General features: G+C 40.0%; 6 protein-coding genes, 1 long non-coding RNA gene and 1 other non-coding gene across 15 annotated transcripts in view; 5 read left to right on the forward strand and 3 right to left on the reverse strand.

The window, feature by feature from the left end:
- Positions 1-12,953, forward strand: part of LOC145391872 (homeotic protein spalt-major-like) — a 46,054-nt gene extending 33,101 nt beyond the window's left edge. The window contains exons 2-6 of the mRNA XM_080266365.1: positions 5,551-8,970; positions 10,538-10,671; positions 11,296-11,815; positions 12,299-12,444; positions 12,917-12,953. Coding sequence (XP_080122491.1) covers positions 5,551-8,970; positions 10,538-10,671; positions 11,296-11,815; positions 12,299-12,426 — 4,202 coding nt within the window. The 3' untranslated portion in view covers positions 12,427-12,444; positions 12,917-12,953. The remainder of the gene's footprint in view (positions 1-5,550; positions 8,971-10,537; positions 10,672-11,295; positions 11,816-12,298; positions 12,445-12,916) is intronic.
- Positions 12,954-25,216: 12,263 nt separating this feature from the next.
- On the forward strand, positions 25,217-103,401 carry LOC145391949 (uncharacterized). 6 transcript variants are annotated; one of them, XM_080266439.1, is made up of 6 exons: positions 25,217-25,278; positions 27,469-27,565; positions 27,807-28,421; positions 29,114-29,374; positions 31,698-31,826; positions 102,619-103,401. In XM_080266439.1, exons 2-6 carry the CDS (start codon positions 27,485-27,487, stop codon positions 103,036-103,038), a joined length of 1,506 nt encoding a protein of 501 aa, XP_080122565.1. In that variant the 5' UTR covers positions 25,217-25,278; positions 27,469-27,484; the 3' UTR covers positions 103,039-103,401. The 6 variants fall into 6 exon arrangements, with proteins under 6 accessions (XP_080122565.1, XP_080122566.1, XP_080122570.1 ...); XM_080266440.1 differs by having other exon boundaries at positions 31,698-31,820; XM_080266444.1 differs by lacking the exon at positions 102,619-103,401 and adding an exon at positions 100,439-101,845.
- A 14,137-nt stretch (positions 103,402-117,538) lies between these two features.
- On the forward strand, positions 117,539-127,707 carry LOC145391954 (uncharacterized). Its single transcript, XR_013895917.1, has 4 exons — positions 117,539-117,639; positions 119,615-119,840; positions 121,068-121,220; positions 127,161-127,707. It is a non-coding gene; the product is annotated as an uncharacterized LOC145391954 (long non-coding RNA).
- LOC145391997 (5S ribosomal RNA) lies at positions 120,819-120,937 on the reverse strand. The gene has a single exon (XR_013895938.1). It is a non-coding gene; the product is annotated as a 5S ribosomal RNA (ribosomal RNA).
- Positions 127,708-145,702: 17,995 nt separating the features above from the next.
- LOC145391810 (acyl-coenzyme A thioesterase 1-like) lies at positions 145,703-172,131 on the forward strand. Its single transcript, XM_080266299.1, has 9 exons — positions 145,703-145,837; positions 150,217-150,371; positions 151,399-151,558; positions 152,514-152,682; positions 154,205-154,407; positions 161,084-161,272; positions 162,220-162,414; positions 169,863-170,000; positions 172,092-172,131. The coding sequence occupies exons 1-9, from the start codon at positions 145,703-145,705 to the stop codon at positions 172,095-172,097; spliced, it is 1,350 nt and encodes a 449-aa protein (XP_080122425.1). The 3' UTR covers positions 172,098-172,131.
- A 2,454-nt stretch (positions 172,132-174,585) lies between these two features.
- On the reverse strand, positions 174,586-182,994 carry Srp54k (signal recognition particle 54k). Its single transcript, XM_080266445.1, has 11 exons — positions 182,945-182,994; positions 182,232-182,514; positions 181,466-181,540; positions 180,664-180,818; positions 180,086-180,236; positions 179,305-179,488; positions 178,784-178,881; positions 177,987-178,115; positions 177,115-177,223; positions 176,704-176,874; positions 174,586-176,054 (listed from the first exon to the last, which is right to left on the reverse strand). Exons 2-11 carry the CDS (start codon positions 182,484-182,486, stop codon positions 175,873-175,875), a joined length of 1,509 nt encoding a protein of 502 aa, XP_080122571.1. The 5' UTR covers positions 182,487-182,514; positions 182,945-182,994; the 3' UTR covers positions 174,586-175,872.
- An 864-nt stretch (positions 182,995-183,858) lies between these two features.
- Positions 183,859-193,932, forward strand: tos (Exonuclease tos). Its single transcript, XM_080266300.1, has 10 exons — positions 183,859-184,019; positions 184,897-185,016; positions 185,961-186,115; positions 187,199-187,305; positions 188,047-188,262; positions 188,615-189,007; positions 190,854-191,016; positions 191,451-191,811; positions 192,250-192,856; positions 193,792-193,932. Exons 1-10 carry the CDS (start codon positions 183,859-183,861, stop codon positions 193,930-193,932), a joined length of 2,424 nt encoding a protein of 807 aa, XP_080122426.1.
- Positions 193,933-196,436: 2,504 nt separating this feature from the next.
- On the reverse strand, positions 196,437-243,175 carry coro (protein coronin). 3 transcript variants are annotated; one of them, XM_080266447.1, is made up of 11 exons: positions 243,059-243,175; positions 231,702-231,908; positions 227,216-227,242; positions 224,695-224,849; positions 221,359-221,635; positions 220,267-220,483; positions 219,679-219,890; positions 218,831-218,945; positions 217,292-217,443; positions 216,571-216,729; positions 196,437-206,590 (listed from the first exon to the last, which is right to left on the reverse strand). In XM_080266447.1, exons 2-11 carry the CDS (start codon positions 231,906-231,908, stop codon positions 206,525-206,527), a joined length of 1,587 nt encoding a protein of 528 aa, XP_080122573.1. In that variant the 5' UTR covers positions 243,059-243,175; the 3' UTR covers positions 196,437-206,524. The 3 variants fall into 3 exon arrangements, with proteins under 3 accessions (XP_080122573.1, XP_080122574.1, XP_080122575.1); XM_080266448.1 differs by lacking the exon at positions 227,216-227,242; XM_080266449.1 differs by lacking the exons at positions 218,831-218,945; positions 219,679-219,890.
- Positions 243,176-260,297: the final 17,122 nt, after the last annotated feature.

The following is a 260,297-nucleotide window of genomic DNA, read 5'->3' on the forward strand; positions in this document are numbered from 1 at the left end:
TAGTGAAATTGTCGATATTCTCAGCCTCTTACACTCATTCTAAGCTGAGTAAAATCGTCTGGCATTAGATGGAAGAGAATACTAGAGCTTTTTCTGACTGACGAGTGAGTTTGCTGACATCCTTGCCCTCATCTTTCATTTACCAACCTAAAATTTGAGCACTCATTCTAAGCTGAGTAAAATCGTCTGGCATTAGATGGAAGAGAATAGAGATCTTTTTTGATTGACGAATGAGTTCGCTGACATCGTTGCTCTCATCTTTCATTTACCAGCCTTCCTCTCCCCTTCCCTAACTCCTCTTCATCCCTACACTTACCGACTGTATCACCCCTTATCGTGTTTTATCTCCATTTATCGTCCCTTAGCGGTCCTTCTCACCCCTGTCACCCATGCTCTCTCTCTCTCTCTCTCTCTCTCTCTCTCTCTCTCTCTCTCTCTCTCTCACACACACACACACACACACACACAGACACACACACACACACACACACACACACACACACACACACACACACACACACACACACACACACACACACACACACACACACACTATCCAACCCCTCTAGCACGAAAAATCTGTCCCAGGCTTAATAAAATCGTCTATTAAAAGCAAAAATATAGTTTAAAAATGACCATGTTTGGACTGGTTAACCTTCACCCTTCCTCTCCCTTTCAAGCCTCACCCTTCACCCTTACCCCTACCCTTTCTCCCTCACTCATCCTTTTCACTCTTCATACTTCACTCCCTCCCTCTCTCTCCACCTCTCCTTCCCTCGGTTCGTCTCGTCATCCCTTTCCTTCCCTCTCGCCTCCCTGTCACTCCCTCTCACCATCCCTTTCCCTCACCACTTGTCCCCTGCATCCTTTTCCTCCATCTTTCCTTCTCGTTACCCTTCTTCCCTCTCTCCGTTCTCTCCATTCCTTTCTCCTTCCCTCTCTCCCTCTTATCATCCTTCTCTTTCCCTCTGCTCCACCTTTCCCTCTCAACTCCTCTCTCCCTCCCTGTTCTTCATTTCTATCTGTTTCCCTCACCCCTCCTCTCCATTTTTATCTCCCCCCTCCACTCCTCTGCCCCCGGGCGTATTATGCGTTGCCGCGGCCTCAACGTTTCATCGTGTTCGGCGTGACGGGATGTTCAGGAGGGTCCGGCTGTGTCCTGTCTCGGCCCCACACTCGTCAAAGCTGCGCATTATCATATCCAAACACAGATATCGATAACAAAATGGCGGGGAGATTTGAGGGCAGGTGGGGCATCGCTTACCCCCCTGCCCTACCCTACCATGTCCCTCTCCCCTGCCCTCCTTCCCTGGCCTGCCCTGCCCTGTCTTTCCTTGCCCTGCCCTGCCCTGCCCTGCTCTTCTCTGTAACGTTGCCCTGTCCTCCTTTACCACACTACCCTCCCCTGACCTCCCGCCTTACCCTACCCTACCTCACTCTACCCTGCCCTGTCCTGCCCTGCCTACCATACCATACCATACCATACCAAATTGCTCTACCCAACATTGCCCTCCCAAGCCCAGCCCTGCCATACCATATTGTACCATACCATCCTGCCCTGCCCTGCCCTACCATACGCAGCGCCTGTCATAGCGGGTGATGGAAGGGGCTTGAAAGTGGAATGCAGTAAGTTAAATTCTAATCAGCCATAAATATGCCACACATGACATGAGGTGTATTTTTTTCTCTTAGTGTGCGAGGGGGTATGATGGAGTAGAGGAGTATGATGGTGTAGGGAGGGAGTATGATGGTATGGTGGTTCAGAGAGGGGAAATGATAGTGCAGCGAAAGAGTATGATGGTACAGGTAGGGAGTAGGCTGGTGTAAGGAATGAGTATAATGATGTATGAAGTATTATGGTGTATGACAGTGTAGGGATAGAATATGATGATATAGGGAGGGGATATGATGGTGGTAGGGGGAGAATATAATGGTGTAGGGAGCTTGGCCGCCATTAGTAGGGAGAGATGTGGACAGTGTAACGTAGTCCCTGTTGCTTTCATCGCTAATGGCATTATCCGGTTATTAAGAAGGGATGTTCCCATGCACTTTTATGTCCCTTTTTACCCTGCCTGGCTCTTCAAACAGACACGGTGAATGGCGGGATTTGAGGACCCCCGTCGGTAGGGAGCCAATCGCAGGCCGCTTGGGGCACAACTGTAGCCAATCACAACACTGTTTTCCCCTGTGATTGAGGCTTAAGGAAAGCTCTTTCTCCACACTCTTTTATTAAATGCCATCCCCCCCCTCCCCCTCCGTCTTCTCCTCTCTCCTTTTTCCCGATATGCCACCCCCCTCCCCTTCCCACTCCTATATTTCTTCCCCCTTCCCCTCCCCACTCCTATATTTCTCCCCCCTCCTCTCCTCTCTCCTAAATTCTTTCCTTCTCCTATGTTTCTCGTCTCTCTCCTCCTCCCTCCTCTGTCTCTCCCCCTCATCCAGTTTCTTCATCCTGAGACCTTTCTAAATGGCACCCCCTCCCCTCACCTCCCCTTCCCTCCCCTCCCCTCCCCCTTCCCTTTTCCTTTTATTTTATGCCTCTCTTCCCCCTCCACCCCCTTCCTGTTTCTCTCTCCTTCTCTCCCATCCACTCCATCTTTAGTCTTCTCCACACTCTTATGAAATGACACACCCCTTCCCGCACGTCCCCTCCCACCCCCTGCCCTAGCTCTCTTTCCCTCCCCATCCATCTTGTCTATTCTTATGACATTTTTCGCCATATTCTCTTCCCCTCCGCACTCCTATTTTCCTTCCTCTTCCCTTGCATCATATCCATGCACTTCCCCCTTACACACAGACAAACCCCCGGCCCCTCCCATCACTTCACCTCCCCTTCTCCTCTCTCCTCTACATCTCCCCCCCTTTCACCCTCTTCTCCACTACTCTCAAATTTATCCTCTGCCACTCTTAACACTTCCCCTTCCCTCTCCTCTTCTTCCCCTCTTCCGTACCTTTTCCTCCATTCCCTCCCCTCTCTCTCCTCTCTCCCCTCCCCTTCCACCCTCTCCACCCTTATCCCTCTTCTCCCTTACACTTAAACCCACCCTCCTGCACCCCTCTCCCCCCCCCCGTCATCACTTCCCATGCCCCTCTTCTGTGCCCTCTGCCCTTCCTTGTGTTCCCTGTCTCTTATTTGCTTTATTATTCAGCCTCCCATACAGAGTGATACAGTCCCCACCCCCCAGGCCTTTTTTCCCCCTCCCTCCAGTCTTTTCTTTCTTCCTACGCTTCCTCCCTCAGTTCCATCCTCTCTTCTTTCTCTTCCCTCCCTTCGAACTTCTCTTCCTCCGTCTATTCCCTTCTTTCTTCCTTCTCTCTGTTCTCTCCTTTCTTCTTTCCTTTCTGGCCCTGTCATTTCTTTCTTCCATCTCTTCCTACCTCCTTGTTGTCTTCCCTTCCCTTCGTTATTTCTTCTCTCCTTCTTTCTCTCTCAGCCTACCTTCATTTTGTCTCCCTTTCCTCTCCGTCTTCTCTTCCCTCTCTTTTTCTCTTTGTCTCCCTCTCTCCCTCGTTCTCCATTTCTCCTCTTTCACCTTTCCCCACCCTCTTTGTCTTCTTACCTCCCTCCCTCCTTTCCCTTCCACCCTCTTTTCCCTCCTTTCTTCGCTCCCTCTCTTCCTCCCTCCTTTCTTTCCTCCCTCCCTCCCTCCTTTCATCATCGTCAGTCTTGATAATCTAAGTTGCTTTTCAAATTTGCTTTTCTCCAAATTCTGTATATTATTATTATTCTCTCTGCGCATTTTATCATCTTTTTGCTCGTGTTTTTTTTTTTTCCTCTGTTCACCCTCGTCCTGTTCTTCGTGTTCTGATCCCTCATTCTCACCTCTTCGCTTTCACCTCTTCGTGCGTTTATTCTTACTCGTGTTTTTTATGACTCATCTTCATCGTTTCTTGTCATTATATTGTCTCTCTTGTTCTCCCATATCGTTATTTTTGTCCTCGTCTCTTCTCCCTCATTTTTTTCTCTCCCTTTTTTGTGTTCTGGTGTTCTCTTTCTCTCTTATTCGTGTTCTGTTATTCCCTGTTTCTCTTCGTGTTGCTTTTTTTCCCTCCTAGTTCTCTTTTCTCTCTACGTGGTGTTCTGTTGTTTCACTTCCTTTTTTTGTGTTCTGCCTGTTCTATTTTTCTCTCTTTTTGAACCCTTATTCTGTGTTCATCGTGTCCTCTTGTTCTTCTCATTGTTCATTTTAGTTCTTCACATTTCTCTTCGTCTTTTTTTAGCGATTTTTTCTCCGTTCTCCTCCGTTCTTTAGTGGTTCCTTACGTTCATTGTTCTTCATTTTTACACACGTTCTGTTCTCCCGTTCTTTTGTTGTGTTTTTTTATATCTCCATTTCTACTGGTTTTCTGCATTATTTCATGTTCTTTCGCTATACTTTCTTGTTTTTGTTTCTTTCTTACCCCAGTCCTTCCTAAACTTCCTCCGTTCTTCTTTTTTCTCTCTCCGTTTTCCATCGTTCTCTTCCTCATGTCCGTCCTTCGTTCTTTCTTACCTTCGTCTCTTCTTCCTCCCTTCTTCCTCCCGTTCATCTTCTGTTCTTCCTACCGTTCTTCATGCGTTTTTCTGTTCCTCCACCGTTGCATCTTCCTTTTTTTTTCTTATTTTTCGTCCTGTGTTCGTTTTCTATTCTTCCTTACATTTCTTTCTTTAATTGGTTGATGAGGGATGCTTTGTTTATGTGTGTTTTTACTTGTGTGCGTGTCCGTAGGCGTGTGCATGTATATTTTTATTTGCAGGTTATTTGTGTGTGTGTGTGTGTGTGTGTGTGTGTGTGTGTGTGTGTGTGTGTGTGTGTGTGTGTGGTAGGCACTGTTGTATAGAGGGAATGTGGCACCTCTCCAACCCATCGCCTTCATCCCCACACTTCAGTCCCCCCTCCCCTTCTCCTCTCCCCTCCCTTCTCCCCCTCCCCTCCCCTCCCCTCCCCTCTCTCATCATCTTCCGTTCTGCTTCCTGTCTTCCTCTTCCTCCTTTCTATCCCGTTCTCTTCCTTCGCCTTACCCTTACTTTCTTCCCATCTCTCCTTTTCCTCGTCTCCTTCCCGCCTTTACTTCTCTCCTTTTCTCTCTCTACACACCCCTCTCTTCTTTCTCCTCTCATTGTACCTCACCTTCTTCTCCTCCTCTGCTTAAAACAATGCCACCCTCCCTCCCCTCCATGTTTTCTCTCATGCAGTTGATACATATTAAATTTAAGCTTTCTTCTTCACCTATTCCTTCATAAATGTTCCCTTGTCTTGTGGTGCAGAAATTGTACAGGTTTCACTCTCTCCGTTATCGCTTTTGAGGTCTAATCAGATAGCAGATAAGCACTTAACGTTATGTGATGAAGTGTGATGATATAACTATTAATTGAAGAGGATTTTGTTGATGTACGGTGAGTGGCGTTCCTTTAGTGCTAGTGACTTCAAAAGGCAAGGAAATAGCAAGAGATATTTATATTGGAGGTAGTTTGCTCTAGAGTAGGGTATGACAGTGATATATTTTAATTTGACTTCAGGGAAAGGATGCTATATGAGAAGAGTAATTATTGACACTTCCTTCTTACAGGTGAGGCTGACGAGGCGCACATCTGTCCGTACTGCCGGGCTGAACTGGTGTCCCGGGAGCAGCTTGAGGAGCACCGACTGACCTGTGGTCGGGAGCCACCTGTCTTACCGGTGCCGGAAACTCCCCGCACCGACTTCGATGACGGTGACCACCCTGACGAGCTGCGCCGACACCAGGACGTGGCCAACAACAACCAGGCACACGCGCTGAAAGCCAGAGAGGCGCCGGAGACCACCACCCCGGAGTCACGTGAATCCTCTGTCGACCGCAACAATGGCTACGACAGCGACAGCAACCCTGTGGAGAGCGGCCCCCTGGCGCAGATCAGGCAGCTGCTGGCACAGTCTGCTGCCGCACCACAAGTGGGACCCATCGCCCAGCAACTGGCGCAGTCCAACCTCGCCCTCGAGGCCATCCAGAACACCCGCATGGCACTGGCACAGTTTGCTTCTTCAGCCATGAACTCCACTAACTCCAATAACCCTCAGGCCATGCAGGAGTTTGCCTTGCTGCAGGGGACGCTGTACACGCTGCAGCACCAGCAGATGATGCAACTTCAGCTCATCCAGCAACTGCAAGCACAACTCTCTCTCAAAAATAAGGAAGGCAGCCCTGGACTACCCAGCTTCCCAGAGAATGATCAGAAGAGCGCGCCAGAGCCCCATGAGCGTCAGGACCCCCCCACCTCCCCCACTCCCGCCCCCAGACCACCTCCTCCGCCCACCACCACCGAGAGCAGCAGCTCCGTCAGCAGCTCCTTCATTAGCTCGCTGATGGAGAGGTTCAAGGTCCCTACAACCACTGACAGCAGCAGCGAGCGACCACCAGGGAGCTCCCCGTTGATGCCTAGTGGCCCCAGCGGTCCCCCTCCCGACCCCCGTGATCGCCCCATATCCCCGCCAATGACTGCCTCCAGCATCGCCTCCTCAGTGATCCAGCACCCGGACCCGCCACCGAAAGACGAGCCCAACACGCTGGAGATGCTGCAACGGACGGCTAACAACGTCCTTAGCAATGCCTCGCAGGGCCTTCTCACCAACCGCCTCATTGACGACCACAAGCCCAACGAGAAGGACCCTTACTATAAGCACAGGTGTCGGTATTGTGGCAAGGTCTTTGGCAGTGACTCCGCTCTTCAAATCCATATAAGATCTCACACTGGAGAGAGACCTTTCAAGTGCAACATCTGTGGCAACAGATTCACAACGAAAGGGAATCTCAAAGTGCATTTTCAGAGGCATGCAACGCGCTTCCCACATGTCAAGATGAACCCTCATCCTGTCCCCGAGCACCTAGACAAGTTCCACCCGCCGCTTTTAGCTCAGCTGGGCGAACTGAAGGACTACCCCACAGCTCCAACAGGCCCTCCCAACCCTTTCAACCCCATGCCAAGCGCACCCGCGCTATCCCCATATCGCATCCCCGGCCCTCCTCCTTCTCTAGACCTGCATAGACCTTTCAACCTCCTCAACCTCGCCAGGCAGAGCAGGGAAGAAGAGCCAGAAAACTTAAGCCTCTCAGAACCTCGATCTTCTCCTCCTAGGCCAATTGAGCGGTCATTTGCGGAGAAACTTGACCCCTCCAGCAGAATGGACGTGAGTGAGGCGCTACGGCCCTCCCCATTTGACGTTAGGCTGGAGAGGAGTGAGGTTTCCGAGCCCAGGAGTGATGTAGTAATGAGTGAGGAGAGCGTTGCCAGTGACTCCTCCATCATTAAGAGAGAAGAGAAGCTTGAGGATAAGAGATTTGATAGTGAGAAGGAATTCGAAGAGGAGAAGAGACCTGAAGAGGAAAAGAGAGTGGAGAGTGAGAAGATGTTTGATGAGGACGAAAAATACCCTGAAGAGAAGCCGTTCGATGAGGAGAAAAAGTTCAGTGATGAAAACAGGTTCGAGGAAGAGAGCACGTTTGACAGCGAGAGTAACAAGTTTGAGGCTGAGAAGAACGAGAGCGAGAGAAGGTTCGATGAAGAACGGAAATCCCCCAAGGAAACTTTCCCAGAGTCCCAGGATACACACAGCCTGATAGACGACAAGAGCCCCGAGAGGGAGACCTCTGAGGATCATTCACCCATTGATATCCGAGTGCGCACGGAAAGGGAGCTGAAGGACTCCGAGGGGAATGTCAGCGCCAAGGAGGAGCCAGACATGGACACAAGTGACTCGCGCCCCGCCAGCTCCGACCAGCCTACAGACCTCAGGATGCGGCCAGATTTTCGTCCAATGGGGCTACCAACAATTCCTTTTTCCGGCCCAAGGCTCCCTCTTAACTTCCCTTTCCTTCCTGGAATTCCTACCTCATACCCGGGGCCCATGGGTCCGCCGCCATCCCTCTCCATTCCTCCAGGCATAGACCCCTCCAAAGATCCTAATATTTACACCAATCTATTACCCAAGCCAGGCAGCTCCGACAACTCCTGGGAGGCGCTTATTGAGGTCCAGAAAACTAGCGAAACTATGAAGCTGGAACAGTTAGTGAATAATATCGAGAATAAACTAACAGATCCGAATCAGTGTGTCATCTGCCACCGAGTTCTGTCCTGTAAGTCAGCACTACAAATGCACTATAGGACACACACGGGAGAGAGACCTTTCAAATGTAAAATCTGTGGGCGAGCTTTCACTACCAAAGGCAACCTGAAAACACACATGGGCGTCCACCGCGCCAAGCCACCCATGAGAATGTTGCATCAATGTCCAGTGTGTCATAAAAAATATACGAACGCCCTGGTGCTCCAACAACACATCCGACAACACACAGGAGAGCCAACCGATCTCACCCCTGAACAGATAGCAGCTGCCGAAGTGCGGGACTTCCCTCACCTGCCCACACCCACATCACTCCCACAAATGATGCCTTCTGGCTTCCCGCTGCCACCACCTCCACTCCAAGGCTTCCCACCGCTCCCCCTCCCTCTCCGCTACCAGCTGTCCCCGGAGGCAATGAGGCATCGTGAACTGATAGAAAGTGAGGAGAGGAGTGCGGAAGAGGAGAAATATCTTCGTCCATTCAGCACATCATCCAGATCATCGTCAACGGGCAGTGCTGAACAGCGAACAGCAGAGGACCTGACAATGAGGGCGAGAGAAGACAGTTTCAATGGCATGACATCGCCCAGGGTATCAGTTTCACCTACACCCTCTGACTACTCTGACATCGGCGATCGGTCACACGACGCTCCTGGCGGCGACACACACGTCTCCCCGAGTGACCATCAGCTGGGTGGATCCATCAGCCCTGCCGTGAGCACAGGCAGTCAGGAAGGCGGCACTTCCCTCCCGCTGGACCTGGCACCCCGGCCTCACCCCAGCCTGTACTCACCCTTCGGACTCTTCCCGCCGCCCCTCACCACCGCACCTCTCACCCCAGCCACGCACTCCATCCCCGGCCTCAATCACCTCTACCTGCCCAACTTGCCAAGTACGTTACAACATCACCACAACGCAACACAACCATACGATATAAAACAAGACAACCGCACGACACAACACAACTACACAAAACGGCACACCACACATAACAACGCAATCACACAAAATTGCACAACCGCACATAACACAACACGATCACCCAACACAACACACCACACCACAAACACACAGCACAGCACACTACAACCACCTCTAAGTATCCAATATGCCAAGAACGCCATACCAACACAACATTGCCCCACGAATATAATTTAGTTATAATGATCATCTCACTGCATTCCTTCATCTCACTGCAATCCTCTCTTAATAACAGTATGCCCCGCTATGTATATTCGTTATAATGCTCATCTCACTTCAGTCGCTTTCTCTGTTATATATACTTGTGCTTCATAATGCTCATCTCATTTCAGTCACTTCATGATCTCACTTCAGTCACTTCATAACGGTGCTCATCTCACTTCAGTCACTTCATAACGGTGCTCATCTCACTTCAGTCACTTCATAACGGTGCTCATCTCACTTCAGTCACTTCATAACGGTGCTCATCTCACTTCAGTCACTTCATAACGGTGCTCATCTCACTTCAGTCACTTCATAACGGTGCTCATCGTACTTCAGTCATTTCATAACGATATTCCTCTCACGTCAGTTTCTTCATAATAATGCTCATCTCGCTTCTCATATCATAATCATCCTTATCTCACTTCAGTCTTCATAACAATGTTCATTTCACCTCAGCCACTTAACAACACAACACTTACTCCGGTATATTTATCCATAATGATCACGTCACTGCATCTCACTTCAGTGCTTCATAACAGTACTCACTTCTCACTATAATGGCTACGTAATGATCACCTCATATCATGGACTAATCATTTCACCTTTAGAATTAACGGCTTCTGAAACTTACACTGCCATTTCACATCACCTACAACGTTGCTTAGCTCTTATCGTAAAGGACTACTGTATCAGCTAATATCAGAAATAGAATTAATGCAGTTTCAAAGCCCATAGTCAATGAAGTATCCCGTGCAGCAAGGAATGTTATTTGTTTATGTGTCTATATATTCGAGTATATATATATATATATATATATATATATATATATATATGTCTATTTCTGTATCAGTTTGTACTTACCTACCTATCTAGCCGTTTATGTTTGTCTGTCTGTGTGTCTGTCTATCTATCAATCTATCTGTCCGTCTATCTATCTGTCTCTCTATCAATCTATCTGTCCGTCTATCTATCTGTCTCTCTATCAATCTATCTGTCCGTCTATCTATCTGTCTCTTTATCCGTCCATCTTTTTCTCTTTTTATCAGTCCATTCTACATCTCTATTGCCAGATACCATAATCGCAGAAGGTGTGGTCAAAGAATTCTAAACAGACCAATTTATAAGCTCACGGGAACACAACTTGCCAGCCGTGTTTATCTGTTTGTCTGTCTGTCTCTTTATCTATCTATCTAGCTATCTATCTGCCTTTCAATGCTCAGACCTCTAGTCGCGGAAGGGTTAGCCAACGTATTCTAAACAGCCCAATTTAACAGCCCGCGGGAACACCACCTGCCAGCTGTGCTTCAAGACGTTTGCGTGTCAGTCAGCCCTGGAGATCCACTACCGCTCACACACCAAGGAGCGACCCTTCAAGTGCACCATCTGTGACAGGGGATTCTCTACTAAGGTGAGACGCAGACCACACCTCACTCACCTGCTGACGTGTTCATGCAAACGGATTCATGCACTTGTAATACACATAAAGAGAAAAACACAATTATTTGAAATGGCCAAGTTTAATGAGTATATTAGCCCCTTTGTCGCCATAGGTCCTGTTAATTAGAGACACGATAATTCAGTGGCTTAACGTTTATAATAGTAATAATTTGCATGTCGGCAGTCTGCAATACTGGATAAGGTATCACTTCTTAGTGAAACGCTTAATTGGCATTATTGCTGTTTTTTTTTTATTATTCTTGCTTCCGTTCACATTCAGGTACAAATCATACCCTGTTATTGAGGAGTTAGTAAGAAAATATAATATTGTCATTTTATAACAGTAGCAATTCATAATATTTTACATGCCCTTCGAAATATTTATATTAAGATTCTGTCACTACCACATTGTGTACAAAAGAAGAGGTACTGTACTTGTAAAAAAGTATATTGATGGTGTGTGTGGACTGATGTTGTTTGTAGTAATAGTTGTCTTATGTAAAAATGTATGTTGATGGTGTATGGGGAGTAATGTTTGTAGTGATAGTTGTATTATGCACGGAATTGTGATGCTAACTCAGGTTCTCCCGCGTAGGGGAATATGAAGCAGCACATGTTGACCCACAAGATCCGTGATGGGTGTCGTGACCAAGATTCCAGCAAGACCAACGGCACGGGAGCCACTGACACATCCCCTCTCCTCGCCTCACCTCTCCCAGCCTCCCTCGCCTCCCCTCTCCCCGCCACACTCCCCTCTCCTCTCCCATCATCGCTAGCCTCCCCACTCCCCTCCTCGTTACCCTCCCCACTCCCCCTCTCACTATCCTCCCCACTCCCAGCATCGCTAACCTCGCCATTGCCGCCATCGCTAACCTCGCCACTGCCCAGTTCCTTACCCTCCCCGCTTCCAGCCTCACTGACCTCCCCTCTCCCCGCCTCCCTGGCCTCTCCACTCCCCTCCTCCATCCCCTCTCCACTTCCGCCGACGCTACCCCCAGCCGCCGTAGCAGCCGCCCTCCTCCACCAGGCCAGGGAGGAGGAGAAAATGGTCGACTCCAGACTGAAGAGGGAACGAGAGGGGGAGAACGTTTTGCCGGTGCCTAAGCGACCTTCTGGTGAGTCATTGCCAGCTTATCTGTCTGTATATTTGTGTGTGGGTGTGGGTGTGGATGTGGGTGTGGGTGTGGGTGGGTGTGGGTGTGTGTGTGGGTGTGTATTTGGGAGATTTTTGTTGCATCGTCAGCATCTCATCTTTCTTTACCATCTCACATTTTAAATAAACGGAAATTTGTTTATCAATCATTGTCATGTTAGCAATTATCATTATTTCTAATCGCCTCAGTTTCCGTTTCAGCGTACCAGTTCTCTAAATGATATGACTTAACCATGAATTTAGTGAAGTGCATGTTAGATATACCAGAAAACTGTCATTTCTTTGCTTTTTAACCATATATACTATAAATAAAAATTGGGGGGGGAATCTTTTTCAGACATGTTAGTAGTAAACAGTTGTAATGCGGCTTTAGCAATAGTGTGTGTGTGTGAGTGTGTGTGTGTGTGTGTGTGTGCGCTGGTGTTGACCGTGAGTCACTTTGCAGGCCCCGGAGGTGAGGGTGACTTCCTAGAGGGCGGGTCACCTGGTGGGGAGCAGCAGCAGCAGCCGACACCCTCACCCGCACCCTGCCCCTCCCCCGCACCGGATGTAATGCCCATCCCTCGTACGTGATCCACGCCACCCTGGCATGTAAGTCACACTTGCATATTGTACGCTATGATGGCCTTAAATCTTGTACATATACAGTGTTGCTCTGACAGTACATTCTGTAGTAGTCCCATTTACATAGCTTTACGATTATGTAACTGTTGCAAACAGCATTAGATATATTATGGCCAGAGAGTAGTACTTATCAGACTTGTAATTGATTAAATAGTAGTCGTAGCCAAGCTGTAGGCAATAGTGAGTAGATTTGTGAGAGAGAACCTCAGTTCACTTGTAGTCAATGACGGGAGAAGATAGATATGTCAGGGGCTGATTGTAGTTGTATTGTGGTTGATTGTATGTATTGTATTATGATACTGTAGAGTCCTGACACACTATGTATTATAGTTTCCTTTATGCAGAGAAAAAAGAACCCAAGCTTTAGAGGGTGTAAAAGTCATTTTTTACAAATGAAATTAAACAAAGAGCCAATTCAAGCATCTACTTCTCGTTACAGGTTAGAGAAGGACTAGCCAGGATGGCTTGGTTTAGGCAACTGTATCAGTAACTTGGTTACTTCTCCCAAGTCCCACCCCGCCCCAGATCAAGCCCCAGCCCCAGCCCTCACTGCACCCGTGAGCCCCAGCCAGCCCTCATACTTGCTGCAGGTGGCGCCCTCTGGTGGTTCTCACACCCGCGTCCCTGTCCCCGCCCTTGCCCTTTAACAGGACACCTGGGACAGTCACAGGTCCCAGGAAAGCTGCTGTTCCCAAGGCAGCCGCAGGTCCTGGGGCAGCTGCAGGTCCTGAAGTAGCCGCAGGTCCCTGGGGGGCAGCCACAGGTCACTGGGCAGCCGCTAGTCCCAGGGCAGCCACAGGTTCCAAGGCGGTCGCAGGTCCCGTGGCAGCCATGGGGTAACCGCAGGTCCCTGGGCAGCTGCAGGTTCCAGGGCAGCCGCAGGTTCCAGGGCAGCCGCAGGTTCCAGGGCAGCCACAGGTCCCAGAGCAGCCACAGGGTAACAGCAGGTCCCGAGGCATCTGTGGGTTCCGGGGCAAACGCAGATCGCAGGGCAGGGCGGGGCAAGCCTGGCGATGGACACAGTGTCTCTCGTTGTTGTTGGTGATAAGTTAGTGTATCGGTGATGACCAAAGGTAACCTGTGACGAAGGTATTATATACATATTTATATATATACATGATGGTGTGTAATAGCCATGTGTAGTAGATGCTAAGCTGCCAAGATCTTCCTGTACAGAGTCGAGGGTGACAGTGAGGTGGTGCTGCGAGTGCCAGTGTCAGGTGCCATCCCCTGCCCCCCTCCCTGCCACCCTCACCACCCCCACCCCTTCCCCTGCCACCCAGATACTTGTACACAATCTGCTTTGTTAATGGCTATCAAAGGTGTCGTGTATAGGAAAGGTATTCTTGTATAGTGTGTAAAGATCTCATTTTTCTCGCTGTTATCAACCCATTATTTAAAATAGTCCTTGTTAATTTAAAGGCTGCACTTACGTATGAGTTGACATTCTTGTTGTCAATTGTGTGAATGTAAAAAATAATTCATACCTACTTGACTCGACCACCCAGTACCGAGCATTAGTAGATACTTGTGACAGGGCCATATTTTCTTTGTTTTTGGAGACCTCGTAGCACCTGTTCCATAGCGATTTATTTTGCTTATTACGCGTTCATAACATCCTGTGTATTAATGATGGAAATTATGTCGATACAGGAAAATATTGAAGTGTAATATGCAAAATAACTCGTTTTCTTTTTTTTTCTTTTTTTTGTGTGTGTGTGTGGATGTTAATATTTTGTGGGATACTGATACAAATTATATTGCTGTTAAGAAGATAAGCATTATGTACGGGAGAAATTAAAGTAATAAACGAAATAAATCGCTAAGAAAGAGGTGCTACCCAATCTGCAATACCAAGGAGAATATTGTCATCGTGTACCGAGCCGCGCGCTTCAACCCAGTTCCTCTCCAGTCTAGTCTCAGTCTCGCTTGGTCAGTCCTTTTCCGCCCTCCCGCCCTCACCCACACTCCTAGGCTAAACGCATACTCACATACCTCAATATCAACACTCCCTCACCCACTCACCACCACCACCACCCTCATCCACACCCACATTGAAACACCCACACTGCCTTTCCTTCATCCACACCCACACTCCCTCACCCACATCCTCATTGTCACTAGTTTATTTACCTACTATTAGCCTTTGGACTACAAGGATTCTCAACTGAACAAAAGAATAAAAGAAAACTAGGGGCGTCCACAGCAGCGAAGAGTTAATCATAATATATTTTAAATCTTTGGCTGCATGGATTTTTCTTAGCCGAACAAAAATTTCTGGTGTTATTGTGATTGAAATACATACGTGTCTGTAGCAACGAAAGCGTCTGTCCTGATAATTTAAACTTTTGACGGCTGTAGGATTTTTTTTTTTTCCAGCTAAGCAAGACTGTCAGGTGTTAGCCAGAGTAAGACCGTTGTAGGTGAATGGTTAATAATCAAAGTTAGGTTGTTAATTCTCTTTGTTGTGCATCTGCTTCATACTTAGAGCGTGTCTGTCGTTTTCCTCCCTGACACAATATCATCGCGTGTGCGTTTCATACTTCTTACTTGACAATTTCCTGTGATTCACCAAGCCAGACTTTCTTGGGTAAGCACATGTCGCTTCCCTGTTTATCATTTGTGTCGCCATTGCTTCCCTTTACATATCGAAATGAAGCGAGTTTTTGTTTATTTTATGCGCCCTAGGAATAGGTTTGCCTAAGTCTACAGATTCTTGAGGTTTACCAATCCTTTCCTTAAGACCCGGCAGTCCCCCTACGCACCACACACCTCCACATGTCATTTCTTCAATCCGATGACATATTTTAGAGCTTATTCTTTATGTTCCGACGATCTTATTGAGCTTCAAGGAGATTTTTTGAACTGGAGAGATTAGATACAACCTCCATTATCCCCCTCAATGCCAAGCGTCCCCCGTGAACTGAAAATATCGCCTGTAGGGAGCAGAAAAAAATATATATATTTTTTAAGTTTCTCGAGTGAAGAAAATCCCGCCAATCTTTGCTTCAGTTTTATCCTCACTTCTCCCAGGCGATTTTACTCAACTTTGGAGACTTCGTTAGTAGTGAAGGACGTTTTTGAAATCCGTATGAAATCCAACCCAGTCTGAACTCTCAAACTAGATATACCGTAATTTTTGTTTAGGGACAGCAAGAATACATTAGAAAAAAATAGGTATAAGACTTCTTCGGGCCTCATTTTGGGCATTCTATATCGTTCTCTGTGATACCAATGTTAATTTGTTAGTTGAGGATGATGCACAAATTTCGGGAAAAAAAAAACTGGCACCCATCTCTCTCCTTCTCTCTCTCTCTCTCTCTCTCTCTCTCTCTCTCTCTCTCTCTCTCTCTCTCTCTCTCTCTCTCTCTCTCTCTCTCTCTCTCCCAAGGCCGCCAACATTGCTACCTGTACGTGTTAGCTGGAATGTTTCTTTTTATATAAACAGTTCCTTATTATTTCCCTTTATTTATCTCCTTATTTGTATTTTTATCATGTCCCTATTTTTTTGTCCTTTTATGTATTACAATTGTCAATATTAATGCCTTTTATTTTTATCAATTACGTGTTTTCATTTTTTTACGTTCGTTTCTCCATTTTTTCGCGCCCATTTTTTGCGTAGGTGTGTGTATACGAAAACTACGATAATTGTGATTTATGTAATGAATTCAGGTTTTTCCTCTCAACATATCTCGTAGGATGAGGGAGTCTTGAGATTATATTCTAAGTGGCTTTGAATAATTCTCAACACTTCTTCCTAAGCGATTTATTCCTCACCTTTCACCTCAGTGGCCTCTTTTATTATCTTTTATCTTTTATTATCTTTCGTTGATGCAAACTATGAATATTTTAAAATCCTATAGGTAACAAACAAGAGAATGTTAAGGTGTAATACGGAAAATAAATCGTTAAGGAAGGGATGTTACGGAATTTCTTATGAGATTCACTTCTGCATTGGTCATGGCGCCCTCGGTCTCCCTCTCCTTCTCCCCCCAACACAAGATTTTACCCTTGCCTCCCTCTGCCCACTGTGATCACCATCATCATCATCATCATTATCAGAGTAATTTTCCCCAGCTCTAGCACACTGTATATCATTCATCACCACTGTCATCACCACAATCGTCATCACTATCATCATCACCGATATTATTATTATTATTATTATTATTAATATTATTATTATCATCACAGACACCATCATCATCGTCACCTTCGTTATTCCTTCGCATCACCTTTTCACCACAACCACACCGTCACTCACTCACTCACCACCACCACCACCACCAAGCATTGTTGTTACATTCACCTACTGTCATCATCAAAACTACTATCCACCACAACCACCACCATCACACAGCCACTGCCACCACAATCACCACCACCACAACCATCACCATCACAACTACCACCACCATCTCATTTCCCACATCACAGCAGCTGTCACAATCACCACCATCACCACACCCACCACCATCATCACAACCACAACTACACCACCACCACAGCCACCACCACCAGCACATGCAGAAGAATTTGGGAACGTTTTTAAAGTGGCTGCGGGAGACTCCGTTATTACCCCTCGTACGTTCTCTATACAAACTGTGGATATCGAAAGATAAAATAGCGTAAAAGAGGACGTTAAGGTGTAAAATGAAAAATAAATCGCTTAGGAAACGGTGCACGGCAGAAAAGTTTCGACATAATCAAGGAGACAGCCATCTTCCCAGTTTTGTCTGAAGGAAATTGACAGCTGGTGAAATACAGTGAAAACCTTACCTCCACCAGTGCGTTTTTCAGATGCTTTGATTTTTCCGCTATGTATTCGTTCAACTTCGGAAAGATACTTGTGTCTTCTTACAATTTGCAGGATAAATCGATAAACGAGAGGTGTTACGTAGCCTCCCGTATGCCACCTAGTCTACGGCCCCTCAGCTTACCTCAGTAGCTTGTCCATTTAGCTACAGCATTATCCTGGAGTCGACCATCCACGCAGCCATCGCACAGTCAACTAGCATTTCATTTTTTTACGATTTAAATGGTTCGTAGGCTCTTGCGGCTGTGTGTTTAGATTTGAAATAGATAAGGGGAAGGAAGGAACTGAATATTTGAACCCCAGTCGTGTTAACACTCCTAGCCTCCCATGCTCTCTCAGCTGAAGAATATAGTCTGAAATTGAAACAGAATTCTAGAGTTGCCCCTAGAATGAGAGGGCTAAAGATCAGCCTGCATGCCACATTAGAGGGTGCAGTCAGCAACAATACAGGGAAATAAGGCTGGTTCTATTTTCCCACATTTTCAGAAATTATAAATATTTTTTTGATCACTTGCCTTCCCCTCGTCGATTTTAATTCCAAGCATATGGCTGTTAGTTCTCCCGCTTTTTCTCTGAGGTATAAAAATGTATGTAGTGTCTGTTAAAGAAATGTTGTTTAGATTAAAGAGTAACTATGATATCAGTTGATTTGTAGATAAATAAAAAAGAACTTTCACACTTTCACATATTGAGAGCCCATGTTTTGTATAGCTTTAGAGCACCGAAATGCATGTACGCTGAATAATCATATCAGAATTTTACCTGTGTGCGTGTACGTGTGCGTGTAAGTGTGCGTGTGTGGGTCGTATTTTAAGTGGCTGGAGATTTTGCAACACCCCTTTCATGGCGATTTATTCTGTACATTACACCTCAGCATCCTCAGCTACGTGTTATGGATACTATCTCGATATAAAAGTGATATACAATAGACTATAAAGGTGTAATACGCAAAATAAATCGCTACGGAAGGCGTGCTGCGAAGTCTTCTATGCCACTTAGAACTTACGTTGTGAGTGGTGTAGATGACGTCAGAGGGTACAAGGGGTTCAGGTTAAGGATAGATTTAAGACATAGCTGTAACTCTAGACGGCTTACAAAAAAAAATCTCCTATGCCACCTGTCCATTTTTGTGTTAGCCCATCTCGTGGACACCATTTTTTCCTCTCCCAGTTTTCAGCGGGCAGTTCCCAGGCTGAGCACTGACACAAGACTCAGCACGACCTACGGACGTGTTTAAAGTCGCTTTGGAGATTTCATAGTGTGTCTTCCACGGCGAAATACTTTGTCTCGCATGTTACCGGAGCAAACTTTGTCGGTACTGGAAATATATATATATAACAAAGACGGAAATATATAAATTACATAAAAACAGAAAAGTGAGGTGTCATAAGCGGACGAAATGGTGAAGGAAGAGATGTTACGAGATTTCCAAAGCAACTAGAATGCGACCCCTACTCTCATGTCCTCCTTGTTCAGTGTCTACCTTCCAGGGCGCGGCACAGCGAGGCCCCCTGGGTGTATGTCTGTGATAAGGTCAAGCCGGCCGCGCCTAGGTGAAGTCATTCCAGTGCCATGCTCAGCCAATCCCGCCCCGGCCTCTTCAACCCAACTCAGTTCGCCCTGCATTGCATCACACAGAAAATGGACTCAAGTCGAATTTTTTTTTCTTCCCCCTCACCTACACAGCCGGATGTTTAGCCAGCTCACCAATACAGTGTAACTCGATTCTCTCTATTTCGGTTAAGTTGTGATGTGTCGGTCGGTCATCTAGCCTGGTCATTATTTTCACCCGCCCTGTGTTACCTGTACTGGACCTGTAGAATAATAATGTTATTTTGATATTTGTGTGCGCACCAGACGCTACTTGCGTGTCTTCGCCCAGGAACACAGGAGAAGCTATTTTTGTACTATTCTACGATAGCAGTTCCCGGGCGTAGACCTGCCCGCCACCTCTCCTACATTACGTGACACGGAGTGAGCCACGCCCCTAGTTGTAGACCCAGTTTGTCAGCAGCATCCTTCTTAATTAAAACAGTACCATTGTCATACTTCTTTTATTACAACCTGACGTATAATATTCACAGAGCACAGGAGGTCAAAATAAAAATAAATAATAATCCACAGGAGGGGTTTAGTGATATCCTTAAATCAGTATAACGCGTGGAAGTCCAAAGGGGAATATGCTCTTATCTGAATCTACGTACAATATCAATACCAACTATAAAATATCACAAGCAAGTGATGTTGCATTATGTTAGCAGATTTACCAACGTGGTGGGTAAAAAAGAATAACATTTTCCATCAGCCATCGTCCACGGCATCAAAATGTTTCAAGCTGTGTTCACCTACTCCTCTTTGATCAACCGTACAAAGTGAGTTTTATTGCAGTTATTTTAGTGGTAGGTGGTGGCGACCATCTGCCACTCACTTGATGTGGTGCTGTCTGTTTCTTCCTTCACCTTTATCTTTCATTCTCTGAGTCTGCCTTCCTCTCCCCCATTTTTCCCATCTTTCTTGTCACTTTATTACTTTATCCTTTTCAGGTTGCTGTACAAGCCAGGAAACCATTTACAACGCTGGGTGGTAACCATATAACCAATCCATACGTGTTCCCTACGTGTCAACAAGTGGGTTGGTTGAGGGTTAATGTCTCCTCCCCATAAAACAACTAACTCGAGTCAAACGTCCACCCCTTAGGGAATTATGGCGTCTGACAACAGATGGATAATATGTTTTAGGTTACCTGGGCGAATTCATAACACCTGCTAAAATCACTCTTATTATTAGTGCTGGAGAGGGACGCCTTCATGTGGTGGCATCCTCATTGCGCGGTATACAGACGCCCCTCAGCTCCCTCTCTCTAACCCCGAAAAGATGATGGTGGACTGCAGGAGAGGGTTAGTTTTGGCCTGTAGTTCACTGGGTTGACATTTCAGATGAATCACAGGAAATAATACTGCTATTACTACACCGCCTTTCCCTGCATGCTATCGAGGTACAATATGTTGGCACCTAGTATCAAGGTATAATATTAAAAAAATAAATAAAATAAAATAGCTATGAATATAATACGATTACAGTCTCACTTAGAATAGGGTCATTAGGGACACGTATGAAAGGTCATTTTATATACTCTAGTGTTAGTTTTATATTACGGTTCGGTCCTCCATTTAGAGTGCGTGTCGAGGCAATGGAACTTATACTTTTGACTGGTATGTAGATAATGCTAAATCTGATGTCTGCAGTCCTTGGAAACAACACCTGCTAGCAGCATCGTAACTCAGATTTAATGAGTCTTAATTGCACCAAGTATTAAAGTGAAATAACCAACAATTCCCAACAATTCCAGGGCAATGCAAAATTATTTAAGAAAAAAAAAAATTAAAGTTAATCGCACTAGTTCGTAAACTCTACGGATTCATGCCTTTGCATTTCACGAAATATGTACATAATTCGTCTTGTCTGACCTGTGACTACAAATATAGACGTAGATACATTTTTTAATGTCTGCTTTTGTTCGCTTAGGAATCTGCTTTTGTTCGCTTAGGAATCAAGTGCCACATTTGAAATTAACTGGGAAAGAAATGAACGAATGGTACCCAATTTGACAAGTACTTGGAAGCACGAAAGAGAGGGGGGGGAAAAAATGATGGAACACTGTACGAGTATTACGAGAAGACGTGAGAATTTGTGTCGTGTGTCGTTCCAATCGCCAATCTTTTAGTTCATGCTAGTTCAGGTTTGTAACGAGTTTAGGGTAAAACTGGAATCCTTAGTTGCGCACAGCGGCACTTTTTTTTTTTTTTTTTTGGTCAGTATCATGCTAACCACTCCAAAATCACTGAGCTATAAGTTTTGTACTACGAGTACTTAGTCACCATAATTATTCCATGTTCTGTCTTGCTTTGCTCAGAGAAAACGAACAACTCCCACAAACTTGGCCATACAGGCGTAAGATAGCGCCATACCCAGGTGTCCACAAACTGAGGGAGGGCCCTACCCCCAGGTGGGGCGAAGCGGTGTTTTGGAGGGGCTCACTGCTATACATTATGTACACTACATAATACGAAATTTGAAATTGTAGAGGGCAGTGGGGAGGCCAAGGGTCTGACTGAGTGGGACTAGGTCCTCCCAGGGCTACTTAGCTGCATCACTGCCAATGACACAAGTTCAGAGTAACAGATTTGTTATTTGTAAAGAAAAAAAAAAAAGTGGCAACACTAAGAGTCGAAGTACGTCAAGATCCTAATAAGATGAACGAGTAGGCTATGCAGGATACTCCAACGATATGTTTAATGTTTTATAAGGTTGGCAGCTATTATGATTTTTAGGATGAGAAACTCATGGTCTCGAGCCTACAGCTGCATTCACCATTCCAGGTAAACTGCTGGTGTTCCGAAATAAACTAAACTCAAGTCACGTTGAATGGTATATATACTGGTTAGTTTGTTGGGTTGTCAGACTTGAGAATTGTGTTCGGGTGTGGGTGTGGAAATCTGTCAGGCTTCAGAGGTTCCACTGGGAGAGGTGGGGAGGGAGATCAAAGCCAAGTGAAGTAGAGAATACTGTACTTACACACCCAGGTGTATATTGTAGAACCCTCTAGAAAGACACCATTTCTTAAGTTGTATCAAAGTTTCCCATAAATCAGGATCCCCATTTACAATGGAGAAGTAAGAGGAGGTGTTCGTAGGTTAATGAAAGATAAGTTTGGTTTATAAAATTAATACAAAACTACCAATCCATAGAAAACTACCAATCCACACACCTAACACATACAATTACATTAAATAGGTAGCAAGTGATTATACATTATAGCCAGTTATTTCAAACCATACGTGCTTCCTACGTGTCAACAAGTGGGTTGGTGGAGGGTTAGTGCCCATCCCCGTAAAACAAATAACTCAAAGTGGCCATCCCTTACGGGATTATGGCGTCTGGCAAGAGATATATATCTCCACATTTCAGCCTTCTTACTTTCCATTTTTCTGTGTCCATTGTTATTTTTTCTTCGAATTGCTTTGTCACCATATTCTATTTTCCATTTCCTTCAGTTGTTTCCTCAATCTTTTCTATTTCCTTCACATTTTCTATGTTCGTAGTTATTTTCGATATTTTTCACATAGCTGTATCCAACCACATTTTAAACATTCACCACAGTTTTACATAGCCATACGATTTTTTTATTTCCTTCCGGTTTTCAAGGTCCTTCTCTTCATAAAACTTCACAGTGCACTATACCAGCCTTACTCAGCCCCTTCTCTTCCCACAAACTGCTGCTACCAGAATCAAGATCCAAATAAGATGGAGAAATAGAAGGGAAGGACGGGAAGAAGGAGTACTTGCAAGGAGAGTGGAAAGTACGTTACAAGAAGATGAGAAAAAGGCAGAATATAAGAGAGAAGTGGAGGAACGATTGGTCAAATATGAATTGGAGCAAATGGGGGACGTGGAAGGTGTGTGCAGGATATTCACAGAAGAAATATGTGCAGCATGTGATGTGGTGTGTGGGACGAAGAGAAGACGGAGGGGGGTGCAAGGAACAGCGTGATGGAATGAAGAGTTGAGACAGGCTGTGGCACAAAAGGAGAAAGCATACAATGAATGGATAAGAAAAAGGGGAGTGAAAGAAGCAGAGAGGCGGAAGAGAGAGTTATATGTAGAAAGGAAGAGAGAGATGAAAAGATTAGTAAGAGAAAGAAGAGAGTGGATGAGGAATTTGGAAGGAATTTGAGTGTAAAGTGGAGGGACTGTAAGAAAATGTTCTGGAAAGAGGTGAAGAGAGTAAGACAGGGTGGAAGTGAAGTTAGCAGGGGAGGGAAAGATAAAAATGGTAGATTACTAATGGAGAAGGGAGAAAAAGTGAGCAGATGGAGAGAACACTTTAAGGAATTGTTGAAGATAGAGGATCGAAGTAATGTGAGTATAAGTGGCTGGGGAATGGCTGGGAGAAGGAGGGAGGTGAGAGGACAGGAAGAAATCAGTAGGATAGAAATTGTGGAAGCAATGAAGAAAGTTAAGTTGGGGAAAGCCCCAGGAATTGATGGAGTGTGTGGTGAAATGCTGAAGCATGGGGGAGAGATATTAGTAGAATGGATGTGGAAGATGTGCAGATTGGCCTGGGAGGAAGGTAGAGTCCCGGAGGATTGGAAGTCAGGTATAATTATTCCCTTGTACAAAGGAAAAGGGGAAAAAGAAGTGTGTGGTAATCATAGGGGCATTTGTCTTCTTAGTATAATAGTAAAAGTGTATGGTAGGATACTTATTGACAGAGTTAGAGAAAGAACAGAGGAATTAGTTGGAGAAGAACAGGGAGGCTTTAGGAAGGGAAGAGGTTGTGTAGGTCAGATATTCATTCTTAGATCTTTAGTGGAAAAGTTTCTAGAGAAGGGAAAGAAGTTGTACGCGGCTTTCATGGATCTGGAGAAAGCATATGACAGGGAGGATAGACAAGGATTGTGGAAAATATTAAGAATATATGGAGTAGATGGGAAGTTGTTGAATGCTGTGAAGAGTATGTATGATGGTGCTAAGGCTGCAGTGTGTGTGGATGGTGAACTGAGTGAATTTTTCTCTTTGAAGGTTGGGTTGAAACAGGGATGTGTCATGTCTCCGTGGTTGTTCAATTTGTATATGGATGGGGTAATAAAAGAGGTACAAGGTAGGGTAGTGGATGTTGGAGTGGCCCTGGTGAGAGAGAGAGTAGTGTTTGGAAACTCCCTGTGCTGTTGTTTGCAGATGATATTGTGTGGTTGAGTAAGGACGAAAGGGAGCTACAAGGCTTGGTGGATGAGTTTGGGAGAGTGTGTAAGAAACGGAATCTAAAGTTGAATGTAGGGTAGAGTAAGTGTTGGTCTTTGAGAGAGGTGAAGTCAGTAAATGATCAGCGAGGTTGGATGGTGAGGAAATGGAAAATGTGAGTGCGTTTAAGTACTTGGGTAGTGTGATGAGTAAGGATGGAGGTTTGGAGGGTGAAGTGCTTGAAAGGGTACAGCAGGGAAGAAAGGTTGCTGGTTCCTTGAAAGCAGTGCTAAGAAGCAGAGAAGTGAGCATGGAAGTGAAAAAGTTACTACATGACAGTATTGTAATACCAACTCTAACGTATGGAAGTGAAGCTTGGACGTTGTTGGAAGGACACAAGTCAAGAGTGAGAGCAGTGGAAATGAGTTATTTAAGAGAAGCCTGTGGAGTCACATGGAGAGACAGGCTGACAAAAGAGGATATAAATGAGCGTTGTGGTGTGGATGTGGATATGATAGGAAGCGTTAGGAGGAATACACTGAGGTGGTTTGGCCATGTGGAGAAGATGGAGGGTGAAAGACTGACGAAGAGAGTGTATGTGAGTGAGGTGGAAGGGGGGAGAGGGAGGGGGAGGCCAAGGATGAGATGGAGGGATGGGGTGGAGAGGTATAGCCTATGAGAGAGGGGGGTGTGAGTTGGGTGCAGGACAGTGAAATGGCGGGGGACAGGGAGACGTGGAGGCGATTTGTTTGTGGCCACCCCGAACGGGATTGAGGCGTCTGGCAATAGATAGATAGATAGATAGTAATTGTTGTAGCTAGAATGGTGGCAAGAATGCTAACTTCATGAGCTGGTGGTGGATGTAATGAATTAACACATCATATGCCTTTCATTTCCAAATGATAATACTTTTTTACGTATTTGTTAATAATACAAACTCCAGTTATTAGAACTAAATGACATGTAGCACTTTTGAGATCGCTACTCTGAAGCATGGATAAGAGACTTAACTAGATATTTATTTCTGGCATTAATTTTCTTTTGAATTTTATTTCACTAAAATGTCTTCAAAGGTTACTGAACGTCATACAACACTTGAAGGTCATTGTACAATGATATATAAGATTAGCATAAAGTGCTAGCGCTAAGGACCAGACAAGCTGACGCCGTTCAGGCACCGTCATGGAAGTCAATCCACCAGGGGAGGCCATTGTTCGGTAATTTAAGGCTCTCTCTTCAGCAAGGTAAGTATTTTCCAGCTCTGTTTAAAGTCTAAACATAAGTGCATCTATCATAGATCACGCAGGTACTGAGTAATGATAACCGAAGAATGTGTCTTTAAAGGTCTGCCGAGTTAAAGGGCAGGGGCCACTGTAGCGTCTAGGGTGGCGTTGGTTCCCTGGTTGTGTTGCGCACATACCTCATAACCTCGCCCACCCACAGTTTCACCACATAAAGTCATCGGCTGTTATTTGTAGTATTAAATGGCGTGTATTGGAGTTTACCTCGAATGTCCGAACTTTTTTTATGGAGATATAAGCGGCATGATTGCATAAGTTACAGAAGGGCTTTTGCTGGTTAGGGTTAGCCTGTGGTAGGGACGGGTTTACAATTTCTTGTTTTCACATTGTGTATTAAATTTGTCGAACTTTATTTTACAACATATATGATTTCTGTCAGGATGTTACCTGTCTGACGAACATAAATATTTGCTTTATGATCACATCTACTTAGGCCATCCAGTGCCCATGTGATTGTGAACACACCTTTATAACCTGATACTACTAATTCATGATACTGCCTTGATACAATCTTGGTATCATTGTCACTTATTACAGTCAAGCCCATTGGGTATTCCAGCTTTTCTTATGACATAAACTCCTCAAATTAGGAGGGGTCTTTATGACATTTCCTTCACAAATGTGTCGTAGGTTAAGGGTTCAGTTTGATTAGATGAGGTCAGGTTAGGTTAATTTACTAAAACAGAGGAAAAAAAAGTTTTACAGCAGAAATTAGCCTCAGTTTCATTTGAAATATAGGTGAAGCCAACCCCTAGTGAAAGAAAAAAAACTAAAAAACCCCGACTCTAATAAACAACAAAAATTTCATAATTTTTACCAAGTGCATGCTTTTTACTGCACACTGTGGGGTTGGTTATAATTACTGGGGTTGCATTAGGTTTCAGCACCCCTTCTAATTAGGTTTCCATCACTATTCATGATCTTTAAATTGTGAACATTTGAGTTTATTTGGTGCACTGACATTCCCAGTTGGTGCTGATGACAGGATGGACAGTAAGCACGATGTTGCGGGCATTCAGGCGACTTTCTTTAATATTGCAAAAAAGAGGTAGGTGGTGGCGACCATCATCCACTCACTTGATGTAGTTCTGCCTACATCTTTCTTCACCTCTAGCATCCCTTTTCTGTGTCTCTACTCCTCTCTTCCTTTTACTCCCATGATTCTTGGGGGCAGGGTGGCTCAGTCGTAGAGTGTTGGACTTGGGACCAGGGGGTCGTGAGTTCAAGCCACACCCGGTAGCTGCCATGCTGGGAAGGGTAGCCTCCTCCTGTCACGTAGCAGGGCTATATGATTTGATTAGGTCTAGCTTGGGGGAACATTTCCCTTATCCTGATTTCTGTCATTTTTTATTATTATTCTTTCCTTTTCAGGTGGCTTTACATTGAATGACAAGCCTATTGGTTTCCTGTAAGCCAGGAAACCATTGTCAGCTCTGGGCGGTAACCATATAACCAACCCATACATGTTCCCTAGGTGTTAGCAAGTGGGTTGGCAGAGGGTTAGTGTCTCTGCTAGTAAAACAACTATCTCAAAGTCAAACGGAAACCCTTCACGGGATTATGGCATCTTGCTATACATAGATAGATGTAGTTGCTTGTTTTCAGTTTTTTTGGTCAAAAAATCAAATGTTAATCAGCTTTGATGTATCTAGTACTAAGATTATTTTCTTTAAGAGTTTGGGTTTGATTTACTACATAACTGTCTTCATATTTTAGCTACCATCTTTTCTTGGCTGCACATTTGTTGCAGATCAGTAATGAAATCTGCCATAAAAGGGTTGATATGGTAGCTCCATGTAGAATGCCATTTTTTACTTTCGTTTTTCAGTCATTTTATCTGACAATGGTATGTTGTTCATGCTTTTCCAGTGGATTCCATATACAGTTGATGAGAAGTTCTTGACAGACTGTATCAGAGAGCTAAGAGGATATGAAATGAAACCTACACACATAGCACTCATTGCAACTTAATGTTTTCACTAAAGCTATCAAAATACAGACTTAGTGTTGAAAGGCTGCACACAGTGTGATGTTTCCCCCCCCTTGCAGAGCTTAGTGATATAATGAATGCAGACTAATTACTGTGGTTACAGTATTAAGTTATTTTTACAATGTGACTTCATAAACTTGCAGTTGGTGGTGTGCCAAGATGGCTGACGGACTGCTATCCTTGTCGTGGAATAACCATAAAGCAACCTTCTGTCACATCCTTTCAACACTCAGAGATAAGGTAAGCCATGCCTTTTGTCTTACAGCAAGGGTAAAAAATACTGGCATGAAAGTACAGTAGGGGACAAAAATTTACAGGGAAAAAAACAGGAAGTGAATGGACTGTAGTTTTTTTTTTCTTTTTTTTTTTTTTTTTAAATAATGTTAAGGTGGTAGTGGAATAGACATTTTAACAGATAATTACCTAGGTTCTTCCCCTTGTCGTTTTAACATGTAATTGTTGTGTTGTCCTTTCTTTGCAGGAAAGGTATACAGATGTGACATTAGCCTGTGATGGAAAATTCTACCCGGTACACAAGTTGGTGCTATCAACATGTAGTGAATACTTTGAAAGCATGTTTGAACAAACTCCTTGCAAACATCCTATTATAGTGTTGAAAGACATAAAGAGTGATGAGGTAGAAAGCCTTCTTAGTTATATGTACGCAGGTGTGGTCAATGTGGCCCAGAATGACTTGGCTCGGTTAATCAAAGCTGCCGAGTTACTCAAAGTGAAGGGCTTAGCCGTCCCAGATGAGCCACCACAGGAGTCCGAACCCAAGAAGGTGCATGCACCTCCATGGAGTTCCCGTGATGATCGATCCAGCCCCCACCCTAAGAGACGAAGGAGAGACGAGCCGGAGCAGAATCTCGTGGAGTCTCACTTATCCAACTCTCCTCAGTCTTCACCACGAACCTCGCCATACCGCCCTACCAGTGACTTTAATCCAGATAATACTAGAACGTCTGGTGACACACAGGGCAGTGAATCCAGAGTAGATAGAACTTTAGACAGATCTGAGCATGAAAGTAGAACAGAACAAAAAAATGACATTAGAAGTGATCATCAGTCTGCCAAGCAAACCTCGCCACACCAGGTCTGTTGTCTTGCCGTTTTGCTCCAAGTATTCATTTTATATACAAATTTGGAAGTAGAGGATGGGATGGTCTTATGTTGTTTATATACAGTACTTTACAATACTGTTGCAGCTACTAGGTGAAGCAGATTTGTGTGCAGTATGCAGCTCCTGCACCCAAAAATGTGATGGAAGTAGGTGTGATGTAAAACTGGGTAGCTCTTGCAATTTAAAATTTTTGTCCGGAGAATCTGTGGACCTATGGTTTATTTTTCCCCCTTTTTTTTTTTTTTTCTAGGTACATGATATATGCATGTTTGACATCCAGTGCAGTTAGTTTTTTTTTTTACTTTCTTTCTTTTTTTCCCCTCAGGGATGTAAGCATCCCAACACATTTTTCAGTTAAGAAGTTACTTTTGTCTTTCAGTTAATAAGATAGTATTTCATGTATATACAATATTAATTTGCCAGTAGCCTATTGAAAGTTGGTCTTATTTTGGGTGAGGAACCTTTACGTCATCTGAGTAAAAGTATCTAGAATTAGAATAGTACCATACTGCATCTGGCATCAAAATATTCCTAATGCTCCACTTTCCATCCTGAACCCCACTCATTTGCCACCCCCACACTCAAGACACACACACACACACACACACACACACACACACACACACACACACACACCATAACTAATTCATATTTTACTTTTTCAGGTTGTGTTAGATGAGACACTAGTCAAAGAAGAAATTGTAGAGCCTTTAGAAAGTAGTCAGGATGACCTGTTAAACTCTGGGATGGATTATAGTTCTATGACCTCAGACACTAGATTAGAAAATTCTACAAATGAAGGTGGAGGGCACGATCACAACCAAATGCAGCCTAATAAGTTTGAACAATCCCTTGTGTCCAGTCAACCTTCACACCTTCCTGAAGCAGTGGTAGAAGCCTTAGCTGGCCCATCTGGAATGCAAGGGGTAAGGCAAGGATGATTTTATTTCTGTTTACACTCATTTCATGCATACATTTCATATACTTAACCCTCTCAGGAAACCTGGCCCGTGCACCCCTACTTCCCCTCCTGGTTTCAGCCAAACCAGATATTTCCCCCACACTAAAATTACAGTTTATACTTTTCATTACAGAACAGGCCCTAATGCAGATACCAATTATTCTTTTGTTGCATTGGAATGCCAAAAGGTGTAGATTTTGTTCTTGGGCTGTAAATTTGTAAACTTATGAATTTATGTAGAAATAAGTGTGTGAATACTGTATTATGTTGCGTTCATTCACGATGAAGTAGGAACTTTATGAGGAAGTAAAATATCATTATATTAAATACAGTTCCTCTTCTGTTTGACACCAAAGTACAGATAAATCCTGGCTTAATGATGCCATTGGTTTAAGTAAAAACCCATCGTTAGGTGAGGTATCGTATCCCTGGGTAGATTTAAAATGTAAGGTATAGAGATGCATTTTTGAGCCTTGGGTTTCCCCCCAACAAAGTCCTAAACCCACCCAAATGAATCCAAAAAAAGTTTAAAGCCAATCTAAATGGCATAACAGCTGTAAAAGAAGCTGACCTAAGGCTAAAACCAGTGCCCATCTCACTTGTACTCCGTCAAGGTCACAAGAGAGTGCGATCTCAGACTCGTATTCAAACTCGGTAGAGAAGAAGCAGCAGCATTGTATGCAATTCCACGATCAGAAGATCCTGGGACAATTAAATAAACATCCGTTATGCATAATAATAATGTATGAATGACGCAGAATGGTCCAAGGTGCGAAATGTTATGACTGAGAATCGTTGATGTTTTGACAGGGAATGTAATCGATGATGCGATTGAGATGGTCTTTTCATCAGCCCCTCTTTATGTCGTTTTGGTTACTTTTCTGGTTGCCAAGCTCCATTATTTTCTTCTCTTATTTTCCAATATTTATTAAGAAATTCCATTGTATTTTCAAAGTGTTTTCCCTTGAACAGCCCGAATGTAAACACATGATTTATCAATAAATGATGCGATCGGGATAGCCATTTCAACAGCCCCTCTTTGTATTGTTTTAGTTACTGTTCTGGTGCTGACCTCCTTTATTTTCTTCTCTCTTATTTTCCAACATATACTGTATTTAGAAATTCCTTTGTATTTTCAAAGCTTTTTTCCATGAACAGCCCGAATGTAAACATGATTTATCAATGTCACAGTTTTCGCCAGTGCATGAACTATTTACTCTTTAAGGCTTTCATAATTATTAATATTTATTTAAAATTATTATTTTGTATTCCATGATGGGTTAGATATTCAGTGGTCAGACACAAAATATTCCTTGTTGAGTTGCCTAGTTGTCCACACTGTTTTGTACCTCATCTGATGGATGAGAATCTGTACCCCAAATGACAGTGTTCATGCCACCTATGACTAAAACACAATAACCTAAATCTAAAAACAGTTTATAAATCAACCTAAACACAAAAGTTGAGTCTAAAATATCATCAAAATCAGGTAAAAAAAATAAAAACCCATTGCAAAACTGGGGTTAAGCCAATGATAGACAGGGTAGGGTGTTATTTCTACCTCCATCACTCCTCCGCGGTATCGCATCTAGAGGTAACGTAAATCAGGGTTTGCCTGTAATATAAACATGTACCGGTATTATGTGGTCTTTTAGTAATTAAGTGTATAGAGCCCAATTTGCTCTACAGTAGTACTGTTTTCTGGTCCCAGTCAGAGCAAGATTTATTGTAATATAGCCATAAAAAGTAAAAGATTGTCTCTTGCAACTTGGACCAGCAAGACACACATTTACAGTTAGGCACACCATTGTGAGACATACAAGCCAGTAATGCATATGAAAGCAGATCATACGCCTTTTCTTTCTTGTGTTTTTTCATCCAATGGTTCATACATGTCTAAGTGCGTATGAAAACTGTGAGGGGGCTAAGTAGATCATATGCGTCAAACCCGTAAGAAAACCATGAGAGGGTTAAACATATCTCCTGAAATCTTCATTAAAAAACTCATTACTGTAATTGGGATTTGGATAATTCTGATAGGATGAATGTAGTAATACATCGGTAGAGAAGTGGACTTACAGGTAGGAAATTCCAGTAGACTGAATTGTTGATTGGCTTAGTTTTTACCCCATATTCATTGCAAGATTGATTTAGTTATGCACAGCACATTTTTATGTGGAAGGCTTACACCTGTACGTTGAAGCTGAGAATATCAAAAGCTTGAATGATGCATTTACACATACATTGTATTGTGAGTAAGATGTTATGTTTGCAATCTGTGTGTGCAGTGGCTGGGTGGCAGTGATATGGGAGGAGGTTTTGGTGGAGTGGAGAGCTATGGTGAAGGGCGACATCAAGACCTCAGACAGCCTCTTCCTGGACAGCAACCTCAGCCTCAGCCACACCAGATGGTGAGTGTTGCTTCCTTGTTACCCCTTCACTGCAAGGATGCAGTTTTTAGTTTATTTTGCTACTGCCAGGCAGTTTTACTGCTATTTTGATATAACCTAGTGTGGAAGGGGTTAATGGAGACCCTATTTAATGTCTCATAGCAAAATATGTCCTGTACTGAATATTTTTTGAGGGGGTAAGTGAAGGGTTATATAACCTCCTGATTCAAAATATCAAGCCTTTGGTGAAAAAATATACATTCTGGAGATAGCAAGAAAAAAAAAAATGAAAACTGCATCCTCAGGCTGAAGGAGTTTTTTTTACACAGAAAAGGAGCCATTTTCAGCCTTGTGTTCCTGTGCACCCATATCTTATAGGAATTATATTATTCTTTGGATGTCTTTTATTGCTAGCTAGTGGAAGTTAGAGATTTTTGTTGTGATTAGCTTGCTGATTTTATAGTTTTTAGTATATTGAAAAGCTGTTGAATGATTATGAAGAAAAGAATAACTGAGAGTCTGAGGGAATTTCATAATTTTATAGAAAATTGAATGATGAATAATGCCATATTCTGAGTAATTTGGAGTCTGTAACCTCTCTACTGAAGTGATTTATTCTGCACATTACACCTGAGTAAGGCATTGAGGAGAAGACAAATGGGGATGCTGTGACCCTGGGTGGAACAGGGGTGGCATTCGCCTGGGCACCAAACCTCCTCACCATGGGAAGGACCTTGATCCAACCTTGGCGAGGCATTCTGTCACGAGGGAGCACTAGTTTCCTGCATGGTTTATTTATTGTACTGTACCTGTCGGATGACCTCATTGGATGCAGTTGCTTACCTGTGGTCGACAAGTGTGCTTAGCCAGACAGATTGTGATTAGGCAGCAGCAACAACACCTCTCCCCTTGTGGGATTAAGGCATTTGGCAATAAAGAAAGATAGAGCAACACCTCAGTATCTTGTTGTCAGTTGCTGAAGCAAGCAATGTTTATATTTAAATGGTAAACAGCGTACCAAAGCATGTTAAGGGATAATGTGCAAAATAAGTTGCTAAGGAAGAGGGGCTACGAAGCTTCCTATGCTTCCTCAAATACGGTTGACAGGCAAAATGTGAGAATCGTGTGTACTGCTTGAGGTTCACTGTTACAGCCAGAGTTCATTAGGTTATTTCTCCCATAACTGTTTTCATGTTCCTTAACAAGGAGGAATGCCAGCAGAGAAGTATATGGCTTTAGTCATTTGACTGTTTATTTGTGATGTGTGCCTCTGATGAATGAATTTGTCTTTCACTGCCGGGAATAAAATGTAGAGTTATTGATATTAGGCCAAAATATTACTCTAAATAACTTTAACAGTTTTTGGTGTGATGATTTTCTTTACCCCTTCAGTAGTGTAGGGCCCTGGGCTAGGCAACTCAATCCAGATATGTAAGGGTAGCATGACCGCTCACCCTTGAGCAGCATTATGTAATCGGTAAACTCCAATAGTCCTTTTGCCTTAAACTCTTCCATGCCACTTTTGGTTGGAGTGCCTTATTGCAAGCTTCCTTGTATATTGCAGTCTTCATGCTAAAGGAGAACTGCTATGCACATAAATAATTGCTTATTCTAATCACCAGCCAAACCCTGATTCTCATTTAAATATGGCTCTGGGTAGGATTTAGAAACAAGAAAACACAGAGGTATGAAAACTATCAACAGAGTACCCAGTGAGTGGGCCACACAGTTTATCACACAACTTTAAACCATTCAGAATCTTGTCTCCATGTATCAGGCAAAAACACTAAAGTTATAAATAGAAAATATTCACAGGAATGCTGTAATGACTAATAAAGTAAATCCTGTGTTATTGGAAATTTTTTATAGTACTGTATGCTATAGTTAATGTAGGATAAAACAGGGTAATTTCGCCATGACGGCAATAGTTCCAGTTCAAAAGCCCATAGCTCCCAAACTATTGCATGAATTCGCCTTCTTTTGGGCTTAGGTTTTTGAGGAATGCCGACCTAACAAGGGCATGTGAAGTTTTGATCCATTGTGCAAAAAAATGGTGTTGGAGTAATTAGGAAAAAAAAAAATTCTATTTATCCATTACAGTATTTACATGTTTCCCATTAAAAGTTGTTCAGAACTGTTTGCATTGTTCACACACACACACACACACACACACAATAGTTCCCTGCCATGTACTCATGCCGTAGGAGTCCCCCTGACCAACTTCCCAACTGTGAAACAATGATAGATGCCATTGACACAAAGTTTGCCCAGTACATTACATGGCATAGGCCCTACTGTATGGTAGCCTGGGCTACCTAAACCTAGTTATAATCATTTGTGTATGATATGTAGTGTGGTATTATAACAATAATAATAATAAATATTATAACAATAATAACAACAATTACGTCGCGGCGAAATTACCCCGTCGGGCGGGGTAATTTTGGGCGAGACACTTTTTTTTTCTCTCTCAGTCTGTGACGTGGGCCAAAAATATTTTTTTAACAAAAACAGTTGTAGGTATCTTTAGCAGAAGGGCCGAATGTATAGGTAAAGCAATAAAAATATCAATATTCCACATGCGGCAGTTTGTTTTTAGCAAAAACCACCATTGGCAGCGAAATTGCCCCATTTTACCTTATTATTTGATATTGCTAGAAGGACTGTAGTTGCAGCCATAGTTACCTCATCAGTTTGAGAATCAGCTGTTACAAGGTAAGCATTGTAAATCAGTTATAGTATTTGGGTGTTAATTCATAGGAACACAAGCTGTAGTTTAAGTTGTTTTTAATCATTTTTTTTGATTTTTCATGATTTAGTTTACTACCAACAAAATGATAATAAAGTTACAAAGGAATCTCTTAATTTGATCAATTCCCATAGAATTTTATGATCTTGTAAATACATAGTTAGCAGTACACCATTTATGCATTTAAAACATAAGTTTTTCCATTGCCCTTAAGTACTTTTTTGGTGCACTGCAGCTGGAATTATTGTGTATACAGTACTTTAGTGCAACACGATTTGAAAGTATCAAGTCTTTAAATTTTAAAACATTAGGGTACTTTCATGGTAATCATAGATTATATTAATTTTTTTAGGTACTACAACATTTTACTGTTGAAACTAGCATTTTACAGTTGAGTTTCTCAAATGTAAGTAGTCAGATTCCGTAATCCTATTTCCAGATGCAGACATATTCAAAATTACTCCCATGGGAGTTTCCAAAACTGGCTTATCATCAACTGCTTCATAACATTGTGGCAATTTGACATAGCTGTCATACATGAGATTTATGCATAATTAGTCCTTTATTCAGTTTTTGCTGTCTAAGCTTTCACATGCATAAATTGATACCGTACATTGCCATATCCTAATAATTATTGGGAGATAAAACAGGCTTTGTTTTCTCATAGTGGTGGTAACTGTGTGCAGAATTTTACTATATATACCTGTTTCTTAGTTCTTAGAAAAATGGCTCCTCTTCTTGTATTATATATAGTACACATATTGTATTGCTTACATTATATGAATTTTGCTGTATGTTATGTATTATACATATATATCATGGATATGCATCCATCTTTAGATTTTTATTGAAACATTTTTGTGAAGGCAATTTTTTAAGCTTTTCTTTATTTGTGTGTGTGTATACTTGTACTGTATGTCATATATGTGACAGTTGTGGGAACACGTGTATGGAAATATGCTGATACTGAGGTGCTGTATTTGCTCATAAATATGTGCTTGCTTTTCTTTAAAAAGTGAAAGTTTTGTGAGTGTGCTACATTTTAAGTTTGGGGAATTGCCAGTACTGTATCAATAGGTTGTGGATGTAGTTCCAAAGAATCTTCCACACAAGAATGTTTTTGTGTTAGTGCAGGTAAGTTATTATTAAGTGATTTATTTACTATACTTCACTCTAGACCAGATGGGTTATCAGTATTATGGGTAACAATTGATAGGATGTCAATATTTTGGATATGATAATTAGCCAGATCTTTTCATACCAGTCTTTCAGAACTGTAGACCTTGTAAGGCTCCTTCTGTCAGGTTTTTTTTATTACTTTCGGTATCCTGCCATTCTCCATCCTTAGTTGGGAAAAGAGGTCTGGATGATGATGATGATAATGATGATGATGATGCAGCCCTTACACTGTCATCTGTAAAGGTTATTATTATTATTATTATTTTTTTTTTAATTATTGAAAGGGCTCAGCCATATGAACTACAATATGTGAATTTGGCTCTTTTTTCATTTAATTTTTTACTTGAAGGCATCACCATTACAGGCTTTTAACCTTTCGTTGTTTGTTTTTTGCTTAAAAAAAAAAAAAAAAAGTAATTATTGAGAAACCAAACTTCACTATACAATTAGAAGGTAGAATAGGTGTATGTTGTACTATGCTTTATGAAATGGATGGTGATGCTGTGCAAAGTATTAATTTACCATTAACAGTGGACCAGACTTTTAAATATCATTCATTTCTTTGTCATTGTGTAATTTACTGGACATTTCAGCCACATGAATGAACTTAAGGAATTTTGAACATGATCATTGACATTCAGCATAAATAGTTCAGAATTGTTATGGCCAATTCAGCACATCTTGGCTGCTGCCAGAATTTGATGTACTTCCCAGATACTGTGTGATGTCATTCTTGGATTTTAGGGAGTTCAGATAAAGTGTCTGATGTTAGTAAACATGTTGAGGAGTAATTGTAGTAAAAAAAATTTTCATTGTCATCATTATCGTTGTGCCGTGCTTCTACGCTCCTCATGGGGCAATGTAGAATTGGATGATGGATGGATGGATGGATGTTATTGTCATCATCATCATCATCATCACCGTCACCATCATTCCAGCAGCCTCTTTTTTTTGCCTACCCAAGGATAGGGTGAGGTAGAGTCAGACAGTAACAACTAGTCCCATAATATCCCTTTAAGTGTAGGAATGGAAGGAAGGCTACCATAGTTCATAACATTTCAGGGTACTGTTGATGACCAGCCTATGGCATGTTAGTATATCCAGTAAATATGTTTACTCCTCTTCATGGTTGCGATGCAGCAAGTCCTTTCTGTCCCGGCAGGTAAATGCCAGTTTCATTGGGAAATATTTATTTTTATTTTTCTGAACTTTCATCTATCCTTGTGATTGAACAGAAGAAGTAAGGAAGTGCTGTTTATGAGCAAATACAGTATTTCAGGGGGGGGGGGGGAATGTGTAGCTGTTATGTGAAATTATAAATATTTAAAGGAAAGACATAAATATAAAAACAGTGTGTACAAACCATTGCCTTTGTGCAAGAAAATAATTGTAAATACTTCCTCAGTGTGTATCAGTGCATTACAACCACCATCATAATGTGTTTGAAGTAGACTAGAAGGTAATTTATGGGTGGTTTTGCACAGTGATAAGCACAAATCATGAGGAGTAATGTAACATTATAGAGTGGTTTCCTGTACCTTTTATTTATTTTTTAGTTTTTTTAATAACAGAGGAAGGAACAACATATAAGTAAAAAAAAAAAAAAATCCATACATCAGATTCCTGGCATCCTCCATTTATACAAAATCTGTAACAGTTGGACTTGATCAGCTGTAGGTTGAAGTTTGGGGGGAAACAACTCCGGGGAAGCGAGTTCCAGAGAGAGACAGTTCAGGAAATAAAAGAATTATGCTAGGCAGAAGGTCTGCAGTATGGCTTTGTGACATTCCAGTCATGAGCACAAGCAGATGCCCATGTATCACATAGGAAGGCATGAAGAGGTGGCACAATTGATGCAGCTTTGTCTGAGCATTTGCTATGAAAGTATCTGTAAAATCAAGGTAGGCAACATTCCTTCTTACTTGTAGGGGAGGTAGTTTATTTGTAATAGCAGGGTTATTATTAATTCCAACAGCTTTGGACTTAATTTTTATTTAGTTGTTTTAGTGCAACATCTCCACATCCATTTTATTGTCCAACAAAAGTTTTATTCTATTCCAGAGTAATTGTGAAATAATTATCTTCTAACAGTGGATCCATAGCTACCCTCAAGTTGTATGATACGACTTATCTGTGGCTTGCTTGAAGTTATTAATTATAGTTGTATTTATCATGATTCTTACACCTTTCTGTTTAATCTTGATATATGGCTCGTTATCCTCATACGAGGGGTTATGTTGTACTGTGAATTAGGTTACAGTATATATAATGTGCTTGCTGGTACAACAGCTTGATAGATAACTTACTGTACAAGATATGTGCAAGTCTCCATACTATAAAGGAAGAAATGTAAGCAGTGTTGTGCAGAGATAAGCCTCATAATGTTTAAAACCGGTACTGTACATATTTCTCCATTTCTTTGATGGTCTCAATACTGGACTGAATTGAGACAAACGATACTGTACAATCATCTCTTAGTGATTCCAGTATTCCTTTCATTGAAAAACTTTAAAATTGGACCTGTACAGTTCGTAATTTTGGACAAAAGTACTGTATGCATCCTAGTAAAAACCCCCTCCCCCTTTGATACTCAACCCAGTCATCCACCCTTATTTATCCCTGTTTCCTCCCCATGGTGTAATACAGTGTTCCTCAATTACTTTCTGTGAAGGTCCGGTTATACTACCTTCCGATGTGGCAGAGGTCCAGATGTAAAATCTTGTATTTAATATTAATAATGGAATAAAATACTTGCATTTATTTTAGGATGCAGAGTAATTAGTTCTTTAAAATATACCGAAACTGTGCAGAAAGTTAATACCCTGAGCAAAAGTGAAATAAGCTTTAAAGTAGATATTCTCTTCTGCTGTTAAGGCGGTTAAATAAGACACAAAAATCTATTCTCCAGACTCCCACCTTCTCAAAGAGACAAAATGACATTCTTTTCTTGCCCAAATTACCATTACCATCCCTACATCAGCACAGTTACTTTAGCGCTACCACCGCTTTAGCACCATACCCTCCACCAGTAACCAGTCATAATACTTTTCAGTATCTTTCTGTCAATTCACCAACTGAACAAGCCAATGACAACAACCTGTCAGGGCTCTTGCTAACTGCCAAGGTTGCGAGCCATTTGGCTCCTAAAGTTTCAGATTTATGAGCCAAATAATCATTTAGTAGCTAAACTGACTACGAGCCGAAATATTTTATGAGCAGTAAATACTATATTTATTCATTTATTTACACATTCTCTATTTTTAAACATTAACAGTGACGACTAGGAAAGACTTAATAATCGATCGCAACGTGCTTTTTGCTCATTTACTTAAGATTTACTTCTTTTGCAGTTTACTGGGTTTGGAAGTGGTATTTTCTTCTCACCAAACAGCAACTTGCATGTAAAATTTGTTCGCTGAAAGGAAAAAACACTCTCATTTGCGAGCTGTGGCTCGCCAAACAAGAGCCCTGCCTGTGGGTACGAGTAGATGCAGTGCAGCTTGCTAAATACAGAATTCATATGGCTAGGAATTCTGTTCTCATGTTACCAATATTTACTGCTGACTAGATCACAGTGATAATATGCTACATAGTATTATGAAACTTATGTTACTTTGAATGATGTGAGCACCTAGAGTTGCTGGAAAAATTAGTAGCTTCTGTGTTGATCAGTTACCTCATTCGTCTGCATTGTAACCATCAAGTGGACAGGTTGGTATTACTGCAGTAGGTAAAAATAACTGGCAGCCCGATGAAATTATATTTATTTGAGTCGTATTGTTGGGGTCCGCACCAAAACTCGTCACGGTCCGCATTCGGACCGCGGTTTGCCATTTGAGTACCACTGGTGTAATATATGGAAGTCCACACACTGTGAAGTCATAGCAGTAATTGAAATGCATACAAGACTATATAACAAGTATGAAAGGATGATTAAATGTCCTTGCTGGTGTATTTCAGCATTGCTTATTTTTTACTTTGTATTGTTTGTTTTATATTGTCAATCTTTCATAAGTAAAGCAGTCTTTCATACCCTGAATATTAGATATTCCACAACTCCGCCATTCATTTGCCTCTGGTAACTCAGAGGGTGTTATCTTTCCTCATACATATTACTGTACTGCACTACAAATACTCAGTCACCAACCACAAAAATTATACATTTCTACCACAAGCAATATCAGTTTATTCAGAGGTTAGCTGTCAGGGGTTTTCTAAGTATCACATAGTACAGTATAGGTTATACTGTAGCAAATGAAGTATGAGACTACTTTAATTGTTGGATGTAACTTTTATTTACATTAATGCCACAGTACCTACTTTTTTTTTTTTTTTTTTAAAGTGTGTTACATAATATTTTTTACATTGTGACTTAAATAATTTGGGTTGCCACACTATAGCAAATCCATCCTACACAAATTCACATAATTGAAGAGACAGCTGTATTGAAACAGTTTGTATTATGCATGCACCAGTTACTAAGTATTACTCAGTATGAGTGAAATTGTCCATAAGGGCTTGTTGCATGGGTACACTTAAAATATTGATTATAATTGAAATTGTGATTTTTGTCATATACAGTAGTTCTTATTTTTGTGGTAGGTGGGGGCGCTCCCCATCCACTCACTCGATGTAGTGCTGCTCTCAGGTGTCTGCCCTTTCCTCTCCTTCATCCTTCTTTTCTTCCATCCTATTTTGTCTTTCTTCCCTTCATTCTTTCCTCGTCCTTCTGCTGATGGGTGATTTTACACTCTCTCTTCTGTCTTTCCTTCATTCTCTCCTCTTCTGCCTGTGAGTAACTTTAAAGTGAGTGACAAGCCAAATGGTTTCCTGTACACCAGGAAACCATTTACTATGCTGGGTGGTAACCATATGACCAAATTTTGGCGCTCCAATCAGATTGAGCTGGTGAAGGTTTACATCCAAGGGGTGGTTGGAGTTTATTGCTCATGTAATGCCACCCAGGAATGAGAGGCTGGTCACTCTCATCTTAAATTACAGGACCAACTTGCCTAGCCCCGGGTTTCTATGCTCCTCATGGGGCAACATAGGATTGGATGATGGATGGATGGATGGAGCAGTCTTTTGTCATCACCTGAGTATTGCTCAAATTATCACACCTGAGTAGTGTTTATAGTTGGTTTAAATGTAACATCATTACAGAATGTATCATCAGAACACAAACTGCCTTGGGGTTCTGAGTGTTCTGTGATAAAACACGTGAAGACGCTTCTCTTTGGCTGAAATGTGTAAGTTTACATTGTCAGAGATGTGTTCCAGAAACAGTTTTTCATTCAGGTTACACAGAATGTATGTGCAAAAAAGAACATAAAAAAATGGCAGCTTAATAACAAGGACATACAGTATTGTGGTATTAAACTGTAGCAGACTAGTTTGTTTTTTTATTTACTCAGGGCTTAGTGCAAAAAAGGAAATGAAGATGGCGGCACGTAACAACATCATATTGTATTATTAATTTCTGTTACAACCGGACTAATGGCAAAAACACATGGTAATACTCTTATAAAATACTGTAAACTAGAAATCGCTCAAGGAGCACATACCTCCGCCAGTGCCATTGCCATTAAAAAAGATCCGGAATCGTGGATGTGGTATCCGAATCCGGATCCACCCCAAAATTTAATCAATTCTCTCTTGGTCCATGGCCCACCTTTCCACCAGATTTCATTGAATTCACTGAGAACTTTTGGAGATATTGTGTGGGATACTCCAGGTGCGGATCTGGCCGAAAATATAATTTCTTCCTTGGCCCATGGCCAACCCTTCCACAAAATTTAATCAAAATCCATTCATAACTTTTTGAATAACCCTTCTAACAGACAGGCAAACAGACCAACACGGGTAAAACATAATCACCTTGACGGAGGTAAAAGAAATGGGGAGGTTCACATTACACTCATACATTGAAAGTGAAAAGAATACTACTGAGTATTTTCAGCCTATAAAATGATGATATTGCCTTTATTGCATGGTATGTCAATGATGTGTTCCATAATATTGTAAGTTATCCCATGCAGTTGGGGAGGTATGGATGAGTGGTTAGAGAAGTTGTCTGAAAGGAGTAAACCAGTGCAGTGTGCAAGACATAAAAAGTATTGGTAGAGAAATTAGTGGTAGTTTTCTAGTGGTTCTTATTTGAAAGCAATTTTTGTACATATAGTATATTTTGGCATGTGATTAAGCTTCTTGCCCATGGAAACCCTCAGCAGTACCTTGGCAGACATTAGAGAAGACATGGCATCATCTGATTGATTTGTTATCAGTATGTAATATCAAAACAGGATTTAACCCGCTGTGTGCCAGCCAACTTAGGACCCTCTTGGAGCCATGGTACTGGCCTTCTTTGGCTAGATTTGTTAGGAATGATGAGAAAACACGGGAAACAACCATAAAAGTTGTTGAGGTCGATTCATTCTTGGCCCTTGCCTAAAATCTCTAGTCTTCCCTGTACACCCAGTGAAGTGAGGTAGAAGATTGGCACTTTCTTCTTGGGTAACTATACCAAATGACCTAGGTACACTCTTGGAAGGTGCATAGGTGATGTGGGAACTGCCCCCAAGCATAATGGTATGCGGGGGTGCATTACAACATGACTGAGTGGCATTTATCAGTTAAATGTTCACAATTTTGGAGTTAGTATTTTACACATGTAAAAAAGTGTTTGCATAGTCTCTATCAGCATCAGCATCATCTAGTGTATCACTTTTACCATCAATGGGAACTTTCAGGAGATCATTAGTCTCATGTTGGGAAAGACCTCAGTGCAGCATGATGCTCACTCACTCACAGTGAAAGTAAGACTGAGGAGATGACTACCCGCATGGCCTGGGGAGGCGTGGGTGAGTCGTAGCATCGGTACCAGGCCTACAGAGGTACGGGACCATGCCTACCAAAAATCTCCTGCCAAATTTGAATTTTTGAATTTAGGTGAATTTTTCAATTGCAGACCATATATTTACAGCTGAGGCAGTTTGTGCACAGACATGGCAGACCATATACTGTATTTATGGCTGTGGCACACAGCGGGTTAATATCAGAGGGATGCATAGATTAGAATTTTTCAGGGGAAGCAGTATCTAATGAGTACCAATACTTGTAAGAAATAAGATTTGGGGGTATTTTCAGAATAAGATAACACTTAAGGCAAATAGATACAGACATTGTGACACGTATATTTGCAAAGATTCCGGTACACAGGGATCTAGGTTAACAGTTAACAACACATGATGAGTTTGGAGACTTGTTCTATTAATGTACCCATTTCCTGCAATAATTTTTCTGCTTCAAGATTTGATGGTAAATGCAGAAAACTATCGGCTACTGTTTTGAGTGGGATGTTGGCACGTGGTGTACTGTGTGATACAGCAGTGTCCTAGGTTAGTAAACATAGTTAGTGCTTGGGAAGCATAAGCTATAGGTGCTTTCAAAAGGCGTAACCTACTGTATATAAGTAAGACAGACATAAAACATGACATTCAAGAGGTTTAAAGAAGTAAAAAATTGGGGAAAAAATAACCACAGGGGTGGTTTCAGCCATCAGAGACAGTTTATAAATAGAATATCACTTTTTTTTTTCTTTCTTTCTTTTTTTTTTTTTCTTTCTTTTTTTTTAAGCTAGCTTTGTGGTGGCTAGCATGAGGAGTGGTTGGAAAAGTTCAGGGAGCTGTTGCGTCTCCTAACACTGACTGGGCTTTCCCTCTGTGCTAAAGGATCTCTGTGCGGCATGTGTTAAAAGGGTAATGTTGTATGCTAGTGATACCAGGGCAGTAGAGGAATAGGATATTCACAGCCTCAGACATATAGAAATGACAATGATTAGGTGGATGTGCAGTGTGTCCTTAAGTGCGAGGCCTGGGAGGGCTAGGTTTATGATGGAAGAGTTAAGAGGTAGGATAGGACTGGAGTGTATTGGTGTTGTGATGAGGAGTGGTAGATTGAGGTGGTTTGGGCGTGTGGAGAGGATGGGAGATGACAATTGGGTGCAGAAAGTGAGAAGTGTCAACATTAGGGATAGGGTTGCAAGAGATAGACTGAAAAAGACCTGGGATGAATCATTGAGTTTGACCTCAGGGATAAGGAACTGAATAGGGAGGCAGCTAGAGATCGAGCAACATGGAGAGCTGCCATTAGGTGACCAAGGCTGACACATGCAAGCATGTTGGAGCCTTTAAAAACGAAACTAAATGAAACACAACAGTATCCCTGGTATCGATTTTTTTTTTTTTTTTTTTTTTTTTTTTTTTTCCACAACTGTACTGAGAGTGGACACTTGGGAAGCCTGTGCATATTGAGGGGTCAATGTACATCTACAGCATGAGGTGGAAAGAGTTTATGTACCACAATTGGTGCACTATATTTATCATTGTTTCATCGGTAAAGTCTTCCAGGTACTGTATGTAGGTGGATTTTTTTTTTTTTTTTTTTTTTTTTTTTTTTTTATAAATGCAAGGAAGAAGGAACCATAGGCCAGGAGTCCGCAAACCATGCCTTCCAATAGAAGAACAAAAACAATACAAAAGAGAGTCCAATTCAAGATCCATTCATTTTGAGATGCCTGCACACACTGTGTTGGAAAGACTGGAGATCGTAGGAAGTAGGAAATACAGACAGAGGGAGACAATTCAGGAGTTGACCTGTTGCATAAATGAAGGACTGGGAGTAACGTTTATCTCTTGCATTAGAGAGTTGGACAGAAAAGGAATGAGAGTTTATTGCTAGACTGGTGGTACACGCCCTTTGCAGAGGTGGAGGGATGCAAGCAGACAGTTCAGAGGAGCAGTGACCATTGAAGTAGTGATAGAAAAAAGATAAAGATGCAACAGTGCAGTGAAGAGACAGAGTTTGAGGGGAGCCAGCTGGAGGAGGAGAGTTAATGAGACGAAAAGCCTTTGACCCCACCCTATTGAGAAGAGCTATATGTGGGGAGCCTCCTCACACAAAAGAGTTGTACTTTACACAGGGCGACTACCAGTGGTGACTACCGTTGTTTTGTAAACCTGTAAGTCTCACTGTATGTAACTTTAAATGTAAATATATTGACTTATGTCTATATAAAGCTCAGTGTGGCTTTTGTGTTATATTGAACAGAACACTTCTGAAAGAGTATTGGTGTTATCTCTCTGTATCTAGTGACCGAGGCCACAATAACAGCAAAATCTTTGCAAGATGCATCACTGCTATGTGTGCTGAATTTGGTGCACAAGTTTTGGTTGCTGTGTTTCCTAACCGTTGTCAAGGGGTATATAGCAGGAAATTTTTAGAAACTTGCCTTGATAATGATGATGATGATGATGGTATTGATATATTTTTAAATCACTATTGGTTTTGTGTACTTTCCTTAAGTTGAGCATTGTGCTACACTGTCTCACTGTGTGTGTATATGTTATGACTACAAATGCCCATCTTACACAGTAGTAGTATAGAAAGTTGTGGTTCATTGCTTTGTGATAGTAATTTGAAAACAAATACTGTATTACCAGATTTTTGAAGGGGATATTAAGAGTTGGTTCAGAGCTGAGTCTGAGTTTCTAAATACTGTACTAATTGCTGTTGCTCTTATTTTTTTTGGGGGTGGGGTGGTGGAGAATCCAAGTATTCTACAGTATTAGTGTTACCAATGATCTTTTGCTTAGGTTAAGTGATTTTCTTGCATGAGAGGTCAGTGCCTTTTGAGATTTGAGTCAGACTTGGTTCATATATTTTGTGTATGGCGATGGGAAGAAGTAGTTGATTTTGTTGCTAGCCAGGCAGAGACACAGGTCAGGGTCAGGCTTGGGACTCATTGTTGCTATCATGCACTCGCAGAGCACTTTTGACTTTGTTTTCGTTCATGGTAAAGCTGATTTTTATTTGTTTTGATTTTTCAGGTACCAGGTATTCTGTATTGTAAATTATCAATATTTTTCGTGTGTCAAGCTTTGAATTGCACTAGCAGTATCAAAGTTGGAGATTTTTGTAGACTTTTTCATGGATATTGCTAGATAGAGGTTGCATGTACAAATTGTCTTCAGTGAAGTAACTCCCTTGATGGGATGATGTCTCTTTTATTTTAATGAGACCACCAGCAAATTTATATATTTAAGGTAGGAAAGCCTCATCCAGCATAAAGGGATGAAGGAATTAATGAAGGTTACATCGAATCCCATCATTTCATTATTAATGAAGGTTACATCGAATCCCATCATTTCATTAGTCTCCCATAAGCTGTATTAAATCACATGAAAGGGCAATAGTAATTAATGATGCCACTGTATTAAAAAAGTTAAGTGTTAATCACTTTGCTGAACAAGTGAATGGTAACAAAAGAATGAAGTAGAAGGTAGAAAATGGAAAGTAGTTACAGTAATCAATAAAAGACTATGGTAGTGTGTGTGTGTGTGTGTGTGTGTGTGTGTGTGTGTGTGTGTGTGTGTAAAAACATGTTGCTCATTGTGAAAAAGAAAAAGACTGTGGCTGCTATATGGCATTCATTTTTGATAACACAGGAAATTATACACATCTAATTTTTCCACCAGCTTCGTATTTTTTGTAGTACTGTACAGACATGTCTTGTAACTGAGAGGAAAGTACAGTAAAATGTAGATTTAATAGAAGTGGAGGGTATTGAAAGAATAATAGTAAATATGAAATCAGTTTTATTAGACTCCTTTAGACAAGAGCAGCGTGATGGTTTTAGTTAAATTAGGTAGAGTACAGTACAGTATGTATGCATAAGACATATAGAGCAGTAATGGAGGGTTTTGTCCCCTAGGGGTTAGGAGGTGTTGGTGGCGAGGAGGGCAGCAGCTCGCAGACCTTCAGCAGAGGCAGTCGTAGACCTCAAGTATACCAGTGTCCCTTCTGTTGTAGAGACACGTTCAAGCAGACCAGTGACCTCAAGCGCCACATTCGCACCCATACGGGGGAACGACCTTACAAATGTCCGTATTGTGATTACCGTGCGGCTCAGAGCACTAACGTTAAAATTCACATTCTGAATAGGCATAATGATGGATATAAACAACAAGGCTATAAGCACAAGTAAGCTTATGTACTGCATTGTCATTAAATTGCCAAGTTGTGCAATTAAATACAGTATTCAGATATAAATTTTTCTTAAATATTATTTTTATATAGAGTTTAGTAGTTTACTAGGTCCAATTGTATATTGGAAGTGGAGTAATTAATATTTTTTTAGACTAGTAACATAACTGCCAGTAAGAAGCATGCATACATACTTACCATGAGTATCTGTGTGCACTGGGTAAGAAGACTTAGGGAATATTTTTCAAAGAGAGCCTATGTATTCATATTATAGTTTTATGTACAGTAGTCCTCTGTCATGAAGTAATATTTTGAGTCTGATATATACTGTACAGTAAAATATGGTATTGTTAGTAAGATATGTTGTCAGTAAAGTAACTTGTACCATGAACAGTTTATTTACTTTAGGATCACCTCACTACAGTTAATGCTGTCAGAACTACTGATTTGTTTTACGCTGATACATAACGTGAATAAGAAAGGATTTTTACAGAACTATAATAACTTATTGTGTGATAGCTGTTTGTTACCTTCTTGTGGTGAATGTTGTATCAGATGAGCTTTTCATCATAAATCTAGATGACAGAGTGTCCTTCAGACTGCAGCATAGAGGTACTGCATAGTGTATGGAATTGATTTTGGGGTGCGTGAGAGAATAGAGAAGTTATTGAAAGTTATACTACCCATTGGTGCCACACTGCATTAACAGCATTATTATACAGCTCTGTGGTTATACCATGTCAGTTTAGTTAATACCTTTAGGCATTTTGTTCAGGATACTGCTGCACAATTCCAGTGTATTTATCATCATCATCATCATCATCATCATCTGGACCTCCTTTCCCTCCCTACGGCAGAGTGAGGAGCAGCAATGTCCAGACAGCCAAAATTTACCCAGTGCAATGGGTCATGCTTCCATTCACTCATCATTCAAGCCCCCGGAATCCTGGCTGTATCTGTTACGCCAAAAACATTCACCATGATCTGTAGCTTCACACAATAGTATCCAATTGAGTCAGTCCTGATGCTGCCACATTAAAAAGGGGTCCCAAATCCCTGATCATGCACTTCTCCTCACAGCATTCATCTAGTCACCTTGATCTCATGTAAGTTCCCTAGCCTTACAGACTTCCAAACCTCTCTTCCTCACACACTTATCCATCATATCTCTCCAGCTTCTCCTTGGCCTACCTTGCCTCCTCCCTCCTTCAGATTCGCTCAGATATACTTTTTTCACCACTCTATTGTTATCCATTCTCTCCACATGACCATACCATCTCGGTACACTCTCTTCATTTCAGTATACTGTATATAGCTGAGAAAAATTCTAGCCAGTCAAAGGATTAATTTTTTTTTTTTTTCCGTAAAGTGGTTATTGACAGAACATTATTAGCTACTGTTTTCTTGTCTCATACTAGAAATGCTCTTAACTAGATGCATCCTCAGAATTTGCTCCAGTTTACATTTATTGGAAGAGTGAGAAAAAGAAATTCAGATATATAGTATTGGCTTTGGGTATGAAGAGTCTTTTTTTTTGTTACTCCAAGATGATTTTGCTGAGTTGAAAATGTACTGCTTATATTTCAGGGATCAAGAAACAATTTCATTAACTCCTGAAAAATTGTCTTTTTGGAATTCTCTTTCTGCTAGACCATTTTATTCTGTTCTGGGGCCACGTCACATATCCATGGATTTAAAATTGCCTGGAGGAACCTCTATTTGTAGCTAGAGGCCTGTCTGGACCTGATCCTAATAGGCCAGAGGCTGAAGTTGTGTTTCCTTCTGTCCACCATCATCCTCTCAGGAGACAGGGAGTTGATGGATGTTTGTATATCTGGGCAGTGAATCCACCCACATATACAATATCAGTCTTTTGAAGTGAAGCTGTCCCTCTTCAGCGCCTGGTTGCCTGTGTAGGAGCATAGTGCAGTAGTTTGTAAGCAATGAATGTTCGGTTAGATATGCTTTTTCAGTATCCTCTTGAGTAGAAAATGTGTTTGTTGATCAAGATATCTGAAACATTTAATTTTCAGTCATGATCCACAGGTTATCCAGGCTCCTTTAAAACCTTTTACGGTTTTTTTGAGTAGTGGGTGGCTCTGACCTTGACTGTGTAAAGTGAGCGTAAATTACCAAACATATGTAGAATGTCACATAAAGTACCAAACATATGTAGAATGTCACAAAGTACAGTATCAAACATATGTAGACTGTCACCTTTTATTTTGGCCATCTCAGTTTATAACAAGAATTCTTGATCTTCCATACATGCAGTACAGGGAGAGTTTACTATAGCAAACTGTTTACAGTTTGGCAGCACCATAGAAGTATTCCAGTCTTTCCTCTTTCCTGACAAGGGCTTCTTGATAAGGATTGCTTATTTATTCATAGTTTTGTCAAAGTCTTTGGTTAGTCATAGCCAAAATCTATACAGTTCATATAACTTTTCCTGTTCCCCAGTAATTTCATCCTCATATACTGGTCCACTTGTTTCTCTTTCCTTGTTTTCATTCCTTCTATGTTTCATTTTTCCATCACACTGCTGTTATATGCATTCTTTCTAACCCTTCTTTCTCCATGCATTCCAAATATCCAGACAGCCGTAATAATCAATACTTCCATCTTGTCTGTTACTATTTTCACAGAATACTAGATTTATTGAAAAAACTTCTCTCATGCAATCTAGCAAATACTAGTTTGTATGGAGCAAAATTCATATACGTTCGTGACGAGCAGAATCACGGTTGGGCCCTGTTAAAGAAGAGTTGTGTATGGGTACATCATGTACACTACTAATACTATATAAACAAAATACAGTACAGTACAAGTATACCTCGATTTAACGATGCAATTGGTTAAGTAAACTCTCATCATTAGGTGGGGTATCGTCTCTCGGGGTAGATTTAACATTTAAAGTATAGAGATTCATTTTTGAGCCTTGGGTTTCTAACTAAGTCCAAAGCCCATCCAGATAAGTCCAAAAACAAGTTTAAAACCAATCTAAATGGCCTAACAGCTGTAAAAGAAACTAACCTAAGCCAGACACCCATAAATAACTCACTAAAACCAACAAATAAAATCTGAAAATCGTCAAATATAAGTCTGGAAAAAATCAAACTTAGTAAACTGTACCCCAAAATGACAGTTCACCCCACCTATGACCAAAATATTAATCTAAGTCTAAAAACAGTTTATAAATTAACCTAAACACACAATTTTAGTCTAAAATATCATCAAAATCAGTTTTTAAAAAATAAAAACCCATTGTTAAACTGTGGTTTGGCCATCATTAGACAGGGTATGGGGTATTTCTACCCCCATCGCTAAGCTGGGGTATCGCTTCTAGGGGTATCGTATGTCAAGGTATACCTGTTCTGTACTGAGTTTATTATGTTGTGACAATCGAAGCAGATAGCATTTACTGTAGGTTTTGTGGAATAATGTTTGGTACATAATGAAAGGGGAATCATAATTCAGTATCCAGTACAGTACAGTATACTCTTAATTTATCCGTCGCTGCATTATCCGGCCCAACACAATACTGTATCTGGTGCTGCTGGCTGGGCTCTATTAAAGCAAAATCCAGCAAAATTATGCAATATCTGGTGCCAAAATGGGACAAAACCAGCGGTTCTATGCAATATCCGGCATTGAGGTGTATCAAGCGGGTCATAATCGTTAGCCAGCTGGCGCTGTACTGTATTACTGTAGTACTGCACTGTATCATTTTTTAAAATTGTATTTTATGCTTAGTGGTAGGTGGGGGCACTCAACATCCACTCACTTGATGTAGCGCTGCTCTGGGTGTCTGCCCTTTCCTCTCTTCCATTCTTCCTCTTCTGTCTTTCTTTTCTTCATTCTTTCCTCTTTCTTCTGACTACGGGTGACTTTACACTCCCTCTTCTGTCTTTCTTTCCTTCATTTTTTCCTCTTCCTTCTGCTTATGGGTGACTCTACACTGAGTAACAAACCAAATGGTTTCCTGTACGTTAGGTAACCATACAACCAAATTATGGCGCCTGGTGGTTTAGTGGGTAATTAAGGCACTCCAGTGGGATTGAGCCTGTGTAGATTTATATCCAAGGGGTGGTTGGGGTTTATTGCCCATGTAATGCCACTCAAGGATGATTGAGGCTGGTCACTCTCATCTTAAATGTCAGGACCAGCTTGCCTAGCCCCGGATTCCTATGCTCCTCAGGGGCGACACTGGATTGGATGATAAATACTGTAGATAGATAGATTTTGTGCCTAACTTTCATCTTTTATTCATTGGAAAGTTTTAGGGTAGAGGTTTGAGATGGAGAGTAACACAAAATTTGGCTCAGCTCCGATTGTTGAGCAGATGGGAAGGTACTCTGAAATATCCGGCGTTTCACGTTATTCAGCGTAGGGCTTGGCTAAATTCATTCATTCATTTCATTGCCAGATGCCATGTATCCCAAATGGGGTGGCCAAGGGCTTAGAGTTAATTGTTTTACAGGGAGGGGCACTAATCCTCCACCAACCCCACTTGACACGTAGGGATGCCAACAGCATCTGGTGTTCCCAGGCGGTCACCCATCTAAGTACTAACCAGACCCAACGTTGCTTAACTTCGCTGATCACAATGGATAATTGAAAGTTTACTGTATTTTCTTCAGCAAGAAATATTTGTTGTATTGATTAAATTGAACCTTATGCTGTATACTGTATTTTGTAAACTGTCATGGAACAAATAATAACGAGCAGTCCTGCATACCTCCATTACATTTTCATTATTGGAACAGTTGTAGCCTTTAGCATGTAGTACTGTCTCTCCTGATTTTTTTTTTTTTTTTTTTTTTTTTTTTTCCCCCACACTGCCAAATTACCTACCAGTGCTGGAAATTTCTCTCATATCTCATATCCAGGCAACAACATATAATTTTCTTTTGCTCAGATATAAGAGTTTTCCTCGTGTTTGTAATTGTTGTGGTCCTAGGCTCATATTAAGTGTGAACCTGGTGGAATGCAGGCCGAAGTTACTCCTCGCTTGCAGTCCACCATCCTTTTTAGAAGTATGAAAGTAGCAGAGGTATGTTTGTATAGTCAGGCAGTGGAGCCACCCAGTTATATCAGTTTCAGCACACAAAGGCATCCCTCTCTGGCACCTTCCCACGTGTGCAGAGACTTTTTTTTTTTGTGTGTGTGTGTGTGTGTGTGCAGAAACTCATTATTTCATTTATTTGTGTGCATGGTTTGATTCAGAGAAATAATACACAGCAACCTGAACATAATTTGGCTTTTGTTAAAGAAGCTCCTTAAACATTTTACTGTTTGGCCACAAGGTAGTATGTGAGTGCAACCTTCATATTTGCTGGATATTGAAGTTTAGCATTTACTTTATTCTGGTCACACCTCACAGAACTTGATAATTGCTCAATTTTCAATAAAAGCTGACAAGCATATAGTTTTATTCCTTCTAACAGCAGTGTCATCACCCCATCCAATTGACTGTGTAGCCTCTGTACTTCACTCATATTCTACCTCAAGCAGTTTATTGTATATTTTAAGCAAGGTTTAGACTCGATTAAACTTGGGTAACACAAAAAGATGTTTTATATTCATATAAGAAAGGAACTTGGCTGCCATTCAGCTTCACCCTGCTGGTCTGTCTGTCTGCGTGTGACCCACATTGACTTACTGCATAATTGTCCCTGACTCAGCATTTAATGGAGGATCCCTTCAAGCAAGGTGTCAAAATCTTGCCCATATCTTCAGAGTTAGCATCAAGGAGCAGTGAATCCTTTTGCTGAGTCCCTTCGTTGGCAGGTGGTGATGGTGTGGGAGGAGTTGTTGGTGTAGCTTGTCCTGCCTTACATCCTTGTAGGCATCTGTATGGTCAGCACTAGAAGTTTCATATTCTTTTCCTATGAAGGCCTTCATATGCACCAGCACTCTTGTTAATAAATTTGTTGCAGTTTTCATGCTGGCTGCCAAAATCACATTCAGCACCTTTTTCTATGTATTTTCCAGTTAGTGCCAAGATGTCTAACAGTTGAATAGTGGTTGGCTGAAGAAAGCATTTTGTTCAGTCGGTTGTAGCTCTCAGAAATTCGCTGAATGTGGAGGAAATGGTCGCTGATATCAGTAAGATGTTGTTTTAGGGTCTTGCTAAACTTCTGTATGACAAGAGATATGCTAAACTTGGATACTGTACCCAGTGTACTGTACAGTTGCTTTCATGTATAAGTATTATAGGGGCAGATGTATTGAGGGGCCTTATGTAGCACTAGTATACCTATCCTTCAGTTTCTTTCCAGTCCAAGATGTACATGCTTTGGTATGAATCCAGTTAGATTTGTAGACTGTTCATGTGGATTATCTTATTTGTCCGTGTACCGTATTCTTGATTTCCTTATTTGAATTGACACTGGCTGTGTTGCAGAACATAGCATTTATCTTCGTTAAGTACCATCTTGCATAGTGATACTGGTAGAATTGATCCTTTAATATTATGCTATGTTGGTGATGTTTTGGTATTGGAAGTACGACCACCGCAAGCCCAAAAAATCCTGAAATATCCTCACCTAACACAAGTATTTAAACTTTTGTTGGCATTCATAAGGTATAACTAAAAGACTCTTGCCCCATATGAAAGGTTTGTGTTATAAAAAAATTTTTACAGCCTCACCTTGTCAACTGAAGTCAATCTGGAATGACCAAGAAAGGACCTGAGCATTAGGAAGGTTTTCAGAGGGATATTAAACAACTTGGAGAATGACCAGCAGGTTAATAAGATTGGCCTATGCAGTCATATAGTTACATTTTTTTTTTTTTCCAGAACATTGTTTTGAGAAGACTTTCTTTAGTTGAATTTAATATGGGAGATGCTAAATACTGATAGCATTTAAGCATTATGTTATCATGGTATAAAAGATAATAGCTTGTAAAACATGGTGCTGGTATAGAAAATTAAGTATATTGGGCAGCCTTGTGCTCATGTTGAACTAGCATTTTTTTTTTTTTTTTTTTTTTTTTTTTTTTTAAGACATAGCCTACATGTAAAAGAAAATTAAGATGATATGGACATCCTCAAGAATGCACATAGACAGAGTACCAGAGAATACTGTATTTGGAAATTAAGACTGAGGGAACTGTTTGGCGAGAAGGGATGTATGTTGTATGGAAGAAAAGAGTGGAACATTGTATAGATGAAAGAGATAGAAGAGGAAGAATGATCAAAGTGAGAGAGGTCTAAAAAGACAAAATACAGTAGTATGGAGGTGGTTTCTGTCGTGGTCATCAGCTGTTGCGGGAGGAGTTCCCAGAAGGGGACAAGGCATTGGAGATGAGGTTGAGCATGATGATGAAATAAATATATAAGATTACTGTAAATCTTTTGTGAGAAGGATTGCACGATCAGGGATTTGGCACCCTTTTTTAACGTGACATCATCCGGATCCCTACGTCAAGTGGGGTTGGTGGAGGATTAGTGCCCCTCCCTGTAAAACAATTAACTCTAAGCCCTTGGCCACCCTGTCTGGGATACATGGCGTCTGGCAATGAATGAATGAATGAATCATCCGGATTGACTCAGTCGGATAGATTTATGTGAAGTCGCAGAATGTGGTGAATGTTTTTGACATATCAGATGGAGTCAGGATTCTGGGGGCTTGAATGATGAGTGAATGGAAGCATGGTCCATTGGATTGGGCTAACTTCGGCTGTCTGGACATTGCTACTCCTCACCCTACCGTATGTTGGGAAAGGAGGTCTGGGTGATGATGATGATATATCTTTTTGCACATTTATTTTAATAGTATGTGTAGAGAAAGCAGGAACACAAGGATGATGTTAACTACATTATACAAAGAAGATAATTGAGAGCCAGACTTCTGGAATGTTTGATGTATGACTGCTCTGTAAGTATAGGTAGTCTGGATAAGTAACAGTGGAATGAGGTTTGCTATAATGGATAAATTATTCATAATGTGGTTTTGTGGATTTTTTTTTTCTTTTGCTTTCACTGTAAGGAAGTAAGGCAACATATGTCTTGATGCAGATGTGCCTATTATTGGAAATGTATATCTCATGCCACAAATTGTGTCACGATCTATATCCATATGATTTACTATATATCGTACAGTGGCTGACCTTCCATATGTATGGTGATAAAGCCTACTCTGTGAAACTACAGTAAATAAAGCTAAAGGTTTGTTGTAGTCACACAGCCTATGCTGTAGTGTCCTTTACTGCATAAACATTGGATCCACAAGAAGTTATTGGCATTGATCTCAAGATAAGTTAGCTTCCCTTTGTTTGCTGAAATATTTAGAAACAAGTTTTTCGCTTGGGTTAACGTTTTGGTCCCAACCTGTTCCTACTCGTCCGTAGGAGTTCGAGTTCGAGGGTCACGTGTCAGCATCAGGCAAAGATGGTAGGTCTCGAACACTGACCTGCCCATACTGCTGGCGTGCCACCTTCAAGACATCTCGGGACTTCACCAGGCATGTCCGGACTCACACTGGAGAGAGGCCATTTGCTTGTAGCCTGTGTTCGTTTCGCAGTACCCGCAAAGATGTGTTGCGCAATCATGAACGAACTAGACATAGAGTCAACTTATAAGCCATTACAGTACTAACCCCTTAAGTCCAGTGATGTGCCTTAATGATATTTTCTTGCTACCTCAGCATGATTTTATTCAGTTGGGCAGGGGGTCCTTTTAAGTGAAGGGGTAAATAAACTCTATAGGTAACCTCCCTAGTCACAATGTCTCTCTGAAACTGAATAAAATAATCCAAAGAATGCAGTAATATAATAAAAAGTACATCATTGGAGTGAAGTGGTTATTATTCATAGAAGGCTTCTGCTTTTGCCAGATATGATCAGTGTAAGTGTTGCAAGTGTTGCACAGTATTTATTTATTCCTTTATTTATAACTACTTTTTGAGCTTGTAAGATATCAAAACTTATGTGTTCTGTGAGCCATTAAAGCATAGCGTAATGAGTTCGTTTATGGCTTTGCTGAGATTTTATGTATGCAGGTATGTTTCATCATTAGAAAGCTCTTTGTTGCTAGCTTCTTTTGTGAGAAATAAAACATTCTTTATAAATTTAGCTTGTACAGTATTTTATACAAGAGTATTCTGCTTTTTCAAGTTGGTTGGTGGATTCTTGGGTAGTGAGAATAGACTTGACCTGATGGAAATAATTGGTGCACAGAAAACACTTCAAAAGGTCAGCGTTTTATTGTATAACAGGTCCTGTATTGCTTATAAAAATATATGAATCAACATAAACATTTACTAATTATATGAACTTCTTCGAAGATAATATTCACCTGCTTATTGCTTTGATTTGCCATTGTGTTCTTAGTGAAAGGGAAAGCTGAGATGAGATGTGTATTTTGTGTAAAATAAATGGGAACATTGTCCTGCTTTGGCTTCTTTGCACTAGCACCTGTAAAGGTAAGTTAAATTATAGTAAAGCCAAATTATATTGGACGGGTTGGGGGAACATTTAGTCTGACAACAGCTAAAATCATATTTCAAACAAACCTTCAATAAATGGGAGTTTTTATATATGTTTCTGTCTACTGTTCGGTATAAGAAGAAAAGATCTGGTCAGCCAGTCAGGTAAGTATGAGATGCAGTTAATTATGCATGTTGATACAGGACAGACTGATAAGTATAATGTATAATGTAGAATCTGATGTGTTTGACGCATAAAAAATTTGACAGAAACAAATATTACTAAAGCTAAACTTTCATATTTCTGAACTTTTTTTTATGTTGGTAGGGACACACACCATCCACTCACTCAGTGTAGTGCTGCTTTTGGTATCTGCCGTTTCCTCTCTTCCTTCCTCTTCTGTCTTTCCTTCATTCTTTCCTCTTCTTTCTACCTTCGGGTGACTTTACACTCCCTCTTCTGTCTCTGTTTCCTTCATTCTTTCCTCTTCCTTCTGCCCATGGGTGACTCTACATTGAGTGACCAGCCAAGTGGTTTCCAGTACATCAGGAAACCATGTACTATGCTGAGTGGTAACCATATAACCAAATTATGACACCTGGTGGTTTAGTGGATAATTTAAGGTGCTCCAATTGGATTGAGCCTGTGTAGGTTCATATCCATGGGGTGGTTGGGGTTTATTGCTCACGTAATGCCACTCGGATGAATGAGGCTGGTCACTCTCATCTTAAATGTCAGGACCAACTTGCCTAGCCCCAGGCTCCTACGCTCCTTATTGGGCGACATAGGATTGGATGATGGAAGAATGTATTGGACTGAGTTTTGAATCAGTAAAGAAGAGTTATTTTTATGCAGAAGACAAATCAAAAGCTGCAGGCTTGTAAAAGAAGCTGCTCTTAAAAAAAAAAAAAAAAAAAAAAAAAAAAAAAAAGTCAAAATCTGTTTTTAAGTGCCTGGGCACATAGCATTTATGAAACTGGAGGTCATAGGCAGAAGGAAATACAGATTGAGAGAGACAGTTCCTGAGTTGACCAGTTGCCTGTATAAAGGACTTTGAGTATTGATTAATTTTTGCATTAGAGAAGTGAGCAAAAGAGGAGTGAGAGAGCTTTGCTGGGGAAGGATGAGAAGAATTTCCATGTTTCAGGTGTCTGACGATAGTAAAGTCCACCACAGTACAGTATAGTGAAGACCAAAATAACAAGGCTTTACTGTATTTTACATACAAGGTAGACTGAAAAAGGCTTGGGATGAGGTTGTAGAATGTGTAAGGGACTAATTAGAGAGACTGCTAGAGATCAAGCAGCATGAAGAGTCACCGTAAGGTGACCAAGGCTAGTGCGTACAAGCATGTTGGAGTGTGTAAATGAAGCGAAGCAAAGCAAACAACGTACATGTGAAATGTTGACAAAGGAGAAAAGTAATGATTAGTATTGTGAAGTACAGTACTGTATTCATTTGTGCATTTTGTTTTGGAAAGTTTATGAAAAGACGAAGAGAGGAGTGGAATTTTTCCAGTATTATCTTATTTTCCACACATTTGATTAATATCCTTTCACAGTAAAAGAAAATATACACCCATATTTGAGTTCATGTTTGCAAGAAACTCCCCTCCCCCCGTTTATTTTTTTTTACAATTATTTTTTAATTGTTATTCCTATAAACTTTATGAAACATATAATATGGTTTGGATAGAATTTGAGATTATTTTCATAGTGGAAGAGTCTTCACACTGATAAATAATGCTGAATGAGGAGTCTCTTCAAGAAATTCAGTATGTTGCTAATTGTAGGAAGGATACAAAGAGCTGGGAGGTTTCTGTAGGAGTAGAAAGTGTGAACCAAGTCTTGCACTGATGTGGGTTGAGGTGGTCTGATGTGGGGAAATAGGATGAGGTTATGTGCAGTATGTGTATGTGAGTGAGGTGCAGGGGGGAGAGGGAGGGGGAGGTCAAAAATGAGGTGGAGAGGTATATGAGAGAGGAGGATGTGAGCTGGGAGGAGGACAGTGAAATGGTGGGGTACAGGGTGACATGGAGGTGATTTGTTTGTGGCAACCCCATACGGGATCAAGGCGTCTGGCAATAGATAGATAGATAGTTATAAATATGTTTAGGATTATGAGTGTGGAGGGAAGTAGAAAGAGAAACTTTTTTGCAAAGTTGGGACAAGTTTTAGGAAGATGGGTTTTAAGGCTGAAGGTTTGATGTAGAAGGTAACAAGAGATCATGCAACTAGGAGTGCTACCACAATATTAAGGGTGGCTTGTGCATGTAGACATGCAATATGTTATACAGTGCTGATAAGTATTCATTTTGTGATTGTTTTATTAAATTTACACAAAAATATCTTTTGCTCCATTAATGTACTGAAGTGAAAATAAGTTGATACACAATTTGATAGTAACTAGAAAACACTCAGAGAGCACATACCTCTGCCAGTGCCATTGCCTTTAAAAAGGATCCAGATCTGGATCCATGGAGATAGGATCCAGACCTACCCCAAAATTTAATAATTTATTACTTGGCCCTTGGGCCACAGTTCCACAAAATTTAATTGAAATACATTGAGAACTTTAGAGATATTGTCCAGGCAAACAGAAAAACATAGATCAATACATAACCTCCAACTTCGTTGGTGGAGATAAATATTGATAACAGAAAGCAGTGCCTTATAGTTGTCATATATTATGATCATATAGATATAATGTATTGGTTGGTATGCACTTTTCCTTTATTAAAATTTCCCTGTTGTGAGAAGAGGCTTTGTTTAATGTTGATAAAAAGTTTAAAAGTTTACAAAACAGTGATTTGTACCTAAGAGTAGAATTGTAGTTTTAAGTTTTTTATATCACAGGAAGTTATACATGTATCATGTATATGTTTTTAATTGCAGTATGTTATAAGGTCAGTTGAGGGACAAAATCAAGATTAGTGTATGAAATACAGGCTGATGAGTAAGCAAGACACGATGTATATACTCTTGCTCACTGCACGCCTGCCTGTTGGACGGGTAACAGACCTTACGGACTGCTGTAACTTTAAATTTACTAAAAAGGTCCTTTATCAAACTTCCAGGATGTTGTCTTGGGAAAAAAAATTATGATAAAACTTCTTTTGGAGTTTTATTCACATAATCTAACTTTTAAGTACAATATGATGATTCTTCAAGGTTGGTGTTGTCTTTTCTTGGTGGAAGTGTGAAGGTAATATCTCGGTTGAATAAATGAGCTAGATGGTGGTAGGTGGGGGCGCTCACCATCCACCCACTTGATGTAGTGCTGCTTTCGGTGTCTAAGCTTTCCTGTCTTCCTTCCTTCTTTTTCTGTTTTTCTTTCCTTCATTCTTGCCTCATCCATCTTCATGCGGTTGACTTTACACTCCCTCTTCTGTCTTTCTTTCCTTCACTCTTTCCTCTTCCTTCTGCCTATGGGTGACTGTACACTGAGTGACAACCAAATGGTTTCTTGTACACCAGGAATCCATTTACTATTCTGGGTGGTAACCATATAACCAGATTATGGCACCTGGTGGTTTAGTGGGTAATTCAGGTGCTCCAGTCGAATTGAGCCTGTGTAGGTTTATATCCAAGGGGTGGTTGGGGTTTATTGCTCACATAATGCCACCCAGGGATGAGTTAGGCTGGTCACTCTCATCTTAAATGTCGGGACCAACTTGCCCAGCCCTGGGCTCCTATGCACTTCATAGGGTGGCATAGGATTGGATGATGTATGGATAAAAATTATTGAGCCATGAAAGTTTTGGATAAAGATCGTATATTGATATATTGTTGTCGTGGCCCCAGCCTTATTTGGATGTGAACCCAGTGGACTGCAGACTGTAATCCATCATCCTCCTGCATGGAGATACAAAGGAAGTTAAGGGACATTTGCTTAACTGGGTGGTGGATCAGTCCAGTTATATTAGTGTAGTGGTGTTGCATCCCACTCCAGCACCTGGAGGGTAGAAGAGAGTTTCAATGATAGAGTTATGAATAGAAAATGGATATTGATAGAGTTGCAAAAAGATTGAATGAGTTGGATGTGTGGTAGGTAAAAGAGGGCATGTGAGTGAGTGTGAAGGGACAGTAGACCACAAAGGTGGATGTGTATGATATATAAGTGTGAGACTGTCATAAAAACTAAAGACTAATGACTTGAAAGTGATTGTTATATAAGTACATACATAATTAAGGTTGCACACTTTGTTAGCTTTGTAGTTGGTGGAATAAATGTAACAAAAAAGTGTGTTAGGTGCATATAAAAGGAAAAAGAGAAAGCTATGTATGCTCAGTTTTTTCTTAGATGACGCCAGGCTTTTCAAGACTTGGACAATTAGGGACTGATTCTATGCCTTGTATTACTGAATTGGATAGATGTCCTACTTGTATGATGTATTGTTTCTGGATTCTACTTCATCTTATTTCTTAGTTGGGAATTTGGGTGATGATGATGTGAGGTAACAAAGTCATGAACCTACAGAACATCAGTATTAAAAAATTATCTTTTTATCCTAACCATTTTGGATAAAATATTAAAGTAGTGCCTAGTGTACTTTATATGGGAGCCCCGTGTATTAAAGTGGGCAGCATGTGTCAACCATTTCTGACTTGGATTCAGTCCCATCCAGGTACAGACAGATATCAGGTTGCAGTACTCATGTTTTTGTTTATGATGATTTAGAAGTTTGCATTTTGTTTACGTTCCCACTCAGCTATTGGCTGTCGCGCCCAATTGGTGCTGCTATAGGCACACGTTAGCCGAAATCGTGATAGCCAAACTGAAGAACTTATGGTGATACTTCTAATTGGTGCCAGGACCCCCAAGTTGACCACATATTTAACCTATTTTTGCCATTTTTACCAAGTTTTTTACCATATAAAGAAACATTAAAACAAGAATCTGTCTATCTATCTATCTATTGCCAGACGCCCCAATCCCATTTGGGGTGGCCACAAACAAATCGCCTCCACGTCGACCTTTACCCCGCCATTTCACTGCCTTGCTCCCAACTCATACCCCCCTCTCTCATATACCTCTCCACCCCATCCCTCCATCTCATCCTCAGCCTCCCCCTCCCTCTTCCCCCCTCCACTTCACTCACATACACTCTCTTCGTCAGTCTTTCACCCTCCTTCCTCTCCACATGGCCAAACCACCTCAGTGTATTCCTCCTAATGCTTCCTATCACATCCACATCCACACCACAATGCTCCTTTATATCCTCATTTGTCAGCCTGTCTCTCCATGTGACTCCACAGGCTCCTCTTAAATAACTCATTTCCACTGCTCTCACTCTTGACAAGAATCATAATATGTAAATAAAGCAGCATACTTTTTTTAACCATTTTATTTACCTTTTTGAGGATGATTAGGAGTTTAAGTGGTTGGGTAGGTTCCGAGGCTTCAGTGGGGTCTTATTGACCACCCTTGTGTGCCTCTAACTATCCAGAATTTGGTCACCTGTAGCACTAGAGAAGCCCTCAGAGTCAGAAGGTTCATCAAAGACAGAGGGCTGGTGGGGAGGTCCTGGTCTTGGTTTAGTCTTTGGTTGCGGGGCCAGCTGTGCCTCATTGTGACACCAAAAGAATTCAGTGATCTGACATTGCCAGAGGGAGTTGATGTGGGTGTGATACTGCTCCTTGTAACCTGTAAGTGCCTTATTAATAAAGGAACGCCTTGCATCGCTGTTGATTGTTACATCTTGTTCAAGGAGGTGGCGTGGGTGGCAACCCAAATCTATCATCTTCTTGATGTTGGCCATGGATGATCCCTCATGCCTCACATTTACACCTTCCTCATCCTCCCCTGGTCTGTTCTCTTCTTGTGCCTCATCATCATCTTCAAATATTTCATTGGCAGTAACTGCAGCAGGCTTATCATTTCTTGGATGTCCTCACCAGTAGTCTCAGCAAAACCACCTCCAGGGATTTGGTGTGCCCGTTCCACCACTGCTTCTGCCTCTGCCTCAACTCTGTGGGGTACCAGGCACAGACACCTGGCAGTCCTCAGGTAGACCCTCCAGAATGTTATGCCAGGCGTGACTGATAGTGTCAGGGGTAACATTGTTCCAGCAGTCTACCATTAAGTCAATAGCTTGTTTCACAGTGTAATTCAGGTGGCAGGCGGGCAGTCACAGCACCCCTGACGTCCTGATGTCACAACCTTGACTTTTTTTATTTTTTCCACTTCTGGTGCGCTATAGCCCGTATTACGGGTGCGATAGTCGTGTTTGTGCATTTTTTTAGGTAGCCGCAGTAGCAGAAGAACGCGATAGTTAAACCCATGATGGCAGAGGGTTGAGTGTACAGACTCTGTCACTCACAGACACTGCCGCTACTACACACTTTTCGTATACATTTCCCACCCCATACTCCAGAAACCTTCGTCATCCTTACCAGTACATGAAGCATTGGTTGGAGACAGGTCATGTGGTGTTCCTTGGCCCTCTGGATTAGTTGCTTCTCATGACCCATAAAACATTGCTTGAAAGTTTATAGAGGAGCTGCTCACCGTTGTCAAGATATGTAAGACAGATTTTACAATATATACAGTAGATTCATACTCCTTTTTTTCTTATCCCTGACTTTATGACAAATTTTAAACATGCTCAAAATGAGTTGGTAGAATACAGTAATTCTGCTTGTTAAATATGTAATTTTCTGGGAGAAAGTTCCAAACTGATTATGTGAAGAAAGTGATCAGAGAATCATGTTAAGCATTAAATGAAGTAACTGCCTGGAATAAGGTGATTGTTATTACTGCACATAACTGCAAGCACTGTTATCTGCAGTTCAGTAATGTAATATATAGTATTGCATTTCATACTAGTGATAAGGGTACCACTCCTATCAGTTTTCGTGTGGTTGACTAATTTTGGGTTTGAACTAGTTATATAATGGAGGAAAAATAAATACATGGGTATAATTTTGTCCTTTGATTGAATTGGAACACCATTTAATTTGGCTCTTGTTTGTGTGTTTCAGAAATTAAAACTGAGGGTTAAGGGCATGATCACATTGAGTCCAGAAGGAAATATGTTCTAATGCAGATTGTCAAAAGATGTGTATGCAATGCCAGAACCAGAGCCGATATGGTATTGTAGTGCTATTGGCTCCCCGGAAATATGAAGTAAGGCAGGGGCTTTTTCCTTGTCTGTTTTTGTTCATGTTAAGTGTTTATATACTGTAATTTGTGTATGTGTATATCCAGTTCTGGCCTTGGTATGAACATGCCCCCTCAAGTCACCTCATACAGTAATCGCTCAATTATCCGGGCACTCCAGATCCGAACATTGGGCCTTGGATCTATTGTGTCCGTATCCATATTTATTTGTCCATTTCTGAACATAAAATTTCCAACATCTCTGGTTGGGCAGCTTACAAATTTTAAAAAATGGTTTGGTGGCTGGCTGGCCTTTTTGGCAAAGCATGGGTAATAGACCCTAACCCACAAGCTGAGCAAATATGGCTGTCTGGCTCCCCACTGAATGGTCAGGGTCCCCTGAATGCCTGGATCACTCGGAGGAGGCTGCTGGCTGCGTGCTAGTAATACAGACCCTAACCTGCAAGCTGAGCAAATATGGCTGTTCGCCTCCTCACCGAATGGTCAAAATCCCCCAGCCGCCCAGAGCACTTGGACGCCACTGGCCACGCATGAGTAATACAGACCCTAACCCACAAGCTGAGCAAATATGGCCATCTGTCCCCTCACTGAACAGTCAAAGTCACCCAGCCTCCCGGATCACTTGGTGCTGACAGCTGCACACAAGTAATACAGACCCAAAGCCACAATGGCTGTTGGCCTCACTACCAAATGGTCAGAGTCGCCTAGCCCCCACCTCGAGCCAAGCCACCGGCTGGTAAAAGAATATAACCCTCCAGCTAAGCAGCAATGGCTGCCTGCCTCCTTACTGAATGGTTAGAGTCACCTGACCCCCCCTCACGAGTCAAGCCGCACGTGAGTAAAAGAATATAACCCACCAGCTGAGCAGAAATGGCAGTCTGCCTCCCTACCAAATGGCCAAAGTTGCCTGCCCAGCCAGTAGAGACATGGCATCACTGTGTTCAGTGACAATTGCCACACATCCAGCTGTGACAGATGGAGGAGGAGTTTTCCAACATTTGTTAAGTAGTGATGGGCGATACCAGTGATTAAACATAGATACAATACCAGTTACTGTACTTTGTTGGCCAGTGTCAGTGGTATCGACTATCAATACTGATAGATAGGTAGTTTCATAATTAATACCATTTCAGTCCGATGAACTACCTAAAAATTTAATAAAATTATCCAACGGGGTCAGTCCGGGTTATAATAATTATATGGCCACTATTTTAGGGGAACGTGAGCACCAAAATCGCCATTCATTGCATTAATAAATCTTAAAATCATCACTTCCCAATGAAATAGTACTGTATTTTTGAAAATACGCTTTCAGTTAAGTGGAAAGTCTTTTTAGTACTCATACTAATTGATGCCTAGCCATCAGTATTGATACGTGCAGATAAACAGTGTCAGAAGTACTGTATCAGTATTTTGGTATTGATACAATCACCACCGGCAATTACATTAGCCACTAAACCACACGGAATTACTGTACACCAACTAGAGGTTAGCGGGTTACAATGCCTGTCCGCCATTCACTGGGTGGTAAATACTATACTTCGTTAATATTATTTTTGCAACGTTTGTCTTCTTCATTATTTTATTTGTGGATTTTTGTTCTTTATGCATCGTTTTCTTAGTGTCTAGCATTTTATTGGATATTCCCATGATTGTTTCGATGTCTAAATAGCTGAAAGACCAAAAAACACTGCCACAATTAGTAGGGGTACTGTAGATATAGGTAGGGTATTTGTGGATTTTTGTTGTTTATGCATTGTTTTCTTAGTGTCTAGCATTATATTGGATATTCTCATGAGTGCTTTGACATCTAAATAACTGAAAGACTGAAGAACACTACCTGGTACCATATTTAGGTGGGGCACTGTACATATAGATTGGGTGTGATTAGGGTATTGGTAGGGAGGATATTGCTTCATATCCAGATTTCGTTCATATCCGGATACACCGATGGCTCTGTCACATTGGATAATCAAGGGATTACTGTATCTGGTGTAGAGAATATCATAAAAATGCCTTCTTCAATTTCCAATTGACCTGTTAGTGGTGGTGGTACCCCAGGCTCATTTGAACATAAACCCATTGAGCTACAGGCTGAATTTGCCCATTTCTCTAGCTCACCATCCTCGTTGGAGGATAGGAGGGGAGTCAAGAAGTGTTCGTATAACTAAACATATCGGTGGCCCAACATTAGGGTGTAACAGTGGAGCTGTGTGAAGTGTCTCTCTCCTAGTGGGAACAGGATATTGGAGGGAGAGGAGGAAGGGGCATGGAACAGCATATTAGATGGACAGAAAGGAGTGTTCACAAAAGAGCTTATTAGAGGAGAAAAGGAAGAGGAGCAGGGGTTATAACACCATAATGGAGGGAGAAGAGGAGGATTTATGGAACAATTTGTAAGGAGAGAATGAAGAGCATTAGAGGGTATAACTGCATATTGGAGGGAGAGGAGGGTTATTGATAGAGTGAGAACCATATAATTAGCCTGGAGGTGTTCTTTTATCATGGTTATCTGTCGATGGGTTCCCAGGAGAGAGTGTGTCAGAAATTATGGTAATGATAGTGAAGAAATTGATAGTCCATTTTGACTTTTGTTATTCTTTGGTTTTGCTGGCTGTCTTGTACAGGTAGGTGGCTGATGAATGCATTTGTATATAAATGGCATGATGATCAGCAGGTATGGGTTTAGCAGTCAAATTAATTAAATGTGATTCATTCCTGGCAGAACATTAACTGTGGAAAGGATTTGAAATGACATATTGTCATTAAAAAAAAAAAAAAAAAAAAAGAACCTGGAAAATCACTAAAGGAAAACATAATTACACCAAGATCTTGCTGGAAACTTTGCTTTAGTCATGTTCGGCATTATTTATTTATTTATTTTTTTTTTTTTTGTAATTTCATCCTCTATACATATTCGGTAAACAAGCACAAGGTGTCTGGTACATTATCCATCCATCCATCCATTCATACATCATCCAGTCTTATGCTGCCTCATGAGGAGTGCAGGAGCCCAGGGCTAGGCAAGTTGGTCCTGACATTTAAGATGAGATTGACCAGTCTCACTCATCCATTATCCATTTAACAAATATGAGGTGCATTACTGCAAGGTCTGTACAGTATTTAATTTAGTGTCCTGAAATACCTGTACTGATAAATCCCAAGAAAGAATTACAGTGACCCCAGGGCACTATTTGTCTCTAGTCAGATGCCATAGTCTCAAAAGGGGTGGCGACAAATAAATTGCTTGCACATCACCCTGTCCTCCATCATCAATCTGCCTTCACTCTCTGCAGCTCACCGCCCCCCCCACTGGTAAACCCCTCCACCCCATCCACAGATTTTTTTTTTTTTTTTTTAAATGATTGCACATAGTTTGCTTTATCTTATGCCACAAAATACCTCTGGTAGCAGTGCTAACAACTTTGATGTTACCACATTAAGTATGTGGTTCGAGTCACAGATTCTGGATCACGTTATTGGGCAGGTTTTGTTGAAGAAAACTTACCGTACAGTATGAATTTAGGGCTTGGTAGTGCAAAGTTTGTTAATACCATTTAATTTTCTGTAGGAGTTTTGTAATATGTGATGAGTTTTACAGTATTTCTGTTTGGCTTATAGGTAAGCCCTTCAGCCTAAGTCATCTTTGTTTTATTCTTGGTATCTCGTGATGATTATACTCAGCCTTAGAGAAAAAGTTTGTACAGGAGTTAGAAATAGGAGCCACTAACCCATCACGTCCACACCTCGCTCCCTAAGATTAACAAAATACTGTATCGTTTGGACAAAGAAGAATCAAATTTAAAAATACATCTGTGGATTCTAAAGGTAAAATTGTTTTTGTTTGTGCAAGAGATGGTAAATATGATGCATCTAGTATCAGTTTGCATAATAAAACTTATTGAAATCAGAGTACAGTAGTTCTGTGTTAACATACTTTTGAAAGTTTATTAATTTAGTATTGGTGACAGGTACATTTGAGAGTAGTCCAGCTTGATTTAACAGTTTGTTCTTTTGGTTGTTGAATGCCACAGACATTGTCAGGCTTATTATCCAGACACATTGTCTTGTTATATGCAGACCATGTAGAAAAACACACATTTTTGAGTACTGGTAAGGTGATGACTGTGGTAGTTTAACTGGATTAGCTAAGTGTTCTTAGAGGTGAACATCACCCTACAGGAGGCTGTGGCCAGCGTCACCAGAAAGGCCCGTGGCAGAAGGCCGGGTTTTTTCGGTAATTACCAAAAGAAGAAAGGCAGAGGTCGTGGTGGCAGCGGGACGGTGAGTTCTGAACACAGGAGCGCCAATGATCCAAAGAAATACAAGTGCTCGTACTGCAGCTATTTCACCATTACTTCCACCAATCTGATGAACCACTTGAGAACACACACTGGAGAAAGACCCTTTGCGTGTGCTCATTGCCCTTACCGCTCAACTCAGAAAGGCAATTTGCGAACACATATTCGAAAGCACCATGCAGAAGCATCAGACGTGACACCTGCATACAGTAGGAAGTTAGTGCAGTGAGTCAAATTGATGACATTGTGCCAAGAACTATATCATCCCTTCTGTACAGTGTGTGCTGTGCTAGTCTTACTTTAATACTCTACTACAGTAGAAAAGCTTCCTGCTTACTGCACTTTCCATTTTATGTTTCTTTTGTTAAGTACAGTATAGGAGCATATTGGTTAAAAGTATTTGTTGTTATTCCACTTTTGATCCGAGAGTAGCAGCGCAACTGCAGCATTTGGGTGATAGTAGAACAGCCCGTGGATAAAGCCATCAGTGCTTAGGTTTTCATTGATGTGGATATATGTATTTGATATGTGTTTTATTATTAAACCTTTCATAGTGAGAAGATAGATACATCACAGTTTTTAATAGCATCTCAGACACAAAGAAAATATGCAGTACCCAGCATGCTGTGATACAGTATGTACTTAGTTTTCAGTATGTTTTGGTGATGGTGTACAGGGTATCCTTGTCATGATTCAGATACCCTGTTGAATATCTAATCATAATATGAGATATCATGTAATGATACATTATACATAACAGGTTTAAGAGGGACATGTTTTATGTTATAATGTAAGTTCGACGTCTTTGCTTTATACTTGCAGTACCATAGACCTATAAATGCACATCTGACACAGATAATACAGAAATTGTTGGTAACAAGGAACTCTGACTCTCCTGGAAGATATTTAAATATTATGTCATAGATATAATTGCATTATAGTTCTTTAACCTTAATTGTGTCCAAATTTACAGCCTTTTGCAGCCTTTTTCACATAGCTTAGTTATAGAGAAAGGTAACAGTACCATACAGTAACATCCTTTCCATAGCACTTCTCTCTGACAAGCATTAGTTTTAATCCATTGTTACAGCCCAGCATTTACAGTGGAGCAATGGCAGTTTTAGGCCAAGTTAGACTGAGAAGAATATAAAAGATCTTAAAGCAACAATAATATGAGGGATGGACAATGCCATTGCAAACCAGAGAATGGTGCAAACCAGGTTTAGTCGTATTTGCAAACTAGATCCACAAGAGGATACCCATACTTTTTTTAATGAATAATTTAAAGTTTTGAAAATATTTGAGAGCTACAAAAAGTAGCTCAAACTATAGTGAAGAAGAGCAGTGGGCTTTGTACAATTGGATTGTTTTACCTGTACAGAAAAAAACATACAAATCATCGCCCAGTTTGTCATCCTGTTCGTTTGATTTTGTCATTTAATTAGTTATGTTCAGAGTTTGTAAAGAATGTTTGTATCAGTGTATTGTATCAGATTATCAGATGCTAAATATTGCAGTTGCCTTGCCAGACATTAACCCCTTCACCCCAAGGACCTTTCTAAGCTGAGCAAATCATCTGGCATCAGCCAGAATAAAATATTTGTCCTTGTGCTAAAGGGAATAATCCCATTTGTCCATTGATTTGTATTTAAATGTTACTCTGGCAGCTGCCAGATAATCAGTATTCAGTCTAGGATAAACCTTTCAACTGATGAGTTCAGAAACAATTTTCATTAACCCCATCAGTTCAAGGATTTTTTAATGCTATTCTGACTACTGCCAGACAAGCTGATTCAGCACAGGAGGGACCCGATGGACTGTAGGGATTAAGTTTACTGTCAGTTGGTCATAATGTAAATATTCGGTACTCAAGAACCCATCTGGTATTTCAAGAATGCTGTTAAAAAATTTGTTTTGGTGCATAAAAGGGAGGGTGTCGGAGGAGTGCTTGGTGTAAGATGGAGACTTCTTACCTTTGTATTTACTGTATGAAAATCAGTAACATCCTCCTGACCCTTCCTGCCTCCCATGGTGGGATGAGGTAGGGTTCAGAAGGCAAGGAAAAAGAAAAAAAAACAAGATAACATGAAAACTAAACAGCATCCCATTCACGCCCTGGGAATCCTGACTCCACCTGACATGCAAACCTTTGCACACATCTGTGCTTCATAATAACCTGCCAAACAGAGTCAGTCAAACGATTGTCAAGTAAAATAATAACCCATGACATTAATTACGAGTGAAGTAAAGATGATGTATGGCAGCAGTTGCAGTGTTAACATACCACAATACCACATGAGAATTTCCAGTGTGGGTCTGCTGTGAATTGGCCATCAGTAATATTGATTGACTTATTTAGTCGAACAGTTATGAAAGTCCTACACAAGATTCTGAGCAGTTTACTGGACAGCGCAATACAGTACTGAGTTTCTAAAGTAATTGCTTTATGTCTCATTATTTACTGTAATTAAACTACAGTAGATCAGTAGGTATGTCTACAATAGTTCCTTCTTTTGGCAGTGCTTCTGCTTGACGTAGCAGTTTCCATTCTGTTGATTACTTAATTCTACAGACATATTTAGAGTTTATATCAAAATTCTTATTACTAAATATAGACCATCTCAGATAGGTGTGACAGATTATTAAATATTTTTTACATACAGGTTATTGTGAAACAGTGTAAAGAGAGAAACCAGCTCAAGATTCTTCACATTACAGTAAGACCTCACTATAACGGACTAATTGGGGCCCAAACCATTCCGAAAAATGCGAATTTCTGATAAAAGCGACATCCGGACTTCCCCCTGCTATTCTGGACTTTTTCCGATATATCAGACAGTCCGGATCGCATGAACGGTTTTTAAACTGTTTTGACTACCACTGCAGTACTGTACTGTGTTATAACTTCACTACATTAATCAAATGGTATAATATGTATAATAATTCTGTACTGTACACTAATAAACATGTCTTTTATTTACCTTATTGTGGTGAACATAGCTGACGTGGTCAGGCAGTCCGGACTGCTTCTGGCTTTATTGGACTTTTTCCGATATATAGGAATTTAGTCTGGTAGCTCCTCGAGTCCGTTAAAAGCGAAATCCGGTCTATTGAAGTCCATTATATCGAGGTTTTACTGTATATGTTGGCTTTTGAAGATACCTGCAGTGTTCATCCTAGACGTGATATTGTGGGTTGTGGTGACCAATAAAGCCAAAAATTCTAGGTTAGATTTGTGTAGGGATGGCAGTGCAGGACTTCACTATTCCATATGCAAGTTTCCAGAGTGCTGCTGGCTTTTAATATATAACATCCTTCAGAGTTTCAGAGTACTTCATATATTTAATATGGGCTGAACAGTTTGGTAAAGCTGCATATTGGTGCATTCTCTTCTAATGCAAGGTTTAAAGTACTGTTCTTTACAGTAATTGTTGCATACAGCATGCATAGTTCTTTTTGTTGTTGCCATCCCAGGCCCATCTGTAATGTGAGCCCAGCAGACTGCAAGTTTAAGTTGTCCTTCTCCTGCAGTCCACCATCCTCCTTTCAGGGGTTAGGGAAGTAGTTGAGAGATGTTTTTATAAATGGGCAGCTCAGTCCACTGCCTGGTTATATCAGTGCCTCCAAATGAAGGACCCTTTCCAGCACCAGCATGTACAGTACCTGGGTATTTTAAGCAATTTATATCTTCCAAGGCAATAACATGATTTGTGAGACACTACAACCGCGTTTTTAAGCCTTGTGCTTGGGTTTCTACAGTATATATATTGTTACTGTACAGTTTGCCCATGTTTAAAGTTGTTTTGAGGTTACTGATGAATTGATATCTTTTCATTACTTAAGTTGTTTGTGGTTCACTGAAAGTTTTTTTTTTTTTTTTTTTTTTTTTTTTTTTTTTTTAATGGATTGTAACCTCTTCATTATAAAAGGTCTCCCTAAAATGAATAAAGTAATCTAGGGCATGACATAATTGAAATGTAATGGGATGTCATAGTGCTGAAGAGGTTTATCAAGTACAGTATCTTAATTTATCTCCATTATTGTGTTTCCTGTTGATAGTAATTTTCCCTCCTGCTTATGCCCTCCATGCAGAAAGAATGGAGAAGGAGAGGTTGACTGGGAGAATGTGTGTGAGTAAGGTAGAAGGGGAGAAAGGGAGGGGGAAACTGAGTGTGAGATGGGCAGATACGGTGGAGAGATGTATGAGTGAGATAGTGTGAGTTGGAGAGAAGGCAGTCTAATGGTAGAGGACAGGGTAGCGTGGAGTTGATTTATTTGTGTCCACCCCATCCAAGGTTAAAACAAGTGGCTGAAGATAGTTACCAGTAGATAGATAGATATGATATCTTTATGCCATAGTCAACACAGGACCCTTTTACTGCACTAGAGTTGTTGAAGAGTTAAGGAGGGACAGTTGATCATTTGTGCATTAAAAAATGTATACCGTAAGAAATGTATGTATGGCATATTTCAGAAGTTGCTAAAAATACTTGCACTGTACCATGAATAAAATTAGTGATAATGGTGAGGGTTGTGATACTGAAGGGAATATTTGGGGATGTTTATAAATTTTCTGAGACAGATCTCCTTATGTGAGTACTGTTGTCTGACAGCAGTAACATACTGTAAGGGCTAAGAAAGTATGATAATTATCATGGTGCCTCATAACAAAAGACAATTTAGCAGCAGTCATATCCATCAAGTAAACAAGGTGAGTCTTTCTCATACCCTTAAATGTTTTGGACTTCAGTAGCCTTGCTTCAAGACCCTGTGCATTTTTATTGTTACTGTTACCCAAAGTGAACTCAGTGCCCTGCAAGCTAAAGCTGTCCTTCTCCTGCAGTCCACAATGCTCCTTTTGGAGGGGTGGGGAGTGAACTAAGGGACACTTATACCAGTTATGTTATGCTGCTGTGAGAAGGCATCCTTTTCCAGCACCTAGTGTCTTGAAAGGATAATGTAATAATGGTTGTTTCAATTCATGAAATTCATTTAAAACGGAATAGGTGTGGACTTACATGACATGGCTGTAACATTAAATGGACAGCAAGACCTGTGAACGTACTGGACTGTAGTAGTTGTTCGCTTAATAGTGAAAAGAGCATATTCCAGCTTATAATGAAATCAAGTTAAGAATAGGTATGGTCAGCTAAGGTGTGGGTGTAGCTTAAAGTAGCAAGACCTGTGATTCATGGTTTGTGTTGTGGGCGTAGAAAACTTTAACAGTCTCTTGTACAGTATTATACCTTTTATATGTTTTCATTATAATCACTGTTGACATCATTATTATGCCATATACAAATGAAAACTAGCATGGAATATGTGCCAAGAAGCCTTCAAAGCTGACAAAAATAAATTTCCATGTCTTCACCAGTAGACAACAGCAGTATTAAAGGTGGTGTTGAATGTATGACTCTGGCCTCTCATGTGCATTTTGCAGTACTTTATTGTGGTTCATGTTTGTGATAAAATGACTATGTAATAATTTTTGTAGGTACAAAGTTGAACTTATTGTTTATTGGTTGTGCTCTACAATTATTGTATCTGTCAATAAAATACCAATGTTCATCATATTGTCTCAACCCCTACCAGTTTCCTGTGTTTAAGCATGGTGGATCCCTCTTACAGTTATACTGAAGCTTGTTGGGATAGAGAATATGTCAAAGAAAGTGTAAGAACTTTTAAGATCTCTGCTGGTATGGAAAGTATCATGAAGCATATGTAACACACTGAATAAGGTGTCTTCAAGGATGAGTATACTTTAGAATCTGTACAGTATAATCTCTAGTTAGATTTTCCCATGTATGGTCCTGTGCATGATTTAGGGTATGTGTATAGATGCAGATAAATTAACTGAAAAAAAAATACATAGTTTAGATAATTGACTATTTGTCTTCTGAATAAGTGAATTCTTTGTCATAACTGCTTATCATGTAAGAGGAAGTGTCTTCAGTATTTGGTGTCTCTTCTTTTACACTCATGTATGTGTAAGTGATATCATTCACATTTTGCTTAACCCAGGCCTGCCTGGCTGAACAGAGCCTTGTCATTCAGTGAAATACATAAACCATGCCTTACAGTCAGAGACTTGGCCTTTCCCCTTGGGCAAATAATGGTTGACGAGTACAGTAATTCTTTGGTGGTAATAAGTAATGTTTGGATTCACTGATTATCACTGTTGCAAGTTCTATGATCATTTGCTTTAATGACTTTGGAGAAGTGCTACATAAATTATACAGGCATCCCTTGCGTAATGATGTTCGGGTTAACATACATTAGTTATTCTAATTTTTAACACCCTTTTTCTGTTAACAATAACCAGATTCACTTTAACGGTAATTTGGAGACAAAATATAATTAATGGTTTCTCAGCAGTAAAGTGAAAATTAGTTGATGTAAGTGCATTAGTGATGTTGCTGTGAGTAAATACGAGTGCAGCTTGGCCGACTGTGGTACAGCTTTACAGTTACAGTCTTGTAATTTATCACCTGAAGCAGGGGCACACCCAGGGAGGGACCAAGGGGGCCATGGCCCCCCAAAAAATTTCCTTCCTTATAAGAAACGAAGTAAATAAAGGTGACTTGCATTAGATTTTTTTTTTTCTAGCCACAATTTTCATTTTTATGCCCCCCCCCAAAAAAAAAAATATTCCTGGGTGTGCCCCTGACCTGAAGTGTAATTTTTTCTTATGTTTTTATGTATTTCCATATATAAATGGTTTATGGTGCCAGTTTGTGGTGTTTTAGGTAGTTAAGAACTTTATTGTGGTGGGTGGGGGCACCCATCATCCACTCACTCCATATAGTGCTGCTTTCAGGTGACTCGACACTGAGTGGCAAGTCACATGGTTTCCTGTGACCCAGGAAACCATTTACCATGCTGGGTGGTAACCATATAACCAAATAATGCCTGGTGGCCTAGTGAATTAGAGCACTCCAACAGGATGGAACCTGTATATGTTTCCATCTGAGGGGTGGCTGGGGTTTATTGCTTAAATAATGTCTGGGGCCTGTGAGGCTGGTCCCCCATGCCTTAAATGTTGAGTGATGTAGCTTTGCCTTCCATAATTTCAGAGCAGCATTAGCACTGTTTACAGTAATATCTGTTTCTGATCTTGCTCATGCACACATTCACACACACACAAAAATCTTATCACTCATTTTCTTCACGGGTTTTGTTAATATGATGTCCTGTATAACTAACATATATGATCATTTGACCTGTATTGTAACTGCACAGTCAGACCACATCACTGTAGTCAGCTTGTTCTCACCAAATGGAACTGGACCATTCCTATAACTTGAATATTAATTAACCCCCTTACGCATGATGAAGCAAAACGAACCAAAATGGTGTTAGGCTGAAGAGGAACTGGTGACACAGTATGATGCACTTGGCAGTGTTGGTCTGAAGGGATGCCGATTAGGCAATTTTGGACAAAAATATTCACCAAAAATTAAGTTTTAGCATGAAGTGCATTAGTCTTTGCTGCATCATAGGGGAGGGTGTCTATTGCAAGGCCAACACTCTCAAATAGTCGACTTTCTCTCAGCTTTTGGTGGGAATGGGTAGGGGTGAGCGCACACAATTTTTGGCAATTTACCCCAAAACTATTGGTCATATCAAAATTCTGAAGGCACCATGTGAAAGCCCGTGGAGCTCTGCATATAGTTATGTGCTTAGCTCTTACATGGTTTGGGCAAAATATTGCAGTAGGGTTTTGGGAATTTATTTTTACTGTGGAAACACATTATTCTCACTGCATTTCGGTACTTTCATTGTACTTTTACTCATCAACTTTGTGTGTTTTCATTAGCTTATTGTATAGTATAAACATTGGCGAAGATGATGGTATACAATTTATACCAATATAATCAGTTTCTTGGGCAAATAAAATCCATGGGAATGTTTTCCTTTGTGCATAAGTTCAGGTTGCCCTCGCTTGTGCGTTAGACCAGGCTGCCCTCGCAGCATTTTCTCTGATCATGTCACACAAACTTACAGAAAACTTTGGGTGATTGAAGGGGTTACATGGTGGTTGCATGAAATTTGATAATCCTGAATTATGAGGTACCATAGGAATGATTCTCCTTGTTACCAGTTAAATCCATTTGCTAATCTGACAGCATTTGGCTATCAGCTGAGCTGTAAGTGGTTAGGGATTTTTTTCACTTTACAAGTGCATTATATTTTTCACTCCATAATTTGTTTGTGATTCTCTCTTTCATTGTTCTCTTTTTGTACAGTGTGACTCCTCAGTAGACTTAAATCACAGAAATTACTGAGAAGGATGGAAGTGTTTCTGGTACTCATTTTACATGATGTGACTCCGTGGTTGACATGAATCACAAAAACTGTTGAATTGGGTGGAGATAATGGGTGACTCTCCCTTCCAGGCTGATCCTCTGCTGTCATCAGTTCCTTTTTTTGTGTGGTATAACTCCTAAATGACCACGAATCACAAAAACTATTGAACGGGTTGGAAAAGTTTTTTTTGTACAGTACTGTGTGATATGACTCCTCAGTAGACATGAACCACTGAAGCTATTGAACAGGATGGAGATGTTTTCATGTACCTTTTTTTTTGTGATGACTCCTGAGTAGACATGAATCACAGATTGTTCAACAGGATGGAGATGTTTCTTGTCGTGAGTAAGATAACCGTCCCTTCCAGGTAGCGCTGGAGGGTGGTGGGAGAGTGGCCGCGGCGCCTACCATGATCTCCATCTCTTCTAACAAGATCCACCACTGTATCTATTGCTCATACTCATCACCAAAGAAATTCAATCTAGATAACCACATGAGAATTCACACAGGAGAGAAGCCATTTTCTTGTCCACATTGCCAGTACAGTGCAAGCACAAAGGAAACTCTGAAGAGACATATATTAGTACACACAGGAGAGAAACCATATGCTTGTAGGCACTGTCCATATCGCTGTACTCAGTGGGGCTCTCTGAAAAGTCATATGGTAACACGCCATTCATCACAAAAGAGAAATGGTGCACCCTGAATCCATCATATCTTTAGAACCTCAAGTGATGTGCTTGCAAGCATTGTCCGTATTGAGGTACTCGGTGGGATTCACTGAAAAATCTATTGTAACATCATTCACCGTCAAGTAAGAAAATCCGTAAAGTCCATAGAACCTCAGTTGTTTATTACTGTATTGTAGAAATATGTGAAATACTTTTAATGAAATGGTAGTAGTAGCAGAAAAATGCAAAATATTTTAATGAATTGGTAGTTGCAAAGTAGAAGATAATATTCAGTTGATATAACTTACTGATTTTGGAAAAAAAAATATATACTGTATTAGAAGTTTGTCATTTTGCATTTCCTATTGCAGTATTTTGGTATGGTTGTCTTTTAGCATTTACCCCTATGAAGTAAACAGTAAGTTTCTGTGTGGCAAGAGAGATCACAATTATACTATGTTTGAAGCATGGTGAATTTCATATCTTCAAGCAAATATAAACTCTTTATGTTCTGTGAAATCTCCAAGTGTTGATTGCTCTTGTGAGTTTTCAGTAAGTACAGCATTGATTGTTTATACAAAATCTGTGAACGATAGTAACACTTCCATTTTCATTTTTCTGTATGGTAGTCAACCTGTTAGCTGCTTAGAGGTTTTGTGTTTAACGTAACAAAAAGAAAGGGAAGCAGATTAGAATAAAATAGCTACAAGACAATTCTGCTACAGCTGTTCCATGGTAGGAAGGTTTGTAGGAGAAAGCATTACAGTATACTATATAGAGGATGATGATTAGGAATCGTACTGGTATGGTATACCGTAATCCCTCTACTATCCGACATAATAGGGCCAAAGGCATGTCCGGAAATTGGTCCCGTCCGGATAGTGGGCCCCAGTCTCCTGGACTTGTACTTAAAAACCCTAACCCAGCCTAACTTTGAAAGCCACCTAAATAACTCCCTACCAGACATGCATAGCGCCTATTTAAACCTATTTAAGACCCTGTTCACACCAGTAATGGACATAAAGCATGAAATAAATGAAAAGGAACCAAAGAATGAGAAATTAGAAGTGACTGTACCTCAGCCAGGGTACTAACAGCACGTTTATGGCCGCCTTCTGTAAGGCTTTGGCAGTGGTGAAAACGCTCTTGAAGCACGTACAGTAATCCCATGTTGTGCTGCACTTACAGTAGTTCTTTGCACTGTGAGTTATAATTGTTTAACACTGCACATTCTGTTAATTGCACCACGCCAGTTTCAACCACCAGTTTGCACTCCACAGTTAATCCTTTGCACTCTAAATTCTAATTTCTTAACACTGCACAACACTGTAAATTCCTGTGTGGTCTGGTGGTGAGGTATTGCAGTTTATTCACTGTTTATTCACAAAAAACAAGCACGTGTGGCATCCACTGCGATGAGCATCTACTCGTCATCGCAGTTAGGTAGTAACTGTTGGTGAGGGGGAAGCAGGGTTGCCAGATCGCAACTCAGCCACATTACCAAACTCCTCAATTTTCATTACCAAATTTAACTTTTCATAACCAAATTCGTAAAGCTAGCATTTATTCTTCACTAATTATATATACAAGTGGAAATACATGTAATCACTCTGCTTATAATTAACAGCATGTTGATTATTTTCACGCTATGTAGGCTAGCAGATTAATCAGAGAGAGCAAACAATCCACCATCTCCATCCTGTGTATCCTCTTACATGTGAAAAATCCGTTTGATAATGCATTATTGTGATTCATTACCAAACGAATTTTTCATTACCAAATTGGCCCGCATTTGGTAATGAAAAATACCAAATGGCAACCCTGACAGGGGAGGGGGGAGGAAGGAAGGGGTGAAGGGTCCGTGGTGTTAACAGCTGTTCGGCACCACGCGGCAATTTCAAATTACGGGTGGGAAAAAATTAGGATTTTGGGGGGATCTTTTTCTTTTTTTTGGCCATTTTTGGGTTCCGAAGGCCCAGGCCCACAATGTCCTGTAAGTGGGGTGTCTGGAAAGTGGGCGTCCGGATAGTACAGGGATTACTGTATAAAACTTCATTTTTTCCTGATATTGATACTGCAGATGAGTTTTTACGTAGCTTGTGGACATTAACGTAAGGCTAGTTCAAGGGGAGTAGAACAGCAAAGTGTTGTAAGTTCATACCAAGTATAATGTTAGCACTGAGTCGTGCACAGGTACTGTATTAAGTGTTGTGATTTGGCCAGTCATTGATAAATTTACAGTTCATAAAACATGTTTATTTGGAAGGTGTACTACTGAAAGAGGTACTGTATTGGTAAGAAAAATGGGCAGAGGAATGTTTCTGAAGCACAGAGATTGAGTGAGAGCTTTCTGAAACTTTATTTGCAGATGATGCAGTAGTGTTGGGAGATAAAGAATGAAAATTGCAATGTTGGATATAAGAGTGTGCAAATGTTTGTGGCTGAGATGTTGAAGACAGACTAATAGCGAGTATGAATAAGAAAAATTATGTGTTTGAGGGCCCATGTTTCTTGTTACTTTCCACCGGAACACTACTGGTACATAGTCACAACAAACTTCTTAGCCTTGTTAGCTTGGTAAATTGTTTTTTTCACTTTACTTAGGCCACTACCTGGTGATTTTATTAAAGCTGCAAAAGCTTTCTAATAGTAAAGGCTACATCTGACCTGTCCACTTCAAAAAATCTCTCCTGAACTGAATACCGTCATTTGGAGATAGCAAGAATAAAGCAAAAAAAGTTATTCATCGAATTGAAGGAGTTAAGATACTGAATAATTTCCAAATAAACACTAATGATTGCTACCAGAGCTCATCTCTTACCCCGTCCCCACCACTCTACTCGAGAAAAAGCAAGTAAATAATTTTGACACATTATTAAATATTTATTCACTCATACTATATTGTAAAGTAGGAAAGGGAAGAAGTGAAGCTGAATCAATAACCGTAGTATTGAGATACAGTGAAAAGATGACTGTAGTCAGTATAGTAAGCCAAATATCCCCCTGCAGGTGGGGCTGGACAGTGGAGGTGGCAGCTCTGGCAGGGGACGGGAGTCACGGCCCAGGAAAATTATTAATTGTTCTTACTGTTCCTACTCCACGACTTACCGTACAAATCTTATCAATCATATCCGGACTCACACGGGAGAGAAGCCTTTTACATGTATGCTGTGCCCTTATAAAACAACCATGAAAGGTACCCTCAAGAGACACGTTCGGACTCACACGGGTGAAAAGCCATTTTCTTGTATGCATTGTTCATATAGAGCCAATGTAAAATCTAGCCTGGATTATCATCTTCGTATTCATGCTGAGGAAAAGCCATTTGTATGCATGTATTGCTCTTTCCGTGCATCTCAGAAGGAAGAATTAAAAGCCCATGTTGAAATCAGTCATGTCGAGGTGCAGTGAGGTACTGCTAGGCATATATGTAATGTTGAGTTTTGATTTGATGATAAGTATTATGAAGTGAAGGAATTATTTTGCATTCGCATATGAGAGTACATTACTGTTTCTTATTTTCATTAAGTACAAGGTTCTTAGTGTACATTTAGGGTTTTCATTTTTGCAATTCAGGATTTCCCTAGATCCATTCACTCAAAACTGGTATTTCTTTTCCAGTAGTGATTCATCATTTTTTTTTTTTTTCCAGCCAGAAAGTTTATATAATGACAACCATGGAGAATACTGTTTTGTAGTGATGGCAGACTTGAAAGGAAAAATTCATATTCATCTTTGCTGTCATGAAACAGTTGAGGCATTAGTTTCATTATATGGTCATTTACTTACATGAAATAATAGCAGTACATATATGACATGCTTTGGCACTCAGCAGTTGAGAATATATTGTATATGAGTTTACATTCTCTTCATCACATGAAGCCTATAGATTCTTGTGTGACTGGTAATAGTTGTTTTATTTTTTATGTGACCATATAGTACACTCAGAAATACTCTTGTTAATTTTTTTTTTTATAACATGAAAATGATATATGGGTACTGTACTGTACTGTTGTATATTTGTGGGAAACTTCTTAAAATTATCTGCAGTATCAGCATCTGTGGCCCATAAGGGATGACCTGTCATTTTTGAGAATTGGGTTCAGTACTTTCATTCATTCATTCAGCATCTAATCCAGTGTTGCCCCATGAAGAGCATAGGAGCCCGGGGCTAGGCAAGTTTGTCCTTCTAACTTATCAGCAGAAACTTTCTTTTTTTTTTAAATGATAAATAACAATAACAGTTTCTGCATAATATGTCTGCTAAAACCATTCTGCGGAGATAATACTAACATTCATGTGTTACTGTACTCAGCAGGACCAACAGTGGTGTACTTTTCTGTTCACTCGTGTTAGGAGAGAGAGAATATGTGAGGAAGAGACGTTAAGAACAGAAAGGGAAGAACAGTGTATGAAAGAATGAAGCTATTCCCTTGATAAATATTTGAATGACATCAGTTTCTGTTGGGAGCAGGGGATTGGGAAGTTGCATTGTGCAGTACTTAACATAGCCAGTCTGTGATGATCTCCAATAAATCCATTCTTCTTGAACATTGCATATATTACCTGAAGTTGATTCATCATCATCCCCCCCCCTCCCCCAAAAAAATGGAGTACTGTGGCTGCAGTTTTTTGCCATGTCTCATCTGAGCGAGTTAGTATTGCACCAGCTGTACACTGAGCGATTATCCTTACTATTGTAATTCCTTCAGTATGGTCCTTTGAGTTTATGGCTTTTTTTTTTTTTTTTTTTTTTTTTTTTTTTTTACAGTAATTCATCAGGAAGCCTCGTATGGTGAATTGTGTCCTTTGATCACTTCTGTGTGGGAACATCCGTTTTATTCTTGCAACAGTCATATGCTTTTGTTCAGCTTGGAAGAGTTCTCGTGTAACGAAAGGGTTAATAGTCATTGTATAAAGCCTCGTAATTATGCAAATTTGGTGCATGAAGCTTTACTTTTCAATGGCGTGGAACAAATAGTAAGTATATAGTGAAGGGGTATATAGTACTGGTAATTTTGTAAAGCCTATTTGACATCTGAAATTTGGTGCATGAAGCTTTACTTTGCAATGGTGTGGAACAGATAGTAAGTGTATTGGGTGTTTTCTGCAGGTGTTTGATGGAGTGGTGAGTAAAGGTGCGAGGGCAACAGGGCAAGGGATCTCTCACACCAGTAAGAAGATACACACCTGCACTTGCTGTTCCTATGCCACCAGTGTCCTTACTAATTTAAAGAACCATATGAAAACGCACACAGGAGAAAAGCCGTTTTCTTGCCCATATTGTCCTTACTCAGCCATCACAAAGGATAACCTCAATAGACATCTTCGGAACCATACGGGAGAAAAGCCATTCAAGTGTTCACTCTGCCCTTACCAGTCTTCAAACAAAGCTCATTTGACAAATCATATGCACACTCATCATTTACAACAGATGTTTCAAACATTATAGTTATTTTTTCAACATTAAGTTCTTCCCCAAACATCCATTATCATGTAAAAGTCTCATATCAGTTTTCTCATACTCTTTGGTTTGCATTTAAGTGATAGGTGAATAAATTTGTATATCATCTATCTATCTATTGCCAGATGCCATAATCCCGTAAGGGGTGGCCATTTGACTATGAGTTATTTGTTTTACGGGGAGGGGCACTAACCCTCCACCAACCCACTTGCTGACACGTAGAGACCATGCATGGTTTGATTATATATCAGCTACTACTAATTAAGGGAAAAAATAATTATCAGATACTAATTTTCTTCATAGGAATTGAAGAACCAGAGGACGAGGTAGGCTTTATTGTGGAAATTAAAGAATTTTGCAGTGAAGACAATAAAATAATGTACAGTGCTAAATTAGAACTTTGTTGTTGTTGGTTCTGTCAACTAAGTGCTTTTAATTTTATTCGTGCCAAAGGGTGTCCACCAAAATTTGTGCTAAATACAAAATGGTATTATATACAAACTGACAGATATAGAATTCTGTGATTTTTTGCTCACAGATGAAGAAACTTGCCAGTTGCAGCATCCATCATGAATTTTGATGTTTATACCCATGGTGGCCTGAGAATGCTAATGGATCAGTTTGCTAGGTGTGTGTGTGTGTGTGTGTGTGTGTGTGTGTGTTTTATCATTGACATGACAGATTCACAGGGTTCAGTTATCTGGTGATAGGTCTGCTGCATTCTGCACCCAAGTTTTAAAACTGACAGAGATCTCAGAGCTGTTAGAAAATGCATTATAATACTGAGTTCATGACTCATTGTCAAAACTTGTCCCTCCCTCCATTTCTCTCAGGTTTTTAACCCTTTCAGCCAAATTGATGTGTTTTTTGAGTAGGTTAATCTTGCTTTCATCAGATAATGATATTCAGCTTTAGGGAGAATTTTTTTCTTGGTTGGGATAGTTATAGCCTTCATTCACTCCACCACAACAAGAAATCTCCCATAAAGTGAATATTGTCGTCTGGAGATAGAAAGGACAAGCTAAACTAATACATCATGGGATTACATAAGTTAAATAGGAGGAATAATGTTGGCAAAGTGCTTGGTCATAGATGACAGGTTTCTTCAGTGATGGATCATGTAAGGACTGGTAAAATAAAGATTGTAGAACCAAGGGCCTGGCCTGTTCAATCTTGTTTGTATTTTTTTTTTTTTTAACCATCTGATGATTGTATTCAGCTTTATAATGAGACTTTTCAAACAGGAAGAGGTTGATATTACCTTTATTAACCCCGTCAGTACTGGAGGTCTGTCATAAGTAAACTAAAATTGTCTGATGGTTGCAGGAATAAAGCAAAATATATTCCATGAGACCAAATAAGCCAAGAAATGCAATAATTATTTTAAAAATGAGTGGCAGGCAGCAGTGTGGTTTTCCCTTTTCCTGGGTATTCTTTACTGTGCTTGTTTTTTTTTTTGTATGGCAAGTTAAATCTTCATCAGATTTAACCCCTTCAGCAGATGATATAATGTTGTATTTTCTTCTTGCTATCCACTGGTGATTTTGTTTTGCTCTGACCAGACTTCAAACAAAATAGAATTTTATGTACAAGTAGTCTTCATTAGCCTGTTTTGCTAACACTGTGGTTGGCGGTGGCATAGTGCTGCCTACTTTCTCTTTAGGTGATGACATTGAGTAACAACCCTAATGGTTTCATGCAACTCAGGAAACCATTTACAATGCTGTGTGGAAATCATATAACAAAACAAATTGGTGATTTGGAGCCTACCATACAGTAGTATCCCTGTTAACTGGGCATAGGGATGCAAATGTAGTGTCCATCCAGGAACCAAACCTTCACTTTTTCTCACACCTGGTTGTGGCAAGGTGCTGTTCACCATAAGAGAACATCCATTCTTGTCATGGGACAGCCCTGCATGGGTAGTTGCTTTCTTGCTATTGATGGGTCTGCTCAGCCAGACATACTGGGGTTGTGAGCTACTGCTGATACTTTATAGGTTTTTCATTAGTTAAATTTTTTGAGATAGCAAGGATAAGTCAAGAAAAATGTATTCAGGCTAAAGGTGTTTAGGCTGTTCTTTTATCCTGTGACCTATCTGGTTGTGCGACATGGTAAAGATGAAAAAGATAGGAATAGTGTTTTATTTGGTGTTTACTTACAGTTTATTTTTGTATTTAAAAAAAAAAAAGTCATCTGCACAACTTGAGTTGCTGGAAGTGGAGTTGGGTGGGTCATCAGGGATGCCGCTGAAAGTGTTGTCTGAGGAGACCTCCGAGAGGCAATGAGGTGGAGTTGGAGCCCATGTTAAAGTTCATAGTTTAAAGTTTGATGGTTTGGGGGTGCCTGTTGGTGTTGAGAGAAGTCAAGGATGCAGGACACATTAAAGGTAGTGGCAGATAGCTTAGTGTCTGAAGTGAGAGGGGAGATTATTGGTCCATACAGTACAGAGTGTGTCCTCAGGAACAACGGACTGAACAGGGAGACTGCCAGAGATCGAGCAGCATAGAGAGCCCCCATTAGGTAACCAAGGTCAGTGCATGCAAGCATGTTGGAGCCTTCATAAATGAAATGAACAGTACTCTGTTGTTTGGCTTGTTGCTGGAGAAAGTGAAGAGTTTTCATGTAGGGACCCTTCGCTTGGTTCAACTCATTCAGTATGGTTGCTTCATTCTGGACTGGTATTGGGATTGAACACTTGTTCCAATAGGTTTTGAAATGCACTAAAGAACACCATAAGATTGTTACATAACAAGAGTTTTTATTGTTCTTTGTATCATTTGTTCCAATAGGTTTTGAAATGCACTAAACACCATAAGATTGTTACATAACAAGAGTTTTTATTGTTCTTTGTATCACAGCCTTTCTTTTTTTACATCATAGGCTTTGTCTGTTTCCTGGGGATGGCCTCTGAATCATCATTCTTGCATTTGGAAGGCATGTGATATTGACCAAGACAAAGTGCACAAATTGGGTAAAACCAGAGTGAGAACACACCCAAGGACTACTCCAGGCCTACACACTCCCACACTGCCCAGGTTGAGGCAAATGCACATTATGTCTCACCTGGTCTATGGTATCCCAGTGATATTTGAATGTACAAAAATAAGTTTAGGCGCATATAAGGAACATAAGTATCAGTTTGTGTATCACATGACTGGAATCCACGTATATTAGTACCAAGTATGCCGAAGTAGCAGTCCTCCTATTTGTATACATACATACATACATACATACTTCATCTAATCCTGTGTTGTTCCATGAGGAGCATAGGAGCCTGGGGCTAGGCAAATCAGTCCCGACATTTAAAATGAGAGTGACCAACCTCACTCATCCCTGAGGGGCATTTTATGTGAGCAATAAACCCCAACCATCCCTTGGATATAAACCTACACAGGCTCAATCCGATTGTAGTGTCCTAATTATCCACTAAACCACCATTAAACAGTATAAATACATCGCAAGGAAACATGGGGTAATTGCAAGATGATTTTTCAATTAGGGTTTAGATATGGAGGTTGAATTAGTTCTTGCAGCTTGGAGATAAGTCATATTGTTAACCTTGGTCAACACTTGCATCCAAGAAAAAGCCTATAAGATGGATTATCCCTTATTTTCACGTGTCATAAGAGATAGTGGGTTTTTCCTTCATGCTTGAGAATCATCATTTTGCCCTACAAATCCTAAGATAAATCATGATATTCTGTACTGCACCTTTACAGTGCTGGTTCAGTATAATACTGTACTGTAACTTGTGATACAGTACTGTAAAAGTAGACTTAGGTTAGTTCCTGTCAACTTCGTGAGGGTCATCAAGGCAGACATTTGTGCTTTCAAAGTCCCAGTCTTTCCTCAGACTAGGACATGCAGTAGTCATAATTACAGTGCAAGTCCCTATTTCAGTTTTACGTATGAACAGGGATGCCTGTACAGCACACAGTGTCACAGTCTTCGTAACCAAGAGAGACTGTGAAGTCAACAATATCTAGTTAACCCTTTCACGTGCCATGACCAGATTCTCGTCACCAAAATTTCGTACTAAAGATGCATGGTGATGCAAATTGTGTCATGAGAAATATCACATAAATTGGTATTTGGACATGATTTGAGTTGCAAGACTTACCTCTTAAAAGTTGTTTCGACCTGAATCGCATCACAGAACCAAGAAAATAAAAAAAATTGCTTGACTGCTCTTCAGACCTCCTTTGGCCTAGAGAGTATTGTATATAGACTCATCCCACCAGAAACTTATTGCTGTGCACAAAAGGGTTAATTCAACCATAGAATTACCAGGTGCTTGCAGTACTTTGCAGTTTAATGTAATGCTAACCATCATCATGCTGAAGGGGTTAAGGACAGCCACATCTTACTTATCCTTAACCATGAGGTTTCCATCATTATAACTGTACTGTTATGTGCTACACAAATTTGAGAATGAACAATATAAAGCGTTCACCCGTTAGATTTGTACTGAAGGTGTACTACTGTAATCATTCATATTCTTTCATTTAGAGAAGTTTTGTACAGACACACACAAAGCACTCACTTTATTCACAAACCTTCTTAAAAGAGCTTTCCCTGAACATACCCCACTATAGAAACACATAATTTGCATTCATGATATTACACACACTAGTCTCAGGAAGCATTGAATGTTCATGAATACGGTATGTACAGTACCAATACAGGTACTGTGCTACATCAGCACCACTTGTCCAACAAAATAAGCTGGAAATTAAGGTGGGGAATAATATATATACTCTGTGTATTTGTGGTCAATCAGTAGTACTGGATTGCAGCATCATGGTACAAGTTTTAAGTTTGTGCCATAATTCTTGATTTTTATACTTAATTCCTGCCAATATCTGTACTTTCTCTTGGCTGTTTTAAAGAAAATGTGCAGTACTCTTTTAATAATAAAAAGGACTGAAAATTACAGTACTGGTTAACTTTACAATCCAGTCACAGTCTCTAGCCTGTGTGTGGTTTTGGAACTATTCTCCTCAGTTGAGTTTAGGTACAGTAGTAGTTGGATGGCTGCCTTCAACCATGGGAAGTACTTCCATGAGAGGGAATGTGGTTACAAGCTTGGTAACTAACCAAACAGTCATCACTTATAGGCAGAAAACATTCAGCCACAAGTACACTGTTTCAGAGTTCAAGCTGAGACTAACACATTGTTACATTTATTTTACTATACATTCAGTTTTTCTGTTCCAACAGTTTCCAGTGACTGATGGGAAGTAATTAGCCAGTTTTTTGGCAGTTGGTTTAGCTTTGAGTGCAGAGAAAACATCAGCTGTACCATGGCCAACCCCAGTACAGGGATTCCATGGGAGGAATCGTGGCATCATTTTTATATGTGTATATATGAAGCACTTCAGTGTTTTACCTTGCTCAGGTACAATAATTCTTTTTTTTTTTTTTTTTTCATCCTGTGTAAGTTTAGTTTTCAGCTAGTTTATTGAGTGATATTTTGAACTACAGTAAGTGAATAGAGTGTTCTTAAGTTAGTATTTTTATGCTACTTGTCGGGATTTATACAGTGATAAAGCATTGTATAATTGTACCGGGAATCTTATTAAAATAATCTTCTTATAAGATTGCCAGAACTGTGTTTCATTTATCGTGCTGTATGCTTCAATATTTTTTGGACATGCTTTCCAGATGCAGATATAGATATGATTTTAAATTTGTGAATACTTATTTTCTTACACTGCAGTTATTGTGTGTGTGTGTGTGTGTGTGTGTGTGTGTGTGTGTGTGTGTGTGTGTGTGTGTGTGTGTGTGTGTGTGTGTGTGTGTGTGTGTGTGTCTGTGTGTGTGTGTGTGTGTGTGTGTGTGTGTGTGTGTGTTTGTGTGTGTGTGTACACACACATGAATGTGTGTATATATGTAGATGAGTATGAGCACACTGGATATGTTAAATCACTATAAACATCTGTGAGAAAACACCTACAAGCACACACAAAAGTTTCACACCATGTATTGTACTGCCACACTAGCATGAGCACTGTTATGCATTAACTTGTATGGTAGTGGTAACACATTATCAAGAGCCGGCATTCCCAACAGGTGGATACGGAAGGCGCCAGTCAGACGAGTGAGCCTAGTGCCCCCCCGCCTCCCAGACGCCGCCCACCCTCCTCTGACAGAATGCACAAGTGTCCCCATTGTTCTTATGGCACCATTTACATTACTAACTATAGGAATCACCTCCGAACCCACACTGGGGAGAAACCATTTTCCTGTACTTACTGTCAGTATAGAACCACAACGAAAAAGACCTTGACAGAACACATACGAACCCACACTGGAGAAAAACCCTTCACATGCCCATTATGTACATATGGTGCGACAACAAAGCAGGGTTTGAACAGGCATATTCTTATCCATACTGGAGAAAAGCCATTTGCTTGTGAATACTGTTCCTATAGAGCCAGAGAAAAGAGTGCATTGAGAAACCACATGTTAGCTTTGCATTTCAAAGGAAACCCCTCATAATTCTCTACATTCACTACATGGCACTATTATTCTGTGACATTGTTCACTTGACTGTTAATGGATACATACCAAATTTTACTTATTTACACTATCATCTTTAAAGTTCATCTTACGGAATGGAAGGTTCCATTATTACAGAAATAACAAGCATCAAATAGTAAAGGTAATATGTTTACATGGAATTTCGTTTATATTTCAGCTCTTCCTTTCATAGGTTTTTGAAATTGAGAACAGTGAGATTAAGAAAATTGTTTAGCCATGCCCATTTATATATCCTGATTACTGTTTTTACTTTAAAGAGTCTTGTGTTTGTTGGTTCTCACACATTATCATAAATTACAGAAAATTTCAATTGCCTTGCTTTATATTGTTGAAAATTGATTGATGTTTGCTAGCACACTCATTGACACAAAAGAAGACCATGATTAAAGTACAATTTCTGCAAGTAGTCCTTCCATGTCATTAGCTGTCTGTAGTAATGTTACATAGTAGATACAGTATATATTTTGTGGTGGTGTATTTTGCCTGTAGCCTTCTGTATCATTGTGCCCCAAGCTTGTGATGTAGGTTCATAGACATGTTATAATGCTAGTTTACAGTATTTGGTGCTGATCAGATAATGGATATGAAATTCAGGAAGTGCTTCTGTACTCATTTTGTATTGTTATATGAAAATGAGAGGAGGTACAGAAATGTAGAAGTAGAAAGTACAATAGTTATTGGTAGATATATTTGTCATTGGTAGGAAGTACTGTACTTTAAATACTTCCTGTAGAATCTTAAGCTTGTACTTTGAAAGATATAGAAACAGTGAGATCTCTTGCTGATTGATGGGTGTGTGAGTCATGATTTAGCAAGGTTGAGTAAGCCTGGTGTCCTCTACAGGTGAGACTGAACACAGACTGTCAGACGTCGAGTAGGGGAAGGACTGCTAGAGGCGGTGCAGGTATGCGCAATTCGGTCAAGTCACACAACTGTCCTTTCTGCCCCTACACGTCCTCGGTCAGCACCAATCTAAAGAACCACATGCGCACACACACACAGGAAAAGCCGTTCTCTTGTACCCACTGTCCGTACCGGGCAATAACTAAGCAGAGTTTGGAGGACCATATTAGGACACATACAGGTGAACGGCCATTTGCCTGCCCACATTGCCCTTATACGGCTATCTCAAAAAAGAGGCTAAAGAGACATGCTGTGAAACATGCAACATTTGAGTATGCCATGCAGTGAACCAAAGCAGTGACATAATCTGATGAATATAGAGCTTATCCATACAGTGAACCAAAGCAGTGATGTAATCTGGTGATTGTAGACCAAGTGGTTGAATTCTGACATACTACTCTGATAATGTAGAGCTGATAGTTAAACTATGTCATACTGCTTTGATGATGAAAGAACTCAAGTGTTAAAAATTTATTTGGTTTCATCATTTAGGGTAACATGGCTGTAGATTCTTATTGTAATTAAAATGCAGTACTTTTATTTTCATATTCAGACCAGTGAACATAGCTTCCACTTCCATTCTGCTGCCTTTGTGATTACTGACCCATTTTGTTTTGAAGCTGTCTTGTCTATATCCTCATTTACCATTATATATTGGCTTGCTAAATATCGACTTATTTTCTCAGCCATTTTACACACTAGCATAAGTTAGATGATAACTTTTGTATGATAATACTGAATGCATCAGTACAACAGTAGGGGACAAGATGTTCATGGGATTAACTGAAAGGGGGTGTAGTCGGTAATGAATACCCTCTTTCAGAAGAATGAAAGTATAAAATGGACTTGGAAAGAACCAGAGGGAGAAACAACAAATGAGGTGGATATTCTTACCAATGAAGTACATACAGTGGAGAATGGCATGGAGGTATTGAGAGTCATTGTAGGGAGGATTTTCTTACTGATGAAGTATGTACAGAGAAGAATGACGTGACACTGAATATAAACCTCGAATAACAACATTTTTCAAAATATAAGGATAGCAAGAGTCACAGAGGAGTGGAAAGGATAATGTTAGGTACCAAATGTAAGGAGAGAAAGAAAACTTACTGAAAGAGTTAGCAAACCAGCGTGCAAGATGCAGTCGGGCGTTTATAAAGTAGAAATGGACAGAGGCAGGTAACCTTTATTGCACAGATAAGAGGTGGATAGTCTGGATAACTGTAGTCAACCCAGACCTGGAATGAGAGGAAGATGCAGCTTTAGAATAATGTGAAGAGATAAGAAGAAATACAGTATACAGTGTGTCCTGTTACAAATTTTCAGAATCTTTAGGTTATTCTAGAACTGATTTTGAGTTAAAAAAAAATGCTGTACCACATAGGCCCAATTCACAACCATTACAGAGCTGTCTAGAGCTGCGTGGATGGGTAGAAATTCATATATGCACATACCTGCACTTTTTCAGTGAAATGAGGGTATAGAAATATCATGCTTAGGGCAGAGTGGATGGGTAGAAAATTGTACATGCACATATCTTCCCTTCTTTAACTTGATGAGGGTACTGGAATATCATGCTTAGGGCAGAATGGATGGGTAGAAACTCCTTAATGCATATACCTGCACTTTAATGAAATGAGCATACATCAGTAGGTTTAAAACACTAGAAGTACCTACCAAATCATATACCACATACCCACCAGCACAAGGTTTCATACGATTGGAAAAAAGTCCTATAGCAGCAGGATGAGTACTCTGTATAAGGAATAATGAACATATCTCTGCTAGTGAACACTATACCCTTGTAAAAGAAAAAGAAGAAACCACTCTGGGTACATTTTATAAATATTTTAATCTTTTGCATGGGAAAATTAAGATGGAAAGATTTGCATTTTGCCATTCCAAGTTGGAAGATATTAATAAATATTCTTAAATCAATATTATTGTATTGCCATAAAGGATAAAGGCTGATAGTTGTTTTATAAGTGTATATTATAGTGCATTGTGTGATGCCTTTATAGAATTTTAAATGTACAAAATGATCTTAAGAGATTTAGTTTGTACAGTATTTAATAAGTACAGTACAGATATAGTATTTCTTTACGAATTTTGGCATATGCCAAGGACATTGTTTCACTCTCATCTTCTGCACAGAAACTTCAGTAGATACTCGTAGATTAGTAAAGTGTTGTAGAAAGTGGCAATCTGTGAACCTGGAGAATGAATAATTACTAGATCTTGCCTCTTGATTGGATGAGCATAGGGTTTGAGATACTGTATTGTTTATGCCTAGTATACAAGGTAGATTTTTCAGGATGGAGGTGTAATGGCTATTTAAGAACTTGGCCTGGTCATTATTTGGTTTTGTTTCCTTGAATACTTATATTTACAGTACATCAATTTTGTGTTACGGAAAAAGAATATTATGCTTAGAGTTGTACTGTATAGTATTGTAGTATAGAAGTGGTTTTCTCATTTAACTTCATCACTACAGTGGTGTCATTTTTATCATATTCATTCTTCAGATTATTTTATTCATTTGTAAGGAGACTTCTAGTAGTGAAGCAATTAATAGAGACAGTTTCAAACTCCTTCACTCTAATGGCTCCCTCCTATATTGAATAAAATAATGCCCTGAGAGATGTCATATACAGAAAAGGTTAATGTTTAGCTTTTTTTTTTTTTTTTTTTTTTTTTTTTTTTTTTTTTTTGTATGGCATGTACTGTACATACAGTAACTAAGGTTTTATACCTTGATTGGAAACTTTAAAATTACTGTACATAATCTAGCACCAATCTGCATATTAAAACTTCGTTTTGTGAGATCATAGTTTTTGCTGTGTACTAATGTAAATGACTGTAGAATTGGTTTTGTGGGATGTTTATATATTATTATTATTATTGCTTAAAAGCAAGTTTCTGTTTATATATTTTCAAAAATTAATTTTATTTAAGTTTCCGTACACATTTTTGCAGGAGAACCAAGCTCGGTTTTTCGTGTGACAGCTTTTGAAAGTTGTAGTTTCATATATCGATCTCCTTTGTCTCCATGTATTGAGTTTTCCTATCATTATGATAAATTAAGTTTTTTTTAAAGAAATAAAGATACAGTAATTGATTTCTTGATGTATACTGTATGTATACATTTCCATAGTTGAGTGGATCTGTTACATAGAATTTTCTAGATGAGCTACCGTGTATTCTCATTTAACAAGCACAGTATAAGGTCTTACTATGTAAACAGCTGTTTATTATGGTATTATTTCATTCATGGGAAGGAAATACTGTACTTCTCTGTTGTATTTAGCATGCAAAGGGCTGCACTGAGTTTGGCCGTCTTTGTCTAAAATGATGTAATGAAAAATAAATATTTTCCAGACCCCCTGTTTGTATTCTCTTTATCCTTATAGTTTCATGAGGATGATTGTACAGTAAGTTGTGGGTATATGCTGGTATATAATATGTACTGTTTTCAGTGATATATATACTTGGTTCTGCTGTTTGCCTATACTGTATGTGTACTATATATTGTAGCATCCCTTCCCTGAGGTCTATCTATCTATCTATCTATCTATTGCCAGACGCCATAATCCCGTAAGGGGTGGCCACTTGACTGAGTTAAATGTTTTACAGGGAGGGATACTAACCCTCCACCAACCCACTTGTTGACACTTACTCTCCTGACACTACGTAATATTTCCATAAGTCTCAGTTGCTGGCTGTTTCTTGTGATACCATAAAGTTGTCAATACGTGAATCATTGCTTAGTAAGCTGAACTACAGTAGTTCAGTAGACAAATGTTAATTTGTGTGCTGTTGACATTATGCATCAAACACAGAGTCTGGTATAGGTTGACTTGAAAATAAGTGTATATCATTGGGAGTGTTTATCTTCAGGAACTGAATACCATAAGATGCACATTGTTTTGTCCCCTCAAAAATACATTGCAAATTATGAGTGGCTAAGTTAATGCATGCAGTTCTTCATTCTTTGAATTATGATGAATTCTCGTATGGATGCATTAGTTTAAAAATACAACTTGGCAATATGTGCAAGGAATTCTAGTTAAGCTGACATCCTCTGCAGGTTGTCTTGGGTACTGAGAGTCAGATGTGTGGCAGAAAAAGTGGACCAGGAGCCTCGCACAGCCAAGTTGCTTCCTACAAGATGCACTCATGCCCGCATTGTTCCTACTCTACCAGTGTCACAACCAATCTCAGGCACCACTTACGCACCCACACAAAAGAGAAACCCTTTGCTTGCACCTACTGCCCCTATCGTTCTACAACAAAAGATCATCTCATGAAGCATCTTTGCACCCACACTGGAGAACGAAGATATGCCTGCTCTTATTGCCCATATCGTGCTGTGCAAAAGGGAAATTTAAAAAGCCACATTATATCACAACATGGACAAAATTTGTAATGTATGTTTACATAGCTTAAAATTTGCATATGCTAATACTCTAGCAATGAGAATGAATAAACAAGTCCATCTTTGATGGCTTGAGCTGCTTTGTGATCTGCAGAATGCAATGGAGTCAGTGTTACTGGTACAGTATTTGCATATAATTTTTGGTCCCAATATCTTCCAAGTTTTTAAGTTTTGTGTTACCACTTTCTGGAATCTGAATGTTAATTTTCCCATAGAACAACACAGTTAGCGGATGATGTATTTACCAGATAGATTCTCTGTTGCTTTGTTATTGTAAGTTTGTCTGATGATAGGGTTATTCATTGTAGCGACTTCCATATTGTAATCAGATGGTATGCCTTAAGATCACAGTATGATTTAGTTTAGACGTAATGGAAGATATTGTGAATTTTGTACTTTCCTAGGTATTGAGCAAATAATGTGTGATATGTCACACAGTGCAGTTTGAAGTAAAATTTCATCAAGGTGGTTGGAATCCTACGTGATCACATTCAGCATTATTCAAAGTCTTTTTTTTTTTCTTCTTAGTACATAACACAAGTGTCACTTTTTTATCCAGCAGTTGGTGAAATTGTTCCACTCCAGGGGCGTTGTTGAGCAGTCTGATCAATTAAAGCTGACAGTATGGAAGGCTTATGCATGTTGGGTTGTTCCAAATACTTTGAGAGGCTTAATCCTTTGTTGACAGTTCTAGATAGTGGTAGGTGGGGTGCTCACCATCCACTCACTCAATGTACAGTAGTGCTGCTTTGGTTGTCTGCCCTTTCCTCTCTTCATTCCTTCCTCTTCTGTCTCTCCTTCCTTCTGTCTACGGGTGACTTTACACTCCCTCTTCTGTCTTTCCTTCATTCTATCCTCTTCCTTCTGCCTATGGATGACTCTACTCTGAGTGACAAGCCAAATGATTTCCTGTACACCAGGAAACCATTTACTATGCTGGGTGGTAACCATACAACCAAATTATGGTGCCTTGGTGGTTTAGTGGGTAATTAAGGCGGTCCAGTTGGATTGAGCCTGTGTAGGTTTAAATCCAAGGGTTGGATGGGGTTTAATGCTCATGTTATGCCACTCAGGGATGAGGGAGGCTGGTCACTCTCATCTTAAGTGTCAGGGCCAACTTGCCTAACCCCAGGCTCCTTTGCTGCTCATGGGGCAACATAGGATTGGATGATGGATGGATGGATGGATAGTTCTAGGTTTGTATTTTCCTTTTCCTGTTTGTGAATCCTATCCACCCATTTTGTTTGAGGAGTATAGGGTTAAGATGATGATTATGGTATAATGTGTGTATATTTTACGTGGACTTTCCACAGACTTCGTGGTTAAAAGTCATCATGTGGCATATGAATGTGTGTTCAGAAAAATGATAAAAACGTATGGTACCCTATTTTATGATAAAACTGTCACACTGACAACATACCATGGAAGCTTATTCATTCATCATTAGCATTCACTTGTACCTAGATAGACAAACTAAAAATATTATAAGATGATGCTTCGTAGCCATCATTAATTGTTTAAGTGAGAAAAGGCACAGCTTTTTCTGGAGACTTGTTGGGTATGCATCATTGTAACATTTCCTCTCATGTATAAGTCGTTCTCACCTCTGTAGCTTCTTGAAAAAGAAAGAAGACAACCTGAGGCAAAATTTGGAAGTATCTGTAGGAGGGACTAAAAACTGCTGTTAGTGTTATAATATCCAGCTTTACTTTCCTGACAGTGGTACAAGCTTACATTTTACTGTGCTGTGTTTTGGTTGTTCAGTGGTCAGCATTTAATTGAACTAAACTACTCTGACCTCCCAAACTATAATCCCTTATACCTTGGCTTGGCCCAGATGTTCATCCTTTGGTAGTTTATTTCGCGGTCCTGAGGGGCAGAAAATGACAAAGCTACAGCTCTACATTCTTTCCCTATCACTTCTTTGTGGCAAGCATCACACTGAAAGTGTTTATCAGTTGTTATAGAGCAGCATTCAAGGAGATGTGCTAATTTTAGGCCAGGTTAGATTAAAAAGTGTATAGCTGACAATGCACTGTGTTCAAGATGAATAAGTGAGACGTACTCAACAGGTGGGGCTGGAGGGAGGCGTTGTGGGTCGAGGCAGGACAGGAAGCTCGCAACAAAGGGGCACCAAGAACCGCAAGTGCACTTACTGTGATTACACCACTAACTTCAACACGAACCTAAGGAATCACATGCGGACTCACACGGGGGAAAAGCCTTATTCTTGTCACCTCTGCTCTTATAGTGCAATTACAAAGCAGAATTTTAGTCGGCATCTTTTGACTCATGTGAGAAATAGTCAGTTTCAGTGTCCCGTATGCAATCATATTAGTACCGATGGCATAGAATTGCGAAGGCATGTATCAAGTGTTCATGGTCTTAATATTTAACCATAACCTTATAATAAGTGAGCTTATGACAGTGTTATGATATGATATTGTGGCATTTGGTGAATATATAGTATTGCGCATACTTGTGAATCTTTTTTTTTTTTCTTTGTATGCGTATTTAAAGCATTTAAGTTGAAATTATTGTGTTGTTTGTGAAGACACATAAGTATGATATGGAAATGTATTAAGAAATATTGGGCATATGAAAATGTGCATAAGAAGGATGTTTGTAAGTTGACTGAATCTGTAAAAGTAAGGTTGTGTTTATGTCCAGATTTTTTTTTTTTTTTTTTTTTTTTTTAATGGAAGTTTGTGAAGTGGTGAAATACTGTAGTACATTACTGAGAAACAGAGGGGAGGAAGAGGAGTAACTAAGAATAAGAGAAATATATAAGAAAAAGTAATCTTAAAGATAGTTCTCATTATACTGTACAGAGTTGAGGAGAATCCCTGAAGTAAGAAAGATTATGTATATTTGCTTTTAAGTTGCATTTCTTTTATATAAATATACATTAATGTTTAACATAGTGCTATTGTCAAAAGAAAACCAGGTGAAGTTAAGGAAACAATTTATTTATTTATTTTTTTTTTCCTATTGAACATGACAGTGTATACACAGTAGTAAAATGGGACAATTGTTTAGTAATCTACTATTCCCTTTGTCTGTTTGGCTCACATACAACTTGGTAAGCAGCAAGGCATTGATGCTGGTTTTCCTATACAGTATTAACTTCTGTGTATAAAAATGCCTCTATCAACTTGTTACATAGAATGTGTTTTTGGTTGACGCATAGTCACTGTAAAGTGTATTTTACTGTATCATTCATCACTGAATTGTATACAGTAGTGTTACTGGTGTGCTTAATGTTGCTATAAGAAGAGTTTCATATTAAGAGAGGGTTGAATCATTGGTTGTTTACAACTTTTGAGTAAGTCGAACGTACCCAACAGGTTGAGGTGAGCCAAGTAGGCGCGAAGGTCAGCAGTGGAGGCGCGTCTGGGCTAGTCAGGGGCCTGGGTAGCAAGAGGAAGCATCAGTGCCCCTACTGCCCCTACACCACCTATTTTAACACAAACTATAAAAGACATGTTTTTACACATACCGGTGAAAAGCCCTATGCATGTCCTCACTGCTCGTATAGATCCAACTCAAATAATCATCTCAAACGGCACCTTAGTACACATAGCAGAGGAAAACCTTATGCCTGCAAAAGCTGCCCTTATCAGTCTTTTCGGAAGAGTGCTGTGGATAATCATGAGCTAGTTCATCATGGTTACATGGCACACCCCTCAACAAACTCTAATTAGTTGTCAAGAGTATGGGATACGCAGCCAACTAAAGCAGTATGACAGCATTTAGATGTTTAATTTCAAAAGAAAAATAAATTCCTTTTTTCTTTGAATGCTACCGGTATTTTGTTCGTCCTTTATGGAATATCAATTTTTCATGTACTGTATATATATATATATATATATATATATATATATATATATATACATAGTATATACACACACATGTGTAAACACTGGAGTACCAATACTTGCTCAGGGAGAATAAAGACCATTGTTTTTTGTGACAGGTCCAAGTTTGGAATAGTTCACGGGCTTTATTTATAGGTTGATATTTCATGTGTAATTATACAGCACAACTTATTTCTGTTAGCTACATTCAGCATCAAAGATGAAGCTGTAAATAATGAAGCAGCACCTTCAATGAACTGCCTAGTTTCACATTTTAATTATGTACTCTTGGTATTCTGGTGTAATACAGTGAAGTGCTTACTGAATGCACTTTGAATGAGCAGTGGAGTGACATTAGTTGACTGTGACCATTTTTTTCTCAAGTTGATGGTATACAGAATGTGCTAGTAAAGTATTACTATATATCAGTTTCATTTGGAACAGTGAAGTACTGTACCTACATAATTATGAATAAGTTGCATTTGCAAGATTGTGTATATACAGTATATACTACATGTGAAAATATAGTATTGGAATTAAGCCAGAATTTTTCTTTACATCAAAGTACAGATATTCCTGAATAGAATACTGTTTTGGAATATCCTAAGATTGTGGTTTGTATAATAGAATGTATACGTGTATCATTTACGAATTTACTTTATTTTCGATAAGTGTTTGTATCAGAGTATGGGTGGGTGCTGCTTGATACATTGTCTAGAGTCACACCTTGCCTGACCTTTCAATTTGTGTCTTGAGTTTTTGATGTGTGGAGGCTGTGCTTGTTAGCAGGGGCGTAAAAACTTAGGTTGTCTGTTGCGAATTTAGCGATATGCGTATGGAGCTGTTGTTTGCATCTACATACATTTCCAAATGGTGGAATGTTATTGTTGTAGCTTTATGGGGTGGATCTTAGTGTCTTAATGTGTCTGTATGGTTGTACATATAGTAGACATGGATGGTTAAGGTTGTTTTGTGCCAGTTCAATAAACCAGTACTGCCTCCTTACCAAAATGATTCGTATGTGGCTTGGCGTGTGTTAAGCATGTTGTCTTGATGTACACTTCTTCAGACCGTCAGTCATATATGTATCAGGACTGGTTTTTTGTGACATATGAAGTCAGTGCCTGTGACTATTGTGAATTTTTGGAACCTGGAATGCATTGTTCGAATGTGTTTTTAATGTTTTCAGTGAGTAGCAGTATATTAGGCATGTTACTCAAGGGACAGTATTATATTTGTTTTGCACTTAGTTTGTGCATGTTGAGTGGAGGGTATTAGAGTGTTGTTATTTTATATTGCAGTAAGTGCAATATATGATCCTAATTATATGTTAGGGCTTTGTTCCATATTATAATAATTTTTTCCATATATTTAGTGCTGTAAACTAGGAACTGGGGAACAGCTTGGTAAGTATCAGTTAAAGTGGCAGTGTTTTTATAATACTGAAGACTAAAAAGGAAAAGGTGACATACAGTAAAGACTTTTATTGGTTGCTGTTTGTTGTGGATGATATTTGTCATTGGTGTTGGTATAGTGAGTTCAGTTTTCAAAATGTAATATTTAATCCTGAAGTATATTTCAAAAGTTTGCTTGGAATCTCAGAGTAGCTGCTTGGAATCTCAGATTAACTGTGTCTACGTTGTTTTATGTGGATCGTATGGCAGTGTTACCTGTTCAGTGAAGTCTTTGGGGGTTGGGATGTTACAGGTTAATCCTTTCACTGTGGGGGTTTATTTGTGCTATCTCCAGGTGTTTTATTCAGCCTGGAGGAGGCTTTTCAAATTGGAGGAGTTAGATACAGCCATAATTAACTCCTTCTCCACTAGAAGACCCTCCAAACTTTTAATATTACCAGCTGATGGTCTGATGGTAGCATTATGAATATGAAAATACAGTACAACCTTTTCATTAAGTGGCTGTATAAGAGTTGAAGTGAAGATGGAGCTCAGGGTTACATGAAGAAATAAAGGAGAAAGTTTCCCATTCCTCAATCCAAGAGACCCCATTAAGCCGAGTAAGCGTATCTAACAGCAGAATGAGACTGAGACTTTTGTCTCTCTGGAAAATAGCATATTATTTGTTACTCTGTTTTAATGCAACACTTCAGAAATATACATGAATTATCTATTTAGCAATACTGGTGGAATATGTTCGGATGTAATGCAGTGGGTATGTGCTCATTTTTTTTCTTTTCTTATTCAGTTTTCTCTTATTATGTATGCTATCTTGATTCACTCATATTTTATCATATAGTGTTCTCTCTCCTCTTTTGTTTTCCTTATTTCATGTTTTCCCATAAAACTGCAGACTTGCTCCAACTGTAATGCACTTGGGTTGTTGGTAGGGCTGTTTGAATCACTATAGTTCTTTCACCATAACTTGATGGAGATTTTTACTCTTTTTGCAGCATACAGTATATCTTATACCTTTACAGCAGAATAAGACAATACAACCATTCTGCAGCTCTTCCATAGCACATCTTCGTATCTAGCACTATTTTTTGTGGTACTCTCTTGTTATAACTCAACATTCGAGATGAAGAGATGTCAGTTTTGAACCAAATTAAAGTAAAGAGTCTAGTTGGTAAGGTGTTGGTGTGGCCGTATGAGTAAGACCAACCTACCCTACAGATGGTGCTGGGCCACTGTGGTCCGAGGGTCGGCAGGGCAGCAGCCATGGGACTCATGAAGAGCCACGTCAGCAGAAAGCTTCACAAGTGCACCTACTGTCCCTTCACCACACACTGTGTCAATAATTTCAAAAGGCATGTGAGCGCCCACACGGGGGACAAGCCCTACGCTGCCATAACTGCCCTCACCGACCTGATACAGATGATATGATGGACCTACACTACACTGGCTGCCATCCTCGTCCTTCCAGCACCTCGCTCCACTATAGTCAGTTTGATCGTACCTGACAGAGATTTGTCCCCCGTTTTAGCCAGTTTAACTTGTTACAATATTTAATGGCAAAATAAGATAAAATTACCGTACATCCATGCATCATTCCCTTAGCATTTCATCAAAGCTAGCAATGTATTTTACCACTCATCTCGTATAACATCTTGGCATTCAGTATGGAGGGGTAGCAGTTCTCTGTCAGGTGAGAGTAAACCAGCTATAAATTCCATTTTGTTTTAGTTTTCTTATTCAGTGATTTTTTTTTTTTTTTTTTTCTAATTTCATGAATCATCTTGCCTTGTTTGGTCTGTTTATCTCATTATTTGTGTTATCTTGAATCCTGAGTTTTCTTATGGCATCATTAGTCTTACTTTGCAGTTTGTACAGTAGCAAGTTTGGTATATTTTAAGAGTATGTGATTGTTAAGTAGACTTTCATATAGTAATGGATACTTTATATTAGCATCTAACTGATATTCCTTTCTGCAGATATATCTTCCTTAATTTCGAAATGGAATTTAAGTAAGGCAGGGAATTCATCCCCGTCAAAATTTTAGAAAATTACTGTGTAGTACAATATTTAGAAACTTGATTTGCTGCTGTTTGATAATTGAATGTTTTGACCCAGAAATATGCTTGTTTTCATATTTAATTCAGTATTTAGTTTATTAATCTTGAAATCCATCCATGTCTCACAGGAAGCATTTTAATTTTAAGAACTTAACCAATTGAGCCTGGGGATATCGTTTTCATTTTACTTTTGCCCACTCATGACAATTTTATTAAGCTTAGGATAGATTGTTCAAACTGGATGGGATTAATATACCCTTAATAAACCCCATCAGTGCAAGATGTTCTTCTTAAGTTGAATAAAATCGTCTCACAAGGAAGAAAAATTAAAAAGAAACGTGACCCAGATTTAGGAGGTTAAAGACACCTTATCGTACAAACAAACAAAAACAAAACTCTTCACACTGAGAATGTAGTTGTTGAACTGTGCAAGGTTAGTGTTTGATTATGTTATGTACAGTATATTACAAAGGTTGACAGGTGCTGTAGTTATATTGTATGCTGATAAATGTACAATGCCATGTGTAAAGCATTACACATTGTAAGAATGTGTTATTATAATATAGAATTATCCAGTTTATGAGTATCTGTCATTTTCACTGGGCCTGTATTATTTGTGAGTAGCTTTGAGGCTGAATATTTATGAATGTCCCATATAACACATGAAAACATGTACTAACTTGAATGTTATAACTGTAGTATGGTACAGGTGTTTGGAAAAGGCTGAATGCACTGGTATTTGGAAAAGACTGAATGCATTACTGTGCTAGAAACTCCTTTGTAGTGTGAAGAGCAGGTGCCAGATATAGGAGTTGTTTGCCTGGCATTTTCTCCTCACACTGTTGCAGTTGAAAGTTTACACAACTGTGAATGCTGGGAAGAAACTGGAAATAGGTAGGAAAGTTTATCTACGAAGACTGTAAACGTACCTTATATTGCTTGACATATAGAGTGGCATACATGAAAGTTAACATTATCAGCTGGTTCATACAACTGGAACACATTACTGAGGAACCATTATGTTTCCTATATGAGAACAAGATGCACACATCATAAGGTAAAGAATTTTTTTTTTTATTCTTGCTTTAATATTATAGAACTCATATTGTATGTTTAATATCAGAACATTGTAGTCTTTCATACTGTAATGTGCGTAGTCTAATCACCTTTGTTAATCTATGCATGAATATAATATCAGAGTTTTTGATGGATGCTGTGTGTCTTACCTAAACAATTCTCTTGACTAGCAGGATACATCTAAATGCTGGTGACTGACAAAGTTTTTCAAGTTGTATTCTCTTATTTAATATTCCACCTAAGTAAGATAGCAATTTTCAACAGATGAAGCTGCTGAGTGAGGCTGGGTTGACTGTGAGGTCCACAGAGGGGAGAAGTCAGCCTCCCTCCTCCTCGAGTAAATCCCTCCCGTGCCCTTTTTGCTCCTACACGACCCTCCAGTCCTCACACCTCAAGTACCACATCCTGACTCACACTGGGGAGAAGCCATTTGCCTGCCAGCACTGTCCCTTCCGATGTAACCGCAAGAGTAGTCTCAAGATCCACCTTCGCAAACACACAGGAGAAAAACCGTACAATTGCCCTCGTTGTCCTTACCAGTCAACAGTCAGCAGTCACCTCAAGCGACACATGAGGACCCACCTGGAGGGGGAGAAACAGTTTATGTGTACCCATTGCCCTCACACAGCTTCAAACAAAGGAGATTTGCTAGAACATATTCGATTGCATTTTGCTTATCAGTGACACTAGCAACCTATTTAGTAGTTAGTAGTTACATACACTGTGCACTATATTCCTTAGTCAAGCTTGCTTTATGTTTTGCACAGCATATTACTGAATAATCTGCCAGATTATAGTTTGAAGTTTCGTGTCCATAGTTAGCTCAGTTTTCAGTACATTTTGTTCTGAAACTTAAATCTCAGAGATGAGATCTGATGCCCCTTATTACATATACAGTAATGGTACATGAAGTTCGAATGGCTTGAGTAATACTTTTGTTTTCCAATAATGTGACTGTAGTATTACTGTAGCAGTTTTGTTTACTCACTACCATAATGATTTGATGAAAATATATTCTGAAGATTCTGCTGTTATTAATATCATGAATATCAGGTTCTACATTTTCTTATATAATGTCACTCAGTTACATCATTGATGATCTTGTTAAAAAGTCATGCTGCCTAGAAAAAGGTCATTGTCATATGTGTTGATTTTTACCTTGAGAAAATGTGATGTCCTTAAAAAATCCATTGTTGTAATTTGTATTTTTAATTATATTAAGTGTGAAAAAAAAATTGCCATCTCCAAGTACATAATGTTAATAAATGAAGTACATACAGTATACTGTAACCATAGTGGTCCTTACAGATCGCCTATGGGGTGCGATGCATCATACTCCTAACAGAAGTTGCTGTATCCTCTGACCTTGAATGGAAATGGCTGAATTCTAGGGTTACAGTGTCAGACAGTAGATGACAGGTAGAATAATAGAGAATTATAACAAAACTGTATCCTGCTGCAGATGTGAAATAAAAAATATTTTTTACAATTAGTTCTTGAAATGTTTCATTGCATTTTGGTCACGTCAAACTACATGAAGTTTTTTACGGGAAAAAACTCACGTAGTTTGATCAAATCTCTTTCTACTGTTTACACATAATACATTTCTGTGCTGAATAGCTGGGCCTCCCAACAGATGTCTGATGATGAGAGCAGCAGCAGTGATGGTGCAATGACAGCTGGTGGGTATCCCATTCCCAGCCGGGTGCTGCGATGTTCTGTCTGCCCTTACACCACCACCCACAACATCAACTACCGTGTCCACTGTCTCAGACACTCCTGGGATGAGGCACATATCTGCTCCTACTGTCGATACAAGGCTAAAGACCAAGCTGACCTCCGGCAGCATATAAGGAAACGTGCATGTGAGAGATAAGGCAAGAATCTAAGGAGCTGGGCTGAATAAACCTTGCTAGGGAAGTGGTGCTCTGTAAATGTGTGGCTGGTTGAAAAATGTCATGGTAGTTAGAAGTAGGAAAATTCTGTGTAGTACTTATAGAAGCTGCACTTTTACCTATGCCATTCATATTTTGCCTTCATCATCATCATCATCATCATCATCATCATCATCATCATCATCATCATCTTGATCCAGTATCCCACTGTTTCATTGGGGTGGATAAGATTGAGTAAGAGGAAATGGAAAGCAGAAATGTAGGAAGACAATCTCAAGAGTTGTCAAATTTGCTTCTGAGTGATGTATAATAGTCAAACAGAAGAAGAATATTAATATTAGAGTACATTTAAGGCAAAAATTATCTATCTGTTATCAAATACTTTAATCCTAGAGGGAGAGGAAAATTAATCACCTAATCTGGCTGTAAAGTAACAAGGGAAAGATTTACAGCACGAATACATTTCATCCTTAACTGTAGTGTGGTTATTGGCTGAGGGGGTGTAGAAGTCAAAGTACCAGGTGGTTGACAGAGAGCTAGACCAGCGAAGATGAGGGATGAGATTGTCTGTGCTGACCTTAGATCTAGAGTTGTTACTGGAAAGCTGGCACAGAACAAAGCACGGTGAAGGAGCGCTAGTAGGTGAACCCATGTGACCCATGCTGATTGGAAACCAGAATTTAAAAAAAGGAAAAAATATGATGGTGATGATGATGTCTTGAGGAAGGTGATAAGAACGGTGATCAGAGGAAGCAGAATGGGTATTACCTCTCATCTAGCCCTATGCTTGGCAGCCAAGTATTCTTTTCTGCTACCACCCTTTCTCCACTCCTGGAAAAAAAAAAAAATTCTCCCTAACTGCATCTTCTACACCTCATCCCACCACCAAGATACTTTATGTCATGGGGGTCCCTTGTCCATCCACACACTGAATCAGTAACTCTCAAAGAGGTTGTCCTTGAGGGATCTGTAATGTTCACTAACACTTCTATCAATGTCTCCCTGTTCAGTCACCACTCTATTTGTCTCGCTATAGAAGGCATCCCTTACTGTTTGGTTTTTCAACTTCCATATTTTCCTCCTAGGTGCATAGGTCCTCTTTTCCATCACCCTCTCCTTAAGCACCATGTCACATATCAATAACCTGTGTTGCAGCATACACTTCTCACTCACCCATAATTTTAACATCCTTCACTAACCTCCTATCAGCATACTTTACCATGAAATAGTCTATCCATATGTAGGCAACCTACTCTGTCTTTTCCTAAAATGTCTGTTGCACACAGCCATGTTCATTGCCTCCCCAAACTCAGGTATCCTCTCCCCTTCCACATTTCTTGTACCATATGCACATCCCCCATGTACTCCATATCCTTGAACTGCTTCACCTACAGGACCATTTAAGTCCCCTCCCAAAACTACAATCTGATCATCCCCCATACCACTTACCACACGTGTTAGGTCATCCCAGAATCTGTCCTTCTCTACCTCATCCAAGCTTGCCTCTGGAGCATTTGCCAATATAAATGGAAACATAATAATCTGACTGAACAGAATTTTCTGCACTATTATCCTATCACTGACTGTCACCATATTCATGACATATTCCACCCATTTCTTCCCTACTCCCATACCACCATATCCATCTGCCTTACCCTGCCAAAAAAACTTGTAGCCTGCATCCCTCTCGGCAGTCATTTTGGCTGATCCTCCTCTGTACCTGACTTCCTGCACACATCCCACATCCACCCACCTCCTACTAAATGCCTCAACTATTTCCTTTGTTCTTCCCCTCAAACTTCCCACATTCCATGATGCCACCCTGAACTCCTTGGGTGATTTAGTTTCCACTGGCTTCTTAGATTGTTCTTTCTAGTCATAATCTGGTAAGAATAAATAATGGGGAGAAACATACCACAGGCCTCACCCACCTGCACAGTACAGTAAACCCATTGTAAGTCAAACTACATGGGGCCCTAGGGTAGTTCGACTTACCAAATTTTCCGACTAACCAGATATAATTGCCAAAAAACCTATATTACCCCCTCAATAATCACAGATTATATTTGAGTACTTGTTTATTAACACTAAACCAAAGGAGCATTTGTAAAGCAATAAAAATAAACAATAAAAACAATTTGGTGCATGTCATAGGCCAGGCTAGGCTAGGAGGTTGCATAGGTGGAAGGTGCAACAGTCATTTAATTATGTAAAGTTCTTCACTTATTTACCTTGCTTACAAGCAATTAAACTAAAAGATAACACTTGCAATATAAGAAACTAATATATAACTTTGAATAAACACTAAGTCGCACCTCGGTCAGAGTTCAACTTAACGGAAATTCTGCCTTCTGCAGGGTCGACTTATCGAGGTTTTACTATGTATTTATATATATATATATATATATATATGCTTTAGATTCATAAACACTTCATGGACCTATGATAATGTCTCTTGTCTGTGTGGCCAGGATCATAGGGTGTAGATGTACTAAATTACACTTCCCAGCTGTTTTTAACTACAGGCAATTTGGTCGCAAATCTGTACTTTTTCCATTTATTACATACATAGAAAATACACTTAAGGAGATTTACTGTATGTGCTTTCAGTGGAAGTGCATTAATTGCAAAATTTGGGAATAATAATGAGTGTTTAGGTGAAGAAACTAGTTGAAAAAAAAAAAAATCTCCAAGCCTAATTTCACGTGGTAGGTGGTGGCGACTATCATCCACTCACGTGATGTAGTGCAGCCTACTTTTTCCTTCGCCTTTATCATTCTTTTCTTGTGTCTGCTCTTGTCTCCATTCCTATTTCTGTTATCCATCTTGTCACTTTTTATTACTCTTCTTGCCAAATCAGGCTGCTCTACACTGAGTGACAAGTCTAATGGTTTCCTGTAACTCAGAAAGCCATTTACAATGCTGGGCAGTAACCATATAACCAAGTAATGGAGTGATATGGAGCCTGCTATGGTACTCCTATTAACTGGATGGAGGGACATAATTGCCATGCCTATCAAAGAGCCAAACCTTCACACTCTTCCCCACTCCTCGCTGTAGCAAGGCGCTGCCTGCCACAAGGGAGCATTGGTTCACTGCATGGGACAGTCGTGTGGAACATTTGCTTGTCTGTGGTTCATGGGTCTGCTTGGCCAGACAGACCAGGGTTACTCTAAACAACAACAAAATACTGTACACATATTCACATACTATACATACTGTGTATTGATGACATTTCACTGGATCAGTAGTTTCTAGAAATACATTTAACTAAAGTCTTGTGGCATTTTTTTCTATTAGATGTCTGGCAGTGGACAGATTTTATCTGGGTACTTACCAGTATATCAAACTGTGCATTTATTTCAGTTTACTGTTTATATTTATCCATGTAAAAGTACACTGATGCAAACAGCACCTACTAGAACTTGGAACTTTGAGGTTTTAATTTTTGTGTATAAGCATACAACTGTTGAATAGTGACACTTTTCTTGAATTAGAGATGTCTGGTGGTTTAGTGGTAGAATACACCAGTTAGAGTGGTGGCCTTGCCTTTCCCAGATAGGTTTTAGTCTCCCAGTGGTAACTGAAGATTTTTTGATCATATAAAACAATAGGTACTAGAGGTGTTGGTCAGTTTCCTATGCCTAAATACTCGGGTACAATATCCTAGCCTTGAATTCCCTGCAACCTTTTCCAGCAGGAATAGAGATTTTAAGTCCAAGGTCCTAACCCCTGGGGGTAGAGGGGTTTCAAGAATACTCCCCCAGTATCCCTGCTTGTCGTATGAGGCGATTAAAAGGGTTGGTGATGGGTTAGTGCCCCACCCTGTAAAAAGAACTAACTAAACAAGCGAACAAAGTGCCTCGGACCAGGATGGACCATACGTTGACAACCAGGAAATGGACAAAGGACATTCTAAGGAAGGGAACATGGAATTTGAGAGGAGTGAATGATAAAGTGAAAGAGAGGGAGATTGTTCAGGTGCATGAGGATGCAAGAGTGGATGTATTTGGATTGACTGAAACTAAATGGAAAGGTGAAAGGGTGAGAGAATGGGAGTATGGTTTAGGAATATGTGCAGGAGTTAATGAGAATGAGAGGGCAAGAGAGGAAGTATGTCTGATGATAAGCAAGAAGTGGAAGGAGAATATAAGAGAGCATGGAACAGTGGGTGCAAGAATTGTATGGGTGAGGATGAAGGTAGGTATACAAGCATGGGCGATTGTATGTTGACAGAGGACTGAGTGGCAAGAGTGAAAGATGAGTTTTTAGGCGAGCGTAGAAGCATGTATGGATAAGTTTGAGAGGAGCAAGAGAGTGTTTTTTAGTGGAGACATGAATGGCAAAGTTGGGAATGTACGAGTGGATGGAGTGGTTGGTCAGTGGGGAGTGCCAGCTGAAGTAGATTGGAGTGGTAGTGCTTTGGTGGACATCTGTGCTAGTAAGGGGTTGGCAGTAGCCAACACCTTCTTCCAGCATAAGATGATCCACAGGTATACATGGAGAGTCATGAGGAGGATGGATGGTGAACTTGTTGAACAAAAGGCAATAATAGATTACGTGTCTGTGGATGAGCGAATGAGAAAACAAGTGTTGAATGCAAGAGTGTGGAGAGGATGGGCAAATGGAATCTCGGACCATCACTTAGTGATGGCCAAGGTACGGCTGCAAAGAAAATGGGTGAAGAGACGAATGGGAAGACAGAAGGAAACAGCTCCTTTGAAAAGAGTGGAGAAGCTGCAAGACAGTGAGAAAATGGCAGAGTATGAGAGCATAATGGAAGAAAGATTGGGAAGGTATGAGTTAGGGCAGATGGAAGGGGTGGAAGAAGTATGCAAGATATTCATGGAAGAGATAGGCACAGCATGCGAGGTGGTTTGTGGAGTGAGGAGGAGATGCAGGGATGTGCAAGGGACAGCATGGTGAAATGATGAGATGAAATGAGCTGTGGAACAAAAGAAGAAGGCACATAGTGACTGGCCAGCGAGTATAGGTAGGGGAGAAGATGAGAGAGGTATATGTGGGCAGGAGAAGGGAAGTGAAGAGATTGGTGAAGGAGAGTAAGAAGAGAGTGGATGAAGAGTTTGGTAGGAATTTGAGCGTGAAATGGAGGGAGGGTAAGAAATTGTTTTGGAAGGAGGTATAGAAGGTAAGACAGTGTGAAAGGGGAAATAGTTGGGGAGTGAAAGAAGGGAATAATAGATTGTTGGTGGAGAAAGGAGAGAAAATGAGGAGAGAGGAGCACTTTGAGGATTTGTTGAATGTAAAGAGTGAAAGCAGTGTGAGTATAAGTGGTTGGGGAATGGCTGGGAGAAGAAGAGATGAGAGGAGGGGGGAAGAGATCACTAGGGCGGAAGTAGTTGAAGCAATGAAGATCAAGATGTGAAAGGACCCAGGAATTGATGGAGCGTTTGGTGAAATGCTGAAGTATGGGGGTGAGATTGTTGTGGAGTGGATATGGAAGTTGTGTAGATTGGCTTGGGAAGAGGGAAGGGTTCCAGAGGACTGGATATCAGGTTTAATTGTTTCTTTATACAAAGGAAAAGGGGAGAGAGAAGTATGTTGTAACCATTGGGGTATTTGCCTTCTTAGTGTGATTGGAAAAATATATGGTAGATTACTTATTGATAGGGTTAGGTATATAACAGAGGAGCTAGTTGGAGAAGAACAAGGGGAATTTAGGAAGGGAAAAGGAAATGTAGATCAGATATTTGTTCTAAGATGTTTAGTGGAGAAGTATCTAGAGATAGGATAGAAAGTGTATGCTGCCTTCATGGACTTGGAGAAAGCATATGATGGAGTAGATAGGCAGGGTATGTGGAAGGTATTAAGAATGTATGGAGTGGATGGGAAATTGTTGTGTGCTGTGAAGAGTATGTGTGAGGGAGCTAGGGCTACAGTGCGAGTGGATAGTGAGCTGCTTGAGTTCTTTGATCTAAATGTGGGACTGAAACAGGGTTGTGTGATGTCTCCATGGCTGTTTAATATATTCATGGATGGGGTTGTAAAGGAGGTGCAAGATAGGATAGTGGATGTGGGGGTGGCTCTAATGAATGAGGGTGAGGTGTGGAAGATTCCAATGTTGCTGTTTGCTGATGATACAGTATTTATTGACTGAAGATGAATTGGTATTGCAAGGTTTGGTGAATGAATTTGGGACAGTGTGTAAGAAGAGGAATCTGAAAGTTAATGTAAACAAGAGTAAAGTTATGGTGTTTGAGAGGAATGAAATCACAGAATGCACAGTGAAGCTGGATGGTGAAGATATGGTGAGTGCATTCAAGTACTTGGGTACTGTGATGAGTAAAGATGGAAGTTTGGGGGATGAAGTACTTGTAAAGGTATGGCAGAGAAGGAAGGTTGTTGGTTCAATGAAAGCGATGCTGAGAAATAGGGAGGTGAGTATTGAAATTAAGAAGTCACTGCATGATGGTACTGTGATCCCTACCCTGATGTATGGAAGTGAAGCGTGGACTTTGCTAGAGGGGAACAAGTCAAGAGTGAGAGCAGTGGAAATGAGTTACTTGAGAGGAGCATTTGGAGTGACATGGAGGGACAGGTTGACAAATGAAGAAGTGAAAGAATGTTGTGGGGTGGATGTGGATGTGATTGAGAAAATTTTAAAAAATCCAATGAGGTAGTTTGTATATGTGGAGAGAATGGAGAATGAAAGACTGACTAAGAGGGTGTATTTAGGTGAAGTGGAGGGAGGGAGAGGGAAGGGAAGACTGAGGATGAGGTGGAGGGATGGAGTTGAGAGGTATATGAGGGAGGGGGGAATGAGCTGGGGGAAGGGCAGTCAAATGATGGGTGACAATGTGACCTGGAGGCGTTTTGCCTGCGGCCACCCTTTGCGGGATTTGGGCGTCTGGCTATAGATAGATAGATAGATAGATAGAAGATAGAGAAGTCCAAGGTTGAGGTTGTAATATGCTTATGGCTGAAACTGATTAGGATAAAGAATGGAGGAAGCTCTTATTGTATTGTTATCACTGCCTCTCATGCATCACATGTATTGTCAACAATATCAGACATTATATAAACTTTCCTGCTGGCAAGAAGAAAAGAAAGGGAATGATAACTATACTGTAGAGTGTAGGAACTAACAGATATTTAAAAAATTCAAATTATTGTACTGGTTGGTTTCATAGCATTTCCTCTTTCTTAGCAGTTGAAGCTTTAGCTAATCCTTTTTTTCTGCCTTGCTGATCATTATGCAGTTTTTGGTAATAGTACCAGAGTTGTTAATCCCTTGATAGACAGATAATTGCCTAAGCTTAATTAAATCATCTGGTACAATAAAATCATAATGGTCAGAAGTTCCCAGAAGCTAAATAAAAATCATTTGGTACTAGTCAGATGTACATTCTTTACCAAATGAGGTTCAGAAAAATATGTAGTTAAGAACATGGAATAAATCTTTCTTTTCATTACAGTATGATAACTGGGGTTATTATGTTTTATTGCTATAATAACCTTAGACAACTTCTTTGGAGTGGGATACCCTTGTCTGCTACATATTACAAAGATCTGGGTATGTAAATAAGTGATTTGTCAAAATACTATCCTTTATGACACAAATTTTGTTATACTATACTGTATTGTAGTTGATAATAATTATAGTGAAGATGGATTCAAGTGCAGTAATTTTAGTTATATTTCCTAGTACTTGTAAGTGATATAGAGAGCTGGATGTGGGATTATTAAGGTACACCTCCCCTCCACAGATGAGGCAGCAGGCAGAAGGTGCACATCCCCAGTGGAGCATCATGGCAGGGCGGGAACCAATCCTTACTCCCCTGCCGAAGGTCCACCAGTGCCCGTTTTGTCCATATAAAACCCCCATCACATCTAACCTAAAGAAACACGCCCGGATTCACACAGGGGAGAAGCCGTTTGCATGCCCACACTGTCCATTCCGAGCCACCCAAATGGAGAATCTGAAAAAGCATGTACGGACTCACACTGGGGAAAAACCCTATGCTTGTGATCTCTGTCCCTTCCGCTGCACCAAGAAGAGCTCACTATTAAGTCATATCCAGACACATCAGAGCTGAGGTAATGGTGAGAGATGTAGGGAGGTGTACTGTTCCACACTATGGCATGGTCCATCAATATGTCTGTCTGTCAGTAATGTACATACGGCACTATGCAAGGCAATAACTGTGTGTATCCATATACATATGAGCCAACAAAGACCTAGCTTGTGAGGCATGCTTTACATTCAAAATTAACTGAGTTACAAAATAAAACTTTTGAAGGAAAAATGCAGCATATCTCGATGAAATTCCTAACAGCAGCATCACATAACACTGGATATATATATATATATAGAGAGAGAGAGAGAGAGAGAGAGAGAGAGAGTTACTTATAGAGAGAGAGAGAGAGAGATACTTAACAAGATCATTTTAGCCAATGGAATCCCATAAAATTGTTTATTGACTATATTTTGAAATATCATAGTAACATTTTTATTTCCCAAAGCTGCAGTTCATTACCACATTGCCGTAAATTGTAAGAAAGAAATGTGGCTTGTAGATAAACATAAATATTGTAAATGAAAATCACTGGTTCGTTGGGGCATCATTCTAGCAGCATGGTTTTGTTAATAATGTGAATTTCACAGTAGAGGGTGTATGTCTCAAGTGGAAAGTTACCATTAATTCTGATAGCAATCTTGTAACAAAGGAAGTATAACAAAGCAGTCATCATGTCAAAGTGTCATGCATTTCACTTTCACATGTGATACGAGGCATAGGCTGACAGTTCTATTTTTTTTCCGGCACAGTTGGAGGGCAGCGTGTGGGGGAGACAGTCAGGCAGGTTGCCGGCAGGTGGCAGTGACAACAGTGGTAATAACTTCCCTACTTCACTCCTCCCCGTCCACCAGTGCCTCTACTGCTCCTACAAAACTACAGTCAAGTCCAACCTCCTCCGACATAACAGAATACACACAGGGGAAAAGCCTTACCCTTGCCCTCACTGTGACTTTCGATGCTCCCAGAACAGTGATTTAAAGAAGCATATTAGGATTCACACGGGTGAGAAACCCTTTGCCTGTGAGTACTGCCCCTACCGCTCATCACGTAAAGAGGTACTTAAGAGTCATATGAGAACCCACATTGGTAATAGAGGTAACTGAGGGGTCACACAAGAACTGGCATTGGTAATAGTTGTACATGTAACTGAGGGACAAGGTAAGAAGAGGCCATATTTTAGGTTGCATAGGAGGCTGTTCCTATTGCTCATCACATAAGGAGGTACTTGAAAACCATATGAGAACCCACATCAGTAACAAAGGTAACAGACTATGTAGGTAAGAATGGGGTCATATTGTATTTTAGATGGCATAGGAGTGATTTAAAGAAACAGATTCACACTGGTGATAAACTCCTTGCCTGTGAGTACTGTCTCTATTGCTCATTGCATAGGAGGTATTAAATCATCATACTGGAACTCACTTTAGTAACTAGGTAAGAAAAGGATGTGTTTTCAAGGTGGCATAGGAAGCTGTCTCTACTGTTTGTTATGTAAGGAGATATTCAAGAGTCACATGAGGGAGAAAGTAACAATAAGAGCCATATTCAAGGTGGTGTAGGAGGCTTTATCATACCACTTTCTAAGTGATTTATTAGGCATATTAACACTAACATTTTCCTGTATGTCATTTATATCATTTTAAATTAAGTACAGTTGTATTAATAACATACAAAAGGATATTCAGGTGTAATGTGTAAAATAAATAAGGAAGAGGTGTTACAAAATCTCCAAAAGCTGCTTAAAATATGACTCCATAGAGTCTGACCATGAAGCATCAGTAGCACCACTCATGTGACTTTGTGCTTTTAACTTGCAGGAATGTCATGATAACACAGTAAACTTATTTTTTGTACAATATGATTTTTATGTGCCCCATGACACATGAAGTTATTGTCCTTAGTCATTGTCACATCATGGTATTGTTAACTGTGCCTATGTAATCTTATTTTTTGTACAATAAAGAAAATTGAACATGATCCCCACTGAATATATGCGTACTGTACTCTCTTATAACAAAACGTCAGTTTGCAAATGATTCTGAATGTAACTGTCATTTTTCACAATTAGTTGTGCCAAACCTTAGCCTGACCCTTCACTCATTTATTATTATTCCATGAAAGATAGAGAACGTCAAAGGAGACAGAATTTTAATATAAAAAAGAAGTTAGTGATGAAGTGATACCAAACACTAGCCTAACCCTTCACTCACTTATTATTATTCCATGCTAGAGAAAGTGAAGACAGACAGCAGTTTTAGCTCAAAGAAAACTATATTAAATTCTCCTGTGATATGAATTGATTCAGATACAATGAAAAATAGTGCAAAAAAAATGTAGGTCAAATAATATCAGACTTTCATCATAATGGTAGGTGGTGGCAACCATCATCCACTCACTGGATGTTATGCTGTCTACGTCTTCCTCCACTTTTATCATTCTTTTTCTGTGTTTGCCCTCCACTATTCTGTTTCTCCCATCTTTTCTGTCACTATTTAAAACTCTTCTTTCCTTTTCAGATGCCCTTGCATAGAGTGACAAGCCTAATGGTTTCCTGTAAGTCAAGAAAGCAATTACAACACTGGATGATAACCATATACAGTAAAAGTCCAATTATTCGGCATCCAATTCCCCGGCAAATCTGACATTTCGGCAGTTTTGAGAAATAGTCCCATTTACGAAAATCTCTGATCATTCAGCAGATTTTCCGATTTTTTTCGTCAGTCTTGAAATTCTCCATGAGGACCCTCTACTGCTGGGGACTTCTTCCAGCAGTAGCAGAGTCCAATCAACCCTTTCTATTGTACATAAGTAATTAAGGAACCTACTGTAAGTTTAGGTAAGTGCATGTGAACTTGTAGGCCTACTGTACCATTACTGTACATTTATATACAGTATGTTCACTAATTTCTTTATTTTTCATATTCATGTATAGTACTGTATTCATTACAGTATTGTACAGTATCAAACAGTATACAGTACTCTCTCCAAGCACATTTGTAATGATATGAGTAGTGATGATAGTGTTCACCGAAACATATAAGGTATTGAGTGGGTAGGGTTTTTGATAATTCGGCAATTTTGATTTTTCGGCACTAGCCTGGTCCCATAGATGCCGAAAAATAGGACTTCTACTGTAACCAACTTGTGCATGTTCCCTATGTGTCAGCAAGTGGGTTCACGGAGGGTTACTGCCCCTTCCCATAAAACAAATAATTCAGAGACAAATGGCCACCCATTATGGGATTATGGCATCTGGTTATAGATGGATAGACAGATTCATCATCATTATCATCATCATAATCTTCAGTCAGACATAGGTACTGGGAATTCCTCAACAAATCTTCTCTTTCCAGTGATGTGTTTTAATGATTTATTCTTGTTATTTAGTGGTAGATGGGGGCACTCATCATCCACTCACTCGGTGTAGTGCTGCTTTGGGTATCTGCCCTTTCCTCTCTTCTTTCCTTCCTCTCATGTCTTTCTTTCCATCATTCTTTCCTCTTTTTTCTGCCTATGGGTAACTACACTCCCTCTTCAGTTTTTCTTTCCTTCTTTCATTCCTCTTCCTTCTGCCTATGAGTGGCTCTACACTGAGTGACAAGCCAAATGGTTTCCTGTACACCAGGAAACCATTTACTATGCTGGGTGGTAACCATATAACCAAGTTATGGCACTTGGAGTTTAATGGGTAATTAGGGCACTCCAGTCAGACTGAGCCAGTGCAGGTCTATATCCAAGGGGTGGTTGGGGTTATTGCTAACATCATGCCACTCAGGGATGAGTGAGGCTGGTCGCTCTCATCTTAAATGTCAGGACCAACTTGCTTAACCCCAGGCTCCTACACTCCTTATGGGGCGACATAGGATTGGATGATGGATGGATGGATAACTCCAAATAATTTCATTCAGCTCCTGGAAAATCTTCTGCACTGAAGGGATGCCTGAAAGCTGCATCTAACCTCTCAGGCTTTAAAATTTTCTCTAAAGCTGAATGAACTAGTCTGGAGACAGCAAGAATAAAATGGAAAATACCCCTCCATTTCCTCTTGCCTTTTCTTCCTCCATTCTTCTTCCTCTTCTCTTGTCTTCCTCCTCACTTCTCTCTTCCCTTCTCTTCCACCCTTTCTTTCCTTTCTCTTCCTCACTTCCTGTCAGAATTCTCTTTTCTCTTCTTTTCCCTTGTTTTCCTCCCCTCCTCTTTCTTTTCCTTTGTTTTCCTTCTCTCCTCTTTCTCTTCCCTTTTCTTCCTCCCCCTTTCTCTTCCTCTTGGCCTCTCCCTGTTTTTCACCCCTTCTTGTCCTTTACATCTTTTTCCCCTCTTTCATCCACTTCCCCTTCATCAGGCCAAGGGAGGAAGCCAAAATATGAGAAACAGTGGTGTGAGAGAGTGATGAAATGGTTTGTGTGTGTGTGTGTGTGAGAGAGAGAGAGAGAGAGAGAGAGAGAGGGGCGGAGGGAGGGAGAGAGGAAAATGAGAAGAAAAGGGAGATGATGATTTTGAGGGGAAAATTATTAAGAGGGGAAGAGGAAAGAAGAGATGACGAAGCATGGGAGAGAGGAAGGTTAATGGTTAGGGAAGGGAAGAAGAGATGATGAAGGGAGAGAGGTTGGGGATGGGAAGGAAAGATGACGAGGGAAGAGAGGGAGGAATGATGAGGGAAGAGGGAAGGATAATAAGGGAGGGATGAGTAGGAGAGAGACAGAGATGAGGAAAGGGAGGGAAGAATGATGAAAGAAAAGGAGGTATTATGAGTGGGGAAGAGAGGGAAGGATGATCAGGGAAGGCTTCAACTGAAGAATCTATTTTTGACCGATTATCTTGCCGAAAAGCAGCGTAGCCAGAGGGTTGACCGAGGTGAATACTGTAAATTTCCGGAGAATGTCCCTGAATCCCTTGAAGAATTCTTAGGCCACAAAGGAATTAGAATTAAGATTTTATTTCTAATTCTAGCTACGCCCTGGTAAGCAGTATATGAGCATTTAAGTCTACCTCTCCACCTTCCCCTGGGAGACGGGGAGTGATGCGCATTTCTTTGGGAAGGAGCAGGTAATCTTCTAGACCCTGCTCATGTAAAGGATAATACGAGATGGCATTTTGCTTATGTTTATCCACTTATTAGGTATGTTACATAATTATTTCGTTGGTAAAACCTTATAGATAAATGAATTTGCTGAAATATGTATCATATCCAGGATATAAATTGTTTTGGCATATCAAAACAAGGATCCGAGGCGGGTATAACACGCACGTCCCTTCGCTAATGGTGGATCAACAATAGATCTTCCTTTTTCATGTTGTACTTTCGAGCTTTCCAAGGCCAAGCTACCCAAAACCTAATAGCCACCGGAAAGGTAAGACTCTAATCTGCGATAGCATAAACTGTGATTCCGAAGTAAGCATTTGTTCATTAAACCACCATAGTTTCATAGGCCATTCGTACAACAAAGTTGATATTTGAGAATTTCCTAGGCAGTGAAGGTAAAGCATGGTAACAGTGTAGGAAAGATCCGATTCTAAAGCTTTTGATATATTTATGTCTAGATGTACCAGGTGTGAGGTATGTAAAAGCCTGTGAGTGAGGTGGCAGGACAGAAAGGCAGGGGAAGCCTGGAGGAACGAAGCTGAGGGTGGTGTGAGTTAGTGGAAGTGTATCCATTTTGTACCACCCCATCTTAGTTCCATTTGTTTCTGAGATTATTTTGCAGTTAGTTCACTATCTATCTATCTATCTATTGCCAGACGCCTCAATCCCGTTTGGGGTGGGCACAAACAAATCGCCTCCAAGTCACCCTGTCCCCCTCCATTTCACTGCCCTGCTCCCAACTCACACCCCCCTCTCTCATATACCTCTCCACCCCATCCCTCCATCTCATCCTCGGCCTCCCCCTCCCTCTTCCCCCCTCCACCTCACTCACACCTGTACAAAACCTCTTCTATGACACGTCCTTCAGAAATCAGAGACGAAGGGAGTAATGCACAAAGTAACACATGGTTCATCAAATGAATTTAATTCTGCCACTGTATGGACCCTCAGTGTTTGTAAGCAAAGGTATGATTTGTTTTTATTTTTTATTGGCTTTTAGTAGTCAGGAAGTGAGACAAAGTTGAGAAGCAGAGGATTAAAGAAATGGCCGATGAATACAGGGCCAAAGTAGGGGAGGAGTTGGAATCAGTGAATTGGAATGAAATGGATCTTGACACCTTCGTTCGTTCGTTCGTTCTATTTTTGAAGGCTCCAACATGCTTGCACGCATTGGCCTTGGTTACCTAATGGCGGCTTTCCATGCTGCTCAGTCTCTGGCAGCTTCCCAGTTCAGTCCCTTATCCCTGAGGTCACACTCAATGACCTTGTCCCAGGTCTTTCTCAGTTTACCTCTCGCAACCCTACCCCTAACATTAACACTTGTCACTTTCTGTACCCAGTTATCATCCCCCATCCTCTTCACATGCCAAAACCATGTCAGTCTACTTCTCATCACAACGGTACACTCGAGTCCCATCCAACCCCTCAGCTCTTCCATCACAAACCTAGTCCCCACAGGCTTCGCACTCAGGGACGCACTGCACATCCACCTAATCATTGCCATTTCTGTGCAGGCATACCCTGGTTTAACGATGCAGTTGGCTAAGTAAAACCCATCACTAGGCGAGGTATCGTATCTCAAGGTAGCTTTAACATGTATAGCGATGCCTTTTTAAGCCTTGAGTTCCCCACCCAACCAAATCCTAAATCCACCCAAATGAGTCCAAAAACAAGTTTATAACTCACCTAAACCCAAAAATGAAATAAGAAACTCATCAAAAATAAGTATGGAAAAAATCAGTCAGTAAATGGTTTCCCAAATTGACAGTGTTCACCCCACCTATGACTAAAACACATTAATATATGACTAAAAACAGGTTATAAATCAACCTAAACAAAATTTAAGTCTAAAATATCCTTAAAATTGGTAAAAAAAAAAAAAAAAAAAAAAAAAAATCATTGTACCGGGGTTTGGCCATTGATCGGCGTGGTAGGGTGGTATTTCTACCCCATCGCTATGCTGAGGTATCGCATCTAGGGGCATCGTTTTTAGGGGTCTGCCAGTACACTTGAGGTTGTGAATATCCTCTTCCTTTACTGTCCAGATCTCTCTACCCTACAGCATTACACTCCTAACAAAGGTCCCTCAGCACGGAGGGAGAGCCTTCTCAGTGTCAGGAGAATGATGATGATTTATTGGATAAGATAGATACCAATAAAATTACTCAGCTCTGTTCTTTATGTGAATGAATGTACGATATGTGTTTGTTAGTACCGTGATCTTATGCAGCTTTGATTTGCAGGGCATCGATGATGATGAAAGTGAAGTCAGTTATGTTGGTGGTGGCAGTCCAGTACAGAAGTGTGAAGATGGTGCAGATAATGGAAGACTTCAGCTGTCCAGTAATTTCAGCCAGACATACTGTCAATGAGCAGCAGCACCACAAATTACATAGTTACATCAAGACCTGTGATCTATGCTGAGGTGATTGGTGTGTTGCACTGGATCATTAGGTGCCTGTTTTAGAGGTGAGGACACTTACTAGCCGTTCACTTGATGTATTGCTACCGTCATGTAAATTGCCAGGATTCTAGGGTATGAATACAGTACAATGTCGATTTAACACGAGATAGGCTTCTCGAGAGGTTGCCTAAAATCAGTTTTGCACAGAATCAGAGTGTTGTCTTAATGAAAGAAAATAGTTTGGTACTTGAGAAAAACACAGAATAGTAAAAATGCTTTTATTAACTAATAATTATGAGAAGTATATGTCAGAATGATAAATTACCACCAGTCATTCCATGCACTGAAGTCAGGAGGTGAATGGCATCCTTATTGCGTGGTATGTACGAGTACACTGCCTGCTGCCTTACGTCACTCAAGTTGCCTCACGTCACTTGCGCCCTCTCTCTGTTCCAAATTGATGCCCAACTCATGATCCGCCTTTGCTACATTGCAGAGTATCCGGCGCCTTGATTGTGTAACTGATTGCCTTGATTTAATCATACAGTATTTGGAGTACCTAATGAATTAGTGGCTGGCTTCTTTGACAAAAAAGTGATGGATGATGCACATGGTAGTGATGGTGTGTGTGTGGTGGGGGAGAGTAAGCCGCACATCACTGTACGTCCACTGTCTAGGGAACCAGCACTTGAACTGAGAGTGCTGTGTTGCAGATGCAGTTGCTGTGAAATCCACACTGGCTGTGATGTCATTATTTCACACATTCTTGTTTAGTGACCAGGATGACAGAGGATATGTTGTTGTTACAACTAACTTAAAATTTGCTATACTGGGAATAATGGAAGAGAGTTTATTTGTAATGATAGACCTATTTTGATTTAAGTGTAAAGACATTAAATGATGAAAGTAGTTAATAAGTCAGCATTCATTCATTCATTCATTGCCAGACGCCATGTATCCCAGACAGGGTGGCCAAGGGCTTAGAGTTAATTGTTTTACAGGGAGGGGCACTAATCCTCCACCAACCCCACTTGACGTAGGGATGCCAACAGCATCTGGTGTTCCCAGGTGGTCACCCATCCAAGTACTAACCAGACCCAACGTTGCTTAACTTCGCTGATCGGAGGGGAAGCGGTGTACTCAACGTGGTATGGCCGTTTTATATATATATATATATATAATGTTGACTTCAACATTAGGATGATTATCATAAATAACTTTAGGATAATTATTACAAATAACTTTATAAGTGTGACAACTATAAGAAGACTAATCCTGTGTTTATTTTGCAGGGAGTGATGATCATTTGGCATTTCCACACCCACACCTACACTTATACCCACACCAACATGACACCCATGGTGTTTTACAGACCAAGGAGAAAGCAGGAGAGGCTGCAGGACTTACGTATCCACCATCCTCTCACGATGTAGTGCTTCCTTCAGGTAACCACATAAATGGCTGTCTGGTTCTTTAGTGAATTAAAGCCCTCAAGTTATACTGGATAAAGAGCCTTGCTTCTGGTTCATTTTTCAATTCAAAATAGCTTTATAATTAAAAGGAGCTTTGTAAGTGAATAAAAGATGTTAATTTATCAAGTTTATTAATCAAATCACTTCAAAGGGAAGACAATATTTTAATTATCAGTAACGTAAAATGAAACATAACGTAAAATAAAACAAGCAAAACAATTTTACGCAAAATACATGGAGAACTTTACTCTTTTTACTTTAATTTGGCCAATATTACCATCTCTTCATACTGAACACTGATGATACTAGTTAAGAAAAAGGTGCTATTGAAAGGATGTAGCACTTCAGTATTGACTTAAGCTGCAAAAGGACAAAAATAATCTGTGCCAAGTTAAGGTGGAAAGAGTATAGTCCTGAGATAGGTCCTGATGAAAGCAGTAATTGACATCTTGCCCAGCATACAAAGAGCAGTGGCCTGTATTGTATATCAGCTTCCTTTAACTTCATTATATCACTGTTAACTCATTCCTACTCTCGTATAATTTTGGAATCGTAAGAATGTGACCTCAGGGGAGAGGGACTGAATAGAGAGGCTGCCAGAGGTTGAGCAGCGTGGAGAGCCACCATTAGGTGACCAAGGCCGATGCATGCAAGCATGTTGGATCATTTATAAACAAAACAATACCCATCGCCTGAAAAGTGAATACAGTAGTTTCTTCACAGGCCCATGGTGTTGTATGCTGGAGGGGATATGATTACTGATTTCAAGTTTTACTACTAAACATTCGTATATTTCAGATATTTTTACACTTTACAGTAAGAGCCATATTATTAAAACATGAGCACAAAGGTGTGGACCAAGATTTTGGTGATAAGTTGTGAGGCATGTAATGATGATGATACAACATCACTCTACATTGTAGGATGCAGACAAATCACATCTGACTTATCAGTTAAGGAACATGTTTGAACCTTTCAGTATCATTGCTAACTGCATTCTACTTTGTAGGATGCAGGCTAATCACATCTAACTTAACACTTAAGGAACATGTCTGACCTTTTTGTATTATTGCTAACTGCACTCTGCTTTGTAGGATGCAGGCTAATCACATCTAACAAGTACAAGTGTTCCATAAACAGCTGACAAAAACTATAGATTTGTATACACCTTTGTTTTTGTGTTAATAATATGGCCAAAAGTCCTCATTATTGGCTGGGGATGTGTTACATTGTATCAACTTTTTCTGTACATTACTGTAAATTGGCACAAACTGGCAAATCAACATCAGTAACGTTTCTGTACTGGGGAAAAAAAAAAATCCTCATAAAGTAGCAATAATAATAATAATAACAGAAGCATATCATAGAAGTTCAGTCTGATGACAGTTTATTTGTTCTGCTACCAACTTTTATTTATCTTTGGAGAGACAATTTTTTAAGCTGACAGAGTTGATTAAAGACTTTGTTACCTTCAGTACGGTACTTTAATGTTTTGTTAGCAGCAATACATTTCTGAAATTTAATCAGGCTACCACCAGTCAGTTTTACGCAGCTAAGAACATCCTGTAGTGAAGAGATTGTGAAAGCTATTTTTAACCCATTCATTTAAATACAAGCTAAATGATACATATAAAATGATGTCTTAGCATTGCAGGGGTTAATTGTTACATCATGGTGGGTACCTGAAAACGTAATTCACATTTATACTACTTTATTGAAACTCTCTTCATTAAGTTACTTCTTTGCTGTCATGTCTAGTATGTTATAGAATACTTATATATATTGAAGTTCCACTACTTCATATAGACTGCCAGTTTCTCCAGATTTACAGTACCAATCGTATGGAAAAAGATATACTGTTGCAGACACTAATATCAGTCCAGTTCTAATGATAAATACCAGTAAGGAAACAAAGAATTTTCAATGCCAATACAGTATTGTGATCTTTGGAGGTCTACAAACTTTCAAAATTATTATATAACAATTCCATAAGCATTAGAATATAAACTGGATTGATATTACTGTCTGCAGTTGTACACATCCCCAGCTTAACCCCTTCAGTCCAGTGACGTACTTCTGATTTTATTCTTGCTACCTTCAGACGATTTTGTATAGGTTACGAGAGACTTGGCATCACAACCAAGGCTTTCTCGTAACCTGAATAAATCGTCTGGAGGTAGCAGGAATAAAACAGTGTAAGACGTCATTGGATTGAAGGTAATAATGAGGACTTACTGTATCTTTGTGCATGAATTATACCCACATACTGAAGCTGTGTTTATTGTGAGGATATGACTGTTGGCCCGACTTGGACCCACTTCAGGTCCAAGTCAGGCCAACAGTCATATCCTCACAATAAACACAGCTTCAGTATGTGGGTATAATTCATCCATTCCAACAATTGACAACACAGAAGAAATACTCTTAGGAAATACACAGTACATCGAGTCTTCTGTATAGAGAGTGACTGCTGTCTGTATGATGTAGTGTGTCTATATATTGGCCTAAGAATCTTTATGAATATGCTTAAGAATATTTATAAATATGGTTGTTATAAGTATGCCAAATAATCTTTATAAATATGCTTAAGAGTCTTTGTAAATGCTGCTTATGGGACTTGGGTTATCCTGACTCAGCATATGGTGTGTAATGCTTGCTTCTGTATGGACAGTCTTCCTCCATGGTGCTACACAAGTCACCCCTCCCTAAGTCATAGCTCCCAACATATCTCATTGGGTAATGGAAACAGCATAGAAACTCCATAGACTTTATTGTCTTCCATACTAAAAAGAGTGTCCGGAGAAAAATATGAAACAATCTCAGAAAAAATTTAAGTTAAAAAAAAAAAAATAAAAAATAAAATTCAAAAGTTAGGAAAAACTGAGTAGTTCTGCTGTCCAATCTTTCGGACAGGGGCCAAAAGTATTGGAACACTTGGGCAGATGGACGACAAGCATCCATCCCCCTTTGTTCGGCTTCCGTGTCTTGTATCACTGTCAGCGACGTCCTCTTGATCCAGTCCTCGATCCAGTCCCTCCAGGGTAGTGGCTGTAGGGGTTAAGTCCATCCTGGGTAGTGGCTGTAGGGGTTAAGTCCATCCAGGGTAGTGGCTGTAGGGGGTTAAGTCCATCCAGGGTAGTGGCTGTAGGGGGTTAAGTCCATCCTGGGTAATGGCTGTAGGGGCTGAGTCCACCAGCATCCACCAGTCCACAACTGTGTGATATCCTCTGTCCTTGTCTCTGCTGTCCTTACCTGTACCAGGGACGTCACACCTGCAAGAGAAAAGTTGTATTAAATACATTAAAATGAAAGAAGTAAATTTTGCCTGTCTTTTTAAATTACATCATTCTTAACATTGTCAGCAGCACGTAAGAGTCTGGCAGCAACAAAAAGTTCCTGTAGAAATCATACTGTAAACTGGGAGACTGACAAATGGAACTTTTTTTTACTTTAAACTAATATTTTTAAAAAAGCAATTTCATGTCACTGTTAGCAATGGAACAATTAGTCAACCTTTTACGATTTACTGGAGACGATTAAGAAAAAAAAAAAGTTGCCATCTGTGTCGTGCAGGAGATTGACACAGCAATGGAACTACAATTCTTGAATTTACTTTGAACTTTTAAAATTCTCTTATTTCAAACGTTATCAATATCACTGGCAGCAATGGAATCATATTAGATATTTACAAGAGACCATGTTAAAAGAGTAGCCATTAAAAAATACTTGGCTCAATAAATGGTTGCTGATTCATTGTAGAGCCTGAAATAGTTGTACTGAATCTATATTAGTAAAATAAAGCCTAAAGCACAAATATGCTTGATAGATGATACAGTGGTAAGCATCAGCTAGGCATAAGTCCCCTGAACCTCCTCTAGGCCATCTGCTGAGAGTTGTGTTAAAGAACAAAGATAATGACAGACCTAGCCTCAGCAATGGTAGGCAAAATGTCCACAGCTTTACTGATAAAGACTGAATAAATGTATATATATATATATATATATATATATATATATATATATCTATATATTATATATATATATATATATATATATATATATATATATATATATATATATATACATACACACACACACACATACATACATACATACATACACACTGTGCAATGAGTTGAACTGAAGACAGTACAAAAGTGGGCAACAGTCTCATCAATATTAACACACCCAGGACAGTTACAGGGCAGGGGAGCTGCCGTCATTGAGAACAGAGGCACATGTCCAATCCTGAGTCTGGTCATTGACAGTAGTATGGGCAGCTCGCCCCGAGATTAGTGAAGTAAACTATCCAGTATGGCCAAGTTACTGTCATGTGTAAAAAACCAAGTGAGGAGTTCCACAGATCAGCGAACAAGTTGGATTAAGCCTGCCATGTGTTCAGTAGCTGCTAATGGGAGTGGGTCCAGGACTACAGACGTCTAGGCCACTGTAGGCAGGACTCAGACCACCACAAAGAAAGGGCAAGGACAGAATGACAACACCAATGGCATATCAGTAGCCAACATACAGGATAAGATAGAGAAAACCATCACTGGTGTGTCCATGGGGAATAAAGCTTGAGAATTCCTTCAAGTTGGGGCAGAGATGGAGACTCTGAAGCTGCCAGGAATGATCAGACTTGACATGTCCTAAATGAAAGTACTACACACCATAGTGACTTGTAACAATCCCATACCAAGATGGATATCACACTGCTTACTGGTCCAAGTGTCTCAACTGAGAACTGATTAAGGTCAAGACTAGGACAACTTAAGTCAGACAATAAAGCATGACTTGCCCCTCAACAAGGGAGGGATGTCCGGTGTCGTGTCCCATCTGCACTCCCTGTCCCAGACCACAGATCAAAATCTGGTCAGAGGCTCAGTTATCTCCCAGACTGGATGTCCTGGGAGCATTCAAATCAAAGGCCACCAACAGGTAAGATTTTGTAACACAACCGTCATGGGGTGCTGAGTCAGAAGGTGAGGCCAGCCTATCAAGGCACGCAATGCCCCAAGAAGCATGGGAAAGGAAAACTCCAAAGATATGGCACATTTGCAAAGTAAAACAAATAGAGAAACTGAAAAAGGAGGGAGGGAAGGAAATCCCTGAAAGTGAGGAGGGTGGCTTATGAGAAAACCATGCAATGAAGTCCAGTATGACCCCTTTAAGGCAGAATGATATAGTTAAATGGACATTTCCAAAGGATGGCTCTAAACAAGGCACCAGCAGTGACCCCAACACTACCATTCTTTTAGTTGTCCTTAGCTCTGTTGCTGACTGAAAATATATATTGAAATGATATGCAGGTAAACTGCTCAGTCCTTGGTACCCTATCATAACTCTGCTGTATGACTGAAAACCAGTTATGGCTAACACCCTTCCTCCCAATCAGTAAGCCGTAAAGGAGTTTCATTGTACAAAGTGAATTTCCTGTCCCCGAAGAAATTAGACAAACACACCCTGGCTAGACCATCAAGGGCACACCAAAGCATTGGGCAAATCACCCCACGAGAGGAGAAAAGCTTCATGATGACAAAAACCAACATTAACACAAGACAACCATATATTTGGGACAATTAAGATGAAGCTGAGCTGATGATTCCCAAGGAGAGAATCATGGGATATAGTGCCTTGCTGATGTCTTTCACTGAGGATTTATCTTTTCTGAACAAATTACATTATCTGAGGCCTTCACCCAGAGGGGTCTGTACAATTTCAGAAATCTACTCCCTATGACGTATCCTTAGGCAAAGATAATAGGCCAAAATGCTAATCAAATATTAAATATTTGGTCTAAAAGAGTTAAAAAGATTATATCATCAAAGACAAAAACTTCCTATGGTTAGGTTTAGAGTAATTCATTTGGAGTAATTCAAAAGTCAGGTTACACAGAAAATGTCTTTCTTTGCAGGTAAATGAACCCTGAGAATGTGTTGCAGTACTGGAAGGAACTTCAGCACAAGAGCACTGCTGTCGACAGTGGCCACATCTAAGTTTCAAACATGTGCTGTCACTATTCCATCATTACATAATACAGTATTTCACCATGTAATCTGACTTTTGATTCATCCTGTATAATGCTTACTACCATTACACTACATGGGGGTGCTCCAAGGTCAATAATATCATTTGGTGTTAGATAAAGTTCTTAATTCTCAGCCACAAAGTTTTTCAACTGCTTGCTACAGTCATGTTTCAACAAAATTCTGATATTAGCCAGAAGCAAATACCATGTTCATAAATTGCAGTGAAAAGGTTGCTGCAATAATTGGCTGAGAATAATGGCAAGGTCAGTAGTTTTCTGTTTCATTCTTCATACCACCAGAGTATTTTTTATCAAGACTATCAAGCCTCAAACTGTCCAGCATTAGCATCAGTAACCAATTTAATGAAGGGGCTAAAGCAGCTTAAACAGTCTTTCTCCTGTATAAACCAATGTAAAAAATTGTAAATAAAAGTTGTAATCATCCTAACCCTAATTTCATAACAATGGGTACTTAAAATTTTTCTGTGCTACTGTTAAAGAAGCAGAATAAACTTTAATCCAGTACTGCTATTATGAGCACAAACTTTGAAAGCCAGCATTGGTCAATCCTCACTTCATCTTCGTGTGCAGGCAACATATTGTAAGTGAAACCTAGTTCATTATGGAAAAAAATAAATAAATAAAAAAACTATCTCCACAAATCACAAACACAAATCACTTGGCAAGGTGCATTCAGCCACAAGGGAACATTAGTTCACTATATGAGACGGCCCTTCAGGGGCAGTTGCTTCTACATGGTTGATGGGGCTGCTCAGCCAGACTGTGGTTGATTGACAATGACAATTCATAATTCTATGGTCTATTTTCTTCTTTGCAGTTAATCACTTCAATCCCATCACATTTCACATTGTTACCTTTCAGTTATTTAAGTAAATTTAACATAACATCTTACCCATCTGGCCTCTCCTAATCTGAATAAACTGCCTGGAAGAAGCGAAAGTGAGGAAAAAATTGAGGAATTCAATGTCCAGTCCTACCTCAAACTTTAAACTCCCAGATTCCTAATACATGGTGATTTACTTCTGAGACCCTAGAGGAATGTCACAATGAATTTTGGAACTTTAATTTATCCAAAATCAAATTATGAAAGCAGGATCCAACATTTGTATCACAGACCCAGTATTTTATACCAGTAAAGTTTCTGTACAACATATCAGTTATGACTCCACCTCCCTTACGTTTTCCTTATAGCTCACTGGATATGCAAATTTTTTTAAAGACTTTTCCCTTAAGAGAACCAACACTAATATAATTCAAGCTGCAACATGAAATTTAACACCCCAACTCTCGTCTACGACATGATTATACCAGTACTGTATGCTTCTGCAAGTCATGGCGAGGCCACTCAGTGCTACAATAACAAAAAAGCAGCGTTCCATATCCTGTGGTTATCTCTAAGCTCAAGTGCTAGGTTGTTTCAAGTGTAGTATACTGTATTCATAAGACTGAAGCATGCCAGTTATGGTTTAAATCCATTCACTATCAACAAATGTACAGTCAACCACCTTGAATGCTGGTTTTATCGGTCTTACAAAAAAAAAAAAATTGCGGTATCTTCAGTACTGCAGGTAACCATCCTGACTGCAAGTGAGCCGAGAAAAATTAAAGAAAGACCCAAAAGTACTGTGCTGTCCCTCAGTGAATTCACTAAGATAAACATTTAACCTATTCAAGAACTAACTTCTTAAATGGTCAAATACATTACTTTATTTATCACCGAAAACTAAATTCCTTCGCTGTCTGATTATAGCACAGTAAAAATATCTTAATGCATTAACTTCCAAAGTAACCTCAGCATACCCTTCTTCTATGATAACTGGTATACGATGAATGACATAAGATGACAAAGGTCTGGATATTTTTTTTTATATACAGAAAGACCATATTTCACTTATATGATCATTATGATCCTGCACAAAGCCTGTATGGTCAATGTTAGATTGCTATTTTCACTTGTTTGATGGTCTACATGCAGGCTTACAGTCATTTGTTTGTTAAAGCACATCTTGGCCTTTGAACTGTCACTAATAGATGTGTTAGTGTCAATGATGGAACAAGATTGTAGTCCGAGTTCAAACAGCAAGTGAAGTGCAAGAAACAAGCTACCAGTTTACACAAGTTAGACTAATTTTTACACTTTTGATGATAAGCAGAAAATGAATGTGAAATAATTACCAGCTTAGGCAAGTTGGAAACTTTTTATATTTTGATGGGTGGGTGATCTTTTGGCCAAAAACATAGCCCCACTGAACCAGTTATAATCAGCACACGATAAATCATCATGCGATGTATTTCAATCGTAAAACGAATGAGTGCTGTATTAATACACCATTCTGACCAGACTATCAAGTAATGATTTACCTTCAAAATATGCTAGCATTGCATCTGATCATATAGCAGGCGTCAGTTACTAGGGTAACACTGATGCACTGCACAGCATTCAACAGCCCTAAAATTCCGTGCACTCCACACACTTAAGAAATGCCTCAATAGACAGAAGTGGAGGTAAAATGATTTTACTGGGCTAATTTAGAGTACAGTAAAGTGAAGCAATTAAAGTTATTACAAAAATGTGATAAAGGGAAAATTTAGCTAAAATAATGTGAAAGGCTCCTTGAATTACATAAAGCAAAGACATACTGGTTCGGATTGGTAAATTATGAGCATTCCATATTCACAAAAACTGATGGTTAATATCTGCTCTAGTTATGAGAAATGAGAATATGTAATCTGATTCCCTGACAGAGTATCAAAATTTGTTTACCCCCATTCCAGTCCCTCTTATCTATCTGGCAGCTGATATTCATGTATTGTGCCAAAAAGTGAGTAAATTTATGACCCTGAGTATCGGGCAAAAAAATGTGTGTAAATCTGTGGACCCTCAACCAATTATTGTTCCAACTTATTTTCTTTGATTACTGCAGCTTTGCTAGTGCAGTATAATGGCTGACCTATTAACAGTGATCAACGTTTGACTGTACCGTACTGGTATTCTGGGACATCAATAAATCACCATGTATTTCACCTTCTGTCACTTTCCTCAGCAGGCTGATATTCCTAAGCTATAAATTCATTGGTAATGCTGTTGGATTTGATGTCTAAGGAGTGGCCATGTTGTAAGTTAAGTACAGGGTACACAATAATTGGCTAACTTTTGTCCAACTACCTGGAGGTTTTTCCTTTCTCTAGGTGCCTGGAGATTACTTTCCTGAGATTTTTGTCCCCTGAGATACGAGATTTGTTCTACACTCAATGCTTGAGTAACACGCTAAGTAACATGTTTTTGTTCTAACGCGCTTGGCATAATGCGATGGGCCATATCAACACACAGAAGAACTCTAGCTCACGCGGGAAGTTAGCTAGCCTGGCAATAAAATTTGAAAGTCGCGCACAGTGATGTCACCTGCCAGATTCACCATGATTGGCTGGCTTACATCCAGTTACCTGTCTAGGCACACTCAAGGCCATATGGTTTGATGAAAATTTATGGGTTTTGCAGTTTTAGGGGATGAAATAAAATGAAAATATTAATCAGAAAAAAAGTTAGTTTCATCCATGTATTCTAAAAAAAATTAGCGTTCAGTTCCACATTCTTCGTTTGACTTCGTGCTTCCTAACACATTTCAGACTGATTGAGTATTAAACTATCAGTCCTCCTTGCTTCTCTCAGAGTTCTACCTCACACATACAGGTTTTGCAATTTTAAAGGACAAAATAGAAAGAAAATGTTTGCTAATCAGAAAAAAAGCTTATTTTTTCATCCATATGTTCTCGTAAGAACGTTCAGTTCCACATTCTTGGTTCGATTTTGTGCTTCCCAACACATTTCAAATTGACTGAGCATGCAGTTGTCAGTTCTTTCTCGCACCTCATGAAGTTCTACCCCTACACTCACATGGGTTTTGCAGTTTTAGGGGACGAAATGGAATGAAAATGTTTGCTAATCAGAAATAATTACTTTCATCCATGTGTTCTCATAAGCAGTCCTGGTCGTTTCAGTTGTGATTCATTTGGGCCGTAACATCCAAACTGGCAAATAGCCGAATCTCCTAATGGCCTAAATTGTGTATACAATACAGCCTAAATAACAAAACTTCAAGATGACACTGTTGCAGTTAGGTTACATTAGGTTCAGTTTCTAGTTTTATATCATTTTATCAGTTTTTGGCCTAAGAATCTCATGGCCTACAGGTTCCTGAGGCCTAAACGTCTCTCGGACTAAACTCCAAACAACCTAAAGTTTTAATGTTCTGACAAGATAATGGCTGAAAATAATACAGCCTTATAGTCCCAATCTCCTAAGTTAGCATTCAGTTTCACATTTTTCATTTGATTCTGTGCTTCCCAACACATTTCGGACTGACTGGGCATACGGCTATCAGTCCTTTCTCGAGTCTCACCAACTTTACCCCATTCATATGGATTTTGCAATTTTAAGGAACAAAATGGAATGAAACTGTTTACCAACCAGAAAAAAAAAAAAAAAAACTTTTTCATCCATGTGTTCTTGTAAGTTAGCATTCAGTTCCACATTTTTGGTTCGATCGCGCACATCCCAACACATTTCGGACCGACTGAGCATATGGCTATCAGGGTGTGTCTGTGTGTGTGTGTGTGTGTGTGTAGCGCTAAGCAATCAGCCAGAGCCACCCAGAAAGTGGCCTATCTTCATGTATGCCCAGAATTTTATGATAGTGATGGAGTTAGAGCAGGGAACGTTATGATAGTGATGGAGTTAGAGCAGGGAACGTTATGATAGTGATGGAGTTAGAGCAGGGAACGTTATGATAGTGATGGAGTTAGAGCAGGGAACGTTATGATAGTGATGGAGTTAGAGCAGGGAACGTTATGATAGTGATGGAGTTAGAGCAGGGAACGTTATGATAGTGATGGAGTTAGAGCAGGGAACGAGGCAGGTGGAAATGGCAAAAAAGCATGGCATGAATGAAAGCACCATCAGAACGATTTGGAAGGACTGGGAGAAGATAAACAAAATTGTGTGTGGGAGAACCCTGGTGATGCAAACCTGGTTCATAATTCCTGAAGCTGACTGAGAAGCAAATAGGGCATTATGTGGAGCATTACAGAGCAACTAGCCATATGCTGTCTGTCCAAAATGTGTTGGGAAGCACAAAACTGAACAAAGTAAAACCGATCGCTAACTTACGAAAACACACGAGGGAGTAATCTTTTTCTGGTTAGCAAACATTTTCGTTCCATTTCGTCCCCTAAAACTACAAACTCATTAATTTTTGTCTAAGCATACGCTCAACATCTCTACTGAAAGCCGCATGATACAAGATAAGGTGAAACTATGACAACACTGGGGGTGGGGGATGGGGAAAGTGTCGGGGAGCTATACATCAACAACACAAGTGCACCCAGCTCAACTTTTGTTTTTATTAATGCTATTATTTTTGCCATTCATGTTCTTAATTACAATAGTTCTCCATTTTCTTTTTTTTCCTATGTGTCTGACTCTGGGCAATGGCTTCAGGGCATATCCCCAGGGCATATACCCAAGGCCCAGTAGTCCTCCTACATCTCCACATGTCACCACTTCGACACTAACATCCACCATCCATATTGAATACAAGCTAGGGCTGTCTCAAAGGACTGGTGTATTGGTAATAGCGAGGGTGTTTTTACGATATGTCGGCGGGTCTCCTGGTAGCTCAGTAAAGTCTACATTTTAAGATATTCAAATCTATAAACTGTTCCCTGCCTTAGCGGGGATTTGAACCGGGGTCTGTTATGACTGCAAGCCACCTCTACTGACAGAGCCACAGTCTACCCCGATGGGTATATGTGGGAGGTAATTTACATGGGGTAGGGCGTTAAGGAGTAAAAGTGAGTTTTGGAAAGTCGCCAGAACACATTGTACCATTATAAACAAACATTTTCGAGTGATGCGGGTTTGAGTAGCATGGTCCTTGCCCAGTCCCTATTGTCTGCGTGACTCAAGGATTGGGTGTATATATCTCCCAACTAATGTGAACATTAAAAATCAGGTTAGGATGATTCACAGTTGTGTGTTCCAAATACAGTATCTATTTCTTTCATTCATTCATCATCTAATTCGGTGTTGCCCCAGAGGAGCATAGGAGCCAAGGGCTAGGCAAGTTGGTCCTGATATTTAAGATGACAGTGACCATGAGTGCCATACGTGAGCAATAAACCCCAACTACCCCTTGGATATAAACCTGCACTGGCTTGATGCCTTTTCCATTCAGTTATTAATATATTCGTGGAAACCAGCAGATCAGCTTTATCAGCAGCAAAATTTTTAAAATACAAAATTAGCATTATCTGTGGACTTGACCCCCTGGCTGTAAATAATCTACTTTATTTGTACCGGCTAACATGATTAAGCTCTACATTAACCAAGGGCACCAACAAGTGGTACGACTATCATGATGAATGTTTTGGCCAAGAATAAGAACTTTATGATGTATTCTAGCTTATGCATAATTTTAAAAGTTCAGAGAAAGCTACTGCAGCTACTAAGTTAATGCAAAATATATTAAAAGCAACCCACTTGAATCCAGGGGATGTCCTTTAAATTTACTCTTGCTGCTGCCAGTTATTCTATTTACAGCTCATTGAAGTTCACAGAATATATGGTGGTAAGTGGTGGTGACCATCCACTATATAATGCTGCCTACTTTTTCATCATCATTGTCTATCTGCCCTCTTCCTATTTCTCCCTTTCCTTCTTGGCAATTATCACACCTTCCACTTCAGGCAGCTCTTCACTGAATGACAAGCATAATGGTTTCCTGTAACCCAGGAAACATTTTACAATGCTGGATGGTAACCATACATCCAACCCACATGTGTTCCCTACATGTCTAGTGGGTTGGTGCCCCTCCCCATTAAACAAGACAAATGGCCACCCCTTAGAGGATTATGGCATCTGGCTAGAAACAGTATTGGCAGATGGCAAGAATAAAATGAAAGACATCTCTCGGCTCAAATGATTAAGGGCTGTATTATTAAAACTCAGAATGCAAGTGTGAAAGCAAGCCCATTAATCTGACAGGTCAGTTTGGGAATACCTGTAACATGATCTGTCAGCATCCCAGATCAGAGTACTTATTACAGAATGGTCTAACATGCTATCATCAGGTGCTTAAAACTAAGAAAATCTGAGGCTTGTCCATACTTGCACACTTTGTTTTAATTATACAGTACGACACTAAAGAAGTGGCGTTCTCTTACCTAAGGTATGGTGTAGTGTTGCTCACGATAGGGTCAAATATCCATCCTGCCATCAATAAACTTCCAGTAGTATATCCTTGTTGGCCATACAGCAGGGCTTCAGGTTATTCCCCATCTCAGTCCATGTCACTCCCACCAAAATGTGTCTGCATCATCCAGTATCCACTGAAAGCAATACAGTATTTTAATTACAATGACAAAAACTATTGAGCTTTTGTTCCTGCTTAAAGAACAACTGTAACTAACAACTAATCCCATAATGCAAGAAACCTGGAAGCAGGTTACCACACTCTGTACATTTAAGGAGAGATGACCACCCTATTCCCCTTGGTGGCTTTACATGACCAAAAAACCTCCAGTTATCTCTTAGGGATCAAACATACACAAGGCCATCTGTGACTGGAGCATTCTAACTAGGATGTAACAATGCCATAATTAGGGGATAAAGCAGGAAGATATCACTACGGTAGGAAAGCAATTTAACAATATTCAGCACAACACAGTAACTAGCTTGGAACATGCGTCACTGTTCAAGTCTATTCAAAGTCTCCAAAGAATTTAATGGTCAAAGGTCCAGAGTGATTTTGTTGTAACCTTATCAGAACCAAATGCATTATAGTCTGTTCTAGCTTGGTCCAATGGCATCTCTGTCTTGAATAATGAGTTCTTACGGACTAACACTAGACTGTGATGCTCGTGGTAGGTGAGGGTACCCATCGTCCACTCGATGTAATGCTGCCTACTTTGTTAATCTTTGTCGTCCTCTATTTTCTCATCCTTCCCGTCACTATTACTCTTTCCACTTCATGTGGCTCTGCTCTAAGTGACAAGCCAAACTGTTTCCTGTAACTCAGGAAACCATTTACAGTGTTGGGTGGTAACCACAGAACCAAGTAATGGGGTGACATGGAACCTATTATGGTACCCCTGTTTTCTGGGTGGAGGGTAACCAAATCACATTAATTCCAGTGCCTCTCAATCGCAAGATGGGGTCAGCCATGTGGGAACATCAGTTCACCACACACGACAGCCCTGCAGGGTCCACCGCTTGCTGTAAGTTAAGTTTGCTTGATCAGACAGACTGGGAAAACATAACTATGATGCTTGCTACAAAGCACTGAAAAGGAAGGAGACGTATTCTTTCAGCCAATGAGCTGTGAAATACACTGGAAAATGACATGCAGCATCCATCCAGAAACCAAACCACAACAATTTTCCCTGTGCCTCGCTGTCGCTAGGCACAGTCAACTGCTTGTGAACATCAATTCACTGCATGGAAGGCCCTGCAGGGACAGTTGCTTGCCTGCGGTTGATGTGTGTCTTAACCAGACAAACCAGGGCTGATCAACAAATAAGAATAACACCTCCACTTCTTAACATCTATCCTTAGCAGAATATCAGCAGATGGCAAGAGCAAAATTAAAGACATCTTTGGGCTCTAAATGCTCATGAACCATATTAAAACTAAACGTAAAACTGAAAGCAAACCCATAAATTTGCCAAGCCATTTATGGAACATCTGTATTGTTATCAGTCTGCATCCCACATCAGAGTACTGTATACTTAAAACAGACTGTCAGATGTTCTATCATCAGGCACTAAAGACTAAAAATTTGAGGCTTGTATCTTTAAAAATTTGAGGCTTGTCCATACCTCTGCAGTTAGTACAGTAAAACACTAAGAGAAACTGCTATAATTCTTACCCAAGGGAAAGCGTATTGTTGCTGCTGGTAAGGTCAAATATATCCATCCTGCCATCAATACTCCAACTTCTGACAGCATATCCTTGTTGACCACACAGCAGGGCCTCAGGTTACTTCCAACTTCAGTTCGTAATGTCACTCCCACCAGCTTGTGTCTGCACCATCCCAGCATCCACTGAAAGAACGTGTGACTCAGAATGGCAGAAACCACTCAAAAAGCTTTTGTTCCCGCTCAGAGAATTATAGAAACAGCCAATCCCATATTACTCTCTGAGGCGCACAGACCTAGTAGTAGGCTACCACAGTCCGATATATTTATGAGTAGATGACCAGCCCAACACTTCTGGTGGTATTACATTATCACAAAACCTCCCACCATCTCTTGGAGATCAAACCATGGCAAAGGAGGCTGCGAGAGATCAAGCAGCATGGATAGCCGCCATTAGGTGACCAAGGCCGACTCATGCAAGGATGCTGGAGCCATTATAAACAATACAAAGGCCATCACTGAGGAATTCTAAATACCATGTAACAGTATGTCATGATTAGGGGATAAATTAGACACATCCCTATGGCAGGAAAGTAGTTTAACATTCTGCAGACCACAATAACTAGCCTGGAATACAAGTAAGTGAAAATCTATCCCAAGTCTGAAAAGGAAAATGGTAAAAGGTCCAGAGAAAAATTGTTGTAACCTTTTTGGGACCAAAGGCATCAGTCTGCTCAAGCTTGGCCTAAAACTAACATCTCCATCCTGAATGATGAGTTCCAACAGATTAACACAAGACTATGATGCTGGTAGTAGGTGAGGGCACACATCACCCACTACGCAGTGCTGCCTACATGTCTCTGTATTTGTCTCCTCTTTCTGTTCTTCCTTTCACTATTACTTTCCACTTCAGGTGGCTGTGCACTGAGTGACAAGCCAAATGATTTCCTGTAACTCAGCAAACCACTTACAATGCTAGATGGTAACCATATAGCCAAGAACTGGGTAACGTGGAGCCTATGGTGCCCGTTAAATGGGTGAAGAGTGACCAAAACTCCACATTAATCCCCATACCTAACTATGGCAAGGTGCTGTCAGTCACACAGAAATGGGTTCACTGCATGGGAAACTGCCCTGTAGGGGCAGTTACTTGCCCTCAGTTGATGGGTCTGTTCTGTCAGACTGAGGTAGCACAATATAGTGCTAGTCACAAAATACTGAGAAAGGGAAACAGCTGAAGTATTCTTTCAGCCACTGAGCTGTGTGAAATGTAGGAAAATGGCAAATCTGGGCCAAGTTAATGTAAAAACTACATTTTAGTACCGGATAAGAATGATGCATGCCAGTGAATTGTGATGTGCATAAAGCTGTTTTTTGATATGAGGCTATTAAATGTAACTGGCCAAGCCTGACTGCAGTCAACCTGACAAAGATCCATAACTCCTTCCAGCTCAGTTGATGGCCAAATGGTCAAATTTAAGGGTTGGTATGGCAAGAAGCCTATTTTTACAACCATGACAATATTAGAGTTGTTGGAGTGGCACAGTTTCACTGAATTAAAAACTGTATAGTATTCATGCCAACCATGTGTGGGCAATAAAGTGTTTAAAGCCAAGTGGCTGGGATTTACTGCACACATACCACTAAGTCAAGAGGCTGGTCACTGCTTTAAATATCTGGACTGAGTAGCCTAATCTTGGATGCCAATGCTCCTGATACAGCAATAATGGGCTGGATGACAGATGCATTGGTTAAGTTACACCGTCAGTCTCCTATGATGCTGCAGTACAATCACATACTTGTCATTAGAACCCCATATTTAACATTCATTAGGGACAAGTCTTCTTAAGCCAAACCTGTTCTAAAATAAAACTTCATTTGCACTAAATTACTTTTCTTTTTTAGCCTATTTCACAAACGTCCAAGACAATGCTACAGCTTAACACATCTTCCACAGCATCTCATAGCAGCCATTATTGTTGGAGCGAGCAAAGCGAGCAAGAACACCAAATTTAGTCGCAGTTGGACCCCCAACCAACGTACCCAAGCAAAATATTTATCACACCAGCAAGAAACAGGGGCAGGGGTTGGGAGGAAAACTCTGTAGCACATTAGCGAACTTTTTTAGATATCTCGGCCAATTTTGAAGTTACAAGAAAGTCTATCTATCTATAAAATCTGCACCAGATACATACTTGCTCCAAAAACTCATATCTGCACCAGACCAAGACCCACTCCAGAAACATCAAATTCATGCAAGACCCACCCCAGAAGCACCAAATTCAGCCAGACCCACTCCAGAACGCCAGACGCACTCCAGAAACGCCAAATCCACACCAGACCCACTACAAAAACGCCAATACACGCCAGACCCACTCCAGAAATGCCAAATTCTCGCCAGACCCACTCCAGAAACGCCAAATTCTCACTAGACTCACTCCAGAAATGCCAAATTCATGCCAGACTCACTCCAGAAATGCCAAATTCACACCAAACCCACTCCAGAAATGCCAAATTCACGCCAAACCCACCCTAGAAACGCCAATTTCACGCCTTACCCACTCCAGAAACGCCATATTCACGCAAGAGCCACCCCAGAATCGCCAAATTCACGCCAGCGCCACTCCAGAAGCGCCAAATTCATGCCAGACTCACTCCATAAACGCCAAACCCACTCCAGAAACACCAAATTCACGCCAGACCCACCCCAGAAGCGCCAAAAACACACCAGACCCACCCCAGAAGCACCAAATTCACACCAGACCCACTCCAGAACGCCAAATTCACTCCAGAAACGCCAATACACACCAGATCCACTACAGAAACGCCAATACACGCCAGACCCACTTCAGAAATGCCAAATTCTCGCCAGACCCACTCCAGAAACGCCAAATTCTCGCCAGACCCACTCCAGAAACGCCAAAATCTCGCTAGACTCACTCCAGAAACGCCAAATTCACGCCAGACTCACTCCAGAAACGCCAAATTCACGCCAAACCCACTCCAGAAATGCCAAATTCACGCCAAACCCACTCTAGAAACGCCAAATTCACGCCAAACCCACTCCAGAAACATCATATTCAAGCCAGAGCCACTCCAGAAACGCCAAATTCATACTAGACACTCCAGAATCGCCAAATTCACGCCAGACCCACTTCAGAAGCGCCAAATTCACGCCAGAGCCACTCCAGAAGCGCCAAATTCACGCCAGACCCACTCCAGAACGCCAAATTCATGCCAGACCCACTCCAGAAACGCCAGACTTACTCCAGAAACGCCAAATTCACGCCAGACCCACTACAGAAACGCCAATACACGCAAGACCCACTCCAGAAACGCCAAGTTCAAGCCGGACCTACACCAGATACGCCATATTCACGCCAGACCCACTCCAGAGACCAAATTCACGTCAAACCCCTTAAAATAATCTCAAAACTAAATAAGTATAACCACTTGTACAAGAGTAAATTCAAAATGTCTGAAAACCCACTCTAAGTTCAAAAAAGTACCTCAAAAAAGCTCTGAAAACACTAAAAACATTCTCTTGCCATAGAATATTCTCGACCGGTTAGTAAGCATCGTACCACATCTACAGTAATCCTGTTTATTTCTACATAATGAGCGTCAACATTTTTACATACTGTTCAAATTAAACACATTTTGTTACACATCAAGAAGTAACAAGAGTTAAGAATCAAGGAGTAATATGCAAATTAATAGTGGAGGTATCCGAAAATGGCGACCCGGTAATGGCAATCAGGTAAGACCCTAAAATGCCGAGGGTAAAGTAGTGTTGCCAGTTTCTCCTGTCCTACGTTAAAATGTACATTTGGATATTCACAATATCTATCTCTACTACGAAAAAAATGAAGACACAAACTGCAGTCTCTAACCTGTAAATGAATGGTTGAAAAGTCTCGCAAGCCTATGAGCTTACGGCAGGTCCTACCCCTCCGGCAGCTGAGATGAGAGAAACCAGCTCGTCGGCCACTGGGAGGGATCTGCCTTGCACCCCCCCCCCTCCTCTCCCTCCGACCCGACCCCGCAGCTTCCTTCCCCTCCCCCACAATCCCTTCTTCTCTCCTTACATCTGTTTTCCCTTTCTTTCCTTGTTTTGTGATCTAGGGAAAGATTTTTGACTTTGCAAATGTCGACTGTCTGCATTTATGACAAATACAAACTTTCTAGAATCTTCGTCTTCCTCACTCCCCGCCATGTTCCTCCCGCCCCCCCCTCAACCCCTCCTTACCTCCACTACCCTACCTTCTCTTCAGCCCTCCCGCCCCCACTACCCTTCCCCATCCCTTCCTTATCCTCTCTCGTGGTTCGATCGTATTCATTTCATTCCTCATCCATTCGGACTATCATTTTCACTATAATATTAATGATACCGTATCCTCTGCATTACTACCACTTCATACATCACACTGTCTGAATATCCTCGTACATTATGTAGCAAAACACGTGCTGCTGTAAGTCAAAGATCGATATTAAAACGCTTCACAACAAATTTTCGACTAGCTCAATCGAATCACCTATCACTGACGCCATAATGACCTACTAATACCCTCTATATTACTCCCAATTCATGATCCATTATCTAGTTTCGTATAAACAGCAACACCGTGCTACTGTTAGTCAAGATTGTTATTAGAAGGCTTCACTAAAAATTACCTCCTTCACACAACTACTCTTACTTCACCGAAATGCTTCAGTCATACTCTTGTTAGCATTAGAAAAGGCTTCATAACACCTCTTCCTAAGTGATTTATTTTGCATATTACAGCCTAACATACTCTTGTATATTGTCTATATGCTTTTATGGACACAATTAGCATTAGCAATATAACTGAGGATTTCTTAAGCTGTAAGAAATGAAATTTAAAACCCAGGAAGGTTTGGATCTTTGTAAATTTTCAATCCAACGGATTTATATATTTGATTCTCATTACATACGAGTGATTTTATTCAGCTATACTGAACTTGGCCCAGATTTGTCTTTTTGTAGCTTATTTCATATGGCTTATTGGCAGAATAAGACAATACAGTATATACTACCAGTATGACTTCACAGTTTCCATAGCCCTTCATGATTTTCACCCCAACTTGGCCCAATTTTCGTACTTTTTAGATTGTTTCTCGTAGAATAAGACAGTACTATGGCTCTACATCCTTTCCACAGCACTTCATCGTGACCGCATCATATTCTCTTGCTACAACTCGGTATTGAAGATGGAGAGATGGCAGTTTTAGGCCAAGTTAAAGGAAACTGAGAACTACTATTTATCGAACTTTTGGGAGACTAGATATAGCCTTCATTAATCCATTCACTACGAGAGATTTCCCGTCTGTTGAATATATAATCGTCTTTGGTCGCTTGAATAAAATGTTCTTGGAATGAAGGGGTTGTTCATTTTATCTTTACTGTAGTCTGGCTAATATTATTCAACTATGGAAGCATCTCTAGCAGTAGTAGTAGTTGTAGTTGTGGCACTTGTTGTTGCTGTTGTTGCCGCAGGGTTATCCGAAATGTGAACCCAGTGGACTGCAGGTTAAGTAAGATGCCCTTCCTCTGCAGCCCAACATCCTGCTCTTGACTTTTTTTTTTGGGGGGGGGGATAGGGAAGTAGTTGAGGGACGTTTACTTGTATAACTGGCAATGGGGCTGCCTGGTTATGTCAGTGCCACCACATGAAGGTGTCCCTCTCCAGGACAGGACTCTAATATTGAGTGGACTAATATAAACAATTTCTAACCCATCCAGTTCCAAAGGTAGAAAAAAATCCTCAGACTATAGCGAAAAAAAAAAAAAAAAAAAAAAAAAGGAAGAATAAATCCACTTTGATTCATATGGCACATTAATTCTCGCTACTTTCAGACAGTTTTATACAACTCAAGAAAATCCTGTATAACTCTGGGTGTCATAAACTGCAGCCCCACCCCTACTGTCCACTCAATTTTTATAGCACGTTTCGACGCAATGCTCCGAAACTGATTAGGGTCCGCGGATGCCATAAGTGCCCCCTGATGTGTGGATTTATCTATCTATCTACCTATTGCCAGACGCCATAATCCCGTAAGGGGTGGCCACGACCAAATCGCCTCCATGTCGCCCTGTCCCCCACCATTTCACTGCCCTGCTCCCAGTGCACACACACACCCCTCTCTCATATACGTCTCCACTCCATCCCTCCATCTCATCCTTGGCCTCCCCCTCCCTCTCCCCCCCCCTCCACCTCACTCACATACACTCTCCTCGTCATTCTCTCGCTCTCCAATCGCTCCACATGGCAAACCACCTCAATGTGTTTCTCCTAACGCTTCCTATCACATCCACATCCACACCACAACGATGTGTGGATCAGCCCTAAAATTCTCTGGTAATACACACACATCCATGAAAGGGACACTGCTACAGAGATTTCACGCCGACAAATTCCTGCCAAACACTTTTTTTTTTCTTACAGATGAACAGGGAAAGGAAAAATAAATATTGAAAAAAAAGTCCTCTACAGCTATACTTCCTACCCTTTTAGGGAGGAAAAACAGAAGCTGAAGTAATTGGAAGACCGAGTGCTTGGGTTTCACGTTTTTCCGAGTCAACGACCAACCCCCCCTCGCAGGGTTTTACTAGGAGATACCTCCAGTACGAAGAAAGCTGTATGTCCTCCTTCTTGGGTCTGAAACCGTGTCAGTGTTAGTCTGTCACTGACGTCGAGTTGAGGACATCTATTACGAACCATATCCTTGTCACCTGAACTTGGCCCTGATTGTCGATCTGTTGCATATTATTTCTGTCAAGAGTTCACTATGACAGTCTTGATAAACTAATGGAATGGTTATGTGTGTGTGTGTGTGTGTGTGTGTGTGTGTGTGTGTGTATGTTTTATGCAAGGGGCAGGGAACCAAAGCCAGAAGTCTGCAAACTGTATCTTCCAAGAAAAGGAAAAACAAGATAACAGACAGCCAAATTCATGATCCGATCATTTCGAGATGTCTAGACACACTCCGTTTGAAAGACTGGAGATCACAGGCAGCAGGAAGTGCACGTATATTGGTTCATCATACTTTTCTCTTTTTCCATGAATTGTTAAAGATTGTTATGGTAGCGTGGGAATAATCCGGGTCCTGTGAACGACTATACGGAAATATTTGTGACGTCAACTCCCAGTTTGACGCCAACCGAGGTGAACTGAGGGCTGGGCCAGAAACTGCTGGCAAAGTGGTGCAGGCTTTACAATCGAGCAGACGATTATAAGGAAGCGGAGAGCGTTATCGAGCAACTATCTGTTCAGTTCTCTTTTAGTTTTCGAAGAGACAATTTTTCATCAACCAATCGACAATGGAAGGTCCTTTCTTGAAGTTGGAGAAACGTATTTCCTGAAAGACTTTACCAGGAGGGTGGAGTTTACCTATAAAAAAAAAAAAAAAAAAAAAAAAAATGTCCTCAACTCGACGTCAGTGACAGACTAACACTGACACGGTTTCAGACCCAAGAAGGAGGACATACAGCTTTCTTCGTACTGGAGGTATCTCCTAGTAAAACCCTGCGAGGGGGGGTTGGTCGTTGACTCGGAAAAACGTGAAACCCAAGCACTCTGTCTTCTCCTACAAGAGTGTCCTCGTTCATCTTCAAAGCAAGGCAAACTAACCGCGCTCGATGGAGCTGTGCCTCCTAAAGCCTAAGCACTGGTTTTTCTCCCAATCTAAGGGCCACGCCAAAGCAAGAACACGTACCGGCCAGTAAGGTAACTGCAAAGTTATAAAAGGGTAACTACAGCTCACACACCGCTCAGAACGAGGGTGCCAACCCAAAGACTCCAGAGAAGTCCAGCTTAATTCCTCTCTGTAGTTAAACATAGAAGCCAGTAGAGAAAAAGCCGGAAAACTAATCACTTCGTCCTTTGGAGGACACTCCATCGTCGCTCATAACCGACGTCGTAAATAAAGCACCCAGACAACACCAGATGAAGTCCCCGGCCACGACCGCCCGATCCAGCAGCCGCATGGACGAAGCAACGGGAGGAAAGCCAGAAGGAAAAAGAGCATAAATCCACATTAGAAGACTACCCTCGCACTGCTGCTTCTAGTAGTGATTGAAATGATACATAGTGCTTTGTGTACCAGCGTGAAACTCCATTACACACGCTCTCCAGGCGCAGATCGGTAGTATAGCCTGTATCAAAATAGTGATATAATCTGCAGTTTCTTGAGAAAGGGGGTTTGGGGTTCTGTATATAATGTACAGTACTTATGTTTTTCCAAATAAATGTTTTTGTTTTACAGTTAATTTCATTTCCCCGAATCAGAAAACATTAACATGATTTCGTGTACCTCGGAGGCAGAAAAAGGTGTGGCTTCACATCCTCTTCACAGCACTAAAGACATGGGAATAATTATCAGCATGCAATCAATCGTTATTTTACTACAGAACGAATGATTTCTTGTCTTTAAAACATTATTTAAATTACCCTCCTAAAGCAGATTGTAAGTTGATTAAAACACTGTGGACCCATGTCATTATGCTGTGAGATAAGTAGGAAAGGTAAGTTGGAACAGCCTAGGTAAGGACAGAATAGGATAAGGAATAGAAAGAAGGAGAGTAAGACAATAAGGAAAGACTGAGATGGAAGGAGGAAGCAGACAGGAATGGAAATGGAAAGAGAAGGGGAATATGGAAGAAGTAGACAGGCATGGAGATGGAAAGAGAAAAGGAATACGGAAGGAGGAAGTAGACAGGAATGGAAATGGAAAGAAAAGGGGAATATGGAAGGAGGAAGTAGATAGGAATGGAGATGGAAAGAGGAGGGGAATATGGGAGGAGGAAGTAGACAGGAATGGAGATGGAAAGAGAAGGGGAATATGGATGGAGGAAGTAGACAGGAATGGAGATGGAAAGAGAAAGGGAATATGGATGGAGAAAGTAGACAGGAATGGAGATGGAAAGAGAAGGGGCGGAAGGAAACAAAAAAGTATAAGAACGCTGATAGGCAGGAAGGGGAGAATTAGAAAGGACAGGAAAGGTAGAGCGAGAGTGAGAAGAGATGGGAAGGGGTGATGTGAAGGAAGTGAAAGGGGGGAAAAGGGGAATGTGAAAGAGATACATGGGGAAAATAAAGAAAACCTAGTAAAAGAAAGAAATGGGAAGGAAAGAATGACATGGAGTGGGAGTGAAAGGTAAAGGTGGAGGCAGACACCATGAGGCGCTTAATAGCTGCGGTTCAAATCACAGCAAATTAGGCCTTTGAGTGTGGCTGGTTTTTTTACTCACTATCTTGGGATATAAGACCATTGTATCACCCAGACTACCAATTACCTCCACTCGGAGTTAACCCTAGGAACTCATTTTACCTACTAACTCAAGACTGGGTCGACACCTGAGTCGAGGGGCACCAGGTGCTAACGCGCCGGCAGCTTCAGTCAAATGATGCTAACCATTCAGCCGCCGCGACTCTGAGTCAAGTGGAGAAAAAAATGGAAGAATGAGGGAAACGATGGAGAAAAACCTGGAAAATGATGGAATTGAGAGCTTCACTAATCACGGGGATGCACAAGCTCCACCATGGGAAGACTGTGGTTTCGAAGAAATGAGCAATACTTCCACCGGCCTGGTGGTCTATGTGGTGGAGGTCATCCACTCGTTTGATTTAGTCCTGCCTGCGCCTTCCTTATTCTTTTTCATTCCTTTTCAGACTCCCATCCTCTTCCCAGATCTCCCACTATTCTCTCCACTACGGGTGGCTTTGCAGTGACATGCCTGTAACACAAGAAACCATTTACAATGCTGAGTGGTTACCACATAACCAAATAAGTGATGTGGAGCCAACTAAAGCGTCTCTCTTAACTGGGTGGAAATAGAAATGCGGCGTCCACCCGGGAACCAAACCTCTACAGTCCTTCCTGCGCCTTGCTGTCTACCCTAAGGGAACATCGGTTCACTGAATGGGACGGCTCTGCAGCGGTGGTGGCTCGTCTGCGGTTGATGGGTGTGCTTGGCCAGACAGACCAATGTTACTCAAAAAAAAAAAAACTTTCACCGACCTCCAAGCAGTATGTAGGCTATTGACGAAGAGTACCAGAGCAGCTGGAGAAAGCGACAGTGCACATCAGATTGACATCTTAAGTTTCCCTTTCTATTTTATAACTCATTGGGTAAACTACAGCACATTTTTTTTTAAATGACGGAGATAACTGTTTCTTGGGAGATAACACTTCGAGCCACATCCATTATATTTTACCATGTACACTAAGTAAATTAAGGCATATGTGGAAAATAACGGAGGTAACACTAAAATATGATGCTAGTCACGAAGAGGTGCCAGCGAAATTATATAGGGTACAGTACGGCATTATCTTTTTCTGCCACTAAGCGCAAAGTTCAAGAGAGTATAGCCCAACTTGGCTACCTCGGGCTGTTTTATGCGGGAGCTGAGTACCTCTTCCTTACGAGTTTATCCATATGGCACATTTATATTATGCATTTTACTGTACTTATGCAATCCATTTCATTATTAAGCCATATAAGTGGAGAGTAAGGCGTAGCATGTATCGTAAAATGCAGTAATAAGGAACACAGGTAGAACACAGGGGCCCTGCAACTTGGCAACCCTCGTAAGCCAGCTGATGAACCCAACATCCCCCAGCCAACAGAGACGGTAAAGACCGAGTTGCATGGACTAGGGAAAGAGTGGGCAAGTTTGACTGAACATTTAGGAGTGGTTGAGAGGTTAGTTGTTGTTCTTGTTATGCCTGTTGTTATTGTCCCTGAATCACATAAAACGTGAACCTGATGGACTACAGGCTTAAGATACCCTTTTACAGTCCACCATCATCCTTTTGGAAGAAAAGGAATTGGGGCAAGATTGTATAACTACAGGTACCTGCCGGGATATATCGATGCCACCAGATGAAGGCCTCCGTGATTTTAACATACCGATACCTTCATTTTATATAAAGAGGGAGGTGAGGTACATTTATAAAGACAAACCCTGATATCAGTGCCACCACATGAAGGCTTCTCTGACTTTAGCAGATAAGCCTACCTGTACTGACTTCACATAAATCAAAATCACACCATCTACAGCCTTAATTAGTGTCGACCTACTCAATATACATACATATAAACTCTGTTCTTCCAACAGGAAATCCAACTTTCATTACAACTTTCTTGTCAGAGTGTCCTTGAGCCACCCCATTCCCTTACCTTTAATTCTGACAATCATGCTTACTTTGCAACAATTGTGGGTCTGCCCTGACCTGTTAGTTTATTGTTTGCATCTGATGGAACTGGGCCACTCTCAGCTTGAATGCTAAGTCATGGTTGCATGATATTCAATGAGCTATAGTTGTGAGGTACCTGTGAGTCTCCTTGGATACTATGTGTGGTTATTAACTAGGCTGAAAAGGGTTTAATGATCTTTGTCAGATGAAAATGAACTGACTATAGTATGCTAGCACCCAAATACAAAGTACTTAACCCTTGCTGGGCTACAGAACTCATATGGGGCACAGTGAAGGTCTGCAATGGGCCACGCTACAATTTACACTGGTTATAAAATAAAGACTCTGGGGGAGATAAACTGCCTTACAAAGAATGAACTTAGCAAAGGTTAAAGCAAAAATAAAAATGGAAGGAGCTGAATGTGTGCTATTTGCAGAGTACATGAATTTCATTAATGTACTAATGACACTACTGCTGTAGTACCATTAATGTACTAATGACACTACTGCCATGGCCCCAGGCTCATTTGAATGTGAATCCTGAGGACTGCAGGTGGAAGTTGCCATTCTCCTACATCCTCCTTTTGGGGGATATGGAGTTGAGGAACCTGTGTTTAACTACTGCCTGGTTGTAGCAGTGCCATAACATAAAGGCCTCCCTCTCCATCACAACTAAGTAAGACAGTGTAGGGATACAGTTTAACAGATGGTGTTAATTCAATGGGTAAATCAATATAGCTGAATAATACATCCCCAAGGACATATGCAAAGCCTTCTTGAACAAACAACTCCCAGAGAACAGCTAGAGTTAAGTGAACTGATGGAAAAAAAAAAAAAAAAAGGTATCTGCTTGTATTAAACGTAAAGTAAAAAAAAAAAATACTGTACCATGTGTAATGTACATGTCAATTTGCATACACATTACATGGGCAGACAGCTCAACCATACACATTCAAGCTGTCCCAATCCTGAATGGCAACTGATCCATAGGGTTTAGAAACACCACTTTGTCACAGGAGAAGCTACCTGCCCCCAACTAGTGCCATATGCCTGGGTGTAGATGTGCAAGGGTTTGGAAGTGCAGGGTGACATAATATTTGCCACAAGCATATAGGGAAACATATGACTCATCCAAAGAACTTACTGTTTATCCATTAGCTAATTCTCAGTTATCTCCCTATTACCACGCCTACCCTAGTACATTGTGAGCATGGGCATGGGATGACTGGATGAGCTTGATGATAAAATAATTATCTACTAATGTTTCTTTACATTTCAGAAACAATTAGGAAGCAGGCTACAAAACAAGCCCTGAAGCAGACTACAAACAATGCTTCCATCTGAAACACAGGTATGATTCAATATGAAATACAGGTTACCAAGTACTATACTTCCATTAAAGGTAATAAATTCTCTGTTGCATATTCATTATGCAAATAAATTATTATAATAATAATAATAATAATTTTCGATTTTGAAGGCTCCAACATGCTTGCATGCATCGGCCTTGGTCACCTAATGGCAGCTCTCCATGTTCCTTGATCTCTGGCAGCTTCCCTATTTAGTCCCTTAACCCTGAGGTCACACTCAGTGACCTCATCGCTGGTCTTTTTCGGTCTACCTCTCGCTACCATACCCCCAACAATAACACTTACTTTCTGCACCCAGTTATCATCCCCCATCTTCTCCACATGCCCAAACCATCTCAATCTACCTCTCCTCATCACAACACCAACACACTCCAGTCCCATCCTACCTCTCAACTCTTCCATCATAAACCTTGCCCCCCAAAGCCTTGCACTTGAGGACACACTGCACATCCACCTAATCATTGCCATTTCTGTACATTTCAGCCTGCGAATATCCTCTTCCTTTACTGCCCAGGTCTCACTACCATACAGCAATACATCCCTAACACATGTCACATACAAGGATCCCTTAGCACAGAGGGAGAACCCTCTCAAAGTCAGGAGAGGCAACAGCTCCCTAAACATCTTCCAACCACTCCTCACTCTAGCCACAGGGCTAGCTCCTACCCCACCTTCAGTACATGTCTCCCAAATAACAAAATTCTTCCATACACTCAAGAGACTCAAAAGCAAGTTCAATCCTTTCACACCTGGCAAAATCTACATGCTCTCCCTGACACACCGCACACATGAAATCAGCATTATCTTGCAGTTTACCATTAATACCACTACATCTCTTATGCACGCACTTATCACAAACACTGCACAAGATGGAGTTACTTCCCACACCCATGTGACACATCATATATGGCCACTCTCCCTCTTCTATGACAATACCACCCCCAGCCCTTGATACTACTACTACTAATAATAATACAGTAATTACTACTACTACTACTACTACTACTAATAATAATAATAATAATAATAATAATAATAATAATTCACTGTTACTACAGTATGTACCATACCAAAACAAATGCCTAGTAGATCAAACATGAATGAAATGGTACTACAGAATATTCCAGACTTACAGAAGAAATAGCAATGTACAATATTTTTTATAATACATATTTTTGCCTGTGATGTTATGTTGGTGTTGGCAGAATGTGAAAGTGGTGGTGGAACCTGAGTTATGTGATGTTATGTGAATTATGAATGATGTGTGAGTTACGTGATGTTATACGAATTATGAAAGATGTGTGAGTTATGTGATGTTATGTGAATTATGAGTCATGTGTGGGTTATGTTATGTGAATTATGAGTCATGTGTGAGTTATGTGATGTTACATGAATTGTAAGTGGTGTTATGTTGGCAGGACGGTGTGAGGATAGTTGTGGAGCCAGAGTCATGCCTACATGATGAGCCAGTCAGTGTGCGGGCTACGGGTCTGCAGCCTGGACAGCAAGTCACAATTCAAGCATCCATGACAGAAACCAGAGGTGTTAAGTTCATCTCCTATGCCTACTACACGTGTGTAAATTTTCCTGCATATCAGTTATACAATACATCAATATGCCCTTGTTATTTATCTCCTATGCTAATCTAATCTAAAAATTACAAGTTTCTTCTTCAGGAATTCCCATACTGGGATTAGTCATGGTACAGCAGATGTTTGTTGTGCAATGGAAGCTAAACCAAGCGCCAAAACCAGCCAACCACTTCCTAACTGTTGCTGGTAGTTGTTGGGAACAAAAAAAATTGAGATGCATAAGGAGATTTCTAACAATATGAGTCTCAACTTGGACTTAGACTCTATGTACAGTTACTCAGAAGGATCACCAAGTGATAACTTGTGGCTGTATGTTTCCTGCCTCAGAGTGATAACTGTGTGGTCAGTGACCATGCTTGCAGTCACATTTCACTCTCATGGGAGTACCTCCCAGGGTTGCCGGTAGCCACCCACCTACTATCTATCTTATGTCTTTGTTATTTTAGTTCCTCTTCTATGACCACAACACATGCACATATTTTCCTATATATTTGTCAAGCAGTAAGCTCTCGTTATTTCTCTCTTATGTATGCTACTTAGGAGCATTTTCTCCCAAACGTCAGTCATAAAATAAGTCCTTGTATTTAAATTTATTTAATTTATCCTCTACATGTGTGTGTATTTTCCTGAACATCAGTTTTACAGTAAAGTCTTGCTATATATTACCTTTTCTTGACATACTTTTGACACCAAGGACATTAAGTTTATCTCTTAATCCCACTACATGAAAGCATCTTCTCTTCTTTGTGGTTGCTCCAGCTTTATCTAAGTGTGAACTAGTTGGGTTACAAGCTGAAGTTGCCCTCTTACAGTCCACTGTTCACCTTTCAGGGGATAGAGAGAGAGATGAGAGATATTTGTATGGCTGGGCAATGGAGCTTGCCAGTTATTTCTGTGGCATGGTGTGATGGTGTCCCTCTTCAGCAGCGCATGATATGTTAAAGATGCAATGTGTTTGTAGGTCTTCAACTGTCTAACTACAATAACATAAATTCTTAACACCCACAGGGCAGACAATGAAGGAATGGTGGATGTTGAAAAGATGGAGTCTGAGGGTGGCCATTACAAAGGTGTGTTTCCCATGGGACTTATTGGAACTTTACAGCCAGCACCCACAGAATATCAGTACACCCGGTTTTTTAAGAGGGATGTGGAAAATCCAAACATAGTGAGTATATTCAATTATCCTGATAGATATGCATGCATGTGGCCTCCTACAAGACTGTCTACAAAGCATAACTAGAACAGAGGGTTGAGCTTTACCTTAATCATATTGTAATGCACCTTTGTACTATAGTGACAAAAGAGAGATTTCTCACTAGGTCTAGGTATTCTTTAGCTCCATCCAGTGATACAGTGGCTGCAGCCTTAATACAGATTACTGCTAAACAATATTACTGTACCAAATCTGACTGTTCATTATAATGGGGCCTATCACCATCCACTCACACCATGTAGTGCTGCTTTGGGTGTCTGCCCTTTCCTCTCATCTTTCCTTCCTCTTCTGTATTTCTTTCTTTCATTCTTTCCTCTTTCTTCTGCCTATGGGTGAAGTTACACTCCCTCTTCTGTCTTTCTTTCTTTCTTCTTCCTTCTGCCTATGGGTGACTCTACACTGAGTGACAAGCCAAATGTTCCCTGTACATCAGGAAACCATTTACTACGCTGTATGTAACCATATAACCAAATTAAGGTGCCTGGTGGTTAAGTGGGTAATTAAGGTGCTTGTATCAGAATGAACCTGTGTAGGTTTATATCCATGGGGTGGTTTGGGTTTACTACCCACATAATGCCACTCAGGGATGAGCGAGGCTGGTCACTCGCATCTTAAATGTCAGGACCAATTTGCCTAGTCCCAGTACATATTGGCAACTGACTTATACTATATGGTGATGATGATGATGATGATGATGATGATGATGATTGGTGCTGGGGAGAGAAGAAGGAAGAGGGTGATGACAATAATGATGATGATGATGATGGGTGTTGGTGAAAGGAGGAGGAAGAGGGTGATGATGATGATGATGATGATGATGATGATGATGGTGATGATGACAATGGGGAAAGAGGAGGATGAAGAGTGTGATGATGGATAAGATTTACATTACTTGATCTGATGACAGGTAAAGGTAAGCATACATGAGGGTCACCTGAGTGGGGAGGAGTTGTGCCAGCCCACCTCACCACCTCCCTTGGCTTCAATGATGCACCAGCGGCATTACATGGGTCCGGGAGTTCAGCGCATCCCAGTCCGCTATGGCAGGGTGCGCGGATGCCTCTTCTTGCCTCAGGGTCTGTAAATTTAAAAGTATAATGTGTTTATTTTCATCTCATGGAACAGGGCTACTCTCACAACTTAAATATGATAGTCAGTCCTGGAGTAGAGTGCATCCCAGTCCAATATGGCAGGATTCATGGCTGCTTCTTCATGCCTCAGAGCCTGTACAGTATATGTGAAGGAGAGCCTTCACATGGTGCTGCTGATATATAAACTGTGAATTATTACTATTATCCATCCATCATCCAATCCTCTGTTGCCCCATGAGGACCATAAGAGCTCAGGGCTAGGCAAGTTGGTCCTGACATTTAAGATGAGAATGACCAGCCTCACTCATTCCTGAGTGACTGATGACAATGACGACGACAATGATGATGACTGATGATGATGATGACTGATGATGATGATGACTGATGATGATGATGATGATGATGACAATAATAAAAGCGATGGTGATAATAAACATAGGTGGTAGGTGGTGGCAACTATCATCAACTCACTTGATGTAGTGCTGCCTACTTCTTCCTTAGCCTTTATCATCCACTCACTTGATGTAGTGCTGCCTACTTCTTCCTTAGCCTTTATCATCCACTCACTTGATGTAGTGCTGCCTACTTCTTCCTTAGCCTTTATCATTCTTTTTCTGTGTTTGCCCTTCTGTCTTTCTATGTCTCCCATCTATCCTGTCACTTCTTATCGCTTTTCTTACCTTTACAGGTGGCTTTACATTGAGTGACAAGCCAAATGGTTTCCTGTAAGCCAAGAAACCATTTACAACCCTGGGTGGTAACCATATAACCAAACCACACGTGCTCCCTACGTGTCAACAAGTGGGTTGGTGAAGGGTTAGTGCCCCTCCCCGTAAAGCATATAACTCAAAGTCAAACGGCCACCCCTTACGGGATTATGGCGTCTGGCAATAGATAGATAGATAATAAACATACAGAGCTGTGCACATATTAAAAACAACCTGCATGTTGCAAACATTAAAATCATGTAGACAAACTGTTCACAATGTAGTAATAACAATAAATATACTACACACACAAGGAGTACAGTAATATATGAAGCCGTACTTAACTTACTAAAAGTCTTTTCTATAAGGGTGAATTCTGGAAAGTTGAGTGAGGTATAAGGGAAGGAAGAAATCAAGAATGAGGTGGAGGGATGGGATGAAGTTGTATATGAATGAGGGCGATCTGACCTAGAGAAAGGGCAGCCTGATGGTAGAGGACAGGGTGACACAGTGGTAATCTGTCTGCGTCCACCTCCTCCGTGATTAAGGTGTCTGCTATAATTAGACAGATAGAGAGTAGCATACCCCATCAAATGTACACCCATCTCTCCATCTTGAATGCTGAATTATAACAATATATGGTATTAACACCTGAATATGATGTTAGTTACAAAGAAGTGCTTTGGAAAGAATGTAAAGTTGTTTTTTTTTTTTTAAATACTGAGCTGTATGACATAAACTGCAAAGCAACAAAAATCTTCCTCAAGTTAGTGTTAATGGACTATAATTCTTCACCTCAGGCCCTGGACCCTTCCCTGGTGTGGTGGACATGTTCGGGACGGCTGGTGGACTGCTGGAGTATCGTTCGGCCCAGCTGGCTACGAGGGGATTTGCAGCGCTGGCTCTTGCATTCTTTGCTTATGATGACCTGCCAAAGACACTGGAAGCATTTGACATTGCATATTTTGAGGAAGCAGTGGAGTTTTTAATGAAGCATGAAAAGGTAAGAAAGAAGACAATACTAAACTGTAGTTGTGTACTTTAACTTGGCCTTGATTTTTGCTTTCTTACTTCTTTCACTTAATTCAATGGTAGAAAAAAATAATACAACAGCTCTACATCCTTTCCATAGGACTTATTCAAAACTAGCACCAGATTCTAGCATTGATATTTTGCTATGGCTCAGCATTCATGATGGAAAGATAGTAATTTTAAGTCATGTTAGAGTAAACTGAGTACACCTGTATTGTACTAATGTTTCAATTTCAGGAAATTGTTTTGCCACATATTCTGTATTTCACAATGAGAATTATTGTGTGGATGGGATGCATGGGGACAACCATCATCAACTCACTCAATGTAATACCATTCTCAGATTGCTGTACACTGAATGCCAAACTAGTTTCCTGGATATCTGGAACTATTTATTATGCCTGGACGATAACTACAGTACCAAATCCCCACAGTACGATTACAACAGTAAGGAAAATTCATTTGCTTATTTCCATTTGAAAGACCTTAAACATGCCTACATAAGTCAGCTTTGTTCACTTGATAGTGGTTTTGATCTCTAGCAGTCTCTCTGTATATTTCCTTCACCCTGAGGTCATCTTGTAGGATCTATCTTATGGTGCTCTACCTTCCACATTCACAGCTGCAGATTTGCCTCTGCAACCTATGGAAAACCAGCTGATGTGGGACTAGTGGTATCAGGTACCACACCACTGAATTGAACCAAAGCTTGGTCCCTGCCTGCACCGAAGGGTACTGGGCATACCAGTTCCCAAGCTACCACTTCAGCATGAAATACAGCACACTTATACAGGCAAACCTCATTCTCAGTCAGAGATGTGTTTCAAAATATCATTAATTTTTATATATCAATGGTGTTGTAAATTCAAGGAAAATGGTAGATCAGTTTTATATATAGCAATGGTAATCTGACTGGCAATTTTTCTATAATTTCCTTTGGACTTACTGGCAGAAAGGAAAAGAAAAAAGTTGAGTTACAATAAAGACTTATTGGTCTATCAGAAACACAAGGGCACGAGGTTAGGCTACTCATACAAGACATTTAATGCAACAATGAACAATGTATATCATCATCATCATCATCATCATCCAATCCCTTTTTGCCTCATATAAACAGAAGTGTAGGGGTCTGGGGCTAAGCTACTTAGGCCCAACATTTAAAACAATGGTGACCAGCCTCAGCTGCCCAAGTGGCATTTCATGAACAAGTAACCCCAACCACCCCTTAGATGGAACCCTTGCAGGCTCCATCTGGTTGGAGCACCTTAATCCACTAAACCACCACCCATCATATGATCTTTCCAAGATAAGTCCCGCGTAAATGAAACCCCAAGCATGTTCAAGGATGATGCAGGATTAAGCTGAATATTATTAAACATTAGTGGGTATACCTGTGGAAGATTTTGTCGGGTTGACAGGTGTAAGAACTGAGTCTTAGATGCATTAAAAACAACCAGATTATTATTACCCCAGTCAGAGATACAAGCCAAGTCAGACATTAGGTGTGCCAGAGCTTCATCCCTTGTTTGTTGAAGTAACTGCTGAGATGGGCGTTGCGGGAACCGAATGGAAAGGTGAAGGGTGGAGTCATCAGTGTATAAGTGGATAGGGTTAGATGCACAGCTTAGAAGGTCATTGATGAATAAAGGAGGAGAGTTGGTGATAGGACAGAGCCCTGAGGAACACCACTGTTGATAGACCTAGGAGAAGAACGATGGCCGTCTACAACAGTGGCTATAGAACGACCAGAAAGGAGAGGAAAGGGCAGACACCCGAAAGCAGCATTACATCGACTGAGTGGATGGTGAGCGCCCCCACCTACCACAATTATTATAATTATAATTATAAATATTATTATTATTATAATTATTATTATTATTTAACATATTATTTAACATATGGGTGTGAGACTATGGTGTGGCATGAAAATGAAAAGTCAAGAATAAGAGCAGTGGAGATGGGACCGCTGAAGAATGTATGTGGAGTACAGAGGGTGGATAGGATATGAAATAATGTGATTCGTGAAAGGTGTGGAGTGAGGAAGTCGGTGGACACCATAATCGAAGAGAGTGTCCTGAGATGGTATGGTCATGTGGAACGAATGGATAACAATAGAGTGGTGAAAAAGGTATACCTGAGCGAATTTGAAGGGGGAGGGAGGCGAGGTAGGCCAAGGAGAAGGTGGAGAGATATAATGGATGAGGGTTTGAGGAAGAGAGGTTTGGAAGTCAGTGAGGCTAGGGAACTGATAAGAGATCGAGCTGGCTGGATGAATGTTGTGAGGAGAAGTGCATGATCAGGGATTTTGGCACCCCTTGTGAGCATGGCAGTGTCCAGATTGACTCAATCGGATACATTTGTGTGAAGCTGCAGAATGTGGTGAATGTTTTTGGCGTATCCGGTAGAGCCAGGATTCCGGGGACTTGAATGATGAGTGAATGGAAGTGTAGCCTATTTGGATTGGGCAAGTTTGTGCTGTCTGGACATTGCTACTCCTCACCCTGCCCTTGGGTGAGAAAGGAGGTCCGGATAATGATGATGATGATGATGATTATTATTACCTATGTTTCTCATGGGGCAATGTAGGATTGGATGATGATGATGATGATTTTCATTATTATTATCATGATCTAGTTTTTGAAAGGAAGTAATATTTGTTCACTCCATTGTAATGAAACATTATTGTACAGTAGTTCTTTCACTTTAACTTGGCCCAGATTTGTCCCTTTGTAGTTTATTTCACAAACTTCAGTGGCTAAAAAAGACAATACTATGGCTCAACACCCTTTCCATACCACTTTGTGACCAACATCATAATTTAGTGTTAATCTGTTATTAAAGCTCAGCATTCATGATGGAGAGAGTGCAATTTTAGGCCAAGTTAACATAAAAAGAATTGTCATCCACATCTGAAATACAGTAATGAATAGTAATTAAATTGTTTTGCAGATACTGTCACATGGAGTAGGAGTGATTGGAACAAGTAAAGGTGGTGACTTGGCACTCTCCATGGCATCATTTATTCCTGATGTGATTGCCTGTGTAACTATAAATGGGTGTAGTGGTCCTGTGGGTGTTGGCATGAAAGTAAGAGATCATGTCTGCCCTCCCATTCCCAGCTGGGACTACAGTAAAATCCATGTAACTGATGAAGGAATTGTTGAACTTTATAATGCATCAGTGCATCCCAGTTTTTTCAAAGATTCGGCCTTGCCTATAGAAAAGAGTAATGCTGCTTTTCTCTTCTTGGTTGGTGCTGATGATAGGGATTTAAAATCAGAAATGTATGCTCAGGATGCATTCAAAAGACTTTCAGATAACAAGCACCCCAAACAGTATGAAATATTCTCTCTTCCTGGTGCCGGCCATCTCATAGAGCCGCCATACTCGCCACACAGCCATGCCTCCTTCCAGCACAGTCAGATGCTTGTCATTTGCTGGGGGGGCACTGCTAAGTATCACATAAGGGGACAGGAGAAGGCATGGGTGAAAATGATTGACTTTTTGTGGTATCATCTTGTAAAGCAACACACTTCTCTACCTCACAAAGGAAAACTTGAGCACAATACACTTTTTAGTAAACTATGACTTTTCAGATGATTTACAATTGCTCAGGGAAATTTATGTCCAAAGTTATGCTTATGAACCTACAATACTGCAAATAAGAAGTTTATTTATTACAGTGACAAACTACCTCACTGTACACCTCACTACTTATCATGGACACATTATGTCACAAATACTCTTGACCCTCTGCTTATGTGGCTAATGTGTATACTAAGCTCCCTGTGTACACAGAATCCAAAAAAATCGGCCACTTCAACCCAGTAAAACTACAGGATTAACCAAATCACTAGCCTGACTGCCACTTTCTCACTAATATGACCCAAGCTTGCCTGTATACATTCTTAAGACATAATGGTACCCTACTATAATGAGGTAAAACAGGCATAAGACAGGGACATTAAAGAGGTTAACAGCAACAAATACTCTAATGGCAGTGACCTTAAAAGATGCAGTGAGTAACAGGATGGTGAGGTGGGAGACTTGTTAACACCAAAACCCTGAGCCACATCAACACTCCAAACGCTGCAACATCTCCTCCTTCACCATCAAACACAGTGTCACATGTCTTGTGGAAGGTTCTGCAGCAGCCTCTGCCATTTTACCTTTGGGTGAACAAACACATCCCACCGCAGTAACACAGAAAACATAGGATTTCTTACATGGAAACACAGCCAGGCACACTTGTACAGAGAGATAGCTAAAGGGAGGGTGGTATGGTGGATTGTGGGGAGGTTCACACACAATTACATCACTGCCTGGCCAATATGAAACCTGCATTTGCAGTGACAGCAGCATATATGGGATGAATGGGTCATATTTGGGTCAGCTGTGTAAGAGGAAAAGGTATGCATGGGAACTTTAAGCAGAGGGTAGAATGTACATAGATGGTTACTCAGGAAGTTAGGCTGTGAGCACAGTGGTCATATTCCCTATATAAATAGAACTGTAATGTATGAACACCAAGATGGATTCTTCAGATATAGTACAGTGCCTTATTATTGATTCAATTTAAACACAACTGCAAACATAGTCTAGTTTACCACTGGCTTGCACACATACATGGCACTGTTTCTCAGTAACTTGACACTTAAGAGTACTGCAGATGTCACCTATATGTTTTAATGATACCTGCCATATATATTTGATATTGTTGCAGAGGATCCTAAATGTCTACTTTGTGAATTAAATTTTATGCAAATTAATAATGGTATTCATCTTCAGTACTAATTACAGCATTATGCAGTACTGAGATAGGGTGCCAATGAAGTTGTTAAATAAGATGCAAGCCACTGTTTCCAAATACTGTATGGTGTAGGAGTAGACTAGTATGCTGTTTAAAGAGTTCCCAAGAGGGAACATTGTATCATAATATCTGTACTGTACTGTACTTATTCCAGTGTTGTTTGCTGATACATCTAAATTATGCAGTTTACAGAGTACTATAATATGAACTTGTAATAAAAATATATTTTAAATTAATTAAAATGCTACTGTATACTGCTAGTATCCCATACCCTTCAAAAAAAAACTCTGCAGACAAAAGACTATAAAGTAACCATGTCAAACCTAATAAAACAAACTCTGCTGACCAAGTTTGGCACCTTTTACTTCCTTAACAGGGAGGTTGCCTGAGATCACACAGCATGGAGAGTCACAATTAGGTGGCCAGGGCCAATGCACGCAAGCATGTTGGAGCCTTTATGTACAATATGAATGAAACTGTATAAACAGAGCAAGAAGTAGAATGAAAATTACCTGGGATGAGGTCATACAGTGTGACCATGGGGATATGGGAATAAAGAGAGAGGCTGCCAGAGATCAAGCAGTGTGAAGATCCACCATTAGGTCTCCTAAAGCCAACGAATTCCAGCATGTTGCAATCTTTATGAATGAACTAAACAAATGAGAGAACATGGTGACCCACATAAGGCATCTTCCAATCCACCAGGTGCTTTCTTGTGTGTTCTGGGGATGGCTTAGTCAGTGTTATCAATGTCTAACTTATCATTTACTCATTTCCTACTTCCTCTGCCACACCCATGCCTATAACAGCAGACTAAGCCATACCAAAAAGACATAAGATACTACTATAGTACTTGAGTTTCTAGTGGTGCATTATTTATGGCACACCCTGATCATAATTGTACATAGATACATAACAACACTGTATAATAAATGAAACAAATAAAAATTATCATTTAACATAAGAATTGATCCATGTTAGTATGCAAATTATCATATAATTCCAGAAATAAATGCCTTTGTGGCACCTGGTGGTCAAGTGGTTAGCATACCCTAAGCAGAATGATGACTTCATACATTTGACCCCATGCAGTGACTATTGTACTTTTGCTTAACTCTAACATGGCCAAAAATTGCCATCTCTCCATCTTGAATGCTTAGAAATAACAGATTACCACTGGAATATGATAAGTCACAAAGCGGTGCAATAAAAAGGAGGAAGAGCTGTAGTACTGTCTCTCTGCCACTGAGCTACAGGAAGTAAGCTACAAAAGGATTAAAATCTGGCCCAAGTTAAGGTAAAAAGTGCATAGATTTTTCAATCAATACCATCAAGGAAAATAGGCTGGTTACTTACCCTTGAGTACAATGGAATACAGTTGCCTTTGAGCATTTTTCTCTCTCTTCTCTCTCTGTCTCTCTCTCTCTCTCTCTCCCTCTGTGTGTGTGTGTGTGTGTGTGTGTGTGTGTGTGTGTGTGTGTGTGTGTGTGTGTGTGTGTGTGTGTGTGTGTGTGTGTGTGTGTGTGTGTGTGTGTGTGTGTGTGTGTCTCTCTCTCTCTCTCTCTCTCTCTCTCGCTGCAAGTCTATTTATCTATGCCTTCTTCCTGCTCTATCTATAATTGCCTCTATGTCCATACTTGGTTCCTCAGGTCATCAGACTTCTCAAAGGAGCGACTGAAGTAAGAGAAGGGATGATCTATATTTATTTATCTATCTGTCCATTTTTATCTACCTGTCTCTTTACTTACATATTTATCGATATCTATATACAGTATATCTCTTTCCAGCTCCATCTATAACTGTCCTCCTCTACACTGTCATTCTCTTGGCCCTACAGGTCATGAAACCTCGTGTAGGAGCAGTTGGAGTGAGCAAGGGAGGGGATCTGGCACTGTCCATGGCCACTTTCATCCCAGAGGTTAAGGCTGCTGTCTGCATAAATGGCAGCATTTCTAACATCCAATCCAAGCTGGTCTTACGTGACAGAACCCTACCAGGATTACCACTTGATGGAGGAAAAATAAAGGTGCTGTATGTTGAAACACACACAACATATGGTAAAAACGTGAAGGAGTGCTGTGTTGTTGATTTGGATGTGCTGGAAAACATTAGGAGAAATGCTCTGTGAGGGTTTGGCCATCAAAAGAGGAGGGAGAATAAGAGACTGACTAGAAGAGCATGATATAGAAAAAACAATAGAGGTACTGTATGTTGGAATGGGCACGACGTTTGGTGATGAAATGAAGGAGTGCTGTGTTATCGATCTGATTGTGCTGAAAAACATTAGGAGGAATACTCTGAGAGGGTTTAACCATGTCGAGAGGATTGAGAATGAGAGATTGATTAGAAGAGTATGTGAGTGAGGTGGATGGGCGGAAAGAGGTGGACCAAGAATGAGATAGAGGGATAAGGTGGAGATACATATAAGAGAGGAGGTGTGAGATGAAGAAAGGGCAAAGTGATACCAGAGGGCAGGGTGACATGGAGGTGATTTGTTTGTAGCCATCCTTTTTGAGATTAAAGCATCTGACTATGGATAAAGAGAGAGAGAATATTCAAAGAGCAGTAACAATTCAGTGCAGACTTCAAATAAAAAATGCATGGTTTCAAAGACTTTTCAGAAAATGGAATATTATGGAAAGTAGACTAATAATAATAAAATGGATTATTATGGATAGTAGAATAATAATAATAAAAGGGAATATTATGAAAACAGAATACTCATAATAATAAAATGGGACATTATGAAAACAGAATACTCATAATGATAACATGGAATATTATGGAAAGCAGAATAATAACAGCTAGGAGGAAGTCATGTAAAAAATAGCCTACAGTACAATGAACAGTAAATGCAATGAAGTTACCTTGTATTAGTAATCTATCATCTGTTGTTATGGGGCAGGCTGTTACCTGATACCATCTTGCCATATGAAACAAAAGGAAATCTTGTAAACTGAGGCAATATTTCAGATTGTGGATGATATATTAGACTGCTATGAAACTGTGGAGAATCCTGAGGACTTCCCCGAGACGATCATTCCCATTGAGACAGCAGACGCCAACTTTTTATTCCTTGTTGGATGTGATGACAGGAACTGGAAGAGTGAGATGTTTGCTGACCTAGCCATCAAGAGGCTCAAAGAAGCTGGACGTAACAACTATGAGGTATGTACGCAACTGTGTGATCTTGACAGAAATAAAGCCTATCTATCTGTCTATCTATTACCAGATGCCTTAATCCTGTAGGAGATGGCCACAAATAAATCGCCTCCACATCACTCTGTCCTCTGCCATTTGGCTGCCCTCCCAAACAGGTTATATTTAAAAGGAATGAATTCAGCCTCAAATTACTCTTTAACAACGTAATCTTACTGTACTGTACAGTACAATGTGTCAGGTAAAATGAAGACATGAAATAAAAATCATGGTCCAGTACAACCTCCCAAAGCCAGACATTCCAGAAGCCATGTATATTTGAAGGCAAAGTTCATCTGTGAACAAATATTGCAACGAATGATATATTATGAATACAGGGAAATTCTTTGCATTTACTGTTCAGGGTGATGCAGGCTATTTTCTACATGATTTTCTCATATTTATCCTTGTGATTCTACTTTCCAAAGTATTCCATTTCCAAGAAGCCTTTGGAACCAAGAATTCTGGATTTGAGAGTTTGTACTGCAATATACACAAGTTTTTAATTATCTGTCTATCTATCTATCTACTGCCAGATGCCTCAATCCCATACGGGGTGGCCACAAACAAATCGCTTCCACGTCGCCCTGTCCCTCGCCATTTCACTGTCCTGCTTCCAACCCACCCCCACTTTCTCATATACCTCTCCACTCCATCCCTCCATCTCATCCTCAGCCTACCCCTCCCTCTCCCCCCCTCCACCTCACTCACATACACTCTCCTCCTCAGTCTCTCACCCTCCATCCTCTCCACATGGCCAAACCACCTCAGTGTGTTCCTCCTAACGCTTCCTATCACATCCTCATCCATGCCACAATGCTCCTTTATATCCTCATTTGTCAGCCTGTCTCTCCATATGACTCCACAGGCTCCTCTTAAATAACTCATTTCCACTGCTCTCACTCTTGACTTATGTCCTTCCAACAACGTCCAAGCTTCACTACCGTATGTTAAGAGTTGGTATCACAATACTGTCATGTAGTAACTTTTTCACTTCCATGCTCACTGCTTTCAAGGAACCAGCAACCTTTCTTCCTTGCTGTACCCTTTCAAGCATTTCACCCTCCAAACTTCCATCCTTACTCATCACACTACCCAAGTACTTAAACGTACTCACATTTTCCATTTCCTCACCATCCAGCCTCACTGTATATTCACTGACTTCACCTCTCTCAAAGACCATCACTTTACTCTTCCCTACATTCACTTTTAGATTCCGTTTCTTACACACTCTCCCAAATTCATCCACAAAGCCTTGCAGCTCCCCTTCGTCTTCACTCAACAACACAGTGTCATCTGCAATCAACAGTACAGGGAGTTTCCAAAAACTACCCTCTCTCACCAGGGCCACTCCAACATCCACTGCCCTACCTTGTACCTCTTTTATTACCCCATCCATGTACAGATTGAACATCCATGGAGACATAACACACCCCTGTTTCAACCCAACCTTCAAAGAGAAAAATTCACTCAGTTCACCATCCACACGCACTGCAGCCTTAGCACCATCATACATACTCTTCACAGCATTCAACAACTTCCCATCTACTCCATATATTCTTAATACTTTCCACAATCCTTGTCTATCCACCCTGTCATATGCTTTCTCCAAATCCATGAAAGCCTCATACAACTTCTTTCCCTTCTCTAGAAACATTTCCACTAAAGATCTAAGAACGAATATCTAATCTACACATCCTCTTCTCTTTCTAAAGCCTCCCTGTTCTTCTCCAACTAATTCCTCTGTTATTTCTCTAACTCTGTCAATAAGTATCCTACCATACACTTTTCCTATTACCCTAAGAAGACAAATGCCCCTATGATTACCACACACTTCTTTCTCCCCTTTTCCTTTATACAAGGGAATAATTATACCTGACTTCCAATCCTCCGGGACTCTACCTTCCTCCCAGGCCAATCTGCACATCTTCCACATCCATTCTACTACTCTCTCTCCCCCATGCTTCAGCATTTCACCACACACTCCATGAATTCCTGGGGCTTTCCCTAATTTGACTTTCTTCATTCCTTTCACAACTTCTATCCTACTGATTTCTTCCTGTCTTCTCAACCTCCCTCCTTCTCCCAGCCATTCCCCAGCCATTTATACTTATATTACTTCGATCCTCTATGTTCAACAATTCCTTAAAGCGTTCTCTCCATCTGCCACTTTTTCTCCCTTCTCCACTACTAATCTACCATTTTTATCTTTCACTCCCCTGCTAACTTCACTGCCACCCCGTCTTACTCTCTTCACCTCCTTCCAGAACATTTTCTTACAGCCCCTCCACCTTACATTCAAATTCCTTCCAAGTTCCTCATCCACTCTCTTCTTACTCTCTCTTACTAATCTTTTCACCTCTCACTTCCTTTGTACATATAACTCTCTCTACCGCCTCTCTGCCTGTGTCTGCTTGTCTGTGTTCCTAGTGACATGCTGTAAATATGCTGTGCTCTTCAGTACTTCTGTTGTTTGTTATTTCACCTGTCCCCATCTCCTGAGTCATACCTTTAGCCCTTCACTATGATGATTTTTTTTCTTTTATTTTGCCCTTTGAAAAGAATTTTATGCAGTTTGGAAAGACCTGTAGTACTGAACAGGTTATTGAATCCTATAGCTAACTCCTCCAGTAAAAAAAAAAATTAAATTAAATTTTTAAAAATCTGCACTGAATAAAACTATCTTCTTGTGACATGAATAAAGGTTTAAAATATATCACCAAAGTGAAGTGGTTATATGCTTTTTACTCTGACTTGGCTTAAAACTCTCATCTTTCCATCATGAATGTTAAGTTGTAAGAACATACTAACACTAATATATGATCCAATTCACATAAAAGTGCTACAAAAAATATGTTGAGCAGTGTTATTACTCTTCCTGCCACAGAGCTGTGTGAAATCAGCTGCTAAAGGATGAAAATCTGGAACAAGTTAGAGTAATAGCAGTAGACAGCAGTTGTAAAAAGGGTGTGCTTCTTTGTAGTGCTGTATTTTCACCTCATACACTATACACTTCTCAAACTATTGTGTTGCGGCATTTGTCTCGTATTTCTGTGGGGTGTATTCTTGTAAAAAAAAAAAAAAAAAAAATCTGTATTATCATTTTTATTTTTATTATTATTATTATTGTTATTACTATATTATTATTATACTTGCAGGTAGGTGGGGGCACTCACCATCCACTCACTCAACGTAGTGCTGCTCTCGAGTGTCCGCCCTTTCCTTTCCTCCCTCCATTCCTTCCTTCCTCTTCTGTCTTTCTTTACTTCATTCTTTCCACGTCCTTCTGCCTACGGGTGACTTTACACTCCCTCTTCTGTCTTTCTGTCTTTCATTTTTTCCTCTTCCTTCTGCCTGTGGGTGACTCTACACTGAGTGACAAGCCAAACTGTTTCCTGTACACCAGGAAACCATTTACTATGTTGGGTGGTAACCATATAACCAAATTATGGCACCTGGTGGTTTAGTGGGTAATTATTGCGCTCTAATCAGATTGAGATGGTGAAGGTTTATATCCAAGGTGTGGTTGGGGTTATTGCTCACATAATGCCACTCAGGGATAAGTTAGGCTTGTCACTTTCATCTTAAATGTCAGGACCAACTTGCCAAGCCCCAGGCTCCTATGCTTCTCATTGGGCAACGTAGGACTGGATGATGGATAGATGGAATTATTACTATTGTTTACTGCAGTTCAGATACTCTAGCTGGCCCTATTTTTAAACTACAGGTAACTATTACTGTTCTGACGGATAAAAACTCAAAAGTCCCGGTTCGATTACAAAAAAAATGTCTGAATTATATTGTAAACCTACAAGAAAGTAGTTCAGCACTGTGCATGTAAGTGAATTAGTACAGTACAGCACATGTAAGATTAGTACAGTATGGTGCAAGGTACAGTAAGTAGTACAGTACTGGAATAGTGCATGTAAGGTTAGTACAACACAGTGCATGATAAGTAGTAGCCTACAGTATAGAGCATGTAAATTAAGTAGTAAAGTATGGTGCATGTAAGATTAGTAATACAGTTCAGTTACACCTGTAATGCATGTAAATCACAAATTATTGCCTCTTTGTACTACAGGTTCACAGATACAAGGGAGCAGGGCACTTGCTAGAGCCTCCTTATTCACCCTTCAGTGGAAGCACGTACCACAAGTTGGCTCAGAGCATTATTTTACAAGGGGGTGTCTCATCATTGCATATCAAGGCTCAGGTTTTGGCCTGGGATGTACTCTTACACTTCTTAAACACAAAACTGGTGGTTTCGAGAGGCAAGCTGTAACCGGACCTAAAGCAGGCAACGGAGATCAGTAATGGACTCATTTTCATCATTTTGCTGCTCATTTCTACTACTACTACTATTTCTGCTATAAATACTACTGCTACTACTATTACTACTTCTATAGTACTGTTACTACTACTACTACTGCTACTACTATAACTACTACTACTACCACCACTACTACAACTAACTCACAAGCCTAACCATTTGCAAGTATTTTTACATATAATGTATTTTTGTATTGATTATAGAAATTATGATACTTTTACTGTGTGACATCCTACCTCTTAATCAGTGTCTTTCAAATAAAAAACACGGTACATCGAAAAAATTATCCTTAGTTATGCGATCACAGGCTTGAGACAGCATTGCTGCTGTTTGATTTATTACCTCGCCGGAGACGGAGTCCCATGAGGTATTGTTTTTGGTCGTTTGACTGTTTGTTTCTTTGTTTGTTTCTCTGTTAGCAAAATTACAGAAAAACAGCAGAATGAAATTACATGAAGCTTTCAGGATATAAGGGCACTGGCCTCAAAAGATAATTACTAAAGTTTGGAGGTAACAGAGTGAACCTGAAAGGTCAAAATCAAGGTCACCGATTTTCAGAGGGCTATAACTTGAAACTGGTTGAAGATAGAAATATTTACTACTTTTAACATACAGGGAGGGGGGGTGAGTTGGGGGGAGGGGAGTCAAATGGTGGGTGACAGAGTGACTTGGAGGCGTTTTGTCTGCGGCCACCCTTTGCGGGATTAGGGCGTCGGGCTATAGATAGATAGATAGACCTCTTACATGGGCTCTCATCTGGCACCAAGACCTTTGACCTTGTGTGACCTTGAAAGGTCAGACTCGAGGTCACAGATATTTAGGGGCCTATAACTCGAAACTGGTTGCAGACAGATATTTACTATTAGGCTATCAACATGTATGAAATCATATATGGGTTTGTAACTGGTACCATAACCTTTGACCTTAAATGACCGTGAAAGGTCAAGCTCAAGGTCATGGATATTTAGAGGGCCATAACTCAAAACTGGTTGAAGACAGATACAGTATTTACTATTATCAAAATATAGGAAGACTCATATGGGTTTTTAATTGGTACCATGACCTTTGATCTTAGGTGACCCTGAAAGGTCAAACTCAGGGTCACAGATAATCAGGGGGCTATAACTCAAAACTGGTTAAAGACAGAGATACAGTATTTACTATTATCAAGATACTGAAGTCTCATATCGGCTTTCATTTGGCACCATGACCTTGAATGGTTGGGCAAGGTTTGTTGTGCCTGGCACCATTTGTTTTTGCACTTCAGAATTTATGAATGTACACTGTAATTCAAGCAGTATATACAGTTCCTATTTTATGCTGTATTTCTTGAAAGAGCAGGTATACACAAATAAGTTACTAGAGAATATTTCAAAATTTTGTTCACTGTTTCAAACTACTCTACAGTACATTTGGAAAAAGTAAGGATGATTCTTTGGTGCCCTGTATTATCATAATATCACTAGTTTCACTAAAATATGATGACCTGTCTATAATTAAATACTGAAGTACAGCACAAATGTCCCCTTTCATTAATCCTTTATTATTATTTATGCCTGTAAAATAATAAACCACTTGCATTATGGAACACCATGTTAGACATAACTGGGGAAAAATATACCTGAAAACACGGCCTACTCTGTGTATCTATCATATCAGATAGAAAAATTGCTGCTAACAAATCTTCTATATGTATCTACTATATTAGGGGAAAATATTGCTGATAACACACAGTAAGTGTATATACCTGTATCATATTTGGGGAAAATACTGCTGACTACCCACAGTCTTTTGTATTTATCGTATCAGAGGAAAACCAGTTTTTTGTCTTTCTATTTAATTTACTCATAATTTGGGGCATTGCATGCATGTCTACGGGCAAGTAAGAGTCAGTGCATTCTGCCCCCACTTTGTTTGTTTACCTCAGGGGGGTGGGGGATTTAATCTCTATCCCAACCATTCATCCACTGCTAACTGGCTAACTACTGTACAGTAACTAACCCTCTCTCTCTGTCACAGCCTTGTTGAGGGTTAATAGCTACCCCTTGCACCCTCAGCAGCTACGTGCTAATACTGGTTATGATAAACTTTATCTTTAGAGTCTGTCTAAAAGGATATGCTGTTGCAGAGAGAAATCATGGCTTCCTACTTTGTTTTTGTAGTCCTTGGCTCATTAGGATTTGAACCAGTGGACTACAATGCATCCTCCTCCTTTCAAGGGACTGGGAGTTAAGAAGCTTTTGTATAACCTATCTCTGTGTCACTGTATGCATGTGTCACTCTTGAGCATCCCTACAGCTCTGAAATGCCTATTTAATACAGTACTACAAGTACAGTATCTTTCATAAGGAGACAGTGCTAAAGTATCTGAAAAGTGATTTCCTACTCATATATGGTGCCCACCCATTTTCTTCCTCCATATGGCTCCTCCACTGTCTAAAAATCATGAGGGCATAAACTGAGACCATAAACTAGTTATGGAATCAATTCCAGATACTGAGTGGGAAAGGCAGTTTGTGCTCCTGGGATTGCCATCATTTTTAATAACTAAGAAATTAAAGAAGCTTCATTCACTTACTAAGCATTGCAGACAGACACCTTCTGCTCTGTAATCAACAGACATGAATGTGGTCTCCTGCAACCTTACATTCCTAAGAAGAGAGACATTCTGAACCTAACAACTTGTCAATGGGTTAAAAGAAAAAAAAAAAAGTTAGTACTTTAACAAGGTACAGCAGAAGTTGTTACCGCAAGCTGACACCCTAAAATGTTTGGCAGAATGCATTAGTGGTATCCAAGGTATATGAGATTTTAGTCACTCTCAATACTGTACACTCCTGTATGTGCTGAAGTTACACTGAAGAATGATCAGGTATTAGCAGTAATTATTTATGTATTTACATATATGAGGGAGGGGGGGAGTGAGTTGGGGGAGGGCAGTCAAATGATGGGTGACAAAGCAACTTGGAGGCGTTTTGTTTGTGGCCACCCTTTGCAGGATTAGGGCGTCGGGCAATAGATAGATAGATGGACATCTTTTCTCTGTTTCCCTCTTACTTCAAAACTGCTATCCTCTTCCACCCAACAGGTTCACAGGTATCCCGGTACAGGTCACCTGATAGAGCCACCATACTCCCCCCACACTGCAGCGTGTTACCATAAACTATTGCGTATGCCCATGTTCTTTGGTGGCACATCCTGGCACCACACAAAAGCACAACACCAGGTATGGAAAACCACCTTAAGTTTTCTCAGAAAATGGGTTCATTAGCGGCATAATGCATTTGTTCTAACCTGACAAGGATCCCTAACCCTATTTAGTTTTACTGATGGCCATGTACAACAGTTAGACTGATGGGTTGATCTGACTAGTAACCATGGATACCCATTTCTACCTCACAACAATTTCTCACTGAAATTCATGCAACCAGGACTTAGTATTGAAGTTAGGAAACTGGTCCAGTTCCATCAGGTGAAAACATATTAACTAATGTTAATTCCGAGTTAAAAATGACCATATTTTCACAACTACATGATCTGGATAAACTAATCTCCTGTAGTCTACTTATGATATTAATGCAGTATTGAACAGTACTTACCAAGCTACTTATGAACACAGATCTGTTCTACAAATCCCCCAAACCTTGAACAGGCACCATTGTTTTGTTTTAAAATCCCCCAAACCTTGAACAGGCACCATTGTTTTGTTTTAAAATCCCCCAAACCTTGAACAGGCACCACTGTTTTGTTTTAAAATGTATGACTTAAAGAAACTGCAGCTTGAACTGTCCACACTGTATATGGTAAAGCAGATTTTCATACTGCTTAGTTAACCCAGTTTGTTATATAATAATAATCAGTGTACTGTATAGCAATGTACATTTCTTTGAAGAGTAAAAAGTATATGGTATAAAGTCACATTATCTGTATTCCATGTTCTACACCAGGAAAAAAAAAAAAAAAAAAAAAAAAAAGCCCTCTTCGGAAAGTAGAGACCCAAGGTTAGACAACCAAAGTTCAAAACGTTTAATGGTTGAAGTCCACTGTACGCCCCTGGTTGCATTTAACATGACAGAAAAACTTCTGGCCACTGCTAGGATTCAAAGCATAGTGTATATTCCACAGCCCTCTTCAATCAAAAAGCTTTGCCACCATACTGCCATGCATCAAGGCAAGTAATTAAACAAAATCATCATCCTATCCCAGTCTCTCCTAACATGGGAAAAGCTGTATCTAGAAGCACTCTAGCTATAGCTAGATGCCATAATCCGGTAAGGAGTGGCCATTTGTCTTTTAGTTGTTTATGAGAAGGGGCACTAACCTTCCTCCAAACCACTTGGTAACAAATAGGGAACATGTATGGGTTGGTTATATGGTTACCACCCAGCGCTGAAAATAGTTTCCTGGCTTACAGGAATCCATTAGGCTTGTCACTCGATGTAAAGCCAACTGAAGAGGAAAGAAAAAAATAGGAAGAGAGGAGGGGAGATATGGAAAAAGAATGAGACAGGTGAAGGAAGAAGTAAACAGCACAACATCAAGTAAGTGGATGATGGCTGCCACCACCTACCACCAAAACATACATAAGAGAGGAAAAACGTGTTTTCTTTAGTGAGGGTAGAGAAGGGAGAGTACAAAATCGTCCTGCCTACACCACAATTCTTCCTGTAAAAACAAGTCTGGGTTGCAATAGAGAAGCAATTGTAAATAAACTTGAAAATACCACACCTCATCTTCTTTGCCTTTCTTAAACTCAGTCTGCTGATGTGGGTGTGGATGTGCCAGTGGGAGTAAGAAATGAATAAATTAAACAAGAAAGACACTGACAATACTGGCTGAGCCGTCCTCACAACACAAGACAGCACCTAGTAAAGTGGAAATGGGAGCATTTTATGTAGGCAAACCTGTACATCTAACAGCATAACAGTCATCAATAAATTGGCCAATAAAGCCAATAATCATAATATGAGCTACATCCTGCTTGTAAGATGACTGCTACTGCTAGGCCTTTTAGAAAGGATTAGGCTAGTCTTTTCGAAGTTGTTAAAAATAAAAAGTTTATGGGTGACCTTGGAATGAAAAAAGTACGTAGAAAAGTGTTAAAATTAAAAATATATAAATAGAAATAAATAAATAAATAATTAAATATATACATATATATATATATATATATATATATATATATATATACTGTACACACACACACACACACACACACACACACACACACAAGGTTTTCTTGTTATCTACAGGATCATAAATTTTACTGTCACAGTTAAATACCCGATATTAAAGTGGGATTCTAATTACTTCTCAGGAGTGATGACACAACATCTGCACAATTAGTGAGAAACAAGTGGAACGATAACCATTACAGCACTGTCTTATGTCCAGGACTGTGTGTGTGTGTGTGTGTGTGTGTGTGTGTGTGTGTGTGTGTGCGCGCACATGCTGTTGCTGCTGCTGCTGAAAGTGTTAAGTCCTTTAAAAGTACACTCATTTTACAGGATGAATACTTTCACAAAGATATTACTGTATAGCTTCACTGTTTAAATACTGTGTAAATCACTGGCGGCATATGATAAACCATTAAAAAGAGTTAAGCTTACCAGAAGCTGAAAAGGTTGTGGAGGAAATGAAAAAGAAATGGCTAGTAAAGAAAAAAAAAAAGGGGGGGGGGTGAATAATGGCTATACTGAGAGTAATAAACACCTGGAAATACAAATAAAGAGAAAAAAGAGAGAGGTAAATGATGACCTTGGGTGAAAAATGAATGTGAACTATTAAAAAAAATGCTATCAAAATTATTTATTATCCAAGGCTCCCTGTACCTGCAAAATGTAAAGGAAAAAAATCTTGTACAAAACTGAAATGAATAATAGTGACCACACAGAGAAGTACAGTTGTGAACATAAATATAGGTATGATTCACTATGTTGTTTTTGTTATGGCCCCAGGTTCATACAAATGTGAACCCAGTGAACTGCAGCCTTAAGCTGTCTGTATCTAGCAATCCACCATCCTTCTTTTGAGGATGCTGAGGGACACTTCCAAACATGCTATTCACTACATTGTCTAAGTTTAAAATATGTTTAAGTGAAACCTGGATCAATATTTTTTTCCACGTCCATCAGAATATCATATCCTAATCTGAATTTCAACAACTTGTAACTTAAATTTGCTCTTCCAAAAACTTTTAATATACTGTTAAGCAGTTATGTGCTAACATGTTTGTAAATCTTATATACTGTGTACACCTCTGAATAAAGTATTATTGCACTTGTCTTTCTCACTTCAAAATACATTGCCCCCTTCACTACACAGCCATTACTGTACTTTTCTTAAAGTCTTGCTTTCTCAAGACATTTTTACTCAGTTTATGGGCAAGTTTATATTTGGTGGGGTTAGATACAGCCCTAATTAACACCTTCACTACCTGAGATGAGTAATATCCTGGAATATAATTATCTGGAGGCAGTCTGATGAAAAATAAAACATACTGCAGTGACTTTAAGCCACTACTGTTGTTGCTGTGGCCCCAAGCTCATTTGGAAGCAAACCTGGTGGACTACAGATTGAAATTTCCCTTCTGCAGTTCAGCATCTTCCTTTCGGGCAACAAGTAGGGAGCTGGGGAACTTTTGTATACTTGGGCAGTGGAGCCTCCTAGATTTACCAGGAACACCACATGAAGGCATCCCCCTCCACAACCAAGCCACTGCATTAGGGATATATGCAGCTCCAATCTTTATGGTAAGTCCTGTAGCAAACTTATTTGCTAACCTGATGATCCCTAACATCTTTCACCTCACCTGATGGCCAAGTGCAGTCGGGTTGGATGGTCAATTTGTCTGGTAACCTACAGGAGACTCATTACTACCGCATAACTAAAGTTCATTGAAAATCATGCAACAAGTAATTGGTATTAAAGTTGTGGGACTGGCACAGTTCCATTGGATGGAAGTAAAACTGCTAGTTAAATGTTGTCTTTTTGGACATTCTTTGTACAAATAAGTTACAGAAATATAGTAAGATGTTGTTAGGTATCCAGGATGAATTCCAAAAAATCACAACTTTTTCCTTAACTAAGGAAAAGCTGGAAAGACAGCTTAACAGGTACCAATAAAACCTTCACATGCAATTTTTCTGCAATTATTAAGCACTTAAAAGTAAAATCAAGCATTAAAAAAAAAAAAAAAAAAAAAAACGTAACAAGGACTTACTGACTTGCCTGAAAAGTCTTATTGCTATAGTTCATTCACCCTAACTTGGCCCAGAGTTTCACCCTTTTGTCATTTACTCAGCCCAGTGACAGAAAAAGACTATGCTACAGCTCTATATTCTTTCCACAAGTTCTCTGTGACTAGCACTATATTCTAGTTACTCTATCATAAAATCTAAATTCAAGATGAAGGGAGGGCAATTTTAGGGCAAGTTAGAGGACAGAGTATGCCTATAAAATTGTTTTGCCAGTTTTCCACAGTCTCAGTTACATGGAAAAAGAATTGATAGTGTGTGTTGGAATTGTGACTACAGCTGGTTTGTTTTCACCTAATGGACCTGGGCTTCTCCAACAATATTTTATTATCGCAGCTATATGAAATTCACCAAGCTTTAGATGTGAGGTAGGAAGTCCCCTTGGTAACTGGTCAAACAAATCCTCTTTTCTGACTACACTTGGTCATAAACTAAGCTGACAGGAGTTAAGGATATCAGGTTAGACAAATACACTAGGAGAAAAAAAAAAAAAAAAAATGCAGTTCCATCTTCTACCTGTAAAGAATGGGAAACAAAGAATATTTTTATTTCATGATATACAAACTTCTTTTTCCTTACAAATATGTCAAAGCATAATTCAAAACACCTTAAGTTACTACTCCCTATTACCACACTTAATTAACCCCTTCAGTATCATGATGCTGCATCTTCATTTGCTCTGCTTTGGAGTGACTTCTTATGATGGACTAACTCCCTTGAATTTGCAGAGTTTCTTTTCCTTTTTATTCTTGTTACTTCCGGTGACTTTATCCAACTTAGAAAGGGCCTCTCATACAAAAAGAATAAATGAAGACTACTGTATATCTAACCCCTCCAGCTGACAAATATTTCACAAGCTGAAAAAAAACTGTCTGGAGAAAGCATGAACAAAATTAAAATTGCATCATCCAACTGAAGGGGTTAATGGAACCTGTATGTATTTACTAGAAAACTTCAATCTATTAACCTCTTCAGATAGAAAAATTTCTCCATCCATTCACCCACCATCCGGTCCTTTATTGACCCTTATTCATCGGTGTGTGGGCCAGGGACCAGGCCACTCAGGGCAGTATTCTCTTGCAGTTAGGAAGCTTACTAACACCTCTTCCTTACCAGTTTATTTCTGATTCTGCTCTGTTACTATGTTCTTGTGTGTTATTAATGTAACCTATGTCAATATAAAAAAAGATATTACATAAAACAAAGGGGAAATGAATGGGTAGTTTGGAAAATAAATAATTAAGGAAGAGATGCTAGGGAGCCTCCTTACTCAACGAGAATACAGGTTTCTCGGAATTTAAACCTTTAAGGACCACATCCAATTACAGTGCCATAACCCACTACTACACAGGTGTCCACTTCTTGGCTACATGGTTACCACCCAACATGGTAAATGATTTCTGGGGTTCAAGGAAACAGTTTGGCTTGCCAGCGTAGTCACCTGAAGCTAGCACACTGAAAGAGTGGATGGCGAACAAAGCTGCATAAAAACACCTGGAAGTAGCAAGTAAGAAATATATCAAAATAATAATAATACTCATACTGAAGGGGTTGATATGAAAGAAGAAGATGATTTTGTGATTCTATATGGAAGGAATGGGGTGGTGGATGTGGTTCTGAGTAGGAGGGAAGGGGTGAGGGTTGTGGTTCAACTTAAATGGAAGGGAAAGAAGTGAGGGTGGTTGTGGCTCTACTTAAACAGGTTCCTGCCCATTTCCATCAGCTCCTTGCTTCCACTTAAATGGGTTCTGGCGACGATTCAATTTAAACAGGTTCTACGTGGGGATTCTACAGAAGGGATCTACATGGTGGTTCTACTTTAACAGGTGCTAGGTGGTAGTTCTACTTAAAAGGGTTTTTGCCCATCCCCATCGGCCCTCCACCCTGTTGTAATTGCTTCATCATGGACTCGAGCCCCTTGAAGCCACCCATCTGCTGCAACACCCTCGGATCCATCATCTTGGCCATCTGCTGGTTAAGTTGGTTCATCTGCATCTGGTTCACATTCTTGGACATGTCACCACCTGAAAAGAAAGAAATGACAAGGATACATTTGGCTACTGTCATTATCACTATCATCATCATCATCACCAATTTGGTCACCTGCTGGTTTAACTGATTTATCTGCATCTGGTTCACATTCTTGGTCACGTCACCACCCGGATAAAAAATGGAGGACAGGCATTCAATACAGAGGCATTCAAAATACTGAAATACATGTCAATATATAAATATTTTAGTACTACATTCAGCCATCACTCCCTTATTGAATGAAGGGTCCCAGGGCTAGGCTACTCAGTGTCAGACATTTAAGGCATGCATAACCAGTTGCTATTCCCTGAGCTGTATTCTGTGACCAATGGACCCCAACCATCCTTTGGATTTATGGCCAAATTCCTTAACCTTAATAGCAAAGCTGGAGTGCAAAACTCTAATTTTTTACAGTAGTTTTCGGAATGGCCGTGGTACATATGATCAGCCTGTATCCCATACTAAAGAATGCAGTCAGCAACCACACAGGAAGGCCAGTTACATTCAATCTTTGTCAAGTACTTCAAAAACTCGTTATCAAAAATTTGAGGACGTCATCCCACTTCTCAGTTTCAGATTTAAGCATACGACCCTTAGAATCAAGGGCCACATTCAACAACACAATTTTCTTTTGTGACTTACCCTTGAACAGTCCCTTCATGCCTCCCATCTTCTTAACCATCTGTGCAAACTTGGCATATTGGTTGAGCAGATCCTTCACCTCTATCTCCATTACCCCCGCACCTCGGGCCACTCGGCTGATGCGGTTTGTCTGCTTTTGGAAGAGCTTGTTGCCATCCAAGCTGTCCAACTCTGATGAGGAAGAGAGAATGGTCTTCTTTTGGGAGTGGGAAAAAAAACAAAACAAAAAAAACACCTAACTGGCAGACACATCCATCCTTATCACACATCACATCACCTATTAGCTACAGTCAATCAGACACCTACACAATCTATAGTGATATTAAAAACATATAAATACTGTAGCACACAGGGGTATAGCAAGGTGGAGAGGAGAATATAGGTCCCAAAGCACTTTATAATTCAACTTACCTTCCTCAGTCATACTATCCATTATGGTCATAAGTCTCTTGAGGCGTGCCATGCTCTCCTGCTCTCCACCCTTGGTCAAGAAGTCTGTGCTAAAGCCTGGCAACATACCCTGCAAATGATGGCATACCTCACAATACAATACACAACATGACCATGGGGAAAAAATAACTAAAAAGTACAAAACAATAATCTCTATGAAAAGCAACACATGAAATGCATTATACAGCTTATAGGTACTGCATGGTGATGTTCTTTTTAGCTTCTCCTTGCTGCCACTGAGTGATTTAACCCACTTTAGCAAAAACCTAGCATTTAATGAAGTTTATCAATTGATACCTGAATAAAATCACCATCATCATCTGGACCTCCTTTCCCACCCTAGGGCAGGGTTAGGAGTTGCAACATACAGACAGCGTAAGTTTGCCCAATTCAATAGGCCATGCTTCCATTCACTCATCATTCACGCCCTCGAAATCCTGGCTCCATAAGATAGGCCCCCCATATTTCACCACCTTCTGTAGCTTCATATATACCTATCTGACAGAGCCAATCCAAACTCTGTCACATTAAAACGGGGTGCCAAATCCCTGGTCATGCACTTCTCAGCACAATTCATCCAGCTAGCCCGGTCTCTTGTCGGTCCCTTAGCCTCACCAACTTCCATACCTCTCTTCCTCAAACACTCATCCACCATATCCCTCCACCTTCTCCTTGGCCTACCTCGCCTCCTCCCTCCTTCAAATTCGCTTAGATATACCTTTTTCACCACTCTTTTGTCATCCGTTCTCTCTACACGGCCAAACCATCTCAGTACGCTCCTTCCTTTCCCGCTTCACCTTTCCCCTCTCCTTAATTATGTCCAATTAACTAACCATAATCTGTGACATGGGCCCCATCTTGCGAACATTCTGGAACTGCTCGTACATGTCACGCAGGGTGAAGTGGCCATGCTGCAGCTTCTTGATCAGGGCCTCATTGTCTTCAAGCTTCAAGTCATTCACCTGAAAAAGGAAATAACAAACAGATCATTTTTCCCCCCAACCAATTTTTAGGCAAGGCACAATCATGGATGAAGGAAACAAGTACAAAAGTGGGAGAACATGATTTTCTTTTCTATCTTGCTTTTTCTTTTATTATTACAAATACCTGTACTACCAATACAAATCTTAATAAACTCTTTAAAGAAATTTCAACCATTACCTGAGGGAATACTACGTCAAATATTTTTTTATTGCAGCAGTGCTATACAACATGAAAAATATCAAAGAAAAATTTCATTAAAACTCACAAAATTACATAAATGTTACAGAACACATGCTGGAAAAACAGATCAAACATGTATACAGATTCGGACTGACTCACATACCACTAAAACTATATTTATATTCTAAACCAAGATGAGAAACGAACATAACCTACTACACATACAGTATAGTATTCAGGATATACAATTAAATAACTAAATAACTAAATAAAAGGTAAATAAATACAATAAAAAGAACCCACCACACACAATTAATGGTATCAGACTACAATTATGGTACTATCACCTTCCTTTACACAACATATACAATAGAAATATCAAGACTACAATTACGGTACTATCACCTTCCTTTACACAACATATACAATAGAAATATCACACTAATACATCAAATCTTCAGCATACCTTTTCAATCAGGCCTTCAATGTCTCCCATGCCAAGTAATTTTGAGATGAATGGTTTTGTCTTGAACTCCTCAAAATTGTCAATATGTTCACCAGTACCTGCAAAGACATTATTTTAAACAAACGAACTACCACTGCCTTGCTCTAGGCTGCAACAATCTGCAAGAAAAAATGTGGAACTGATTAGATTTAGTCATCCTGTGAATACCTTAAACGGATTGCTAGTTGACGTAGACTCAATGATGAAACTGTCTATCTTCTGCTATTCATCTATCTGTACACAAATGCCTTAATCCTGGAAGGGGTGACACAGATGAAATGCCTCCAAGCCAAGCTGTACCCTACCATCAAGCTGCCCTATCTCCAACTCACACCCCATCATTCCATGTCATCCTCAGTCTTCCCTATCCCCTTCCACCCTCTACCTCACACACACTCTCCTAGTCAATCTCTCATTCTCTCCACACATTAGTTAATTCAACATAATCTCGGTTATGATGGATAAGTGCAGCAGATCCTTACCAATGAAGATAATAGGTGACTGTGTAGCAGCAACAGCCGAGAGAGCACCACCGCCTTTAGCATGACCATCCAACTTAGTGATGATAACTGAACCTACATCCACCTTATCCTTGAATGCTCGTGCCTGAGACTCACAAGCCTGGCCAATGCTGGCATCCATCACAAAGATAATATTGTCCGGTTTCTGAAAAAGACATAACATTAAAAAAAAAAAAAAAAGGTGACTGCTTGTGTGGTTGTTGGTCTTGGTTATATTCTTAACAAAATTATGTCAATGATCAGAACTTCATGCATTAAGTTGCAGTACAGGAAGTCCTTGTTATAAATGAGGGATGTACTGTACTATATTCTAAATTACCGATATCACAACTTTTTACACAAATGACAGATACTGTAAATTGGGGGAAACTGGCAAATCAGCTTTTGAAGTAACACTGGAACCTGGATGGGAAATTTTTATGAACCATAATTTATAATAAACACAACAATAAATAGAGTTTAAAAAGGCAACTTTTAACACTGACTTACTGTACTTAGCTGAATGTTTCCTGATATCTTCTATGGATGTTCTTGTGTTGTGAAATACAAGAAATAAAAATAAAAGTGTCCTTCAGCGCATGGGGACAGTTTTACAGTGAGTAAAATGTGTTCTGCAAATGCTGAATTTTATGTTAGTAAAAGCCTATATATAATGGATTAAGGCATGGACAATGGCTAAACTACAATTCCGACAGCTTTAACACGTACAAACAAAAAACTTCAAAGGATTCAGAATACTTACACAAACATTGGCAATCTGCAACATTTCCTCAAACAGTGAGTCTTCTTGCTTGTGTCTTCCTGATGTATCTATGATAATAATTTCAAAGCCTTCCTTCTTGAACTGATCCACACCATCCATTGCAATCACCACTGGATCAACTTCAGTGTAGCTGTAAAACAACAAAGATAATAAGTACAATATTATAAAATGAGATGGTACCTGATGTCTGACTATACCGGTACTCCACCATGTCCCCTAATTCCAATCTATTTAAACACCATATGGGATATTCAATGTTCACTGCTTCCAGTCCTACTCTTAACCTTTTGCTGTTGCCAGATGATTTTACTCACCATAGGAAAGGCCTCTCATGTTAAATTAATTACACTACTTTATGATATGCTACTACAATTTTTTTTATTACAGTAGCTACATCCACCAGAAGAAAGCATTATTAATACAGTAGCTAAAACAGACTTCTTAAACAATCTCTATACAGTATAGCAAAAGTACTTAAATTTTCAATAAAGGAAAAAAAAAAAAAGCAAGTTCTTCACTAAATACAGTATTTACTTAAATCTTGGTGATAATATTACCTGCCATAGAAAGGAATACGAGCCTTGGTGCAGTTCTGCTTGACCTGATCAAAGGCACCAGCTCGGAATGTATCTGCACACACGAGGCACGTCTTCCAACCTTTACGCATGTAATAGTACGCCAGTTTAGTGCAAGTGGTGGTCTTGCCGGAGCCCTGAAATGATTATACACTTGAGAACTGCATAGTAACCCATTCAGCCTTGGTACATCTTGTTTGCATATTCTTGTGTCTCCTGACAATTTATTCAGTGTAAGATACTGTTAGAAAGAAATGGGTTAGATATGGCCTTAATAAACCCCTTCAATATGCAAGGCCATTCCTTAGTTGAATAAACTTGTATGGAAGCAGCACGAATAAATCAAATTATGTCATTAGAGCATAGGGGTTTAATGGCAAAGAAATGGTGTATAACACAAAACTTACATATAAAATTTATCAATACACAATATTTAATAGGTACTGTATAACCAGCAACAGTTTCTTGGCCTTACTCTGTTAACCATAAAATGGAGGACAATCCTAGAGATCAATAGTACTTCTAACAAGGCAAAACACAAGACACTGCAAAGTAGTAATGAGTGAGAACATGTTGTGATGCCATCCTATAATTATTTATATAACTATATACAAGTCACATGGAGTCATTAAAATACATTATACAGAACATATAAAATAAAAACTTACTGCCCAAGTCATGGATGAAAAGCAACAACTGTAAACCCACAAACTCAAAATTGGTTTAAATCCACAAGTTTTAGGAGTATACAGTACTTCCAAAACAAGGAAAGTACAAGACTCACCTGTAAACCAACAAACATGATAACATTTGGTCGTCCCTTAACTGGAATATGAGGCTTCACACCAGGGTCCACAAGCTGCAAAGAATGTGCAAACTTAACATCATTTCATTCTTTCCAGGTGGCTACAGCACATTCAACCACATAATTCCAATGCAGTTTACCACTGTTCCTTTCAATCTGCACCAATCAGAAGTGAGAAGAAGCATGTCATAATACAGTACAACACAGTATGACTATATACAGTAGCTACTACGAATGATAATGGAAGGATAAAAGGAGCAGTAAACTAAAATACAGCTAATAATTATTTTCTTTTTCATACTTGTGTGGTGATGAAGTCACCTTCATATATATATATATATATGTATATATTCCAGTATATAGATATTAACAGAGCAGGATACTCTTGCACCAAGTTATATTTTCTCTGCAAAAGTATTAACACGTTCTGTTGGGTTGCATGACATTCACAACACGCTGTTTCCATATGTCTGCTGGAGGAAAGATGACAAATATACAGTGGTGATATAGATAGGCAATAATAATTAACTCCAGCTACTGCCAACAATAAATATTCATTATGCTGTACCCATACGAATGTAAGAGGAAAGACAACAAATATTCCGTAAAATAAGGATACAGAATTTTTAAAAATCTTGCCATAAAGTATGGTAATGACAATAATGATAAAAATGGAGAGATCTATCCTTCTACAGAAATTTAGCATTATAATAAAAATTTACTGTTCCTAACTAAGCACTGTTACCTTCACAAGTTCCTTAAAAACTGTTGTCTGAATCATGCGTCGTTTGTTGAGGCCACCAGCCATCTCATCAAAGTCAATTGCTCCTCTCACATTTTCTCGTAGCTGCTTCACGAGTCGGATGTTTACATCGGACTCCAGTAGAGCTGCACATATTTCTTTGAGGAGGTCACTTAACACATCCTCGTTGATAATTGTGGCATTGTTCAGTGACTTGAGGGCTGAGGTGATTTTCCTGCCTAAGTCTGCTAACACCATCCTGGCTGATGATGGGCACTACCTTCAACTGTAAAAATAGATTAATATTGTAAGTCGGCAAATACAGACACACTCTTTCAGTGGCAAAATTGATTATTCAAATGGCTTCTTCTGGCTACGCAAGCCTAATCTAAATAACCAGGTCTCCCAAAAATAGCCTAACAGACCTGCCCACAGAAATCTACTACCTAATTTAACATAAATAATGCTAACCTAATAAACATAACAACGCGTCAATGTCTGAAACTGCAAAAATGTCTATGACTGTTGTATATTTTCAGCTGAAAAGCAGAATATTGTAACAAGGAATGTTGACATACGCAGCATGCATCCACATATTCGACTCCCTACAAGCCACGCAATACCTTCAAATGCTTCCGAATTTCATCTACTAAGTAAATATATGGTACCTTCCATCAACAAGCTTTCAGAGCTACTATAGTCTTCAATAAACTCACCCAAATACGTAATCACTGCGAAATCAGCTGTCCCTTTAACCCAACCTTCACAGCACAAGTACAAAATATCAACACACTCTAGATATTTCGGAAGCCATGATAGATCGCCACATATGCACCAAAAATATATCTGTATTATATATTTTTAATACTACGGTATTTACTGTCCCTTTTTGCTCAAGGGAATTCTTATACTTCAAAATGAGCTGTTGTATGTGCTGAATTATATGAACATAAAGTAGCAGTGGCGAAGTCAAAGAAAGCGAATACTCTTGGTTCTGTTATTTTTCTTCTCATAGACTCCTTTCAAAACTAAAACCTAACTTCTTGGCATGAAAGACATCCGCCGTGGGGACACCTATACCCCTTTCACTCTAATTTGGCCTAAAACTGCGCTCTTTTCATCTAAAATGCCAAGTTACAACATTACATTAACATCAGACTACGAGATCACGAAGGTGCCAGGGAAATAATATACCTTCGGAGCGACAGTTGTGTCCTACTCTGCTATAATTCTATCTGCTATGTATCTATCAATAGACAGACGCCATAAATATTTTACGCATATAATTGTAATTTTAACTGTAACACCTTCCACACTAATATTTTGGGGGTTAACGAAAGCTGTGACCAAAGTAAACAAGCATTTCGCCGTGTATGGTTTTATTTTTCCTCCATGTCTTACGTATTTTGGCTTCGTAGAGTAAGTAACATCATTTAACTTTGGGTGAAAATGAAGCAGTGGCTATAATTAAATGGCTTAGACACAATGAAATAATAATGTCAGAAATATCGATGGAAAGAACAAAAAAAAGAAAATAGCCCGGGAAACTTGTGATTCGCCTTTCGCCATCGACGAGCAAGAATAACTGTAATCTGATCTTCCATATATATTTTGTCGTTTTTCAGCCATCATGGGAATAAAAAGTCTACTACCGTTTATCAAGAAGGCTTCAAGGGAGGCAAACATAAAGGAATATGCTGGGAAGGTAGCAGCAGTTGATGCATACGGGTGGCTCTACAAAGGAGCTTTTGCATATGCAGAAAAACTAGTGAGAGGGGAGCAGACAGATGGGTAAGTTCATTCTTTGTCCGGCACTGCTGAGTTACACAGTATATTTCACTCAGAAAGTCTATATATTTGCTGACACCTTAATTCCAAAAGGGGTAGCCTGTCATTCTGACCTTTACTACTAGGCTGCCCATCCTTCAGCTTATATCCCTCCTCCCATATATATCTTTCCACTCCATCCCTCCATCTAATCCTTGGTCTCCCCTTTCTCCTTTCCCCCTCTATCTCATCCTTAGTCTCACCCTTCTTCTCCTCTCCACCTCACTTACATACACATAGCTGATAATAGTACCTGATACTGCTACTTAAGTTAGAGTATTATTTCATCAACAAAATTTCACTCATATTAAAGAATCATGAGATGTGTACTCGTGTAAATGAAAAAAAAAAAAAAAAAAAAGAATCTTGTTCATAAAGTACTCAAGCACAGAAAGTAAAAAGTGACCATTACGTCTCAGTAATGAAGAATTCTCTGAAGTGGTTGAAGAATAAAAATGGTAAGCCATCTGGTGTATGTGCAGAATAATAAGGGTAGTTGAAAGTGTGCAACAAAGTCTCAGTTGGAAATATGTATGAAAGCTTGGATGAGTGCTATGTTAGATGAGTGGGAGAAGGCTGTGACTGTGCTTTGTGCAGAAACAAAGATTACTGAGGTAGGTTAAAAATTTATCTTGATATAAGGGTGCTGAAAGCTGTAAGAAAGGTATGTGAAAAAATAATAACAGAGAAGGTATGGAATGCATCAGAGTGTCAGAGACAAATGGCCACCCCTTATGGGATTATAGATAATGATGAACAAAAATTAATAACCTGTGAAGCAAATTATTAACTATAAATGTTGTCTGATGCTTGTTACCTGTCATATCTTCTTTTTCCCCAGGTATGTAAGTTACGCCATGAAGATGGTTAATCTTTTAATCAATAAAGGCATAACACCCATCCTGGTCTTTGATGGCTGTCACCTTCCATCCAAAGCTGGCACCGAGGCAAAAAGAAGAGAGTAAGGCCTATAATTTTAAAATTGAGTGCATGAAGGTGTGGACAGGCCCTGAGTTTGGGATTGTTTCTGAAGCTCGTGATATAAGAACATGTTTGATCTTTCTGTATTGTTGCTGAGAAAGAACTTATGTAACATGTATCACTGCTGACTACACTGCTATTCAGATCCTATAACTGCAGGTGTTCCATAGGTGTGATGATGATGACCTATCATGTTTGACCTTTCTGTAATGTGGGATGTAAGCTGATCAAAACTAAAATTTACAGGTCTTCCATAAGTGACTGCCAGAAATTGGAGGCATGCTCACACTCTCATGCACTCAGTTTAATAAGCAATAAGAACTCTGTAATTTGTATAAAATCTAGAGGAGCTCCCCCTTACTGATGCTGAAAAGACAAGGATTATGTATTTATGATAGCCTAATTCTGCACAAACAACTTTAAATAGATCCATTATGCTCTCAGTTTTTTTTCCCCTAGGACTGAAGCATGTGATTGAGCTCATGACCTAAATATTTACTACCTAGGAAGGAAGACTGCACATGACTAATCCTGTCTTTATTCCACTGAACTGAGATTTTTATTTTCTGTTTTATTCTTAACATTTGATGATTTTATACAGCATAGGATAGTTTTTCAAAGTGTAGGGCTTAGATACATATTAAATAAACGCCTTCAGTATGAGAGCTTCCTGTGTTGAATAAAATAATTTGGTAGCAGCATGTGTAAATAGAAAAGGACATTAGGCTACTCAGATACCGAGGGCTGACAGATAAATTTACATATACTAAGATATATACTGTCTAATCTGAACCTACAAATACTGCATACTGATATTTATGTTTCAGGAATTGGGAACTGATAGGTGTGACTATTAATAAATAAATTTAGTAAGGTATTTACTGTATAATCTGAGTAACTGATGATACTTACTTTATTTTTCAGGAACAAGCAGCGCAACAGGAAGAAGGCGATGGAGTTAATGCGGGAAGGAAAGATTTACGAGGCAAGGGATTACTGCCAGCGTTGCGTTGACGTAACATCAGAAATGGCATCCCAATTGATAAAGGCCTGTCGGGCAAGAAATGTGGATACCATAGGTGATTTTACTGCATTATTGTAAAGCTCATCAACTATGCTACTTTAAAGTATATTAGAGTATTTGCTTCCTAGCTGGATAAAACTGCTTTTATTGATGTAGTTTTATACTTAATTTCATCTAATTTAAAAAGGAGTTCGATGCTTGCTTGGATCAACTTTGTGTATCCAGTGGCTACAGGCCAAAAACAGGCTGCAGTTTGGCTGTTTAACCAAACTTGTAGCCACACATTGTTATGTTAGTACCTTTAGGCTTGGTGGTAACCAGCCACCTACTATGTAATTTACTGATCTCCTTATTATCCTGTCCTTCATTAGCAGACTACACTCCCTACAACTCGAGCACCCTCATTCATACATGTTTCCACTCCTTCCTTCCATCTCATCCTCAGTCTCCCCTTCCTCTTTCCCCTCAACCTCATTCATATACACACTCCTAATCTGTCTTATTCTCCTTTCTGTCAGCATGACAAAATCATCTTAGGGCACTTCTCCCAACACTATCTAGTACATCCAAGCACTTTTAGGAAGTCTCATTCTTCTATCTCTCCACATAAACCTCATGGTACTTTTTAACATTTTACAGCACATTCACTCTCCTGATTTGTCTTTCATTCTCCTTTCTTTCCACATAACAAACTCTCTCAGGGTACTTCTGACACTTTCCAGCACATCCAAACTCCCCTAGTCTGTTTCTCATTTTACTTTCCATCAGTATGACAAAATCATCTCAGGATATGTCTGAACACCACCAATGCAACTACATCAACACAACAACACTATCAGACTTCCCATGCTCCTAATCAGTCCCTCATTTTTCTTTCTTTTCACATGACAAAACAATACGTGTTCTTCTTCTAACACTGTTCAACAGATCCACCCCAACAACACAACACTTGCACACTGCCTCATTTATGCTGATGTCTCAGTCTCAGTTTGCCCCTCACATGCACTCTACTTGTCTCATTATCATTTCTTTCCATATAACAAAACCATTGCAAGATACTTCTAAAACTTACCATCACCTCCTCATCAACACCACAACATTCCCGTGCATCCTCACTTACACTGATGACTATTTGCAGTTGCCCCCTATGAAGCAGATGCCCAGCTTGCATACCTGAACCTCAGTGGAATAGCTCAGGTCGTGATTACCGAGGATTCTGACCTGGTTGCCTTTGGATGTACTTCTGTAGGTATTCTTTTCGTTGTCTTTACTGCCCTGACTGAGGAAAACTGGTATATTAAGTTTATAGGTACAGTAGCAAACTTTAATGGGAAATTATTCTCATCTTTTCCTTAGACTTGATAGGAAAAAGAACTTCAGAATAAGACAGTTTACTATGAGGACTCAAAGTAAAAAAAACCTTTGTAAATCCTGATGTACCCATTAGAATATCCCATCAGTAACATGAATAATAACATCCACTGCATAAAAGAATACATGTATGTCTTCCCTCTGCCTTTTTATTTATCGCATCTTTCCTGTCACTTTTTATTACTCTTTCCTTTTCAAGTGGCTTTACATTGAGTGACAAGCTAAATGGTTTCCTGTAAGCCAGGAAATCATTTAGCAACACTGGTGGGTGGTAACCATATACCCATCCCATGCGTGTTCTCTATGTGTCAGAAAGTGGGTTGGTGAAGGATTATAGTGCCCCTCCCCTTAAAACAACTAACAGACAAATAACCACCCCTTACGGGAGTATGGTGTTTGGCTAGAGACAGACAAACTTTAAAAACTTCCCTCCAAATAGACTGTCCCATTCAGTAACTTACGCAATAAATAGTAGCCTCATTAGAGTATTTCATCCCTTAAGTTTAAAAATAACTTGCATCACCATTAGAATAATCTGTCATGTAACCTCTCATAACTTTAACCATGATAATAAATGTAACACCACATAATAGCTAACAATGTCCCACTTTCCAGGTCTTTTTTAAGATGGACACCAGTGGCAGGGGTGTGCTGGTGGAAAAGGAGAAACTTCATTTGAGCATGAACCTTCCCAGGGACAAATTCTCATTTTCCACATTTCAAAATATGTGCATCCTTGGTGGCTGTGACTACCTGCCCTCTCTCCCAGGCATAGGGCTTGGGAGGGCCTGCAAATTCTTCACATTGACTTCAGATACAGATATTAATAGGGTATGTTCAGATGTTCATAATGTACAATCACATGTTAATCTACATTTAGTTGTTCATAGTGTATGTTTAGATGTGTGTGCATGGTGTATAAATTCTTCACCGTCCCTTCAAATATGGATGTTTGTAATGTATATTCAGATGTTCAAAATGTACCGTATGTAAAGATATGAATGCATAGTGTATAAATTCTTAGTCATCACTTTGATTAATGATGTTTGTAATGTATGTTCAAATGTTCATAATGTACTGTATTTTATGACGTACCAGTAAATGCATAGTGTACAAAGAACAAGAATACAGACCCTTGACCATCCAGTATGTGGGGACTGACCATACCATTACTTTCCATCAGGTACTTACCAAGCTTCCCTCGTACCTAAAGATGTCGCAGCTGGAAGTCACCAAGGAGTACTGCGACGGCTTCGTACAAGCTGTTAACACGTTCAAATACCAGCTTGTGTTTGATCCCATTACTCGCCACCTTAGACCCCTCAACTCTTACCCCGAACACACAGGCCCTGAAGACTACCCATACGCAGGCGAATTTATTGGCCATGAGAAAGCCCTTCAGATAGCACTGGGAAACATCAATGTGCAGACAGGAGAGGTTGTCGATAACTACGACCCAGAAATATACGAGGTAAAAATAATTCAGATTTATTACTGTTTCATGTACGTAAAGTGTCTCTCATTCTATCAGGTTCTTTCTGAACTAACCCTACCTCACCTCACCCCACCCTATAGGGGGGAAAGGAGGTATGGATGATGATGATGTATAGTGTGGTTGGATGCAGGAGTGACACTTTTATGTTGTGGCACTGATATGGCTGGGAGGTACACTTGGCATTGCCAATGATCTTTATGTGTGAGGTCTCATAACTCCTGGAGTTTCGAAGCATGGATTGTCGAATCACACACCAGAGAGGAGAGGGGTGCAGAGGGATGAGCAGAGATGATGGGTGGTGTGGTGTGGGAGATGAGAAAAGTTTGAGCATATGACTGATCTGGATATACTTGTATTAAGAAAGTCATACAGTATATAGCTGTAATAACAGTTCACTAAATTTATATACAGTAATGGAAAATTGTAAAACAATGCTCATTACTCTTCAAAACTATGATTGCATCCCTCTTGTTATGGCCACAAGTAATCCGTCTGGTTCCTCACTTCCTGTCCAGTTTTATAATGCAAGAGTTATCCAGTGTTCTCAGCCCTCAATATGCTCAAATGACCAGCTTTGGAACTGTGTTCCTTCAGCTGTCTTTCTCCCATCTCTGAAGAAATGGGTCAGGAATCTCAAGATAAACACATCCTGGTTTTGGTAAATTATTTGGCAAGTTTCTTCAGGAAGATAAAGTTTAGTATTTGGATTTATATTTTTTCATGATAATGGCAAGAGAAAAAAAATTCACACTATGTAACTCTTGCACTATCACTCACTCACTCACACTCACATTCTGTTACTCCCTTAATGTCACAATACACACTCACGCACCTACCCTCTCTCACATTGATTTATTCAGGTTTACTCAAGTAACTCGAGACATGCTTCTCTCATTTTCTCTGTTTCTTCATCTTAACTTGCATGCACAAATACTCTCTCTTATGCATTTGCTGTTCTCATTCATTCTTGCAACCAGTCTCACTCACACCCATTGTCACCTGATCAAATATTTTTTTAATCTTGGCTTAACCTTTTATTCTTCCTCTTGCATTCTATCACATTCATGGACTTTCACACACTCTCAGCAAAATTCATTTACTATGACTGTAACTATTTACTCACTCAGATTCAAATTCACCTTGACACACTCCAGATTAGAGTAAAAAGGAAATAGCCAGTGGAGAGGGGTATAGATTTCCATGGCACTAGGCCTGGCTATCCTGGTGGACTGTCAACCAAGGTTTTTGAGGTCCACCTTACACTACTAGATGACCATTGACTTAAAAAACTCAACTGGCCTTTGACAGGTCTTGTTTTTAATCCTGCTGGGTGTCTAGTCACCCTCCTCACTGGACAAGACCGGTGGGGTTGCCAGTTTAGTCGCTGACAATTCGACCATGAAACAGGTAGTACTGGACTACATGGTACCAGTAGCAGATCTGTGTCTGACCTGACTTGATTACAATTGGTTTTGTGAATTCAGGGAAACTGTTAAATTGCATCATGGGTAGCAAATGAATTTTCATGGCCAAATGTTTGTAATTTACTTTGGACTTCATAAAATAGCTAAAAAAGAAAGTAAAAAATGTAACTTATACTTTTGCACCTACTTTAAACTGATTCAGAATTCTTGGCCAACATCCTGCATCCAGGTCATTGAGTTGGCCTAAGAGTGAGGTGAGTCATAGTACCGTACCCTGAGTGTGTTACTGGCATAAAATAAGAAAGAAATAATTAAAGTAACACAATGGAAAATGGCTGTAAACTAATTCGAAATTCCTTTCCACCATCCTGCATCCAAATCTTTTAGTTGACATAAATGTTAGTCATGATCTTGAAAGGGTTAGTAACTAAGAAATAAAAAATAAATATTAAACTGTGACACAATGAAAACATCCTGTCACCTCATTTATAATACCTTTCCAGGCTCCTGCATCCACATCATCAAGTATGTCGCACATTGGTATATGGGGAAACACCAGAGCCAAGGTGACACCAGCTCCAACTCCCTCAATGGTCCCTAGTATCCTGCCAACATTGGGCAAGGAAGTCACTGTTGCAGCACCATTATGCAAGAAAAGGAAACTTGGTACAGTACCATTTAGTGGTAGCAGTAGTTGTTGTTGTAGTAGCAGTTGCAGTCCCAGGCTCATCTGAATGTGAACCCTGTGGACTGAAGGATGAGCTTGCCCCTCTCCTGCAGCTTATCATCCTTTCAAAGAATGAGGGACATTTATATAACTGAGCAGTTCCAAGACTTGGTTATGTTGATGCCACTACGTGAATGCATCTCTCTCCAACACCCTTCATGCTTAATTAATGCATATAATGATCCGGTTATCAGGGCACTGTTGTCACATACTTCCACCTGCCAGTATTTCTTTCAAGCATGTTACATCTTGTTTTCTTTATACTGATAGTTTGGATAGTATGGTATGAATATACAATATAACAGACTTCACAGGAATGATCAGACTTTCATTACTAATTGTCTAATTGATTTAATAATTTCAGAAGTTCCAGAGCCTGAGAGTGTCATAACTGAAGGAGAGCTTGCAAACTTGTATTCTGTACATGGGAAACAAAGAAAGACAGAAATGTCATCAAAGGGCTACCAAGATCTACAAGACAAGAGCTTAACACCTGAGTCAGAAAAAATGAATTCACCAGAGACTATGGAGGACAAAGATATAGTAGAGTGTGATGAAACCCCAGCTAATGATTCGAAATCGCTTCATGGCAAGCAGACATCCAAGAATCCATTTGCCAAATCTCACAGTGCCGTCAAGTCCAAGTCTTTGTCAGGAACACAGTTTAGTGCATTGAAAAAATTCAGCAAAATGAAGAGGACTGTGGTGGACCAGAATACAGTAGTTCTGAGCAGGTAATATAAAAATAATTTTATGGTCTTGAACATATGCTGACAAAAAATGATCTGAGACTCATTTTCCCTTATTAACTTATCCTGTATTTCCATTTCAAGTTGTAAACTTAAGTATTTTCCAGCAGCCAGAAGTGTTTATGTTTACATCATTGTAAAATGTACAATGGAGCTGAAGCGGGACACCTTAATGCATTGGTGTCAATATAACTCGCAGAACCTGGTAGTACAAATGTCCCTCAACTCCCTCCCAATTCCTTGACTGGAGGATGGTTCACATGAGCCTAGGGAACAATATAACACCATGAACTTTTGGTACTGCAGAGTAATATCCTTTAGTTGTACCCATAATTTGCTGTGAGATTAGATAACCAGAGTTTGTAATATCAGGTTTAAACTATGAAGTAACATTGTATAATAATCCTGTATTTCTATTTTTAGGTACTTTTCATCATTGGTTACTCTACCTTCAAAATCACCAAGCAGTGAATCGACACCTGTGTGTAAAACATCTGAAATAGAAAAATCAGTGTCTAATGCTGGCGACGAAAAAACACACGTGGAGAAAGAGAGCAGTCTACCTCATTTAAAGGCATCCCCATTATCTCCAGTTAATCCCAATATGCAGTCAGCCACACCTAAAACATTCAAGTGGAGTAATCTGTCTGAAAAATTCTCTGAAAATATTACTGTTGAAGCTAGTAAGGCATCCAAGGGTCCATTCAAGAGTGTAACTCCTCTTAGTCAGCCCAGTGAACTAAAAGAAACGAGTGGTGCTAGTAGATCCAGGAGCCCATTGAAAGATGTACGTCAGCACAGTAAGCCCAGCGAAATTAAAGAAAACAGCGACTCCTCCAGCCAGGATACAGACACTGAATCTCCATCCTCTCCTTACCCATTCTCACAAGTATCCATCATGAGTGATGTGGGGTCTGTAGATAATGATTCCTTTAATTTGAGCCAAACATCCCAACCCTTAACTCCAGAAGTCTCCCAGAGGACAACTGTGTCTGAAAAAGACACTTCGCCTCGTCAGCACCAACCTGTTGTAAGTTTTCTGTCCCTACACAATTATTTTTATATAAAGTATTATTTAGCTATATATACAGAGTTCAAATGCTTGGGTATAGCAATAGAAAACAGAGGAAAATGCGCAAAAGAAGTGGAAAGGAGAGTGACACAAGGAAGAAGAGTAACTGGTGCTATGAAGGCCTTGATAAATAACAGAGGCTTGAGTGTTGAAGCTGCGTGAAGGAGTGTTAGTGCCAACTTTAGCGTTACCGATGTGAGACTATGGTGTGGCATGAAAATGTCGAGTGAAAGCAGTGGAGATGGGACTGCTAAGGAATGTATGTGGAGTACAGAGAGTGGATAGGATACAAAATAATGTGATTCATGAAAGATGTGGAGTGAGGAATCTGGACACCAGAATCGAAGAGAGTGTACTGAGATGGTATGGGCATGTGGAGGGAATGGATAACAATAGAGTGGTGAATAAGGCATATCTGAGCGAATTTGGAGGAGGAAGGAGGCGAGGTAGGCCAAGGAGAAGGTTGAGGGATATGGTTAATGAGTGTGTGAGGAAGAGAAGTTTGGAAATTGGTGAGGCTAGGTGACTAACAAAAGATCGAACTGGCTGGATGAATATTGCGAGAAACATATGATCAGGGATTTGGCACCTCTTTTTAATGTGACATTGTCTGGATTGACTCTGTTGGATACATTTATGTGAAGCTACAGAATGTGGTGAATGTTTTGGGCATATCAGACAGAGCCAGGATTCTGGGGGCTTGAATGGAAGCATGGCCCAATGGATTGGGCAAATTTGGGCTGTCTGGACATTGCTACCCCTCACCCTGCCCTAGGATGGGAAAGGAGGTCTGGTTGATGATGATGATGATTCTGTCTCACCCATTCTCGTAGGTGGGAATGAGAGCTGTGATGATGATGAATAGCTAACAACAATTATCTCTTTATTTTCAGCCGGGAAAAAAATCAGCGAAATTTGGTGTGGCAGATAGAGGCAAATGCAGAGCTCCTGGCTTGAGAAAGTCGGGGAATAAGAAAACTGGGCTTGACCCGAAGCAGCAGAGTTTGACCGACATGTTTGGTTTTAAAAAGTAAATACTTGTTTCATAATAGGAAGTGTAGAAGGAAAGAGAATCCAAGGATAAGATGGAGTGATGGAGTGGAGGCATAGCCTATGAGAGAGGCTTTGAGTTAGAGTGGCCAACTGTGTGGCAGAGGGTAAGGTGGCTTGGAGATTTGTTTGTGGCCACCCCTTGTGGGATTTAGGCATCTGGCAATAGATAGATCAGTGGTTGTCTGCCTGGTGAGTGCAGATGTGGTATGGTGATGCTTACAGTGGTGATGTTTATGACCCTGAGTTATGGCGGTGTTTATGACATGATGATATGTTTATGAACACATGGTGTGGTGGAGACCATGTGGTGTTTAGAGCCATGTGATGTGTTGGTGTTTATGACCATGTGGTGTAATGGTGCTTATGACCATTTGATTTGTTGGTATTTATGACAATGTGGTTTGGTAATGATTCTCACAGTGTGGTGGAGTAATGATTGACCACATGAAATGGTATTTTTGACCATGTGAAGTGGTGTTTATGACCAAGTAAAGTGAAGGTGTTTATGACCATGTGAAGATCACACTGTCATAATCATTATGACATTATCAGATATAGAATGGAAGGACTGGGGTGTGGCCTTGAACATCAGCCTGAAAAAGGTTGAGAACCACAGAGATAGATAGATACCACTGGATAGAGTATGAAGTGCATATGAGTGGATTTTTATGCCCATAAAATGAAGTCAAAATTCTGGTGGCTTGAGTGAATGAGTGTGTGGCCCATATAATTGGAAAAATACACGTTGGTTTTCCATGTATCAGGTTTTTCCTAGCTGTGGATCATGTCTAACCCCATATTCAGGTGGTAAAAAGAGGTCTGAGTCATGATGATAAAGTACTTGTTCATCCATCCATCCATCATCCAATACTACATTGCCCCATGAGGAGCGTAGGAGCCCAGGGCTAGGCAGTTGGTCCCGACTTTTAAGATGAGAGTACTTGTTCTGTATTGTATTTTATTGTTTAGTTGTGACTCTAAATAACTTAAAACATGGATTCAACTTGCCTAGCAGAGTTCCACATATGTACATGCAATTTGGCCATTCATATGTTTACATAATGATTTTGATGTGGCATGAGTGTAAAAACCCAAGGGTGAGGGAAGTGAGGAAGTCAGTTCATATAAGGGTAGAGGAATGCTTAGCTATATGGTATGACCGTAATGAAAAAATTGGTTTATGAAGGGTGTATATGACTATAGTCGGAGCGCATGAGCCTGAGTTTCATCATCATGCCCTGGCAACCTACAAGTCAACAGTGCGCTCGATTTTTATGTATAATATGATATGCTTATATTATATACATAGTGTACATATCTTAAATGTCAGGACCAACTTGCCTGGCCTTGGGCTCCTTTGCTCCTCATGGGGTGGCATAGGATTGGATGATGATGATCATATACATGTTTCATCATCATTCATTCATCATCCAATCCTACATTGCCCAATGAGAAGCGTAGGAGCCCGGGGCTAGGCAAGTTGGTCCTGACATTTAAGATGAGAGTGACCAGCCTCACTCATCCCCGAGTGGCATTGTGTGAGCAATAAACCCCAACCATCCCTTGGATATAAACCTTCACCGGCTCAATCTGACTGGAGTGCCGTAATTGCCCACTAAACCACCGGGCACCAAAGTTTGGTTTTATGGTTACCACCTAGCGTAGTAAATGGTTTCCTGGTGTACAGGAAACCATTTGGCTAGTCACTCAGTGTTGAGTCACCCACAGGCAGAAGGAAGAGGAAAGAATGAGGGAAAGAAAGACAGAAGAGGGAGTGTAAAGTCACTCGTAAACAGAAGGACAAGGAAAGAACAAAGGAAAGAAAGACAGAAGAGCATGGAAAGAAAGAAGGATGGAGGAGAGGAAAGGGCAGACACCCGAGAGCATCACTACATCGAGTGAGTGGATGGTGAGCGCCCTCACCTACCACACATACGTACCATGTACATACATACACGTATCATACACGAAATCAGATGCACTGTTGACCGGTAGGTTGCCAAGGCATGATAATGAAACCTTCAGACTCGTGCACAGCGACTACAGTTTGAAGGTTCAAGGAGGTGCAGTAGGTAATGACAGTGATGGGTCATAGGTGACTGAGTGTGGAAGACAGTGAGGTATGGAAATCGAGAAAGCTAGGGAACTGAGTATTGTGTCCTCCAACCACCCTATTATCTTCCAAAAGCCCTTCATTGCCTCATGTGACCAGGTTCTGGGCTAATTGTTTAAGATGAGAATGTCTTGTCATCACTGTGTTGCAGGATTATGTAAGCAGTGAACCCTACCCACCCCTTAGAACTGAATACTTAGGGGCCACATTCAGTTGGAGCATTTTAACCCACTAGATCACCTAGCACTCATTTGGTTATACGGTTACTACCCAGTTTAGTAAATGGTTTATTGAGTACAAGAAAGCACTTGTTACTCATTCCAGTCACCTGAAAATAGCACAGTTAGTTTTATAATATTTTTGCAAGCCGTACATTACATTGGTTTTAGTTTATAGTTACAGTTTATTATATTATTTTTGGAATCTGTACAGTATAGTAATTCTATTTTTATAATTATATTTATATTTTTTTCAATCTCTCCAGAATAATAATGTTAATTTTATATAACTTAAGGATAGTAAATATAGTTATAATTTCTAGAAAACTCTATTTACTTTCCATACAGTTACAAAAAAATTTGTGCATTAAGTACAGCAATCAAGGTCATCTTATGGAGCTGTGGATATGCAACACGACCAGTTTGGACAGTTAACCTGATGACCAAGACAATCAAGAGATTACACTTGGCAGAATTACAATTTGGTAATATATTTAATTACATGAGGCACTGCTAAAGCAATGATATTCTAAAATGATCTATTAACTTGGTAACTTTGAGAATTGGGGAAAAAAAAAAAAAAGCCATCAATATTTGTTCAAGAGAAATCATCAAACAATATTACCTACAATAATTTATGTATTTGCTGTAAAGTTAGAGGAAGAGCCAGAACAGTTTGCTTACATAAAATGATGTTCAGTACTACACTAGACTTGATAACCACTGAACACAAGATTGCTTTATCCTAAATTATTATACCACTTCAAACTAATTTTTAAAAATTTTGAGTATATTTATGATCACCCACTGGCAAGCAAAACATCTCAGCTCTGCTCTGTTTTGAACAGCATCTGCAGTATTACTGTACAGTAAGGTGTTTTACTTGCTAGGATAAAAGTATTACCTTTAAAATTCATGTTTAAAAACATGACATTTCATATTTATTCTAGTCTGAAGTGAATATTATAATTTTATGTTTTAATTATCAAAATGGCACATAAAAAGTCCCTAAATCTGTTATGTAGCAAATGGTAAGGGATGGGGTATGGCAGGGCATTAAAACATACCCCATTGTTAAGGCACAAACATCCTGGTACCAGATAACATTATGAAGTTACATGTATACACATAAAACTGCTAAGGGCACAGACATGCATGCTCAAGACAAGAGACTGACGAGAGAAAACGAGGCACAGGGTTTCTTCTAAGCTCCAGATCCTATTAATGCATCAACCAACGCTGTGTTTCATTTCATCTTGCCGATCACATTTCAAACAACTTTTTTCATGCCCTAGCAGGGACTTGTAACCACTGCCAAAGTGGGAGTTCACAGACACAGTACTTCTGCATATAACATAATCATTAACACTGAATTACATGTATACACATAAACGTATAATTTTAAAATTATATAAAAGCACCACCAACAAGACTGCTGAACACGGCATCTGAATCCAACATACAAATAAATTAATCACAAGAAGAGAACATATGTGACAAACTCACCCAAGATAAAGTGTAGTTTGGTGCCATGTTAACAAATTTTATTATATTTATATATAATGAATTGACTACAGTACTGCCACGAAAGCTTTTGGAACTAAAAGCAGAATACTGTACTTTTGTCTTCTAAGAGGAATCACAAAGTTTTTTTCTCCTCTTCTGAAAGAGAGAGAAAAAAGACGGAAAAGAAAGCAGACATACATTAAGTTTGGGACAGTAAGCCCTATTCACTCATAACAGAGATAAAAAAGAGAAAAAGGAAAGCAGACATACATTAATTTTGAGATAGCAAGCTATATTTGCTAGTGACTGATGTCCAAATGTTATAACAGATCAATTTTCTTGTCAACATCCATATACTGTATGGTTTTGGATACATCCATATACCTAAAGTGGTTTTAGAATGTCCTCTGCATACTTCTTTATATAATCACTTTATCCTAATATTACAGCCTTCACTGATAGAATTCTGTAACTGATGCTGATGGAAATTACAATTTTTAAAGATACACTTCCAGCATTACATTTTCACAGATATAAAAATGAAGTAGCTTGAGCCTTACTGCTAAAAGACAAACCAGGTACAGTAACTGTAAATACTAAAGCAATGAAGGCATCATAAGCAATGCTTCAATATTTACCTATGTTACCAATATATTTTGCCTGAGCCATGAAGTATTCCAAGGGATTAGCTTTCGAAGCATTACTGCAGTATTTACAAATATTCCATAACTGCGTTTTAAAAATATCTGGATTCAATTTCACTGACTTACCCCACTCCTTACTAATGAACACAACAACACAGTACAGTATTACTGACACTGAAGTAATCATCCTAGAAGCAATGCAGTACTGTTTGCTTTACTTGTGACTACAAAGTGTCGACAGGAAAATGTACATAAATTAAAAATGACTGCACACTCCTTAGTTGATGATACAAACTTAAAAGAAGGACAAAAACAAATATAGCACTGGTAGGTAGCACTACAGCTACTTCACAAAGGCTTTGGCTTCAAACAGGGGTTCCTCTTACCTTATGTTCATTAACACTTATTATAACAAACTGCAAAAATTCTCAATAACGGTCTGAGGTATTACTTCAATAGTGCAGCTGCTATAATTGGTTATCATCTGCTTTTCTTCCATAACTGCATTCTCTAGTAACCATTATTAAAATGGGTCCTCTTCCAATGATCATTTTCAATAATACACTGCATACCTTTTCTCTAGAACAGTTTACAGTATTTTTTCCAAAGTGCAGGTGCTTAACAATAGTCAGCATTATCTACTTTTCTTAATATAGAACCCTTGCACTTTCTAGTAATCACTGATAATTTTGCTAAATACAGCAATGAGTAAAATGCGAGTATGTTATGATACAAGACCTTTTCCAACCCATTCAAGTCCATGAGTAACAATTTTGAGCACCACCAAAGGAACATTACAACACGACGGCAGCCAGACATGTGGACACCAGGGCCCATTCTCGTAGGTTTGGAAGGCACCTCAGCACTTCTTCCTAACTACTTTGCATCTGTCTGTGATCCATTAATATTCTCTTGTATGTTATGCAAGCTAGGCTATGTCAATATGAAGAATATATAAATAACACAGAAGGGAATACTAAGACTAATAAGCAAAATAACTAATTCATGAGGGGGTGCTAAAAGTCTCCTAAACATAATTCTCCTTATGAGGCCTTCTAGCATCCCTTCCTTAGCATTTTATTTTGCATACAACAACTCACTATTCACCTGTACATTATTTATGTCTCAAATCAAAAACAGACAGAATAAATAACATACAAGAGAATGTTAACCCCCTAGCAGTGCAAAAAATGTATCACTATGGGATTTCATCACTGAAGTCAAGTGTTCAGGGGTTATTAACTGTAACAGACAAAAAAACTGGTAAGAGGTCTTAGCAAGCTTCCTAACTGTACAAAAATACCATCCCATCACTACCACCACACAAATAATTGTCTGTGATTCAGGACCAAAAGGGCATATATTCTTGGTGAATGAGGTTCAGGTGCTTAACCCGTTAACTGCTCTATACAGCCTGGGCTGTTCCAAGTGAGACTGCTCAATACAGCCCTGGCTGCGCAGGTGAATTTCGAATATAGTGCCACAGTGACCAAGGCCGACCCATGCAAGCATGTTTGAGCCTTCAAAACCGAAAAAGAAAACGAAAACCATACATTCCAATAGGGAACCAGACACTTCGATGTTCATCCATGGCTTTACCAAAGTAAATATTGAGCTAATATTTCGTTACTATATACTTTGGCAAGTGCTCTCTCAATGCCTAAGACAAAATTTGGCCCTTGGAAAATTTCATTTTTACCACTATGTCTGCGCACCACGGACACCTCCAAAAAACCACCATGCGCAGTTAACGGGTTAAAGAGGGACACCTTCCTCTGACACCACTGATATAACCAGGCTGCTCCACTACCTGATGATACAAATATCCCTCAACTTCCTCCCTATCTCCTGAAAGGATGATTGTGAACTGCAGGAGATGGGCAACTTCAGTCTGCAATCTACCAGGTTCATGTCCAGAAATGCCAGGGGCCACAACAAGGAGGCTTGCTAAAAACCTCTTCCTAAACAGTAACAGCCAACCCCATACTACCTCACTAAGGTGTGTAGGGATCCAAAGCTAGTCCACCAGAGTCCAGTATATTTTACCCTCTAAGCACGGGGTTGTATTTCTTATTTTATTCTTGCAATCAGATTATTTTATTCAGCTTAAGATACACTTTTCACACTAATGGTGTTAAATACAGACTGCATTACCAACTTCAATACCAGAGGTCTGTCCAAAATTGCATAAAATCATTTGGAAGTGTAAATAGTAATATCAAATGGATTTAAAGGGCTAAGGGTAGACACAAGCCTACTTCCTGGATGGCATTACATGATCAACTTCCAGTCATCAGCTGGGAACAGAACCTACTGAAGGCCATTACTCCACTCTAACTGGGATCTCTAAACCACCAGGCACATCTTCCTAATCATTTTAAACTGCATATGGCACATTATATTTCTCTTGTATGTCATTTATTGAATCTGTTGATATAATAAGAGACACAATCTGTGAAAAAATAATGTTTAAAGGGATATATTACATGTAAAAATTATGTGTAAAGAGACATAATATATGAAAAAATTAAGTTTAAAGAGACGATGCACAAAAAAGTTATGTTTAAAAAGGTATACCAAAAATTATGTTTCAAAAGAAAATTAATACATGAAAGACTAACATGAATCAGACAAAATAAACCACAAACAAAGAGGTGCTAGTGAGCTTCATACATCATGGAGAATATACACACTAAGCCCATCAACCTAAGGGATCTCTCTCATTTTATCTTTGCAATCTTTTGGTGACTTTACTCGGCTAGGGAACAAATTTTAAACTCATGGCGTTAGATATACCCATAATAAACTCAAAATAGCCCTTTCTGAATAAAATCATCTAGCAGCAGCAAGAATAAACTAAAAAAGGACATCAGCTGGAGCCAAGTTGTTAGGCAATGTGCTATCCTGGCAACTGAACTATAGACAAATATATACTGTCCAGATATATAAGGTGTCTGGGGAAATGTGGGAGAAACTTGAAGAGGTCATTCTTTGGCTGAGGAAAAAATGGTCTTCCAACAGGGTCCAATTTGTAGGCATTAAAGTGTTACATATACAGGTACTGACGTCAAGGGCAGCTTATGAGGAAGACCATTCTCACTCATAGACCCATCAGTATTTGTAGGTCCATAACCATTGAGTTGGTCCTTGAGGGTGAATTACAAGGGAGACAACTTTCACCCATCTGTAACTTTATCTCTGTAATGGCTGAAAATTTATAACATGCTGATTCTGTATATCATTTACTACTCAGAACCAGTCAAAGAATAAGCTAATATTTCTCACACATTATACAGAACACTTTTTACATGCACAGTAACAAATGGGAAAGAGAACATTAATAATTAAATAGTATATATAACATAACTCGGTGATTCTGAGGTGGTCCTGGCTTCCCTCATATCTGGCCTCCTGAGAATCTGTCATGTCAATGCCTTTGTGTTCCATTATGTTGTCACTTAATGATGTAATAATTAACCTAGTCCCCTCTCAGTCCTGCATTTATAAGTAGGCTTCAAGTTTCGTCATCATCATCATCATCATCATCATCCAATCAAGTACTGTATTTTCCTAATAGGAGTGTAGGGCCATTGTACTAGGCTACTCAGTTCAGATTTTTACTAACACAGTGACCAGTTTCTTACCTCTGTGCAGTTGTGAGCCATAAACCCCAACCATCCCACGGAATTACACCCAAATAGGTCACATCTACTTGGAATGCCTTAACTCACTACACCATAAGGGTCTTAAGTTTCAAGCATTATTTTGAAATCTAGTAAGTTTGTTCAGTAATTTCTTAGTCATCTACATTCCTCAGTAATTTCTTAGTTATCTAGATTCCATATATGTATATATATGTACCGCACTGCCACATTACCTGTCCTCAAAACCAGAAGCCTTCCTGTAAACATGAAACTGAGGGAGACTGTACACAACTTTCATTCTTCCAACGTAAAATATTCAGTAACTGGCTGGACGCTGGGTACAATAATTACTATGAGAAATGAGACAATATTAATACACTGCAGAATACAGCCACAATACTGAGGCTTGATCCACTAACACATTTACGATCAGCTCCCTTTCACACCCCATGTTCCGATTTGCATGAAGAACAGGAGACACTGGAAGTTCTGATAATTTCTGTGTCCCTCCAACCAAAACAGAAAATAGCTATGATACTCTTCTTCTTGTAACTACAATTTACTTCATGGAAAGAACAAGAAGTGTGTATATATTCTACACTCTCTGTCCTTCCCCCTAAAAAAAAATATGACTTAGTAGTATTACCACAGTTGTAACCCTAGGCTTAACTCTACATGAACCGAGTGGACTGCAGAATGAAAATGTCCTCTTTCCACGGTCCACCATCCTCCTTATAGGGAAAAAGGAAGGGAGTAGCTGCCCTCCTGCAGCAACCCACCATCCTCCATTTATGGGGACTGGGAGAGAGAAAAGGGATGTTTGTATAACCAGGTAGTGAAGCCACCCAGTTATATAAGTGCCACCACATGAAGGCATCCCTCACCACACCAAATCCGAGTTGCAAATGGAAACTGATCGTAAATATGTTCCGGAGTCTCACCACTGGACTACAATGCCATGACAAATGAGATCCTAGTCTGAACCCCGGCTGTGAGTTGAGCAGCCACCTGGGGGTTTACGAGCCGACCTTGACTGAGTTGTAATTCATCCATAGCCATTCAAATCTTGGTCAACCCCCTCAGCCCAATGATGTGTTTTTTTGTTTTATCTATGGCCAGACCATTAGATTTAACTTATATCTTCCCTAGACCATTAGATTTAACTTTGAAGCCTCCTATTGCACTGAAGGTGTTAATGAAGGCTACACATTACCCTTCTAGTTTTAAAAGTATTTCCAGAGCTAAAAATAACTGTCAAAAGATAGCATGATATCCAACTTAGGAGACCTCCCTCAATATGAAGGGTTTTTGAAAGCTAAATCTTACCTTCCTGTTCAAAAATTCTTTCCAGAGTAATCATCTGGAGCAAGAAATTCAACTTAGAAGACCTCTCTCATAGTGAAAAGGTAAGTGAAAGCTAAATGTAACCTAATGTCAGAAAGTCTCACCATTAAACACAATCATCTCAATATAACAGGAAGAGAATTGTAAAATGCATCATTGGACTAAGGAGGTTACGGAAGGGTTGGAGTGCCAGGGTATGAGGCAATATGTACATTCCTGGTCTGACAGACATGATCAACCTATTAATTATCAACATGAGTAAAGCTATGGTCAACCTCACTAGTGGGGGTTAATAAGCGGTCATTCTGCACAGGTACTACACTCAGCCAAATAAAAATACATAAATCAATGAAAAAAATTATAAAAACAAATCATAACACCACATTAGTCATAACACCACATTAAATAAGTATCAGTTTGTTCTAAACTATGGAAATTTTTATTTCCAGTGCACATTTAAAATTTTTGCTCATTCACTCACTATTTCTCTACAAAGAAGAAATTTATATTAATAAAATTATACAACTTTGTACAGATAGTTTGTACAACAGACAAACCCTCCCAAATATTTAGATATCATTATGTATACATTTGATATTTAGCACAAAAAAAAAAAAAAAAAAAAAAAAATCATACCATACTTTAACCCTTCAATCCAATGATTTTTTTTTTTTTCTTATTTTTGTTACTACAACATCTTGTTCAAATTGGGACCTCTAGAACTGAAGAGGTTATTGAATACTGTATCTAACCCTTCCAGTTCCAAAAATCTACCCTAAGCTGAATAAAGCTGTCAGGAGATAGAAAAAAAAATCATCGGACTGAAGAAGTTAAGACTTTAGTGAGAAGACAGTGAAAGTCTTGTTAGATCATTAGAACAATAGACATTCATTTTCTACAAGGTCCTGAAAAAACAACCAGTAGCAGGGTAGAAACACAGGGAGGATCCAGGAATTATTCGAGCATTACCCATATAAGTATCTAAAGTAATGAGCACTCAGCATTCCCTTCCTCTCAGCCAACCATGCAATGTTCATAGACTGAAGGTTTGTAAACCAAGGATGCCCTGTATTATATCTGTGTGGGAGAAATGAATCCTGGATGGATGGATGGGAGACATGAACATGATAATCAATAAAGCAAAATTCTGTGTGTACTGCTGGAGAGGGATGCTTTCATGTGGTGGCAACTGATGCAACCGAGAGTTGGAGCAGTCTGGTTAAATAAAATCCCTCAGTCCCCTCCCCACCTCCCAAGAGAAGGATAGTGAGCTGAAGGGGAGGGGTAACTTCAACCAGCAATCCACTGGGTTCAGATTCAAATGATACTGGGGTTGCAACTACTCATTCATTCATTATCCAATCCCAGTTTGCCCCATATAAACAGAAGTGTAGGGGCCCATGGCTAGGCTACTCACTCCCAACATTTAAGGCAAGGGTGGCCAGCCTCACTTGCCCCTGAGTTACAACTACTACCAATGTATAATCACCCCTGGATCCGCCCATGAAACACGCAGCTATGGCTGATAATAAAAAACCATTGGCAGGTTATAACACAAAGCAGCTATGAGCCGAGCAGCTGGTTGCTTACTAGTGAGCAGTGGACTGTGTAATTAGTCCGTGGTGCAAACATATGTACAAGATTCTTACACTGTTGTTTAAAACCCTTTACATCCGAGTGACGCAATTTCTAGTTTACTCTTCCTTCAACCAAACTATTTTATTTAACTTAAGGAAAGGCCTCTTGTACTGATAGGACTTATTAAGACCTGAGTGTTGAAGAGAGATGCTTTCATGTGGTGGCACCAACCTAACTGGGTGGTGGAGCTACCTGGTTATGTAAACATCCTTCAACTCCCTCGCTATCCCTAAAGAAGGATGGTGGACTGTCAGAGATGAGCAACTTCACCCTGAAATTCACCAGTTTCACGTTTCAGATGAACCTGGGGCGGCTGCTGCTGCTGCTACTACTACTACTACTACTACTCTACTACTACTACTACTCTACTACTACAACTACTATTACTACTACAGTACCACTACTACTATTGTCATGGCTACATCTAAGCCCTCTATTTTGAAGCCTTTCTCTAGCTTAATAAAAGTGTGTGGAGGAAGGAAGTTTAAATCAGAAAATGCATCATGGGACTGTATGGGTTAATATGACTAAAACTTTACCACCAGTCACAGAATGACACATATGCTTTGCCGTCTCTGTATTTCCATGTGTGTCTGGAAATATTCAACAACTTTACAACAGCATACACGATGATGGCAACCCTACACACAAGCAGAGCATTATATATATATATAATATTAAAAAAGACCTGAAAACAGCCCTAGATTATTATTTCCCCACATCAAGGCTCGTAATATTGTCAGCCTGGGAGGTTTTCTCATACCTCTTCCCTGACAATTTATTATGCTTAGTGCACCTCATTATTCCCTCACATTTATGTCATTTTAATACCAATGTAAATTCCCCTGCAAACGTTTCGTACCTTGTCCTGGCCGCGGTAGCTCAAAACATTACATCAGTTTGGGTACGGCCATATGCTGATACTATAATATGTTTGGTTAGTTATACAGTTACTGTTAACTAACTGCTATTTTTAGTGATCCAAGCTAATATAATATTATGAGCTACTGACTGGCAGGAAGGAAGGATGGACGGAACTTCTCCAGGCAACTACCGTATATATTGCACAAATAACATATAAGGGATTAATATTGTCCTAAATGTATAAATAAACAAGTAAGTACAAGGGTCTATGGAGCTTCTCTAACTAATGAGCATACGGTTCCAAGGCTCGTATTAAATACTCTCCCTATGCCTTTTCCATACCAGTGTATTTCCACATATGACACAATAATTCTCCCTGTATATGCTATTAACACATTCTATGATGGTATTAAAAGATATAAATAGCCTTATGAGACTACTGAAGCATAATAAGATAAATCACTATGAGAAGAGGTGCCAGAAGTACCCCTAGCCCCACAACAATACAAGCCCCAGTGACTGGTAAAGCAAGCTCAAACTCCATAGCTCATAAATATCACCAGCATCTTGTACAAGTGGACTCAGTTCTGGCAGCCTGTCATCTACACTTCATCTGGGGCCATGTCACAATTGTTGTTGACCGTGTTGGCGGATACAGAGCTTGGGGCCTGGCGGAATACGACTATGTTAGTTGGGGGCAAGACAAATTATTATACTGGGTCAATCGAGTGTCTAGAAACACAGACAAACAGGATTATTACAGGATATCCTCAATGTGTTATCCATCCTGTTCAATGGAAACTCATAAGCATCTTTCCCAGCCTTTATGGAAGCATCTTAGGACTTCTGGCTGAATACTGGCAAATGCTATATTAATTTCCAGTACAGTATATATAATGCACAAAAAAAAAAAAAAAAAAAAAAAAAAAAAAAAAAAAAAGCCGAGAGAAAATGTTATACTTTCCCCTATGTTTCCAGACTTCAGACTCACCCTGTACATTGTATTAGCTTTTTTAAATTATGAAATTTAGTTAGATAAAAAAAATCTTGAAAAAATTTATAGATAATGGTAAAAAATTAAGTATTTAAAGAAAAAAAAACTCCAATAACCAATATTAACTGCTGCAGTAACAGGTCTGAGCAGAAAAATAATCAGTCTAATGCACATAATGATATTGTATCACGTTTGTTAGACTGTTACCATTTTGATACATTTTTATAAAGTACCAATTTAGTGTAAAATTACAGGGTTTGAGATTTTCAAGAATAAATGCATATTTTTTAAGAAAAAAGGAAAGAAACATGTAACACAAAATAGACACAAGACAATTCTCAGTTCATTGAAATTTGGATACATGAGACGGTACAGCACCAGGGGACACACCAACAGGTGGTGGTGGTAGTGGTGGTGGTTTTACCTCATGCTGGGAACACTGCCAGATCATGAAATCATTATTACACTCAAGTTCAACAACAGTTAAATGAAAGTAACGAAACACCATGAATCTTTTCCCAGGCCACAAAGAATTTACTCACTTAACTTGAGAAAGTACGGTATTTTATACATTTTTATTGCTGCTACCAAACAGCGGCATTGCCAGAGGGTGGCCAGGGTGGCACTGGCCACTCTTGAAATATGGCAGGTGACCCAAAATTTCCTGGGGGATGCCCCCAGGCCCCTGTGAAGCTCTCATTGGGCCACCACATTCTTATAATCCTAGCTACACCCCTGGCACCAGAAGATTTAACTCAATTTTGAAGCAGCTAAATATATTGTAGCTTTCATTAACTCCTCCATTACAACAGGTTTCCTCTAAACTGAATAAAATCATGTGGAGGCTGCAGCAATAATATATAACAGACGTCACTGGATTCAAAGGGTCAACTGACATAAACACCAGGAGGGCTGTATGATCCAACGCACAGTACAGTGGGTGAGGTGGGTCGAGGGGCTAGAGGGCCAGGGTGGTTGGTCGAGCACTGGGCTCATGCCACACACACCAGTCATGCCCTTACTTACATGCACCACATGACCTTGCAATGGTTGCTTCCTCACAGAGTGAATTTTGTAACAAGACGTAACAGCCACCACCTCCTGTTGGTGACAGATATGGGCATCAAACCCTGAATATGGGGAAAGGCACAACAAAGTACGGATCATTCTCAATACTGTATTAATATTTCATTATTAATATGCATGCTGTGTCTAAACATTATTTTTGTGTTAAATAAATAAAGAAAATATTCAATTCTGAAAACACAATACATGCACGCAGAAGCAGCATTCCCACTGCAACTGTCCAATAATACTGAAATGAGACTTGGGGGAAGTGCACACGCACAACACTAGCAGTATGTCCATAGGGCAAACCACATTTAGTTCCTTTACTTTTACAACCCTCATTAACGTTTATAATACTGCATCCAGAAATAAAGATTTCCAGTTCTGATGAAACTGTAATTGCAAAACAACAGCTCTGTTTAGTACTTAACTTCCAATGTGCCATCGAGTGGCATACAACTAAAACACACAAAACCTCTCAAGCTGTTTGGTATTTATAAATTAAAGTTTTTGCGAGGTAATACCTCATGTATTGGAACAATCCCATTACAGATATTCATGCCTGCCTTTGTGTTATCAGATCACTGACCATTCTAATGTTCCTTCACTCAATGGGTGCTTTCAACATGTAACTACTTAGTTCTATAGCCCAGAGGTCTCTATACAAGACCTCACCCCATGGTTGCTACGTACTTTATTAATGCAGTCCTGCATTTCTAAGTACTACTGATTCTGAGGATCCCTTGAACTCAAAGTCTGGAGACCAGGCTGAATTTCCATGGTATTACAAGTACTGTATTTCACATGTGGTACCAAATACAAAAGTAGAAGGATGAAACGTTATTGAATGAGCATGGTACTCAGTAAGCCTACTGATATCAGTCTAAAATTCAGTAACTCTCTTCAGTCTCGGTTAACATGGTAGAATTCCTTGCAACTGTTTGCAACTGCCACTCTTGGTATGACGAAAGTGATTGTTATGTCAAGTTTTAGAAGGCAAAATCCTAATGCATGATTTTTATGCCACTTGAAATGTCACTCTTGCAAATGGCAGAAGGGTTTGCTCACCTACCCCAGTGCTACATGTGATGTCTGGTTGTATTTGAAGTTATTTATATACAGCTTAAGTTCGTGGTTGTTACAATATTTAAATTCTGATGCACAGCATTACCCAATCAAGGATTAGGCTTCCCTCATCAAACTCCCTCTACACCAAATATACCTGCTACATAAACCCTCCCAATCCACCCTATCCTAAGCATCTCTAAATCAACAAATGCAACATACAGCTTCTTATTCCCTGCAATATACTTTTTCAAATAACTCAATGTAAATATCTGAACTATAAACCCTCTATCCTTTCTAAACCCAACCTGTTCACCTATATAATCTTTTGCTATGCTAAACATCCTCTTTGTAACTACTCAACAACACACCTTTCCTCTACACTGTAATAATTTTGAACAATTTCTGTGACAGTTCCACTAATTGAGCTTGTTATGATAATTCACTAGAACAAAGTATAAGTCCACTAATTCCATCAAATAAGATAGCTGCAGCTCTTCTTCATAGGTTCAAAATCCTGAACACAAATTTCTGATAATGAAAAGAAAAAAATTCATTCCCCCCCCTTGATCTAACGACAATTTTAAAAATAAAATATGAAAATAACCCCATATTGTCCTTCACATGTTGAGTGGTGCTGGAGAGGGATGCCTTCAGGTGAATGCACTAATATAACTGGGATGCTCTACTGTCTAGTTATACAAATGTCCCTCAACTCCCTTTCTCTTCCCTTAAAGGGATGGCCAAGCCCCAGCAACAGGTTTGAGACGAGCCTACTAGTCCAGTAGCCTAAATGACCAGCCTCCATCTGCCAGCATTACATGACCAAAGTGTTGAAGATCCCTAACCCCTTTCAACTCAGATGGTGACCAAGTGTAGTCACACTGCAATTTGACTGGTAACCAAGAAGGCTCATACCTACCTCATAACTTAGGCTCAATGAATTTCTTGCACTCACAATACCCACCTTGCATACTGAATATATGCAAGGACTGTCTTATTCAGAACTGGTATGATGGCATAGTTACTACCATGGTATGTTGGATGATGTTGTGGATGATACTAGAGTCTGCTTTAATGATATTCAAATCAGATTATTCCCAACCCCAGACAGAGATCAATCCTGGATCCTTTCAGAGAGCAGATCATTTCTATAACCATCTGAAAACCACCTCCCCCCAAAAGCATCTAATCAGAACAGCATAGCACTAGGTACAAGAGACTGATGGTAGAGGACAGAGTGACTTGGGGCAATTTGTCTGTGTCCATTCCTTCCGTGATTAAGGTAACTGGCTACTGATAGATGGTAACATCAAAGATCATTGCCATCCCCCAAGGAAGATACTGTATACTAGAAAAACTGCCTCAGCAGATGAGGATGCTGGCCATGATTTTTATTTTTCTATTTAGATTCCTTATTAATATGTCCCAACTCTTGAGGGAACAATGTTGCTCATGACCAAGCCAGATGATGTAGAGTATGTAATGTGATATAGATGTACATGTATGATACAAAACTACCCATTACTTGGCCATGACGAGCTGCTCAGTATAACATGTCTACCTCACCACCTCATGCAGACACACAGCATACACCATCCAAAGGATCACAACCACCTGGGATCACAAACAAGACACTGGGATACAAACAGGGGGTCCAAGGGGCAATCAGGGACAAAGGGGACTCTTACCTAATTGCTACCACAATCCATCATCATCGAACTATTTCTTAATATTCTTTGAACTTCCTTTTTTACCCTGGAATATATTTCAGACACATTGCAATTAGGGTTGCTGGGTAAAGGCAAGTGCAACATTGTAATGCAATAAGTCCTCATTATAAGTTGCCTGTCCATCATTCTTTTTCGCTATTAACATAACAGTAAAATAATGAACAAATGCCTAATATATTTTCCTTGTTACCTACACAACACATCTGCTAGTTCCTCCAACTTAGAGTATTTTTATACATGCTGGCGAGGGATGCCTTTATGCTGTGGCAGTGATATATCAAGGCAACTCTATTGCTCAGTTATACCAACATCCCTTGGGTCCTTTCCAGCCCCCAGAAACAAAGTTGGTGGACTGGAGGAGAAGGGCAACTTCAATCTGCAGTCCACTGGGTATACTTCCCGATGAGTCTGGGACCACAGTACCAAAAGCAACTTATGATGAGGACTACCTGTACTGCTAAGGCTGTGCTTCTAGGAGCATCTTAGTGCATCATCACCGCCTCCATGTTCAACACACTTGTTAGAGTAAAATAATCTTACAATGAATACAGAAATTCAATATAACTGTTGCAACATATGAATAAAGTAAGCAACTCAATATAAATAGCAAAATATGAAATTAGGGGTAACTTAAAACTACATAATGATACATGACACTAAAGGCAGAGTCACACAGGCCTACAATTGCTACCGTATATATATATATATATATATTTTACCAGTTACATGTGTACTGGGTATTTACATATGCACACCAACAACACAAACCTCTGCATCTTTGTCAACTAACAACCTTCAATTTCCACCAACAGCTTTAAATCTCAAACAGCTGTTTTCAGTCTCCACCAACAAACAGTCACCACAATTTGCTGCTATTTCATTACGATCATCTACTGTCTCATCACGAGCATAAGAGTCTGGGGCTAAGCTACTCTGTCTGGCCCTTTAACAGTATGGTGGCCAGCGGCTCACCCCACGTGGCAATATATGAGCATTAAAAAACCCAAACAACACTCTGATTTAAACCCACATCAGCCACAACTGGTTGGAGAACCTTGACCCACAACACAAATACAAAAAATAAAATAAATAAATAAAAAATATTTATAAATTAATAAAATGGTAAATAAATATTTTAAAAATCTGCAACTGTATGCCTGTGACTACACCTCAAACTTATGTGCTATGTAAGTGCACTGAAGCAATGGCCATGCACATTTCTGGATGCAGTTAAGAATAAAGACAGTCAAGTATATACATGACATTCCATGCACCTGAATAACTATAGCAGTTAAAAAGCAAGAGATATAACCTCAAACATATAAAAAATAAAAATGAATAAAATGCAAGTAAAACTCTAGCAATCATACAAGAACACTCAGCTACCTGTGACCAAGGCTAGACCTGTGTTAAGGAGAAATTTTAAGTAGAAATGCACAAACACTGAATACTCAATCAATTACAGCAATTCCACTCTGGTACATTCATGTCAGTTAACTCAATGAACCTAGTACTTATGAAATTTTAAAGGAAAAAAATTATGTATCATGAATCATCACCTGCAAGTTTGGTTGTTGCTTTGTTGCTGCATCATACTGACCTAATCGCTTATTTCATGACCTACATCCTGTTTGATCATATCAATTACTGTCTTTTCATAACAGCAAAGTAAATTTCACTCAGGGTTTAAATACACTATATACAGTACAACAGTCTCCGATCAAGAAGATTTGAAGATGTAAAATAAAAAAAGGGAAAAAAGAAAAAAAGAAATGGATGAAGCATATTGGAATCTGGATCACTAATTTCATTCACTGTTTTTAGTGTTGGAAGACCTGTACCAATTTTAAAGCTCATGTAATTCTACTACCAGTACTCACCCCATTCTTATGTGAGGAGAAAAAAAAAAATTCTGGATGATGATGATGACTTATACTCTGGTATAATAAAAGTGTACGGCAGGATATAAGGGTTCAAGAGTGAAAACGTTATTTAGCTATCATTGCTGCTGGGTTTCTCTTTCTCTCAATCATTTGACATTAATATAGCTGTCTGGTTACCAAACCTGTTAACTGCTCTATACAGCCTGGGCTGTTCCGAGTGCGACTGCTCTATACAGCCCTGGCTGCGCAGATGAATTCCGAATATGGTGCCATGGTGACCAAGGCCAACCCATGCAAGCATGTTTGAGCCTTCAAAACCGAAAATGAAACCGAAACCGAAAATGAAAAAGAAAAACATACATTCCAATAGGGAATCAGACACTTCGATGTTCATCCATGGCTTTACCAAGGTAAATATTGAGCTAATATTTCGTTACTATATACTTCAGCATGTGTTCTCTCAATTCCTAAGACAAAATTTGGCATTTGGAAAATTTCATTTATACCCCTATGTCTGCGCACCACAGACACCTCCAAAAAACCGCCATGCACAGTTAACGGGTTAAATGTCCATAACTCCCCCTCAAAAGGAGGATGGTAGACTGCTGGATTAGTGTAACTTCAACAAGCTGTCTACCACTTTCACTTCCAGATGAGCCTGAAGCCTCAAAAATAAAACAACCATGGCTTTAACCAATCAATAAGAGGCAATGTCTGACTAATGACTGTATAAATCAATGCTTACTACATAATAATTTCACTTGGCTATCATCATCACTGCTTCCTCTGCATGAAATGGTGATGCAAAATAGCTTTTCTGCTAAGCTACCAGAGACTTATGTACAAAACAAAACAAGCTCTTGATGATCAGCACGAATCTAAAGTTGCAAAGTGTCCAATGTGTCAATAAAACCAAATATTTAGACATACTGTACATCTCTGAGATTCAAGTGCTTTCTTTAAATTATCTATTTTGTTGAATTTTTAAAGATTCATATGCTTTCCTCAAATGCTTTCTTTGTTCATTTTTTTTCTTGGGAAAAGCAACAACTTTGCAAGCCTCATGTCTTTGGTTCTTTTTTGCACAAGAAAAAGAAAAAAGCCTGATTCCCTATCAAGAACACCGATTGTATATGCTTTACAGAAAACTAGGAATAATACTGGATCTAATCCTTTCAAGCACCATTATGACTAGATATTTTCAATGGCTTTATAGTAATACTGTTGACTCTGTAATATGCATTCATTATCAGAAATCAGGGAGGTGAAGGCAGTCTTCATGCCTGTGATTTAGGTGCTGATACTTGTTTCTTACAGTCTTTCTGAATTATTACCAAATCAAGTTCCTTTATCACAGATTTTTATACACTACTGACTGCTTCATCTTGTGTGATATTTTAAAACTTGGACCTGAGTACCTTGTGTTAGACTATTAGTGAACTATGGGTCAGTGTTCAACATGCAAGAGTCAGTAACATAACTAGTGATAGTATTTACATGGAATGCAAGGCAACTACACTAGCTGAGGTTGATCATCAAAGTATGGCGGCAGCAAATGTTCAGAATCACAATGCTAAACAGATCATGTCATATATGAATCGATTTTCAGCCTTGTGTGGATCTAGCATGTCTTCAAATAAATAAAATGTTCACCAATGTCACTCAAAACATACATTTCTTAGACTATTCAAAAAGCTTTCATTCATCCATTTCACATCTTCTCGTAAAGCCTATTTCCTACAATACCTTCTTCACCTATGTTCTCACTGTTAAGGTGACTGGAAACTAACAATGTATCTAACTTGAAACTGAAGAAATGGATAACAGTTCATTTCTTCCATCAACAATGCTTTGTAAACCATTCAATGCAACAATAAAATAAAAATGTTTACGTTAAACTCCAGAGTGATATATAACTCTCTGCTGATATAACAAAACAATTGTAACAGACATCTAAAGCTACAATACTAATCCTGCAATACTGTAAATAAAAATCCTCACACAAATAACTTGACTTCTATGCCACTATGAAAGACTAGTGAATACTCCCAACTCACAAGTACAGGGTGGTCCATATATAACACAGGCTAATTCTCTTGTGTTGCAGAGGCTTCTCAGTTAGCATTACCAGTGTCTACTTTGCATAATTTTCTACTTCCCATAACCATTTTTTATGCTTTAAAGTGTCTGTATGTTTTTCTTACGTCCATTAACCGCAATGTTGATCAGTAATTTCAGAAAGCATCCAAAAATGTCTCCACCCCTCACTACAGCACACTGAGCCATCACTGCAACAAACAAGACTGGAGAGAGCAATATATGGTCCACTTTGAATCCTCCTACAGCAACACCATTCTAAAGATCACATGTGGAAGTGAAGCTACAGTGCGTATCAAGTCATTCTCATCCTTAACTCACTGAGATCGGGTGACTATTTCTTGTATACTTTTGCTGCTACTAAATTACTCTGTTTCATTCAACTTCAGACAGACTGATACTGAAGGTATTTATTAAGGGTATGTCTATGGAAGGAGTGGTCATGAGAGAGGGGGATGTGTGTTGGAAGGAGGAGAGTCAAACAGCAGAGGACAGGGCAACACGAAGGTTATTTGTTTGTGGCCACCCCTTACAAGATTAAATAAAGATATGTCTAGGGATGGAGTGATGTATATGATAGGGAAGGTGTGGGCTGGAGGGAGGGAAGTTAAATAGCAGAGGATACAGTAATGTAAAATGTAAGGGCAAGCTGTGTGTGGCCATCTCCTTCAGGATTAAGGCGTCTGGGTACAGATAGGGACAGACTAACCCCTTCAGTTCAAAAGAGTCCATCCTAAGCTGAATAAAATCAAAGGATGGCAAAAATAACAAGACATCCCCTTGCTCAGTGGGTTAAGACCGTAAAAAGTAATCCATGCAGAAAAAACATCACTACAGATTAAAAGATCATATCCTGGGCGGCATTGGAGGCTTCGTAGCACCTCTTTCTAAACAATATATTTTCCACATTACATTCATTCATTCATCATCCAATCCCACTTTACCCCTTATAAACAGGAGTATACAGGCCTGGGGCTAGGCTACTCAGTTTCAACATCTAAGGCCAGGAAGACCAGCCTCACTCACTCCTAAGTGGCACAATGTGACCAACCCTCAGCTGGAAACCCTTACAGGCCCCATCCAGTTGGAGTGCCTTAACCCACTTGACCATCAGGCATCATTTGGCTCCACAGTACTCATTTCATATTCTCTTGTATATTATTTATATATTTTCTGTTATCAATGTAACTTTGCATCAGTAAAAGACAAAAGGACATGAAGGTGTAGGAGGTAAATATATGGCTTAGGAAGAGGTGTTAAAAATTTTTTAAAACCACTCAGAGTAAAACCCATACTCCCAACACTCACCCAACCTACTACTCAACTCTTCAAGTATCATGACATCTCTATTTTATTCTTGTCAGGCAACTCTCTTCAGCTTAGAAACACCAACAGCCAATCCCATATGATCCCAATGCTACAGTACCACAGTCCAGATCACTGAAGCCTTACAAGACCATTTTATATCCATGGCAGTGCTGACTTGATAGAAAAACCTCCAGCCACCCTTTGGGTTTGAAATGTGGCAAATTAATGCATGGCTGCCTTCAAGCTGAGACTTCTACTATCATACCATCATGGCACTTTAAATAATCCCCATTAATCCTTTCTATGCTGAATGAAAGTTTCTGACAGTAATAAGAATAACATAAGACATCACTGTACTGAAAGAGTTATTTCCACATACCAAATTAAAACCCAAACTGGTACCTAAAATAAAAATACAAAGCATTAAGCAAGACAATGATAAAGATAACATTGATGACAAAGCTCTTGATAGCAATAAGGCCGCGTGTAATGATACTGACCTGCTGGGTTGCAGGAGGCCCAGTTCCCACAAGCTCCCCCACTTTGTTCTCTAGCACTCGAATCCGGTTCTCCTGTTTTAGGAACACCGCCTTGAATTTTTTCATCTCCGTCTGTAGCTCGTCTATCCTCTTCTTAAGGTCATCATTTTGCTTTGCCACCTGATATAAATAGAAGAAGGCATGGATAGAAAAGGTTATTAAACATACATGGGGTGAAATATATGTTACAAATACACTACAAACTCATCTGCTCTTTTCTCAGTCATCATTCACCTTCATCACCTAATGCAGATGAAGGTATGGAGAGTAGGTGGTGTATGAGGTAAAATATAAGCTACAAATACAGTGCAAGTTCACTAATTCTCTTCTTAAAAGAACACCCACTGTCCATATTGAATACATGCTAAGGCTGTCTCATACAGGACCAGTGTACTGGTATTAGCGGGGGTATTTTTACGGCATGTCGGCAGGTCTTCTGGTAGATCAGTAAAGTATGCTTTTACGAAATTCAAATCCTTAAGCTGTTCCCTGTCCCAGCCAGGGACAGGGAACAGCTTAAGGATTTGATGCTGGGTCCATTAGGAATGCAAGCCACCTCTCTACTGATTCAGCCACCGCCACCTATGTGGCATAATAGGTGAAATATAACACACATATACAGTACATGCTCATCTATTTTCTTAAGTCATCGTGAACACAGAAATACAAGCACTCGACTCACCTCAGTAACCTTCTCCAGTGCCTCCGAGGATATCGCAGTTGCTTTCCCATCCTCCTCTGACTTCACTTTACCTGTTGGTGGCATTCTGTCCAGGATGTTTGTCTTTTTCTTGGTTACCTTGAGTTCCGTCTTCTGAGTTGCTTGGTACCCATCTGTGCAGAAAGTTGTATTATCAGGGTATTTGCCACAGGTTTCTGCCTTGGTTGGGATAAATAAAAGTAGACTTTAAGACTTGCAGATTGAAGACTTGAGGCGAGGTCATACAGTGTGACCTCAGGGATATTGGACTGAAGAAAGAGATTACTAAAGATCATGCAGCGTGGACAGTTGCCATTAGGTAACCAAGGCCAGTGCATGCAACTGTGCTGAGTCTTTACAAACTAAACAAAATTGAACAATCTGCCAACAGTATCTGTGATTAACCCCTCACTCTAATGATGTACTATCCAGTACATCCTTACTACTTCCAGAGAACTTTATTCAGCTTAGAATAAAATTTTGAACTAAAGGAGTTAGATACAGGCTTCATTAACCCCTTCACTATTAGAAATCCTACCTAAATTGAGCAAAAATCATCTGGTGATAAAAAGAAAAAAAAAAAGGCCATTGGATTAAAGAGGCTATGTGGTGCAGTATGATATGCCAAATTTGTCTCTTTCTTGGTTACCTATACCTTAAGTACCATCTTTTGAGTTGCCTGGTACGCACCTGTGCTGAGAGTTATATACCTTGCAGACAGTATTTGAGAGTAAGAGTAGTGCAGTATAATAAGCCAAGACTATATGTAAATCACAAAATCTAAGAGTCCTAACCACTAACCCTTTGAATATATTTTTCTCACCTGAATTACACACCTAGCACTACCCTAAATAACACTCCTAGTATACTTGCAGCAGAGAAAGTTACTCAAGATAGTTTTGAAACCTCTGAATGCTAAAACTGACCTTAACTGCACAAATTTTCTGATGCTAACTTGAATAAAATACCCAAATGAACTAATCACAGCATAAGTATTAAGTGGCACGAGGAAAATGTCTCTCGTTTTGGTAATCTAACCATTAAGTGGCTGGAAAAATAAAGGTCATGGTCAGTGGGTATGAAAGAGGTAGTGTCACAAAACAAGGTGTGTGTGCCTGTATTGTAAGTAAAATGGAGTTGGGGACAATTCCATCCTGTGCACTGCCTGCAACAGAAGAATTCAGAAAAAGATGCAGTACTGTTAAGGCAGACTGGAGGATGTGAGAAATTTTCAAAGTGTAATATGTAGGCATACCTGAGCTGTTGGCAATGAAATGGAATGACTGGGGAGACAGCCCCTTGGAATGAACGGAAGTTTATCTGGGGTATTTGTTGAGTGCAGGAGGAGTAGCAAAGGCTAGCTTCAATACTCATTATCATCTATTCCAGTGTTGCCCCATGAGGAGTGTAAGAGGGCTTCATTACTAAAACAAGAAATGGATAAAGAAAATATGGAAAGATCTGCCTTTCATGGTTAATGGTCCCTATATTCAAATATAACAAAAATTCTTTCCTTCTAACCTTTAAGTGACATGAGGATAGGATCTTTGTTCTGTCCTTCCCACCACTCCTCTGCTGACACTGCAGGGATGTCTCCGGGGGTGTCGGGGTACAAATCTTCTTGGAACAGTTCAGACTGCGGACACACCATCAACCCACTAAGTCAATGGACATCTATTTCCATTTTATTATTGCTGTTTCCTGACAGTTTTATTCAGCTTACGATAGATTTGGTTGGATACAGCCTTAATAAACCCCTTCAAATGCAAGAGGCCTTTCCTAAAATGAATAAAATAATCTGAGGGCAGACTAGAATAAACTGGAAAGGACGTCACTCGGATACAATATCATCATCATCATCATCATCGTCCAGACCTCTTTTCCCACCCTAGGATGGAGTGAGATAATGTTCAGAGAGCCAGAAAAAACCATGAGGATGAAAGCTGACCAAAGCCTGCTCAACAACATGGGCCACACTCCCATTCGCCCAACATTCAAACACCCAGAATCCTGACAGAAAATGTTAGTAAATATATATTTGGCAAAAGCAGTCCTCACTCAAAATTGTGTCTTCTGAAGTTCTGTTCATATTAATATACTGATGATTTACAAGCCAGAATTCATGATTCATAACACTTTTAATTTATGCTTCATTTAAAAGTTGTCCTATATTTTTTTTCCTTTAGCTCCGGTCATCAAGCTTCATGTAACAGTTATTATTAATTCAGATTTTTTTTTTTAACTCCTGCCAGGAATGACAAGCAAGTTTCAGTTAAAGCAGCATCTTGTTTGTACTTATCCTAGACACTGTGCATGAAGTGTCTACCATCACCAACTGCAAAATAGAGACAAACACCCCTCTGGCTAACCTTCCTAGGAACTGTCATTGTAATAATCTGGCAGAAACCGCTGTTATTTAGTCTGTAGAAGCGTGTGATTTCGCAGGTGGTGACATCGACGCCTCGTTTAGGCATCATACCAATGCCTCGCTGTGGGTCTGGCAACTGGAAGGTATTGATGTAATGCACAAATGGTACCTCAGGCGTGATCTCAAAGTAACGGATCACACTGTCACCCTTACCTGAAAACAAAATATGAAATAATTTACATTCTCCTCTAACTGAATTGGGCCTATAGTTATGCTACTTATTAAGATGACTAGTCCCTTGTTCTTGAGAGGGACATCTTCCTGTGGCGGCACCAAAGTTATACAAATACCCCTCAACTCCCTATCCCCTGAAGGAGGGATAATGAATGGCGATAGAAAAGCAACTTCAGTGTACAGCCACTGGGTGCCTGGAGCCATAGTTACAACAGCCCTTACCCTCAGTAACAACTGTATGGAAAAATCTGTGATCCTTTAGAATATATCCTTAACTTGTAATGAAGTTTGACTCTCTTGTGTGTTTGATAAAAGACGGTGATTTATAAAGTGGTACAATTAAAGTACTACTGACCACAAAGATAGACGAGGTTGGTGTCTGGATCGTACATGGGGAACATAACACCATTTGACGAGTCCAGCTCTACCATAGTGATGGGGTCATCCAGGTGACCGGGGGCTCGCAATGAGTACTGACGCTCGGACCGCTTGCTGAAGCCTGTTGTGAATACCAGCCCATTCTTCAAGAAGATGGCACGGGTGGCTTTACTGCCCTCATGAGATGTGGCTTCCTGAAATGTACATCATATATGAAAATAATGCCATCCATTCAACCAGCTATCATCCAATCCAACATTGTCCCATCAGAGGCACAGTGGGCTAGGACTTAGCTACATTTCCAGACATTAAAGGCTCTCCTGCTCTCCCCAACACACTACACACATGAAATCAGCATTATCTTGCCATCTACCTCTGATACCACTACATCTCTTATGCACCCATTTATCACTGCCACTGCACAAGATGGAATTACTTCCCATGCCCTTGTGGCAAATCACACATGGCCACTCTATCTCTTCTTTGACAGCACTGCCACCAGTCCTAGATACCATCACTTTTGTTTTATCTGCATTTACTCTTAAGCCCTTGTGCCCCATACCATCTCTCCACTTCCTAAATATTTCCTCTGTCTCCATTTCATTCTCTGCCATCAACACCAAATCATCAGCATACAACATCTTCCAAGGGAGTCCATTTCTGAAGTCCTGTGAGAAGGCTTCACGTACCATGATAAACAACAAGGGGCTCAAAACTGACCTCTGGTGCACACCAATGTTCATGGAAAACTCATCACTCAAATCTCCATTCACCCTTACCTGGGTGCGAGCACCCACAAACATGGCCATAACAATCCTAACCAGCCACTCCTCGGTCCCAGGCTTTCTCATTTTTTGCCCAAATCATTACCTATCTAGGGACAGTGATAATCATCATCATCATCCATTCATTGCCAGACGCCATGTATCCCAAACGGGGTGGAAGTGATATATTACTTGAAGCTATATAACAAGAGGATACAGTTAAAAGTAAAAGACACAAAAAGAATTCATAAGCAATCAGCAGCTATACTATTAGATCATCCACACCAATACTGTATGCTGCTCACCTCAAAGACATCGCCATCTCTTGGGTTAATTATCCTGATCTTCTTATCCTTGCAGGTGGTGAGGAGCAGTGAGCCATCCCAGTTGAAGCAGCAAGAGTATATGATGTCAGGGTGAGCATCAATGGTGGTGAGCGCCTCCCCACACCCGATGTTCCAAATGACCACAATGTTGTCGGACCCAGCGGAGAGGAGGACGTTGTTGGCAGTGGGATGCCACAACACCATGCCCACACGCCTCTGGTGATAAACGAGGTCCACGACTGGCTCTGTCATTGTTCTGGAAAATAAACAAATAAATAAATTTAAGAATAAAAATGAATAGGTACATAAATAAATATAAGTAAATGAAAAACCAAATAAATGACCTTCACTCTCATCTTAAATGTCAGGACCAACTGCCTAGCCCTGGGCTCCTACGCTCCTCATGGGGCAATGTAGGATTGGATGATGGATGGATGGATAATAAAGTGAATAAATGAAAGAATGGATAAAAAATAAACTAATTACTGAAGGAATTTTAAAAGTAAACATATCAGTTGCAGCCACTGCCAATCCATTATCAGCACTGTCACTACTGTGATGAGTTAAGACGATACCACACTATATCAATAACAAGCTCCATCATCATTCTGCACAAATTATATATAGTACATATATATGAGGCACTCCGAGCCAGAGGAGCGACCGTGCATTTTGCTTATTTGCTTTGACACCTAATTACCAAACTGTAATACACTTTAAACATGTCATGTTTACCACCATTTTAACTGTCTTGGCTGGCACTTTCAAGCTAAACAATAAAATGCATATAAGTATAATTTTACCACTGTATAATTAGCCATGTCAAAGTTTAACAACTAATCACCGAAAATAGGCAAAATACACGGTCGCCCCTCTGGCTCAAAGCGCCTCATATATAACAATGTGTGCCTTGCCATCGATGTGCCATGACTTGTTGAAAATGAATAAGACTACCATCTGGAAGCTGTTTATTAGTGAGATACAAACCTTCTAAGTGGGAGTATATTCCTCCCATATACAGGCAGGCCTCACTACACTAGTGGGAAAAAGATCACAAAACTCATATAACTGAGTACTGTACATAATTTATAGGAAACAGGGTTAGGTTAACTGACCCTGCTCACATCACCAAATCTGGGTTTAAACTGCCCATTCTCATATCATCGGTATCTCGTATAGTGGATGCTTATATAATGAGACCTGCCTCTAACAATCATACCTTTCATGCAAAACAAGACAATGTGGTACCTACTATTTGATTTCAGACACCATTATCACATGAAAATGACAACAGACAGTGATACAGTAAAACACAACACAAATATAGCATTATATGACACAATTCCCAGTTATGTGTTATTATTATTATTATTTTTTTTTACCTCTCTAATCCAATGATGTATGGCATTGGTTTATTCTTGAAACTTCCAATAACTTTATTCAAAACAGACCTCTAAAGTGATGGGGGAAATGGATGCTACATCTAACCTCTCTGGTTTAAAAAGTCTGTCTTTAATCTGAATAAAATCACCTGCATATAACAAGAATTCAATAAGAAATACAGTACCATCAGATTAATGGTGTTAACAGTTTCTTCTGTCTACTGTATTTGTCATTCAATCCCTCATTGCCCTATAAGAAGCATAAGGGACTGGGAGGCTATTACACCCCTCAGATGTATGCTATTATGGGCTACACACAGATGGAATGCCTTACCCCACTAGACTGCCAGGCACCCATTAAGTTATATAGTTACCTCATGTGGGCTCCTGGGGAGAACCTGTTTGATTCCAGAAGTGTAATGAAAAGCTGATCCAATACCAAGAAGTAATAAATGCAGCAGACACAGATTATGACAAATGGTGCTATTTCCTTTCCTTTGGCATTATGAACGGCAATGCACAATTAGCTGTTTAAAAATCTAAAATAAGTAATTAAAGGCAGAGGTTTCCTTCAACAAAATTAAATTGACCAGCAATAACTAGAAAGCTGCTGGTGTCGTGGCCCATGGCTCATCTGAACATAAACCAACTGGACTGCAGGTTGAGTTTTCCTTTTCCTACATCACACTGTCAAAGGACAGGGAAAGAGTTAAGGGGTATTAGTATAGCCGGGTCCTGACGCTGCCTGGCTATATCAATGTCACCCCATGAAGGCATTCCTCTCCAGCACTGCAGTAGGCTCTAATCAAGTGAAGTACATACTGGCAATTAGAGATATATAAATTACAGTACTAAATTTTAAAACATAGTAGGACAATTTTGTCAAACACCACAAATACAGTATGTACTTACATGTGCAAGTCTTCCTGCAGAAGCGAAAGCAGTGAAATGAAAATATGCATGAAAACAATTATGTTAATTAAGCTTATTTACATTATATAAAATAGTTTAAATTTTCCCTGGGTGGTATATTTAGTCCCAGTGACCATTCCTTTCTCGTATATGTGCAAAGAATAAAGACACACAATCACTCACAAAACATCATACACCTTAACTTGGTGAGCCACAATGCACTCCCTCCCTCTCCATTCCCATTATGCTTATGGTCAATGCATATTTCTTATTACTTCAACAGACTTATAATCCTCATAAAAAGTCAGAGATGTGTTCTGATATATATCAAGTTTTTACAAGCAACTGATCCTGTAAACTGTAAGGGGGGTAGAGGGAAATGACAAATCTGTTTAAGATACAGAAGTAGATTTAATAAGCAATTCTTCTGTATTTCCCTGTGGACTGACACTGGAGAAAGGAAGAAAGAAAAAAGCTACTTTTAATATGGATACACCATGTATGTACACCCTGAACTGCAGTTTTTCAGACACATTAATATTTCACGATGAACCCTAATTTAGGAATCTGCAATATGCTGAAGCAATATCATGCTCATTTCAGTGCAGTCAACCCCACTGTCCAATAATAAAGAAGACTGAGGCTCATTCAAGCGTTATGGCCACTCCACCAAGTTAAGGTAAATTGGGTACAGTTACCACCACTTGTGACACTGGCCAACACTGATCTAAATCCAGGTGCAGTGTGCAGAAGTAACACTACAGCAAGTTTATTCTAACCTGACAAAGATCCTCAACTCCTTTTAGCTCAGTTGATGGTCATTTGTAATCAAACTAGAGGTTGATCTGACTATGGTAATAACTATGGAGACTTACTGCTACCTCACAATTTAAGCTCATTGAAATTCATGTAAAATTAACATAGTACTCAAGTCAAGGGAGTGGATCAGTTTCGTCAGGAAAAAACAAACTGACTATAGATACAGGTGAGCAAGAATTAGGCATTTGCAGATGAAACTTACGTGACAAGGCCATAGTCTGGGATCTGCCACACTTTGACCACACAGTCCTCTGATCCTGAGGCAATGACATTATCGTTGAATGGGTCCCAGGCAATGTCCAACACGGGACCCTTGTGACCCCCAACCAGCGGGTGATCTGGTGGGATCCTGCCAGCCTGTGGATGCATTTGGAAAATATTTACACCATACCAATATATACACTGTAATATTATCTCATTTTTTACCAGAGGAATGTTCCTAAAACCTACCATGTTAAGTGAAAATTGTGTTAAATGAGAGTTGTGTTCCAGCAAGAGAGATTATATTTTCAGATAATAAAAAATTAACATTCAGGACTGCAAATATTTATTAAAATGGATCTTATGTTCTGTCTGGGTATACAAGAGTGCAGTAAATGTTGAAGTCTATAAGCAAGTCAAAGAAATAGCTAGTGATATACTGATGTATGTTAGTGTGAGTTATCAACCCCGTCCTTCACTGGACATCCTGACTGCTTAACAGTGAATAACTGAAAAGTGTGAATGCTTTACAGTGAAAAACGTGTTTAGTCAAAGCGTGTTATATGAGGAATTATTGTACATTTAATATTAACAGTAGCTTAATGAATCATTGTTTGTGCTCACACTCTATTTCTACTACAACATTGGCTGGAGGAGAGTCAAGATCAGTTTCATAACAAAGAAAGACATACAATCCAGTGTTACTCCATAATCAGATGATGCATTTCTCATATTCCTGGTTTCTTTATACGACCTAATTCACCGAAGTATAGACCATCTGAAATAGTGAGGTTTGATGTAGCCTCCATTAACCCCTGAGCTACAAGGAGGTCTACCCTAATTCATATTCAAAAATCAACACATAACAAGAATAAAATGAAAACTCCATCATCAGAATGATGGAGTCAGTGGTGAAGCTATGGGAGGAGGGGGGGTGTAGGGAGACCTAAATCCCCTCTAGTCAGGCAGTAAGGTCCTTGACTCTCCCATCTGAAATTTCAGATTATTTAATGAGTGCCAAGGGTGTACCATAAGCCCCCTCTAAATGAGAGTTGGCTCCACCTTGCTCCTCCCAACTAAGGAGGCCTAGCTATGCCACTGGAAGAGGTTGAGGTGGGAATTTGATGTTCTGCTAATCAGTGCCAAAACCACTGCTTCTCATGTTGTCTACCAAAGTTGTGAACTATCATTTTAACACAAGAAAAAAGTCAGTCTATGATCTGTGATTCTGGCTACACCTTTCCTCCAGTCAATGGCAGAGAAAGACAGTAAGCAGAAACTATGGCCCACAAGTGCACCTACTGTACATTCCTACACATAACTAAGGCTGGATATTTGTGTATGAAATATCAATCACAACTAAGGCTGGATATTTGTGTATGCTATATCAATCACCCTTCCCCTTGACAGGTTTACATAATTCAATGACATATGCTTTCAAATAAATGATTAACTGTATCCATCCATCCATCATCCAATCCTACATCGCCCCATGAGGAGCATAGGAGCCCGGGGCTAGGCAGTCAGTCCTGACATTTAAGATGAGAGTGACCAGCCTCACTCATCCCTGAGTGGCATTGCATGAGCAATCAACCCCAACCACCCCTTGGATATAAACATTCACCAGTTCAATCTGATTGGAGTGCAATAATTACCCACTAAACCACCAGGCACCAAAATTTGGTTATATGGTTACCACCCAGCACAGTAAATGGTTTAAATGAATAAAAAATGCTCAGTCACTGCTTGTTTAGGCTTTAGATAAAACTTTAAAATAATTACAGTAAAAAATAAATAAATAAATAAAGAATATATCAAATTTACCTCTGCACAGTATAACATTTACTTAAGGTAACTGGTTAGTTATAATTCAAAATATTATTTATTTGGGAGTTAACACAGTAAGTTAGTTATCATCTCTACTTATTATAGTAGTTTTAAAAGGCACACTTTTAATACATGTACTAATGATTAGGTAAGGTTAAAACAATAATAATACACACAAAAAGCTTAACAGATGAACACTTGTGTCAAAGAACTATTTTTAAAATAATATAAATCATTACAGCAATATTGCTTTTATCATATCTATCACTCAATCTATCTACATACACCCAGACACCTTTATCCTGGAGGGAGGTGGCCCTTTATCAGATACACTACAGATCAGACAATTAAATATTTAAGTGGGACTAAAACTGACATATAATTACAGTACCAGTGAAGTAACAGTCAGTTACTTTTGGTACTTCTCATCTGATAAATCCTGACCTCTGATTGTTTATATATGTAGTACTGTACAGTACTATTCTCCTATGCTTTTCACAAAAACCTTATCCTAATATCATATTCATCATCACAAAGTGTCCATCATATTACTCAGAATTACAGAGACACAATGAAAAGGCTATTAGTGTGAAGCATTATTTAAAAAACCTAATAAGTTAGTTACATCAGAAAAAATAAAGATATCAAAAACACTCTTCGAACACCTCCTACTTTCTACCGCCAGTCTAGCTTACCTGTGAGGCTTTCTTCGACAATACTGTCTGGAAAATGTTGCTATGTTATGAAACTAGGTTAAAGTCATGAAGTAGGTACAGTTGACCCTCCATATTCACAGGGTTTATGTGACAAACATCCCATGAAAAGTAATAACAGATGCAAATAAGTGGGACCCCAAAACTCTACCCTGCGACTGCAGTTAATTACACAATAGCTTTAAAAAATTGCTTACATTACCCTCTAAAATCATCAGACATTCGAATCTACCTGTTCGAGTGTATTTTGAGATGGCTGAACACCACAGGTCATTAAACCATCCCAAGAATATAACTTTACTGTATTTTAGATGGTTTGTGGGCCCGTGAATGACCAAAGCCATGAATAAAGAGGGTCAAGTGTTAAGAATTTATCACTATGACATACTGTAGATAGAAAAACCAGCAAGTCAACATCTTCAGTCCTGGGACACCATCCGTTTTATCAATGCCATCTCCAGATTATTTTATTCAGCACAGGATAGACGTAATGAACTGGAGATATTAAATACAGCCTTCAATAACCCCTTCACTTACAGAGGGCTCTCCCAAACTGAATAAAATCATCTTGTAGGTAGCAAGAATAATATGGAGACAATGTCATTACAGGGAAGAGGTCAAAGGGCATTCTAAGTGGCTTATGACATTTTATAACACCTCTTCCTTGATAATTAATTTTGCACATAACACTTAAATATCCTCTTCTATGTCAATGACACAAAGTATGTCAATATTAAAATGATGAAAATAACATACAAGACAATGCTAAGGTGTAATATGCGAAATAAATCGCTAAGGACAAGGTGCTATGAAGCCTCCTATGCCACCTAGAATACAAGTCTTGAGTCATACTGTACAAACATATTACAAATTTACTCCAGCCATTCGTTGCAGTTTCCTCTCGGTGCAGTTAAGTTCATATGACAAGACAACTTCCTTTCCACAGATACTATACACTTATCTAGCATCACTGAAAACTATTGCTATGTAGTTACATCTACTATCTGTACATCCGGGCAACTTACCAAAGACCCCTTCCTATCTGGTTCCCATATCCCTTCCTGTAAATGCATTAATCTTGTATATTCATAACATTTGGCAGATACACAAAAACCATATATACTTTACTATAGGGCATTTGTTCTAACCTGACAAACAACTCTTCAGAAAATCCAGATAAAACTACATACTGTATTACTTCTTTTAATAACACACAATAAACAAACAGTAAAACTGATTCAAAGCTGATGCAGTCTACCAACACAAGTAGGGTTGACAGTATCTGAATCTCTTCTATATTTGGATGTACCTGTCATTAGAACCAAAAATAAACTGGTGCACAATGATACGAACTTTGTCAGACCTAATATGCTTCACCAATTATCCTTTATGATTATAATTATTGTGGTACGTGACATCATACTGCATACACTTTCATAAAATATTAAACCAAATATGAGTAAGGCAAAATCATAGCCTTCTTTTACTGGCCTATCCAATAATAACTAGATATTTTACCATTTTTCCATCAGGACAAATATCAAATATTAATTTCCCATCCAACTGGTAAAATAGTATAGGCAAGTACGACAGAGAGCAGGTGATATTAAGTGGAAGGTTTGTAGGCAACCATCAGCACCAGAAATAGCTGCAATGCAAGAACTACACATGGCCTCCTCTCCTCCTCGCACTCCACTATACCAACTCTTCAACTCTTTGCACCTTAACTTGCCCCACATTTTTGTCCTTTTGCAGCTTATTTCACACAGCTTAATGGCAGAAAAAGACAATACTATGGTTCTACAGCCTTTCCATGGGACTTCCTGATTAGCACCATATTGTGTTGCTACAACTCAGCATTCAAGATGGAGAGAGAGAGCAATTTTAGGTCATGTTACAGTAAAAACAATTCATTCACTAATTCTGTTACCCACCAAATCCTCTACTGCTTATCCTCAATACTACTGTTTAATAATGAAACTTGAGAGAACTTAATCCTACACAGAAACTTTAAGTACCGTACAGTAACGAAGCATATGGACAATATTCAATTCTGCTAACCCTAAATAACCTCAATTAAAACTACATGTTCCTTCATGCTATTCATAATGGTATAAATGTAAACATTACCTAATGCCTCAGTGTAGGTATTTATCTTTTCAAAGAAGTCAGATGCCGTTAAAAGTATGAAGTAGTGTTTCTGCATGAAGATGCTGTACAGCACTTCTATATACTTCATGAGTGTTTCAGTGAACTAACTACATTCCCCAATAATTAATTAACAAAAAAATAAACTGTACCACTTTAATAGCTAGTAAACATTTGGTAACCTACATATTTTGTATTTATTACAGCAAGTGACTTTAATGTGAAGCATTTGAAGTTCAGTATACAATATACCAGTTCTACTCTCACTTAGCTATGAAGAGGAAACATATTCACTTGTTACGCAGAGGGTGTCTCATAGTAGGAGGCAAAGGATAACTATTTAGGCACCTATTTGGGGATACTGGATGCAAAATAAAATGGCATTCTAAATCTAGTAAAAACAGTACCAGGGTGTAAACTCAGTGCAGTAAAACAGAGCATGTATGGTGGAACAGGTGTACATGTGAAGGAGGGGAAGTGACTCAGGTATGACAGTAAAGGTGGCTGTGAGCCTGCCTGCCTTTCCTGGCCTGGCCCTGTGCCACATTCATTCCCTTACACTCCACCTACACTTATACTAAACTTGTACAAAGCCCCCACTGCTACTGACATGAAATATACTTTTTTTAAACTCAACCGTAGCCTAAAATTGCCATCTCTGACTGCACCAAGAAATCCAAACCTGCACAAATCTCCCATTGCCACTGCCACCAACACAAAATACAATTTTTTGTAGTTTAACTTGGCCTAAAACTGCCATCTCTCCACCATGAATGATGATTTTTTTTTTCTTTTTTTTACTAGGCATAAAACTGCCATCTCTTCACCTTGAATGCAGAGCTGTGCCAAGAAATTTACACACAATTCTACATTTGTAAATACACCTCTCTGCCACTGACACACTCAATATACTCATTTTCTTTAACTTGGCCTAAAACTGCCATCTCTTCATTTTCAATGTTGAGTTGTACCATGAAATTCACACACTACTAAACTTGTACAAACCCCCCAGTGCAGCCATTGAACATTGTCATTTCAATTTAACCTGGCCTTAAACTGTCATCTCTCCTTCCTGAATAATGAGTTGTAGAAAGAAATTTAGTCTAGAGTAAGGTGCTAAAAAATAAAAAGTTATGGACAGAATCCAGAGCCACAGTGCTGTCATACTCGGCCACTATGTAAAACACGCTAGAAAAGGATGAAAATTTCCACCAGATGAACTGCGATCATGGCCAACATTACTATATACTTGTCAACTCTTCCCAAATGAGAAGCTTCAAAGGAAAATAATAAACTGAACCCTTCAACCCTATGGCCACCTTTTTTCTTATCTATTTTTGCTCCACCTAGGCAACATTAAAATTAAACTTGTGCAGACACCCCACAGACTCCCCATTGCCACTGATACTGTCACCTAATTTAGCCTACCTAACTTAACCTGGCTGATATTTTCATCATTTTGCAGCTTTATTTTTTCGAGCTCAGTGGCAGATTATGACAATACCAGTACTATGGCATTACATCCTTTATGCCACATCTTTTCATGACTATCCATTACACAGCACCTTCCTGTGACTGTCCATTACACAGCACCTTTCTGTGACTATCCATTACACAGCACCTTTCTGTGACTACCCATTACACAGCACCTTTCTGTGACTATCCATTACAAAGCACTTTTTCATGACTACGGCACATTAACCTCAAGGATCCCTAACCCCTTTCAGCTCAACAAATAATAAAATGTACTCAGACTGGAGGGCTTATATGACCAGCAACCAAACTTATGTCTATCCTGTAAACTATTTTATCATGCACAATTTCAAATCATATACTGTACTTTGCAATGTTCAAATTTTTTAAGATAATGTTTATTCTGGCTAGCATAGAGTTTTATAAAGTGCATCAGAAGCCAAAACTTCTTAGAACAAAGCATTAGCCCACTATTTATATATAAGACTAGTTATGTTTTTTACTATGTACTGAGGAAATTTCTGACAAAATACTTTAGTACTTTTACATTACACACTTACATGCTGTACTGTACTTGCTTTACCTCAATGCTGGTAACATATGAAAGTCTCCTATATTACATTAAAAATTCAAAGTTCAGATCTAGGCAAAATGAAACATCCTTCCAACAGAAAAGCTTAATAGTCAATATGCTGAAATAAAAACAGTACATGTACAATATATATATAGGTAATGCACAAATTGTGTAATGTCTTTTACCATGAAATATAAAACAAGAATAAAACTAACTCCGAATATGTAGAAAACTATATGGGCCTAATACTACAACAAAATACTAGTGAATTACCTTGTTGATTTTATTTAATGGAAGAACAATGAAGGCTCCTCCTCCACCGGACTCCACTATAATGGCACAGAATTTTGGATTGACAGCGCAAAATGTGGAGTCCCATGATGACTTGCTGACTCTTACATTGTCGAAGCACTGCTCACGTTTTAAACATGTGCCATATACGTGACGAAACTTGCTCTGTCGGACCAGTCGGAATGACATCTGTGACAAGGAAAACTATTTAGTGTTGTACCATTTTATTTTTCATGAAGTGGAGAGATGGTATGAAGAGGTCTATGAATGAGGGTGATGTGGGCTGGAGAGAGGACATCCTGATAGCAGAGCACAGCGTTATGAGGAAGCAATTAACCAGTATTCTTGACATACAGCATCTCTTCTTTGGTCACTGTACATATTTTACATCTTAACTTCTTTGCACTTTTTATATCATTTTAATGTCGACAGTTTGCAACAATAATGTACATGAGGATATCGAGGAGTAATGTGCATAACTACTTGGAAAGGAAGATGTGCTACAAAATGTTCCAGGTCTGCATCACCAACATATGCAAAGATATCAACGCAAAGAATGTATTGTTAGGGAAAAGATGCTACAAAATCTCCAAAACCGCTCAGAACACAGTTTCTGATCACATTTGACAACCAAATGACTAGAGGGGACTTGCAGCTAGAGTTTCACACTGAATGACGATCTGTTGGTGGTTCAAAGTTTTTTCCACACTGCTTGAGTAACACCAGCATTACCAAGTGTTCCCTGTGCAGTATATCAAAGCTCAAAAGCACCATCTTAACACTGAAAAAGAGGTCTTTGTTTTATATGAAACCCTGGCTACAGTTCCTTCTGCCAGGGAAAAAAACAGAGGGTGAGCAACAACTATGACTCACAATTATACATACCAGCACTTAAAATTCAGTCTCATTATCAGCCAAAATGATGCAATATGAAATGGTGATCAACCCCATCCTTCCTGATAAGTGCTCACCCTCTAAAGTGCCATATTAGGCAATACTGTACTGATAACGAGGGTGGTGACAAAGCTGCAGTCAAGAAAAGACTAAGAACCCCTACATTAAATAAAATTGGCCTTGAGTAATATTCCTTTGTAATTTTAAGTCTAGTACTTTGACTTCCCAAGATTTCAGGGTTACACTATATTAGTTACTTTACTTCAATGGGTGATAAAATATAACCCTACCATTAAAAGTGACTAAATCACTCTACTTTCCATTTCATCTGCAGTACCAGTACATTTAAAGCACCTCACTTTTCTATTACTGAACCACACAGTTTAAACTCTACCACCAATTCATATATCTCTCTCTCTCTATTCACCAGCACATCACACTGTGTCATGCTATCTAACAACCATAATTTTATTCTTACCTACATTTACTTTCAAACCACACTGCTTACACCCGCAAAAGTTTGACCTAGACTGTCAGTACCCTCCATACTAACAGAGAGCAACACAGTATCATCCACATACACCCCATTTCAAATACTACTCCCTTCACAATTCATCATTAGTCTCAAGCTCCTTTCCATAGCTCTACTCCTAACACCTCATAACTCTGTCTATATATATTTATTCATCAGCCATGGACACATTACATACCCTCACTCCTACACTGACACTGAACCATTACACTTATTGGTACAGGTACCCACGCCTGACTAGTCTACCAACATGGCATCTCTACAACAAGTCAACAGTGCGAGAGGGATGCCTTTACATCTTATACATGTATTCTCCAACTCCCTTCCTATCCCTCAAAAGGAGAAGGATGGACTGAAGGAAGAGGGTAACTTTAGCCTGCAATTCACTGGATTCATGTCCAAGTGAGCATTAAAACTTCATGTCCAAGTGAGCATTAAAACATCACAAAAACTATCTTACTGAAATTATCTGATCCACACATCCCCTTCCACACCTAAAACCACTCTGTTCATCATTTGCCATAGATTCTGACATTTAGATTCCTTACCTTCTTTATTACTATTCTTCAGTATGCAATACAGTACAACTCTAACTAAAAAATCAAAATAAACCAAACTGTCATTACTGGGTATAATGTTGCTGGTGGGTACAGCCTATGGTGATGAGCATTTCTGTATCTGTCCTTGTACAATACATTACTGTACTGTTTCAAATTTAATTAACTCGATAATAAATGGGCACTGAAGCAATTATTACCTTCACTCTCTCCCACCTTCACTATAGAGAACAGATTTCCACTGTTTTATATATGACACTGTGGATGTTGAGTAGCTTCTCCACTGATGACAGCCAACTAAGGACACACCCAGCTCTACCTCACTCTGGCTTCTGCCCTTATCTCATTAGTCAGGTTACTCACTCACACTGGATATTTAAATTTTGGCCATTGCCAAATTCCCCCTCATAGCAACACAGTAATGCTTCTCTCTTACTAAATAATATTTGGAAAATTACTGGACATCTCACAAATTCTCCACCAATGTATAAGCTTCATCATGGATAAATAAATATAATAGATGAAACCTATTTATGGCAAGTGTAGAGCGGATACAGTTATCTTATACCTTATCAGACAAGCCCACAAAAACACAGACTACAAGGGAGAGATACTGATTCCTCTACCTAAATATATGATGAAGTAAAACCATAACTGAACAATAAAAATTTTACAATATACATTTTGTTGCAACACTAATTAAGAAACAGTACTGTAATCATGACTTTCAAAGCAACCCTAAATTAGATAACTATCCCATATCAAGAATATGTCTATTTAACATTAGTACCATAGGAGTTTTATGCATATACTAGCACTTCCAAGCTCAATTATATATCAGTAGCTACCTTTCTATACAATGGCTAACTAAACTGTACATTGGTAACCTCAACATCAACAGACTTTTAACTGATATGCCCAAGGGTACCAGTATGCTTCATGAACTGTGCATCTGTGCAGGGCTTGGGCAACTATTACCAATAAGTACGGTAACTAACATTGATAACCAGAAAATAAAAATTACAGTATACACTACCTGTAAATTACTGTATGGCTGAGTTAAAAATAATGGTAATAAATCATTTGCAACTGAAGGAGGTTACTGATACAGTGCAGATACATTCCATACAAAATACTGTAACAAGACTGAAAACCACCCAGCATCCCTTTAGTACAGTACCACAAGACACAAATACCATATAGACATCTCTCAATGTATCACATTATATCAACACTAAATCTGTCAAAGGGGTACCTGTAATATGTGGCTCATGGCACCATATATTCGTACCTCTACACTGCTCATACATTTCCAAATTAGTGTTACATATTTGCATGGGTCAGTCTGGCACACTACACAGCCACTCTCAAAGTTGCAAAATTTCCCACAACATCCCCATCTATTCCCCAAATCCTACTGACCCTTAACAGAACATTATCCTGTATTTTCCTACATTTGTCTGTGCTGGTGTGGAAGTGCTAAAAAGCATTAAGAGAAATACTTAGATGGTTTGGCCACGTGGAGAGGATGGAGAATGATCAACTAACAAGCAGAGTGCTATGTGAATGAGGTGGAGGGAGGAAGGGGCAAGGGAGAGGCTGAGATGAGATGGAACGACAGGGTTGAGAGGTATAAGAGGGAGGAAAGGTGTGAGTTGGAGAGAGGACAGAGTGACATGGAGGCGATTCATTTGTGGCCACCCCTTATGGGATTACGGCCTCTGGCATCAGACAGATGGACAGACTGTAACAGCTCTCCCTTGCACCTTCAGATCTGTGCAAAGCTGTTTTTCTGAGCTTGTCTGATAAGGTACGAGATAACTACATCCGCTTACATCACCAACCGTGCATATTACAGCCGCAACTTCTTACTCAAGACTACCACCCCCACCCTTATGAAAATTCAGACACACAACTAGAAAGGGCAGAATGTACATCTAGTTACACTAACTTAATTCTTGAACACCACCCATCCATATTTTCATACAGTAGCCTATATTCACATACTACATAACTCCACAGATGACATATGTACACAATGTAAAGGCTGAAACCTAAACCATGTAACACAGCATCATCAATGTCAATGCTGCACTATACAACGCGCAATGCATACCCTATCATTATCAACCATCACCCTCATCATCTCAAGTGCTGTGCTCCCTCCTGGGAACTGCAATGACCATCCACCACAATGTCACATTACGGTATTTGACATTCACACAACTGACATTACAGTATCTGACATTCAGACAACTGAGCCAACCACACATCTGACATGCACTGGCCCTGTGATCTACCCAAGTGGAGTTTGTCAGCTATCCTTGTGTCACATGTCTGCTCCACATATGGTAACAACTCATATATTTCTCCATAGCTGACATGTCCAATATCGGTCTATTTTAGCCAGCTATCCATATCACCTTGCTCATAATGTATACACAATATCCTAATGTCCTCTTACTTTGGCACATGATGTTAAAACAAACTGAATTTTGTAGCTACAGTAACTCTGAAGATAGCTAAATAACATACAAAACTACAATATGCAACAGCTACATTTCACAACCACAGTTCTCACCAAACAGTCACACCCATGTAGACATTTTGCAATCATCCTGGTAAAGCAAGATGGATGAGTTCTAAGGTACCCTTTACTATATGGAGCCTCTCCTATGCTACGTAAAAGTCTATGGCTGTAAATATACTGAACACAAAAGGCATCATGGCACCAATCATCATGAGGATTATTTTACTTTTTCACTATGAGAAGTCTCAGGCATAACATAATTGCTTAGCAGTAGAAAAAAAAAAAAAAAAAAAAAAAAAGTCTGGACTGAGTAGCCTAACCCCAGACCCCTAATGGAGCAATAAAGGACTGCATGGGATGTGAGGGATGCACAGATGAAGAATGACAGATTGGTCAATGAATGACTGATGGATGGAGGGGGGGGGGTTGAGATGGATGGATGAACAATGAGACTGATGACTGGATGACTGATGGATGGACGGAGGGAAGAATGGATGGATGGACAACAGAAGGTAGGATAGATGGATAAATGAGAAGTGGATGGATGGAAGGATATTAATGTTTAGGCTCTGTTGTAATCCAGGTATGTTTTGGGAGGAGCGTTTTTCTGTGGTGTTATGACGGCAGGTAGTTGCCTGGTAATACAGTGGGGCTGAGTCCTGTTATCAGCAGGTTTTTCCCCTTACCAACACTCTTCCACTACCCCTGACTACTTCCATTTAACACCTAGGTTGGATCCTCTCACATTTTCATTGCCTTAATACCTTCAATCCAATGATGTGCTGTAAATACTCACTATGTATCAGAGATGTAAGCCAAAATATCACACTTTTTTTTATACAACTGGTTTTGCAAAACTGGGGGATAGAAGTTGTAGTTGTAACCCTCGGTTCATCTGATACATGAACCGGTGGACTAAAGGCTAAGCTGACCCCCTTCTGCAGTCCATCATTCTCTTTTGGCAGATACCAACAGAGAGCAAAATGAGGGATACGATATTTGTATAACCAAGCATTGAAGCCAAATGGTTATACAAGTGCCACCACATGAAGGCATCCCTCTCCAGCACCAGGTGATAACGGTAGACCTGGTTTACGGTTTGCAATGAAACTAACATACACAATCTTCATAAATTTTTTGATACTCTATCTGCAAATAATAATTACGAAAGGCAACATATAACTAGGATTTACTGTGCAGTATTTTAAATTTTATTCTTGCTGCTTCCAAACAGTTTTCTTCACCTTATGACTGATTTTTCAAACTGGTAAGGTTAGGTACAACTCTCATTTATCACTTACATGCAAGAGGTTTTGTCTAATCTGAGAACTGGAAAAAAAAAATCTAAGTAGAGTTAAAAGCATGGTTTTTAAGACAGCTACAGGTATTTCCACTTTACTGACGATGAACGTATTATCTATTCTTGCGATCTCATTAAAATCTATTCAACTTGAGGAGTAACAACATATCCAATCCCATACCAGTATTACCCCCTTAGAGGTGTATGGGTCCAGGAATAGGATAGGCTACCACAGTCCAATACATTTAAAGAGTTGATGGCCATACTATTTCCCTTGATGGCATTACACGACTGACAAATCTCCAGTCGCTCCCTGGAGATCAAACCAATTCAAGGTTAGCTACTAAAGTAATGGTACTAACTGTGGGGTCCTAACTAGTAGACCACTTAGAAGGCATGGATACTGGTACGGTACAGTACAGTATTATAAAGTAAGGTGCTTCTAGACACTATAATTAACTGTTAACATCCTCATCATGTTACTCTGTCTGCTCACCACCTTTGAGGTGAGGCTACGTCACAATGCACCGTTCACCTGGCCACCATATATGGCTAACAATAGTCCACTCATATGTACATCATGTAACAAAATCAACCAAAAGAAAAACTATTTATAGTCTACAATACATTGCAAAGTTAAATTTCAACATCTCTATATTGCACTACAACGAAGTGGAAACTTGGCAGTACAGTACAATACAGTACTAGCACATATTACTACACATACCATATCATAGTTTTTTTTTTTCTTTTTTTTTTTTTAATGAAAGAAAGGAATCAAAGGCCAGAAGACGGCAAGACTGTTCCCTTCAAGAAATAACAAAAACAAGATAACAGTACTGAAGTTTAATTGTATACCAGTATACTGTTTTAGGTTTTAGTGCTTAAGTCTGGCATTAAACAGTGCCAGTAGTGTATAAATACTGTCTAAAAATGATCATAATGTATGGTAAACAAAAACAAATGTACATGCAAAATCATAAGTGAATATTTATGAAGCTTTCTATTTAATACTGCCCACATACCTGCCCAGTAGCTAGTAATGGTTTATGCTGTGGCTGTTTGTCCTTTTGGGCTCAAGAAAGACTTGACCTAGAAACTTATTACTGTACTAGCTGACACAGAACCTAAGATTATGATTTTCTTTTTTTTAATAATTCTACAATCCCTTCAAATCTTCCATAATTGCTAACAGTTCACTGCAGTCTGAGCTACACTGTAGTTACTGCAGACAAATCAGGAACCTGCAGCTGGGAGTAAAGCAGAATATTTTGGGACATAAACTGAACGTAAGGCTAACAATCCTTTAGTGTCGCTTTAACAGCGATGTAAAAAAGTATTTTTTACATGATTAAACTGTATCTACAACTGTGGTAACGGTAGTCTTTCAACATTATTTTAAAGATAACATAAGTGGATTCCAGCAGCTAATGCCAGTAAATATCCCAAACAAAATCACAGCATGTAATGTCAATACCCCCAAGCTAATCTGGTTAGTACTTGGATGGGTGACCGCCAGGGAACACTAGATGCTGTTGGCATCCCTACGTGTCAAGTGGGGTTGGTGGAGGATTAGTGCCCCTCCCTGTAAAACAATTAACTCTAAGCCCTTGGCCACCCCGTGTGGGATACATGGCGTCTGGCAATGAATGAATGAATGAATAATCCAGCTACCAACACCCCCCATCCCCAGCTCCCTCATCCATCACACACTAGGCTGTGATCTATAGTGCTGGTATATACCCGTTTTGTTTCATACATTCTACGTGTTCTTGAACTAAATATTGAGCAATGCCAAGAAATTCTTATCACTGACAGCAAGCTCAACAGTTGTACAGAAGTATTTACAATACTGGCATATACGGCTCTGACCACTAGGGCGACCATACTGTACATAACAAGTACAGTATGCAGGCAAAACAGTGAATAAACTTATATCACAGCAACTATTCTCCTGCAGGAAAAGAAATCAACAAAACCTAGCTGCCTCACAGCTATAAATGGACCTACTGGCATCAGGTATTCTGGCTCCTGCCTGATTGCATTCTGCTGAGAAAAACACTCTCCCAGTGGGCTGGTTAAAAGCTACCTAAATATATCCTCAAAGTGGCTGAGGTACACTTAGGAATTATGCTCTGATGAATGTCAAACTATTTCATCTGAATGAGGTAAACTCCACCCTATCGTAAAGGTAACCTCTTCAATGATATATAAAAGTTTTCACCAAGAAATTTATAAGTTAGAAGTAGGATTAAAAATAATAATAATAATAATAATAATAATAATAATAATAACAATAATAAAAATAACAACAATAATAATAACAATAACAATAATAATAATGGCACTGAGGGGTTAATGGAGACTCAGAAATCTTCACAGAAAAGTTTCTCCCAAACTAAATTGCATCTCTACCTGAGGTACGTACGGCATCAGGTACAATAAAAGGATGATGCCATAGTGAACGGGTTCATGCAACTCTTAAACTGCTCCACCCCCTTCCCCCCAAAAAAAAGAAAAACTTTTTTTCTATTTCATTCTCAGTCCTTGCCTACTGGTGTGTATGCATAGGCTACACTAGTAGGACAAATGTGTATTTACTGTAGCGTTCCAACCCTGTTTTACACTACTATAAAGGCCCTGCAGCCTAGTTACAACAGAGTGGTACTCAGAGAAAAGGAACACACTTTTACTTTATCAAAAAGTAGAGTCTTTGAAATTCTCCACTCAGCATCACCTGCTAGCCATTTACACATTTTTTCCTTTACCATGTGTGAAAATTATCACCAACCAACCCTTCACTTCAGTTTCACCTAAAAAACTCCAACAACAAATAAAAAATGCTAATACAGAACACGAAGGTGTCACATCAAGGTAAGGTAAAGGCAACAATGCTACAACTTTCCTGCCTAAACAGGGCATGCCAGCTGAAGTACAGTACTAATGGAATCAGATATTCAATACACCTTCAACTTTTCTTTCAACCAAAATTCATGTTGTAGCGATGGGAAGTGGCTGTATTAATAATGACAAGATTCTTAACAACTTAGGGTACTGACCAAAGTCCTTACCAGTATAAAAAATTGCACAAGCCCCTCCATGTAGGCAGGGGATATGTAACACACTCCCACAAATGACAAAATCCGCTAATATATAATTTTTGCCCCCCAAAAGTGGCTCCAGCAGTCACAATGTTAAAATAAGGTTGCATAAAATCCTTTGCAGTGCTCCAAAACATCATCAGACATTATAGCTACGCTATCTATTGTTATATGGTAATTCAAAATAGCTTGCTACATCTTAAACTTGAATATTCTGAGATTGTCTGTTAACCAGCAAAGTGTACTGAAACCTCAAATACTGTACGGTACCAAAGCTGTGAATAAAGAAGGTCTTTACCACAATACCATACAGCACAGTACTGTACTGTAAACACAATGACCTACCATACTCAGTAGCCTATATTAATCATGTATATTCTGTCGGTTTGCCACTCTGCCCTCATCTCCCTCTCCCTCACATTCCGTTTCTCCTTCCCAGCGACCATCATCATCATCATCATTATACTATATATTGTACCTGGTGTATCAATTTTGTACTGTCAATCTGCCAACTGTTCCTTATATACATAAATCTGACCCCAAGAAATACTGGCTGCCAGGTCACTTTTCTACATGGGAACCTGACCCTCAGGTGAGGTACAGTTAGATTAGGTTAAGAAGGACTGGGTCACATTTCTGTAATGGAAAACCAACCTGCAAAACATTTTTCTATGGGGGCCAATATACTATCTGACTTCCCCATCTTCTCCCACATATAGTACTCTGTTTCTCCATACCCTTGTCCCTCCTCCCTGTCCTTCATATATTTCATCTGCTCCTCCTCCCCATTTCCCTCCTGTTTGTCTCCCATCTCTCCTTATTTTTGGTCGCACTGCATAACCCAATCAATTTTTTTTTTTTCCCCAACCAACCTGCGACTGAACTTAGGAAGGGCCCTAAAGTGAAACTGATAAATCAAGGCCAAATATACTGTACATCCTCTGATTCAAAAAGTCACTCCTAAGTTAAATAAAATAATCTTTTGATGGCAAGAAATACCGGTATATGAAAAAAATGTCACTGGAATGGAAGAGTTAGTGACAATATGGGCACATTCATGCTATGTATTTCTTAGTGATGACCACATTAATGGGCATAACAGTTTCCAAGTATTAACTCTCCATTCCAGTGGGGTATTTTTCACTTGGTATATTCTTGCTACCAAGCCTTCAAACAATATCATTCAGCTCTGGAAAAGCTTCTTAAACACAGGAGGTCAGATACAATGGTACCGGTACAGTAGTTTTCATTTAGCCTAGCTACTTTTTCTTTATCTGAATACAAGTGTCTGGAGGAAGCGGGACTAAGAAATTAAATCAAATCACCTGACTGATGAGGTTCATTTGATACTGGAAAGAGATGCCTCCATGTAGTGGCATCAAACAAACATCCCTAAATCCCCTCCCTACACCCCATAAAACATCCATCAATCCCCTCCCTACACCCCATACAAACATCCCTCAATCCCCTCCCTATACCCCATACAAACATCCCTCAATCCCCTCCCTATACCCCATACAAACATCCCTCAATCCCCTCCCTATACCCCATACAAACATCCCTCAATCCCCTCCCTACACCCCATACAAACATCCCTCAATCCCCTCCCTATACCCCATACAAACATCCCTCAATCCCCTTCCTATACCCCATACAAACATCCCTCAATCCCCTCCCTATACCCCATACAAACATCTCTCAATCCCCAGGGAGGAGGAGGAGGAGGAGGAGATGCTAATGAGAAATGGAAGATGGTTGCTGATGCTGATGCTGAACAGATAAAGTAAAGGAATATCTATATATGTACTTCAACTGTCAGGTCCTGCCATACAAACTGTCTATCTGTTCTGTCTTCATTATATTAGATCCAAGTGATAACCATAGCTACAAGCATATTTTTTTGAGGAATACAAAAATTTTCTAAAAGTATGTAATAATTTCTTGGATTTAATTTGGAAGAAAATGCAAAACAGAGACAAAAACAAGAGGTAGGTGTTTCATACTTTTGACTATATTTTCTCCCCTACTCCTCCCCGCCAAACTAGTAACACGGCTATGGCAATCGGCTTTTTATAAACTAAGTACTGACTATATTGTGTTTATTTTCAAAAACTTATTGGTAAGTTAAAGGATTATTATATTCTGGCTAATTAAATCCTACTGACCCTGATTAACTTTCAACAATGCATGGTTGTTCTCAGTCGCCACTCTCGAATCAATTTCATAACTTTCCAATCACACCAACTCAAACCTAAAATATATATTCACAAATATCTGATCGATTTAAATGCAATAATGTGGGAGGGCTGACCCCCTTTTATTTTTATCCATTTACTGGTGGGGTGACTCACATATATAAATATGCTCGCAGACATGGCGTTATAACACACAATGAGGGGAAACACAAAACGCAGCTCACATTTACCTTTGTTGTAGTCTATCCGTATCACTATCACAACAAATTATGTCTAGGTTTGTACACAAGACCTTAAGTTTAGTATCACATGGAGCGGCGACCCACCGCCACTACAGCCAAACCCACACTGAACACAAATTCCAATACGGTCCCCCTCTCCTGATCTCAATATATATATACCCTTATTCACCTACCCGCGCCTCTTTGTTACCCAACTCAAGATTGTGAAAAATCGAATCAATGTTTCCTATGAGCCGAAATCTCCTAAGAGAGAGGCTATTAATCAGAAGGAGGGGAAAAGAAGTATGTTTGAAGCACTAGATGTCGCCTTGAGAGTTACAGGCTCAGATGGACAACCAGCACCTTATTAGGGAAACACGGAAAGCTGAAGAACTCTGATAACAAACTGAACAAGTGAGAGTGTCTGCTCCAAGGACCAATCTCATATATCCTAATTACGGTTACCAGGGAAATGATGATGGAAAAGACTCTGCACTCACTGTTGCAGATGTGCAGGTCTGGTGTCTCCTGTTGAAGGCAGTATTTTAATTCACCTATACCCTTTATTTATACGGACTAGCAGCTTTTCCAAATAAACTACAAGAACACTGACTCACTGTACAAATACAAACTTGATAATAGGTAATTCCAACACATGAGTGAAATTTCTCCCAAATGTAGTTTTCTCTTGCTACAGTCATTGCTATTACATAATACGGTGCCAGGCTGCAGCAGGCATGTCAGAACAGTAATGAATCTTATAAACAGTTAAAAAAATAATGTTGAACCGGTCACTGTCATAAATTAGGTTTTAGGTCATACTGGCAAAGATTCGCAGGGGTGCCTGACTGTATGGCATGTCACAGGTAAATCAAGAAATGGTCTCTCCTCGCTTGACCTTCCCACCTCATGATCACTGCAGTTTATTGGGGAAAAAATCCAATCCTCATGGTAGGTGTAAAAAGTGTGTAAGTTTATATAATAAAACACACAGCTCCTGTCCTTGTCAGGAAAGGGCCTCCCCATCACCTCATCCTAAACGAATATTGTTACATATGGCGAATTATTCTCGTGTATGATATTCAGACATTCAACGTCGATAATTGAAAAATACATATACGACATATCAATTGGCTGTAGTTCAGTACCCAAAATAAATCGCTAAGGAAAGGGGTGCCTCCTATCTGTGTGCAGTTCATTCATTTAACGGCGGAGATTGTCGTCTATTTTGCAGCTTGGTCTCCGTTGCTCAGTAGCAGAAAAAAACAAGACTACGGCTCAACATCCTTTCTATAACATTCTTCGTGACTAGCAACGTATTCTAGTGTTAATACATTGTTGAAAGTCGGCATCCAAGACCGAGAGGGTAATTTTTACGGGTAGGTAAAGTGAACAGAATATAGATGCTCAGAAGACACAGATAATATACAAGAGAATATACTGCGTGAAGGACACAAAATAAATCGCTAAGGAGCAGGTGTTACGGGGAAGAATACGTTTCTGTGCTGGTGCGGGCTGGGCAAGGAGTAGGGAACATGGGCAGCGGTGTTGATGCGGACGTCCCTACCTGCTAATGAGAGTGAAAGTGTACCTGTGGTCTGCATTCACAAACACACTTATACCTCCATGTCGTAACTTACATTTTTTTTTATTATTATTATTTTCAGGAAGAGCAGCTGGCATGGAAATTTTCAAAGTCCATGGAGAAGAAGCAGGAGAGGCTATAAGAGTTTAGGGGTAGTAGCAGTACCCCATGTTCAACTAAAACGTGAACCCGGTGGACTGCAGGCTAATGTTGTCCTCCTCCTCCTCCTCCTCGAACAGTCCACCATCCTCCTTACAGGGGATAGGAGGAGTTACGGGTCGCTCGTATAACCAAAGTGTCACCACGGGAAGGCGCCCCTCTCCAAACCCCACGTCTATTACAAATCTATACTTATGGGTCGTGTCCTACGTGGCATGGGAGGCTTCGCAGCACCAATTTCTTGTCGACTTATTTTGCACATTACACCTTAACATTAATTTGTACCGCTATGTTTTTATATCGCTTTCATATCCACACAGTTTCATCAAGAACATACAAGAGGATATTGAGGTGTAATGCGGAGAATAGGTGAGTGAAAAGAAAGAAAAAACTGCACAGAGGTATTAAAGGGAAGAAAGACAAAAAAGTTTAAAATACAGTGGTTACTTAAAGTTTTTCGAGCTGTCGTGATATTAAAGTAAATTTAAGGTAAGCATGTTAATTATTACCGATGTATTTTTTCATCACCTGTATTAACCTGGATACATTACCGCTGAAATTGATCCGTCTGACGTCACGGGTGGCCAAGAATTCCAAAATGAGAGTTGTTGCCGAAAGAGGTTAAGAACTACTGACATCCTGTATAATTATGTAGATTTCACTGCACCCTCTAATCAACACTCTTCCGCACTTCTCATCTATCACCAATCCCTTTACTTTAATAATAGGAGAATAATTCGCTAAAGAAAGGGTGTTAAGACATCCATAGAGCCAGTGAATTCGACCCCCATCATCACTGTTTAACCATACCATATAAGCACACGTCCTTGCACCCCTTACTCAACAGACTAACCTGACACACATCCATCACCAATCAATGATATGAGCACAATAAATCGCTAAGGAAAAGGATATTACGACATTCCTAGAGCCAGTGAATTCGACCCTCATTCTCTCTGTTTAACCATACCATATACGCACACGTCCTTGCACCCCTTACTCAATGACTTCCTCACTCCATATCTGTCACATATCGCTACACTTTCTATCTTATCTGATCCAGACTACGTGCTCCACATACCGGTACATTCCTAATCTGCCCTACATTTCGCTGCCATTGTCACTGTCCTCCTATAGTTCATTCATTTTAACTTGGAAATTTTCGTCCTTTTGCAGCTTATTACATGTAGCTCAGTGGCAGAATGAGCCTATCCTGCAACTCAACATCCTTCCCATAGAACGTCATCGTGACTAGCGCCATATTCTAGCGCTAATCTCTCATACCTCAGCATTCAGGATGAGGAGATGGAAAATTCACGCCTATACGCTTGTACTTTAACCTGGCCAAGATTTTCGTCTTTTTTAAAACTTATTTCACGTAATTCAGTGGCAGAAAAGAACAATATTAAAGCTCTATCTGATTTTCACAGCACTTATTCGTGACTAGCATCATATTCTAGTGTTGATCTATTGCCACAACTCAGCATTCACGATGGGGAGATGGCAGTTTTAGGCCAAGTTAGTGTAAAAGAAGTGTATTGAAAGTAAACAGGGTATACGCTTTTCAAAATCATCCCCTACCTAATTGTTTCATGCTGTCATCTTCCATCCTGCATCTCGAGGACTTGGGGTTTGGATGTCGAACGCATTTTGTGGTCAAGTCTCTGTCGGTACTGGTTTGTGTGTGTGTGTGTGTGTGTGTGTGTGTGTGTGTGTGTGTGTGTGTGTGTGTGTGTGTGTGTGTGTGTGTGTGTGAGATTGTGTGTTTTCACTTTCCTTTCAAACGTCAACAATCTCTTTTCATTCTGTCTATCTACTCCCCTCTCTATCTATCTACCCATATATATTTATCTATCTATCCATCTATACTTATTTATTCATCTATCTATCTATCTATCTATCTATCTATCAGTTTATTTGTCTCTCAAATAAAGTGTGGAAAATCTGGTTCACTCGGTATCGCGTCCGCCTGCTTATCGTGTCTGCCAGCTAACCACACACTGCCTTATCTCACAGGAAATACTGCTACACACTTCCTCAGACTGTCACACTAGATTAACTGGGTCACATACATACATACATACATAATTATATACATACATAATTGTGTAAATCAGAAAGTAATTGGGGGCACGCACCCTCTAAGAAATGTAATTTTCAGGGAAGGGGGCGCAAGGACCCACTGAAAAATAATGTGTGTGTGTGTGTGTGTGTGTGTGTGTGTGTGTGTGTGTGTGTGTGTGTGTGTGTGTGTGTGTGTGTGTGTGTGTGTGTGTACTCGATAGTTTGTCTCTACCTGAAAAAGATCCCTGAGGTGAAAGAAACCGAGTGTAGTAAATTAAGGGTGGGGTGGGCGGGCAGGAGTGGGCGGGACTGGCTGGTGGTGGGTGATGGGGGAGGGCGAGGTAAAAGCACCCTGTGAAGATGGGCGTTGTGGGTTGGTCAGTATGGGTGTGACGATGATTATATGAGTTGCTCCTAGAACACATTAAGACTACGACTGAGATGATGATGATGATGATGATGATGATGATGATGATGATGACGCAGGAGGAAGAGGAGAAGGAGGAGGAGGAGGAAGAAGAGAAGGACGAGGAGGAGGAAGTAAGGATAATTGGCCTGTCACGATATAAGTACACTCATTTCACCTTAACTTGGCCCAGATTTTCGTCCTTTTGTTGCTTATTTCACGTAGCTCAATGACAGAAAATGACAATGCAACGGCTTTACATCCCTTCCACAGCACTTCTTCGTGACTGGCACCGCTTTCTTGTGTTAACCCGCAATATTGTTACAGTTCAGCAATCATGATGGAGAGATTACCATTTCAGAGCAAGTTGGAATGAAATTGGTATTCTAGTATTAATCTATTATTACAGCTCAGCAACCAAAATGGAGAGATGGCAACTTTAGGTCACGAGTATTCTGGTGTTTATCTATTGGTACAGGTCAGAATCAACACAGAGAGATGGCAATTTTGGGTCAAATTAGAGAGAGAGAGAGAGAGAGAGAGAGAGAGAGAGAGAGAGAGGGAGGGAGGGAGGGAGGGAGGGAGGGAGAGAGAGAGAGAGAGAAACAGGGGACAGTAGCCCGTAGCAAGACAAAGCACATAGTAAGTGTCTCCTTGTGTACAGTCATAAGAAGTCTGAGTGCTTTTCTTTTTCTGTCATCTCGCAAAAACAGATCTTATTTATGACAAGGAATTCATTTTATGTGTGTTGTGAAGCTCGTGCTGGGTCGGAATTATACATAAAGTGGGTAATCAAACGGATGGATAAAAATAAGCAAAGTATGAGGAGGAAGGATAGTACCCCGAGGCAAGACAAAGCCGAGTGCGAGCGCGCTGTGTTGTGTCAGGGCCATTGGCAAACAGCACATCCCTCTCACCTGCCAACATGTACAGTCCCACGCACAACGGGCTTCATACAAGAGACGAGAGTGGGTTGGCACTAACAGGACAACTTGTATCTTTCCTCCCCAAACTGCGACTATAAATTTTTGATCGAGAAAACAGGATACGTGGAAGGTTTCTACATTTTCCTCCCATACCAACGATTCTCTATTTTTGCAAGGAGAACAAGGAACATGAGGGTTTTCTCAGCTTTACGAACATTAATTTACTTATGCTAAAAGAACAAGAGACATTCGAAATTTTTAACTCTCCCGTCCCTATGAACATTTATTTTTGCTGGCAGAGACGTGGTAAATTTTTGTATGTTATTCTTATTACTATTATTATTCCTCTCGTACCAGTGATTGTGTGTTTTTCAAGACCGAACAACATGCAGGGTCGTTGCTAAGATTTAAAAATGGGGTGTCCAAGCCTAATTATGGGGTAGCCTAAGCACAGTGGTTCTTGGCCTGGGGTGCACAACGTCACTTCTGAAGGTGCAAAACACGCCAGCCAATTCCGTTACAAAGTCGTTAAATGTCAATATATGGCCAATGAATTTGTTCCTATGAGTGGCTGTATTTTTTATCTATTAAGTTACTGTGTGACATTTGTGTGTCACTGTACCATCTTGGCTGTAGTATGAATTTGCTGTCACAACAGATAAGTACGAAGAAGTTTCTGACGGGAGAGAGGACATATTCTGAGAAACGAAGGGGTACGAACACACACACACACACACACACACACACACACACACACACACACACACACACACACACACACTTTAAGTACCACTCTTTAGGGGGATTAGAAAGTATTCCCTGGAAATTTTGAGGGGTCATTCAGGCATATTTCAGACGCGGCCACTGACACTAAGGCCCTCTCTCCGGACACGCCACTGAGAAAAGATTATGAATTCCTGCTCATGACAAGATATCCATGGCTGCCGGAAAACTAAGTCATGGCAAGTTTCTGAAATGTACTATCGTTCTGAAATATTCATCGTTGCCGCCAAAATACAAGAGTCATGGCCAGACTCTGTTTTCCTCGCGTAACTAAGAAATTTACTGCTGCAAGAAAATCAGGACATACGAAGTTCCTTTATTTTCCTCAAGTACCAAAGATATTTACTGTTGGAAGAGGCATGCGGAAGTACAATGTTAAAAATTTGCAACAGACTCATGCTGATATCTTCCCAATCTATAATTTAATTGTTTAGGAAATTCGTCAACACTTCCTGGTTGGAAACGACAACCGCTGTAAATATATCCCCGAAGAGTGCAGGTGTGTGGGACAGGATTTATATGCAGCCTATACAGAGTTCCCAGAGATCTATGTTATTCTTGCGCTAACTTTGCTGAAGGTTTTACATGCAATATAAATAGCTAAGGAAGAGGTGCTAAGAAGCTTCCTGAGCCATCTAGGATCCGAACTTTAATATAGAGGTTTCCCGCTACTCTCTGTTGGCACCGTCGACGTAACATTTCTGAGGGTGAATGCTATATCAACGACAATTCAATTCTCAGGCGTTACGGAACTGCAGTGTTAGAAATTATCACATGCTCATACGTTATTTATTTATTTATTTATTTATTGCTCCACCCATGAGTAAGCTAATCAATTTCTTACACATTTCGTGGGACACTTTGGGTATAATTAAAATATTATCAAATTATTTCAGATTGTATTGAAGCAGATTCTCAGAGCATTACATCTCACAGCTTCCACGTCATTTAATAGTATTTGTGAGTTTGTGTTAACGGTGGGAGAAAATCAGTTCCGTCAGATAAAAACTTTACTGTAGGAAACGTATTTCAGTCGCTCGTCGCTGAGAGGTAAAGTGTTACAATTATAGATAACGTAAGTAAGATCTGTGACAGGTCAAGGTCACTCTTCCATAACAGGTGGTATAGTGATACGAGGTTGCTGAGCATTAGAAACGAATGTCATGTCTAGGTTAAGAATGAGACAGAAAAAAGGAAAAATAAAAAAAAAAAAAAACTCGTGACGCGTGTGAATCGCTGTTGTGCTAAAAGCCTTCTTCTTTACTCCACAAGGGTCGGTGCGGTAATCAGCCTGTAATTTTGCTGCGTTCTGAGGCGGATTCGTTTGCGTTTAGATATTTTAAGTTCATCGCCATGGCCAAAGAGGGAGTCAACCTCGCCGGTGCCGTGTTGGTGACTGTGGTGTGCTGTGATGATGGTGATGATACAATGGTGAGTGTGGTGTGGTGTGGTGGTGTAGGGTGCTCACATGTGGTGCCTAGCCACGTGGACCCGCTGCCCTAAAACCGATCTCCCACGCGTCACCCCGGCCCAGCCTCCACTGCCCCTTGTGTCCACCGCCACAATGCACTCGTGAGCTAACCGCCTACATAAGAGAATATATATAATAGGTTCTCGGGTGTGAAGAGGTTAATTAGTCCATGCCCTTGTCTCCTCACTAAGATAAAAGGAAAGAGACAGGGAAGAAGTCCAAAGGTGCGGTTATAAATACCCGCCCATGAAATTCAGCGTGTGAGGAATGTAGTGCAGACTCAGGTAAGGACATCAGGACAATACGTTACCATTAACTACCAGACCCAGGCTTTAAATTAACACTATCAGACTCCTGTGATCCGTATTCTAGGCTGTATGGGAGCTGCACCGACCAGGAGAGGGCTGATGATGGCAATGCAAACACTCCTCTGACTCGCCCGTACATGAAAAACATTGCACATTTAATCTACTCGTACATAATGATTGTATAACTCTCTCTCTCTCTCTCTCTCTCTCTCTCTCTCTCTCTCTCTCTCTCTCTCTCACACACACACACACACACACACACACACACACACACACACACACACACACACACAGCAAATTCAGCAGTTCACTCCCTCGCTTCACCGCATAGAGGCGTATTCTACCTGGCATTAGGGATTTTGAAACATCCCTTCCTAAGCGATTTATTGTCCACATTACACCTAAACATATTACTTGTACCTCATGAATATCAACATCAGTGGAATAAATAAGGACTATACGGTGTAATAAAATAAATCGCTAGGGAAGAGGTGTTGAGAAGCTCCCTGTGCCACCTGGAATTCAAATTTAAATTTAATGTTGAGTTTTCCTCCTCCTCGCCTACGTTAGAATTCTGCGCGTTTATCTCCTCTGGTCTCCAAGGCCAGAGGAAATTCTCTCTCTCTCTCTCTCTCTCTCTCTCTCGGTGTAGGAGAGTGCCAATTATTCGAGCCAGGAAGAGGTAAACACAGCCGCTTCGATAATATGGTTGGGAATGGGTGAAAACTGAGAGAGAGAGAGAGAGAGAGAGAGAGAGAGAGAGAGAGAGAGAGAGAGAGACAGAGAGTGAGCAGAAAAACTGTCACTTGCTTAATACGGTTAGGAATGGATGAAAATGACAAGGAAAGAAGTGCCGGAAGTAGAGTGCTGAGAGAGAGAGAGAGAGAGAGAGAGAGAGAGAGAGAGAGAGAGAGGAGTGGAGGGCCAGAAGTATTATTAGAAGACTACGCCCCAACACTACCATTCCTCCCTCACGTTTGGCTCCCTATGCTCCCTGTGGCTCCTTATGGGTCCCTGTGGCTCCCTATGCTCCCTGTGGCTCCCTCATACTGCACGCCACCACGCAGTTTGTGTTCACGCAAGCACACAATTGCCTTTGCATGTACTCAGTTAATTCACACACACACACACACACACACACACACACACACACATTCCCACCCCCTGCATAGACATACCCAGCCACCCACCCACCCACCCTCCCACCCACCCACACACACACACACACACACACACACACACACACACACATTCCCAAATCCCACCCCCCACAAAGACATACCCATCCACCCACTAACACACCCACCAACCAACGCAGACTCTCTCTCTCTCTCTCTCTCTCACACACACACACACACACACACACACACACACACACACACACACACACACATATACACATACCAACCCACCCACACAAGCACACACTCACACACACACACCAATGAAAGTCTCTCTCTCTCTCTCTCTCTCTCTCTCTCTCTCTCTCTCTCTCTCTCTCTCTCTCTCTCTCTCTCTCTCTCTCAAGCAGCTCAGCGTTAAATATGGCAGCCGTCTAGACCTCTACACGAGAAATCTGAACTATTTTCCTGACACTCATTTTTTAAAATCCATTTCAGGAGTGACTATTCCTTTCCACTGTCAAAAAATGGCGACTGAATAACCTCCAAAATTACAGTGTGCTTAGGATTATCTCTATAGTATGTTTATTTTCAGCTGGCAAAGATCCCTGGCCCCCCTTTCAGCTCAGTTGATGGCCAAGTGTATTCGGATTGGAGGGTGGATTCGGATACCGTTCATTCACCTTAACCTGGCGAATTCGTCCATTATTTCCCGTAGCTCAGTGGCTGAACATGACAGTACTACGGCTGTACATCCTTCCCACAGCACTTCTTCGTGACTAGCACCGTATTCTGGTGTTAGTCTCTTGTCATACCTCAGCATTCAAGACGGAGGAAGGATGGCAAATATATCCTTAAAGCGAACATAGTAACCAAGGAGACTCATTCCCACCTCATAAGTCTCACAGATTAAGGAGGTTGTGAGAGTGGCCCAGTTCCCTCACACACACACACACACACACACACACACACACACACACACACACGCACACACACACACTCAAAACTACAGCCCTATATGGGGTAAAATTCCAAGGTCATTTTAGGTGTATGACCGAACCCTCCCAGTACTCATGATCCACAATACACACTAGAGGTAAACAGCGTAATACACCCATGATACACCTGATTTATGACACGTCTCCGCCCTTACACCTCTATGCGTTTGACACAGGGATCTAGGTGGAACAGGACCCTCCCTAACACCGTCTCCTTAGCGACTTATTTAAGGCAGATACATAATCAAACCCCCAGATATTACGTACAATACACACTGAAGGTAAACAGGGTAATGTAAACAAAATACACTTTATAACTATACTCTTTTTACTCTAACTTGACCTATAAATCACGTCTCTCCATCTTAAATGCTAGACTATAACAGATCAGAACTCGAAAATAGTGCTAGTCACGAAGAAGTGCTATGGAAAGGATAAAGAGCACAGTATTGTCCGTCTCTGTCACTGTGCTACGTGAAATAAGCTGTAAAAGGCAAAAATTCTAGATCAAGTTCGTGTAACAGAAAAAAACTTTATTCATCTGACAGCCAGTACATGTCCCTATTTTAATTTTCGTATTCTAAACGGCCTAACAGACTTCCTAGCACCTTTTCCTTGGCGATTTATGTAGCTTATTATATCCAATGGGTGACACAGTTTCGGGGTGTTGCAGGACTAATGACCTCAACCGTAAACACAAGAACAAAGGGTAGACTTGGCACGCTGGGTCAAAAACATCACCAAAACATTCAGTGGCCGTGTTGTCTGTCCATGATACTTAAAATTTCTGACTGACGTAGGATTTGTCGTAACGCATTTTCTCTGCTACGTATTCACCCTATAACGCAGCTATCGGTACTTAAAAGACACAAATAACATACATGGACACAGCAAGGCGTAGTTTGCTAAATAAATCGCTTAGGGAGAGATGCTAGACACTAAGTAAACGAGAATATAAAACAGACTGGGTCCGTTCTTTCTCCACCCAAAGTCACTCTCTTGTTTGAGGTATTAATAGCAACTTTCTGGGACCCTTTCAAGATGACGTCTTTTTAGTAACACCGAGGCTACTTTTTCAACTATAAAAGAACGGAGAAAAAATTAAATACAACAACAATAACAAAAATCCATGCATCAGAATACGGGCGTCCTCTATTCATTAAAAAAAAATAAATAAAAACTGTACTCGAACTGCTGTGGGTTGATTTTTCGCGGGAAACTATTCAGAGGAGGCGAACTCCAAAATAAGAGTCAGTTTCTATAAATGTATCTCCGTATATGTCGATGTTACCAAAATATTTCGTGAAAGACTACATCAATTTGGAATTTAAAAAAAGGGGTCATATAATGTGTCCGAATATTTGAATTTGGGATGAAGGGATATTATTTCGGTGAACATCTATCGAAAGTCAAGGAAATGGGTCGATGTTAAAGTGAGAGAGAGAGAGAGAGAGAGAGAGAGAGAGAGAGAGAGAGAGCAGTATTAGTGTGTTGACGTGATATGCTGAATCAGGTGGTGCAGGTATGGAGTAGAGGAGGGAGGGAGGAGGGAGAGGGAGAGGGAGGGAGAAGGGGAAAAAGATAGGTAGGTAGATGGGTAGGTAAGATGTGTTGGCAGGTACGTAGGTGTGTAGGTTGGGAGAGGGTAAGGCTGGTTAGTAGGTAAGTTGGTAGGGACTGAGGGTGGAAGATAGGCAGGAAGGTAAGTAAGGTGGGTGGGAGGCAGGTGTTTAGGTAGGTAGGTAGATAAGTAGAATAGGAGGGAGTGGGGGTGGGACGCAGCAGATGGGTTGGGAGGGGGAGGGGGATGGAGAGGGAGAATGAGATGGAGGGGAGAGGAAAAGGGGAAGGGAGAGAGGTGAGGGGAAGGGGGGATTCACCTACATTACTCATCATCTTCAAATATTTCCGAACCTCTGAATGATGAGACGGATTCTGTGTGGCAAAGGAGGCTTCCTAACATCTCTTTCTCGGCGATTTATATATTTATTTATCTTACGAGACCGACTCTGGGCACAGGTTTAACAGCCCGTTTCCTATAACCCAGCAGTCCTCACAAATACCACACCTCCACATGCCACCACTTCGTCACTAACATCAACCATCCATACTGAATACATGATAGGAGTGTCTTATAAAAAAAAAAAATAAAAAAAATCGAGGAAAGAGGAGATTGAGTTTGCGCCGAATCGTCCATATGGGCAAGAAAGATCCCGGGAGTCAACTTAATAATGATAGTGCATCGGTATCTCTTAAAACTGTGAATACTGCAGTAAAGAAAATCGTCTTATGTTTAATATGTTGATGTCGTCGAATTTTGGCCCCGTCCTGTGGTCTTCTCCTTTCACCTATTGTTATCAAAAGTAGTAGGTTTTGTCATGGACTGCCCCTCAACACCTCCACAAAGTTTGGTGAAAATCCGACAAAAACTGCTCTACATAGTTATGCACAACGATTCTCCTGGAAAAAACGCCCGTGAGAATCATTCCGGGCATGAGATCTATTTATCTGTTTTGTGAAGAAATTTGGACGAAGGGTTAGTTAAGGGACAGTCCACTTTTTTTTTTTTTTTTTTTTTTTTAAGAGCTAAGATAAAGGTCACGGTCAAAAGGCAAGGTCAGACTCTGATAAATTTGCGCGTGGTGGACGTGGTTTGTTGTTCCCGCATTTCTTTAAAGGCTATTATTGCATGACTGTAAACATTGAGGCTTGGGTAATGACTGAGTGAATATCCAGCAAATCCTGGGAAACATAGGCAAGTTTGTGTGTGGTATTTGATGGTAAATTACGTCAGGTACGCCAAACGACCAGCGAAGGGACGGCGAAAGAAGTGAGACGATGAAGTTACCAATGGCGTCACCATCACCATGTAAGGAACCGTAAATGCGATGCACTGTTGACGGATAATGCCTTAAATCGTCAAATCTACGAGACTATCATACTCTGTGCGAAGGAATCCCCCAGCAGACTTTGTTTAATTCATGGCTGATGGGGAAGCAAGACAACAACTGCACTGGAAATTGCAAACGGGCACATTTAATTGCACAAGCAACTGAAAAAGCCTGAGAAACAGGAGGAAGAAATTTGTATACGGTAAGATGTATTGGAGGCTGAATTAGGTGAGATAAATGAAGCTATGAAGGGGAATATTATGAGAGCAGAAGATACTGAAAACTAGGATGGTTCACAAGACAGAGGTTTGAGGGGACATCCGGGACAAATGACCAACATGATAAACTTTGGATGATGGAATTAACGAAAATAACGGAGGGATTAGAAAGTAAGCTAACAGCACCTTAGCCAAGACCTAATTCTGTCGCTACATCAGCCTAAAACAATGCTATTATGGATATCAGTGGTTTGAAATGTTGGAGAGCAGGCTGTCCTTTGTAATATAGCCAAGTAATGTGAAAATACAAACCAAAATGAAGTCTAATACAGCAAGTCGTGCCTTAACCACAGTTCGTGCTCCCTTATACTTTCTGCCACAGAAAATGTGATCAGTAGCCTATACAAGGCTAGCAATGGCGGAATGGAGCAAGTGACGTTAGTAATGAACTGAACTGAAATGTTTAATTTTGTAGAACTATGCAGAGTACATATACAACAAAAGGAGGTGAAGGGTCTTGCCACACACCTCCTCCAGCAAATATAATTACATACAATCAGTGGTTACAAGGGCACACAGCGTACAACAAAACAACAGGGCTATTTCCAGGCATATGGGATAAACCCCAGCATTAACGGAGATGATGTTCTTTGTACTATTTAGAGAGAAAACAGGTAAAGAAAGCGCACTTAATGGTGATGGCGAGAGCGGTACTGCAGAAACTCAAAAAACTTCATGGAGGAGTTCGAGAGCATTGCCTCACCACACCTCACGTCCTCTCTCTCTCTCTCTCTCTCTCTCTCTCATGTCGGACAAAGCTCATTAGGACTAAATCTCCATAGGGCAAAAACCCTTAAAGCAAACCCCCCAACACACACACACACACACACACACACACACACACACGCACACATGAAGGATGTTTGAGATATTGGTGTGTTCTCTGCTGGCTTGGCTGGTCTCGGTATGAGGATTAATGACAGCCTTCTTGCAAGCTTTGGAGATAGAGCCACATCATGTACAGACGGGGTATGAGATGCACTCTGATCGTAGCAACAAACTTCATTACGTTATTTTATGCAAGGGAAAAATTAACTAAAAGGAAGCCCACAATACTATTCCTTCCAAGAAAAAATAAAAACAAAATAACAGAGAGCCAAATTCAAGATCCATTCATTTCGAGATGCCTGGACACACTGCGTTTAAAAGACTGGAGATCATAGGCAGAGGGAAATGCAGACAGCAGAAGGTAGTTACAGAGTTGTGCTGTTGCATATATGATGGACTGGGAGTAAAGGTTAACACAGGCATTAGAGAGAGAGAGAGAGAGAGAGAGAGAGAGAGAGAGAGAGAGCTGAACATAGAACATCCGGAATCTTCAGCGTTATTCATATTTTTGTACATTTTTGTTCAACTTTTTTGTATATGTGGATTTCTCTTGCAAGGTTAAAAGGAGAGAGAGAGAGAGAGAGAGAGAGAGAGAGAGAGAGAGAGAGAGAGAGAGAGAGAGAGTCAACCACCTCTACCAATCTCAACCTACCCTGTGCAAGGAGGACGTAAGAGAGGTGACATGACTCTTGAACACAACTGTACATTGTCCGTGCGCCCTCCCCTCAGCATCAAAATCCAGGACAAGGCTTTTTGGGTTCAGCTGTAGGAGGGAGGGATGCAGGGAAGGGAGAGAAAGGGAGGGAGGGAGGTAAGGAGGGAGGGAAGGAAGGACTGAAGGAGGGAGGAAAGGACTGAAAAGTAGACGTCAGTGGTTTTGCCCAGTGTCTAAATGTGTGTGTGTGTGTGTGTGTGTGTGTGTGTGTGTGTGTGTGTGTGTGTGTGTGTGTGTGTGTGTGTGTGAGAGAGAGAGTAGAAGTGGGTTACGGTCAGCTACCACATCTGCCTGCCATGACGTCATCCACACACACACACACACACACACACACACACACACACACACACACACACACACACACACATCGCTAACCTGTTCTCACTAAAACGCTAAAATCGCTAAATGAATTCCTGCAAAACACTAAAATCGAGGTTAAAGTATATATATCAAGAAAATCGCTAGACAAGGGGTAAGAGCCATAAGAAATATCGCTAAACTCTTTAAAAACGTACAAAAAATGAGCTAGATTTCGTGCTGCTAGACGCTAAAATCTCTCTCTCTCTCTCTCTCTATCTGAAGGCAGGTTTCTCCGGATCTAACTGAAACTACTATAAACTGGCAATGTAGTTAGGATGCCAGTCGGGGCAGGTGCGTGGGATATGTGGCCAGAGAGAGAGAGAGAGAGAGAGAGAGAGAGGCTGGGAGACGGGAGATAAAGTGTCACATTCAAAAACTCTCCCAGGCTTTACCTGTACTGTATATAATTTTTTACATATACGTTTTCCTTCACTACACAACTACCAAACGCTTCACGATCAAATCAGACAACGAATTAAATTTTAAAATAGCGAATAACAAAACTATAGAGACCAAAATCTATAAATTAAATGGGGAATTCTCTATAAACGCAGCCAAGAAAGTGCCAGGTCAGCGAGTAACTGTTCCCGCCGCCCGAAAAAAGAAATGGAAAAAGAACGAGACAAAACTCCCGAGAGTGGCTGACGTGGTGGTGGTGGTGGTGGCGCAAAGGAGAGATTTTACCTGGCGTCGTATGTATAATGGATCCTGATAAAACTTTACGACACACACAGTCTCTGTAACAGTTAACTTTTATCACTCGTCATTTTTTTTTCTTGTCACTCTAATATTTACGATAAACAAATCCCCCAAACAGTTAATCTGTACTATTTTTATTATTGCAATTCTAATATTCACTCTAACTATATCCGCATTCGCACAGCGAGAGCGGGTGTTGTTTGGGTCGGTGTGTGTCGTATGTGCAGGGCAAATGAAGGAGGCATAACCCCCAAGAGAATGAACTGTGTATAGAGGATATGCATAAGTAGTAGTTTCAGCCCGAACTTTGACTACTTGGTAAATGTCGTTGAGGTCCCCACCTGGGAGTGTTGTGCAAGGACAACTAAGATAATCATCCATCTACTTCCTTTTTGGTGGGCTAGCGGGTGCTACACCTTGCCCAAGGGTGACCCGGGACTATGCAGGGCAGGGGCGTCCATCTTCCCTGAGCCGGATACATGCTCCGGCCGCATACCCCAGCTTACTGCTTGATTATGATGCTTTGGATAGCTAGACAAGTTGAGACAAACGCATAAACAAGACTCTTTACACAACATCAGTTTAGGAGAGTTTATGAATACGGCATCAGTTTTCTCTTCCAATCCAGCACTACTGCCGTCACAGTTTCCGGGAGTCGAAATACCTGCTACAACACAAAGATCCCGCCAGTGAAACTTCTGCCTTCTCTGAAAATTATGAGTTCCGCCTGGTGACTGAGCATAACGTTACAAAGAGTATTATCATTTTTTTTTTTTCTGACAGTTGGGAATACTGTCTTTCTTTCCTGACAGTAATGATCATGGTGGTGATTGCAGCACAAACAAAAGCAAACAGCAACATTCTTCGTGGCCCATTCGAGGCTGCATGTTAGAGGGAACATTATGACTTTCTAAATGATGATGATGACGATGATGAAGATGACGCTAACTACATGAAACGTCACTAGATTCAAGATGCCAGTCCAGAACGAACAGTATTAACGAAACATGCCTGCACGATCTAGGTAATGGGACAAATTTCTCTCGATCCATTATTTACATGAAAGGCAGTCTGCTACCTCGGGTGTTCCGCCTTCCAACTTTCCAAACGGGAATTGTTATATTCTTAATTCTTTCAGACCGAGGACGTAATTAATGGATGTTTTCTATGGTCAAAACAACAAAAACAAAGCGACAGTAGCTACCTCAAAAGAAAAAATATTATAGCGTGTTCGTGCCCATATGTCAAAGACCCTAACCTCTTTTCAGCTTAGTTAATGACCAGGTGTAGTCATACTGGAAGGATGAGCTGAGTCTTGATAACGGAGACGCATTCCTCCTTCATTACTAGGGCCAGGCGGCGTAACCACCTGGTCATATCAATGCAACCACACGCAGGCATCCCTCTCCAGCATCCCAAATCAAGGTGAATGAACTATAAGCATCCTTTAAGACCATCTGGCCGAGTATGTCATTTTGGTCACATTCCCAGGGCCGGCCAAATCCAGTGTGTGTTCCTAACTGTGTCACTCACTCACTCTGTCACTGTACCCTTCCTTTAGGAATGTAATCTGGCAAGTTGTAATCGCAGAGTTTTATGACTGCCAATTTTTCACTTCCAGCTATTTTTGCGGCATCCACAAGGGCGTCTGGTGTG

This window comes from Coenobita brevimanus, chromosome 20, assembly GCF_032717465.1.
Source record: "Coenobita brevimanus isolate Jiangsu-jjx chromosome 20, ASM3271746v2, whole genome shotgun sequence".
Lineage (NCBI taxonomy): Eukaryota > Metazoa > Arthropoda > Malacostraca > Decapoda > Coenobitidae > Coenobita > Coenobita brevimanus.

What these genes read in the sequence shown, in the direction of transcription:
- LOC145391810 (XM_080266299.1), top strand. Translation starts at nt 145,703, where the DNA reads ATGGAGAAAAACCTGGAAAATGATGGAATTGAGAGCTTCACTAATCAC. An exon ending in TGGTGGTCTATGTGGTGGAG is followed by an intron (nt 145,838 to 150,216) that starts GTCATCCACTCG and finishes TTATGTTGGCAG; the next exon opens with GACGGTGTGAGGATAGTTGT. An exon ending in ATGCCTCTTCTTGCCTCAGG is followed by an intron (nt 152,683 to 154,204) that starts GTCTGTAAATTT and finishes TCTTCACCTCAG; the next exon opens with GCCCTGGACCCTTCCCTGGT.
- tos (XM_080266300.1), top strand. Translation starts at nt 183,859, where the DNA reads ATGGGAATAAAAAGTCTACTACCGTTTATCAAGAAGGCTTCAAGGGAG. An exon ending in AAGAAATGTGGATACCATAG is followed by an intron (nt 186,116 to 187,198) that starts GTGATTTTACTG and finishes GACTATTTGCAG; the next exon opens with TTGCCCCCTATGAAGCAGAT. An exon ending in CAGATACAGATATTAATAGG is followed by an intron (nt 188,263 to 188,614) that starts GTATGTTCAGAT and finishes ACTTTCCATCAG; the next exon opens with GTACTTACCAAGCTTCCCTC.
- LOC145391949 (XM_080266438.1), top strand. Translation starts at nt 27,485, where the DNA reads ATGGCTGACGGACTGCTATCCTTGTCGTGGAATAACCATAAAGCAACC. An exon ending in AGCAAACCTCGCCACACCAG is followed by an intron (nt 28,422 to 29,113) that starts GTCTGTTGTCTT and finishes TTACTTTTTCAG; the next exon opens with GTTGTGTTAGATGAGACACT. An exon ending in GCCCATCTGGAATGCAAGGG is followed by an intron (nt 29,375 to 31,697) that starts GTAAGGCAAGGA and finishes CTGTGTGTGCAG; the next exon opens with TGGCTGGGTGGCAGTGATAT.
- coro (XM_080266447.1), bottom strand. Translation starts at nt 231,908, where the DNA reads ATGTCATTCCGACTGGTCCGACAGAGCAAGTTTCGTCACGTATATGGC. An exon ending in CCAGACTATGGCCTTGTCAC is followed by an intron (nt 221,636 to 224,694) that starts GTAAGTTTCATC and finishes TTTATTTTCCAG; the next exon opens with AACAATGACAGAGCCAGTCG. An exon ending in CACTGGAGAAGGTTACTGAG is followed by an intron (nt 216,730 to 217,291) that starts GTGAGTCGAGTG and finishes TATTTATATCAG; the next exon opens with GTGGCAAAGCAAAATGATGA.
- Srp54k (XM_080266445.1), bottom strand. Translation starts at nt 182,486, where the DNA reads ATGGTGTTAGCAGACTTAGGCAGGAAAATCACCTCAGCCCTCAAGTCA. An exon ending in TCATGTTTGTTGGTTTACAG is followed by an intron (nt 180,819 to 181,465) that starts GTGAGTCTTGTA and finishes TAATCATTTCAG; the next exon opens with GGCTCCGGCAAGACCACCAC. An exon ending in TTGAAGGCCTGATTGAAAAG is followed by an intron (nt 178,116 to 178,783) that starts GTATGCTGAAGA and finishes TTCCTTTTTCAG; the next exon opens with GTGAATGACTTGAAGCTTGA.